The 288,358-nt window shown below is 37.9% G+C and overlaps 3 protein-coding genes, 2 long non-coding RNA genes and 1 other non-coding gene across 13 annotated transcripts; 3 read left to right on the top strand and 3 right to left on the bottom strand.

The window, feature by feature from the left end:
- The first annotated feature begins 495 nt into the window (after window positions 1-495).
- On the top strand, window positions 496-2,004 carry LOC131828741 (uncharacterized). The gene is made up of 3 exons (XR_009352558.1): window positions 496-916; window positions 1,167-1,211; window positions 1,419-2,004. It is a non-coding gene; the product is annotated as an uncharacterized LOC131828741 (long non-coding RNA).
- Window positions 965-1,095, top strand: LOC131823020 (small nucleolar RNA SNORA24). Its single transcript, XR_009350469.1, has one exon. It is a non-coding gene; the product is annotated as a small nucleolar RNA SNORA24 (small nucleolar RNA).
- A 1,554-nt stretch (window positions 2,005-3,558) lies between the features above and the next one.
- PRSS12 (serine protease 12) lies at window positions 3,559-80,703 on the bottom strand. 4 transcript variants are annotated; one of them, XM_059169665.1, is made up of 13 exons: window positions 79,853-80,703; window positions 66,807-66,945; window positions 63,013-63,191; window positions 58,157-58,307; window positions 45,738-45,916; window positions 43,665-43,806; window positions 40,203-40,399; window positions 35,221-35,362; window positions 22,213-22,418; window positions 19,023-19,101; window positions 18,209-18,331; window positions 5,435-5,715; window positions 3,559-4,010 (listed from the first exon to the last, which is right to left on the bottom strand). In XM_059169665.1, exons 1-13 carry the CDS (start codon window positions 80,562-80,564, stop codon window positions 3,703-3,705), a joined length of 2,838 nt encoding a protein of 945 aa, XP_059025648.1. In that variant the 5' UTR covers window positions 80,565-80,703; the 3' UTR covers window positions 3,559-3,702. The 4 variants fall into 4 exon arrangements, with proteins under 4 accessions (XP_059025648.1, XP_059025657.1, XP_059025675.1 ...); XM_059169674.1 differs by lacking the exon at window positions 18,209-18,331; XM_059169692.1 differs by lacking the exons at window positions 3,559-4,010; window positions 5,435-5,715 and adding an exon at window positions 5,759-5,911.
- A 61,171-nt stretch (window positions 80,704-141,874) lies between these two features.
- LOC131828721 (uncharacterized) lies at window positions 141,875-144,155 on the bottom strand. Its single transcript, XR_009352553.1, has 2 exons — window positions 144,008-144,155; window positions 141,875-143,894 (listed from the first exon to the last, which is right to left on the bottom strand). It is a non-coding gene; the product is annotated as an uncharacterized LOC131828721 (long non-coding RNA).
- A 24-nt stretch (window positions 144,156-144,179) lies between these two features.
- On the top strand, window positions 144,180-172,267 carry METTL14 (methyltransferase 14, N6-adenosine-methyltransferase subunit). 2 transcript variants are annotated; one of them, XM_059169633.1, is made up of 11 exons: window positions 144,180-144,387; window positions 149,428-149,516; window positions 150,403-150,490; window positions 152,131-152,211; window positions 152,573-152,660; window positions 156,551-156,641; window positions 157,843-157,984; window positions 163,369-163,461; window positions 165,807-165,923; window positions 167,028-167,238; window positions 169,961-172,267. In XM_059169633.1, exons 1-11 carry the CDS (start codon window positions 144,322-144,324, stop codon window positions 170,263-170,265), a joined length of 1,371 nt encoding a protein of 456 aa, XP_059025616.1. In that variant the 5' UTR covers window positions 144,180-144,321; the 3' UTR covers window positions 170,266-172,267. The 2 variants fall into 2 exon arrangements, with proteins under 2 accessions (XP_059025616.1, XP_059025626.1); XM_059169643.1 differs by lacking the exons at window positions 144,180-144,387; window positions 150,403-150,490.
- An 8,993-nt stretch (window positions 172,268-181,260) lies between these two features.
- SEC24D (SEC24 homolog D, COPII coat complex component) lies at window positions 181,261-287,697 on the bottom strand. 4 transcript variants are annotated; one of them, XM_059169604.1, is made up of 23 exons: window positions 287,610-287,697; window positions 282,861-283,019; window positions 274,445-274,574; window positions 268,488-268,636; window positions 266,778-267,053; window positions 266,199-266,329; window positions 257,408-257,519; window positions 251,756-251,883; window positions 227,433-227,571; window positions 224,018-224,133; window positions 216,654-216,778; window positions 211,549-211,740; window positions 210,692-210,785; window positions 202,955-203,071; window positions 201,989-202,159; window positions 200,429-200,525; window positions 200,179-200,324; window positions 198,789-198,927; window positions 197,866-197,984; window positions 192,803-192,982; window positions 190,352-190,543; window positions 187,495-187,584; window positions 181,261-182,098 (listed from the first exon to the last, which is right to left on the bottom strand). In XM_059169604.1, exons 2-23 carry the CDS (start codon window positions 282,976-282,978, stop codon window positions 181,958-181,960), a joined length of 3,102 nt encoding a protein of 1,033 aa, XP_059025587.1. In that variant the 5' UTR covers window positions 282,979-283,019; window positions 287,610-287,697; the 3' UTR covers window positions 181,261-181,957. The 4 variants fall into 4 exon arrangements, with proteins under 4 accessions (XP_059025587.1, XP_059025576.1, XP_059025595.1 ...); XM_059169593.1 differs by lacking the exon at window positions 287,610-287,697 and adding an exon at window positions 285,203-285,452; XM_059169612.1 differs by lacking the exon at window positions 287,610-287,697 and adding an exon at window positions 285,203-285,452 and having other exon boundaries at window positions 266,199-266,326.
- Between the last annotated feature and the right edge of the window lie 661 nt (window positions 287,698-288,358).

Here is a 288,358-nt window from a genome sequence, read left to right as displayed (position 1 = left end):
AGAGAAAGAGACGGCAGATCACTGACACCTGCGCTTCAGGAACAGCAATTCCAGCGGAAGACCAAAGTCCGGGATAGTTCATGAACAGACTAAAAAATCAGCTAGTTCCGTATATATTCACCCACCTAAAAATTTAGAAGCTGAAAATTATATAACTTTGTGTTTTGGTAACTACGGCAACTTCAAACGTAACTACCCTAAAGTAAACAGTAAACAAACTTTTCACCTTCCCAGACAGCCGGATATTAGAGAATCAGGATTCCCTAGTCTCGCGAGAACTTCTGACTCCTGTGTGCGCGTGCGTCAGAATCAAAGCGCTGGTGAGCCGCCCAGTCCCCACGACGGGCGGGGGAGGTGGAGCAAACTCTGAGAGGAGGGAGGGGCCATCAGGAAGGGGTGGAACCTTGGAGGGGCCGTGAAGGAAGGAACGGAGGGAAAAACGCGTGCGCCCCGCCCCTCGCGGCGCTTCCCCGGAATAGCGTCACTAGCTCTATAAGAGAGCGTGCGCCGAGAGAGCGGGCCTTTTACATCCGGGAGGCGTCGGGGTTGGGTTACGTTAAGCTAGGCTGTCGTGTTTTGTGGACCACGGTGGTAATTGGGGCAGAACTTTTTGGCTTAGTTAAAATGCAGGAGATTCAAGAGTCGTGTAATGGTAGGTTCACTTCAGCTGTGAAAACCTCTGGGTTTGAAAACCTGAGGAGACTTAGGTGTTCATGAGGTCACGAGGCGGCCACGTGCAGCCCTGGCTGCCGAGTCCAAGAGGCCGAACGCGCTCGGGTCTTGGGCCCTCGGGCCTTGGGCCCTCGGGCAGAGGCTCGAAGCACAGGGCGACTTCGGCAAAGGTCGTGAAGTCCGCTGTCGGTGTCCAGTGGCCATCTTGAAACTGCTTCGCCGGTACTCCCCCGTTCAGATGTAGGTGAGTAGTGTCTCGCTGTGCATGCGCATCCGTTATGGGATTGTGAATCTCCATGTATCTTTGGGACCTGTCGGCTGTGGCAGTCTCCCTTCCTAGCCATGGAAGAGCATATTCTTGTTTATTGGCAAAGCTGTCACCATTTAATTGGTATCAGATTCTGACTTGCACAAGTAACATTCTTCACTTGAGAAAACTTGGAGGGTGCTGGGTTATCGGGCACACATCTAACTCTTGGTTCCAATGTTTCCAGGAAGCAGAAGTAATTGTTCCGATGGACGATAGAAAACATGACCTGGTAGGTTCCTTTTTATTAATATTTCGTAGTCAGTCTGAAACCCTTAGTGCTAGGAATTGGAAGGACAGAATCGGCCCGTTTTTGCTGTTACGTTGTAATTGGAAAGGAGTTAATAGCCAGCTAAATAGAAAGTAACAGTTGCTAAGTCTTCAGCACCGTGATGTGAGTACAGATCAGTGTTTCAACGTTGGTTATCTTCTCTTGCAGGTAATCAAGAAATGCCATGTGCTGTGGGTGAAGTCCTGTTTGTTTAGAAGCCTGTGGCGCACTGCCAAAAGGTGATTTTAAATCTCAACAGCTTGGGTATTGAGTGGCGAGTAATATTCTGAAAACTATCAGGGTGGGGTGTTCGATATAGGTCTGAATTTTTTGCCTATAGCCTTTACGTAAGGAATAGGTGAGCACTTTCTTGCTTGCTATAATTAAGTAAAATGCTTGATTTGTCTGGAGAATCCGTGTTCTCTGACTAAATGATAAGGAGGTGGAAAGGTATTTGTCACTGCAAATAATAAAGACTACCTCTTAGGGTAAGAACTGGTGTTGCAATAGTATGGAGGAGTATCGTTGTGAGGTACTACAGTATTTGGAGGGAAACCACATTAAAGGCAGATACCCCTAAGGGACAGCACAGTCATTTTGTACCACACAAAAGATGAAGACTACGGTATAAGGTGAACAGTATGCACTTTATTCACACAAATGTGCACAGAACACATGTGTCTTTTAAAAGTCACACTTAATGCTTAACAAGAAAAAATTAGCTATAATAAAGATATACGTTATGAACCAAGTATTCAAGTTTGAGCAAACTGTAGGCTGCCTGTTCACTCTCTGTCTTTAAAGTGTCCGACCTCTGGTTTTAATAAAATTTCAATATAAATGTTCCTTGCATCTGCACTATAGTTTAACTAGAAAGGTGGCCTGTGCGACATTTCAGTAGAGATAAATTTTCTCTCCTGTATTGCACATTTTCTCAAGCCCTTGTGCAGGTGTGCATTGTGTAGCTCTATCGTTTCTGTAAATGTAAATGCTTTTAAAAATTTCCTTTATCAAAAATCTTGAGCTTTCAGAAAAGTTTAATGTTCTGCCTGATACAGCATTGCAGTTCTGTACACTATTAAGCACCTTTATGTTAGCACCAGTTTTTTACAAAAAGGACACAAGTGGATGCAGTGGAGAAAGTATTGAAGCCCCCTTCATGTGGATTTAGCCTTTGAAGAGGATTACTTAACTGATCTTGATCCTAAAGTTCACACTGACTTTTCTACCTGTCTTTATGCATCTATTTCTTGGATATACAAAAACTGTTTAAACCTAAGGGCTCTTGATGTTAGCAATCATAATCTGGTGGTGATTGCTTAGGGAGCCTGAGGGGCATGCCTTCTGTGTTTGAGCAGCGATTTTGCATTGCTATCAGGAATGTCCTGAAAGGGTACATGGTAAGCAGCTGTCCCTTACTGGTCTGGGAAATAGCCAAAGGGGAAAATGGCCTGCAGACCGCAGTGGAAGGAGGAAAGAACATTGTTAGTACTGGGTCAGTACTGGATCCCACAGGCTTAGCTTAGCCTCTGGGTATGTTTCTTACCAGCCTTTTATAAATTATCAGTGAGGTGCATAGCCACTTAATGCAGGGCCTGGCACGTAGGTGGTATATGAATTAAATTAGTGGACACAAGTTAGAGTTTTCTTCCCACTACATGAGCAGAGAAAGCTTTTTTAGTAGTTATTTTTACTAGCTGGGACAGGACAGTAGAAATGTACATGTTTTGGTCATTACAAGAAAGTTGGCAACAGATGGCACTCTCAGTCATGGTACAGCAAATTGGCGTGATGCCAAGGAAAAATAAAGCTGTAAATTTTAGGGTAGCTGAAAGTAACTGCTAGGGGATGTTAACAGGTAAGATGGATAAATTAAGTTCTACATCCTAACAATTTGAAGACATTCTTTACTCTCAGGTATTCCAAATTTTGCTAGGTAACTAGAATATGTTGCATGGTACAAAGGCTTTATTCAGGAATGTATTGTGACTGATCCTATTCCAGTTTAGGTTTATAATGGATTCCTTCACCTTTTTGGCCCTTGATTTCCTCATTTATCAAAGGCTACAGAAATTTCATTGTGGAAATTTCTCAGTCTTGAAGAAAATCTGAGCTTAATTACACAATACTATTTTTAATAAACCATATTGATTCAGTTATAAACTTGTAAGCTAAATGAAGACTGCCTTATTGCACAACTGACAGTAATCTCTGGAGAGTGATGAGAATAAAGATTCAACAATGCTAATCAAGAATAATTAGTACTACACTGAGGTATCTAACAAAGAATGTTCACATCACAAATTTCTCAAGCAGCAGTGGTGTACATTATTTAGTCACAACACAAAAGCAGGAACATGGCTCTCATCCCCATAAGTTGGCATCTCTGGCTGAGTGTTAATGTAGAGGTTGAAAATTTTCCAACATATTCCCTTCAGATTTCTGTGAAGGATTATAATTTGGTGACACTTTTTATCCAAGGTACAAAGGCTGAGACTTTGGTATAGACACCAGGTGAATCCTTGGCTCCACAGCCGTACCCCCAGGAGGTCACCCCATACACAACCCAACTCTCTCCTGACCGAACACACATGAGTGGTCCTCCACTGTCTCCCTGGCAGCTGTCAACACGTTTGTGTTCCTGCAGATTTCCAGCACAGAGCATTCTTCCTGTAAACCGACCCTTATAACGTTCTTCACAAAACCTCTTGGGAAGCAGGGGGATGGCTGCTTGTTGTAGAGTTCTTGAATAAGCTTTTCCTAGTCAGACCAAATAATCTGAATTAGATGACAGCTAAAGACCTTACAGAAAATATTTAACAGTTAAGTGAACATTTAATATTCTTAAAAATAAAGACCTTACTGTGATCTAGTGTAGTTTAAATGAGTAATAACTAAATGGTTTAGGACATAAAGTGGCAAGAACTACTCTAAATGTAAGCATGGCATTTTATAAGTACTGAGAAGCAAAACATTACTATATACCAAACAGGCCTAAGTTTGACCATTTGAGGTTAGTGTATTCTATTGGCAAGCTACTCATTGTACAGTGACTAAAATGTAGAACTGATATTCTCCACGAGTCTTTTCTTGGATGTAAATTGCATTGTTTTTCTTGCACCCTATTTACTCCATTGGAATAACTCATAATAAAACATTTGTGTGAAACTGACTCGACTTTGTCATTTCTGTTAAATTATGTGTCTATAGGAAAGTAAATGAACCTTCCCTCATGAATTGTAATGGATATAATTAAAAGCCTTCCCAGAGACAAAATTTGCCTCATAGATGCCTGTAGTGTACAGAGAAGGCATGTACTCTAGATTTGATAATTGTATCATCCAAAAAGTGTTTTCTCACTTTTCTGCAGCTATGAAATAATGCAATTACAAAGCCCATATTTTGTTCAGTGTGTGATGAACACAAGTTTGACTAAATAAAACACTGAAATTATCACACAGGGAACAACTACTTTCATGGTCTTTCAAGAGTACAGTGATCAGTGTTCATTTTTAATGGAAAGCAGTCAATCAACCTATCACTTCTTCCTCAATAGCCATTTGTGAATCAAGCACCCAATCCAGGTAAGCCCCACCTCCGTTTCAGGGGCCATCCTGAACAAGCACTAGCTGATTTAATTCTGTAGCAAAGGCAGTCCAGAAAATTGTTTGCCTGACTGAAAAATGAACATCTTGCTCTAGCTTTGGGGTTGGGAGGGTGGGATCTCCACTTGAAAGCAGCTGTTCTTTTGTCTGTTCTATATTTAGAGATTTTCTATAAAATTGAGCTTGATAATAGCCTTCATTACAGAAAAAGCAAGGCCATCATATACCAAAGCCCTCTGCTGGTGTAGCTATATCATTGTCCTGGAAAAGTTAAAATAGAGTCAGCCAGGCACAGGTGTTGGAGTAGGGTCTTAAAAATTGGTTTCCTCGGTCTCCCTGCTAGTCTGAAACCGAGAGTACAGGATTCTCTATCCTATAAGGCAATTGAATTCTGTCAATTTGTTCTAATAATAATGGTAACAGTACCCTCAGGATATGAGTCCAAATGTTTGGCAGAATTTCTAAACAACTAAGCCTGAACCCAGGTTTTCATAACCATTGTACACCCAAAAAGTACTGATAATCCCAGACACAAGAACAAGCCCAGGTCTCATTCGTTCTTTGTATTACCTACATTACCTGTGTCTCCCCATCCTGTTATGTAACAGTTGGAGGCGGTTTTCTGTGGCCTCTCTCTCCGGAGTGGCAAACAGGCCGGCAAAACATGGCTGCTAAATCTAACACATTGCTCTTCTGGTCCTTCTAATCTAACCAGAGCGATGTCATAGTCACTGCTGTCAGGTCGATAGCCCCGATGAATCACAATCTGCTGAACTCCGATTTCTTCTTCAAATTCTTCTGGCACCAAAGTATGATAATCCCCAACCCTAACAGCATAGTTCCTTGTGCTGTTACCATACCTGAGGGGCAGAGAGTAGTAAGCGGTTGGAAACAACTCTCAGGGACAGTGGATTAAGCTACTTTCTTCCTAATCGTTATCCCCTTCTGTAGTTTACCCTTTCCAATTCTCTGAGCCCACCACTCTCGGCTGTGTACTTCAAACCCATTTCATCGCTTCATTTCACAGCTTAATCCAGGTTCCCGTGTAATCGTTTCCTGAGAAGAAGCAAATGTGGAGCACAAGTAGCAAATAACAGCTAATTGTTAACTTATTTTCCCATCATGAAAAAAGATGAAAACAGGAACAAACAGTATAGAGTAAAATTACTGTCTTGTATTTGCTGTCTTTGTTTTTCTATCATTTCTGAGATGTTAGTTCATCAGAAAGCTCCTGGAGAGCAGAAATCATCGCTGTTCTAGCTTTGTATTCCTCAAAGCACTTAGCACAACCCACTTGACTCCTGTTTCCTGTGAACTGAATACAAACCAAAACTATATTTTCAGGGTGACATATATTCAGTATATTCTCTCAAATCTGTCCAGATGTTATCCAGATCTGATTGAAAACTGCAGTCTACCCTTTGTCCTCCAGCACTCCCAATATCCTTATTCTCTCTTTAACACCACTTTCTAACAGGCCATCTGAGTTACTATTACATTTGTAGCTCTGTCTCCCTCTGCTTAAACAAGAGCTATCCACGGGCAGGAATCTTTATGTTCACTGATGAATCTTAAACACAACAGTGATCCCTGTTAAGTAGAAATGCAGCATATATTTTGATTCAGTAAATGAATGTATATTTTTAATGTGTCTTTTTCCCTTAAACTATTCAATTTAAGTAGAAACAATATTTACTAAATTGAGAGTTCTCAGCTTGTTTTTTCAACCACATACCTTGATTGTGGTGCATCAACCTAAAGCAGTTTCCCAACCTCAGCACTACTGACATAGAAAACCAGATAAATCTCTGTTGTGAGAGAAAGGCTATTCTGTGCATTGTAGAATGTTTGGAAGCATCTTTGGCCTCTCTTCACAAGGTGGCCAGTAAAGCACATGCACACACCCCTCAATTTTGACAACCAAAAATGTCTCCAAACATTTCCCTATGTCCTCTCTGGTGCAAACTGGCCACAGTTGAGAACTACTGACATAGACTACATGATCCACCCCACTTCCTGATTACTTCCTCTTAATCACTTAAGATTCTATAGCACCTTGCTTACTTACCACCTACCACTACTTAAAACATTCTTGATGGCTTAATTTCCAAAATGCCCTTTTAGTTCCCTAACTTTCTCACCTACTCCCATCATGATACCCAGAACTGGTATTCACCAAATACTACACATTTTTAAAGTCTTGATTTCAAGCATTTCCTACTTTCCACCTCCCATTTTTACAGTTTTAATAGCTCTATACTCTTTCAACCCCATTAGACTTCAATCCTTTAATCCCACTAGTTTCATTTACTGCAATCTCACACCACTTATGATTTCCCTTTTTTACCAGGCTTGGATTACACAATCACTCTTTTGCAAAAACTCAGTCCTTCATTCCTTTCATATGTGGTTTCATCAACTCAGCTCCTACTTTGGGCTAGCATCTGATTTTGAGTTGGGAAAACGTGGTACAGCTCTCACCTTAATTCTTTTAATGAAAACTTGGAAGTCTTACACTAGATAGGAGACCTGTACTTGAATGTGAATTTAGAGAAGTCAGGATTTTCTAGTGACTGCCTATTTAAGTACAACCTCACATTTCCTCCTATAAAATTACTGGAAGGGCGCCTGGGTGGCTCAGTGGGTTAAGCCGCTGCCTTCGGCTCAGGTCATGATCTCAGGGTCCTGGGATCGAGTCCCACATCGGGCTCTCTGCTCGGCAGGGAGCCTGCTTACTTCTCTCTCTCTCTCTGCCTGCCTCGCAGTGTACTTGTGATTTCTCTCTGTCAAATAAATAAATAAAATCTTAAAAAAAAAAAAATTACTGGAAACTCTAAATTGCTCAAACACTAAATACCCCTATATAGGTCTTGCGGTATATAAAGTAGTTTACTTAACTATGTCAGCACAAAATACTGAACAGTGCAATGAAGATGATTTCTCTTTTTCTGCCACCTATTGCTGATCTGTAATACTAACAATTTCCTGTGATTCCTTGATCCTCCACTTCCAACCTTAAGTCATCACAGATCTTTAAAATTCAGAAGGCTTCGGGGTGACTGGGTGGCTTAGTGGGTGGGTTAAAGCCTCTGCCTTCAGCTCAGGTCATAATCCCAGGATCCTGGGATGGAGCTCCGCATCGGGCTCTCTGATCGGCAGGGAGCCTGCTTCCTCCTCCCTCTCTTTGCCTGCCTCTCTGCCTACTTGTGATCTCTGTCTGTCAAATGAATAAATAAAATCTTTAAAAAATAAATAAAATAAAATTCAGAAGGCTTTTTATACATTGTTCCCAGAGAATACACTCTTGTGGATTCCACTTCAAAATTTAAGTGAAGTTTGGCATTATTTCATATCCTGAAACAGTAAAAAGTAATACTCATGGAGAAAAATCAGATTTAAATACATCATTTCTACTTTCTTTCTTTTTTTTTTTTAAAGATTTTATTTATTTATTTGACAGAGAGAGATCACAAGCAGGCAGAGAGGCAAGCAGAGAGAGAGGAGGAAGCAGGCTCCCTGCTGAGCAGAGGGCCCGATGCGGGCCTCGGTCCCAGGACCCTGAGATCATGACCTGAGCCGAAGGCAGCGGCTTAACCCACTGAGCCACCCAGGCGCCCTCATTTCTACTTTCTGTGTACTGATACTATTATAAAAATTCAGTATGCCTAATTAATGTATTCAGGTTTTGAAGTAAAACCTCAAGTGATTTAACACCTTTCTAAAAAGAATAATGGCCAAGGGGCACCTGGGTGGCCCAGGTGATTAAGCATCTGACTCTTGGTTTTGGCTTAGGTCGTGATCTCAAGGTCATGAGATTGAGCCCTGAGTGGGACTCCACAATCAAGGTGGAGTCTGTTTGAGATTCTGTCCCTTTGCCCCTCCCACTTTGCTCTCGTGTGCTCTCTCTCAAATAAATACATCTTAAGGGAAAAAAAAATTGCCAATACATCCTTGGAAGTGCTGCTGAAATGTTTCATATATCTTTAGCATAGAGTTGAAGAAATTATCTTGAGCTCCACTGTCCAGTACTGTAGCCAGTAGCCACATGTGGATAGTCTGAACTAAAATGTGCTCAAAGTATAACATACACAATGGATTTGAATACTTAGTATGAAAAAGATTGCTAAATATATTGTCTTCATAGATAATAAGTATTAAATATCCCAATTTTTATATTTTGCAATAATAGTTTGGATATACCAAGTTAAATAAACTATATAATTAAAATTAATTCAGCCTCAGTTTTTTTTTAATAGTTATTTAAATATTAGAGAATGCACATGAGCAGGGGGAGAGGAAGAGACTCTCAGACTCCCCACTGAGTGTGATGTGGGGCTCAGTCTCAGAACCCTAAGATCATGACCTGAGCCAAAATCAAGAGTCAGACATTCAACTGAGCCACCCAGCTGCCCCTGACCTATTAGGTTTTTTTTTAATCTTCTAATGTGGCTACTGAAAAACTTAAAGTCACATTTGTGGCTCACATTGTATTTATGCTAGATGGCACTGGTCTAAAGAAACAGTTTGGCATAAACTAGGTACCCTGTTTTATTATATCTCTCTAATGCAGTCTCTTATATTGCTTATAATTTTTAAGCCTGAATTATGGACATTCCCTTCATATGTGAACTTCTTATATCCTTTCAGATAATTACATTACTGTTCAAAAAAAAAAAAAAAAGTCATGGCTGCAATATTTTCCCCTCTTTGAAATACAGCTGTGATACTTTGCTAAAGTAATCCTTGTATCTAAACTAGCCATATAAATATATTCTACATGATCTGAAAATTGAGTCTTCAGCCAGTAAACAAAGAAACGACATTACTGCAGCAAGGAAATTTTGTTTTAATTAAAATACTCCATTGTTAAAGTCTTGGGCAATCTTGCCTTAATGTGTCACCTCATGCCTGTGCCTGGACTTCTGCAGCAGTCTGTCCAATAGCCTTGCTGCTTTGAGTTTTAACTTTTTCAGTCCCTTCATCATACTACAGCCAGAGTGAGGTTTCAGTCTGACAACACAACTACTCTTTTGTATACCCTTCAAGGGCTCTCCATTGTCTACACAATAAAGTTGAAATGCCTTACATGATATGCAAATTCATCCAAGAATGGCCGTTGCCCACCGGATACCAGCCTGGTCTCTCTGCCCCTATCATTTTAGTTGCTTGAAGAGGTGTCTCATACACCTGTCTTTATTCAGACTACTTGCAGTATCATCCCACCCCTCCCATTCTAATAATGGCAAAAACTGGTTTTATCACTCAAGTCTCAAGTAAAAAACTCCTAGGAAGCTCTGCCTGCCCTACCCGAAAACTGCCCAATCCTGTCTTTGAACACTCCCAATCACACTGTTCTCACATTTATAACAGTTTCTAAGACTAAGTTATCAGGTCCTCCCAGGTAAAGACTCTGTAGGTGTAGGAACTATGCTATACTCATTTTTTTATCCTAAGCACTAGGCAAGGTGGGTGGCACAGGGAAAAGTTTTAATCAGTGTATGTAAAACTTCTTTTCAAAGATATCCACATCTATATATATATACACTGTCATCCCTAACTTAACTGAAGTCAGAGTCCACTTCTCACCAGTTCTATAACACCATCACTAAAATTTCTAGTACTTTTTTTTTTTTTGAGAGAGCAAGAGAAATGCACACATGAGGGGAGGGGAATCGAGAGACACAGAGAGAGAGAGAGAGAGAGAGAGAATCTTAAACAGACTGTGTGGAGTGTGGAGCCCATTGTAGAGCTAGATCTCACAACCCCAAGTTCATGACCTGAGCCAAAATCAAAAGTCACACACTCAACAACTGAGTCATCAAGGCACCCCCTATTACATTTTTTTAAATCCCCCAAATATCTAATGTTCTTGTTAATGCTGCTGTTTACCAGAATTACCTGTACCACTTCTAAAAATATAAATTTTCAGGCTACACAATCTCTGAGAATATTAAATTAATAGGGCTGACATAGGACCATAGGTGATTCAAATTCACAGTCAGGCTTAAGAACCACTACACGAAAGACTTAAAGGCAAAGTGATAACTCTTGCCCCCTGTATGCCTAGAATCTCACGAGGTGAAGTGAGCATCATAAGAGATTACATAAAGGCATCAAAATGCAAGACCAATACATATTACATGCATATACTGTGTTCTCAAATCAAGTACATTTCAGCCGATACTTTTGAATATACTCCAAATTTAGTATGCTCACTTATCAGGAGTTGATATTAAACTGAAAACAAAATATTTACCTGAGAAAAAGAGGAAAAGCATCATTCTTGTCAAAATGAATCTATTAGTACCTATACTTTTAAAGTTGTCCTAATTTTAAGGACCCTCTAAACCTAACCAGGGATTCCCACACTCCGTTCACTCCAGTTATTCTTAGAAATAATCACAAGCTTGGAATTTGAAGAACATCCAAACAAGACTGGATTAGTTAGCTAACCAAATATTTGTCTTCTACTGTCACCTCTCTTAGTGGGTGTGATTATATACTCCAGGGATAACACTTTGGCTGAGGTTCTTAATATTGTGGACTCTGAAAACATTTACTGTAGTTCTAGATTTCTTAAGAAAACATATCAAGGAACCTTTTTTTTCCCCCCAACATAAAAACTCTAGTTGAGCTTCTGTTTCTTTGACAGACTTTATTATATTCAAAAATCCTTCTAAAACAAACATTTTAGGTTTGGCTGACACACCATCCACTTGTTTGCTTTGCTGAAATGCCTTCAACTCCTCCTCAAATAAAAATTGGATGAAATTGCCAGACAAGCTTGAGCAAGAAAGGATCTGAAACACAGCAGTTTAGTAAAATCCAATGCCCCCATTTTCCTGAGATTCTAGAGTTTAAGAACAAAAAATTACTGGAATTAAAAATAAAAGAGTTAATTCACGCTGCAGGGTGTGATCTTTATATGTGTTTTCTACATAGATTTCATCTCTTTAAAAAGTACTCTATCTCAACCTATACACATCTGCTACTACTAGAATCTGTTTATTGCTTTGTCTGGATGAAACTCAAAAAGTGATTGAAGTTGCTTGTGTAAATGGTTATAGTTGCTTAGAAGTGACCTTCTCTGCAGGATCTCACAGTGTCGTGTGTGTATGTGTAGATACATCACATATATAGTGTGTGTGTGTTGTGTATGTGTTCAGGAAATGGTTTTAGCATGATTGATGGTATTATGTATGTCACTAAAAGACCATGCTCCTAATGAATTCTACTAGATTCTAGGTTATGTTGGAGCATAAGCTGAGCACCTGACACTCCCATGATTTTAAAAAGTGACTGCACTATCTCTGTGGCTCATCTTCGTAATTACAAAGATTTAGACATTTCTGATTTTCAGAGCAACGGTCTCGGACAATTTCTAGCTGCTATAGTGTTTCTAGGCAAAAAAATCAAAAAGATAAAATCAGGTGAAGCTATATATTCATGATCAAACCAAATTTGCAATAGAACTACAGAAAAAAGAGAGTCTTATTTTGCATTCTTTCCACCAAATGATGCTTGTTACCAGAATAAGCAACTAAAAGGAATTAAGTGTAATATTTATGAACTTTTCTCTCAATTATATTGCTGCACCACAATAGAGATAGGGTCATTTCATGATACTCATAGTTTAGAGTAGAAAATATCAAAAGCAAGTAATTTATATTATGTAAGTTTCATAGGGACTACAAAAAAACCTGATTTATTCCAAGTTTCCATTTCAAAATGCCAATAGGATACTGCATTCCAAAGTCTGCATTACATTAACACTAGGAAAAATAAGAAAAATGAGATAGAAGGCCTATAAATGGTGATTCCCCAATTACCTCAGTTACCCTAATTTTAATGGCATAAAAAAGTGTTTGGGACACAGCACATGTGAAAGTTAGAAACAAATTAGAATTTGATTACTGGAACTCTGTCAAGCCTTACAATAAAGTACCTTATCATGTAAAGAGGCTACCCTATGTAAAATGAATGGATCTGAAGTAACTGCATTCTGATCTCAACCTCCCATGTCATCATTCTTAGATTATTCTGACATGAGGGTTATTTAAAAGAATGACTATAAAGGCAAAACAAATAAACATAAAAATCTGTCATTCCACAGTATAAAATAACACAGATAGTAACAGCAGTCTATGCCTTATTTAAAAAAAACCCTATTTCAAAAAAAGTTTTCAAGAACACTGGCCTATATCATCACTGCAAGAAGTAAACATCAAGGAAGGCCTGATGAACAAGAAACCATTATAGAACATATGCAGAAGTCCAGTAGTTAAAGCAGTTGAGCTATCAATAGAAAAAGGAAGTGAGAGCTAACTTCTAAACATGAAATTTAGGTCCCCAACCAGTAGACCTTAAATTAGACTCCTAAGGGACATCTGGGTGCTCAGCTGGTTAAGCGTCCAACTCCTGGTTTCAGCTCAGGTCATGATCTTGCAGTCGTGGGATCAAGCCCCACATCGAGCTCTGCATTCAGCATGGAGTCTGCTTCAGAGTCTCTCTTTCTCTCTCTCTCTCCCTCCCACACTCTATCTCTCATAAATAAATAAATAAATAAATAAATAAATAAATAAATGTTTTTTAAAATAAAAAGTGAATAAATCAGACTCCCAAGAAATCTAAAGGAAGATATAACCTCTCGGAACCTGAAGATCCTGCTTCTACAGGGCAGTTTCCCTGCAATTCCAAAGATAATTGATTTTTGCAAATTTCAGCATTTCTGATAATTAAAGGAAGGCTGTTTTAATCCAAAGTCCTTGAACCCAGAAAAAAACAAAGTTGGGAGCTTATTCGCAATCACTAGTAAGTGTCCTTAGTTTTTTAATATATTCACTGCAATAAAGATGTAAGCTGTAGTCTCCTTAGGCACTGCAGAACAGGAAGTCTATGAAATCTGGTAAAGGTTACAGACCAAGTCAGATGGATATAAAACACATTTGCAAAACAATTCTCTCCCTACACATAGTAAGAGAGTCTTGCATTATATCTACAGCATCTCAAAATGCTGTGTATCATCATCTGCTCCTCTACTTTTTAATTAACTGTCTTTATCTTATACTGAGCAGATAAAGGGAAGAAATTCAGAAATGACATATGGAAGGAATTATCTGTTGATCTAGGTTTAAGATACCACAATCCTCTAAAAGCATCCAACATTCTTAAACAGATCCACTATCTGGCAACTGAGCCCCCACTTTCATCATGCAACAACCATTTAGGAGTATCTCCTCTGTGCCAAGTAATACACTAGACACTCAGTTTATAAACGGAAGTGAGATGATTACTGACTTTAAGCAAGAATCTAGAAGGGGCATGCCAGGGGAGGAATAATGACATGTAAACAAACAAACCCAAACATGTACCAGAAAGAAAAGAAAAAGATCATCTAGGGACCCCAAAAGTCAGATAAAAGTTTTCAACCTCAAGTACAATTTTTGGGTAATTTCCCTACTTTAAAACTTTAAGCCTTAAACCCTGAAGTCCATAACTTTTAACAGAGACCTGAAAGACAAGGTATCTTAATCAAGAGGAAGATAATGTAAACTGAACCTCTGTAGTTATTTTGCCCAAACTCTAAGCCCTAAGACAGGTTTCTCCAGGTTCTCTATAATTTCCTACCTTCTTTTTTTCCAGTAGTCGGTGTGTTAAAATCATCCTGAATTTCCTACTTTTGATAATAATAATCTTTGATTCCCTTTCTTGAAACTCAACATAATAATAGGCATTATTTGTTTTGAATTTTACAGTTTTTAACTTTTCAGATGCTTAGCAGATCATTTGTTCCTTCATTATTGCCTTCATTTTACAGGTGGGAAAACTGAGGCTCCAACAGGCTAAATAATTTCCACAAATTAAAGCTAAAATTGGAGAACTGTGGCCTTGGTCTCAATGGCCAGATCCAAGTCTTTTGTTACACAGTACCAAGTTTTACTGATTTCTGTCACAGTGGGTCTACTTTCTCTCCCTCCTTTTCTACCTTCTGTCTCTATTATAATAGCCTTGTAATAAGTCTCCGCCTAGTTCCAGCCACAGTGAGTCTTAATCACTTGGTAATTCGAGTCACTCCAGAAATGTGTATGCAGATTTTTCATATAATTTGAAGCTCATTCACAGACCCCTGGATTAGTAATTTTGCTTTACCTCCTCAGATTTATCCTGTATATCTCCAAATGACTCATCTCCTAAAACTCTCTGATCTCATTTCGAGCCTCAAAAAACTAGTGGTTTTCTACCACCTCATGAATGAAGCAAAATTCACTATCCTGGCACTCCAGGCCTTTCCTGATTCTCTACTCTAAGTCCACTACCAAAGCTCTAGATCACTATCTTAACTAATAACCACCACTGTTCAAATATGTCTCAAGTTTTTTCACCACCATGTTCTCAACATGAGACATTATCCACCTTCAGCCTCTACCAATATATGAATCCAACCTCTGTGCTTGAACATACTTCATAACAGAACTTACTATTCCTCCCACATATGGCCCATTCCATCTTTGGTCCTAATCTTAAAGAAATAAAAAATAAACAACTCTTCATGTTAAAAAGAAAATTATCTTTTCTCCCATTACCATCTGTGGTACTTGAATCAACAGGTAACAAATCTAATCCAATTCCACACAAATTCCCCTGTCTTTTTTGCCTTCCCTGGTATACCACATCATTTTTTTTTTCATGGTGTGGCACCTAGAACTGAACATAGTTCTCTCTCTTTGATAGTGACAGTGCTTTTGTCTCTGCCAATAGCTTGAGTACAATAAGAATAGCAAGACTCATCGATGCTGTCTTGCCCCTGTTCTGTCAGTGCTGCCCACTACTTATTAACTCTGGGCAACTTCATTACATCACTGACTTATATTAAGTTTGCAGGACTCTAAAACTCATGAGGTCTTTTTCACTTGTGCAACATGTAAGCCAAGTTTCCTGGAACTAAAGTCAGCATTTTACTTCCTCCCTATTCCACAATGCTTGTTAGAATCAGCATATCAAGACCTTTTGCTATCATGGATCTTATCTCCAACATATGTCCATCTCAATCTTCTGACATCCAAAAATATAATTAATTTACCATCTTTTTGGTGTCTTTATCAGTTTAGTGATTAATATGTTTGGCATCTTTTCCAGTTTAGTGATTAATATGTTGAATAGGACATGGATACGTATCCTGTGAACTCCAATATATTCTTCCTCATCATCATTATTCAAAAATCCAGATCATACTCTATTTTGGCCACCAGGCAAGTGGGTCTTAACCATTAGTGTTCATAAGAATCATCAGAAGCTTTGCACAGTGGCAGTATCATAGCCAATGAGGTTTATCCGAGGCACGACTATTGCTAAGAATCATCAGAGATGCTTGATAAAAATGCCAATTCCTGAGGCTCAGCTCCAAAGATTCAGTAGATCTGGAGTAGAAGCCCAGGAATCTGGATTTTTAACAAGCTGAATGTATCTAATATTGTTATAGAAAGACCACACTTTAAAAATGGCCCCTTGGGGAACCTGGGGCTCAGTCAGTTAAATGGTTAAGCGTCTAACTCTGTTTCAGTTCAGGTCATGATCAGGGTCATGGGATTGAGCCCCACCTCAGACTATGCATTTGGCATACAACATAGTTGTGATAAATCATTGCATAAAGAATATAATGTTCAATAAAAAGTGCTGGTAAACTAACTATCCATGAAAGTATAGTTAGGTTCCTTTCCCATACCATATACACAAAAATAAACTGTAAACAGATTAAAAACCTAAACATGACAGGCAAACATAAATTTTCTTAGAGAAAAACTAAGATAGTATCTTCATCAAATAGGGCTAGGAAAGGATTTTTTAAATAAAATATAAAAACTTCTATCAAACTTAAAAAACGGACATACCTAAACATGTTAAAATTAAAATATCTTTATAAGAAAAAGATTTTAGAGAAGTGATAGGACATACCCCTGATTGAGAAAAGGTATTTATAATATATAACAACAAAGACTATGCACACAGAACAAATTTTTTAAATCAATTACAAAAAAAAATCCAACAGAAAAATAAGCAAAGGATATAAACAAAGAAGTCATGAATGAGGAAGACACTAATCGAGGAAATGGAATTAAAAAGAAATCCAAAATTTTAATAGTGGCAAAAAGTAAGACTGTTGATAGTATAAAGTTGAGTTGGGGATCTGAGTACAGAGGGACTTACACATTGCCAAGATATAAATGGATACAATTACTTTAGAAAGGAAATTAGTAGTGCCAAGTGAAATTGAAATGTACCCATACTCTAGCAAAATGCTCCCACATATATGTACCCAATGAGACATAGAATGGATATCTACTATCACACAGTTTTTTCATAGTAAGAGAATGGAAACCACCTAACTACCCATTAGTATGGGAATAAATAAGCTGTGATGTAGTCTTCCAATAGGAGTTAAGATTCACATGGTGGTTAAAGTGAACAAAATCTATATGGATAAATTACAAATATACAGTGTAGCCTTATAAAATCACATATGGAAAAATATAAAATAAATTTTTGCTTGTAAGAATTTCTCAATGACATGTTATACATTTTATGTAAGACTTTTTATTATGACCATTTTCAAATACATAATATAGTGAGACTCCTATACGCATCACCTTGCCTCATTAATTATCAATATTTTACCAAAGATTGGTATGTATTTAGACATAACAAAATTCATGCTGAGGAAATGGCCATGAGCCAGGCCAACCAAAAAGAACAGAACAAGAAGAAAGGAGAGCCAGGTACTACTGCAGGCATTGCTACCAAGAGCAGTGTGATTCTGGCACATTTATTTTCTCTGCATGGCCTCCCCTCTGAACTGGGAAGACTTGAGATTGGACTTATAAAATAGGACATGAGAAAATAATCAGGATGCAACATTTCTAGAAGGTACAAATGAAGAAATCTAAAAGGCACAAAACACCAAGAAGACCCAAAAGATCAAAAACAATAAAATTTGTACTCCCTATTCTTAGTGTTTTGTAACTAGATAATCCGAGGTCTCTTCTAGGTCTGCTGGGTTATGATGTCACCCTCAGATATGTTCTTGAGAAAAGCACTAACACAGCCACCTCCCCCCGCCCCCGAAAACACATCATCTTTATTCCCTATAGCTTGCTTTAGTACCCCAGTAGCTTTTGGAAGGATCTCTTTGCTCCTTCCGCTACTTCCCCCCACTTCCACAGTGCTGTTGGCATAGATAAGGAAGACTAGTAGCCTGGCTCTGTCACCCCAAGTTTCCAGTATGCAACAGAGAAAGAAGGAATCAGAAGAAAGGCAAATAAGAGCCCAACTGAGTCGTCTGGAAAGGTAGACACATACCTCTTGAAGCAGTGCGCCGCTGTAAGGACCCAGCAGCTACTCAGGAGCGTGGCCCCACAAAGAAGCCTGCCATCTCCATGGGATGACTTTAGCCGGAGGGACACTTGCCAGGGCCAACCACCCCTAAGAAGAAGGTAAGTCACTTAACTCCACATAAGGTAGAAAAGGCAGAGAAAAGCACCCATTAAAACAATGACTCAGAAAGCTTGCAGGTTAGAGAAAAGCAGTACAAAAGGGACCCTCAGATATAAAAATCCCTTCCTAGAACTCTGAGGAGTCCACACTGAAGATTCCCTTGTGGGTATTTGTATGCATCCCATCTATCCTGACAGTCATAGAATCAAGTTGAGTCTTCTTTATACTTCATTGTTTGAAGTGTATTTTCTCTCCCCACTACCTCACCTAGGCAGCCTAAGGAAGTATCTGATAAGCGAAGTACTGGTTTTCCATGAGTAAATGCAACAAATAAAGAAAATTATATTAAAAGAGTCAAGTCTAAAACAAATATATTCTAAATTAAATGAATTTTGTAGTTATGTGTTTTTTTCAGACCTCCTGTTAAATTAATTTCTAGCACATAACTTTAGTATCTATTTTATAAATCAGAGGGTAGTGATCTAACGACATGACCTATATAAAGTAAATGTAGTTCAAAAAATGTGAAATTATTAGTGTAATCTGTATTTAATTTACCCAATATTAAATAAATAAAATAAACCCCTTACATAACACTAAAAAAAAAAAACCAATTTGTAACACTGTGTAGAGATAATTATATATAGATAATTCTGTAATATGGAAAAGAACATTTTACCTTAAAGAATTTTTCCCACCAATGATCCGCTTCTGCCGGTGGTGCACTAATCTCAAGCCACACACAGACAAGAGGGATTCTGAGGCAGACAGAAGTTATTAATCAGATTATCATATTGCTGATAGTGGGATAAAGACACAAGTGACACATTACCTGCTGCTTCCTTCTCTATTTTAAAATGTCTTCTCTCCTCAAATTATAGGATACTGTTTCTTATAATAAAAATTAAATGTCTTCTCACTTTACCAAGAATTCCCAAGCAGATCAGGAACTTGAGGAAGTTTTCCATATTAAGTGTGGACTCTGCCCAGTACATCATCCTACAGGTGCCTACATCTCCTCCACTGATTTCAGAAATCATTTGGGAGTGTAGGAAGGGTAAAGCAAGAGAACTGCAAAGGCAATACTGGTCTAAACTACTTGCTCTTCATACACAACATTGCCAAGCCATGTTTACAAAAATCTAATTTAAAGGAGCAAAGCACATTCCTGGAATGGGATTCTGATCTAAATTCACGTTTACATTTAATCATATAGCAAATTAACTTATGGAAAGTTTTACTAAACAGTCTAAGTGGCATTTGAGGGAATATAGTCAAACTTCCCAAGATAATAGACTCGATCAAGAGCATAAAAAAGAGTTAAGAATTAAAATGTATGAAAAAGTGGTATACAAAAGAAAGTATGACTATTTCAAAAATAATTTTAGGAAGGAGGAGAATCTCTATAGTATTTTGTTTCCTTGGTTAAGTATATGTTTTAAAATATCGATAGATAGTTTTTCTATCTGTGTAAGAAGAAAAGGCTGAGAATTGCACCATGACCATGAAAATCTAATCAACATGGGGCGCCTGGGTGGCTCAGTGGGTTAAAACCTCTGCCTTCGGCTCGGGTCATGATCCCAGGGTCCTGGCATCAAGTCCCACATTGGGCTCTCTGCCCAGCAGGGAGACTGCTTCCTTTCCTCTCTCTCTGCCTGCCTCTCTGCCTACTTGTGATCTCTGTCTGTCAAATAAATAAATAAAATCTTTTAAAAAAAATCTAATCAACACTAATATTCTCCCAAAATAATCACGTAAAAGGGAGCTCAGTAGGGAATCAGCATTAGTTATTTCTTCAGAGAGAAAGAGATTGAATTACGTGTACCAAAATCATTAATTTGCCAAATGATCTCAGAGACATGCTGTCAATCTTTAATTCTCATCTCTTTAGGATATGAGTCCTCTAGATGACACAGCAAATTATAAGAGATGAGAAAAACATAAGTTTCAAATAATGGTCAGAGTCAAGTCAATGCATAGAACACCAAAATAAAAGAATGATGTAATTAATACTGAGCAAGCAAAACTGAAAGTTTACATCATCTGGTGCAAGGCACCGGATTATAAAAACGTAAAATCTATTTAAAGCCATAAAATCCACAGTTATCAAAACAAAAACAAAAACAAAAACAAAATTAGAAAGCAAAATGAAGTTCATTTAAAAAAGGGTCCCATCAGATGACCAATAACCAATGGCCTGAGTGTGAATTCCCTTATGGAAGTCACTAGAGAGGTGCCTGGGTGGCTCAGTTTGTTAAGTGGGGGTCTCTTGATTTTTGGCTCAGGTCATGACCAAAGTCATGAGATGGAGCCCCCACGCTGGGCTCCGCACTAGTGCCAAGTCAGCTTAACCCTCTCCTTGCCCCCTACTTTTGCTCTCTCTCTACAATACATAAATAAAATCTTAAAAAAAAAAAAAAGAAAGAAAAAAAAGAAGTCACTAGGTCTTGAACCTCAATACAAAATCAATAGATTAATAAGCCAGATTCTGTAATCCAGCTGGTCTAAAATGAAATCTTGTTATTTGATGTAAGGTGGTATTGAACCATGGAAAGGTATCAAAATAAGTGTTGCTACAACTCTAGGAATTTATGAAAACAAATGTATAAGTAATGAAATACATATGGTATTTCATACTTTAAAGTAGGTTTATATAGGAATATAGTTAGAAACATTTACAATTCTTAAGTTTTTATGTTTTTCTACTGCTTCAGAAATTTGATATAATCCAAAGAATTAGTTATATTCCATTTTTAACTGTAGTTTAAATTATTGAAAGGAATTTAACACATTATGTTATAATTAATACTTATATATGTATACTATTTAGTAATATTAAATATATGTGATTTGGTAAGCTGAGAAGCTCCTTAGACAGTGAAGAATCATATTAACTGCATCCAGTTTATTTTTACATTGTCTTTAGCAATTAAAAGGTGTTAGAAAATGAGAATGCTCAAATATAGGCACCTAATTTTCAGAAAGTCCAATGCATCAAAACTATGAACTTTCAACATACATAAAGAGGTGATTTTTCTTTTCATAAAAATGTAACCATAGCTTTCTACAAAATAGCTACTTTTTTATTCATTTAAGCCATTCATTGTTTCATAAAAGTTACTCTCAGCTTTAAAGGACCTTTGTATTTAAGTACAAAACATCTATTACTGTACTATACTGGAAGATTATTTCTCATTTTCCTTAATGTTTCTAAATTTCAGAAACTAAACTCTACAAAAGATAATATTCTTTTTGCAACTACTTTTAAGTTTATCCTGGTTGTTTAAAATATCAGTAAGAGTGGAAGAAGTTCCTTTCTGTGATTCATCTTTAAATTTTGCTTTTTTGGGAGCGCCTGGGTGGCACAGTCAGTTAAGTCTCTGACTTAACCCTTAAATGGTTCATGTCATCATCTCAGGGTGGTTAGGATCAAGTCCCACACTGGTCTCCACACTGAGCATGGAGCTTGCTTGAGATTCTCTCTCTCCCAATGCCTCTTCTCCCCTCCCCTCTCTCCCTCCTCTAAGAAAATAAAAATAATAGAAAAATTCATTTCTTTCTATGTCAATTCTAAATCTTCAAAGATACCAACAAGTTTGACTGTTTTATTACATCCAGAGAAAGAATGGGACAGAAGTGGCTGAGAATGTCAAAAGGGCTTGATTTCAAATCCTATAAATTCACTCCCACCCTTGAACTCTGCTCCCCATGTAAGCCCCATCAGTCAAGTTTGTCAGGAACCACTGCCTCTAAATACGAACACAGAGTAGGTATAGTCTTATGGAAGGAGATTTTTGTTATCAAAATACTGTTTATACTAATGAAGTGAAAAGTACTCTGACTTGTATTGGCCCCAGAAAATGACTTACCTTTATTACTGTTACCTGTTGCCTTCTTGCTAAAATAATCACAAATGACTCCTGCATCTTCACTGTGGCGGCAGTTATGTCTTCCAATATCCTGTTTGATACAGTCAGCCAGGGACCTCTCATTTCCTGTGCACTTCACATTGTCCACATGGATGGGTCCGTTTCCTTCTCCAAAATAAGCCATGGTTCTTGCTTTGGCAGGGCCCCTGGGAACAGAGCATTCTTGAGGATGTGGAGGACAAGATGATCGTACATTTGAATACACCACAACATACAGTCTCATTCAGTTAACTCTTAAATATTAAAATCAGCATCTATGAGTGCTAAAAAATATTTACTTCATGACTCTGTCCAAAAAAAGCTTAAAAGAGGTAATAACTAGGGAGCCTGGGTGGCTCAGTGGGTTAAGCCACTGCCTTCGGCTCTGGTCATGATCTCAGGGTCCTGGGATCGAGTCCCACATCGGGCTCTCTGCTCAGCAGGGGGCCTGCTTCCCTCTCTCTCTCTCTCTCTCTCTGCCTGCCTCTCTGCCTACTTGTGATCTCTCTCTGTCAAATAAATAAATAAAATCTTTAAAAAAGTAAAAATTAAAATTAAAATTAAAAAAAGAGGTAATAACTAAACCTTCTCTATTTTCCTACCCCAGAGCTTCCTTATTTCATCAGTTAGTTGCCTCTAATTTAGCTTCTGCTGAGAAAGTCACATTAAATAAGCATGTCAGAAATTCATGATAGTCTTAAACTCTAGTTTAAGCAAGAAAAAAATCATCTCAAAATTTTCTTATAGCGCATAACACTCTTTTAAAGTTGGTTAAAACTGCCAAGAAAAATATGAGGTCAAATAATAGCCTATGGAGCTAAAAATTTTAAAGTCCTCTTTAGAAATAAAAAAGTCTATTTTTTTTAAAAAGTCTAATTTTTAACAGAGAAAGACAAAACTAGGAATCACAAATAGAAGTAAGTAGAAGTAAGAGTTATTTTGGTATGTCACTTTTTTGTTGTTGTTTGTTTCTAATTGCACAGTACTTTTTAAAAATATCCAAATACTAAGGATTTATTCATGAAATATTTCAAACTAACACCATATTCAAAACTCAATTCTTGATAAACTAATGGCAAAATTAGGAAAGGCAAAGTTTTAAATTCTGAATCATGAGGAAATTATCTTTACAACCTCAACTTAGAGAAAGACTTATTAAACAAGGCATAGGTGATATACTTTAAAGGACTAATAAATTCAATAAAAATTAGGAATGCTATTTTACTAAAAGCCACCCTAAGGAAAAGTAGGAGATAAATTAAAAGGTTGATGCATATATTTATAACACGTACTTACAAATATATTTGTTGGTGAATACACCCAATAGAGGGGACTATCATACCAAAAAAAAAAAAAAATTCTCAAAATTCGTAAATTTTTTTTAGACCTAACAACCAAGAGAAAAATAGGCAAAAGACAGGTTTTAAATCAAAAGAAACTGATTCATTAAAAATGACAATTTGGACCATATTTCTCTCATCAAAATATATTCAACTTAAAGTTATTATACTTTCCGTATACTTAATGCAGGATCTCTAGCAAAGTCATTTATTGATATGGATTCTCTGAGAAATTCATTTGAATTACCTCCTTCAGCAATGAAACCTGAACTCACATGCTTGTGGTTGGCAACACAGTTACTTCAAAAACTGGTACAGCTAACTAGTTAACTGCTACTCTGACAAAAAGTGCAAATATAAACTTTTAGTCATGGAAGACCCCTATGCCTGAACATATGACTCTAACAGTACTCTTAAAGTAAATCTTTTTTAATATGAAACTTATTATTAATTATAGAAGTAATAAATGCTCATTGTATCAAATTTACAAAATAAAAGTATATAAAGTCCCAACAATACGCTGCTAGCATTTGTATATTCCCTTCCTGTACATACTTATGGGGAAAATACTAACCAAAACTTTTACTGGTTAAAAAGATTTATTGATCCCAATCTTTTGATACCGGTTGAGTCCTGATTTAGGACCGAGGATGTGATCTATTCTGGAGAATGTTCCATGTGCACTAGAGAAGAATGTGTATTCTGTTGCTTTGGGATGAAATGTTCTGAATATATCTGTGATGTCCATCTGGTCCAGTGTGTCGTTTAAGGCCTTTATTTCCTTGCTGATCTTTTGCTTGGATGACCTGTCCATTTCAGTGAGGGGAGTGTTAAAGTCCCCTACTATTATTGTATTATTGTTGATCTGTTTCTTTGATTTTGTTATTAATTGGTTTATATATTTTCAGACCACAATGCTCTAAAGCTAGAACTCAACCACAAAAGGAAGTTTGGAAAGAACCCAAATACATGGAGACTAAACAGTATCCTTCTAAAGAATGAATGGGTCAACCGGAAAATTAAAGAAGAATTGAAAAAAATCATGGAAACAAATGATAATGAAAATACAACGGTTCAAAATCTGTGGGACACAACAAAGGCAGTCCTGAGAGGAAAATATATAGCGGTACAAGCCTTTCTCAAGAAACAAGAAAGGTCTCAGGTACACAACCTAACCCTACACCTAAAGGAGCTGGAGAAAGAACAAGAAAGAAACCCTAAGCCCAGCAGGAGAAGAGAAATCATAAAGATCAGAGCAGAAATCAATGAAATAGAAACCAAAAAAACAATAGAACAAATCAACGAAACTAGGAGCTGGTTCTTTGAAAGAATTAATAAAATTGATAAACCCCTGGCCCGACTTATCAAAAAGAAAAGAGAAAGGACCCAAATAAATAAAATCATGAATGAAAGAGGAGAGATCACAACTAACACCAAAGAAATACAAACTATTATAAGAACATACTATGAGCAACTCTACGGCAATAAATTTGACAATCTGGAAGAAATGGATGCATTCCTAGAAACATATAAACTACCACAACTGAACCAGGAAGAAATAGAAAGCCTGAACAGACCCATAACCAGTAAGGAGATTGAAACAGTCATTAAAAATCTCCAAACAAACAAAAGCCCAGGGCCAGACGGCTTCCCGGGGGAATTCTACCAAACATTTAAAGAAGAACTAATTCCTATTCTCCTGAAACTGTTCCAAAAAATAGAAATGGAAGGAAAGCTTCCAAACTCATTTTATGAGGCCAGTATCACCTTGATCCCAAAACCAGACAAGGATCCCACCAAAAAAGAGAGCTATAGACCCATATCCTTGATGAACACAGATGCGAAAATACTCAACAAAATACTAGCCAATAGGATTCAACAGTACATTAAAAAGATTATTCACCACGACCAAGTGGGATTTATTCCAGGGCTGCAAGGTTGGTTCAACATCCGCAAATCAGTCAATGTGATACAACACATCAATAAAAGAAAGAACAAGAACCATATGATACTCTCAATAGATGCTGAAAAAGCATTTGACAAAGTACAACATCCCTTCCTGATCAAAACTCTTCAAAGTGTAGGGATAGAGGGCACATACCTCAATATCATCAAAGCCATCTATGAAAAACCCACCGCAAATATCATTCTCAATGGAGAAAAACTGAAAGCTTTTCCGCTAAGGTCAGGAACACGGCAGGGATGTCCATTATCACCACTGCTATTCAACATCGTACTAGAGGTCCTAGCCTCAGCAATCAGACAACAAAAGGAAATTAAAGGCATCCAAATCGGCAAAGAAGAAGTCAAATTATCACTCTTCGCAGATGATATGATACTATATGTGGAAAACCCAAAAGACTCCACTCCAAAACTGCTAGAACTTATACAGGAATTCAGTAAAGTGTCAGGATATAAAATCAATGCACAGAAATCAGTTGCATTTCTCTACACCAACAGCAAGACAGAAGAAAGAGATATTAAGGAGTCAATCCCATTCACAATTGCATCCAAAACCATAAGATACCTAGGAATAAACCTAACCAAAGAGACACAGAATCTATACTCAGAAAACTATAAAGTACTCATGAAAGAAATTGAGGAAGACACAAAGAAATGGAAAAATGTTCCATGCTCCTGGATTGGAAGAATAAATATTGTGAAAATGTCTATGCTACCTAAAGCAATCTACACATTTAATGCAATTCCTATCAAAGTACCATCCATCTTTTTCAAAGAAATGGAACAAATAATGCTAAAATTTATATGGAACCAGAAAAGACCTCGAATAGCCAAAGGGATATTGAAAAAGAAAGCCAACGTTGGTGGCATCACAATTCCGGACTTCAAGCTCTATTACAAAGCTGTCATCATCAAGACAGCATGGTACTGGCACAAAAACAGACACATAGATCAATGGAACAGAATAGAGAGCCCAGAAATAGACCCTCAACTCTATGGTCAACTAATCTTCGACAAAGCAGGAAAGAATGTCCAATGGAAAAAAGACAGCCTCTTCAATAAATGGTGCTGGGAAAATTGGACAGCCACATGCAGAAAAATGAAAATGGACCATTTCCTTACACCACACACAAAAATAGACTCAAAATGGATGAAGGACCTCAATGTACGAAAGGAATCCATCAAAATCCTTGAGGAGAACACGGGCAGCAACCTCTTCGCCCTCTGCCGCAGCAACATCTTCCTAGGAACAACGCAAAAGGCAAGGGAAGCAAGGGAAAAAATGAACTACTGGGATTTCATCAAGATCAAAAGCTTTTGCACAGCAAAGGAAACAGTTAACAAAATCAAAAGACAACTGACAGAATGGGAGAAGATATTTGCAAACGACATATCAGATAAAGGACTAGTGTCCAGAATCTATAAAGAACTTAGCAAACTCAACACCCAAAGAACAAATAATCCAATCAAGAAATGGGCAGAGGACATGAACAGACATTTCTGCAAAGAAGACATCCAGATGGCCAACAGACACATGAAAAAGTGCTCCATATCACTCGGCATCAGGGAAATACAAATCAAAACCACAATGAGATGTCACCTCACACCAGTCAGAATGGCTAAAATCAACAAGTCAGGAAATGACAGATGCTGGCGAGGATGCGGAGAAAGGGGAACCCTCCTACACTGTTGGTGGGAATGCAAGCTGGTGCAGCCACTCTGGAAAACAGCATGGAGGTTCCTCAAAATGTTGAAAATAGAACTGCCCTATGACCCAGCAATTGCACTATTGGGTATTTACCCTAAAGATACAAATGTAGTGATCCAAAGGGGCACATGCACCCGAATGTTTATAGCAGCAATGTCCACAATAGCCAAACTATGGAAAGAACCTAGATGTCCATCAACAGATGAATGGATCAAGAAGATGTGGTATATATACACAATGGAATACTATGCAGCCATCAAAAGAAATGAAATCTTGCCATTTGCAACAACATGGATGGAACTAGAGCGTATCATGCTTAGCGAAATAAGTCAAGCGGAGAAAGACAACTATCATATGATCTCCCTGATATGAGGAAGTGGTGATGCAACATGGAGGCTTAAGTGGGTAGAAGAAGAATAAATGAAACAAGATGGGATTGGGAGGGAGACAAACCATAAGTGACTCTTAATCTCACAAAACAAACTGAGGGTTGCCGGGGGGAGGGGGTTTGGGAGAAGGGGTTGGGATTATGGACATTGGGGAGGGCATGTGATTTGGTGAGTGCTGTGAAGTGTGTAAACCTGGTGATTCACAGACCTGTACCCCTGGGGATAAAAATATATGTTTATAAAAAATTAAAAAAAAAAAGATTTATTGAACACTTTAGTGCATCTCAAACTTCAGAGTACTTAAAAGGCCACTTAGATTGATTCTGAGTGTATCACCAGTGGGACTTAGCGATCTATTTTTTTTTAAATAAGCCCTACATGATTCCTATTCAGGAAGCTCTGCATCAGACTTTAACATAGAGGCTCCTGGGTGGCTCAGTCCCGTAACTCTGATTTCAGCTCAGGTCATGATCTCAGGGTCCTGAGATTGAGCCCTGCCTCAGGCTCTACACTCAGCATGGAGTCTGCTTGAGATTCTCTCTCCCTCTGCCTCTGCACAAGTCCCCACTGCCCCACATGTGCACAATCCTGTGCTCTCTCTCACACTCAAAATAAATAAAATCTCCTTAGAAGAAAAACCTTAATATAGAAAAATTAAAGTTTTTTCCCTACTGCTGCACATTTACTTTTAAAATTCAAGACTTTTTACAATTATAGATATATACTTAAATGTAATTGTTGGTGGATAGCTTAGAATTCTTCCCCAAAGTAGCATTTTTGTTCAACAGGTATAAAGATTTTTAAGGTTCTGGATATATATTGCTGAATACAGGGCAAGTCTTTGGAAAGGAAGTTATTCATTTGAAATACATACAATTAAAATGTGACTATTTAAAGAACAATTTTTTCTGTTTTATTTTGTATATCATAGTTCTGTCTGGAATTTATTTCTGTTTCATGTTAGTAAGGGATCTGGCTTAATTTTAGTCCCTAAGTTCACAATCCTAATAACTTTTCCTACTGATTTGAAAGGCTTATTTTTAATTTAATCATTTATCACAATTACATGTACAGAAGCCATTTCTTGGTCTTTACAGTTCAGTTATCCCCAACCTTGGGGATTACCATTTAAATTACCTTTAGAAGCCTTTAAAAGAATAGCAAAACCTGAACCCACCTAATGTCAATTAAAGTAGGATCCATAGGAATGGGCCTGGGCATGGATAATATTTTTTTTTTAACTCTCAGCGTTATTTTAATTGTACAACCAAGGTTGCTAACCACTGGTGCAGTTAGAGACATTGATGTCTTGCCTGTTCTGGTGCCAATACCACATGGATATGATTTCAGATGAACCTGGAAATCAAGTCTCTCTTCCCACCACCACCCCACCAAATACACCAAGAAAAATAAAAGATTTTTATGAGGACAGCATTTATAGGTTACATTAATTTCTGTTCTGTCTTTCCATTGTGGTGTATCACTTATTAGCTCTTCTACCTCCAGTAAAGATTTTCTTTTCTTCACATAGGTCTCAATTCTTGTGATTATTCCCAGTCATTTCTTTGTTTTTGTACCATCTAAATGACATTGTCTTTTTTTTACTTTTTACCTTGCTTATAGGAGCTATTACATTTTTAAAATATTTGTATTTACTGGGGCACCTGGGTGGCTCAGTGTGTTAAAGCCTCTGCCTTTGGCTCAGGTCATGATACCAGGGTTCTGGGATCAAGCCCTGCATCGAGCCCTGCATTGGGTTCTCTGCTCAGCAGGGAGCCTGCTTCCTCCTCTCTCTCTGCCTGCCTCTCTGCCTACTTGTGATCTCTGTCAAATAAATAAATAAAACTTTTTTTTTAATTGCATTTACATGATTACATCAATAAACACTAGTTCTAGTGCCTTTCCCATTGATTCTCTTGTGTTATTTAGGTGGAATAGCATATTACTCGTAACAATTCTTTTTTTCCAATACTGATACCTCAGTGCTTAGTAATGACCTTCACATAGTACTGAGTCAATGCAGTAATACCAGGCACCCTTGTTTTCTTCCTCTTTGATGACTGCGATATAAAGTTAAGGTAGTTTTATTTTATTCTAAGCTTCCTAATAGATATAAGGAAGGAATGATGATTCTTAAAATATAACTTTTCACGATTACTAAACAATCACATTTATTTTCATTTTTAGATGACACACTGGAATACATTAATTGAATGCCTCACTTGGAACCATTCTTTTATTCTTACAATAGACTCTCATTTGTTTAAATTTATTTAAGTACACCACTGGATTAAATTTGCTAACATTTTATTAAATTTTTGTATGTAGGTTCGTGTGTGTGTGTGTGTGTGTGTGTGTACTTAGGCTGTCCAGTCTTGAAATCAATTTATATTATCCTCCTTAAATAAATGAAAAGAATTTCATATTTTTCTCACTCTGCAACAATTTATATAACTTGGGACTTATCTGAATTGAATATTGGTCAAAACTCTTTGAGCAAAAAATCTGAGTCATTTCTTCCATGATCATTAATTTAGGTTTTCTATCAATTTTCATAATTATATATTTGTTGAAAATGTGGTTTCCCAGATAATTGTCCATTTAATCTAGATTTCCAAGTATATTAGCTAAAAGTAATTCACAGTACTCTTTCACAATTTTTTTAACCTTCTGTATATCTGTTCTCATATTCCTCTTCTTTCCTCCAATGTTTACTCGTATTCTTTCCTTTTTCTGAGTCAGAATTGCCACAAGTTGCTTATTTTAGTAATCATTTTTTTAAAAGATTTTATTTATTTGAGAAAGAGAGAATGAGTAAGGGGTGAGGCAGAGGGAGAGTGAGAAGCAGATTCCCCGCTGAGCAGGAACCCTGACATGGGACTGGATCCCAGGATCCTGAGCCCAAGGTAGAAGCCTAACTGACTGAGCCACCCAGGCACCCCTTTAGTAATCATTAAGATTTTATTTACTTATTTGACAGACAGAGATCACAAGTAGGCAGAGAGGCAGGCAAAGAGGGGAGGAAGCAGGCTCCCTGACGAGCAGAGAGCCTGATGCCAGGACCCTGGGATCATGACCTGAGCTGAAGGCAGAGGTTTTAACCCACTGAGCCACACAGGTGCCCCCATTTTTAAAAAGTAGTAATAATTGCAGATAATGTGGGTATGTACTGTAAGGCAATTTGAAATTCAAATAGGCATAATTCAAAGAAAATAAAAAATTAATACCATTCTGAAGTTAAAATCCCAGGTGATTCCCATGAGTTTGGGAAGTGAGGATGATTGGAGGTAAAAGTGCCAAATGTCTTGATATTTTTCAGCAAGGGAAACTTACAGTTAATTATTTTTGAAATTGCTAAGAAAATATGCCAGCATGTTTGTTAAAAATTTTTAAACAACTTCTAGTAGAACAATAAGAATGCTAGAGAAAGAATGACAATAGAAAATTGGGTTGCTTGCAAATCAAAAAACATAAGGTTACACAAAGAACAGACAAAAAAGCATGATAAATACCATAGAAGTAGATGACAGGTAGAAGTAAACATACAGAAAACAAAATTAGAATCATTAAATAAAACAAAGGATGATCTCTTAGAAATTTATCAATGTACACAGTAAAATAATGTACCATTTTAGATACATCAACAGAAGAAATTAAGGAACATTTAAACTAATAAAAGTACATGATTAAATAAAGACATTCTCAACAATATAGTGGAGTCTAAAAAAATTTCCTGTGACTTTTTTTTAAAACGGTTAAGGACTGTGTCATCTTTAGAAAAACGGGAAAAAAGATTTCCCACTGGGCTACAGGCATGCAGTAATTCCCAGCAGACAACAGACTCCACCCAATACTTTAGTCAGTCTTTAAACTGGGTGTTGAGTTCTCCTGAAAGTAGAAGATGACTCTCCCAGGGATATATAGACTTTAAGGGAATCGATATTCAGATTCTCGTATGACATCAGTAATCTCTCCTAAAACTGGTCTTGCTGAAATCAAAATCAACTTTTGTTTCAAAATTTTCCTTCTCCTCCTACACAAAAGAAAGACGTATTTTTCGACTCATCCCAAATCCTACCACGGGGCATTGCTCCAAGATTTAAAAGCCTCTCAAGTGGACAAAAGAACAGTTCTAAATATATGATAGCAATAAAGCCTCCTTTAACCAAGCACCATAAACCCAACCCATCAATCTATGTTAGAAATGGGAGCTTTGGGTGCCTGGGTGGCTCAGTGAGTTAAAGCCTCTGCCTTCAGCTCAGGTTATGATCCCAGAGTCCTGGGATCGAGTCCTGCATCGGGCTCTCTGCTCAGCAGAGAGCCTGCTTCCCCCTCCCCTCTCTCTCTGCCTGCCTTTCTGCCTCCTTGTGATCTGTCTGTCAAATTAATAAATAAAATCTTTAAAAAAAAAAAAAGAAATAGGAGCTTTAGTCAGCTTTTATTTCCTATGTTTAATAATTACTTCTCAAACTTCTGTTTTTGTTGTCTTTAATCAGTTGTATACTAGAAATCATAAAATCCAGAGAGGAACCTGTCAGAAGGATTTAATTTCTCTCTTGCTCCCTCCATGTGTGTCCACACACATATACACACACACACACAACTGCCATATACATACACACAACATTTGTATATATATATTCATACACACTTTTTTTTTAAGCATAATAACATTAGGTTTCTGTGAAGAAGGAATACTTTAAATAGAATTTCAAGGAGAAAAAGGAACTATGTAAAATTTCTGAAGGTCAAGGAAGAGTTTCTTCCTATATTTTTTAAATAGATGACAGAGAGCATCGAGTCACTATGATACTGATACTCCATTGGATTATAATTAAGAGTGATATAACTGTTTTATTTTTAAGTGTCATATACAAATATGCCAGAAATTAAATCTTTTGCATCAATTTAACTATAAGACAAAAACTAGATATCTAGTTTTAATTTTAGGTCTCTACTAACTCAGGTAGGAACATGCTATTTTGTAGATTCTTTCAAGGGATACTACAATAAATACACAGTTCAAGAACAATGTCACCTTGAAAACATGTGCTAATGGATTCAAACAAAGTTCAAATAGAATAGAATTTCCATTACAGTTATTTAGTCTACCTTAACAAGTGTAACTGATATCAACACATTCTCTCTCAACCCTCTAAAAATAATATGACTTTTTCAGATATTATGTAACATGTAAAACATAATTAAATAATGCCTTTTACTTTCTGTTTAAGCATATCTACATTAGTTATCATTCATGTTTCCTGGCGTTTATTACCTCATTTTTGTTTCTCCCATTGTGGAAATGCTTTCTAATGCTATTTTGATTCTCAGTACTTCCAAGGAGGAAGCGTCACATATGATATAGCTATCTGAGGGACAGAGCTCTGGAACTCCTATTAATAAGACCTAACCAAACCTTTGGACAGCTTAGATGTTTTCTGGATTGATTATTGATTAATTCACTGTGAATTAAATGTTAACAAAAATAATACTTTTTTCAAATAAAGAAACAAGTCTTAGAAATGTAGTGAGCCAAGGAAACTTATATCATTGATGAAGTTCACCTAGATATCTAGACAACCAGTTTGAAAACTGAAAATCTGTGTCACAAATAATGGACCCATTTACCATAAGACAATTGGAATTGCAACCAAGTCCAAAACTGAGCAGCAGTAAACTGAAATAGGGTCTGGGTAACCAAAAGCAAACTTTGAATTAAAAAATTAGAAAAAGCATTTGACTTCTTATTAAATCAAGAAATACTACTTTTTTAAGATTTTATTTTTTGAGAGAGACCAGAGCACATGCACATGTTGTGGGGGAGGGGCAGAGGAGGAGGGCAGAGTGGGAGGGAGAGGGACAAGCAGACTCCACCAGAACATGGAACCCAAGGAGGCTTGATCTTAACAATTCTGAGACCAGGACCTGAGCCAAAATCAAGAGCTGGACACTTAACCAACTGGGCCACCCAGGCATTGCAAATTAGAAATACTTGTAAAAATAAAAATGTATTCTGCATAGGAATAACCAGTTAAATTTATCAATACTTAAGATATGCATAGATGTATAATTAAAGATATATTTTAAAATCCAAACCAGTGGCACCTGGGTGGCTCAGTGGGTTAAGCCTCTGCCTTCAGCTCAGGTCATGATCTCAGGGTGCTGGGATCGAGCCCCACATCAGGCTCTCTGCTCAGCAGAGAACCTGCTTCCCCCCCCACCCTGCCTGCCTCTCTGCCTACTTGTGATCTCTCTGTCAAATAAATAAATAAAATCTTTTAAAAAATAAAATAAAATCCAAACCAACATTAGTAATCTATTATGAGCTCATCAATTTATGCATATTTGTCTAAATTTCATAACCTCTAAACTGTAACATGTTCCATATATTTGCAGCTGCCAAATTAATACTCACAGTGTTTTCACAGTCATTTGCACACATGTTCAAAACCCCCACAAATGTGCATTACCCAGTTGAAGTCTCACAAGAAGATAACCTTCTTATTTATTTCAGCTCTCAAACTGAAACACGTGTCCTTTTTGCAGTCTACTTAGTGCCATGTTTTTCACACTGAAACTCATGCCTCAGTGAAGCCTATTTACCACCTATATTTTCTCCAGAAAGTGCATCACAGCCTTTTTGCTCTCAGGAACGCTGGATAGCTCTTGAGCACCCTACGTTGATGGCATTTTAAACATTGAAGTCATTGGGGCACCTGGGTGGCTCAGTCATTAAGCATCTGCCTTCATGAAGCTCAGGTCATGATCCCAGGGTCCTGGGATTGAGCCCCGCCTCTGCCCAGCGGGAAGCCCACTTCTCCCTCTCCCACTTCTCCTGCTTTGTGTTCCCTCTCTCGATTTTTCTCTCTGTCAAATAAATAAAATCTTTAAAAAAGAAAAAAAAAACTGAAATCATCAAAAAATGAAAAAAATTAATAGACCAAAATTTTGCAAGTTTGAAAGCTAAAATAAGAAGGCAGAGCATCTTCTTGTTCAACCTTAACTCTAGAAGCAATGACTCAGTATTTGCTGATACTGTATTCACTGTGACTTTAGAAAGTATAATGGCTGTGAATAAGGAGAACTAACCACAATTTCAGTAACTCCAGAGTCTCTTAAGAAGGCTACAGTGTTGAAACCTAAATCAAAGAGAAAAGGTTACCAACTTTACCTGGTAAAAGCAGTATTATGAATATTCAAGAATTATTAGACTATTTGCTATTAGATAAAAGCTTTTTTTTTTTTTTTGAGTAAGCTCTAGGCCCAACATGGGGCTTGAATTGGTGACCCTGAGATCAGGAGTTGCATGCTCTCCAGTTGAGCTAGCCACCTGCCCCCAAAGCTATATTTCTCATGTAACAATGTATCTTGCTTTTAGGAAAATAGAAAAATTTAAGCAGACTCTCCTTAGTATTTCTTAATAATCTGGAATCAAGTCAGTATGCTGCCAGTATTTCCAACTGATTCATAGAAATTATTTTTAGGTAAGAAATAACTCATTAGAACAAACCTAAAAAGTCAGAAATGCTCATCAAGAAACCATGCCAAATGATTCGGTTTCTCTTACTTGTAGCCAAGCTGACGACAGATCACAGTTGCATCTTTGTCAGTCCAGCCATCATCACAAATGGTTCCCCACTGGCCATTGATGAACAACTCCACTCGTCCTTCCTTCTTATTTTCTCCATCCATCAGTCTGATGGGAAAACCTAAGTATGATTTGAAAGTATTAGAAAAGCCAAAACAGCAAACTAATGTTGAAGTATGAGAGACTTTATAAAATACAATTCATTTTTTATATCAGCTATAAAATCAGCTGGGTAATACAAGAGAGGGTGAGGAAGAGGTATTAATAAAAAACTGTATCGACTTTTGCAATGTCATTTGAAGCCTTGGGGTCAGAGCACTCACTTGCTCCACTATGAATTCCCAGCACTTGGAACAGTGCCTCACATACAGAGGGCAAGAGGTAGCTGTTTGTTGAGTGAATGAATGAATGATTACCACTGCAAAATTGTGAATAGTCTTATTTTATTACCATGAACTTCTAAATTGTAAAAGACATTTCCTTAGAGTTGTTTTTGTTTCACGTATGTTCATTTATCTTTGAACATAACTAGAAATTTATACTCCAAAGCTGAGATTTTTAGGAAGATATATATATACATCATATATATATCTATATATATATACATCATATATATATGTGTGTGTATATATACATACATTATATATGTATGTATATTATATATGTAACATACATTATATATGTATGTATATATACACACACATATATATATGATGTATATATATTTATATACACACGCACCCTGCATGGGTAACTGGAATGTATAGGGGAAAAAAAGTAAAGAAGGCAGCAGCTAACAGGGGCAGTAATGTTTCCAAAAAAAGGGCTTAAGTCATAAAAATTACTAAGATTTCAAAGAGTGCTATGTATAGTATGGGGAATATAGTTAATAATATTATATTTCATATTTGAATATTGCTGCCAGTAGATCTTAAAAGTTCTCAACACAAGAAAAAAAAATTTGTAACTATGTTATGTGATGGGTGTTAGACTTACTGTGGTGATCATTTCACAATGTATACAAGTATTGAATCATTATGTTGTATACCTGAAACTAATATAACGTTATATGTTCATTATACCTCAATTTTTTAAATGTTGTAGTTAAAAAATAAAAAAAAAATTTTTTAATCTCATTCTATTTTTTTTTAAGTTGAGAAACTGATCTCTTTCAAACTGAGGTTTATCTAAGTTATGCAAATGAAGCCATTTGTAGAATCTCACATATCTCTACCAACACCAATAAATATGGTGCTATTTAACCAAAAGCCCTCACTGCCCTTTGCATACTGTCCTGGGTTGACCTGTGAGGTCATTAGGGTGGGCCCTGATCCACTATGACTAATGTCTTTGTAAAAGGGGAAGAGACTATGTGAAGATGCACAGGGTGAAGAGGGCCATCTGTAAGATGAGAGAGAGGCCTGGAACAGAGCCTTCCCTCTTAGCCCTCAGAGGGAACCAATCCTGATGGCCCCTTGATTTTGGACTCCAGAAATATAAGACAATATATACCTGTTGTGTAAGCTATCCACTGTGATGCTTTGTTAAAGCAGCCCAAGCAAATTAAGACCCTTCAGATTCTAGAAGGGTCTTCAGCTTCAGGGCCCCTGAGATTTACTGATAAGGATTTAGGGAAAACCATGAAGCCAGCTGAACTCAGCAGAACTAAGGAGGTGAAGTAAGCAGCTAAAGAACGAAATATCATTTCTGTTTAAACCAGCATATGAAAGTACTAGATTGGGATTGGCTGACTGACAGAAAATATTGTTGGCAACATGGACATGTCCTACGTTGAGTCTTCTGATCCATTTTTATACTTTTCCATCCTTCTTTGTTATCCTCCGAGTTGCTGGCTCTTTAGTTTCTATCCCTGTCATACTCACTTTGTGGGCCAGGTATCTGTCTACTATTATCTATCTACTAGTTATCATGGTAGAATCAATAAAGCAAAGTCAAAATCAACAAATGTTTATGGAGTGCCTACTCTATGCACTGCTTACAATAGCTAAAACACTTGGGGTTTTAACCATGGCACAAAACACAGTATACTTGAAACTTTACATTTCTTATTAATCTATCTGAAAGTCTGGAGTTTTTGTGTTTCTTTTAAGGAATAAAATAGAAAAGTGATCTTCAAAGGAAAAAAAAACCTAAAAAAGGTGAAATTCTTTTCTTAAAGTCCTAAATTTTTACATTTTTGTATGTTTGGTCCAAAATTAAGAAAACACGTGCACATGGAATGAGATCTTCATATTTCCTTCTAGGCATTTTATGGACAGTTTTTCATAAACCATAAAAATAAAAATGATAAAGTGTTTCTAAAACCTCAATTACATACTTCGTACAAATAATGCATGCAGCATTTCTGAACCTAATTTCAGCACTTCGTTTTACAGAATTGTTGGATTTTCAATGCTTGAAGGGAAAATTGGATGACATTTAGGATGACATTCTATCAATACCATCTTACTGTTTAAGTTCTTTTTGTTATGGTAGCAATAATATACATGTTTTATTTCTAAAATCTTAAATATAAAATGCCCAGGAAAACTAAACAGTACAATGATTATATATTATCTTAAATCATATGTAATTTTATATTTCAAACTTGGACTTCCAATAGAGTTTTCTTTATTTTAATTCTCCTGTTAACATTGATTTAATACATTATTTCTAGAAAATAATATTTTTAGAGAAGATAAAATTTAGCTAAGTTAAAAGTCATGATGTTATGCTATAAAATTGGGTAAGAGACCATCTCACTGTAGACAAACTCTCTCTAGAATTTAATACTCTGAAATTCAGAATTGGTGCAATACTGGGGCACCTGGCTGGTTCCAGAAGAGCATGCAGCTCCTGATCTCAGGGCCATAAACTCGAGCCCCATGCTGGGGGTAGAGATTACTTAAATTAAAAAAAAAAAAAAAAAAATTGGTGCAATATTCAAATGAGGAATCCACATATTTACCATCCCCCAAATTTCCTCCAGTTCACACAGAGTATTAACTGCATTCTTACTAGAATTACTTTTATTGAATTAGAATATTGTTTTTGAGTATTCCATCTACCACACACCCAAATATAAACAGTGTCTATTGATGAATTATTAATTTTGAGCGCTTCAATTCACATCTAAAGTTAAGGTCCCCAAGTTACCTCTCAAACACTTGAAAACAGTAATAGTCTGACAACTCACTATTACAGTGCCAAAGAAGTAAAAAATCTCAATTGTTTTTAAAATGCTATTTTTTTATATTACAATTCCATGATTTCCTTCTCTTAGCTTGTTTTAAATATGCAATCCTTTTTGATAAGTGGGAAAATAATGATCTCTTTGGATGAATAAGTGGTAATATGATTCTATTCCAAAAGTATATTTGGCCCAGACATAATGTTCTTCAGACAAATGAATAGTTAATAGATGTATTACTGAAATTAGGACCAAAGACATTTTATAATAATGATCACATATTTTATTAATAATTATCATCTTCAGCTTTTTAAATTTTAAAAATATATCTAGAATCCTAGAATTAAAGATTTTCAAGGGAATTGGAAAAATTAGTTGCCTGACCATATGCATGCATTTAACCACACAGGCTTCCAGGGGACTCCGATTATAATAATTTGTATAGTATTTAGAGTACTTCATCACCTGGAGTACCGATGCACTGTGCCTGAGTAGATCACTTCGTGATCCAAATACCTGCTATCTGGAGCCACGGGTATCCATGTCTAGCAAACATGTTCTATTTCCCCCAGCCACACACAATCACTCCTCACATAATCCCAGGAAGATCAGAAATCCCGCAGAAGAAAGGAGTACAAATGAAAAAGCAAAACTGAAAGTATGACTAAAGGGTGGAGTAAAATGTTCTATTTCTCCTTGGTATCATGTTAGGTTAGAGCAGTGAGTCATCATGATCTCACAGGTTAGAGTACAATGAGGAACCAACCACATACTTTGACAAACTTAAGTATACAATAAATACTGTGGGATTCAACAAGTTGTGTTATTTTATAATGTGAAGATTAAAGCTTCATAGTCTCAAAATAGAAGGATGCAAAAGGGGTTGATGCAACTCTGAGATGATAAGTAAGGACCACCTGTGATGATTTTAACATCTATTCACCAAAAACTATGTGTTTCGATATATAATGGAGCCCTGGTAGTCTTGGCAATTCTTTTTAATATCTCCCTCTATTTTATTTATAATTATTCTGTCATCCTCAAAGGATGTTAAGATGTTAAGAACAGTCAGATGTTAAGTCGGTCAAGGACATGTAGTTGCTCTCTGCTTACAGAAGGATGTTTACCACAAATATTTCCAGACTGTTAGACGAACCAGTCACATTTTATCTGACTAGAGATGTAAAGAAATTTGGAATGGGGGAATAGTAAAGGACACAGATGGGTTTCTAGAGTAACAGGATATCTTAGAAAGATGGATGGGTTATTTACTCCAATAATCCTCTTGGGAACCCACTGAGAAACTAGAAAGATCTAGGTGAGTACAGAGCAATGAATGACTGGTGACCAACGACTGACAAGGCCTTGGGACTAAAGAAGAAATAAATCGTGGGGAGTGCAAGAGAGAGCTATTGTTTTGTTCCTTTTTTTTTTTTTTTTAAATTCCATCCCAAATCGTTCATTAGAATTCAAGGTGAATGAGAATCAGAGCAGGTGACCAATCGGGGGGGAAATGGACACCGCACCTTCTTTATTCCATCTTTCAGATACATGTGATTTTAAAGATTTTTAGTGAGAAACTTAGGCTTCTATGTAAAGAATAATAACTTGAGGAATAGAAATTTTATAACCTTGGGGGAAAGACTTAAAAGTTTTTTCAGAGCATCCAGAAAACTGACTTAAAAAAAGCCAAAGCTGAGAAATGCTTCCCATTCCAGACCAGTGGATAGAGGTGAATTATGGCTACTCCAAAGCTGCGGCCAATCCTCACCCAGAGATAGTCTGTATCCATTGCCACCAGGGTAGCAGGTGATGCCAACGTCCTCCCGATGGCTGCAGTCATGCCTTCCCCACTGCCTCCGGGAACACTGAACCAAACTGGACTCCTTTCCTGAGCAGCTGACGTCATCCAACCATATGGGCCCTGTGCTTTCTTCAAAGTGGTTTGCAGAGGCTTGTTTGCCATATCTGTGGCAATAAAATAAACATTGTGCATAGAACTGCTATCTCTTGTTTCAAGGAAGCACAAATCATAAAACAAACAACCTGATTAACCATCATAACTCCAGAGGATAAGTGCTTGCTCTTTCTCTTATCTGAAGGACACAGTTCCAGGGCGCCTGGGTGGGTCAGTCAGTTAAGTGTCTGCCTTCAGCTCAGGTCATCTCAAGGTCCTGGGATTGAGCCCACACTGGGCTCCCTCAGCGGGGAGTCTGCTTCTCCCTCTGCCTGCTGCCCCGCCCCACCCCGGCTTGTGCTCTCTTTCACTCTCTTTCTCAAGTGAGTATGCACTCAAAAGAAACAAATCTTAAAAAAAATAAATAAATAAAACTCTGAAAGACACAGTTCAAGAGCAGTGTTCTCCCCATCACACATTTCGATCATCTTAACAATTTTTTATTGACTCAACATGTACCTAATGGATAATTAATCCTTTTCCCCCATTCCATTCATTCTTGTGTTTTGGCTACAATTTAACTCACCAACCAGAGAGAATGCACAGCAAAGAAATGGACCTCCCATTCCTGACAATGGAAATAACACCATAAACCATAAAATTAGAACAGTTGTCTCGTATTGGCCTCTCAAGAGCCGCCTGAGCTCATCTGATTTCATCAGCTCCTCTAGACCTCTTTGGCATCATCTCTTCCAAAATAAAAACTGCGTGTAAAGTTCAGTGATTCCTCAAGCACTACCCCCAATTCATGATAAGACTTGGATTTCAGCTCACCAAAATCAGAATAATGGCGATGCTCTCTGCTTTTCATTGTTACAGAAATCTGATTTTTAAAACTGTATAAATTATATTGAGTTCCAATTGACTTTCTTTGTAACAATGCTCTACAAAAATTATAATAAATATATACATTGTGGAAACAGGAAAAAGTTGTAAAATTAAAAGTTGGTAACTAAATCACAATCTGTACTTTCATTCATCCTTCCCCCAATTTTGTTTTCGTTATTCTGCAAATTCCAAACCTCTAGAAATAACTGAGCTAAAAATTATTTAAGGTGTCTTTTCGTTCTAAGAGTCTATGTAATTAAACTCATACTCATAAAATTTTGTCAGTCACTTCCTTTACTGAAATATTTTTATTATTTCTACATAAAGAATATGAAGAAATCTTTCTCGCATTAATTTTCTCAGTTTCTTGTAATGCACTTGTATTACATTTAAGAAGATGAACATTTCAATAAATTAAAAACACTAGAACTTTTCATTACCTAAGATCTCCATTTTTCTAACTAATCAAATCTCAGCGAGAAAAAAAATTATCCTAAATCTCATACTGCTACCACTTTGAATTTACACCACTTTCCCACAAAATGCATCAGTCTGATTATTCTCTGTCCATATCAACTATATAACAGATAACAAGAAGTCATTTTACTTTGAGATTTCATTTGTACAAAGAAACCCAGAGTTCACCCCTTCCTTAGCTCAAAACATACTGTTTCAGAAATTCCTCTGAAAACCAAAAACTAAATCTGGCCCACGCTTATTCTACTCCTAACACAATCACTTAGAACTTTTAACAAATATTAGTGAGAACATTTTTAGAACCATTAAGGTGATATTCTGTATATATAAGAAATACTGAATATATTTGTGAAACAAGATTTTAAAAATATGGAGAAAAACTCACTCTATTGTTTTTATTAATAAGGCAAAATATAAATATAGCAACTAATAGTATTTATGAATCTTTCTAAATCTATAAAAATGGAATACAGTTCTCAGGCCTAACAGAGATTCACTCAAAGATGAAATGGTACTTATTAAATAATTCTTATTAATTAAACATTAATATTTATTTGGCTGGTATGTCATATCCGCTGACACAGTAATCACAACCACACTGCCCATGAAAATGCAAAATATTGGGCAATAACACGTATTTATATCTTCATGGTATCATTGTTTATAATAGGAAAAATTAAACTAACCCAAATATAAGTAAATTATGATATGAACATTTAATGGACATTATGTTGTCATTAAAAATTATGACTGTAGTAATATAAAGGTAAGTAATATGGATAGAAAAAGTACATACTGACTATCAGTTGTTATAAAATGAAACACATAAATTATTATAATAATGGTATAAGAATGGAAAAATTATGGGTAGTTTTTTAATTTTTATTTTCTAAGCTCTAGTATTTTATACTACTTTTACAAATTTAAAAATATGTTTAAACATGATAATACTTGGCTTGGATGAAAGTATATTTTTAAGGTTTAATGAATATTTTCAATTAGCTCTATCTCAAGCATGAAATGATTGTCAATTTTTTCAAGCTTGAGACAATTGATTCAAGCATGACCCAGAAATATGAAAAACAAGAAAGAATGGGCATTCATGGGCTTCATTCAAATAGCAGCTAAAAGGCATCATTTGCGGTTACTCTGGAATGCAGTATGTGTGTGACATGAAATCCACTGCTCAAAGTGTGATGCTAGATTTTACGAGTCAGGTCAAGGGTGAGTTGGAAAGGTCATCTCATGACAAGAAGGCCATTTTTCTCAAATAAAAGTGATAATTATCATCACATTTGAGAAAGGGAGTAATGTAATACCAAAGCATGTGACACTGGACTTCCCTGAGATTTCAGACACGATGATGTCAGAACCAACACCATCTAATAGCAGTGATGCGTCCGAATAAAACCGAGCATTCAAAGCATACAGTCTTACTTGAATAGACACAAAGAAACCTAGGGGCACCTGGGTGGCTCAGTGGGTTAAGCCTCTGCCTTCAGCTCAGGTCACGATCAGGTCCTGGGATCGAGCCCCACATCGTTGGCCTCTCTGCTCAGCAGGAAGTCGGCTTCCCTCCCCCCCATCCCACCTGCCTCTCTGCCTACTTGTGATCTCTCTCTCCCTGTCAAATAAATAAATAAAATCTTTTAAAAAAAGAAAGAAATCTAAAAGTCACCCATGGCTCTAACCAATTACTCAAGAAAGGTGGTGACAGGAAAGGTAATGAGATAAATAACAAGACATGGTTATTCATCATCACAGAAAATGTTACCGTTTTTTACTGAGGTTTTTTGTCCTTCCATATATAGAGAGGGGAATAGGTAGGTAGGTGGGTAGATAAATAGACAGGTAGATAGATGACAGAGAACATATATTGTTAGTATGACAGAAATTACAGTTAAAGATTACAAAATGAGAATTTTAAAAATATAATTTGGCATTTAGCCACCTCACACCAATGGGCCTTACTTAAATCCCAGCTGTCGGCAAACCACGTATGTATTCAGCTCAGTCCAGCCATCATCACAGACAGTCCCCCACCGTCCCCGGTGATAGACCTCCAGGCGGCCCTCGTGGCTGCCTTTACCACCTCCAAGTCGGATGACTCCATCTGTGGGAAGGAGGAGACACAGAAACTAAGAAAATCAATGCTCAAAAAAAGGGAGAAAAACATTTTAACTTCACTAGAATTATCACTTCTTCAGGTCTCTCTCAAGACCTTTTGTTAAACTTATTTTGGGACAGTGCTCAATGATCTGAGGTCACTGGATTGTTTCTGAAGTATGACATAACCATATCCAACCTAAGAAAATATTCTTCTTATTTGTACTTGTATTTCCTGAGTAGAAAAATATATTCTGATATAATTCCAAAGTAGTTATTTGGATTTCCCCAGATTAAACAAATATTTCGGAAATTTCTTGTAGCTTCAGTCTTGGTAAGTAGGAGAAATACCAGTCATTTACATTTAAAAAATAAGAAAACAGTGATTTGGAAATAGTTCGAAATTGTAGCTGCAAATGAAAAAATTCTGAAATACAAAGACAGAAAAAGCTGTTCTGGTTAAAGTGTGATCTATCATGTCAATGCATTTATTATTCCTTAGGCATTCATAAATTATAAAAGCTAGAGTACATGTCTTGCTTTTGCTCTTTTATTGATAATACAGATCTGGATTTGAAACTTATGAGTTCAATGAATAATTAGTTGGCAGAGAACCCTATCAAAAGCTTCTAAGCAGATATACAATAAATTTATCCCCCAACAAGTAGATTTAAAAGCCTTTTCCAGCCAAAATAATACAAATACCCCAAATGAAACATATATATAGTCCTGGGTAAAGGTCATACTTTTCATGAACCTCTGGGATCTTTAAAATGAATGGTCTCTTAGTAACGCAATCACTTTTTCTTGTAACACTTTACAGCCTACAAAACACTGGTACACATTTTACCTCATTTGACCATCATAGTAACACTACAAGACTCTACTCCTTTGAAAGAGGAAGAAAAGGAGACCCAAGAAGATGATGTGCTCTGGCTTAAAATCTGGCATAAATGTTATATTTCTATTGTATTCTATTGTATATAAACATGTTATTCTAATAAAAAATCACATAGAGAACTATGTAAATAAAAAGGTGTAACTGAAGCATTTCATGGTCCCTCCAAAGGTTTTATTTTGATTTTTTAAAGAGAGATTAAAACCCCCAATTTTTTTCTTTAAGTTCTTTTTACCATAGAAACAATGGGTTTGCAATGACCTGACTTTCCTTCTATCCTTTTCCCTTTTCTTCCCACAAGACATGTAACTACATACACACACATTCATTTTACTCAGACATGCCCTTCTTATAACACATGAGACATATCCAGACAAGTGTGCTACAGTCTGGAATAGTCAGAGAATTGAGCACAGCCAAGTTAACCTGGTTCCTTTATTAGTGTGCTTTAACCAAGAATCCCATCAATACAGTTCCACGAGCTATAAACACATTCCGAGAGTCAGGGTAGTTCAATAAATAAATGAACTTAAGTAGGGACGCCTGGGTGGCTCAGTTGGTTGGACGACTGCCTTCGGCTCAGGTCATGATCCCGGAGTCCCGGGATCGAGTCCCACATCGGGCTCTCAGCGCCATGGGGAGTCTGCTTCTCCCTCTGACCTTCTCCTCGCTCATGCTCTCTCTCTCTCACTGTCTCTCTCTCAAATGAATAAATAAAATCTTTAAAAAAAAATGAACTTAAGTATATGCCTAATAATGTGACATTTATCATTGCACACTGATTTTGATTGTTAGGCATTATATGTTACAAAAAATTATACTTTCTGTCTATCTTTTTAGACTATAAAAAAGTGAAAAATTCAGAAATACTTATGAACAAAGACATACCATGCTGATATACAATTTGTGTCAGTTGTTTGGTTTTGGGTTTTTGTGAGTTGTTTTGCTTTGTTTTTAGTTTCATTTGCAGAATTTACTGGTGTGTTCATGTAGTTCAAGGGTTGATAGATTAATGGGGTGAAATGGGGTGAAACTCTTACCTGTTAGAGGGGTACAGGACACTCCAGCATCTTCCTTATGGTCACAGTTATGCTCTCCCCAGGAACTCTTTGGACATTGCTCAATAGAAAGCTCATTCCCAGTGCAGCGTACCTCATCCAACATGATTGGACCAGAGCCTTCCCCAAAATACGCCTGATTCCATGCTTTGGCAATGCCACTGAACAAACATAAGAAATCTGGATTAGACATCAAAAAGTCATCTGATATCATTTCTTTTGCCGCAGGAACGGTACAGCTATGAATAATCCATACTGCCCCTGACCAATTCACTCCACAGATTTTATGTGACTTGCTATACTTCTTTCCTGTTCCTTTGTTTGTCACTCTTTCTATTTTTGGCCATCACAAGACTGCTAATTACCCCTCAATACTCACTGCCCTTTTCTTTGTTAGTAACGGAACCTCAGATTTTTAGGAGGGCGATGGCTATCCTGAGTAAAGATTACATTTCCCAGCCTCTTCCCCTTCCAGATGATTATGTTTGTCTTAAAATATACATACTATAAAATTGACCATTTTAACCATTTTTAAGTGTACAGTTCAGGGGCACTAAGTACCTCCTCATTCTTGTGCAACTATCACCAACACCCACCTCCAGAACTCTTTAGTTAGTCATCCCGAACTGAAACTCTGGACTCATTTGAGATGATTAAGTTCTATCCAAAGATATTTAGGTGGAAGTGTTGTTGTGTATCACTTCCAGGAAGTAGCCTTGTCCCACTTCTTCCTACCTGATGATTCCAAGGCAGAAATGATGGTCAGAGCTTGAGAAGCTATACTGGTCCATGAGGTGCCATTCTAAGAATGAGAGAACTACAAGCAAGAAAAAACCCAAACCCAGGTGACTGTGGAACCACCAGACTAGCCCAGAGCTGACTACCTCTGGTCTCTACAAAGACAAACTCTTATCTTATTAAACCACTGTTACTTTCAGTACTCTGTTACTCAGAGCCAAACATATTCCTAATTAAATATCTCTCCACTCAAATTCATGTGCACTAAATTTACTTCTCCCTTAATTCAAAGTGATCTAGAATCTAGTGATTCTAGAACCCCAGATTTCACCACTGTCAAAATTATTAATAACTTCAGAAATTGCCATGTTAACCCCTTTTAGCCTTCTAATTTTTAGAGTAGAACATTTATATTTTCTTTTTGTTTTTCAGTGATGCTCCCTATTCAATATTCAATAATATTCCCATTATTTTGGTTGCCTTTTTCTCATACCATTATAACTACCTTGAGAATATGCAACCAAAATATATTGAAGGAAAAAAGAAAGTTTACTAAAATGATTATAATACTCAGCAATGGCCAAGTCTTGGATAGTAACTTCCTGGCCAAATTAGAACTTGTTTGACTAATTTTACTAGATATTACAAAAGTTTCTTTTAAGAGAACACATGTTTAAAACAAAGCCCAAAACATCTGAAACTTAAAACCTTTAACCATTAGAGCAAACACTCATTCCTTTATCACCTGAGCCACTTTCTGTTTAAAATTCAGAGTCTGGGGATGTCTGGGTGCTCAGTGGGTTAAGCCTCTGCCTTCGACCCTGGTCATGATCTCAGGGTCCTGGGATTGGGCTCTCTGCTCAGCAGGGAGCCGGCTTTTCCCTCTCTCTCTCTGCCTGCCTCTCTGCCTACTTGTGATCTCTGTCAAATAAATAAATAAAAATCTAAAAAAAAAATTAAAAATTAAAAAAAATGAAATTCAGAGTTTGTAAGAGGAAGAATAAACGAAATGTTTATAAGAAGAGGTGTGAAGAAGGAAGGAAAAGAAAAATAGGGTAGCTTATGCAGGATATTTTCCTGGAGTTAAAATTTTTAAATTTGGAATCCTCACACTTAAATCTGATATCTGTAATACCAAGGACTCTGAGAAGTCTGCTCAAACAAATATTAAAGATTAATATCTAGTGTAAATCAGACAAATGTGAAAGAAAAAAATCCTAACGCAAATGATATTATCAAATAATTTTGTGAGTGAATTTGTTTTACAAGGAAAAAATGACAGAAAAAAGCCATTTCTACTCTTCCAGAAAGAAGGAATCAATACTCAATTAGTAGGATTTTTTAAATGAAATTTCCAGTTGTTTCAATGCGTACCTGTGTCATCAAAGAAGAGTGTAGTGGACATATATATAAGTGTTCATATATTACTGGTCATGTCAAAAAGCTTATTCTTTCCAAACAGAATCTTTGAGGAAGAAAAGATCTGGAAACAGGCCCTCAGGCTCAAATCTGGGCTCTATCTTTAACAAGCAAAACTGCCCTGGGGAAGTTATAAAAACCTTCCAAGCACAAAATGCTTCTTTTGAACACAGGGATGATAATCACTCCCTTGGAGGGTTATAAGAATTAAACTGATACAAAGTAAGAACTCAATAAACGTTGGTTCCTTTTCCCTCATGCACTATCAGGAGCTTCCCCCTCACTACTGATGAAGGGTGTATTTTTCACTGCCAAGCAACTCATCTAAAACCATTTCGCGTTTAGTTTAAACAGACATCATATAGCTTTTGTTCTCCGGCTCCCCAAGGTAGAGTCAGTGGAATGATGGGAAAGGGAGAATCAGTGAAAATCTCAACATGTTCTGGATTTAAGGTTGTAAATATGTTTTATTCATTTATTTATTTTAAATTTTTTTTAAGATTTTATTTATTTATTTGACAGAGAGAATTCACAAGTAGGCAGAGAGGCAGACAGAGAGAGAGGGGGAAGCAGGCTCCCTTCTGAGCAGAGAGCTCGATGTGGGGCTCGATCCCAGGACCCTGGGATCATGACCTGAGCCGAAAGCAGAGGCCTTAACCCACTGAGCCACCCAGGTGCCCCTAAAATCATTTTTTAAAGAATATACTTGGGGCGCCTGGGTCGCTCAGTGGGTTAAAGCCTCTGCCTTCGGCTCAGGTCATGATCCTGGGGTCCTGGGATCGAGCCCCGCATCGAGCTTTCTGCTCAGTGGGGAGTCTGCTTCCTCCTCTCTCTCTCTCTCTCTGCCTGCCTCTCTGCCTACTTGTGACCCCTCTCTGTCAAATAAATAAATAAAATCTTTAAATATATATATATATACTTATGGGAGTAATTTAGTAGCCTATAAAATACCCAACAGATCTGTGTTGTTTTTTATTAAGGATTATGAGATGATGGCCCAGAAGATCATTAAGCTATGAGTTGCATCACTCAACTTGGGATTCCTGTGGCAGACACACAGATCCTCGGAGACCAACAATTTCAAGGGTTTCAGTGCACATAGGCATTTTACCAAAAACACTTGTAGTGGCCAATGCAATTTTTTTTTTTTCTAAAGACAGCACTTATGCTCCCAGAAAAGCATATTCTGTACCAACATGATCTTGCAAAAGTAGTCTATAAGGCTGTGAATAAATTAACATGTTTTAAGTTGCCCCTAGTAGAATAAATATCCCCTTCCAAAAGACAATATTCTCAATACAACATTCAAACTAAACTGAACAAAGGAACGTGATACCCACTGGAAAGAAAACTCTGAAGTCGTGTATATTGGGACTTAGTTCCGGAATTTGGAAGCCTGAAAAACTGAAATGTACAGTGTTATTTACTAAGCTCAGTTCAAACCAGAAGTGAAGTGCTTACAGTTGCGTTCCTGAGACCTGCCACACCTTTGCGAGAAGGGAGAATCCAGGACAGGAGCAAAGTGCCCTTGCTGGTGGCTCCTAAGTGGAGAAGAGTGAACCACAACCCAAGGGATAAATTCAGCATACCTCCTGTGTTTATACAGTCCATGCTCTAAGAGGGGCTTTTACATTTTCTAAATGCTAGGCAGAAAAATCAAATCAGGAATGTAATTTTTGACAAGGGAAAATCCTATGAAATTCCAGTTTCACTGTCCAGAAATAAGGTTGGATTGGAACAAAGCCTCACTCATTCCCAGCTTAGCTGCTGTGGCCACTTTTGCACCACAAAGGCACAGTTAAGTGGTTGCAAAGTCCAAAGTACTTACTATCTGGACCTTTACAGGAAAAGTTTGGTGACCTTTGCTCTAAAGGAAAGAGATTAATGAAAGCAAATATGGAAGCTGACTTAGAGAATAACTGAAAGTTGCTTAACAGAGGAGAGGGAGACAGAGGACTAATGCAGGTCATGGGGAAGCCAGAAGGGACAGCTTTGGAGAAAGGCCGATTAACAGTCTTCTTGGCTCTTTGCCCTGGGATAAATGCCAGGAAAGAAAAAGATCCTATGGAAGAACATTTCAATGGGTACAATTCACTGAGCCAGGATTAAGTGGTATAAGGAATATGGGAGAATATAAAATTTGATCCCAAACTCATAACAGAAACAAACAATAAATTCCAGATGGTTTAAAAGTCTAAATACTGGAAGGAAGGAAGGAAAGATGGAAGGAAGGAAGGAAGGAGTTAAGGGGTTGAGAAGGGAGGGTTAAGAAGTTATTGAAATAAAATAAAGAACACAATACAAGAACAATACCACCTTGGGACAAAGAGGATTTCCTGAGCAAGGTAAGATACGCAGAAGTCAGAAAAAAACTAAAGAAGTTTAATTTAACCACATATAAATTTAAGCTCCTGTATAGCAAAATATACCATAATCAGAGTCAAAAGGCAAACCAACAGGCAGGAAGAAATATTTGTAATATGTGACAGCAATTAAAAAAACCTCCTAAAAATTAATAATAATAATATTATAAATACATTATAATGAAAGACAAAACAACAAAGCATTTTTTAAAAATAGGGGCATGGAGACAATGAGGCTATTCACAGAAGAAATATCGATGGCCACTGGGCATATAAGATGCTGAATGTTACAAAGGTCAAATTAACACAGCAAAAATACATTCTTAGCTAACATATTTTTAGAGATTTTAAAAGATTAGTATTCTTTTTTTGGTACAATATTTAGGTTAAAAGTTTAACAACTAAAGACCTTTTATTACCCAACAGCCCCCTCCCCCCTTCCTTCTCCCCCCAAAAAACACCCTAAAATAATGATTAGCTGGGAGTGACTCAGGATTGGCTGGGCGGAGTAACTGATACATACTATATTCCAAATATGTTAAAGATCATGTGATAGAGGTCCTAGGAAAAAGCAAAAGGCCTGATTAATTGCCTCTGAACTGTGTCCCTTCCTTAAGGGAGAACACAAGATGGAAGAGCAGCAGCCCCATAATCATCTCAGGACTCTGAGAAAAGTCATCTATGTTAAGATACACTCTTAAAACACTACTTGGGTGTTTTATGATCTTTCTTATAGGTTTCCATATTTCCCACTGTTTATAAACATTTTAATGATCACAAAAGTATTTAATTGAAACAAACTAATCAGAAAAACACAGAACTAATCACAACAATAGCAACAAAAATGTTAACTAAGAAACTAGGATGCAACACAAACTAGGTTTTCTGGCTCCCTTTCGAGTTTACTAAAATTAAGAAGATACTTATACACACATTCCTTCAGCCACTAGTATTTCCCGGTGCCCTGGACTGTGCTGGCTTTCAGGGGATACCAAAGAAACTCATGACTCTGCCTTTAAAGAAAGTCTGTGATATTAGGGAAAGCAACATAAAACTCAGAGATTGTTGGTGTGCCTGGGTGGCTCAGTTGGTTAAGTGTCTGACTCTTGGTTTCAGCTCGGGTCACAATCTCAAGGTGGTGAGACAGAGTCCCACATCAGGCTCCATGCCCAACTTAAGGTAATCACTCATCATTTCTCTGCCCTTCCTCACCTCTCAAAAAAACAAAAACAAAAGCCAACCTCACGGATTGTTAAAGTCAAAAAAAGCCATGTGAATTCAACAGTTATGTGCTCATTGTCCCTCATTTATGAAAATTATTCCCCCACCTCCCTGGCAGTTCATTTGTAATAAAGTCCCAGTATTGCCCATTTTCTTACTCTCTAGCCACAAAATAAAGTTGTTGGAATAGGAGTGCTCTGAAATAATACACTGATTTATTAAGTGATTTTCTGTGTCTATTTGACCTATATCTATAACAGCAATGCCCAAGAAACACTGAATTGATTCTATGTCTGATCCTCATCCAAAACATTCTTAAACCTACTTGACTACTCTGATTGTATTTGTATAAAGTTTGTCTTCATGGTAAAAGCCCAAATAAACAGCATCATCTGACTAATTCAAGCACCAGACTAAGTTACTACTTTGAACAGACACAGAATATAGTTAGGCAATTCTATTGTGCAAGGTAATTGTTCGTTAGATTATAAAAGATTGGTCCTTTAACTACAAATTTCAGTGTGTGACACAACTTATGAATGAAAAAATTCATTGTTAATGATCGATATCCTAGATTTCTCTCTGGAGAACAATCTCCTGCATTTCCAGTAGTGATACTGGATGCACACGGAATGCTTACTGTAGGCCAACACTGGTCTACCAGGTTTATGTGTATTAACTCATTTAATCCTCCCTACAACCCTATATTCTGATCCCCAATTTACAGAAGAGGAAATGAAGGCCCAGAAATTAGATAATTTGCCCAGCATTATACCCACTGCTGGTGAAGCTTGTCTGGCTACACAGCTAACTCTGAAGCACTTGGCTATATAAAGTCTCAGGGGGGCATTTTAAGGGGGGGGCGGGGGAACCTCAAATACAGTCTATTAGCATTTTCTCCCTACAGTGAACTTTTATCTCTTGACTTCTCTATTTCTCTCAGCCCTATATTTGTATTTATTCTTATTAACCCCTGGCTTTTTGGCAAATAGTAGAACATGAAAAAAAAAAAAAATTCTACACTGGGAAATCTTAAGATTCTGGTTGTTGGAGTGCCTGGGTAGCTCGGTTGGTTGAGAGTCCGACTCTTGATCTCATTTTGATATCGGATCAGGTCTCTATCTCAGAGTTGGGAGTTCAAGCCCCGTGCTGGGCTCCATTATGGCCATGGAGTCTACTTAAAAAAAAAAAAAGAGGATTTTGGTTCTCACTTAACAGTATGACTTTAGGGCTTTGGGTAATCTTAGAGGGCCTAATTTCCTCTTCTTTTACACAAGGTCTTCAGGTTCTCTTTAGGATAAAAATCTATAAAATACAAAAAAATTAATAAACAGTAAGATTAAAAAAAAGCAAAGAAGTATTTTTTAAAAAGCAATCTGTATCACATTTTTATTCTAACCACTCAATAAAGTAGTTTTGTATAATTTTATAGCCAAAAAAAACCTAAGAAAGATGTGTTTACAATTTTTTAAATTCCTATGTAAGTTATGGCATATCCACACAATAAAATATGATGTCCTAGTTCTAAACTATGTTTTTAAGAGTTTTGAAAGACAAGGGAAAAGTCTTTATTTTAACTGCACAAAAGGAACCCTGATTAAAACGTCTCCACCTGGGGTGCCTGGGTGGCTCAGTGGGTTAAGCCTCTGCCTTCAGCTCGGGTCATGCTCTCGGAGTCCTAGGATCAAGCCCCTCATGGGCTCTCTGCTCAGCAGGGAGCCTGCTTCTCTCTTTCTCTCTCTTCTCTCTCTCTCTCTCTGTCTGCCTCTCTGCCTACTTGTGATCTCTCTCTGTCAATAAAATAAATAAAATCTTTTAAAAAAAAAAAAAAGTCTCCACCTGGAATGCAAGCTGGTATAGCCACTCTGGAAACAGTATGGAGGTTCTTCAAGAAGCTAAAAATAGAGCTACCCTACAACCCAGTAATTGCACTACTAGGAATTTACCCCAGAGATACAGACGTAGTGATCCAAAGGGGCACATGCACTCCAATGTTCATAGCAGCAATGTCCACAATAGCCAAACTGTGGAAAAAGCCTAGATGTCCATCAACAAATGAATGGATAAAAGATGTGGTATACACACACACACACTGGAAGACTACTCAGCCATCAGAAGGGATGAAATCTTATCCTTTATAATGACATGGTTAGAACATGGTTATTATGCTGAGCGAGAAAGAAAGACAATTATCATATGGATTCACTCATACAAGGAATATAAGGGTACAGATGATCATAGCAGAAAGGAGTTAAAAATGGAATGGGAAGAAATCAGAGAGGGAGATAAACCATAAGAGACTCTTAACTATAAGAAAGAAACAGGGTTTTGGAGGGTAGGTGGGTGGAGGGATGGGTAACTGGTTGATGGGCATTAAGGAGGGCACCTGATGTGATGAGCACTGGGTGTTACATGCAACTGATGAATTACTGAACTCTACATCTGAAACTAATGATGTTCTGTATGTTGGCTAATTGAAATTAAATAAAAATAAATAAATAAAATGTTTCTACTTGAAACTTCACTGTGTACATGCACATTCTCAAGACAATTTTCTAGCATCTGGCTGCTTCGTTTCCTGCTCCTAATCTTTCTCCAAGTTCTGGGTTACTCAAATTTGACTATCAAAAATACAGTCATTTCTTTTGTGTTTAGGAAGCTTGCCAGCTATCAAAATCCACAGACACCATTAAAAGATGAAAGCCATGGGGCGCCTGGGTGGCTCAGTGGGTTAAAGCCTCTGCCTTCGGCTCTGGTCATGATGCCAGGGTCCTGGGATCGAGCCCCACGTCGGGCTCTCTGCTCAGCGGGGAGCCTGCTTCCTCTCTCTCTGCCTGCCTCTCTGCCTACTTGTAATCCCTGTCTGTCAAATAAATAAATAAAATCTTTAAAAAAAAAAAAAAAAGAAGAAGAAGAAAAAAAAAGGAAAGCCAACAAATCAGCATCTCACGAAGAAACTGTAACCACCACTCCAGGGAGGCATGATGTCATTTCCCTTTGGAAATTCAACAAACAAATAAAGAGATGAAATCTGCTTAGGGAAAAAAAAATCATAAATCAAGACAAGCAACAAAATTATGCTGTTATCAACCATGTGCCACTAAAAACTATTTCATCTGAAAGTGCTGTGCTACTAAATAAGCAAACAAATTATAAAGGAGGAGCAGGTGCAGAATATTGCTTTAATGCAAACGTAGGAGAGAACTATAAAATCAAGTGAAAGAAAGGCAAAAACGAACAATATCAGCTCAGAGCATCAGAGTGCTGACAATAAAAACAAATGTCTACCAAGCTGAATCATTGGTTGTTGCGTAGGCTTGTGGAGGACTTTTGCCGCCTTGTATATCTGCAGGTATTTTTCCTTTCAATTACTTTTCCAAACATGTATTTCCTCATTCAAAAGATAGCAATAAGCTAATGCTCGAGAAAGATGTAAATACTTGGCCTTCACATGTGTTCGACATTAATATAGTCTTCCTGGTGATTCCATTTCTATATCTTTTCTCTGTAATAGACTATTGTTTGTCAACATGGTCCATGTTCAGGGCACCTGGGTGGCTCAGTGGGTTAAGCTTCTGCCTTCGGCTCAGGTCATGATCTCAGGGTCCTGCGATCAAGCCCCCCATTGGTCTCTCCTTTCAGCAGGGAGCCTGCTTCCCCCTCTCTCTCTGCCTGCCTCTCTGCCTACTTGTCATCTCTCCCTGTCCAATAAATAAATATTTAAAAAAAAAAAAAAGGCCTATGTTTAAGAACTGTTTAAGTGAAAGAAATCTTTGGCTCAAGAATTTCACATTACAACAAATTTTTAGAATCACTTCTATAATTATAAATATAATCAATATTCACAGTGTATCTCCAGGATACTCTAAATTTTCTAGGCAAACCTGTGTTTTCCCCCACAGAAATATATTAAGATTAAAAAATGCCTTACAGCTTAAGTTTAGAGTAATCCATACAGCAGCTAGTAATGTTAAATACACTATTACTCCACCCTTCAAGTTCTTCACTTAACCTTAGCCAAAAGGTCGAGATGCGATCCACCCTTCAAGTTCTTAATATTTTTAGCAAAGACATAGGTTTCTTAGTAACTAACATGAATATCAATTAGCACCACATAATTGATCACCAGTAAATATACATATACACACACTAGAATGTTTTAAAAATATGAAATTCATAGATACAGCTAACTAAATGGAAGTTCTGAATAGAGAACTAGTGTTGGATAATCTACCACCAAATACTTAGTTTATTTTGAATGCTAAAAACATCTTTCAACTATAATTTGACTGACCTTGAGAGCCAATGTGTACTATATACTTATTAAGTGTGCTAACTGCTCTAGAACCTGGGTTAGACAACAGTCCCTATATATCAAGAAATACTTATAGGGAATCGGACGAAGAGATACTCTGTAACTTTTCTCTCATGAAGAGATACTCTGTAACTTTTCTCATCTCCAGAAGTAGGACACAGATCCAGGTTGTTCTGAGTACAAGGCACATGATAACTTTATGCTGTGTTCATTTTAACAGCAACACCTGGAAATTTGAGGAAGATTAGTATTGAAATCGATACCCCCTCAGAACATTTTGAAAATCTAGTCTCAAAATGAATGCTTAATAAGAATTTTTCTCAAAAGGAATGGTTGGCCTTATTTCTAAACCACCCAAAGAAAATGATCATAACGGTAATTTCACACCACTGATAATTATAAGCTCCAGAGACACTGGATTTGCCATGCGGGTCCTGTCCTATACCTGAACTCTGAAATAGCCATTAGGTAGCAGAATCAGTTATGGAGGAAATGTAACTTTACAGTGAAGGACAGGCTAATGCCAGCTTAACCCAATGCTCAAGCTTAGCCCCATCAGTGGTAAGACCCCAAGACACATCACCTGTGATAAATCCTGGCCAAAATACCTGCTTTGATCTAGCCTCCAATGTCAGGAATTACAAGAGCCAGAGGAGTAAACTAAATGATACCAGTAGGAAGAAATGAGACAAATCCAGGAGGAAAGGACATTCTCAAGAACAAACGTCTCTCCCTTCCACAAGTCAGTGTCATGAATAACAAGAGGCTGTTCTAGATTCAAAAGAGACTTCAGGTACATAACATCCAGATGCACTGCATGATCCTGGACTAAATTCTTCTTAAGACAGTCCATCTGCCAAGGACACTGTGGGGCCACTACAGGAAACTCACTGTGTTGGGGTATTAGAAAATGTTAAGAATGATCACCCATGAGGCACCTCAGTGGCTCATTCAATCAAGCATCTGATTTCTGTGCAGGTCATGATCTCGAGATTGTGATATCCAGCTCCAAGTAGGACTCCACACTGGGTGTGACATCTGTTTAAGATTCTCTTTCTCTCCCACTGCCCCTCCCCCACCACTTGCACATACACACACACACACTCTCTCTCTCTCTCTAAAAAAAAGTGGTAATTACCAATGATATTGGTTGTGATAATGTTAATTTGGCCAAGTAGCACCATGCTCTTATTTTTAAGAGACATATACTGAAGTATTTAGAGATAGAATGTTAAAATGTCAATATTTTACATTAAATTGTTTCATTATAAATACAGAGTTTTGAGGGGGGGGCAGTTGCAAAAACAATCACAAAACAAATAAGTATAAATGGTGTAAGGTTCAAAAATCATGCTTCAGTGTCAAGGATTATGCTTAATTGAAAAGAAAGTGATCCGTGAATAGTAAGCTTTGATCTAAAGAGGCCAACCTATCACCACCACCTGCAAAAAGCTAAAGGAAGAAATTTACAAATTTAAAGTAAAATATCAACTTCAAAAAGAGCCCCTAATTTTATCTTGTTTTTTTTAAGATTTATGTATCTATTTTATAGAGAGAGTGTCGGGCCAGAGGGGGGAGGGGTAGAGAGAGGAGGAATCTCAAGCAGACTCCACGCTTAGCACAAGGCCCACGGAGGGGCTTCATCTCACAACCCTGAGATCATGACCTGAGCCAAAATCAGGAGTTGGACACTCAACCAACCAAGCCAGCCAGGCACTCCAATCTCCTAATATGATTTTAGAGAAACTTTTAGGCGTGTTATACCAATGTTCAGAATCACTAAAGAAAGGGATTAAAGACTAAAATTACAGCATACTATTCCAGAATAGGACTTAGGACAGCATGAAATGTTCATTTTCATACCGCTGCTTTTATTACACATGCTTCATTTCCACATCTTATGTGGGAATTATTTCCTTTGCACATTAATAAACATCTTCTCTTCTAAGCACATACCTAACAAATCAGAAAGCAAAGTCAAAAGTTGAGATAATACTTGGAGGCAGAAGCTGAACTTCAGTTAAACCCTAAGAGCAGATGACTTCAGTAAGTCTTTGCTACCGACAGTGCTGGTGATTACCTGGGAATAATATAAATGCAAATAACGAATAGAAGTAAAAGGGTGACATTTTCAGAGATATAAAAGCAATTGAATCCAGATACAAACAGGCTAGACCTCTAGGTACACAAAAATTCTCTTCGGGGAGCCTACAACCTAGCACAAAGATCGCAAGGTGGCTTTTTCTATTTGCTTGAGGAACTGGACAATTTAAACACAAAGCCACCTGTCTGCGTGTGGGAAGAAGAGATTCCAAAATTGAAATGAAGTAAGAATAAAAACAAACCTCAGGCCCAGCTGCCTGCAGATCACCTCTGCGTCTGCTTCATCCCACTGGTCATCACAGACGGTCCCCCAATGACCAGCATGGTAGACTTCTACTCGGCCTTCCCGCGCACTGCTCCCACCCACGAGGCGTATGGCGGGGAACGTCGGGCCTGTGCCGGGTGAAATCAGAAACAAATTACACCTATACATTTGAACTGAATGATGAGATTAGATATATTCTATTTATCTGCCATTCTCAATAATTGAGTCATATTTATTAAACCACCTCAGGGATTTGCACGTACATGCACACACATCTAGTATGTATTACAGTATTCTTGACCAATTAAAATACTCTAAATTGGGGGTGCCTGGCTGGCTCAATCAGTAGAACATGCAACTCTTGATCTCCGGGTTGTAAGTAGTCAGAGCCTTACGCTGGGGGTAGAGTTTACTTAATAATAAAAAAAAAAGTTTTCAATAAAAATTATTTCAAAAAATACTCCAAATTGAATGACATCCATACAAATAGCTCCTAAGAGGAAGTAGTCCAAATTCACTTTTCCTCCAACAACCTCAGAAGCCAGAAAAGACACACTTAAAACTATAGTTTATTGGAAACGCATTTGATTTTTATGGTATTGTAGTGGGGACACTAATTTTTTTATGCACAGTAACTTGAGCATTACCAACATGTAATTCTTAAAAATGGCACTTATGTCTGTAACATCCTTGTCTTCGGTACAGAAATATTTCTGTATTTGTAGAAATCAAGTTAACATCTAACTCATTATACAAGGTAGTGATCATGGCCAATACCTACAAAAAACAAGATTGGAGAATTCACTTGGTTATGAATCGGCTCATATTCATTTTCTAAGAACTACCAAAGGCTTCCCGTTGCAAACTCCTTATTACGGTCCACAGTGCCCTGAGCTAGCCCTTGTTAGTGTCCTGAACATCCCTCTCTACACCTGGCCTCCTTCCCCAGGCTATACCTACAACGCCCTCTTCCTTCTGCCTCTTAAACACTCAAGGGTGTTTCCCACTATAGGGTTTGTACGCTTCCGGTTCCTTCTACTTGAAAAGAGTTCCTGCAGGTCTTCCCCTGCCTTCATCACTCTCACCATTCAGTTTTCAACCCTGAATTGCCCTTTGTTTAAGAGGCCTCCCCTGGTCTTCCTAACCAACACAGCACAAAAAAGTTACTTTCTACTACATTGCCTTCCAAATATTTATTTTATCTAAGACTGTCATTGATTCATTGATTTCCACATTGTCTATCTCCTAACAGCTAGAACTCAGGACAGAGACCGTGCCTTTCTCTTTCACCTGTGTATCTTAGGTACCCAGCATACAGAAGTCATGTAATAGATACTTGTTGACTGACTGGACTGATAAATGACAGCCAGAAGCCTAGAAAGAATATTCCAAACAAGAAAAAATACTTAGTAATATTCATTCACTCAATTCTGTTTAATAGATACTAGGCACCACAGGGGCATTTTTTTTTTAAGATTTTTTATTTATTTGACAGAGAGAGATCACAAGTAGGCAGAGAGGCAAGCAGAGAGAGAGAGAGGGAGGAGGAAGCAGGCTCCCTGCCTAGCGGAGGGCCCGATGCGGGACTCGATCCCAGGACCCTGAGATCATGACCCGAGCTGAAGGCAGAGGCTTAACCCACTGAGCCACCCAGGCAGCCCCACAGGGGCATTTAAAGGAGCACTAGACAGACCGTATCATCAGGAAGTTTGCCACCTAAGGACATGGTCAAAATGAGCACAGAGAAGATCATCAAGACCCTGCGGGGGCTCAGAAGCAAGGGAGCTTGCTTACCATTGGAGGTAGCCTGGAATCCCTTCTGAAGGAGCTGATATCTGAAGAGGGCCAAGGTGGATGGATGGGATTTCAGAAGTCAGAGACAGGGTAAGAGCAGTTCAGCAAAATGAACAGTATGAGCAAATGTACAGAAGCACAAAGTTGAATGTGTTTGGGAAATAGCAAGACAGTGTAATTTTTCTGGAATAAAGGATGTAATAGGGTAAAAGTTTCAGAACAGGCTGGGCCCCTATTCAGAAATTTAATTGCAGCTTTTGCCAAATGCTAACCATTTATCCACATGAAATATGCTTCTAATTCCCCCACAGTGGAAGCAGTTGTCAGTAAATGGTATTGGGATATTCATATTTATATTCAAACATCATACCTCAATTTTGAATCAGAAATTCAGGTTAGTGAATATTTACATACACTCATATGCTGATCTTCATAATTTAGCTTATTTACGTAAGTCAACTAGTATTTACAACTTGTAAAAAGGATAAAGATAGTTTTAATAAACATAAGTGTTCTCAGCATTATATATTAGCTCCTTATAATTAATTGATGCTGAGTGGTCTGAAAAATATATTTGCATCTTATGTTTATTTTTCCTTTAAAAAGCTTGGAAAATATAGAAACAATGGGAAAATGTATTAGTTTCTTAAATTATTATATTCTCCCCTGCCTCTCTTCCCCCTCCCACTATGGTAAGATTAGAGAAAACAGAAAAAAAAATTTTTTTAAGACTTTATTTTTTGACACATGGAGAGAGAGAGAGAGCACAAGCAGGGGGAGCTGCAGAGGGAGAAGGAGAAGCAGGCTCCCCACTCAGCAGGGAGCTCAATCCCAGGGATCATGACCTGAGCCAAAGGCAGACACTTTTTTTTTTTTTTAAGATTTTACTTATTTTTTTGACAGAGAGAGATCACAAGTAGGCAGAGAGGCAGGTAGAGAGGTGGGGGGAAGCAGGCTCCCCACTGAGCATAGATCCCGATGCGGGGCTCAATCCCAGGACCCTGGGATCATGACCTGAGCTGAAGGCAGAGGCTTTAACTCACTGAGCCACCCAGGCGCCCCCAAAGGCAGATATTTAACCAACTTCTGAACCACTCATGTGCCCTGGAAAACAAAAATGTTTAAGAGGAAATTTAAAATCACCTACAACCCAGAATTCTATGGCCTGCTACCTTATATTTTTAGTGTCATGTTTTATTTTAAAATATGTGGGCATTTTCTGGCTCTATAAGTAATTGTGGAAATACAGAAAATTTCAAAGACAAAATTTCATCAACATCCCACATCTTCCCAACAAGCGCACAAAAAATCATTTGAAAGAGCATTTGGTGAGGTAGTTGACTCATGGCTAACTTACGGATAAATAAAACTCCCAGACATGTTCATTTAAATTACTATTTCCTATATCTAGGACTGCTACTCAATTTCCTACTTTATAAGTGTTGGAAAAACAACAAGTACTAGATGACAGGGCACTAAATGTAATTTCCAAACTAAAAAAATGTATTAAAGATCTATTACTATGCCTTAAAGCAAGTAGACTCAGTGTTTGCTGATCTCAGCTGTTTCCTTTCACTTTCTCACTTGGTCTTTTTTCTCTCTCACTTTTATCTCATTCAACCGCTCACATTTTCATATATGCTTATGAATGACCTTCAATTTATCTTCACAACTGGAGTATAAATAGGTGAATAGATGATGAGAGCAAAAGGAATTTTTTTTTTTTTTGACAGAGAGCATCACTAGTAGGCAGAGAGGCAGGCAGAGAGAGAGAGAGAGAGGAGGAAGTAGGCTCCCTGCTGAGCAGAGAGCCCGATGCGGGACTCGATCCCAGGACCCTGAGATCATGACCTGGCGGCTTAACCCACTGCGCCACCCAGGCACCCTGCAAAAGGAATTTTTTAAGTGGAAAGATAATCCTGAAAAAAATAATTATTGTTTTCAAGATTTTATTTACTTCAGTACTTTAAAAATGTCAAACATTTTACCCAACAGGTGGAGCATGAGTACAAGCAATAATCTACAAAAAGTAATGCACTGTTGAACCCAAATCACATCATCCTTGAAGCAGCAATGCATAAACATCTACCTCCCAAAGTAGCATTACCCAAAGTGGAGAATCAAAGGAAGAAGAGGAAAAATTTCCAAAACATCAAGATTTAACATGCATTTGGCCCACTCAAAAAAGAACAATGGTTCTTAAAGCATATACCTGCACCCTATATTCCAGTTGGTTCTTCCAGCCAATTCACAGCAATTACTCTAAATTGAGGCTCTGTGTGTTTTGTGGTGAGAGAGTTTCCATTCCTCTCCTGATTCTTGCACTCCAGCAGAAACCAATGCCCTGGGATGGCTGCTAGCTTTTTAAGACCTGGAATATCTGACCACACTGCCATCTCCAAGGAGAATGCAAAAAGGGATGCTGTGACAGGGTGCTAGTTTCAGGTTCTGGTCACACATTAAAATACACCATGCTTTCCAGAAAACCCATCAGCCATCATGAAAAGCAGCTGTTCCCTTCTCCACGTATGTTCATATGACCGTATGCATATATGTGTGCTAAACCATGGTCATCATCTCATGATCAGCATATAGTGCTTGGAAGGAGCCTTTATCCGAGGCAGTTATCCATATTATGGAATGTGCTATTGACAACTCAAAGGAGAACGCTGGTACCACAGTTATAATCTACCCTATAAAGTGAAAATATTTTGTTGTAGTTGCTGGGTTCCAAGATGATTTTCCATCTTGATTCTATCATGACCTTCCATTAGCAAAATAAACGTTTCATGTACAATATGCAATAGTTCCGTAAGCAAATTAAATAAAATAGAAAACACGTTGAGTGAGATAGCATTTGAAAGTCAAAAGGAATTCAGAATGTTAGATGCACTTTTATTGAAGACTATTTGACTACATAATACGATGATTCAGGCTTATGTCTGTATTTAAACTCTTTGAGGAAATGATTTAATGAAGACAATTTTATCATCTGGAATCTTGCTGAAAACACAATAAAAGTAAAAGAGAGTTTTTTACCCTGGGAAAAGCTACATGTGACAGCAGCTGCCATCTTCTGAGGACACGCCCCCCCCTGCCAGATGTCTTTTTCACAAAGCAGTATATTTTCTTCATCTCCTCGGCAACGGACATTGCTCCAATAAATGGGAATAAGGCCCAGTCCAGAAAATGGGGTTTGTTTTGCGATTCCTTTTCGCCTGGAAACACAATGATCAAGGTTAGGTTTATTGAACATAGGTGAAATTTTTTGTGGAAGTATTTAGATTTTTTTTAAGTGGAAGAAATCAATAAAGATAGATTTAGGAGAAAAAAAAGATAGATGTGGGAGGGAAAAAAAAACATAATGGATTACATAAGTTTCAAGGAAATCAAAACGTCAGATCAGAACTTGCACTGATTATCTATGGCAATCTTTTTAATCATCTTAAATAATGGTATGCATGTGCCTTTCCTACCTACAGCTGATTTTAGGGGAAAATACATATATGTGGGCAAATACTACAGATTTTAAAAAGAAGCCTGGTGGTTTTGTGGAAGAAGTGTGTCATGTGGCTCAGTGAGACATGGATTCTAGTCTGGACTCGGCTACAAATTGCCCTAAGCTGTGAGTTTCTATAAGCTCTGCCTTCTAAAAAGAGGGCTGGTCTGGATGCGTGACAAGTTTTCTGCTCCAACATTTTAGGCTAGCATTTTCTTTCTTTTCTTTCTTTCTTTTTTTTTTTTTTTCTTTTTAAAAGATTTTAGTTATTTATTTGAGAGAGACGGGGAGAGAGAGCAAAGAATGGGACGGAGCAGAGGGAGAAGCAGACTTCCCAATGAACAGGGAGCATGACTCAGGGCTCAATCTCCGGACCCTGAGATCATGACCTCAGTCTGAGTTCAAGAGTCAGGCGCTTAACTGACTGAGCTGCCCAGGCACCCCTAGGCTAGCGTTTTCAAAATGATTACTACTACACATAAGTAAGATAATCACAGGAGAGGCAATCCATTCACAAAATTTTTAAAACCTTATATATAGTATTTGGTTGCAAGGCTTTGCAATCAATAAATGAAATGGTAACATGCAGATGGGCTCTGCTTTTAGCTTCTCTAATCTACATATTTTATAAGTAACCTCTGATATGTATGAGTTGATATTAAATTTTAAAAAGATAAAGGCTTACTCTGGAAAACAGCATGGAGGTTCCTCAAAATGTTGAAAATAGAACTGCCCTATGACCCAGCAATTGCACTATTGGGTATTTACCCTAAAGATACAAACGTAGTGATCCAAAGGGGCACATGCACCCGAATGTTTATAGCAGCAATGTCCACAATAGCCAAACTATGGAAAGAACCTAGATGTCCATCAACAGATGAATGGATCAAGAAGATGTGGTATATATACACAATGGAATACTATGCAGCCATCAAAAGAAATGAAATCTTGCCATTTGCGACAACATGGATGGAACTAGAGCGTATCATGCTTAGCGAAATAAGTCAAGCAGAGAAAGACAACTATCATATGATCTCCCTGATATGAGGAAGTGGTGATGCAACATGGGGGCTTAAGTGGGTACGAGAAGAATAAATGAAACAAGATGGGATTGGGAGGGAGACAAACTATAAGTGACTCTTAATCTCACAAAACAAACTGAGGGTTGCCGGGGGGAGGGGGTTTGGGAGAAGGGGGTGGGATTATGGATATTGGGGAGGGTATGTGCTTTGGTGAGTGCTGTGAAGTGTGTAAACCTGGTGATTCACAGACCTGTACCCCTGGGGATAAAAATATATGTTTATAAAAAATAAAAAATTATAATAAAAAAAAAGATAAAGGCTTATCTAATTAACAGAGTAATCTCTAGAGTTATTTCCATACAGTAGCTTCTACCATCAACCAAACAGTAAACATTTCAGGTATATCAAAATATGAACATTTCTTAACAACAATAATTCTGAGATGTTCTGATCTAATTATATTTTTTTAATGGACTACTAAAAAATAAAATAAATAAATAAAAATGGACTACTAAGGGGTGCCTGGCTGGCTCAGTCAGAGAGTCCACATGGGACTCTTGATCTTTGGATCAGGAGTTTGAGACCCATGTTGGGTGTAGAGATTACTTAAAAAAAAAAAAGAGGAACAACTAAGATGATATAAGTAATCAGATCAGTGTATCTGAAGTTTCTATTTGCAGAATGATAGTTTATTTTTCTTCATCAACCAAAAGACTAGTAACCATACAGCAGTTCACATTTCCACTATAGTGTGTTGGTTTTTTACGTCACTCTCACAGGAAATCATATTGTTTCCTGATTTTCAGGGTTAATAAAAGCACATATACATGTGTATTTTAAGGAAGACACTGACACCCGTCTACAAATCTGTTACATATTGAGGCCCTCAAAATAAAAAGCGTCAGGTCAACACACTCTGTGTCCTGTCCATCTGCCAACCACTATTTGCCAGATAAAATATTCATCGATCAAATCGATAATTAACATTCCCAAACACCATAACACTTTATAGGCTGTATAGCCTTATTGCTTCTTTCATCCTGACTTATACCAACATCCATTTTTTTAAAATTGTTAATTAATTAAGTACATTAAGCCTACTTGCTGCTTTAACAGCATCAAAATCTGAACAAAACTAAAGCCTTCAGGAGGGTTTGTCTTTATTAAATATTCACTGCCCACCTTCCTAACGGGAAGACAGGAGGAAGTGGACAAATTAAAATTCTTACTGACCTGACTGCAGTTGATCGTTTCTATCCTCCTATTAAATATTACCGCTCATTGATTATTAATCCAAAATACTCATAAACTGCAAAACTTTCTTCAGTCTTTTGGACTTGCCTGTTCATGACAAGATAGTTTCCATGCTTTCTAAAGATCTCTAGTGAGAAAGGCCAAGAAAAACATCTGGCAAGTGTATTTACAAAAAAATAAAATAAAATAAATGAGATACAAAAAACAGAATAAGAACCACAAAAGCAAAACCTTTCATTCCAAAATGGAGCCTTCCGCTCCGGAGGAAGCCCCCGGGCACGTGGCGTAAAGGTGCCCGGGCCGGTGGCAGGTAGCGAGCACCGACCATGTGGAGAGCGCTGAGAGCCGCGGAGAAGCAGCGGGCCGCGGCAGGCACTGCGGGCGCTGACGGAGGCCGCCCCCTCTAGCAGGACACGCTGGGCACAGAAACCCTAGGTCTGGACAGCACACCCTTCCCACCTCAGGAGGAGAGCCCAGGTGGACTTCCGCCTCCTTCCTGCACAGAAAGATGGAAGCTGGGGTGCCTGCGTGGCTCAGTGGGGTAAACCTCTGCCTTCGGCTCTGGTCATGATCCTGGCTCCTGGGATTGAGCCCCCGCATCCTGCTTCCCCCTCTTTCTCTCTGCCTGCCTCTCTGCCTACTTGTGAACTCTGTCTGTCAAATAAATAAAATCTTAAAAAAAAAAAAAAAGAGAGAGAGAGAGAGAGGAGATGGAAGCTGTGGACGGCTACAAGTAGCCAGTGAAATGTGCAGATGATGCTACTGGGAAATGACAATCCTCAGAATCATGTTCCTGACTTCCCAGGGCTAAGGGATGATTTTTAAATACATAGACCAAAGGATGCTTTTAACGTCTGACCACTCGGCATTTGCTTATTTCCCAGTTAGTATTCCTTCCCCCATAGGGCCCTTTCTTTATAACTCTAGGGAAAATTGACAATGAGGGAAATGAGACCAAAGGAAGGAAAACATGCATCATCTTTCCATGGCAGTGATGGGTGCCCTCCATTACTCTCCCACATGAGCAGCTTGATGTGGGCAAGGCTACGAGAACTCACCCCAGCTGCAGCTGGTGACAAATGACGGAGGCGTCAGCATCATCCCAGTGGCTGCCACAGACTGTGCCCCAAGTTCCATTTGCATATATTTCCACGGTGCCTTCAAACTCATGTTTGCCACCTCGAAGCCGCACTGACCCTGAAGTAGAAAAGAATCCCAAAACCCTTTAATAGCAAATAAACATTTGAACATACTGAGCCCGTCCTCAGTTAACATTTGTCCACATAAGCAGATCCAGCCTGAACAATGTTCTCAGCCCTGGTTCTTTGTTTAAATGAGGATTTCACAGATTCAATTCTATTTTATTTTATTTTATTTATGTTTTTGGTAATTAACATCATAGTGTTAATAGTAATTATGCTTTCTTTTTTAGTTAAGCAAAGAGAAAGTCCAATTATATTTTAAAAAGAGAAAAGCAGAAGAGTATGACTAATGTCTGATATTACATCCCAAATATTAGATGACATCACATATAAAATTCTTATCATATATGTATCACCTTCCACTTCACCTCAGGTCAGAGATAAGAAGCACAGAAATGAAATTCAGTGCTCTACTTATAAATTAGCTGTTACTGTGTTATATATTCTTTCCATCTGATTTATTCACCACAAAAGAGCAAAAAGCTTTTTCCCTTTTTAACCTCAAACAGTAGTGATGAAATTCTAAATATTATGCCTATAATTTCAAAAAGGTGTTGGTGTTGATGACATCGCCTAATATCAGTCTTAGGAAAATTCCCACCAGGCAGAATCGTTTGGTTTAATTGAGGGTCCCTGGAAATTCCCCTCCCCTTACATATTATCCTCACTTAGCTGCTCCAGAGTCCATGATTTGAGTCACTCAGTCTTGAAAAGAGTCAAAAGTAAAATGCAAGCACCCCAGTAAAAAATAACATCCCTTAAGTGCAGACAGATTGAGGCCCTACATTTCTCTTCTTATTATAATGCTCTGGTTTTCGAAGTGGCTACTGGGAGACCACAAGTGGGACTTTTAAGCAGAGACCGAAGCAAACTCGGACAGCTGAAGGATTTCACAAAATGCTGTTTAAAGCCACTTATGATGACCTTCATTTCATAGGTAAAGAAATTAAGAAAGTAAGTTCTACCAAAAAATTCTGTCAAATTTTGCATATTTCAAACTTATTTCAAAGTATGGCTTTAAAATAATTTTCCAAAATATTAGATTCACAAATTACCCATTCATTTCACTTGCACTGGCCTAGGCACCCATTATTTTCCAAGTCATCATCATTTAAAAATGTAACTATTTAAGAAACACATATTGTTTGTCTCATGACAAGTACAGTGTCATTTAATTCAAAGAAAATAATAATAAATGGAGGCAAAACATTACACTGCCAAATTCTGATTATTCAGGAGAGAGCACGAACATGGATCATTCACATGGCAGATAAATCTCTAAGTCATCATTCATACTTTCCAAACCTCTTCAGTTCAGACTAAGCAAGAGGAAGCCCTGTTTAGCTAAAGGAAAAGCATGAACTGCAAAAAAAAAAAAATTTTAAGATTTTATTTATCTATTTTACAGAGAGAGAAAGCATACAAGCAGGGGGAGCAGTAGAGGGAGAGGGAGAAATAGGCTCTCCCCTGAGCAAAGCCTGACAGGGGGCTTCATCCCAGGACCCTGGGATCTGAGCCAAACACAGAAGGCCAACTGAGCCACCCAAGCACCCCTGCAAAACAATTTTTTTTAAGATTTTATTTATCTATTTGACAGAGAGAGAGAGATCACAAGTAAGCAGTGGCAGGCAGTGGGAGAGAGAGAAGCAGGCTCTCTGCTAAACAGGGAGCTGGATGCAGGTCTCGATCTCAGGACCCTGGAATCAGGACTGGCCCGAAGACAGCCGCTTAACCAGCTTAACCAATGAGCCACCCAGGTGCCCCACCTGCAAAACATTTTTAAAGAAACAGGTCTGAAGAGTTTTACTGAACTTTAATGACTTTTTTAACCACAAAATCTCTTCTATAGAGACCTACATAATATCCTGCACATCGCAAATACCAGAATTTTATTTCAAATCAAAAAATTCATTAGCTCACCTCAAACAAACATTACTTGAAATGATATTTAAATTAATATATTATCTCTTTATTAACCTCCTTCTCCAAATTACTCATGTCAAGTGTTGGAAGAAAGTTCTGGTAATGAAAACAAACTGGAACACTACTTACGCGTGGTTAAAAAAAAATCATAATAAAATATAAATACTGCCTACATCACCAAAAAGCTATCAAGAAGAAATGATGTGTGCATATTATTTAAATGATAAAGGCATTTGGAGATAAGACTCAGAAAACTCTGCATGAAGTATAATTACTACCCGTGCATCATGATAATGGCAAAGACAGAGCTGGAAATAGCTTCCAGGTGAACTATCACTTCCACCATCTTTTCTCAGATTCTCCAAACATGCTATGAAAGCCTGGATTCATTTAGCTGTATGGCAAGAAATGTGGAGTGCTCATCCAATTTTCCTTTAACAAGTGAATACAAATATTTACAATTCTGGAAAGTCAATTTGCAAGTCAATGACTAATGAATTCTCTGTCAGAATCCATTCCCATCACCCACTTCCCCAGCTCCCACACCCTCCTCATTTATCTCCACCCTCACCCAGTTTATCCTTCTCCTAAGGTCATAAAAATTTCTAACATATTCTGACAAATTATCTACTTTGGACTCAGGGTGAGTAGTTCTTAATGGAAGATAATTCTATATAGTGCATAATTCTTCAAATAATTATTTGAAAGAGCACTTTAAAAAATATCAGAACATGCTCCAAAATAATAAAAGTTTGAATGTGCAATTTAGATTACATTTAAGATAAGTAGCAGTTTTTATTTGTTTTTGGTTTTACTTTGCTCTTGTTACGTTTATTTTCTTAGAATGGCCAAGATGGTAAAAATCTCAAAAACCGTAACTCATTTCTCTCAATTTGTGAAGAAGATTTTGGACCAAATCAACTGCCATGACCACCTATTTCCTAGTTTCCTACCCTTCCTACTGTTCCTCTGTCTCCAAGTTATCTCCTAGACTCCTGTCCTTGCTCCCGTCCCATCTCTGAACCCTAGCAAAGACCCTGCAATGTCTTTTTCATGTCTATGCATTCATGTTCTTTGCATAATGTACTTTATGCATTATGTCATGTGGCTTTCACCATTCTATGTGAAATATTCTATCTGAAATATTGCAACTAATCAATCAAACATTTTATGGGAAGAAATAGCCAGCGAGGAAGGTAAGACAACTTGAAGAGGTTTTAACCTCTTCATTGCAAACAGGAGAGAAATGAGTACTTTCCAGTGATCTACATTTGAGGCTGACCCCCCAACGGAGCAGTCCTACGGGCTGTATAAATTCGTAGGAAAACTATACATTCGCACAAATTTAGAGGTACACGATTGCAAAGTGAAGGGAGGGAAATATCCTTAACTCAACTAAAAAAAAAAAAAAAAAAAACAATGAAGCACTCCACAAAGGTCAAAGCCCAGTAAACTCATTTACATTGCTAAAGAAATATAAAGCTCTTTTATTATTAAAAATTGATCCCTCTTCCTTCCCTCACACTCCTACTCCAGCGAAGCACTTTGCAATGCTCCTCAGTGTCAGCTAATGTCTCTGGAACACATGGGCTGCCCTAGCTTAAAGTTTCTCAAGTGCCAGTCTGATGGAAATTATTCTATTCTAAATGTTTCTATTTTTAAAATGTGTTAATAATAAAAATTTAAAATTTGAAGTCTCAAATAGAGGTTTCAGGACAACTAAAACAGGCATTACAATATTACAAAACAAAACTTTCCGGAAGAACGTCTAGAACTGTAAAGCTATGTGTGGTATCATGTCATGGAGAGGACTGCCCAGAGTTCTTGAAAGAGATTGTCACCCACCACCCCCCCAAACACCAAAAAAAGTCAACTGTCTGTTGGTTAATTACAATTACCTAAAAGCAAAAATGTGCAATAATGCTCAGAGTTTTACCACCTTAATTACCTGTTCAAACTGTTGAACTTATTGTCGTATTAGTTTTCTATTCTTTTTCTTCTTTGTAGTTATAACTCTAGTTTTATAAAAGAAAGGAACATAAAAGATGTATGTTACTCGGGTGCCTGGGTGGCTCAATGGGTTAAAGCCTCTGCCTTCAGCTCAGGTCAAGATCTCAGGGTCTTGGGATTGAGCCCCACATCGGGCTCTCTGCTCAGCAGGGAGCCTGCTTCCCTCTCTCTCTCTCTCTCTGCCTGCCTCTCTGCCTACTTCTGATCTCTGTCAAACAAATAAATAAATAAAGTATGTTAAAAAAAAAAAAAAAAAAGATGTATGTTACTCAAATTAGCTTTAAAGGCAATTTTGCTAAATAACAGGAATTCGCTGTTGCCTAGTTGGCTCCATCAGCACAGCATGTGACTCTTGATCTCAGGGTCATGAGTATGAATCCCATGTGTGGCGGATGATTTACTTAAAATTAAAAAAAATTAAAGAAACAAAAACAAAAAAACAGGAATTCCCGAAATGAAAAGACATTACAAAATAACTCCCTTTAACCATTTTATCAGTCTCAGTGGAGACAAAGAAATCTTCCTGAAAATTTCCTTTCATAAGTCTCATTAGTTTATCAGTTTGTAAGCCTATTACAATGTGAATTCTAGTCCTCCTGCCACCAAAATGTTGAAGTGCTAACCCCCACTACCTATACATCTGATCTTATTTGAAAACAAGGTCTTTGCAGATGACCAAGTTAACATGAAGTCATTAAGGTGGGCTCTAATCCAGTATGACTATGTTCCTTAAAAAGGAGAAATTTAGACGCAGAGACCCACACAGAGGGAGAACAGCATCTGAGGATCAGGGTTACATCCCACAAGCCTTGGAATTATCCGAAGCTAAGAGATCCCATGGACAGATCTTTCCCCGATGTCTTCAGAGGAAGGGCTGCCCTGCTGATACCTTGACCATGGACTTTCAGCCTCCAGAACTGTGAACCTCTATGTTTCTGCTGTTTAAGCCGCTCAGTTGCAGTACTTGTTCCAACAGCCTAGCAAACTCATGGAGCGTGATAGCATTCCTTCCCTCCTTGGACAGCTAGCGAAACGATCCTTTTCATACTCTATACTTCAAGGAGACCTAAAAGAAATACTAGGTAAGGAATCAGGTGAGTCAGCTGTCTTTGTTCTGTGAATCCCACTCATTCCAAAATAAACCAAATGAAAAGCTACGCCTATTTCATTAACTAACAGGTACTTAGAGAATAGCAGTCACTTGTTTGAAAGAAATACCAGCAAAAGGGAAGCAGTAGTGTCTTCTGAACAGATTTAATTATATATTTTTTAAATCTTTTAAAATCACAATTTGATAAATGAGTAAAATAAAATTACAGTTACCATACAAATCCTTTCGCATCTATTACTGATTTTCACAGAAGCACAAAATAATTAATTTTAGTCATTGATATTGTTCTGATGGAACCAGAAAGAATGAATGCTGGTGACATCAAGCTATTGTTCAGATCGTGGACAAAATATATACTTAAAAGCTGAAAGTGAGAGAAAAATTCCAATGTGTGAACTATTCTGAAGAAAAATGCCCATTATATGTTGGACAATTTAGTACACGTATTCCACAAATGAATTAAACATAATCCTATGTCTTATACCAAATGCAACACTGGGAAAATACACTAAATGAGCATGTCCTATCTAAATTATGAAATATAGAAAAAATTCTCATTGCGTAAAAACAACTGAACTGGGAGGTTGTTAGTTGAATTTTTCAAGTTCAGTACATGAGGCTGCTTTACTTTTGATGTTTTTCTATGACTGTATTTACCCATAACCAAAACTGGCTTTAGCCCTGTGAAATAGATTTTTTTCAAATCATGCTGTGTCAAAATGAAATTAAATCATCTTTTAACATATGAAACATTCCCTCAGATTGAGTTCCAAATGAACTATATCTGCCTCCATTAGTTCACATCTATAATTCATATTAGTTGTTCATTTATTATTCATGTAGATACCTTCAGTGTTGAGGAAAAAAAAAAATCTCAACTGGTCTAAGTCAAAATGAGAGTATCTAAACAATGAAAGAGTAGCCTTAAAAGCAATTCTACTCATTTACATTGAGATTACTTGAAACTTATAAATTATATCAATTATTACTTCTTTTAAAACACTAAACAATATTATGCAAAAGGAGACTCTTTCCATGGTTTAATGATGGCATACTAAGAACACATGAATATAACCCTAGCAGAAAACTTCACCAGTTGTGTGTCTCTGAACTATTCACACACAAGCAAATGGTATGGGTATTAACATTTCATTGTTCATCTCTGAGTGATGAAATTAAACTACTCCTGGTAATAATCCTCATATCTGTCTCCCAGAGTAGGGATCACCGGAAAGGTAATGAAAATGCTTAGTATTCTTCTGACATCTCAATCACAGAGTAGGTGTCCTCAACCAGAGGACACAAGTGATTTCTTATTCATCTTTGTAATTGCTGCTCCTAGTGTGAACTCAGAAAGTGTTTAATGAAATCTATCCTTGCCTTGTTATAAGAACCAGCATTTTCCACCCTTTGCGTCCCTCTGGTGATCCTAATAAGTATTGAGATGGTGTCTTGTAGTGTGGGGAAAAGCTCATTACTATAGTGCTTTGCATACAATAAAATTTTTATTAATATTGCTAGGCTGACTTGCAGGATGAAAGGGGAGTGGGTAGTGGGGAGGCTGCCCTGGAAAAATAAGATGCGAAAGAGGCAAAAAACAAACATTTCCTAACAAGGTGCCAACCACAGAGAAGGCAACTAAATGAACTGTTCACATGGTGCACAACCAAATGCTTGTTTATTGTGCAGACTCAAGGAAGAGATTTCAGAGGACTGCTTTCTTTACGAGTTAATTCAGGGATGGGGGAAGCTTCAAAATTAGAATTAAAAGTGTCTACCTCACAATTGAGCTAACTTCAGTATCTTAATAATTATGGAATTATTCACTTAGGACATAAATTTGCTAGACCTGCAAATAGCATCCTCAAACAAGGAAATAAGCTTTTTCAATCAAATCAGGGTCTAAATGTGATTCAGTTAGATTCAGATGAAAAATAAATGTAACATTTCACAGAACAATTTTTTCTTTTTCTTTTTAAAAGACTTAAGGAAGAACAATCTTTTTAAGACTTTTTTTTTTTAAAGACTGTATTTATTTATTTGACAGAGAGAGAGAGAGAGAGATCACAAGTAGGCAGAGAGGCAGGCAGAGAGAGGCAGAAGCAGGCTCCCCGCTGAGCAGAGAGCCCGATGTGGGGCTCAATCCCAGGACCCTGAGATCATGACCTGAGCTGAAGGCAGACTTAACCCACTGAGTCACCCAGGTGCCCCCTTCCTACTATTTTTGAATCGCATTGTTTCCAAAATGCAAGGACAAACTCCAACGATACTTCTTAGCAGACCCTGTTGGTTCTCCCAACAATTACCTCACTTCCTCCTGACAGGAAAGTCCCCAGGTGTTCCAGGATTCATCCTAATCTGATTAAACTACCCAATTGCGTTAATTGAATTTTCCTTTCCAGAGAGTGTGGAATGAACATGTGATCCAGTCTTGGCCAATGAAATGCAAGAGGAAGTCGATGGGGAGTGTGTGAAATTCTAGGAAGGTTTCCTTGCTCTTTCTCTGTGAACTACAGGAGGAGGGGCCCTTCCTTTCTTCTGCAGGCTATCCTATCACAGTGGGAAGCCCGGAACATGCCACACTTAGAGAACAAAGGAGCCAAGAGAATAGAAGAGAAACAGAGTCCTATCATGTTGGAGCCCAACTTCTTGTAATATGAACAACAAATCTCCTGATTGCTTCAGTCGTTTTGAATTGGGTTTTCTGGTCTTTGCCATGAAAACTACCCTAACTAATCCAAGCCACACTCATATCCAAGTAATTATAATTTTTTCCTCTCCCCAAAGCATCTTTTTTTCACAGTCATAATGTATATAAACTTGGCATCCATCTTTTCCCCTTACCATTATAAGCATTTTTTCCATCTTTTATGTATAATCTTTACAATTATCACTTGAGTAGCTACATAGCAGCCATCAAATGAAGGACCTCTGTGTAGTATCTTATTGCTATATTTAGGTTTGCCTCCACAATTATGAACCAAATCACTTTTTTTCTTCTCTCTCTCTCTCTTTTTTTAAAGATTTTATTTATTTATTTGATAGAGACACAGCGAGAGAAGGAACACAAGCAGGGGGAGTGAGAGAGGGAGAAGCAGGCTTCCCGCCAAGCAGGGAGCCCGATGCAGGGCTCAATCCCAGGACCCTGGTATCATGACCTGAGCCTGGGTAGCTCAATGACTGAGCTACCCAGGCGCCCTTTTTTCCTTATTTTCCTTAATAAGATTTTACTTATTTACTTGAGAGAGAAAGAGAAAGCAAGAGCAGGGAGGGACAAAGTGGGGAAGAAGCAGACTCCCTGCTGAGCAAGGAGCAGGACCTGGGGCTCAAGGCGGAACTCCATCCCAGGACCTAGAGATGGTGACCTGGGCTGAAGGCCGACACTTAACCTAGTGAGCCACCCAGGCACCTGTGAACCAAATCACTTTTACAAAGGTCACCTTAACACACACAGACTCACACACAAAGACAATGGTCACATATCTATTTACACTCACAGATAATCACTCACAAAAGACAATAGTATCTAGGGGCACCTGGGTGGCTCAGTCAGTTAAACATTGGACTCTTGCTTGACTTTGGCTCACGTCGTCATGTCAGGGTCATGAGATCGAGCCCTATATCTGGCGCCAAGTCTGCCTGAGATTCTCTCCTTTCTCCCTCTGCCCCTCCCACTCAGTCTCTATCTCTCTCTCCAAAATAAAACTTTTTTTAAAAGGCATTAGTAACTAGTTATCTCATTTTCTTCTTTCAAAAAAAGAAGTCTTCAGACTAGTAGAGTCCAATAATGCTTCAAATCAAAGTACTTTATATCTGCTTTATCCTGAAAAGCAGATTGAGCTCAAATTTTACAATCCAGCCAGGAAATATATAAAATCTGGTATTGCTAATGTTTCTGAGAACCCGCTACACAGAATCAAGATGCAGCATTTTTTTTAAAGGGACAGTTTCCAGCCAACTTTTTAATTAACATTCACTTCAAACGCCAGATGGACGTCAAAGAGTACAGCCTGTAAACAACTGCCCCACAAGTCTGCTACCTCTTTTTGAATCAAGAGACTGCACAGGGTACATGTCTACGAACAGCTTAGCATGACGACATGACAAAAAGTCAGATCTAGGAGTCATTCTTTCTGGTGAAACCTCCAATATTAGAGCATTATCACCATTTATTGTACCTGTTTTGCCCATCAGTCATCAGTCACATGTGGCTGAGTTCCACTCGGCTGCTTGTAATGGAGAGTAGTTAGCACAGCATCAAGTTGTCCCATCTGCCATGCCAACCAGTGACTGGAAAGTGATTTTCCCTTCCTAGTCAGGAAGCTCTAAATTACTACAGGGTATTGAGGGGCAGGGGGATGAACTGCATATTAATTCTTTCTGTAGAAACATAAAAAATAACCTAGCTTGCATGCAGTTAATAATCATATTCTGGTGAACTAGGTTATATTATCCCACACCAATCAAACAAAAAACAGTGGTGCCATTTCCTAGAATGACATAAAAAGGTACCATAGATTGGCATGCCTTCTTCTTGATCCTACACACCTGGCAGAATTAAGTCACAGATGGTGGACTCAGTCTACCTAATCATCCACCACTGTATATTCTAGATGGGTTCCAATGTCCCAAATATGACAAAGGGTCTTCAACATCCAAATCACCTCGACTGCTCATCAGAAATGCATATTCCTGGGCACCTGGGTGGCTGTCATTAAGCATCTGCCTTCTGCTCAGGTCATGATCCCAGTGTCCTGGGATGGAGCCCCACATCGGGCTCCCTGCTCTGTGGGAAGCCTGCTGCTTCTCCCTTCTCCCTCTCCCACTGCCCCTGCTTGTGTTCCCTCTCTCGCGGTCTCTCTCTCTGTGTCAAATAAATAAACAAATAATCTTAAAAAAAAAAAAAGAAAGAAAGAAAGAAAAAAAGAAAGAAATGCACATTCCTGAGACAGATCTAAAGATTACGTATTCAGGGCTTCTGAAGGCTACAGCCTAGGTATCTGCATTTTAAGAAGTTCCTAGGTGCTCATTATGAGAACAAACTCCCTGGGCTGATCTAGGTATTCCAATCCTCCAAACAACTCTATTACTAATTCACAGTTTCATACAATTGGGGGCCAGGCATCATCTTTCACTCTCAGACATTTGAGCCACTGGTGCGCCCACACCTTGCCTTAGCTTACCTGAAATCCCCCCAGCGTCCCTTCAAATAGGCTTAGACCAAGTCTCTACTTGAAGGCACTGACTTCCTCATTTCTCTCAATGCAACTAGATACGTAACTCTGGCTTCCAGTTTATTTCTTGATGGAGGATCTCACTACTATAAATTTTCTTTCCTTTTGTTCCAGTTGTTTTTTGTAAAGAAAAAAAAAAAAAAACCTCTGGAAATCTCTAAATCCTAAGATATGGGAAACTATGGGCATTGGACCAAACATAATTCCTTTCCTCTTTCCTTTAAGACTAGTCTTCAAGCTACAAAAATAGGATGGATCATCAGACAGCACATATATTTCTCCATGTTTATATAATTAAAGAACTAGAGCCAAATGAGTTGTGACATGAGATTGTACACTGCCTTCTAATGTTGTTATGCGAATTAAATGAGAAAACTCATACATAAAATGCTTAGCTCAGCATCCAAGATAGAGTGAACGTTCAATGAATCCTAGTTGTTATCAGACCAGGTTATTTTGATACATGCTGGGAGCTGGAAAAGTTCTTTGAATCAATCTATTCAAAAACTGCTTTTCTGCAGATAAAAAAACCAAAGCTCTGGGAGTTAAGAGTCTTACCCAACACTATATAGTACTGCCAGAGCCACAACAGACACAGTGTTTTCTAAAGCATAATTCCATATTCTTTTCACTACTCCATGATAGCTTTGTTTACCCTCCTCAGTGAAATGTAGGACCAAGGCCAGAAAGCCATAAGTATGTTCAGAACATGCCAGTCATTTCAAAGGAATGGATCATGCCTAATCAGAATGTGAGTAAATGAAAGGATGGGAAGCTCTGGTTATCAAGACTGGGTCTGTGAAAGTAATTAATTATTACATAGCCAGACAATTGTTTTCCTGTTCTTGAGGGTGGGGGGGGGGGGTGACATTTATCTCCCATCTTGGGTGGTTTCTTTTGTTTCTCTTGTGTTCAATCCCTTTGCCCCAGGAAGTACTGCACATACAACGATTATGCAGTGTTTGGGATTCTGTCTGGTGAGAATTAGCTATGAACATAAAAACATCACAAAGAGTCTGTGCTGCTGTTAGATTTACATTTCTATTCAACACAAGGGAGAAAACAAAGAACAACCTACTCTCCTCGTTTGGAATATAAAGTTGAAGGAGTTACGTATCAGAACGAGAGCAATTTATCACTAAAGGGTTTAACCTTTGAATTCCATTTTTCTTCAGTATAGCTGCATATATATGTATACCCTAATATACATTTAAAAATAAGAAGCACCTTATAATAACAGGAAAGTGAAAAAAATTCCAATGTTTGCTGAACATGATATTTTACAACAGATAATCTCTTACAGTAAATAATGAGACAATGCTAGGGCTCTTTGCCTGATATCACCTCAATTTTTTTTATAGCCACATTGGCATTCTGTCCATGAAACCCAAGTATAGCAATGACTTCATTCTCCAGACTGAAGGATAATTGATCTTAACCTTCCTATCACTTTCCTTTAACTCAAAGCTAATGCAATTCAGATAAATAAAAATGTCTGTAGGGAAAAAATAGCACTATGAAAGCCAACCTCCAAATTACCTCCAAAAATAAAGTAAAATATATTTCAGAATCCCAATTCACAAAACCCCTGCCCCATAGCTTAGATGGAGAGCTGCCAACAAGATGTTTGAAGGAAAATTCAAACTTTGAAGGACATAAGGTTTTTCTTCCCAGTTATGAAAAAAGGGGTGTGGGGGGAGCCCTAATGTTAAACAAAACCCCAGCGACTAAAAGTGAAGCACTGTTCAAAGGCAGATCACTTACTTACATTAAACCTATTAATACGTTTTCATTGTACCATAAAACCAAAACATGTTACCAACTTTATCTCTTGATGTCACCAACTAATCCCAATTGCCCACAAAGAACATATACAGCTAAAAAATGCATCCTTGAGAAGTACATCTGAACATATCAAGTTGCTTCTTCCCTAAGATAAGTTACTCTTTTTTCTTTCTTTTCTCTTCACTCACTGATAATATTTACCAAATTGTGTCCCAGAACGTAAACATCATTTTGACAAGTTGTATTCTGATCAGGAAATTTTGCCATACTTTTTCAAACATAGGTCAATGGTGAGAGTGAAGGCAAAAAAATGTATCACATTGTTCCAAATCAGGGTCTATGGGGAGGAGGTAAGGCTATTGGTTGTCATACTAGATTTAATATTTCCCTTTCCATAACAAGTAATTAGAAACTTTATCTGCTTTACTTTGCCTCTTTGGTATAAATATGGTAACACCCTCAAGGCAAACTGACTTAAAGAACATGCATCCATCCAACGAACACACATCCACCAGACGAGCACGCGTGTACACACACAGACACACAGAGACACACACAGCAGTGGCCAGAGACCATATCCAGGAACCCAGGGCGCAGCACCTTGCACAAAATCTATCCTCACGACAACCTGCCCACACAAAGCACGCGTCGCTCATTTAAGGTCACCTAACAATGTACTTTGCTGGTAACTCGGCGGCAGCCAACCATCACACCCGGCAATGCAAACCCGAACCTCCACACTCACACCTCCTCTCCTCGAGGTACACTTAACGCCCTGGGCGAGCCAGGCTGGCTCCCCGCCACTCCCGAGCTGCCGCCTCTGTCCCGGGACGACTCACCGTGTCTGCAGTCGCAGTAGCCCCAGTCTACCTTGCCGTGGGCGTGCCCATAGAAGCACCAGGGTCGGCCCGCGCCGTCCGGGCTCCGACAGAAGTTGTGGCGCTGCCCTCGCAGCTGAGCCCAGCTCGCCGGGGGCGACCGCTCGAGGAAGGGCGGCACCTCTGCCCAGCGCAGACAAGGGGCGCCGAAGTCCGTCACATTGACCCAGGGCTCGCCGGCGGGGCAATCCCGGTGGTGCGGCCCCGGCGTGCGCCCGGCATGGAGGGCGTGCAGGCGCTGGGCATGCATCGCGGGCGGGGGGCGCGGGACGCGCGGGACAGGGGGCGGCGGAGGCGTCCTCTGTGGTCGCTGCTGGGTGGGAAGGTAATGAGGGTGCCGGGGACTTGCCGGGGGCGAATGGCGATAGCGGTGGTGGAGGGGGTAAGTGACGACTAGATCAAAGCCGATCACTTCGGGGAGCGCCCCTAGAACCAGAGCCACCACGAAGCAGGCGAGCGTCATGGTTCCAGAGCAGCCGGGTTTGGTCCATGCTCCCCGGCTCCTCCGGTTCTGAAGAAGAGGAGAAGACGGGGCGGGGACGGGGCTGCAGCGTCCCTCGAATCCCCCACTCGAGTCCCTTCCCGCTCCCCCCCGCGCGGACCGCCCTCCCCTCCCCATTTCGCCTCCCGCCGCGCGTTGCGCTTTGCGCGCTGCGTCCCGGCTCCTGCCCATCCGTAGCGGCCGCGGGTGGTGAAATCTTGAGCTCCTCGGAGACTCGGCTGGCTGAGAGGACTCGCAAAGAGAAGGCGCGGACTCGGCGGGGAGTGGTGGGGACTGAGTCCCAGGTAGCCAGCGGTGGCACGAGCCCGGGAACTCTGCCCCCTGGCTGCGGGCGCGGGGCGCGCAGTCTCCTGCGGGGGAGCTGGACCGGCGCTCGGCCCCTAGCCGGCTCCCGGCTGTCGCCGTCCAGACCAGACCAGCTGTTGGCACCGCCGCAGCCTCGCTGTGCCCCAGCCAAGCTCGAGAGTGCCAGTGCGGGGGAAGCTCTTGGCTGCTCCTTGCCAGGAGGCAACACCATCAGAGCTCCGAGTCTGGCGGCTCCCAAGCTTGGCACTGGTCCCTGCAGCCATCTCTCCACCAGTCCTCCCCCACCCACCCACCCCCCGCCCCCGTGCCATGTCTCGTTTTCTTAGTTTTGAAAACTTCAGAAGTGTGAATGGATTTAGTTACAATTGTCCCCTGACAAGTCCCCAGGAGAAGAGTTAACAAAGCACAGGAGGAACGTTGAAGACATTTTACTGAAGTGTGAGCTCCTCAAGGACAAGACCACATTTCATTTAGCTTTATATCCCAGTGCTTAACACTGTGCCCAACACTTATTAGGCTCCAATAAACATTTGCTGAAATTAAATTCCTGAACTGACCCAGGGAAGGGAGCCTGAGCCTTTCTACTTCCTGCCTCCCACTTGCCACCGGGTGCGCTGGACAACACCAGTTGTTTGGTTATTACTGGGATTCAGCGAGGCCCTGTTAATACCAAATTTCCTTTCTAACCAGAGAAGACTTCATCCGCCCGGGTCTCCATCCTATCCAAAGAGTCCACCCCTCTAACACCTGCTTCGTTTTTGCAGGGCAACGGACTTGAGTTAAGCCTACATATTTGCCTTTCCAAAGTGGACTCACTGCTGGTAATTTTGAAGCTGCTCTGTTGGCTTGATCTTACCTTAGCAGCGACTTTCAACAGCTCCACTCCCCGTACCCAAAAAAGTTGGCTTCGAATTTTTTTTTTTTTTAAGATTTTATGTATTTATTTGACAGAGAGAAATCACGAGTAGATGGAGAGGCAGGCAGAGAGAGAGAGAGGGAAGCAGGCTCCCTGCTGAGCAGAGAGCCCGATGAGGGACTCTTAATCAACTGAGCCGAAGGCAGCGGCTTAACCCACTGAGCCACCCAGGTGCCCCTTGGCTTCGAATTTTTAAAAATTCACTGGAGTTGGATATTTTAGGATTTCTCCTTTCAGTGGTTCCTGACCATGCCACTGAAGTTAAACATGGGAAAGGAGAGAGCCTGGGTGGCTCTGTGGGTTGAGCCTCTGCCTTTGGCCAAGGTTATGATCTCAGGGTCCTGGAATCAAGTCCTGTGTGGGGCTCTCTGCTTGGCAGGGAGCCTGCTTCTTCCTCTCTATCTCTGCCTGCCTCTCTGCCTACTTGTGATTTTTTTTCTGTCAAATAAACAAATAAAATCTTAAAAAAAAAAAAAAAAAAGCACGGAAAAGGAAGGCCAGAGAGATGGTAATATTTACTTTCTGGTAATCACTTTTAAGTATAAGGGAAGACTACTGTCCCATAATTTAATGTATCCCAAAGAAAACCTGAGCATAACTTAAACATTTACTGTAAAACTAGGTTTCAACTAGAAACTGATTTAATTCTCTAATCTCAAATAATAAATTTTAGTTTAACTTTCGTGAATCGTTGTACTGATTTTCCCCACTCCTATTTAATTAAATATTTGATTTTATTTCAGAATGAATTGGGTAAATATATATATTTACCCAATTCATTCATATATATATATATGATTCATATATATATATATATATATATATATATATATATATTAGGAATCCCAAGGTGCATTTGTCAGGTCTTTATTCAAGATGTTTTGGGGCGCCTGCGTGACTCAGTGGGTTAAAGCCTCTGCCTTCAGCTCAGGTCATGATTCCAGGGCCCTGGGATCCAGCCCCACATTGGGCTCTCTGCTCAGCAGGGAGCCTGCTTCCTCCTCTCTTTCTCTCTGCCTGCTTCTCTGCCTACTTGTGATCTCCGTCTGTCAAATAAATAAATAAAATATTTTTTTTAAAAAAAAGGTGTTTTTGTTCAAGATGCTTGTATGCACTATTTTGGTTGGTTGGTTTCTTTTTACTATTTTTCTGCCTCCAAAAGCATAATTAAAAGGGTACTCCTGCAAGAGAGGTTGATGTACTTATTTTAGAGTTCTCAATTTTTTATAATCTATAAATATATATTTGATATAAATCTTTTATATCAAGAATCTGTGATTATATCAAGAATCTGTGTCATAATAGGTGACAGTTCTAATAGGAGTTGTCCACCTGTTTATTCACCTTCTACCCTGGGATCCTGGCTGCCTTGCTCAGATCCTGCTGCCCTCCCTCCCCTGCATTACTTCCTCCACCAATTGTTCTCACACTTGGTGGGGGTCTGCCAGCAAACCTAGTTCCCAATCTAGTATCTTGAAGAGAAGGAAATCACGGGAGAGAAGAGAGCAAATCCATACTTACATTTAACAGATTATAAAGCTGACACAGACAAAGTGGAGTTACCCACAGAAAATTCCACATCTGGATTTAATCATGTAGGTTTTAAATCATCTTTCCTAGAAAACAAAATGGCATTTATGTAATTGGACTGTGAGTTTAGGGGCCTCAACTTGGGTTTTGTCCTCTATTTTACAGGCAAACTATGACCTCAACAGACCCACCCTTTACATATCTCTTCCCTCCTCTGCTAATATTTTCCTTCCCTCTCTTCTTTAATGCTTCCTTGGGGCTACCAACATGCAGACGTTTAGGATATCCAACCTGGATTCATTCCTTGAGATGCATTTCTTTCTCCCATCACTAGCACATCACAATGTGTGTTTTGCGGGGAGGAGGGGTGTTTGCAAGGAGAAATTCTCTCCTGCTTGGATTAGGTACTCCGTAGCCATCAGCCGCAGATCCCTCCTCAGATTCTCATCACCCTCTATCACAGATATCAAAGCCAAAAGAAAGGGGAAGTCAATTCCATCTTGTTACAACTGCAAAAACCTCACTGCTGATTTTTTTTCCCTGCCCTGCATCCCTTCAGCAGCAACAAAGGAGCAAGGAAAACCTTGCAAGAATTTCCCCACCACAACACTTAGAAGGCCCCAGGAGGTCCCCCATTATACCCCTTGTCAGCTCTGCAACCTCCTGCAACCTCACTGATTTCAGTCCCAAAAGTTCAACTACTCAGAGAGCCTCATGGCCTAAAACCTAGAAAAGTGAAGAGGAATGTCACTGGGCTCATATCAGAACAGGGAGGGGAGCTGTCTTGGGGGTAGGGCTGGGTTACATACCTATCTGCATATCTGCATTTCCTAGGACAACTATGTTTTATGTATATAAATAGTTGGTTTATGGTTGTTTAGGAGATGATTTTGCTTCACATCCATGATGGGTTGAAAAGCTCTTCTGTTGTCCTATTTGGAAATGCAACCAATATGCCTATCATTTTTACAGAGTTCCAAAAACCAGTATACAAAATAACTGTTGGCAAAGTTCCACTTGCAATTTGGGTACTGCCTGTATTTGGAGAAGCAAAGAGTTTTTGAACATATGGCATAAAATCAGCATTGACTTGTACAATTCCAAGTGCATACAATTCGTTAAAAGAACACTGAGCACTGCTTTCACATAAAAGGGGGAAAAAATCAAATCCAATGAAAGCCTGTATGGGGACCATGGGAGATTTGAAATGATAAGACATTATCAGGCTGTTAGAATAGGGTAATACAATAAAAGAATACTATTTAGCTAAAAGTTTAAGAAAAGAAGAGGTCCAGAATACACGTGATGAATTGCTAAATGAATGGTACAATGATTCAGAAGTGATTCAGAAGTCTGCTGTCAGCAGAAGGTCTCTGGCGTTGGAGGTGAAGTTTAGACCTCTGCCTATGTTGACGTCTGAGGACCCATGACGGCAACATCAGCTCTGTAAGTAACCATACATATGAACTGTTGACCTTATATATAGTGTTCAAGAGCAAAAGAAAACTGCTACTTGAGTCATTTGATCTCTATTTTTTAATTGAATTTTATAAAACAAAACAAAATATATTTTTAAATGTTTGATTTTTTTTTTTTAGATTTTATTTTTAAGTCATCTCTACACCCAACATTGGATGTGAACTCACCACCCTGAGATTCAGATCACATGCTCCACCAACTGATCCAGTCAGGCACCCCCAAATTTTATTTATTTTAAAAATTTACCTAATGTTGGTGTAATGTCTGTATGGAAACTAATTCTACAGATTAACTTTCAGTATTACTCAAATAGTACATTCTAATGGATGAGGTATATAATATGTAACATATAATATATATATATATATATATATATATCTTTTAAAAAAATAGTTCAGTGCCTTGGGATCAAACCAATGCTCATTCTGGCTCTAGCTCTTCCTATGGGGTCTTAGAGGAGTTCCCTTACTTCCCTAAGCCAAAGGCTTGACAATAGATCATGGTATGCGTAAGTCTCTGTGTGGAGTAACTGAGGTAATTCATGTAAACTGTTGAACACTCAATAAATGCCAACTATGGAATGGCAGCATATTCTCAGTAACTGCCTTTGAACTCCTTTTTTTTTTTTAATTTTATTTATTTATTTGAGAGACAGAGATCACAAGTATTCAGAGAGGCAGGCAGAGGGAAAGAGGAGGAAGCAGACTCCCTGAGGAGCAGAGAGCCCGATGAGGGGCTAGATCCCAGGACCCTGGGATCATGACCTGAGCCGAAGGCAGCGGCTTAACCCACTGAGCCCCCCAGGCACCCCTGCCTTTGGACTCTTAACCACTCAAATTAAGTCACCCCACGAAAACCTGCCTGGAAAAGCTGGAAATGTGTTTAGAGCTCTCATCCCACCAAGCCTGTGCCTCCTACTGCCCCTAGGTAATTCTCTTGAATCAATGACCATCACAAGGCTGCTCTAACTCTACTCACCTGAAAGTTTGTCCTCTCTAATGTGTTTGCTTTCTCTTCCCCTCAACAAGTGTGTTCCAAAAGCCAATGAAACACTGAGTATTTTGAGTTAAGTATTTACTCAAAATAAATACAAAGTATTTCCTGAGGAGTTTGCTAAAATATAATGAGTGGTTTTCAAATCCTTCAATTGCAAGAGGGCTGTGGCCACAGATGAAAAGAATAAACAGTTTGGAAGAAAAGCAATACTAGAACTGCTTGCCAGTGATCTGAGGATCACAGAACTAGGGCTGAAAAAGAGGTAGATTTCCAATTTTCTGTCAACCACAGGAATCCTTCCCAAAACTTCCTGACAAGTGGACTTCTGGCTTTTTCTTGAAAACTATTGATGGAGCAAATTTCTACATGGGAGCCAGCATACTCCATCTCTGGAAAGTCCAAATCATTGGAAAAATCTCTCCTTCTCTTGAGCCAGAAACTACTTGACCCAGCTGTGGTTCTGTTTTTTCTGACCTCCTATTGATTTAGTATCACTTTAGAATCCAGCTGACCTGGGTTCAAATCCCTGTTGAGTTTTTGGTTTCTTGGCCTCTAGGGGCACTGAAGACCCCCCCCTTCTCTCTATGGGCCTTCAAGACCAATTCGCTGGGTGGGCAGATCCAAGAACAGTAATTAGTCTTCATTAGGAGGGTCCTATTATCTTGTGAGATATAAATAAGTCTGTAACCACATAAATAATGCCCTATTTTCCTTTCTTATGTGTAGTGTTTTTCCTCGCTTCATCATGGGAATCTTATGAACCATAATGAAGAGATTTGATTACAGGTTCAAGTTGAATGGGAGAGAGAGAAGCTGGTTAGCTGTTTGTCCCAGCTACAAGGAAACTACTTTGGGGTTTGGGGTCCAACCCCAGCTAATTGTAAAAAGCCTGCATTTGTCTAGGCTTGTCCTCAATGCCTAAATGTTCTCTGGGGAATTCATTGCCTGGGAATGGGGGTGGGAGGTGGCAAGTATGGCATCAGGTAGGGGTGGAGGTAGGATATACAGATCCTGGCTCCCTAGTCATCCATAAATCACTGCTGCCCTCTCTAAATATAGTTTGCCTGCCTGTAATATAGAGAGAACAGGTCCACGTAACAAACCTGTAAGAATTAGAAATACTATGTTAAGTACTGTGCTGAGAAAATGACTATCATTTGAGTATGTGAAGACAATTATCAGGACTTTCCTGCTTCTTCTAGCAGCCCAAATGGCAGCTGATAAACAGTCATTGAACAAATGAGATCTTCAAATAAAATGTAAATGAGTTAAAAAAAATTTTTTAATAATATGGTAGTATGGTGACTACAAAAGAGATCACAAATTAGCAGCCAGCAGGATGGACATGCCATCCAGATATATTTTATTTGATACAGAACCATTTTAAAGTTGATTTTCATGCATTTTAAAAATCAGTTTATCCACAAAATTATGGATTACTGGGCTTCCTTGTGTATCTGTTAGAATGCTTTTGGCTACACGTAAAAGACACCTCAACTCCAACCGCCTTAAAATAAGGTATTTTAACAGACTTTATGATCTCATACAATGGGAAATGCCAATTCCTCAGAGGTTGACTGCTTCGCTGCCTAGCCATGTTTATGTCTCTGCTTGGTCATCTTAGTGCTAGCTTCATCTTAGACTCTCAGCAAATAGCAAGGCATTACAACTAGATAGTAAAAGAAAAGGCTATTCCTTCTGTGTCTAAGAATCTTTTCCAGAAACTTCCTCAGAGATTTCTCCTCACACTTCCTTTGTCATTACTGGGTCACATGCCCATTCCTGAACAATTTCACGGCAGAAAGGATAGACTTACTGTGGTTAGCTTGGGCTAATTATCTGGAGTGTAATGTGTGCTTGGGAAGACACTGACCTATATATACTTCACCTTGAAAAACGAAAAGATCTGGCAACATCGCAACCCAATACCCACATGGCAACATGTATCTCTAGCTGTTTCCATCCTCAGACCTAGGGAACAGATTTCAGTTCATCATGGCCACCCCCTGCCTGGACTTTCTAAGCATGAAAGTTTATCACATTTAATTTATGCCTTTTTATCTGGCAGGAATTTCTTGCTAAACTATGATGTTTCGCTGGCATTTCAGCTTACAGATTCTGGTGGCTAATGAATAGGTGGCTTTTCAGTATCTCTAGCAATTAGCTGGGGTTGGACCCCAAACCCCAAATATGTTGACCCCCAATTTAGCTGCTTAAAAGCAACAAGCACTGGTTATCTCATAGAGTTCCTGAAAATCAGCAGTGTGTGGTTGGGTAAGCCGGGTGTTTCTGGCACAAGGTTTTTCGTGAAGATGCAGTCAAGATTAGATGGGACCTTAGTAGTCTGAAAGCTTGAACGCTACTGAAGGATCTGCTGCTGAGCTAACTTGGGGAGCCGGTGGCTGGAGGCCTCGGTGCCCCACCATGTGCACTTTACCCTAGGGCCACTTACAACATGGCATTGGCTTCCCAGTGCCAGTGATGCAAGACAACAAGAAAATGACCCAGACAGAAGCTGCAAAGACTTTTATAACCTAATCTCAGAAGTGACACATATTCTATCACTGTATCATTCTATCACTCTATCACATAGTCAAACTACCCCTGGTAGAGTGGAGGAGGGACTACACCAGAGTGTGAATTCCAGGAGGTGGGGGTCATTGGGGACCCTCTCTAAGGCTGGCTACCATAGTTATATTCTGCAAAATCACTCTATAGCAGAAGATTTAAACAGATACCGTATTTGTAGGGTGGCTCTATGTATTTTCCAAATACCAAATATCTTAAGGAGTATATTGCCAATTAAACAATTGTTTTATGGAAAACACAGAGTCAGCTCTAAACAAAAGTGTCTGAATTACCCAACAATTGCATCTCCCACTCTACTTTATGAGCAGACTCATTTTTTGTCTGGTTGCAAGAAAATAAAAGATTTTATCAATGAATTCAGGGATCCAGACTCCTACTAAAAGACTCCCAAGTGTACCAGCTACCCGATAAGACTTAATGTTTCAACCAGTCTGGCATTATTAACATTTTAACTGGACAAAAGAATGCATGGAATGGACAAAGGAATTATGGGATTTCAGACAGCCTGAACTGCATCCAGGGGAGCAGTGATTTGGATAAGGAAGATGCCTCTTGAAATTGTATCATTTATAAGGCTGTCCATATCAGAATACCACTAATTAGAATACATACAAAGAAGCATAAAGCAAAACAAAAATAGCCATGGCTTAGTGGCTCTTGGGTGGCTCAGTCCGTTAAGCATCTGCCTTTGGCTCAGGTCATGATTTCAGGGCCCTGGGATATAGCCCCACATTTGGGCTCTCTGCTTGGAGGGAAGCCTGCTTCTTTCTCTCCCTCTGCCTGCCACTCCCCCTGTTTGTGCTCTCTCCCTCTCTCCATCAAATGAATAAATAAAATCTTTTTTTTTAATAGCCATGGTTTAATCTGATGAGAAGACTACAACCTTTTGCAGTTAAACTGTATTCACTATCTACAAAACAAACAAATCCCAGCATTTTGTTATGCAACAAAATCTCTTATTCAAGAAATTAAGTTATGCACATTTCTGTTGCTTTCTACACACCCTCATCTGAACAAAGACTGTGAAGTAGCAAAAGGCTTATATGTATGCATAATACTGTTATATCAATAAGAAACAAAATTTGCTGGTAGAGCTGAAATCAGAAAGAATTTCTTTTTTTTCTTCCCTTTCATAAAACAGTTACATTGTGAAGGACATAGACTCTCATTTGGGTACTGAAAGATAGATACAGTTCTGAAACAGAGACTCAATGGCAGTATTTATAGCTAAGTTATGTAATAAAACAAACTCAGGGCATTAAGAATATGACATTACTCTAGACTATCTTTATTTTTAGAAGGCTTAGAAACCTCTACCCAATATAAAAAGGCTCTAGATATGACTCAATGTTCTTTGCTATCAAATGGTCATTAGAAAGCTGGACTTGGCCCATCACTCAACAAGGAAAACAATAGTTGGCACGTGGCACACTTACGTTGTCACTCACAGCTGAGTAGAAAGCAAAGACAACTTTATGGAAGATGTTGGGTTCCATCTATGAGCCTAAAATAAGAAAAATTAACTGGAAAGGTTTTGTTCTGTGAAAGAATAGCTGTTAATGCAATGCATATGTCTTGTGGAATGCTTGTCTTCAGAAATATTTAAAGTAAATTATTTCAAAGAATCAAAAATAACTTTGGATGACATTAACCTTTGGAATGTAACCAGCTCAACAGGGCATATAATGATTAAAGGGGAAGGACGAAACCTGTAAGAAAGAGACCTTTTGAAGTGGAGAGTTTAAAATATTTAAACACTGAAAACCAACAAAAAAACCTGAAGAGTAACATTGTTCAAATTCATCTCAGCAGCCTGCTATCAATTTGACCATTTGGGCAAAGTATGTAACCTCCCTAAGCATCCTAAAATTGTTATGAGAATTAAGTGGGATAATTTTTGTAAAACGCTTACTTGGTACCTGGCTTATATGTTTGTTTGTTTAAGGGGGGATAAAAAGAGTATTAACTAAAAAGAAATTGAACAGGGTTTAGTTCATAAATTGCTATTATTGAAAATAACAAATGCCTTTGAAAACTTCTGGCCAATAACAGAAACATTCCCAAAGAAATTCTCTATTTATTATGTCATATTATGCAATGTAATTATTAAGGATTAAGTTGTACAAACCCCGACTCTGTTTCTCGTTACTCAAGTGACATCAGACAAATTGCTTACTTTAACTCTTAGCTCGGCTTACTCATTTATAAAACGAGGGTAATTCTAATACCTGTCTCAGAGGTGATCCTTGTTTGATGATTAAATAAAATAACACAATAACAGCATAGTGCCTGGCATACAGTCAGTTCTGGATAAATGATGGCTATTAATATTATTATTATTACTAAAAAAACAAGTACAGCATAAGAAATCTAAAGTTCTGAAAAGAATATTGGCTTTTTTTTTATACCACTTTTAATTGAATATGGCACACACTGGGTCACTAGGCTGTCTTGAGAAAGGGGTAGGTGACGTAAGTTCTGGATGTGGTTTATGAAACTGTAAGTTCAGTATCAAGCTCGGCCTGCCTAGGAGCTGGATAAATACTAGGCTCGCTAGTCTTAACTCACTGATGCTTAAAAGTGAGCCTAACAATCTTCTGCCACCAGCAAATACTGATGCATTAACATCCATGTCACCTGAAAGACCTCCTATATACCAGGGCTTTTTTAAGAAAGGAAAAACAAAGATTGCTTGTTTCTAAACATTCTAAGATGCTCACCCTATACTTTTGCATGAATTCCTGAGTGTTAACAGGCCAAAGGAATGAGAAGAAATTCCCTTTGCTCAACGCCGGATGGATAATGTTTCCAATGCTTCCTTGCAAGCTATAGTCAGCTGCAAACTATTTTATTCCCCCTCCTTTCCCCAGGCCTCCTCCATCACAAACATTATCTGAAAAGTAACCTAAATCCTTGGCAGGTTTCTAGCAGTTAACTTTTCCACCAGAAGCAGGGAGTGTTACCAATTAATGTGACCATTAACAAGCTAAATTTACTAACTTTTTCTTAACGTTAGTAATTAAACTTATTCTTTGTACTGTCACTGTCCCATCTAAATTAGGGGATACTATAATGTCTGGCAGACAGAACACAGACTGATGGCCAATGGTCATTATGTCAAATTCTACTCAGCTGTGTGACAGCTCAGAACTTTGCTAGCTCTTCTCTGAGCTGCATCTGTGGGTGACAAAATCATCTCAGAGTGATACTGTGCAGACATGTGAAAAGTGCTGTGTTGACTACTTCACAGTTAATTTTTTTGAAGATTTGTTATTTATTTGACAGAGAGAAAGAGTGAGTGAGAGCAGGAGCTGGGGGTGGAGAACAGAAGGAGAAACAGGCTCCCCGCTGAGCAGGGAGCCCAATGCGATGTGGGACTCGATTCCAGGACCCCAGAATCATAACCTGAGCCAAAGGCAGACACTTAACTGACTGAGCCACCCAGGCAGCCTTGAGCTGACTACTTCATTGGCACTCTACAAATGGTAGGTTTTATGCGCCATTTTCCCCCTGTGTATTAGCTCATTGTTTGTTCAATATTATTAGATGGCTAATGGGTTTTTTTTTCCTCACCAAAGTATGCATTAAGAAGCAGTTTCATAATCTAGACTGAAGTAGAATTGTTAAGGAAAAGTTGTTGCAGCCCCTTGAGAACATGCTAGCCCTAAAAAAAAAAAAAAAAAAAAAACAAAACCAACTTCACCCAATGTGTTTTTGAAGTCCCAAAGTCTAGTAAATAATGTGTACTTAATTAAAATCTTAGCTTCTTTGGGAAAGAAGTGAAGTTTGTCTTTTACATTGGTAGACAAAGGAATTTAGACCAATTAAAAATGTTGCAAAGCCTTTGAAACACAAAACAAATAAAATATTACCTCTAAGGACTAAATTATTCTTTCATATATTTTGGGTTCCCACAAAAGAATTTTAGATTTTTTTTAGCTTTATTAAAAATATATTGGGGATGCCTATGAAGCTCTGTTGGTTCAGTGTCTGCCTCTAGCTCAGGTCATGATCCCCGGCTCCCGGGATGGAGTGCATAGTGGGGCTCCCTGTTGAGCGGGGAATCTGCTTCTTCTCCCTCTCCCTCTGCTGCACCCCCACTCTTTCTTTCTCTCTCTCTCAAATAAAAAAAAATCTTTTAAAAAAATAAATAAAAATACAAAACACTTAGGCCATCAAATCTTATGTCATGTCACATTTCTGTTCTTTTTTTTACTAAGAAATCAGTGACCATCATCTCCATTTTCCTCTGGATTTCAAATGCCAGCTGTGGCAACTAAAATGTTAGAGATGGCACTGACCCCTGGGGTTGCTTACCGACTGGCAACAGTAGCACTGAGGGTGCTACTTTTTTCTCGGGCAGGAATTTCTAAACCAAAGCTTGCTGACATAGGGTGTCACCTGGGTTTTAGCTCTTGTTTTCACTATTATAAGGACTCTATATCCAGCCCTCTTTTCTCCATATTCTCATAGAACAATTCTAGTGTAAGGGACTCGGGCTTCTTCTGAGTCTTCTCCAGGTCACAGTTGTCCTCTACTTTAATCTTGCCTTTAAATTTTCTTTGTAGGGACGTCTGGATCACTCAGTGGGTTAAGCCTCTGCCTTCGGCCCAGGTCATGATCTCAGGGTCCTGGGATTGAGCCCCACATCGCGGGTGGGGGGGAGGGTGGGGGGTCTCTGCTCAGCAGGGAGCCTGCTTTCCCCTCCCTCTCTGCCTGCCTCTCTGCCTACTTGTGGATCTCTCTCTCTCTCTCTCTCTCTGTCAAATAAATAAATAAAATTTAAATTCTCTTCGTAATTAAGAGGCACCTGAAAGACTCAGTCAGTCAGGCATCTGACTCTTGATTTCAGCTCAGGTCATGATCTCAGGATCCTGGGATTAAGCCCGGCTTTGGGTTCCTGAGCTCAGCGGGGATCCACTTGAGGCTTCTCTCTCTCTCTCTCTCTGCCCCTCCCCCTGAGCACACATGAGCGTGCATGCCTGTTCTCTCTTTCTCTCTGTCTCTAATAAATAACTTTTTAAAAAATAAATAAATTATCTTTGCAATTAAAAGAAACTGTTTCTTTTTTTTTTAAGATTTTATTTATTTATTTGACAGAGATCACAAGTAGGCAGAGACACAGGCAGAGAGGAGGCAGAGAGGAGGAAGCAGGCCCCCCGCCGAGCAGAGAGCCCAATGTGGGGCTCAATCCCAGGACCCTGAGATCATGACCTGAGCCGAAGACAGAGGATTAACCCACTGAGCCACCAAGGCACGCCAAAAGAAACTGTTTCTATATGAAGACTTTGTCTTAGACACTTTGTCTTTTGTTTACTTTCATTGGCTATGCTGTGTTTTTATTCTTGTTGCTGTTTTTGATGATTTTTGTCCCTCAAACGCATCCAGTTCATTGCCATTTCAAGCCTCTTATATTTGCCCCTCCATCTTCTAAGAATGTCCCTTCACAGGGTCAGCGCTTCATCTCTTAGACCTTAATCAACTCTCACCTCTTCAGATAGGTCTCTCTGTTCTTTACCTAAAAGACTCATCATCAAACCTCCCCACCAAGTCACTCTGTCCCACTGGACTTTTCCTTTTTCCTTCATAACACTTACCATAACACTTACCCCTTTATCTGAAATAATCTTTGTCTTTTACTATGTGTAATGTCTGACTCCACACTCCCATTAGGGCAGGGATCTTGTCACTTTTGTTCTTTACAGAATTCCTGGTGTTTGGCACAGGCCCATAGATATTTCACAAATATTTTTTTGAGGGAATGAATGAATGAATAACTGTCTTCACCCTCTTCTCCACCTATCTAAATCTTACCAGTTACTCAAAGTCCATTTTCCCCCATAAATATCCTTCCAGAGGACTCTAACCCACAACGCTGATTGAAATGGTGGCTCTCATTTTTTAAAAATTAAAAAAATTTTTTTTTTATTAACATGTAATGTATTATTAGCCCCTGGGGTACAAGTCTGTGAATCGCCAGGTTTACACACTTCATAGCACTCACCATAGCGCATACCCTCCCCAATGTGTGGCTCTCATTTTTAAAAGTATTAGACTACATATTAGAATTCCTCACTGCTCTACCATAAGTTTTAGTTGCTAGTCATCTCTGACTCAAATGATCTCCTTGATTTGGGGCTGGAACCAATAAATTATGATCCCAATCCCAATCTGTTCTCAGAGACTATTCAGCAAGTGTGAAATCCCTTAAGGCCTTTGCGCCAAAACTTAGTTCAGGACTCTCAGGAATTTATCTCAGGATAAATTCCCCCAGCTTATCATGCACAATGATTCAATGACTCTTAGGAAGAAAAGCAGTATAATCTCTAGCTTTTTTTTTTTTTTTTTTTTTTTTTTTCCTTTAGTAATCTCTATATCCAAGGTGGGGCTTGAGCTCACCACCCTGAGATCAAGAGTTGCATGCTTTACCAACTGAGCAACTGAGCCAGCCAGGAAGCCCTAGTCTCTAATTTTTCTTATCATTTCTTTTTTAAAAAGATTTATTTGTGTATTTGAGAGAAAAAAAGAGCATGTGTACACATGCATTATTGAGGTGGAGGGACAAAGAGGGAGAATCTTAAGCAGGATTGACTGACTGGGAAGCCCAGTATGGGGCTGGACCTCATGACTGATGAGATCAGGACCTGAACCAAAATCAAGTGTTAGACACTCAACTGACGGAGCCAACCAGGCACTCCTAATCTCTGACTTTTCTTACCAGCCTTCTCAAGACCAGGAAGAACCCCATCCAGGCCCATTCTAGTCTTGGCTATCAACAGGCATCAAACCAAGGTAAGCCCTATGTAAAACAGGTCAGTCTTTTAAAAACTCTGTACTTCTTGCTTTTCTAAACTTTTCACTTTGGGTGCCCTCTGAACCCCAGGCCTGCTTTGCTAGGTCTGGTGCTTTCCCTTTACTTAAAAGGTAGCCTCAGGAGTACAATCCTTGGGCTACAAGCTTTTCTCTTCCTGCAATTCCCTAATCTCAAACACTTTCTGATGGACAATATTGAGCTGTTAGTGCTCTCAAGTGGTTAATTTGATAAATTCCTTTGTGCTAGACTAAAAGAACCCTCAGGGCCTCTACTCCATCTCCAACAGTCTTAATTGTAGCTTTTTAAGATAACCATCCACTTTGGTGTGTCACCCAGAGGAATGAGAAAGGAGGTTAAAATTCTAGACCAGGTAAGAGGTGAAAGCGAATAACAGGTTGAGACAGATGCTTTTGTGAGTAGCTTGTTGAGTAGCTCAAATTCTTCTGGGTGTGTGGCCAACAACTTCCACAGATCTCCAGAACTTGATAAAGAATCGACTTGAACATGTCCTCTGGGGGGAAAATAGAATTATCCACTTGAGGGTTTTAAGTTTTATGGTAATTTCTGAACATCTATATTGCCACTTGTTCTCCCCTCATTTCTTCAGCCATTTTCCCCCCTGAATGCTCTCTTTGTCTCTTCCCACGCCCATTTCAGTGCTATTTTCTCTACAGAGCCTACTCAGCCAGAAACTGTTCTCGCTCTGCACCATTTGTATTTGCTCCTTTCACATATATGCCCTTCATTTATAAAAATCCCTCTTTTGAAATCTGTTACTTGTATTCTGGGCATACCAGCTCTGAAATTTTCCCCTCAGGAGTGAAATAAAGAGGAAAACAGGAGAAATAAAGCTGAAAGAAGCAGTGGGTCTGTTTCTCATCTTTCTCAGTGGGGCTAAGGAAAAGATGGGAGCAGGCCCTCCCTCACGATGAAAAACCTACTAGCTTTCTCTCATCCCTCTTGATGGAATGGAACCTTAATTATCTGTCTCGAGTCATTAGGCTGTTAGAGAAATAGCTTGCCTTTTATTTATGCTCTGCTCTATTAATATTAACTACTAATATTGATCACAATAACAAAAAACAATGAAATTACCTATTTTTTTGTCATTTACCTTCTTTCATCTGGTCCTCATTTTTTTTTTTTTTTGGCTATGATTAAAACAGGGTAGTATAAAATATCAACAACATATTAAAAGAATCAGAAAACCTTTGCCTCTTTTAGTGAGGCCTGCTGTGAACATAGTAGGAAGTAGGAAGAAATAAAAGTAAGAAGTAGGAACCTAGAAGGAAGAAATAACATAGTAGGAAGAAACTAAAGAGTATGGAAGAAAATTATTTATTACAATGTAACTTTTCACACAAACTTAAAGTGAAATTTACAGTTTCAGCATTTTTAAATGAAGTAAAATCCCTTGGAGACTTAATTTGTAAAATATGTGTGGAGTGACTGTGAGATTTTATCTCAACTTTTCTAGAAAGCATGAAAAATGCAACTGTATTTTTACCATAGTGACATTACAATCATTGGTCTGCTGAAATTACAATCAAGAAGAGCCTTTTGTCTCTGTCTATAAATGAGCTCTGTATTTACAGAGCAGTGTAGTTCTTCAAGCTGTTGAGGATGGGCTCATTACCAAAGAGATTTAGGTTACTATCTAGTGCGGCTTAGTCAGTGCGATAATGAGGGCACAAGGGAAATTTCAAAACACAGTTGGTCTTAAATAGACAATGTGAATTTAGCTGGGAAGAGGCATAGACTGCAAACATCAAAAGACAAGAGCTAGTACCATATTCTAACAGCACAGTGGTCAAAGGTAGTAGCCAATGAATAATAAACACTAATGTGAACAAATAAACCCAGAGTGCCAAAACAGTCCTCAAGATTCTTCATCTGATTAAGAATGGTGTCAAACAAAAAGATAGGAAATCACTTGGTTTTTCAGAAAAATACTGATGATAAAATACAGTAAAAAATAAATTCTAGTGGAGAAATCACACAAGCAGTATTCTGACTAATAGGACTATTTTTTTTTTAATATCTTATTTTCAAGTAATCTCTACACCCAACATGGGACTTGAATTTACAACCTCAAGATAGAAAGTCACATGCTCTATTGACTGAGCCAGCCAGGAGCCCCTAACAGCACTACTTTGACAAATAAGTCTGCTTTATGTTTTGTGTCATTTCAATAGTGACAGGCCTCATCGCTTGATTAATTCCTGGCAATGATAAATACATTGACTATATATTATCTCATTTAATCAACTCAGGAACCCTTTCAAGACAGACACTTTGCATGAGGATACTGAGGTTTGGTGAGGTAAATAATGTGTTAGACCTTACAAGGTGAAACTGGGACTCAAAGTCAGGCCTTAACAGATGCCAAAGCACTTGCCCTTCACCAAGACCCTGTGCTGCCTTGCCCTGACTGCAAGCAGCTTACAGGCAGTAAGAAGGGCACAAACTTTCTTTTTTCAAGCAGATGTCTGCAGGACTCTGTGAGCTCACCAGTAAAAAACTAAACCAAAAGTATAAAGCACCAAGGTTTTAAAAAAAAAACTAAACAATGCCAATGGATTTCAGAGTCTGAGCTTTGTCTGGTTTCTTTGCTGATGAAATATAGTTGAACTTGGGAGCCTCTTGGAAAAATGGAGGCATTTGAGGGAGAAGATATGCAAAACATGATAATCCTTGGACTGTTCTTATAAAATATAGCTATCTCTTTCAGACAGCAACATTAGTCATGACTTATACATTCTTTTTAAAATATATCACTGAGTCCATTTACAGTTCCAAAATGTGTTACTCAGCACAGAAATAGAGTAACAGTTGTTATAACCAAATTCAGGGCTCCCCTCAGATGTCTTTTATTGACATTATGTTGGTACACAGGAACATTAAAGCCTTTGAATAAAGTGCTGCGTTCTCAACCTAGGATTCAGTGGGAAATAATTGAAGTTTTAGTTTCAATTATTCCATTCAAACTGATGTTTCAAACAAGTGGCTTTCTAGTTAATGAATATGTTTATAGATACTTTAGTTCTTGCTTAATGCCTTGTTTGTATTCTGTTCGAGAATTTATTATAGACCTGCAGTTGTTCGCTTCTATATCACTCCCTCATGAAACTGAGCCTTTATGGTTCAGGAGCTGTATGTGTGTGATTCCTCTTTGTAAAGCCATGGCCTTGACGATGCCTAGTAACTAGTAGACACTTAAATTTTTACTTTTTGGAATATATACAAAGAACAGAGTTTCACAACCTCAGCCCTATTGACATTTTGGGCCGGACAATTGGGGGGTGGAGGACCAGGGGTGCTGTGATATATGTAGGTGGTAAGTATGTAACAGTATCCCTGACATTTACACACTAGACACCAGTAGTTACCACACACTCCATTCAAAATCTCTCTAGACATTGCCAAAATGTTTTCTGGGGGGCAAACCACCTCTAGTTGCAAACCATTGGCATAGAAGGATGTGTACACATACAGATAAAAAGACGATGCTTCTAATTTATTAATATATCTTTCCAAACTTCTTTGAATAGGTAACAAGTACATGGAATAAAAAAACTAAAAGTACAAAAGAATATACAATAAGGGGCGCCTGAATGCCTCCGTTGGTTAAGGAACTGACTATTTTAGCTCAGGTCATGATGTCAGGGTTGTGGACTTGAACCTGGTATCAGGTTCCATGCTCAGCAGGAAGTCTGCTCAAGATTTTCTCCTTCTGTACCCTCTCCCCCCACTCTCTCTCTAAAAATAAATAAGTAAAACTTTAAAAAACAAAAAAGAGTATATAGTAAAAGGTAAGTCTCTTTCCCTCCACTGTCTCCCCAATAGTTTCTTGTATTCGTGTTTTATTCTAGACCTGAGGTGTTCAACACAGATGCCACCAGATGTACCTGTGGCTACTGTGCACTTGAGATGCAGTTTGTTCTGAGATGTGCTAAGTATAAAATACACAATGAATTTTGAAGATTTAAATGATTTAAATGAAAAGCATATAAAATATGTCATTAATAATTGTTTTACCTTTACATGAAAGAACAATATTTTTGTTAATATTTTGGATATGCTAGATAAAATATGCAATCAAAATTAATTATCTATTTATTTAAGTGTCTGCCTTCAGCTCAAGTTATGATCTCAGGGTCTTGGGATGGAGCCCTTCACCAAGCTCCATGCTCGGTCAGGAGACTGCTTCTCTCTCTCCCTCTCCCCTCTGCTGGTGCTCATTCTCTCTAATAAATGAATAAAATCTTTAAAAAACTACTATCATTATAGAAAATATAAAAATTAAAGAAAAACTGAGAAAATTAAAATTCTTATATTCTATGGTCCCAGAAAATTATTAACATTTTATTTGCAACAATATGAAATTATAGTTCTTTACATGATTTTTCAATCTCTGGAAAGTTTTTTTTTTTTTTAATTTAACAAAGTTTTAATTTCCAAAATGTACAGTATCTCCACCAGCAGCTAGACCATCTCTAAACATCTTGGTGTTTCTGGTGTATATTACTTGAGCTCTGTGCTTTAAAACCAGTTGAATAAGTCCTTTACTAAGGAGCTCCTGAAGAGCTCCCCTGGCTCTGAAAATAAATTTTAATGTAAAAGGCATTTCAGAGAAAACATTTTATTATGCTAAAAATAATTTACCTTATTGAATATCGTTCTTCCTCTAACCTTCCCCCAAATTTCTCTACTATAGATTCTATCCCTCTAAATGAAAATGTCTTTGGACATCTATATAAGTATATCCAAAAAATAAATCACCCAAGAGACTTAACAGTTAAAGACAATTTCACTGACCATGTTGGGGCAAAAAATACAATGTTGTTTGTTTCTTAATATCAAGCAAAATGGATTGTACAGAAGAAGTCTTTCACAAATGTTTCATAGTAGAGGATGTGCTGCAGTTTCTTTTTAAAAATGTTTTTAAAAGGTTTTATTTATTTATTTCTTTGAGAGAAACAACACAAATGCATGAGTAGGGGGGAAGGGGCAGAGGTAGAAGCAGACTCCCCGCTGAGCAAGGAACCTGATGTGGGGCTCCATCCCAGGACCCCAGAATCAGGAACAGAGCTGAAGGCAGACGCTTAACTGACTGAACCGCTCAGTCGCCCTTGTGCTGCAGTTTCAATGGGAATTCTAAGTGAACTAAATGGTTTAAATACAGAGGAGAAAAAAGGTAATTAGAAAGATATTAAACATAGGTAATGAAAACATTAAAGAGAGGAAAGTCACTCTTATATACTATTTATGGGAGTGTCAAAATAGAACTTTCTTGCAGGACAATAGAGCACATTAAAATTCTAAATGTGCGAGGGGTAGGGAAGATGAAAAAAAGAAAAAGAAAAAAATTTTCAAATGTGCAACATACAGATGGCAAGGAGACACATGAAAAGAAGCTCAACATAACTAATCATTAAGGAAACAGAAATCAAAACCACAATGAGAAATCACTTCACACTGGTCAGAATGGCTAGCATCAAAATGTCAAGAAATAACAATTGTTGGCCAGGAAGTAGAGAGAAAGGAACCCTTGTGCACTCTTGGTTGGAATGCAAATCGTTGCAGCCATGGTGGAAATCAGTATGGAGGTTCCTCAAAAATTAAAAATAGAGATACCATATGCTCTAGTAATTCTACTACTGGGTATTTACTCAAAGAATATGAAAACACAAATTTGAAAAAATATGTGCATTCCTATGTTTACTGCAGCACTATTTACAATAGCCAAGATATGGAAGCAACCAAGTGTCTCTAGAAGAATGGAGATACACACACACACACACACACACACACACACACACACACACGAAGTATATAATTAATTAATTAATTAGTTTGTCAAAGAGAGAGAAAGAGAGCACAGGCAGAGGGAGAAACAGGCTCCCTGCAGAGGAAACAGCCAGCTGTGGGACTTGATCCCAGGACACTGGGATCATGACCTGAGCTAAAGGCAGATGCTCAACCGACTAAGCCACCCAGGCATCCCTAAAACACATTTCCTTATTCCTATCTTACAATTTTCAGAACATACATAGGGAATTTGAGGAAGGAAGGAAGGAAACTTTTAACTGTCCTTGGGAGACAGAGAATAACACGGACAATGAAAATATTAAGGTTCACTTATTGACAAGATTCAATCCCCTTACTCATTAAGGATTTTATTAAGTCTTCTAGGAAATAGCAAAATGATGGACAATGAGGTCCTCTGCTTTACTATGCCCAAAACACTCTTGGCAGACATTCTGATGATTAGTGAAATGGCTGAACAGCCAGCAGAAGTAAGACAGAGTAGAAACAAAATGCTTGTATAATTCCCAAATAGGACGATCAACGACTAAATAATTAAGGTTTGGCTATGTAACAGATGTAAATTATGTCTACTAAATCCCTTCTGCGCAGCCCTTTCACTATAATATGCAAAATGCATGGTATAGAGCAAGTCTTCCCACAAATGTTTCACAGTTGAGGACATGCTAGGGTTTCAATGGGGATTCTAAATGAATTAAATGGCCTAACTACAGATAAGAGAAAAAAGATAATTTGAAATGTGTGAAATGGTTCACCAGTACTGAGATCTCTAATACCTCTTCAGAGGTCCCCATTATGGTAACATCATTCCTGTAAGGAAATGATAACAAATCAAACGGATTAATTACATCCACAGAAGGTATTTTACAATTGCACAAGTGTCCCTAAAAGGCAACTTAAGTGAAATAAATCAAAGCTTTTTATCACAGAGAGTCACAACCCACAGTTTTCTTAATGAGCAGAACTGCTTATTAGGTCTTTATAGCTAGTCTTCCCAATTTGAATCTCTGAAGATATGAATGTATATTGTTAACCCTGTAACAATTTCCTAATATATTTCCCAGAATTTTTACTTTTAATACATCCAGGAGTGCCTGGGCAGTTCAGTCAGTTAAGCAACCGACTCTTGGTTTCAGCTCAGGTCATGATCAAGCTCAGGTCAGGTCAAGCTCCAAGCCAGGCTCCACGTTCAGTGGGGAGTTTGCTGGAGATTCATTCTCTCCCTCTGCCCTCCCCCTCTCACTTGCCTGCATACTCTCTAAAATAAAAAAAGTCAACAAATAAATAAATAAATTCAAAATATTTGGGGGCACCTGGGTGGCTCAGTGGGTCAAGCCTCTGTCTTTGCCTCAGGTCATGATCTCAGGGTCCTGGGATCGAACCCCGCATCGGGTTCTCTGCTCAGCAGGGAGCCTGCTTCACCCTCTCTCTCTGCCTGCTTCTCTGCCTACTTGTGATCTCTCTGTTAAATAAATAAAATCTTAAAAAAATTTTTTTTACTTGTGTGTGTTTGTGTGTGTATGTGTGTATGTCTCAAAAGAGATGTGACAGTCCAGAGATAGGTCAGAAGCTGAGAAGATAAAATTATCTTCTAAGATCCATTTCCTCTAATGTGACAGTTTACATTCATAATCCCACAAGTTTATGAGAAGAAGTCAATATTGACCTTTTGATGTTGCGTTTTATATGTGGATCCTTGTCTTGTATGTTTAAATGGAATTACCAGTTTAAATAAAATTTATTTTATAAATATCATAGGGTCTGCAAATATTTTCTCCTTAAGCTATTATGGATTTTATTTTATTTTATTTTTTAAAGAATTTATTTATGTATTTGGCAGAGAGAGATCACAAGTAGGCAGAGAGGCATGCAAAAAGAGAGAGAAGAAGAAGCAGGCTCCCTGCTGAGCAGAGAACCTGATGCGGGGCTCGATCCCAGGACCCTGGGATCATGACCTGAGCCGAAGGAAGAGGTTTTAACCCACTGAGGCACCCAGGCGCCCCACATTTCTCAATTCTTAATAATCTTCTAGGAGCAGGATAAACAAATTTTTCTTTTCTTCTTCTTCTTCTTCTTTTTTTTTTTTTTTACTTGCTTATTAAATACAGAGAGAGAGAGAGAGAGAGCACAAGCAGGGGGAGCAGCAGGCAGAGGAAGAGGGAGCTGCAGGCTCCCTACAAATTCCACACAAAACGTGTTAGAACTAAATAATTAGGAATTCAACAAAATAGGATACAAAATCACATGCAAAAATTAGTTGCATCTCTATTAACAATTAACAACTGAAAAAGAAAGCAATTCCATATTTTATAATAGCATCAGGAAATACTTAAGGGGTGCCTGGTTGACTCAGTTGATAGAGTATGCAGTTATTGATCTCAGGTTTGTTGAGTTTGAGCCCCACATTGCGTGTAGAGATTACTTAAAAATAAAAAAAGTTTTTAAAAGAATATTTAAAAATTTACCAGAGGTTAATTTAGTTAAAGAAAACTACAAAACACTGCTGAAAGAAATTAAAGAAGACATAAATGGAAAGATATCCCATTTCCATCTGTTGGAGGACTTAATATTGATGTTGCTATTACCCAAATTTATCTATAGATTCAAAACAATCTTTATAAAAATCCCAAGGACATTCTTTGCAGAAACAGAAAAATCCATCCTAAAATTCATATGGAATCTCAAGGGAGTCCAAATTGTCAAAACAATTTTAACAGATACAAACTAAGTTGGAAGACTCACATTTCCTGGTCTCAACTTACAACAATGCTACAGTGATCAAAACAGAATGAAAATCCTGGATATAAATCCTCACATGTATGTACAAATGATTTTCTTTTCTTTCTTTCTTTTCTTTTCTTTTTTTTTTTTTTTTGATTTTTAAAATTTATTTGAGAGAGAGTGAGAGCACAAGCAGGGGGAGCAGCGGATAGAGGAAAAGGGAGAAGCAAGCTCTCCCCTGAGCACAGAGTCTGAAATGGGCCTCAATCCCAACCCTGAGATCATGACCTGAGCTGAAGGCAGATGCTTAACTGATTGAGCCACCCAGGTGCCCCCAAATGATTTTCAATAAGGATGCCAAGACCATACAATAGGGACAGCATAGTCTCTTCAACAAGTGCTATTCAGAAAACTGGGTATCCACATGCAAAAGAATGAAATTGGAACCTTACTTAACACTATATACAAAAATTAATTCACAGTAGAGCAAAGACCCAAACATGAGAGCTAAAACTATAAATTGTTTGAAGAAAATTTAGGAGGAAATCTTGATGACCTTAGATTTGGCAGTGATTTATTGGATATGACACCAAAAACACAGGCAACAATAGAAAAAATAGACGTTAGATTTCATCAAAATCAAAAACTTTCGTACATCAAAGGACACTATCAACAGAGTAAAAAAGCAACCCACAGAATGGGGGAAAATATTTGGAAATCACATTACCTGGTGAAAGATTAATAACCAGAATATATAGAGAATTCCTAAAATTCAACAGAAAAAAATTTTAAATGGATAAAGAACTAGAATCAATATTTCTCAAAGAAGATATACAAATGGCCAATAATCACATGAAAAGATACACAATGTTACCAATCATGAAAGAAATGCAAGTCAAAACCACAATGAGATACCATTTCAGGTCCATTAGGATGGTCACTATCAGAAAAACAAATAATACAAGTGCTGATGTGGATGTGGAAAAACTGGAACCCTTGTGCATAGCTGGGGTTAAGTGGTGCAGCTGCCATGGAAGAGTGTGGTAGTTTCCCCCAAAATTAAAATTAGAATTACTATATGATCCAGCCATTCCACTTCTGGATATATGCTGAAAATAATGGAAGACAGGGTCTTAAATAGGTATTTGTACACCCATGATCAAAGCAGTATTATTCATAACAGCCAACAGATGGAAGTAACCCAAGTGTCCATCGATGAATGAAGGAATAAACAAAATGTGATATATAGATAAAATGGAATATTATTCAGCCCTGAAATGGAAAAAAATAATACCTGCTACAGTACTGATGAACCTGAATGACATTATGCTAAGTGAAATAAGCTGGTAGCAAAAAAGACAACTAATGTATGATTCCAATTATCTGAGGTACCTAGAGTAGTCAAATTCATTGAGACAGAAAGTAAAATGATGGTTGCCAGAGGCTACATGGAGAGAGGTGAATAGGGAACTGTTGTTTGATTGGTACAGGGTTTAATTCTACAAGATGAAAAGACTTTTAGAGATTGGGCGCACAACAATGTGAATGTACATAATGTCACAGAACTGTACACTTAAAAATGGTTAACATAGGGCACCTGGGTGGCTCAGTGGGTTAAGCCGCTGCCTTCGGCTCAGGTCATGATCTCACGTCCCAGGATCGAATCCCGCATCGGGCTCTCTGCTCGGCAGGGAGCCTGCTTCCTCCTCTCTCTCTCTCTGCCTGCCTCTCTGCCTACTTGTGATCTCTCTCTGTCAAATAAATAAAATCTTTTTTAAAAAATGGTTAACATATTACATTATATGGGGCACCTGGGTGGCTCAGTGGGTTGAGCCTCTGCCTTCGGCTCAAGTCGTGATCCCGGGGTCCTGGGATCGAGCCCTGCATCGGGCTCTCTGCTTGGCAGGGAGCCTGTTTCCTCCTCCTCTCTCCCTCTGCCTGCCTCTCTGCCTACTTGTGATCTCTGTCAAATAAATAAATAAAATCTTTAAAAAAAAAAGATATAACATTATGTGATATGTATTTACAAATTTTTTTTAAAGATTTTACTTATTTATTTGAGAGAGAGAGAATGAGAGAGAGCACAAGGGCAGAGGGAGAAGCAGACTCCCCACTGAGCAAGAAGCCCAATGTGGGACTCAATTCCAGGACTCCAGGATCATGACCTGAGCCGAAGGCGGACACTTAACAGACTGAGCCACCCAGGAACCTTGTATTTACCAAATTTTAAAAAATTTTTAAGTTTTTCCTAATTAATCTCTGTGCCCAAGGCGGGGCTCAAACTCATGACCCTGAGATCAAGAATCACACCACATGCTCAACCAACTGAGCCAGCCAGGCACCCACCAATTTCTTTTTTAAAGGCTATAAATGCTTTTTTTTTTTTTAAGAGACACTAGATAAATTTTTAAAATTATTTGCTGTTATTAACAATCCTGGTAACTTTGTGCATATTATTTACTCACTTTTCCTCTCCATTTCCTCACGTGTAAAATGGGGAGTTTGATTGAATTATCTATAAGACCCTGAAATTTGTCTAATTCTGACCCTAGATGTATGATATGATTCTCTGGTTCATCTTCGTTTTCAAATTCAAGAAATAATTATTGAGAAGGTATTGTGGAGAAAACATAGTAGTAGGTAAACGAGAGATATAAAGGTGAGTACAAATGGGTTCCTACCTTCATGGAGCTTTCAGTCTAGTTTGATTGGAGGAGGTAGGGGCATAAGATAGATATACTTCGCTTCTATTATTAAACATTTGTTTCGTATTCTCCTTAAGGTCAGTCTAAAGATAACCACTGGGAGCCTGGGTGGCTCAGTTGGTTAAGCAACCGCCTTCGGCTCAGGTCATGATCCTGGAGTTTTGGAATGAGTCCCGCATTGGGCTCCCAGCTCCATGGGGAGTCTGCTTCTCCCTCTGATCTTTTCCCCTCTCATGCTCTTTCTCACTCTCTCTCTCTCAAATAAATAAATAAAATCTTTTTTAAAATAATAAAAAATAGAGATAACCTCTTTGTCCCCTTGCCTTACACAGTTTCTAAATATGAATTATCATGCTTTTCTTATGCAGAGCGATTTAGAATCATCCAAGCATGCTCAAAACTAAATCTCAGGGGACTCAGGTCTGGGAGATGTCATCTCAGGTGAGGTTTACAAAACATTCAGCTATCAGTGGGTAACTTCTTATATGGGGACTCATATGGCATGTTAAAGCAAATAAGATTTTTCCAATATTGCTCTACATAAAACATATAACAATGGAATACAGAATGAATTAAGTACAAAATAAAGACATAAAAATATGCTGTGAAAATGAAAAGAAGAAATATCTAAATCCTGGCTGGGAAATTAAGGAAAGTTAGGTAGAAATATAGCATTACTGAGGCTTGAAAAGCTGTAAATTTATTGAAAGAGGTTTTATTTTATCTTTACATATCTGGAACTCTACTGAGTGACTGGTACATTGTACATATGCAAGAAACTGTATAAATAAAAAATGTGTAAGATAGTAATAGTTAGAAAAGAGAAAAGACATTGTAGGCAGAGGATTCAGCATGAAAAGTATCACAATCTTTTATGCATGGCATGTTTGGAGCAGTGAATAGTCTAGTGTACCCTTAGGATAGAGGGATTTGGTGGATCAGGCTAGAAAAGGAAGGAGAGGCCATTTGTATTGCAAGCTCTTAGAGGGCAGAGAGAATCTTATCTCCCACCTACGGCGGAGCCTCAAGTGTCATCGTGGAGTCAATGAGTAAAGATTATGGAGGGAAATTTCTGTATCTGGTAACACATCACACTATAAACATAAAGCCTTCATATTACAAGACATTGAGACATCGTGGATAAAACAGAACAAATATCCATTTTAATGCATGGATGAGCTCAGAAGGAAAAAAATCTTTAAGGATCAAAAATTAAAGAAGAAACTGCAAACCAGAGAAATAAACACCTGAATTTTTGAAACTGCTATTCTGAAAGTTTTGCTGGATTTAGTAATGAAGGGGCTTGAGTTTTAATACACAACTGGGATTGTAAGACAAGATTTTAGGTAGGTATGGCAATTCCTGTCCTTCATCTCAATAAAAGGATAAATTAGGAAAAGCCACCCCACCATCTCAGAAAACTATCTATCCTGAGAATTCATCAAAACGCAGGAAAAGGGCATCTGAGGTTGTGTGAAAAAAGCAGAGAAATGGAAGCAACTACTCCTCTTTGCCTTGATAATGGTCAGCATGATTATAGGCTAACTTCATGAGAACAGCTTCAGGGTCATAAATCTTCCTCCTAGGAAATGTGGGGTAACTCATTTAAACAACTTATTATCACTGCTCAGATTGTTTCTGTTTTCTTGTTAGGATAAATGATATAGCAAATATCGACTAGCTATTGCTGCCTAATAAACCACACCAAAGTAAATTGGTTAAAAAACCACTTAACAGGGGCACCTGGGTGGCTCAGTGGGTTAAAGCCTCTGCCTTCAGCTCAGGTCATGATCCCGGGGTCCTGGGATCGAGCCCCACATCAGGCTTTCTGCTCTTTGGGGAGCCTGCTTCCTCCTCTCTCTCTGCCTGCCTCTCTCTGCCTACTTGTGATCTCTGTCTGTCAAATAAATAAATAAAATCTTAAAAAAACAAAACAAAACAAAAAAACACTTAACACAAATGTGTTTATCAGCTGGGTCACTCTTCTGGCCTGGGCCAGATTCAACTGATCTTGGCCGGGCATATTCATGAATCCATATTTAGCAGCAGGTTGGGCAGACAGCTTGGCTGATCTCTCTCATATCACATGAGTAATCTTGCCTCTGGTCCATGTGGTCATTCACTTTGTTACAGGCCAGACCAGTTGATTATATGGTATTTAGGCAGGGTTTCAACAGCCAGCAAAGAAGCCTGCAAACCCTCTTCAGACCTAGGCTCAGAACTGGCTAGCCCAACCTTACTTTCCTTGCATTCTTTTGTTTAAAGCTTATCATCAAGGCACCTGTGTGGCATAATTGGTTGAGCGGCAACTTTCGGCTCAGGTTGTCATCTCTGGATCTAGACCCGTGTCAGGCTCCCTGCTCGGCGGGGAGTCTGCTTCTCCTTCTCCCTCCCTCTTGAGAGAGCTCTCTCTCTCAAATGAATAAGTTAAAAAAAAAACAAACTTTACAAAAAGAAAAAGCTTATCATAAATGCAACCCTGATTCAAACAGAGGTTAAAACAGACTCCACTTCTTACCAGAGGGAGCTGCAAATTCACATGACAAAGTGTGAGGATACAGGGGCATGAAAAGCTGTGGCAATTTGTCAGTATACTACAGACGTTTTTTTCAGTCAGCCACCATATGTATATTCATTCTACTTTCACCAATAATATTCTACTTTCTCTTAAGGTAGATACTTCTTACCCAATGTGTATACTTCTGTAGGACTGTAAATGAAGGTGTCCTGTGCTCCCATGTGATCTAACTAGGTATGACGGAGACTACTCTTGTCCCCAGCAGGACCAGAACCAGGCAATGAGGCACTTAGGCTACAAGATGTAAGGAACACCCGCATCTGCACTATCCCAAGAGTGAGTGTCTCTTTCATTTTGCACCTAGGGTAACTTACTTGCCTCATCCTAGTCTATACTCTCGTCGCCAGCATCCGTTCTCTTCTCCTTCTTTTAGTTATAGAGTATTTCCAAGTTTCAGTGTGGCACGGGAGACCACATTTCCTGACCTCACTTCTGGCTCCATGTGTTTGTGGCTAACTTCCAGTAAACAGGAAGTGAACAGAAATATTATATATAATTTCTGGGTCATATCTTTTAAAAAAGGAAGTTGCTTGTTCCCTAGCCTCTCTCTCCACCTTCCTGCAGGCTTGGATGAGAGGGCGTGACCCAGCTATAATCCTGTGGGTAACGTGTCAATACTTCCTAGGGGGTTGTGGAACAGTAAAACAAAAGGAACTGGAGTTCTTGACTGACATGGAACATGTGTTACATGAAGTGTAACATGAAAGTGTTACATGAAAAATAGATTTAATTCTCAACCCACTATATTTTGGCATGTTGGTTGCTCTAGTAGAAAAATTCCCATGAGGTACCCCCTCCAACTCCCCCCACCATGGATTTTGAATCTTAAGTCCACTGAAACCAAGACAGGAAAAGCAGGTGGAACTGGCTAATTCTAGCAGTAGCCCACTAACAAGAGATTCTAGAAATTCTTATAGCTTAGATCACCTGCTCTAGAGCTGTATTTTAGTCTGTGTCCATTCCTGAGCCAATTTTACAAATGTCTCATTAATTTTGTAACTTAACTGTTACTTTTAAAACAAATTCTCCTAAAACATAAAAACTTAAGATGGGGTGCCTGGGTGGCTCAGTCAGATAAGCATTTGTCTCTCAGTTCCAGCATAAGTCATGATCTCGGGGTCCTGGCATAGAGCCCCATGTCGGGCTCTGCATTCAGCACAGAATCTGCTTGTTCCTTTCCCTCTGCTCCTCACCCCCACTCACCCTCTCTCTCTCTCAAATAAATTTTAAAAAATAAAAAATAAAAAAATAAATTTTATTTGCTTAATTTTGCTAATATTTATTTTGTTATTTGCAGCAATACTTGCATCCATACTTTTCCATATTTGGAAGTATTTTTTAGGATAGATTTGTTAGCACTAGGATCATTGAGCAAAAAGTCTTGGTGGTTTTCTGGCCTTTGATTTAAATAACTTTCCATGTGATTCCAGAGGCCAGACTGAACAGAAAAATTCTTCTACTCCTTCAGTAATATGAATGGTATGATACCTGCAGAAAATGGCAAAAGCAGTTGCTCTCTATACAAGGTAGGCACTTATAACAAGAAAAAAGAATTACTTTTTTATTCATATACCTTTCTATGGTAATGATCCATTATTACAATTGTTCTAATGAAATAATTGTGACTAGATCCTTTAGTAAAAATAACCTGCCAAAAAGAAACTGAAGACAATAGCTTTATACCAAAGACATACCTGTGTGTGTGCATGAGTATGTGATGTGGCTGTGTTGGAGAGGTAAGAAGGGATCTAGAAAGGGAAGGCTAGAGTGCAAAAGAGAGAGAGAGAAAAGAGATGTAATAGAAACGTGCAGGGCACTGGTGTATTAACTGGTTTACCTCTGAAGGATGCATAAAATCAAAGGCTTTGGTTATAAGACTGACTGATGTTGATGATTCTTTTTCTATTATTTCCAACCTAATTTGTAGTTCCTTTTGTAAGTTAAAATGAAAAGTTATTCCTGTTGCTGTGTATTTAAACTCATTACTTTCTTACGAGGTCCAGTTATCAACAATGAATACAGCTGTGGATTTTAATAAACATTCGTTTAAAATCTATTCTAATTCCACTCCCTCACTTAACTTCAGGAACTCCTGTTAAACACTGTGACCAATGCATTCCTATGCCTAACAGTTGCTGGGAAACGAAGCCAGACTAGGTTTGACCCTGGCGATCTTATTTCTTTGTAGCTTTGCCTCTCCAAGAAAACACTAAAGAGTTTATCTTTGAATTGTTGAGAATTCTCACTTTTAGAAGATTTAAGTTACATATTACTCATTCACAAGGGTAATTTTTTATGGTGTTGGAGGCTTAACTTATTTATTAAGAATATAGCAAATGAAGTCTGTATTAAATGAAAACCATATTTGTGACTTTCCATGAAAGGGAAACCACTTCTAAAACCATTATCATCTTGCTTGGTTTAAAGAATTATGTCCCTGTCATTTTTTTTTTTTTTAAGTAAGCTCTATGCCCAACATGGGGCCTTAAACTTATGACCCCAACATCAAGAGTCGCATGCTCTACAGATGAACTAGCCAGGCGCCCCTCTCTGCCATATTTTTAAGACAAAACTCTTTAATTTACTTAGAAGGAAAAAAGATATCTCATATGAGGCTTTGAGATTCACATTTCTTTTTTGAACAGATTTAGCCAAAGATTTGGCACATTCAATTTTAAAGGGCTATCAAAAATATGATACCTGCAAGTTTTTTAAAAGTTGGGATATTTACAGAATTTTCAATATTTTATTATATGTTATTTCTATTATATCAAATCTAAAAACAAAGAATCCACTGTTTATTCACTCAATTTTTATTTATTCAAGTAAAACATTCACTGAGCATCTGCTATGTACTAAGTAGTAAATCAAGCAGAGAATGAATGAAATGTCCCATTCTCATGGTATTTAAGGTCTAGTAAAGGATGGCATACAATAAATACAGAAACAAAATTTTTATAAGCCAGATGGTGATATGTAATGAAAAATTAAGAGACAGTAACAACAGAGATGACTCTATTTTATATACTTTGCTCACAATCTTCATTGTTAGGACTTATGATCTCCTTTTGGAGATCAACATAATTTTAGTGTTGTGCTAATGATTCCAGGTTAAAAGCTCAGGTCCATCAAAGAATCTGCCCTAATATTTAAGGTACACACACACGCACGCACACACACCTCTTAGAAAGATACTATTTATGTTTGACCCGACTATGAACTATGTATCTAAGCACAATGTTTTCTGGTCATACTTGAATTATGACATATGAGGTTAAATAAATATCATTTACTTTTTTAGATATTGGAAGTCCTTTACTTATAAGCAAATTATGTTGCTAAATATTTATGGATACAAATATACATTTGTAAATATGCATTTAGATCTTTGAAGTGTCCCACAGAAATAATATTAAGTATAAGGATATATATCCAAGTTTATTATTTAGCTGAAATGCAATTTATTAAAACTGAAGAAATAATAAAGCATAATATTGTCTATGACATAGTATTAAATAAAGTGGAAAATCTATACAAAAGAATCATATCTTTTTTCCTTGCTGGATGATAGTCAAGAAAACTTGATATGAAAACAGAAAATGAAGAGAATACTGAGGGACCTAAGGAACATTCAAGGTTTTTAGAGGTTGTTAGAATTGATTGTATTTTAATATTATAAAGTAATTATATTTGGGGGGTTATAAAAAGGGTTTCTTAATCGAATACAAAAGAAAACATCATATAGTTTAGGTCAAAACAGGTCTTTGAGTTTTTTTCAATTATATATGTGTGTGTATATTTTATCTATTAATTTAAATTTGAGTATAATTGACAGTGTTATATTAGTTTCAGGTGTACATACAGTTATTTAACAATTCTATTTCTCAGTGCTCACCAAGATAAATGTACTCTTAATTCTCTTTATCTATTTCAACCATCCTCCCACATACCTCCCTTCTGGTTTGTTCTCTGTATTTGTCTTTCCTTCTTTGTTTATTCATTTGTTTCTTAAATTCCACACGTGAGTAAAATCATATGGTATTTGTCCTTCTATGACTTACTACACTTAGCATAATGCTCCATCTTTGTCACTGCAAATGGCAAGATTTCACGCATTTCAAACAATTACTTAAAAATTCTAATTTTCCTTTATTTTTAAGATGTCAGGTCATTTAGCACTACTCATACCTTTTAAGTCATGATTAGAACTGATTCCCTCCCCCCCCCACTCTAATTAAGAAGAAGAAAACAGGGGCACCTGGGCGGCTCAGTTGGTTAAGCAGCTGCTTTCGTTTCAGGTCATGATCCTGGAGTCCTGAGATCAAGTCCCACATCGGACTCCATGCTCTATAGGGAGTCTGCTTCTCCCTCTGACCTCTCCCCTCTCATGCGCTCTCTCTCTAAAATAAATAAACAAAATCTTTTAAAAAAAAAAAAAAAAGAAGAAGAAGGAGAGGCAAACAGGGGTTAATTCTTTGCTTAAGTTTGGAAATAATTAAAGAAGCAGGAAAAAGGCTTATTTGTAAGACATTTACATTATAGCTTTATTTGAAGTTGCAGAATTGAATAACATTGAAAACTCAGTGTCCAGTAGTAGGTAAATGGAAAAGAAATTTAGACTTGGAATACACTGAAGTCACCAAAGGACAGTTTCTGAGGAATATTTAATGAACTAGGAAGAAAACAAAATATGTTTAAACACAAGAAAAGAAAGAAAAAAAAAAAAGCCAGTGACAAGACTGTATGATCCTATACAGGTTTTTCTATAAGCTTCTCAACTAAAAATTTGGAAGTATTATCTCTGGGTGGGAAAATAAGTGGTATTTTAAAGTTTTTTCTTTATATTTTTAAATTTTCTATTTTTTTTTAAATTTCTAGAAGGTGCATTGTTGATTTTACCACTTTAAAGGTTTTTCTTTAAAAATACACCTTGCATAATAAGAAAAATAAGTAAGAAAAGGTTTTAGAATGGCTCTGTCGGACACATATCCTAAAGAATGTAGGTGGCAAATAATATTCTCAAGAAAGAAGCAACTGCAAAATACCTATTTATTTCATTATTCCTTAAATGAAAGAAACAGCAACAGCTTGACGATAAATACACTAGGAACAGGAACTGGTGGTGGCCCCAGATTTCAGGACTTTTGAAACATTTTTAAAAATTTTATTTATTTGAGAGAGAGCCAGGGAGAGAGAGCAGAGTAGGGGAAGGGCAGAGGAAGAAGCAGGTTCCCTGCTGAACAGAGAGCCCCACAGGTTCAGGACTCAATCCCAGGACCACGGGATCATGACCTGAGCTGAAGTCCCAACATTTTCCTATATTAAATTCCCTCTTAAAAAAAAAAAAAAAAATCCCTCTAGTGAGATATTGGCCCTATTTTCCTGACTAGATCTTAATAGCATTATTTTTTTTCTAAAAAACAGTGCTCCTCAAATAACAAAACTCAGATACATAAATTTCACAACTGTATATTGAGCATTTGTATGTCTCTCTCTACCTATGTACCCAAACACACACCATCTTCTGCTTTGTGCAATGTGTCTCCCACACCTGCCACCAGCTATCTGTAGCCAGTAACCAGCGGCCTTGGGCCACTCCAGTGAAATCTGGAGTGGGATTAAAAGGGGTTTGACTCTATCGCAGAAAGAAGATTACATAGGAAAACCCTCACTTAAAAATTCTTCAAAAATTCAAAATAGGAGCAGTTTCCAGAACGCAGTGCTTGTGCCTATGTTCTTCTGCCAATGTAATAGGTCATCAGGACCATCTCACCTAGGCTCGTGTTTATGTTTGGCAGCGAATTTTTTTCTGTCACTCTCACCTTAAGGGAGTTCCCCCAAATTTAACCATCATCAGATGATTTTCATATATTTATTTGTATTCTGAACTTTTAAAAAATGAGCCTTAAGGGGCGCCTGGGTGGCTTGGTGGGTTAAGCCGCTGCCTTCGGCTCAGGTCATGATCTCAGGGTCCTGGGATCGAGGCCCGCATCGGGCTCTCTGCTCAGCAGGGAGCCTGCTTCCCTCTCTCTCTCTGCCTGCCTCTCTGTCTACTTGTGATTTCTGTCAAATAAATAAATAAAATCTTAAAAAAAAAATGAGCCTTAAGAAGCAACAAACTTTAAAAAAAAAAATTCATGTGGGTGGTTTCTAGAACATGTCAAAGACTCAATAGATTGCTTTGTTCAGAACAATGAAATAAAAATAGTTTCCTCTGTAATTCTTTTTCCCACTATCTTTCTACACTGAAAAGAAAGTCAATACAATAGTAAAAATTGGTTACATTAAAGATAAAAGTTTTACAGCATTCTCCTTCATTTTGTTCCACCAGTACACAGAGCACTCAATGTTTCATTTGGTGGACTAGTATAAGAGAGGGGGGTTCAAAAGCCACTCTTGCATTTAAAATATTGCTGCCTCAAGGCTATAGACTTCCTTTCATGCCACTGGTGGTGGAATTTGAACAATTACACCAACATTAAAATGGTGTAGAACCTGAAAGAATGATTTCTAGAACCAAACCGAAAAAGAAGCATGCTTGGTGGGCTTGCGTCATTGAACTGAAGTGGGACAACTGTAGGCCTTATCTTTGTGGACACAAACAGTAGAACCTACACCATCAGACTGTTGATCTACGTCAAATACAGGCAGACTTCAGAGAGAGACTGGACATCCATCATTTCACCAGAGCTGCTACAGATTATTAGGATTTTCACTCTTTAAACTTCTCTTGAAGTTTCCCAAACTTTCATTCACTGAAGATTGATCGATCAGTTGTGTCATTGCTTTTATTTGTATAATTACATTATCATAGTTTTGGAAGTTTTCAAAGAACTTCCGTTTTTGTGTAGAAAGTCACATTTTGAAATAGCCACCCAGAAAGCAGCCTTTCCCTGTTTTAAATTCCTGTGATGTAGGCACATTCCTATTCTAATTTTACAGAAGGTTGGAGTGGGCCAGTATTCATATCCCATGGTGAGGTGATAAAGACAGGATCTGGCCTAGAAATGGCTCCAGGATCCTTGGAATCTATAATTTGCTGCCTCACTCTAGATGCTTACAACTTTTCACAATATAATCCAGATTGTAATAAAAATCTTTTTAGGGGCATCTGGATGTCTCAGTCGGGTCTGCCTTTGGTACAGGTCATGCTCTTGGGGTCCTGGGGTTAAGCACCACGTCAGGCTCTCTGCTTAGCAAAGAGTTTGCTTTTCCCTCTCCCTCCATGCCTTCTCTTTCTCTCTGTTCTCTCTCACACACTCTCACACTCTCTCTCAAGTAAATAAGTACACTCTTCAAAAAAAAAATCTTAAAAACACAAATATGATTCAGAGGACTCTCTGTGTACAGCCATACTACCCTGAATAAGCCCAATTTCATCAGAGAGCTCTTAATACACACAGAGAAAAATCAGTGTAGGGGTTGAAAGCTTGACTTCCAAAGCTTAGCTACCTGCATTTAAAGACTGCCCTGCTATTCACTGGCTGTATGTGCTTAGATGAGCTACTTCATCTGAATAGTCCCCATCTATATGATAAGCTAAAATTAGTACCTAATTCAGGACCATGAGAGAAGCAAAGGAATTAATTCATTTAAATCTTGGCACATTGTTTGTTATTAGCACATTACCAAATTACTCTTGAAACCGTGTATAGGAATTAACACTCCTTAGCAGCAAGTATTTTTATCATATTAAAGCCCCTAAACCTTTGGGTTTGAATTTAGTTCCCTGACTTATATATAACTTCATGGGTGTATACCTAATTCCTGACCCATTTCTGGTTCTCAAATTTCTAATTGTCCAAAGAGCCCCCTCCTTTTAATGTTTTCAGAGCAAATCACCACCTACCTTTCCAAAACTGCCACCTTCACCACAGCATTTTTTAAGACATTTTTTTCATTAAATTACTCAATTTATTGTTATTATTTATCTAAATAACTTTATAATAAATCCCCCAACAGACTTTTTTTTTTTTAAAGATCTTATTTTATTTATTTGACAGAAAGAGAGAGAGAGAGCACACATGTAGGCAGAGAGGCAGGCAGAGAGAGGGGGGGAAGCAGGCTCTCTGCTGAGCAGAGAGCTGGATGCGGGGCTTGATACAAGGACCCTGAGATCATGACCTGAGCTGAAGGCAGAGGCTTAACCCACTGAGCCACCCAGGCGCCCTAGCATTTTTTTTTTTTTTTTTAAGATTTTATTCATCTATCTTAAAGAGAGAGAGAGAGGGAGAAAGAGAGAGAAGACCTGAGAGAGAGAGAAAGAGCTTAAGCAGTGGAAGGGAAAGGGACAAGAAAACTCTGAGCTGAGCTCAGAGCCTTATGTGGGTTCTACCCCATGACCCAAGACAAGGACCAGAGCCAAAATCATCAGTTAGATGCCCAATCAACTGAGCCATCCAAGTGCCCCCAACCAAAGCATTCTACTATAATTGTACAGATTGTACGAAGGAAAAATGATTTGCAAGCTTTGGATCAGTTCCCACCCTCAGAAGACAGCTCAAAGCAGTCCAGGATCTCTTCAGTTTTAGCCTTGTCACAGATAATTCACTAATTTCCCCAAATCAGCAATGCCTTCTGAATGATCCACATGTGACAGCATGTTCCAGGCTTCATTTGGCATTTATCTAGCATGTGCTTACTAAGCACCTTTTGTATGCAGCATTATGCTAAATGTTGGGGATAGAAAATGAGGCAGGTATTGCCCTAGCCTTCCAGAAGTTTGCAGTGCAGACTTCTAATCATGTCCCCAACACTGTCTTAAATTTATCAATTAATTCTAGGGGGGAAGTTGTTTTTGGAGCGCATAACAATGCACTAGGATATTCTGCTCCTTGATGAGCCTCCAAAATGGACCTGAATTCTTTCAAGCCATTCCAGTCTGGAGGTAAAATGGCAGGTTCACAGTATTTTCTGTCCTTAAATGCAGGGACTGCCATTCCCTTTTCAGAAGCCCCTAAACTCTTCTGCACATTCCCAGAGGTCATCTTGTGTGTGCTTAAGAACTTAATCATCACATACCTGGAAACTAGTAATACACTATATGTTAACTAATTGAATGTAAATTAAATTAAAAAGAAAAAATGCTCTATTTCATGAAGAAAAATTTAATCATCACACTGACCATTTCATGCCTTCTACTGTTATTTCTTCCCTGTGTTACAGCCCTAGGAGGCTGTCCCCAAGCCAAATGTAGGGATCCCACTGCATTCACTGCTGAAGTTGTTGAGAATCATTCTGATACCTAGGTCTAAAACAGTAACGAAACTGGGTTTTTATGTGCTTTTTTTGTTGGTTGGTTGGTAAGAAAGGTTTTTGATATCTATTTACTGTCCTCGCTCCCTAAAACTCATCTGTGGGTCAGTGGGGCTGGAGGGAACCCCACCTGAGAGTCCCACTTTATGATTCTCTTCCTGGTAGCTTCTGCAGGACCTAGAGATGTGCCCTGACATTTATAAGTTCTGTTGTAAGCACAGTTTACTCTGAAATTGGAAATTTTGCTCTACATGCTTATAAAAACAACTACACATACAAAACTTTACAGGAATAATTATACCACACTCCTTAAGAAGATTAAATTGGGGCAGTGGTATTGTGTATAAAATGTCATTATTTCCAAAATTTTCTAATGGTCCACCGTGTAATTATAGAGCTTTTATAATAGGGGGGGAAATATATAGCTATACTGAGAAAAGGCATGGTGGTTCTAGAAAAATCATACTCTGGGGGTACCTGGGTGGCTCAATCCGTTAAGTGACTGTCTTTGGCTTGGGTCATGATTCCAGGGTGCTGGGATCAAGTCTCGCATTGGGCTCCCCGCTCAGTGGGGAACTTGCTTCTCCCTTTGCCTTCTGCATCCCCTGTCTGTGCTCTCTCTTGCTCTCTGACAAATAAATAAATAAAATCTTAAGAAAAAAAGAAAGAAAGAAAATCATACCCTCGATTGCATAGCTTCGGCTGTCCGGGACATATCTGAATTAGTGTTCTAAGGTTGGTGCTGCCATAGTGTTGTTGATGCAGCCCATCTGTGACAGGTTGAGATTCTGGTTAGAACTGATTATAGTTGGACAAGGAGTGCTAAACAGGAAAAACTGAGGCAGAAGAGCAGTTGTCCAGGTGCCAGGCATGCCAAGTACTGGACCAGTCCTCAAAAGAACTAATCCAAGTCTCATCAGCCAGTGAGGTACATTTCTTGCTTGGTCAGGAATGACTCAGGACTTGTAAGTGGGGGCTTTCAGTGACCTTAGCCCATAGGCAGAATCAGAGTGGGGAATCTTGAGAAGCTTTGCTTGGCTCCCATCTCAACCTGGTACAGAGAGAGGACACAAGGAAGTTTGGTATTTGCGGAGTTTATCCCTGTCCTCTGAATGTATGCTAAGCCGTTCTTTTCATCAATTTCTTTATCAGAAGAATAAGTCTTATTTACTTGGTCTATTTTTTTAAACCTATTTTGATGTCTCTTTATGACACATTAACCTGTACTAGAAATTCAGAAAAGAAGTAGGCTTGTACGAATAATTTGTGCCAAGTGTAATAGGATGACTAGTTAATTTTCCATATTTTAAAATGTGATCCAGAGTTAGGTGTTGTTAGTGTATTCATTAGTTCACTTATGTTGAGGTTGTGCATTATGTAGGTTTATAGCCTTTGTCGTTTATTTGAAAGTTGTATGTGTCATTTTACTTATTTCTTTTCTGTCTGCAACTTCCACAATCTATGGAGATTCTTTGGAAATTCTGAAAAATTAATTATTTTATTATAAAATCAAAATCTGTTTATCAAATAAGTGTAACTTAGGAAGTTAGTACAACGTGAAGAAGACAATTTAAATAATTCACAGTCCTACCACAGGGGATAATTATAGTAATATATTCATACATCTTTCAGTTTAGTGGTATTTTTTTATTATTTTTTTAAGATTTTATTTATTTATTTGACAGACAGAGATCATAAGCAGACAGAGAGAGAGGAGGAAACAGGCTCCCTGCTGAGCAGAGAGCCCGATGTGGGGCTCAATCCCAGGATCATGACCTGACCTGAAGGCAGAGGCTTTAACCCACTGAGCCACCCAGGCGCCCCAATTTAGTGGTATTTTTTAATATCACAATGCAATTACTAAGTTTACTGGATAAGCGAGACTCAGCATGCCTGCTGTGTTTGTAATATCCTTCTAAGTGATTTCTTTCACCTAAATTATTCTGGTGCTACCACATGACTTTGCCCCCTAGCTAGGTCTGACTGGTCAGAATGGGCACTGCACTGAAGGGTGGTATGCTAACAAGGCCCCCCTCAAATATGTCCACATCCTAATCTCTGGAACCTGCTGGTACATGTTGCACGGCAAGTGGGAATTAAGGCTGCAGACCGAATTAGGTTTGCAATCAGCTGACTGATTACATTATCCAGATGGGCCAGATTTCATGATTTCAAATATAAATCACACATGCTGCCGCTGCTGCTGCTGCTACTGTTACTGTTACTAGTAAGTTATGCAAAAGTCCCCAGAGCTCTTCCCGAGTCATCCCTACTCTCTGAAGGGCCATTCTCCTTTAACAATTTTTTAAAAAAAATTTTTTGAGAGGGAAAGGAGCATACACATAATACACATAAATGGGGAAGGGGACAGAGAGAGAGTGTGTGTGAGAGAGAATCTCAAGCTAGTTTCATACCCAGCACAGAGCCTGATTCAGAGCTTCATCCCACAACCCTAAGATCATGAACTAAGCTGAAATCAAGAGTTGGTTGCTTAACTGACTGAGCCGCCCAGGTGCCCCCTACTTTACCATCTTTTATTGTTTCTGTATCTTTTATAAAAGAGAAGGTTGCACTATGTTCTAGACCCAATCTTTTTTTTTTTTTTTTTTTTTTTTTTTTTTTTTTTTTCCTTTACCTAGGCCATATTGAGATTTCTTTTTTTTTTTTTTTTTTTTTTTTTTTATAAACATATATTTTTTATATACATATATTTTTATCCCCAGGTCTGTGAATCACCAGGTTTACACACTTCACAGCACTCACCAAATCACATACCCTCCCCAATGTCCATAATCCCACCCCCTTCTCCCCAACCCCCTCCCCCCGGCCCAATCTTACTCTAGAGTCTAGAAAAGTTCTGTCTTTCAAAAAATTCCCAAGCATTAATTCAGAGCTTCCCAACTGGGTTGCTGGGCATTTAGTTGTCAAAAGTGTGTAGGAGGTAGCACCCTTTTCAGCTGCAGAGTGCTGGGCCAGCTGCCTTTGCTATAGCATTTTCACAGTGTTTTCCCTGGGTGCCTTACAATATTACCACATTTGGGGGCACCTGGGTGGCTCAATTGTTGAGTGGTTACCTTTGGCTCAGGTCCTGGGGTCCTGGGACTGATCCCCACATTGGGCTCCCTGTTCAGCAGGAGGGCTGCTTCTCCCTCTCCAACTTACCCTGCTTGTGTTCCCTCTCTTGCTGTGTCTCTCTCTGTCAAATAAATACATAAAATCTTTAAACAACAACAACAACAGTATTACCATCTTTTATATTGCTAGGACATGAAAAATGTTGGAAAGAAGAACATTAATATTCTCAAAATATTTGTATACTGACCCACTTTTTCATGAGATAGAAATGAACATGTACCTTGAGTAATCACAAAATTCAGAAACAATAAGAAACATATCTACATAACATTTTTAGAAACATTTTTGACAAGCTTTAAGACACATTAGTAGAACTATTTAACTATGATTAAAAAATATTTTTTTAAATATTCAAATTGAAAAAGCATATTATTCCTAAAATATTAATGGGTCATAGAAAAAGGTGATTGAACATTTTCTTTTTAAACCAAGATAACCTTCCATGAAAACTTCTAAATGACACTGGGCTATTGAAAATTAATGCCCTTTGAATATTATAGTCCATCGAATTCAATCTCCAGTTGACTATGAAGTTCACATTGCTATAATTTATTAAGTACAGGATGGATGGGAATTACATAATACCTAGGAGACATTATTAAAGAGCCTAAGATTAATACCAAGAACACCAAAGCTATTGAATAATGCAGTATGTAAAGCATGACAGAGGAGCATCTACAAGCTATAATTTGTAGTATATTGTTCATACAAGAATTAATGATGGGGAAAATTTTATTGATGAATAAAAGGTTTAGTCAGAGGGCATGTGCAATGAGGTCATACTGTAAGAACAAAACAAACTGATTTTAAACTACTGCCTGACAGATTACATGAAAACTCAACAAGAGGCAACCTTTTGACAGAATATCTTTATATTTTCCAGATTTACAGAGCAATTCTCTTTGAATATTAAATAACCACATTTTTAAAAAAATATTTTATTTATTTATTTGACACAGAGAGAGAGAGAAAGAGAGAGAGAGATAGATCACAAGTAGGCAGAGACAGGTAGTATGTGTGGGGGGAGGGAAGCAGGCTCCCTGCTGAGCAGAGAAGCCGATATGGGGCTTGATCCCAGGACCCTGAGATCATGACCTGAGCTGAAGGCAGAGTCTTAACCCACTGAGCCACCCAGGTGCCCCTAAATAACCACATTTTCAAAATTTCCACTCCTTTCTTAGACTGATTACTGGAGGCAAATTTCAAATTAATTTCTAACACTTCTGGTAGAGGAATGTATTTAAAGCAAGAATTTATATTAACCAAATATCCATCTGTCTTCTATAAGGCCATCCAAATCCTGCAGAATCTTGTTTTAAAACATGTGCATCCTTTTGCTGGGAACATTAATTATTCTTCCTTCAAATTAGGACAAACATACTAGTTATCCAGGAGTCATATGGCTCTCAGATACACAGATTTCATATTCATTATAAGTCCATACAATGTCCCTTTCATTTTCTTTTAGTATTTCCCCTCTGTCTCATTCTCATTTACATTGTCCTTCCCATCAAAGATGTTCACACTAGCATATTCAATATATGTCCTTAGGCATCTGAAAATACAGTCATGAGAAATAATAGATTGTTTTCTGTGTGTGTTTGAAGGTACATAAATTGTTTTTCCTGATAGAATTCATTCTGTATTTCTAAGATCTACCCACTTTGCTATATATAAAAATGGTTAATTACTTTTAATTGCCTTACTGTATTGCATTGCTTGTCCACACAACACATTCTGATTATCCATTTCTCTAGGGACAGAGAGGAAGGCTTCCTATAACCTCTCGCTAATATAAATAATGTTCTGATATTATCCTCATAAATACCCCATTAACTACTTGTACATAGTATAAACCCAGATGTGGGAATAACACATATATAGAATATACAGGTAATTAATTTCATTAAAATTAAGAGTTTATTCTCTCACCAATGTACGTGAGGTTTCTCATTTCTTTCTTTTTTTTTTAAAGATTTTATTTATTTATTTGACAGAGAGAGATCACAAGTAGGCAGAGAGGCAGGCAGAGAGAGAGAGAGAGAGAGGGAAGCAGGCTCCCTGCTGAGCGAAGAGCCCGATGCGGGACTCGATCCCAGGACCCTGAGATCATGACCTGAGCCGAAGGCAATGGCTTAACCCATTGAGCCACCCAGGCGCCCAGGTTTCTCATTTCTACTCATTCCACTGAGCACTTGGTATTAGCTTTTTAATTTTTACTAATTCTATGTTAGTTTGATTTGAATTTCTCTGATTTCAAGTGAAGTTAAGCATCTCTTCACATACATATTGGCTATTTAGGATTCCTCTTCCATGAATTGTCTATTTCTTTCCCTTGTCCAATTTTTGTTTCCTTGCAGATTTTAATAGCTCCTAATATATTCTACATGTTAATCATTTTTTAGTTTCACATTTTGAAGACATCTTCTAATTTGCCACCAGTCTTTTAAATCTATCTGTATATCACATATTTTTTATATAGAGGAAATTAATTTGAATATATTTACATCCATTGATCTCCACCACCTACCTTCAATTTTGTATTTTTTTTTAATTTGACAGCGATCACAAGTAGGCAGAGAGGCAGGCAGAGAGAGAGGAGGAAGCAGACTCCCCGCTAAGCAGAGAGCCCGATGTGGGGCTCGATCCCAGGACCCTGGGATCATGAACTGAGCTGAAGGCAGAGGCTTTAACCCATGAGCCACCCAGGCACCCCAATTTTTCACTTTTAAAATCTTGTTTAAACATCCTTTCCCACTTCAAGTTCACAAAGATAGCCTCATATATTTTATTAACTTTATATGTTGCCTTTTATAGTTAGGTTTTTAATCCATTTGTGGTTTATTTTGTATTTGGAGTGATGTAAAAATATACATTTACTTTCCCTATCTACTAAATATCTACCATATACTAAATAATCACTCTTTCACCCTGTGATTTGTGATGCTAATTTCTACTACATTCTACCTGCTCATATATAACATGGGCTTTGTTTATTTTTTTTACTATTGTTGCATCAATTTTTTATCTGTTCTTTTTATTGCTGTGGTTTTATACAATGTCTTAATATATCCAGTAAGACAAATTCTCTCTCTTTGGTACATTATTCTTCCATGCACATTTTAAAAACTATCTGTCTAGTTCCTCAAAAACAGAAAACTCTTCTGAATTTATAGATTTTATGGAAAATTATATTTTTAGTGTCAATTTTTCCCATCCTTGAACTTGGTACTTTTCTCTTTTTGCCTAGATCTTGTTTTATGACACTTAACACAATCTGAAAAGTTCTTTGCAAAGGTACATTGGGTTATATCCTATGTAATTGGCAGTTCTTGTTGGTATTGTGAGTAAAATCACATTTTCCACTAATTTCTAGGTGGTTACTGCTGACATTGAAGAACGTCTGGACACTTATGTGAAACAAGTGAATATTTATAAAATATAGGATGGAAGAGTCAAGATGGCGGAGGAGTAGCAGGCTGAGATGACATCAGGTAGCAGGAGATCAGCTAGATAGTTTATCAAACCATTCCGAATACCTACAAATCCAACAGGAGATCGAAGAGAAGAGCAGCAATTCTAGAAACAGAAAATCAACCACTTTCTGAAAGTAGGATCTGCAGAGAAGTGAATCCGAAGTGAGGGAAGGTTAGACCTCGGGGGGAGGGACCCGCTTCTGGCAAGGGGCTGACCAACGGAGCACAAAATGAGAACTTTAAAAAAAAATTGTTTTTTATTAACATATAATGTAGTATTAGCCCCAGGGGTACAGGTCTGTGAATCGCCAGGTTTACACACTTCACAGCACTCACCACAGCACATACCTTCTCCAATGTCCATAATCCTACCGCAGTCTCCCTACACCCCTCCCCCCAGCAACCCTCAGTTTGTTTTGTGAGATTAAGAGTCTTTTATGGTTTGTCACCCTCCTGATCCCTTCTTGTTTCATTTATTCTTTTCCTACCCTCCAAACCCCCCACGTTGCATCTCCACTTCCTTATATCAGGGAGATCATACGATAGTTGTCTTTCTCTGATTGACTTATTTCACTAAGCATTAATACCCTCTAGTTCCATCCACATCGTTGCAAACAGCAAGATTTCATTTCTTTTGATGGCTGCATAGTATTCCATTTATATGTATATACAAATGGAATAATATATGTTATACATATAATATATATGTTATATATACACCACATATATATAACCACATGTATGTAACATATATATGTTTTATACACACTCACACACACACACACACACACACACACACACACACACCACATCTTCTTTATCCATTCATCTGTTGATGGAAATCTAGGTTTTTTCCATAGTTTGGCTATTGTGGACATTGCTGCTATAAACATTTGGGTGCACGTGCCCCTTCGGAGCACCATGTTTGTATCTTTAGGGTAAATACCCAGTAGTGCAATTACTGGGTCGTAGGGTAGCTCTATTTTCAACTTTTTGAGGAAGCTCCCTGCTGTTTTCCGGAGTGGCTGCACCAGCTTGCATTCCCACCAACAGTGTAGGAGGGTTCTTCTTTCTCCATATCCTTGCCAACATCTTTCATTTCCCGACTTGTTAATTTTAGCCATTCTGACTGGTGTGAGGTGGTATCTCATTGTGGTTTTGATTTGTATTCTTACCAAACAATCTAGCATTCATTTTCCTTGGTGTTTATCCAAAGGAGTTGAAAACTCATATCTAGGGGCGCCTGGGTGGCTCAATGGGTTAAAGCCTCTGCCTTCGGCTCAGATCATGATCCCAGGGTCCCAGGATCGAGCCCCGCATCGGGCTCTCTGCTCAGCGGGGAGCCTGCTTCCCCCTCTCTCTGTCTGCCTCTCTGCCTACTTGAGATCATTCTGTCATGTAAATAAAGTCTTAAAAAAAATTTCCATGGTATCAAAGTAGAATTTAAAGTTAAAAATAATTTGTAAATAGTAATATACCAATAAACTAGAATGATACGAATATACTAACAACAAACAATAAAATCACTCAGTTACTGATCTGGTTCACGGTGAGCAGATGGTGATGGCAACGATTTCTAATCACAGTTTTGCTTAGGGTTGGTCCCTGTGAAATCAGTTCCCACCACCTGGAAAACTATACCTTGGGGAACTTCTTTCAAATTTCCCAGTCACCTTCATCAAAAGAATGTTAAACAGACAACACCGCTACACCACTGAGTCACCCTTAATGGAAAACTTAAGCAGGTCAGAAAGCTAGTCAGATGTGATATATCAACTGGAGTTAATAGGAGACTTGAAATCCAGGTCATATGTCCAACATGGGAAGAATTAGGTAGAAGTACTTTCATCTATGTCAGTAATGCTACCCGTGTACACAGTCTTTCTAATGATATTCTTCAGCAGCTCCAAGGATTCATTATTCCCTAGGATGTTCAGGGGAAAACTCCTTATGCCCCATATTGGTAGCATCTTTCCTTATTCCTCTTGATAACATTCTTTCAATTTTGTTACACCTTGGCTCAAGTGCATGTAGCTTCCTTGAAGTTTACAGCACTGATAGGGAAAAATTATGAAATGCTGCCTAGTGAGCTTGTTGTTAGTGAGGCTGATCCTTGATCATACGGAAAACTGGAACTGGCTAGGTAACAACTGAATGGCCAGATTAGTCAGTTATGAGATGGGAGAAGATGCTAGCTTCCTTTTTAGCAGTTTCAGCTTTGACAGTCATGGACATACCTTATCTGACAATTATTCTGTTTAAATTCCTGCCCAGTGCCAATTTGTCATCAGTTAATCTCCTATTCATAACACTGTCTCTTGTTTATCAGGCAGTCCCATAGTTTTACTGATATGTTCAACAGACCTTAAGGCACTTTTCCCCATGTAAACCATTTTTTCCCAGAGTTTGAGGGCCTTATATAAAAGGACTGAGATGCTACTAGGAGCTCTGAAGAGGGCTTTTCTGACACAGCTCAACCTTAATACTGAGGTTTCTAGAAAGCCTTGACAACAGATACAGTGACAGGGTGTAGGTTCTGGATGCTCAGTAAAGGTACAGAGCAATGCTACAGATAGAAAGTGCTATCCCTTGGGGATACAGAGCTTACCCATGTATCTGAGGAAAAAAAAAAATCTCTTTCAGGAAATATATTTCAGAAATTAATCCAGTCTGAAAATTCCTGTTTTATAAGCTGTGAAATTAACCACTAATTGGATGAAACCACTAACTGAAATTATAGTATTTTGAATCCTTTCTGACACACTTTGAGTTTTGCAATTGCCATATTCTTCCTTTTCTACTTCCCATAAGATAATGCAAATTATCTTCTGCTGATCTGAAAGTTACATGTTATTTTTGTTTTTTTATCTCTTCCTAAAACCCATATGGTTAGACTCAATTTTCTCCATTAATTAATTAAGCTTATCGATAAATATGTCTTGTCCTAAACAAGATAAGGGCCTTAATTAGAATCTGTCTATTTCTTTCTGTTCTGCCTCAGTCCTTCACCTGGCCATGTTGGTGTCATGTGGCATTTTTCTTCAAAACTGATACAAATATATTTTTTATTTTTCTTTCCTGTTCTTTTCCTTGAGTCAATGCTTAATTAATTGCTCACCTTTTAAAAAAATATTTTGATGTTTTTTCTAGGGTTTCTCTCTTGGTTGAATACTTCTCTCAGGAATACTTTCATAAAAGGTTTTAGAGTGATGAACTTTTTATATCCTATTATTGTCAAGTTCTCACATGTAAATGTACTTTATTTAGATGTAAAAAATCTAGGTTACAGGTTATTTTGCTAAAATCTTTTGAAATTAGTACTCCTTGCATCAAGGTCCTGGGCACTACTCTTTCCTGTAGCTGTTTCCTTCAGCTTTAATTATCTGGCCAAAAAGATGGGTGAAGGCAATGGAGGGGAAGAATGAATGCTCAGAGCATGGCCATCTTGCCTGCATTTGTTGTTCTATGCTACCATGTCATTACCCTGACTGGCACTGAGCTGATGCCATTGTTTTTCTGTGCTGCAGAGGCAATGGGATGGGAAATGATGGGCCAGAACAACGTGGGAGAGAGAAGAGGGAAACTCTTGCTCCAACCAAACCTAAATTCCTGATGCTTAGTGCTCTTCATCTGTAGGCTGTCATTACCTGCCTTCCTTACCTCATTCCCTTTCATTTCTTCCTTTCACTCCCTTCTCCCTTCTCCCTTCTCCTAGACATACACATAGTTTTTGTATGTCAAAATAGGTATATACAGACTTAGAATAAAACTTCCGTAAATATTCTCAGATGTTTCTGAGACACTGAGAGGTATTTAAATCCTTGGAACATAGATCCAATTTATTTGCTCATGATTGAGAGGCAATAATTGGATAAGAAAATGAAGGAAAGCAGGTATAGGGATATCTGAAGCTGAGGAAGAATAAAATCAAGAGAGATAGCAAGGCAGACCAAAAATCTGAGTAGGAAGTATCCCAGAATGAGGTCCAAAGCATGTAGCTGTTGTGCATTCACCACTTACCTTTATTATGAAAGCAGGTGGACTTGCTGGGTCTATTTCCATGAAGAACTGTAAAGTTAATTGGAAGGTCTAGCTACTTTTGATAGCTGTTACCAGTTCAAGTGTAAGGTCCCTAAATCATCAGAGTACAAGATCCAATCTTTAACCTTTAGAGTGTCAGCTTGAAAAGAAAATCTCAAAATAAAATGGAGAATGGAACAGAGGCCATTTTGAAGAGTATGTCTGCCCTAATGGCATAGAAAGATGAGGAGCAAGGTGTGTCTTTAATTCTGGAAAGAAATGACAATGTGAGGCCTGGTGATACAAGATCCAGGAGGTCATTATTTTCAGCAGAGGAGGGTGACTACTAAAAAGGAAGCTAAGAAGACTTAGATGGTTAACAGATCTACAAGGCATCTTGGGTATTTCTTGATCTTGAAAGAAAGATATGGAAGCTGTCCCATAACTATGCTCATAGAATTGAATCAGAACATTATTCTATTATTACTATTACTGTGGCTGCATCTAACCACTGTCATTGCTCTACCCTCTCCCCTCCTCCACCAATCTACTTATGTATTTCAGTTTGGAGATACTTACAGAATTTCAGACTAAACTAATTATATTAGGTATTCATCATTTTACTGTGATATCTATCTATCCAACTATCTACATAGAAATCATATTATTTTTCTAGTCTTGTGAAAACTCACCAAAAATAAATATTTTTAAAGATTTATTTATTTGAGAGAAAGTGAGAGGGAAAGAGACACCGAGTATGTGTGTATGCACATTGGGGAGGGACAGAGGGAAAGGGAGAGAGAGAATCTCAAGCAAACTTCCTTCTGAGTATGGAGCTTGACTTGGGGCTTAATGTCATGACCTTGAGATCATGACCTGAGCCAAAACCAAGAGTTGGACGCTTAACCAAACTGAGCCACCCAACTGTCCCAAATATAATTTTTTTAATAAAAGAATATTCATTGATAAAAAATAGCTAAATAAAGATAAAGGAAAAAAATCTTATCGCAAAACACTGCAGTTGAATATTGAAGGTGGCACAATCTAAGTTGTTTTAAGCCACTCCCCATTTTCTTTAATGTGAAAAATTCATTACTATGGTTTTAGATTTCGCAAAGAAGCTAAGCTTTAAGAAATTACAACATGTCAAGTTTCCATGTAATATAAAGAAGAACATCTATAATTATCTCAAAAGAACATTAAGGTTTCAAAGACTTAAATCCCTTTCTAAATATCTGCATGAGGCCAGATTTTCTTCATATAATTCAACCAAAACAAACATTATTACAGCAAAATGAATACAGAAAAAATATATGAGAATCCAGCCAACCTTTATGCCAGACATAAAGCAGATTTTAAATGTAAACAATGTCACTCTATCCAAAATTTTTTTTTTGTTGTGGAAAATATAGCTATTTTTAGTAAAATACATTATTTATGCTAACAATAAAATGGGATATAGCTATTTTGGATGAATAGCTAACTTAAATTTTTAGATATAGATAACTTAATAGATAACTTAAATTTTTCTAATCTTCTTAATAATGATTGACATAATCCTCACAAACACAAATTGAGCACTTTGAGGTCCCCAGTTTTAAGAATGTAAAGGGGTCCTTGACCAAAAGGTTGAGAACAACTTAATTATTTCATTGCTTTTGAATTGCAATTCAGGAACCTGTGATACAAAATAGGTAGATGACTTGATCCAAGTCACAGAGCTAGTCATTTTAAATATTTTGGGAATTTTAAATATTTTTTATTTTATATTTTTATTTTGATATTTTTATAACTATTTCATAAAATAAATTACATTTATTTAAGTATAAGGATTTTTTGGTATTTTAAAATCCTTTCAAAAGACCCATATGCTTCACCTTATGAAACTATATATTTCAAGTTCTAATTTCTTTGAGAAAGATTAATAGTATCATCCTTTCAGAATCAGAGTTACACCTTACATAAGTTGGCAATTCTTTTCCCAGTTCTATTATTCTGTTGAGTTCCACAGGATCTCAAGCAAATGAGTACTAATAATATCACAAAGTTTTTTTCATTTCAAAGGAATGTGTCTGCAAAGTTCTATTTATAGATTACTATACACACATAAACTTTATAAGTTTATAAGTTTATAAGGTATAGTTCATTGATTTTCTACTAAAGTTTTGAGGCTATCCTGAGGTATCTAAGAGTCTTATTCTAGAAACACAATTATAAATTATCTGAGACAATTTTTCAGTCTAGCTAAATTCCAAATTTATCTTTATTTTAACTCTGACACAATCCCCCAAATTAATTTATCACAAGCAGTATAATCCCTCCAGTATCTCCAAGAATGTGGCATCCTTCATGGCATGAAGTCTTTTGAAACCGTAATATAATAAATGTGTGCTCCACACTAATATAGACACAAAAATCACACAGTACTTATAATAAATAGAAACTGTTTAACATAGCATCTTGATGAGGTAAGCTTGTGTTATATTATTTTAATAGAACAAGAAACTAAGCTGTAAAGGCCTGTTCAGACTTGCCTAGGGTTAATCATGAATTACTGGTAAAGCCCAAGGATAGGAATTTCTAGTTTTTGAAGCTTATAACAACACAATACCAGGTATTCTCTCTTATGCTTAGGATCAAGATATATTTGAGATTTGTTTTGTTCTACATTATGTCTGAGCATTTTATGCAATTTGAATAAAGGACATACTATGAGGTGGATTGATCAGAAATCATAACTCACTCTTCTTTGTTCTCCTAAATAATTAGCAATAGTATATACAGTCCCTTTTGAGGACATTTTGAATTTACCAGCAGTTGAAAGCTCAAAAAGAAATGTACTTTTTGAAAAAGAAATGGAAGCATTCAATAGTTAATAAATATTAACTGAGTGACTCCATGTCCTAGGTATTTGAGATGTGATGGATAGGCAAGGACACTGCTCTGGTAGATTACCTTTGTGTGGGGGCAAATTAAACATGTAACTCCAGCCTGTTGTTACACAGCCTGTAACAAACAGATAATACAACAGAGTGATGACATAAAATGGCACGAGAAAAGCAAGCTTCCTTAAATAGGGCCATCAGTGAAGGCATCTTGTAGCAGTTAATCTCTGAACCATGGAGTGACCTGAATGAGAAGTTAGGCCTACAAACAGTGGGGGGCAAACACAAGGGCCAAAAGTGTGAAGAAGCTTGCTGTGTTTGAGGGACAAACAGCAGGGGGCATGGCTATAGTTTAGTGCAGCAACATGAGATGAAGAGAGGTCAGGGGTTAGTGCATCTGGGTGAGGTCAGAGAAGCTAGGTAAGTCAGATGTGGCAGGTTCTCACAGGTTGCTGTAGAGTTTAGATTTTGTTCTAAGCCTAATGGAAAACTGCAGGATCTTAAGTTAGAGACAGGTAATATACCTTACAGTTTTAAATTAAGGGGAGGAAGGAGGAGGGAAACCAGTTAAGTGAATGATGATGGTAATTTGAACCGGGGAGATAGCTGTAAAAATGGAGAAAAGTAAACATTTTAAAAATCTGTTTTGAAAGTTTTTTTTTTTTAAGGTTTTTTTATTTATTTACTTGAGAGAGAGACAGTGAGAGAGAGCATGAACGAGGAGAAGGTCAGAGAGAGAAGCAGACTCCCCATGGAGCTGGGAGCCCGATGCGGGACTCGATCCCGGGACTCCAGGATCATGACCTGAGCCGAAGGCAGTCATCCAACCAACTGAGCCACCCAGGCGTCCCTGAAAGTTTTTCTCATAGGAGCTACTGATGGTTTGGATGTGGGAGGTAAAGGAAAGAGAGGATGCATTTATTTCTACACAGAAAATGTTAGCTACTACTTATATCAAAAGCATAATTCATAAAAATAAAACTTATACTTCATCAAAATTAAAACCTTTATTGTGTAAAAGATTCTGGTAAGAGGGGAAAAAAAGGCAAGTATAGATTGGAAAAAAAGTATTTGAAAATCACATATCTAACAAAAGACTAATGCCTAGAATATATAAAGAATTCTCAAAACCCAATAATATAAAACAAACAATCCAGTTAATACATGAGTAAGAGACATGAAGAAACATTTCACCAAAAAAAGATACTCATGAAATGATGTTCAACATCATTACTAAGGAAATGCAAATAAAAACTACAATGAGATGGTTTTAGTAATTTAGAAAGCTTCTTCATTTCAAAATAAAGAATGTGTCTGCAGTGTTCTATACCTCATCAGGATGCTATATAAACTGCACACACAATATATATCAGAATGGGTAAAATAATAAATAGTGACACTGTCAAATGCCAGCAAGTATGTGTGAGAAAGTGAATTACTCATACACTTCTGGTGGGAATATAAAATGATATAGATGCTCTGGCAAACATTTTGGCAGTTTCTGTAAAAACTAAATATGCAACTACCATACAACACAGTAATTGTACTCTAGGCATTTATCCCAAAGGAATGAGACTTACATTCACACAAAAACCTCATATGAATGTTTGCAGCAGCTTTAATGCATAGCAACAAAAATGGGAAACAAACTACATGCCCTTCAACAATCATAGGAATGACTATATAAATTATGGTACATCCACATCGTGGAATACTGCTCAGCAATAAAAATGGAATAAACTACTGATAAACAATCTGGATGAATCTCCAGAGAATTATGCTGAATATAAAAACATAACCTCAAAAGGTCACATACTGTATTATTCCATTTAAATATTCTTGACATGACAAAATTATAGAAATGGAGAACAGATTAGTGGTTTCCAGGGGTTGAGGAGGAGGTGGGAATGGGAGAGAAGTGGGTATTGCTATAAATATAATTTATTAATCCAATATAATTTAATAATCATAATAATTAATAAATTAATATAAATATATAAAAATCCAATATAATTTAATAATCATAATAATTAATAAATTAATATAAATATATAAAAATACAAAGAGGGACCTCATGGAGATGGAAATGCTCTATCAATGTCAACACCCTGGTTGTGATGTTGTATTGTAGTTTTGCAAAATGTTACCACTGGGGGAAATCATTAAAGGATCACTGGATCTCTTTGTATTATTTCCTCCAACTGCACGAGAATCTATAATTATCTCAAAATAAAATGTTTACTATATATAGAAATTTTAATTTACATACATAAAATGACATTGAAATGTCATGTTAATGTAAAACAGGACTTGTGAAGTTTTGGCTAGGACCCCAAAAGAGTAAATTCAACATTCCAAAGTGAAGATCATAACCATCCTGTAAGGACTTCTATGAAAAAGTTGAGGGTAATTGGCTGTCATGCTCTGAACAACTTTAATAACTTTAATAGACTCAAATCATTAAGAATTAGAGATTGGAGGAGAAAGTTTATGGGCATCGTTGTTATGTTGTAATAGCACCCTTCCCCTTGAGGAACAGAAGTAGAGAGTAGGCCCTCTTCACCCTAAGTCACAAGAGGAGACTTTAGGAAGACCATTGGGAGAACTTAAGGTCTAGGGAACATGGGAGTGTTTACTTTCCCTTTGGAAAATCCAAAAAGCTCAGAGGGCAGTTGCTCAGAGGGCAGAAGTAAGAAGGGGTAACCTGGCTGTGTAGAGTGGTCACTATGTAACAGGATTTCTGCTTTTCAGAATTCTGGCGGTAAAACACTGCTCCCCAAGTCTCTTGGGGGCAAACAAAATGGTTTTCCCATGAACCAAATGTGAACCACTCACTTAAGAAAGCCAGCATGGGGTATTTTTTTAGGTTATGCCCAAAAGCATGACCAAGACTGGTGAACAGTCCTCTGCAGAAAGAAGCTAACTAACTAAATAAAGCCAAGGACCAGCAGGATGAGATGCATTAGCTCTTATAATGGAACCCATATGGAGAGTGGAGTGGTCTTAGAAAAAACCATGAAAATGCTTACGAGAAAGAGTCCATTTTAAACATCTACCAAGTCCAGAAAGTGCCAATGCTAGATCATGAAGATAGTACTAGTTTAGCCGTAAATTTTCTTGTAAGCCACTTCCATTAAACCCCTCTGTCCCCGCATTCTAACCTTGGGAGGGACCACAGGCCTAACCAAGACAGAGTTGGGAGTATCCTTGTGGAGAAAGAGAGAAGCAGCAGACTGCAGTTTCCTTTCTCTACCTCTTCTCCTGGACTCGTAGCTTTGTCTGCTATGGTCAAGGAGACAAGCCTTTAAACTTGAAAGCCAGATTTAAACTTTGACCTCATACTGTGATGGTTAAACTGAGACTGAAGTTTAAACACATAACTCTTTCTGATATCTATGAATGACCAGAAAAAACATGAAGACTGCTTGAATTTTCACCCAGAAATCAGGGAAGAAGCAGCCTCACAGAAAGGGTAATGGAAAAAAATACTTTGATGAATTTTACACTACAAATCTTATTTATTCAGTATGCTAAATATAAGGTAATCTTCCTGTATATTTTAAGCAAACTTCTCCAAACTATACTATTGCATATATACATATATACATATATGTATATACACATGTATACAGAACTATGTACTTTTCCCTCCTACTATGAATATCTGCTTTCAGCAAAAACCAATCTAGTCTTAGCTATAGATGTGCGACAGTTGCTTCTTCATAATATGATTTCCAGTTTTTCTGAATTATTTTACTTACTGAGCACGAATATAGTACTACAAATGTGAAATTACACAGTTTGGCTTGAGAGAAATGTTTTGCCATATGCAACATTGAGCCTTTAGTAGAATAGCAAAACCATTACAGTTGGAAATTTCAGTTAGAATCTAGCTCCTATCCAGGATGAGAAAGTATCCAGTTTTTTCCCCTGAGTAAAGATTTTCAAATTTGTGTGGCCAATGGCCACAGCTGTTTTCTCTGCTAAATTTCACTGGGATCAACGTGATTTGATTTATTGTATAGAAGACCCATAAATGAATGGAAGAAAAAAAAGCAATAGAGCTAATTCAAATCAGAAAGAATTCTGAATAACCAATGACTGGTGAGGAACTACTAATTCTGCACATTCCTAAGTCATCTGACATAAATGCCCAGAGGAGAATGCTGGGAATGGAGAATAAAGGGCAACTCCAGTGATTTCTTTTGGATGTACCCAATTATAGTATGAAGCAGATTTAGCATGTTAGCCATAATTTGATTTTGGTATCTTTATTAGGATTGCCTTTTCATATTCACTTGAAATTAATTTTTCGGAATTCAGAAATTTAGGGGCATCTGGGTAGCTCAGTCAGTTAAGTGTCTGCCTTCAGCTCAGGTCATGATCTCAGGGTCTTGGGGTGGAGCCCTTCATTGGGCTCCATGCTTGGTGGGGGAGCCTCTCTCTCGGCTCCTTCCCCCTGCTGTATGCTTTCTCTCTCTTACTAAAAAGAAAAAAAAATGGAATTCAGAAATTTAATTCCAAATATTGTAAAAATTACAATACTTGCATTGGTAGCAAAAATGTCACACGCTTTAAAGAATGTATGCAGCTAAATCAATCTTCATGGTAGTTTGGTATAAAGTTAGAAAAAATAATTTTTAGTGTTTTTCTTTTTTTTTTTTTAAGATTTTATTTATTTATTTGACAGATAGATATCACAAGTAGGCAGAGAGTCAGGCAGAGAGAGAGGAGGAAGCAGGCTCCCTGCCAAGCAGAGAGCGCAATGCCAGGCTTGATCCCAGGACCCCGGGATCATGACCTGAGCCGAAGGCAGAGGCTTTAACCCACTGAGCCACCCAGGTGCCCCTTTAGTGTTTTTCTTATCCAAATTCTACAATAGTGCCTTTCTTTATGATAATAATTTTTTTAAATAGTATAAAGTTCAGAGGTACTTTGTAAATTCTGAGAGCAGATCTTCTACCTTTTATTTTTTTGGTTATAAAATGATATATTTAAAATCTCAAATTAAAAAAAATCATGACTTAATGATGATATTATACCATTAGTCTCTCTTTAAATGTAGGTTTTATTTTATATTCATCACAGAATGCACTTTCTTTCCCTAATTATTTTGACCATTTCAAATTCTGGAGAGAGAGAATATCCAATTACAAAGTAAGAATTAAATTTTAAAAACAAACACATTAAAAAAAAACAGCATAAAGCATTGAGGCTATTAGTTTGAATAAGCTACATCCCAAAATTTCATATTCTTTTAAAAACCACAGAATACGCTCCATGAAATGTTTGCTTCAGAAACAATTTCATCTATATAAGTAATTTTATGGTAATCTTCTTAGAGAGAATCCTACATACTCTTATATATATTTCACTTAGGTAAGTTTTTAACTCAACATTTTCTGTAATACATATAGACACAGTGACTTGCTAAAGAAAATAAATTATAAAAGAGATAAATTAGGGATAAATTACTTTCCTTTCAAAGGGATATTTTACTTAGTAAGTCTTTTATCTCAAAGGTCTTTAAAATAGTTGTAATTTTAGTGTTTTTAAATGGGAGTTGATTTACTGGAAATATGTGAGAAATTGTACAGAAATTATAAAACCTTTTCTAGAGAGTAGTATAATATATGCATTTCCTCCTAATTGTATTTATAAAGCCTCTTTCTTTAATGCTTTAAAATGTTTAAAATTTAAGTGCTTCAAAATGTGACAAGCATTTAAAAAAAAAAAAAAACTACTGCAATACCATGTAGAGTAAATTAAAAAGAATTTCTGGGGTACCTAAGTGGCTCAGTCAGTTAAGCATCAGACTCTTGATCTCAGCCCAGGTCTTGATCTCAGGGTCATGAGTTCAAGTCCCACACTGGGTTTGGAGCCTACTTAAAAAACAAACAGAATTTCCGGGTAGTCCATTTGTTGAAAGTTCATTTCCTGGGGCATCCGGGTGCCTCAGTCATTTAAACGTCTGCCTTCAGCTCAGGTCATGATCCCAGGGACCTGGGATTGAGTCCCACATTGGGCTCTCAGCTCAGTGAGGAGCCTGCGTCTCCCTCTACCTCTGCCTGCTGCTCTACCTGCTTGTGCTCTCTCTCTCTCTGGCAAATAAATAAATAAAATGAAAAAGAAAGTTCATTTCCCTCCATTTGACCTTTGTTGTATTTACTTCGGCAGTTATTTTGGTCGCAGTGATAAAGTATAATTGGTTATCAATGGTCTATATACTATGCTGTCAAAACCTTAAATTTTTCCTTTTCTTGTCATCTCTTTTCCATTAATCAATTCAGAAAAAAAGAAATAATTCCCACATTTTATCTTTTGATTTGCCTTTTACTTGCCTATTTTTGTCTTTTCATATATAATGGATACAATTTGTGACTGCCTCCCTTCCCCCTTATTATACTACTTTAGCTTATGCTCTGTAACTCCACGTTGTTATTTTTCGGTTTCCTCTAGATGTCATGGGAAATTACCTTGATGTAATTGTAGCCTCCAAGTACACTACAAGCCAAGCTACCCCAGGGGTCATGGAATAGAAGGTTCATAGACCAGAGATTCTCAAATCACATATCCCTTAAAATCAAGAAGTAAGAGGTAGGGTAAGTTACCACACTTAGGATAGGGTAGAAATGGGAAGGACCACACTCCATGAATCCCAAGTTATGCAATGTTCATATGTGTGCACTCTCTTTCTCACTCTGTGTGTGTCTGCTGCATTAGTCTTCCTCACTGATGACCTTGGGACAGACTGACATTCAGGCAGGGAGGTCAACAGAGAGAAGGTACCTGGGGCCAATGATAGACACACCATTAAAAAGAGAAGCAGTGTCAAATATTCTTTTTATTTTATTTTATTTTATTTATTTATTTGAGAGAGCGAGAGAGAGATTACAAGTAGGCAGAGAGGCAGGCAGAGAGTGAGGGGAAAGCAGGCTCCCCACTGAGCAGAAAGCCCGATGTGGGGCTTGATCCCAGGACCCTGAGATCATGACCTGGGCTGAAGGCAGAGTCTTAACCCACTGAGCCACACAGGCGCCCCCAGTGTCAAATATTCTTGGCCATAGCTTTAGTTTGCCAAATAGACAATAGGCAATACCTGTAGTTATTATCAGCAATTCTTAGAGTACATTTGGGTCCAGAATATGACCATGGTGGCCCATGTAAGGGTGACATTGATGAGAGACAGAAGTAGAAAAATCTTCACCTTTGGCCCAGGAGGCTGACCTACAGCCTGCAGTTTCAGTAAGGATCAAATACATGCTATATTATTTAAGGGTCTCATGTCTGTCTGTAAATCTTGCCAATAGTTAACACTGAACTGAATTATAAGTACTAGGAAAATCTTGAGGTGTAATTTTACAAGTAGAAATTCGAAGAAGACATTTATGATCTAATATGCCCTGCACATCCCCTCCCTGTTGAACACTAAGCATATAACCACTAGCTTTATACAGCAGAAGCACAGCTCCTTCTGCCCACAGTTCCTGTCCCAGTGCTACTTAAATAAGAGACCGAAGATGTCTCAAGACTTCTTTCTGGATTGTTGTGTTCAACAATTCCACAACAACATGGTTGTCAGCCTAGATGTGGTATGATCATGATTTGGTGTTCCCATCACTTTCTATCTATAAACAACATTCTTTCTTGCTCCATCATAAATTTCACTTAGCCTATCTTGCTTTACATCTTTCAGGTTACTTAGTATCTATTTTTAGCACATCTTATAAGCTCTGCCTACTTCTCACAATCTACTTGCTTTCTCATTATTTGTACTTTACCATATCCTATAGGATTCATCCGTCCCATTCTCTTCTCTCTAGCAGAACTGATTTTCTGTAAGAACACAGCAAATTAGCCATTACTTTAACAAACATTTAAATAGCTTTCTTCGGGTCACCTGGGTGGCTCAGTGGGTTAAAGCCTCTGCCTTCGGCTTAGGTCATGATCCCAGAGTCTTGGGATTGGGCCACATCCTGCTCTCTGCTCTGCGGGGAGCCTGCTGCCTCCTCTCTCTCTCTCTGCCTGCCTCTCTGCCTACTTGTGATCTCTGTCTATCAAATAAATAAAATCTTAAAAAAAAATAAATAGTTTTCTTCATCTATTCAGTGAAATGTATTGATATTAGGAAATCTGTATTATTTTACTCTTTTCACCTTGCCTTTTCTTACTTTCCTCTCAGTTTTGATCATTTTGAAAAGACAAAAGGGATGTTTAAGCAAATTCCCCAAATAAATCACACTTATTCAATTTTCTATTCATTTCCATTTGATAATGACATATAGGCTATGAAATATATCTCTTCTTATTTTATATTCTAGGAAACCAATGCTTTAAGATATTTTAATGTAATCACAATACCCTTCAAAAAATCTATTGACAAGTGATAAGAAAAACAATCTTCATCTCTGTTTCTTATGTAGTCCATGTATTTGACACACAGGCTTATTAAATATTCTCTTGTGCCATAGCTATACCACATGTTAGTAACTGAGCGCACACACACACACACAAAATACAGACTGGGAAACTTTCTGCACCTAATAACCATAAATGAATTTCTAACAACAATGTAGATTCAGAATTCTAACTGGCACTCTACTTCTCCCCAACACAGCTACCCACAACCAATCTTTCCAAGAAAGCTCAGATAAATTAGAGAGAGTTAGCCCTAATCAGTAGGTTCACCAATAAACATCTACTGAGTGTGTTCTTTACAAGGCACTGGCAGACAGCAGAAGTTATCAGCAGATTCTGACATTCATTTTACCTTTAGAGCTTTTCTAAAAAGTTCTACTAACCAAATGTATTTTTTAAAAAGTCATTTGGAGCCTTTTCATCTTAGGAGAATTTTTCTCTTACTTAATTATAAATTCATAAATTCATGTACAAGAAAGGAGGCATGTTTGGAGAAAAGAGACAAAAACATCAATATGGGGGTGCCTGGGTGGCTCAGTGGGTTAAAGCCTCTGCCTTCGGCTCAGGTCATGATCCCGGTGTCCTGGGATCGAGCCCCACATTGGGCTCTCTGCTCAGCGGGGAGCCTGCTTCCTCCTCCCTGCCTACTTGTAATCTCCGTCTGTCAAATAAATAAATAAAATCTTTAAAAAACCAACCAAACAGAAAAAAAAAACCACATCAATATGCCTGGACAACTGGGTTTATAAAGGAGAGCAGAATGAAGCTGAGCAGGGTGGCAGAGTATTGCTCAGCATATAATGCAAAGTGGTGTAGATTTTTATCCTCTTGAACCTAGTGCTATCCGGTATGGTAGACACTAGCCAAATATGATTAATTAAATTTAATTAACTAAATCAAATAAAAATTCAGTTTCTTGGGCATATCAGCCAGGTTTCAAATCCTCAGTGGATACATAATGGCCAGTGGCAACTATATTGGTTAGTGGAGGAGCACATTTCCATTATTCTAGAAAGTTCTGTTGGATGGTGCTGCCCTATAGACATTGAGGAAATGTAAAAATTTTGAAAAGAGTTGGAAATGATAAAATTATAATTTTCCAAGGATCTCTAAGAAGAAATGAATAAACTGGAAAATGGTAGCGCAATTAGGATATGAACCAGAATGCACATCATACTCAGACTGGGGTTGCAGAAATGAAGACTAGTATGTGTGTTTGTGTTACGGTTGGGGTCAGGGAAAGAACTATAGTAACGAAGTAGATATGGAGGGTGAAGGAAAGATAGAGTGCTTCTTATTTAGGAAAATGGGTGGGTATTAATCCTATTCTCTGAAATAGGAAAACTGTAAAGGAGTGGAATACATATTTTTGAGAGGACAGGGGTGGATGATAAATCTAGATTATATCCCTGTTAAGTGTGAGATTGTAAAGGGGCATTTTTGTAAGATATACAATAGGCAGTTAGATATATAAATTTTGGTCATTCTCAAGGAGCTTAGGAGGAGAAACATAAAACATTACATGGATTTCTCATTACCTCCTTAAAATCAGTATCTAGAAGTGAAAAATTTTTTCAAACAGTATGAATTATATGTGGAGGCTTTCCAGATTTCTTCTTACTCCTTTCCCCACAACACACACTCCCTGGTGACTCTTACATTGCCATGATGAACAGATGTTATGCACAGGCATGTACATACTCTACTGATGAACTGATGGGGTCTGGTGTTTTATAATGCATTGGTTGGGAGACAGATTTCAGAGTTATAACACTTTCTTTGTAAAAACAACATCCTTCCTCCAGATTCCAATGATTTTGTAAATACTATAAAGTAGAACACATTTGCATCTTTATTAGTTTGGTTGCCAGGCAAGAAAACAGAAATCACTAAAAAAGTTCTAAACAGCATTTGCTATGGGGAAATGTTGACATAGGCGTCGAAGGCTAGAAGAACAAAACAGGAAGGTGAGATTAAATTAGAAATTCCTAATGCTGGAAGTGGCTACCAGTTCCTAGAGCTGGTAGAACAGAGGGTGCGGACGGTATTATCAAAATCTGAGAGCAAACTCACAACTGGGGATGCTACATAAGGATAAGAAAAGGGAAGGCAGGACCACTGGAGGGGCCGCTGCAATTGGCTCTGGGACTTTTAAAGGGCACAGATGTCTCCCTGGATACCAGATGCAGAGAGAGAGAAAAGAACAACAGCTTTCCCGTGTTCCACCTTACGATTTTCTGCTTGTGTTTCTTCCTGGGAGAATCATACAGAAAGCCATTTGAGGGGTGCCTGGGTGGCTCAGTGGGTTAAAGCCTCTGCCTTCGGCTCTGGTCATGATCCCAGGGTCCTGGGATAGAGCCCCACATTGGGCTCTCTGCTCAGCGGGGAGCCTACTTCCCCCTCTCTCTTTGCTTGCCTCTCTGCCTATTGGTGACTTCTGTCTGTCAAATAAATAAATAAAATCTTAAAAAAAAAAAAAAGAAAGCCATTTGACAAGGAAGGCTGAGAAATGTAGTCTATAGACTCTCAGGCCAACTATGATCACAGAGCAGAGTTTAGGAGAGTGTGGGGGTCAAAGACCACAGGCAAATAACCTACACCATGCTTTGTAAACTACAAAAAAACAAAAACAAAAAAATCTTATTTGGTTTCTAGTCTTTGACAGACTTGATAAACTCTAAGGGTCTATCACAGCATTTATTAAAATGCTCAATAAATATCCATAAATATTTGAATGAACAAATGCCTATCCCTATCCTGATAAATAGATCAGCTCAGTACACAACTTACATGATTGGCAGGACATGCAACTGATTTTTAATGGAACACCTGAATTCATAAGTACAAGTTAGTATTATCTCTTAAAATATTGGCCCTTTGAAAGTTAGCATACTTCCAAACAGTACTGTCATTACTCAAGGGATATTTAGAACTGCTCTGAAATTGCCTTTCAGAGCTAGTTCTTGAGAAATACATGATAATTAGGAGAATGTATCCCTGCCCACTCCTGGCCTAGTCTGAGTCACCTGGTTTTGATCTGGAAGATTTATTTGGTTTCAAAAATGAAATCCACTCTCAAAGAATAAAGACTTGTTACTAATGTTGGTAAGTACTTGCCACAATTTCCAATTAAACTTGAGGCAACATGATGTCTGAGCCTACTTCTGATACTTTGAATTTGGAATAAGACAACAAATGTGGTGGATAATAATAGTAGTAACTTAAAATTGGTCTTTATTGCCTTTCTATGAAGAGAGGAGAATTATCATTGTGCCCTGCTCACCCACACCCTCCCTAATTTCAGTAAGCTCTTTCCATACCCCAGGGCGATTTCCAGCCAAGACAAATGTATAAGCATAAATGTATAAAAACAAAAAGCGCCGCTAGGCTCTGACGTCTAGGACATGAACCAAGTCCACGTTTTACTATCACCCCCTTCCCTAAAGGGAAAAATCCATATACTTTTCCGCTTGCCGTACCCATACCGCATTCTGGTAAAACAGGAAACTTCTCAAAGGTTAGTCAAGTGTGGAGCACAGGTAGATGCAATGTACCCTGCCTGAAGGGAAACGTTAAGTCATAATAAGAATCTCAATAAGCACCTCCATGACACTACGTGCCGGGCTCCGTTTATTCCTGGTCTTCACAGTTCTGTGAGGTAGGCACTTCTAGAACCCCCATTTTACAAATGAGAAACCCGGGGCTCACGGAGGTCATTAACTAGCCAAGACTACTCATTCTTGAAGGACAGTCCAGGGTTCAAACCTGACACTCTGGTTCGAGTTTGTGCTTTCCGTGAAGAACTGCTATCTGGCCAATTTTAAACCGTCAGTACCGGCAACTGGGGAACTAATGGAAAAGGGAATCAACAAAACGGTCCACACCTCGTAAACAGGGCTGATACACCCGAGAAGCCTGATGTCTCAAGGGAGGGCAAACGAGACACCCGGAGGTGGACCCACCCTGGAGCGGCTCTGACAGACGCAGCCGCAGGCGGCAGAAGCGCTTCCGAGACCGATCCGCCGCCACAACATCCCTCATTGGGTCCCTTCCTGATAGCGTCAAATCGCGGGCGTCCAGAAGGAGGTGGGACTTCCGGGCTCGGTGGAGCCAATACCGGCCGCGCCGGAAGTACCTATTGAGGAAAGGGGGAGAGATACCGGGTGGTAGAAGACCCCGTTGAATCTTGTGTTCCACAGACTCAGAAGAAAAATCGGGTGGTTTTTCATCCGCTAATTGTCAGGCTTTGTGGGCAGTGGGAAGCAGGAGTTGGGACATGGACAGCCGCTTGCAGGAGATCCGGGAGCGGCAGAAGTTACGGCGACAGCTCCTTGCACAGCAGGTCCGCGGCCCAGGGAGGAATCGAGAATGCGCGTGCGCGGTTCCCTTCTCTTCCTCCTCCCCCTCGTTCTTTTCTGTCTTTGCCTACGCGTTGCGGTGCTTACTTCCCTGCTTCCGCAACCCTGATCCCTAGGCCTACCTGCCTTTCTTGCTCTTAACTGCCGCAGTACCTTGAATATTCTTCATCTGTGCCGCGGCCATTATGTTGCTAAACCGAACGCCACGATTGGTCCTCAGCAGCCATTATGGAATGCGCGCCGAGTGTCCGGCGCCGGGCTCAAGGATGGGGAGACAAAGCTTTGGTCTTTGTAAATAAATTACCGTCGTTCGCGCCAGGGAAAGTGATTTGTTATCCCTTAAGTTTCTCTAAACTATTTAAATGGTCGTCCGTGTCAGGCCTTTCTTCTTAGTACCTAGTTCTTGAGATTGTAGCTTCCTTGTGAAATAGATTTATAGTGTTTTCTTTGGGATCATATCTAAAGACTGCATTAGAAGTAGCCCGAGTGTAAAATTTTAGTTTGCCCATCTTGTGTGTTGCTAAGTACTGTGTCTTCGTCATCACCCACTGCTAATACTTGAATTCTCACTCTGTTTAAGCCACAGTAAACATTTGGAATAGATATCATTGACGTCCCTTACCAAGTAATGAAACAGGCTAGAGAGGTTAGGTAGTTTTTGCCCCGTGTCACTCATCGCTAGGCCAGTCTCTCCAAAGCTCGTGTGTGAATTAACACTTGATCAGGAGAGTACACATGCAGAAAATGCAGATGCACACCTTTACTTAGAGTCAGAGTTTGTGTTTCCCATTTCTACCGTTCATATCACTAAAAGTGATGGAGGAAATACTACGAGGCATCTTACTGTTATTTTTCAGTAATGAATCTTGGTTTTAGTAAATGAAAATTTGAAACTTATACTCTTATGATCTGATGAAAAGGTTTATGGTGTATATATATATGTATTAAATATATATGGTTATGGTGTATATAACCATATATGGTTTCGGTATTTATAGTCATATATGGTTATGGTATATATAGTGTTAAAAATGTGGGAATTGGAATCAGACCTGTTCTGTCCCTCTAGCATTATGATCTGGGACAAATCAGGTATCTTTTCCAAGCCTTCTTTCTTGTACCTTCTTTTATTGTGTTGGCTTTAGAATATTCAGTAGCTTTGTTACCACCAAGAAAGGTTCTTATTTTTTAGTTTTTTTAGATTTTAGTTTTAGTTTAATTTTCTTTGACTCAAAATGCATTCATAAATGGTTACTTCTGTGTCTTATTATACACGAGGGGATCTAGTAAGCCCCTGGCAATTCAACTATGAATAAAAAATGGTCCATACCCTAAAAGAGCTTGCATAGTGCAAAAAATTTAATGATGGGTGCCTTTATTAAGTACCTTTAATGAATCAAGACTCTGCTAAGTTTTTATATACATTATCTTCAGTCCTGCAAGTCAGATGCTATTTGCATCTTATAGATGAAGAAAATAGAGCTCAAAGAGTTTAAGTTACATGCTGAAGTCCACAAAGTTTATAAAGTTGCAAGCTTGTAGTTTTAGGCTTTTCCATGCTCTTTCCAGTACACTAGTTGCTCCCTAGTCCTCTAGTTGGTTAGGAACTATTTCCACATAAGAAAGAATGTCTGATATAATCAATGACAGACCTCCACTTTTGCAACTAATTTCAGCCTTTCTTTCAATTGTTTTCTCTATTTGAACAACACAGATTACTCTCCAGAATGTGGTTTGTGCAATTTATACAATTTTTTAAAAATTGTACTTCTTTTTTTTTTGCCTTTATCATTTATTTTTTTATTTTTTATTTTTTTAAGATTTTATTTATTTATTTGACAGACAGAGAACACAAGTAGGCAGAGAGGCAGGCAGAGAGAAAGGGGGAAGCAGGCTACCTGCGAAGCAGAGAGCCTGATGCGGGGCTCGATCCCAGGACCCCAGGATCATGACCTGAGACCGAAGGCAGAGGCTTTAACCCACTGAGGCACCCAGGCGCCCCTTGTTTATTTTTTAAAGAAAATTTATTTTTTTTCAGTGTTCCAAAATTCATTGTTTATGCACCACACTCAGTGCTCCATGCAATACGTGCCCTTCATAATATCCACCACCAGGCTAACCCAACCCTCCACCTCTCCCCTCTAAAACTCTCAGTTTGTTTCTCAAGAGTCCATAGTCTCTCGTGGTTTGTCTCCCCCTTCGATTTCTCCCAACTCACTTCTCTCCATCCCCCATGTCCTCCATGTTATTCCTTATGCTCCACAAGTAAGTGAAAACATACGATAATTGACTCTGTCTGACTTATTTCACTCAGCATAATCTCTTCCAGTCTCTTCCATGTTGATACAAAAGTTGGGTATTCATCCTTTTTGATGGAGCCATAATACTCCATTGTATATATGGATCATATCTTCTTTATCCATTGGTCTGTTGAAGGGCATCTTGGTTCTTTCCACAGTTTGGCTGCTGTGGCCGTTGCTGCTATGAACATTGGGATACATATGGCTCTTCTTTTTACTACATCTGTATCTTTGGGGTAAATACCCAGTAGTGCAATTGCAGGGTCATAGGGTAGCTCTATTTTTAATTAAGGAATCTCCACACTGTTTTCCAAAGTGGCTACACCAACTTGCATTCTGTCCTCCTTCCTTTCTGATTTCTGTGCATCTCCTGTAGCACAGCTCAGGTCAGAACATTGTAATGAAAACTGTCTTGATCTCTCTGGCTAAGGGTCTTCTTCCAGCTGGTGTTCGTTGTCCTTACTGTTGAGTACACTACTTAACATTACTTATTGTTACACAGAATATAAATGTCAGCAACTTACACCTACTTTTTACTTAGCTATAGCTATGTTCCCAAAAAAATCGTATATGCTTTTAAATGATACCAAATTGTCGAAATTGTTAAAAGAACATATTTAGTGCTTCCATAACAGAAAATCTGTGATTTACTTATTCCAGTCATTCCACAGATTTGTTTTTTGTTTTTGGAGCATGTGAGGACAATTATATATGTTAGCAGAATTTTAACTTAAAGCATTTCTAATGTAATACATTGTATTCTAATGTAGTAGGAAATCTAATTGGTTCATTAAAATATTGAGCATCTACTCTGAGTCAGGCATTATACAAGCTGTGAACATACAGATACCAAGAGGACAGCATTCATCTGCTTAGAGAACTTAGATGTAACTTGTGGAGCAGTAAACAAAAGTAAAGATAAAATAATTTAAGTGTAAAATAATCAGAAGTCATGTTAAAGGCCTTGAAACAATATGAACAGGAAGTAAGCAAAAGTAAGACCTAAAATAATTGAAAGTTGTGTTAAGTACTAAGACCCAAATAAGGAAATAAAAAGGAGAAAAGTGGAAGGAGGCTACCTATTCTATGCACTCCTTAAGGAAATCACTTGTCCTCATCTGAGACCTCAAGAGAGAGGAGTCAGTCATGGGAAGATTAGAAATCATTTTAACTATGGGAAGTAGATGTGTCTTTTAACTAATGAGAATAGGGTTCAGGAAGATTTTATGGGAGAGTTAAAAAGTCAGGAACATTTGATACATAGTAAGAGATCTGTCATTGAGAAACCTTAGGGGAGTCATGAAGTAGGCAGACTAAAAAGGCCAGTGGTGATTGCTTAAGATCAAGCAAGGGACTTGTAGCTCTGATATTTTAGTATATTCCCTTTCCTGAGCTAAAGAGACTATTTAATGCAGATTTCCTCATGCCTTGCTTAAGAATATAAAATTGTCCCTTTATATAAAATATAAAATTGTCCCTCATGGCCTCATGTCCCTCAGTTCATTTGGCTTTTATTTAATCATTTATTTATTTATTTAAAAAATTTTTAAGGTTTTTTATTTATTTATTTGACAGACAGAGATTGCAAGTAGGCAGAGAGGCAGACAGAGAGAAAAAGGGAAGCAGGCTCCCTGCCAAGCAGAGAGCCGGATGCGGGGCTTGATCCCAGGACCCTGAGATCATGACCTGAGCCAAAGGCAGAGGCTTTAACCCACTGAGCCACCCATGCGCCCCCTGATTATTTATTTGACAGAGATCACAAGTAGGCAGAAAGATAGGCAGAGAAAGAGGCGGAAGCAGGCTCCTTGCTGAGCAGAGAGGCAGATGTGGGGCTGGATCCCAGGACCCTGAGACCATGACCCAAGTCAAAGGCAGTGGCTTAACCCACTGAGCCACCCAGGTGCCCCTTCATTTGGCTTTTAAAGATGTCCATGAACTGGGTGCCTGGGTTGTTCCGATGGTTAAGCATCTGTCTTTGGCTCAGGTCATGATCCCGGGGTCCTGGGATTGAATACCACATCAGGCTCCCTGCTCAGTGGGGATCCTGCTTCCCCCTCCCCATTTATCTCCCCTTCCTTGTGCTCTTTCTCTCACTCTCAAATAAATAAATAAAATCTTAAAAAAAAAAAAAAGATGTCTATAAACTGATCCCATTTTTTGCAGCCAGCTTATCTCAACTAGTTATTTGTTGTATTTTGCAGAACTTTCCTGACTGCCAAACAATTTGCATTACCATTTTTTAGGTATTATTAAAATTCAGTGTTGTGCCTATAAATCATTGTATAAAGACTTGGCTTGAATAAAACTGGATAAATATTTATTACAGCACAAGATAAATAAGGTATAATATAGGAGCTGATGGATACAAAGTGTTAATGCCTACCACTCTGTATACACTATATGAGCTGCTTTTTTTGTTTTTGCTACTACTACTAAATTGTGTTTTTTTATTTACTTGAAAAGTAGAGGATGGCTAAAATTGTCTTAATTTCAAATACAACTGAAGGTATAAAATGCTTGCTAGCTCTCAGATTTGTTCCTAATTAACATGGTTTTGTTCCAAGGTATTTACTGTTTTTCCTGCAAGGTAATTAATCCACTTGTCTGCTGAAGGAGTTAGAGTTTGTTTGTTTTCAAATACCTGATATATTCAGTGTTGCTACTCAGGCAGGAAAGGCTATCTGGTGCTTTATGATCTAATTTTTGGTTTTTGTCCTTTCTCAGTTGGGAGCAGAAAGTGCCGATAGCATTGGTGCTGTGTTAAATAGCAAAGATGAGCAGAGAGAAATTGCTGAAACAAGAGAAACTTGCAGGTCAGTTGAATTTTTTTTTTTTTTTTTTTTTTTTTTTTTTTTTTTTTTTAGCGACATGTTAATATTGTGAAAGGGTTATTGTTTGCTTTTTAAAAAAATTTTATTAGAGGGCGAGCATTAGTGAGCTGGGGGGCAGAGGGAAAGGGACAAGCAGACTGCCCGCTGAGCAGGGGACCTCCCCCCCCCCCCATTATGGGGCTTACTCCCAAAACCCCAGATCATGACCTGAGCCAAAGGCAGACGTTTAACTGGTTGAGCCACCAAGGCGCCCCTGGTTATTGTTTAGATAATCCTAGGTATGAAGTGTGTTATGACAAGCATCAAAGTAAAGATTTCAGAAATACTGATTTTTGGTTTTTAGTATTCATGAACTATGAAACACTTTCTGAATATAGTATGTTCTCATTCATAAAGTATTTAGAATGGAATTTTAGACTAAGAATTAGCTTACACACCATGGATTAAATTGTTATATTTACAAATTCTTATAAAGAAAAACATACTTTACCCTAAAAGTGGTATTCATTTGGTAGTTCATAAAGCACTTCAGAATTTTTCAGGTTATTAATTTGAATATCAATTTTGCTCAAGGCAATTCAGAATGATATATAATATAGAAGTTTCTTTTTGCCATACATCCATTATAAAAGCTTATTTTCCTGTTTGGTTGCTTTCTCATAAAAGTAAAATACAGAATTGACAATCAGGTTGTGTGTTTTTTTTTTGTTTTTTTTTTAATTTATAAACTAGATGAATGAATAAATACTGTTTAATCAGAAAAAATGTGCCTTGTTCTGTTTTTGTAAACTGTTATTTAATATTATTAATAGCTGCCATTTATACATCTTTCTATATATGTGTGTGACACTTCAGTTTTAATTTTCAGGGCTTCCTATGATACCTCTGCTCCAAATGCAAAACGTAAGTATCAGGATGAAGGAGAGACAGATGAAGACAAAATGGAAGAATATAAGGCAAGTAGAGAACAGGGCAATTTTCTGGTCAAGAAAAATCTAAATCCTTAAAATAATAGATTCTTTTTCTTTTAAATTTACTTTTATTATTTTTTTAAGATTTTATTTATTTATTTGAAAGAGAGAAAGTGCACAGAGGGAGAGTGCAGACTCCCCGCTGTGCAGGGAGCCCAACATAGGGCTCAATCCCAGGGGGTCATGACCTAAGCCAAGGGCAGACACTGAGCCACCCAGGCGCCCCACAGTAGATTCCAATCCAGGAAAATAAATTTAATGAAAGCTCAATTTTAAGCTTTGTAAAGTAAATGTCAGTAGCCTATGTATACAGGCATACCTTGGAGATACTGTAGGTTTGGTTCCAGACCATCACAAAGAAGTGAATATCGCAGTAAAGCAAGTCAAGTGAAATTTTTGGTCTCCCACTGCATATAAAAGTTATGTCTACACTATCTTATAGTCTGTTAAATGTGCCGTAGCATTAACATCTAATAAAGCAAGATATATACCTTAATTTAAAAATACTTTATTGCCGGGATGCCTGCGTGGCTTAGTCAGTTAAGGATCTGCCTTTGGCTCTGTTCATGATCCCAGGGTCCTGGGGTTGAGTGCCACATCAGGTTTCTTGCTCAGCTAGGGGCCTGCTTCTCCTTCTGCGTGCTGCTCCCCCTGCTTGTGTTCTCTCTTTCTCTGACAAATAAATAAAAAAATCTTTTAAAAAAATGCTTTATTGCTAGCCATCTTTTGAGCTTTTCAGTGAGTTTTAATCTTTTTCTTTTTGCTGGTAGAGGGTCTTGCTTCAGGGTTGCTACAGTTTCCACATCAGTGTTTGCTGCTTCACCTTACACTTTTATGTTATGGAGATGGTTTCTTTCCTTAAACCTCATGAACTGACCTTTATTAGCTTCCAGCTTTCCTTCTGTGGCGTCCTTAGCTCTCTCAGGCCTCATAGAATTGAAAAGAGTGAGAGCCTTGCTCTAGATTAGGTTTTGGCCAAAGGGAATGCTATAGCTGGTTTGATTTTCTCTCCAGACCAATAAGCTTTTTCCGTATCAGAAATAAGGCTGTTTACTTTCTTACCATCTGATAAAAATAGTTTCATATGGTTTTTAAGAGAAATAAAATTGTCCCATTGGTGGTCATGTCTTTCATGATTTGAGCTAAATCCCAGTATTTACAGTATAATGAGATAATATTAGACAATTCAGTCAACAAAATCAGTAGTTATAGACAGGTATTCATTGATGAGAATGAAAAGGAAATTTTTATTATAAAAATAACTAGGTAATGAAAAGCATGCAATGACTTCAGTGTTTGACTTTAATGATAATTTGAAAAATTATATCTTAGGGAAATGAAATATTTATATTGAGTCTTGGGGTGCTTGGGTGACTCACTTGGTTAAGCATCTGCCTTTGGCTTAGGTCATGATCCCAGGGTCCTGGGATTGAGCCCCACATCAGGCTCCTTGCTCAGCGGGGAGCCTGTTCCTTCTCCCTCTGCCTGCTGCTCCTCCTGCTGATGTTCTCTATCAAATAAATAAAATCTTAAAAAAAAAAGTTATATTGAGTCTTACTACTCAAGATATCATAAATACATAAAATATTCCTTATATACATAAAATGTCTTTAATCTTTTCCAAGGATGAATTAGAAATGCAACAAGAAGAAGAGAATTTGCCTTATGAAGAAGAGATTTATAAAGATTCTAGTACTTTTCTTAAGGTAAATAAATTTTCATATTATAAGTCTTCACATTTCAGCTCTATGCATGAAAAAATTTTAAATACTATTTTCAATATTTTTCAGTTTTTGAGGAATTATCATTATAAAATAAAAATTTTAAAATTATTCTTGAAATAATCTTCTGATACTTGGCTATTTAGGATGAGATAATGCTAAATCAATGTTTGTAGCCACTAAGGAGTATTACTGTCATTTTAGTTGTGTTTCCAAATATTACTAATTTTTAAAAAATGTATCAACTTCTATTTTATATGGCCTCATAATAAAAAATAAAGTACAGAGTTAGTGTATCTGCCATTAGAGTAAAATGCTCTTAATTTAATTTTGACTTTTTCTTTAGGGAACGCAGAGTTTAAATCCCCATAATGATTACTGCCAACATTTTGTAGACACTGGACATAGACCTCAAAATTTCATCAGGGATGTAGGTATGTTAGATTTGTTGGGAATATGCTATTGCTAATTCTTGATTACATGCATGTACTTTATCCATTTTGTGGATTATTTCTAACAAAATCATTTTTCCTGGCTTGGCTTTTCTAATTCCAGAATTATTTTTCCTGGCTTCCTATTATCATTCTCCATACTTCTAGTATACCCTCCTTTCCTTCCAGCAGTGTTACTCACTCCCTTCCTTCCTTCTTCAGTTTGGTTCTGTGACTATCCTTGCATTTTTATTTTACCTTCATTTATTCCCTCTTTGGTGCTTTGCTTTTGTTTGTAGGCCTGATTTTCTCACCTATAATATTTTTTCCCTTGTCTCTAAAGAATTTAACATTTCATGCAAGCCGACTCTGTTGGCAACAAATTTCCTCAAATTTTTTTTTCTAGGAAAGTATTTCTCTTTCACTTTTGAAGAATAATTTCACAGAGGTTAGGATTCTTGGCTGGTGGTTTATTCCTTTCAACACTTTAAATATTTCACTCCAATCTTTTCTTGCTTGCATGTTTCTAAGATACTGGATATAACTGTTGTCTTTTTGTTTATCTTTCTATTTGTTCTTCTGTAGGCATGGTGTTTTTTCCCTCTGGTTTCTTTAGGATTTTTTCTTTATCTTTAACATTCTGTAGTTTGAAAATGATATGCCATAAATTTAGGGTTTTTGGCATTATACTGTTTGATAGTCTCTCTGCTTTCTGGATTTGGTTTGTTGTCTGATATTAATTTGGAGAAATTCTCAGTCATTTTTATTTTAGAAATTTCTTCTCTTCTCTCTCTCGTTCTTCTGGTATTTCCCTTACACATATTATATCTTTTGTAATTGTCCCATGGTTCTTGGATTTTCTAGCGCTTTTTTTGTTGCTTTTTTGTTTTTTTCAGATTTTGTTCTCTTTGCTTTTCAATTTTTGAGATATCCTCAAGCTCAGAGGTTCTTTCCTCGGCCCCAGTTTACTAAGTCTCTCAAATGTATTACCCCTGCATTTTTAAAAAGCTTTATTGAGATAATTCATGTACCATATAGGTCACCCATTTTTAAAGGGTATAATTCTGGTTTGTTTTGTTTTGTTTTTAGTAAATCCAGTTTGTGCAGTCACTACCACAATCTAATTTTCATCTCCACTAAAGAAACTCAGTACCCATTACTAGTTAGTTCCCATGACCTCATCCTCATCTGCCCCCAACCTTAAGTAAACATTAATTAACTTTCTATTTCTAGCCATTTGCCTATTCTAAACATTTCACATAAGTGGAATTGTACAATATGTGGTATTTTGTGACTGACTTCTTTCACTTGGCACAATATTTTCAAGGGTTGTTGATGTTGTGGCATAAACCAGTACTTCATTTATTTTGACTGCCAAATAATATTCCATTGTATGTATATACCACATTTTGTTTATCCATTTATTTGGGTTGTTTCCACTTTTTGACTGTTATAAATTGCTGCATGAATATTCATGTAAAATTCTTGTGTAAACATATGCTTTCATTTCTCCTAGGCATATAGCTAAGAGTAGAATTGTTGGGTCATGTGTTAATTCTCTGTTTAGCTTTTGGGGGAACTGCACAATTACTTTTCAAAGCAACTGTACCATTTGACATTCTTCCCAATAGTTTATCAGGGTTCCAGTTTCTTCCCATTTACTGTTATCTATCTTTTTAATTATAGCCATCCTAGTGGGTATGAAGGGATTTTGACTTGCATTTTCCTAATGATGACTAATGATGTTCGGCATCTTTTCATATTTGTTGGCTATTTAAATACTTGGGAAAAATATCCAAACTCTTTGCCTATTTTTTAAGTGGTTATTTGCCTTTTTATTATTACATTATAAGAGTTTATATTCTCAATCCAAGTCTCTTTTTAGACATATGATTTGCAGGTATTTTCTCCCATTCTGTGGGTTGCCTTTTTACTTTCTTGATGGCATCATTTGCCATACACAAAAGATTTAATTTTGGTACCATCTGATTTATTATTTCTGTGTTGCTCACAAGCAACTCTTGAAGTTACTCTTGAAGTAGAAACTAATTTTAGTGTTTTCATGAGCAAAATTTAGCTGTAGCGTAAAAAGTTATGATACTGTGAAGTGAAATAAGCCAGTCACAGAACAAATATGCAAATACTTAAGTACCTAATAGGGTATATGTAATATAAATACAATAAAGTAGTCAAACTCATGGAATCAGCGAACAGTGATTATCAGGGACTAGAAGAATGGGAAAATAGGGAATTGTTACTGAATTGATAAAAACTTTCAGTTATGCAAGATGAATGAGTTCTAGAGATCTGCTGTGTAGCATTGTGTTTGTAGTCAGCAATGCTGTTGACTGTAGTCAATAAAACTTTAAAAATTTGTTAAGGGTAGATCACATCTTAAGCGTTCTTATCAAACATGCACAGACACACACACACACACACACCCAGAGGAACACAAGAAAACTTCTAGAGGTGATAGATGTGTCTGTTGCCTTGGTTGTGATGATTTCACGGATGGATGCATATGTCTAAATTCATCAAATTGTGTATATTAAATATGTGTGTTTTTCTATGTTGGTTATACTTCAGTAAAGCTGTTTTTTATGATAGCTGTATAACTGAATTTCAGAATCCACCTTTATGTTTTTAAGATACGTATTTCCCCACAGCAAAGATAAAAGTACTTAGGAAACTATTACGGATTGAGAAGAACTTACATTTTCTGTTATAGAAGAGTGAGATCCGATTCTACTGTGATTAAAACCTGATTATAATAAAATCTTTAAACTTGTTTTATTTGCAGTTTGTTTTATAAGCACTGATTGAAGAGGCTTTAGGAAATCTTTCACTTTTACTCTTTGATATTAAGGTTATTAATGTCTGTACTTTTCATTTTTAAATTGAGATGCTTATATGATTTATATTGTTAGGAATATGTTTCTTGGGGTGAGGGGGGAGAAAAACCAAATAAAAGATTTTAGGAATCTTTGATATTCAAAGCCCTACTTATCCCTGTAGTTGCTAAAACAGGCATTATGCTGCTTTACCTAAAATCTCTTCTGAGCTCAAAGATGTAAAACATTTTTGAGGACATGGGAACAGTGAGTCTTGTGTCTTTAAGTACACTTTGTAGGACTTATATATGTTTTTTAAGATCTTAAGCCTCAAAATATATATGGGGATTTGGTTCATAATGACGGGGAGATGTGAAATCTTTAAAATTATAAATATTGATATAAGAAATACTCATAGTGAAAACAAGTTGTCTGGGAGGTGAGAGGTAGTCTACTATTAGGGACTCATTATCTTCTTTACTAGATTTGTTCTAGGGTTGTGTCCATGAGCCATAGCCAGTTAATTTAAGGTCATTGGTTGTGTTTCTCTCATCTCTAACTGTTCTTTGTTTCTTCCTATATGTAATCATAAGAAAGAAAATAAATACTCATTTTCTCTGCCTTTGATAACTACTTAAGAAGCTAAATAAAAACTTCAGTAATCACTAGCTTCTTAAGGAGAAAGAATTCTTTTAGCTAATAGAAAGGGGGAAGACCTGGTAGAAGGCAGTTGTTCTTTTCTTTCCCTTAGAACAGACAGAATGGCTTAACTTAATGCTATGAGCAGATTTAACTTAAATATGAGAGATTAAATGGTTTATTAATTTGGACTGAGCTTTAAAACATCTGGGTTTTTGCTTCCATGTGGGATTAGGGTCATTAGATATTAAATATATATGTGAAATATTTAAAAAATACTCAATTAACTTTTTTAAAAGGACACAAGAATAAAGTGGTGATTGTGTATTTTTGTGTTTTCCTGAGAGGGCTCATAACCTTTGAATTCACTGATACTAATTTCCATCGTATTGAAATTTAGTATTTACTATTTTTTGTCCTCAGGTTTGGCTGACAGATTTGAGGAATATCCCAAACTGAGGGAGCTCATCAGGCTGAAGGATGAGTTAATAGCTAAATCGAACACTCCTCCTATGTAAGTGTTTTTTTTCAGTTTTCATTCCCAACTTGGGCTTAAAATAGCAGTTCTTTTATCTTGTGGCCTTTCTGTTTGAAAAAAACTCAGCACCTATAATGTTAACAAACTTTCCCTGTGTATGGTAAAATAGATTCATTTGACATTCCAGTGCTGAGTACTCTCATTTTATTTTATTTTTTTATTTCCTAGATAATTTCTTTAAAGTGTTTCTAAATGTTTTCTTAGAAAAATAATTCATGTTTGTTGTATCTTGAGTTTCTTAAAATGTTTTTGAATGACTTTTCCTTTCAAAAAGCAGTTTATTTGTTGAAGGAATTTTAGAAAACTTAGATGAAGGAAAAGAAAAAGTAAAGGTTAATTATAACAGCATTCAGGGATACTAGTCTTAACATACTGAATTATGAAAGTTCATTTTAACCTTTACTAAACAGAATAATATTTTCCTCAAAAATGTGTAAAAAGTCTTTGAAATTGGAAAATCTACTTAATTCACATTTAGCTTACTTTGAACATTTTATACATTTAACAATTTGCTAAAATATATTTTTTTAGTGATTAGAAGAACCACAAAGAAGTCCGAGTGTGTGGAGAAAAATATTAGCAGATTCTAACATTCATCCAATTTAAAAACCTGTTAAAGTGTTTTGTATTTAAATTATTTTAACACTATGTATAAAAAAAAACTTTCAGTAAAGGCTAGTCGTAATTTATACTGTGTGGCCAGAAAAGGCTATTAATATAAACAATTCTACTAACAGATTGATAAAAGCAAATTATACCCATCTTTAGAAACAATTTTTTAGAAGGAGGCTTTTAAAGCTAACAAATAGTTTTTCTAACTTAACAATTAAGAAAAAATAATGTGGTAGTCCTTAGGAGATTCAAATGATAATGAAATGGGGCTCAGAGACTTACACTCATATGGAAGTATAAAAATGAGAGAAGTACACTCTTGATGTACATAAGGGAATTTGATTTTATTTTGTAGTGTGATTGTAGACATCTTGTAGAGAAGAGTGTTGGTAGATGGTTTACTGTCTATACTGAGGAAAGATACTCCTGCATAAAAAAGGTATTCAGTAATTAGTTTATGATTACTTTGTACATAGTGTTTAGTAATATTTAAGAAATTCCTTTCATTCTTATCTGTAAGGTATTTGAAAATCTCTTAGTCACTTTTTATGCCTTAATCAAATAGGTACTTACAAGCAGATATAGAAGCCTTTGACATCAGAGAACTGACACCTAAATTTGATGTGATTCTTCTGGAACCCCCTTTAGAAGAATATTACAGAGAAACTGGCATCACTGCTAATGAAAAATGCTGGACTTGGGATGATGTATGATGAAACTTTCTACATTGTAATTATTTCTTTTTCAATGAATATTTATTTGAGAAGATTATAAATATTCCCCTATTTTTAGGAATCATAAATATATAATATATAATGTGGCAGAAGATCCAGGGTACATTGACAGTTTTACACTATCTTTGGTCTGATTATTCTTTTTGGGGCAGAAGTTGAAGAGGTAGTGAGTAAATAGTCTGTGGAAGACTTACAGTTCCAGTCTTAAGAGTCCTTGGATGTATAAGTAGGAGAGTGTAAAGCCAGAATGACTGGTAATTCTTTCTGCATTTGCTTAGTTTTAGTAAACATTAGAGTATTTTTTATATATATACACACACACAGATACATGTAAAACATGATTTCTTTTTAAGGAACTTACAGTATAATAGATAAAAAAGATACATAATTTCAGTATAATATAATTGTCATAAAATCACATTTTCCTAAATAAAATTAGGCAAGCTGGTAACTTCAGTCAGTTACATAAAGTTATCTGTTTTTACTGATCAATAACAAAAATAAATACTTACTGAGCACTGCTCTGTGCTTGGCAATGTGGTAGGTAACTGGAGATTCAAAGGTGAATAAACCCTGGTTCTTGGACTTAAGGAGAATGTAGTTTAATGGGATAAATATTGACCTAAACAGATAATTGCATTATTATTTTGTTAGTTCTATAACAGAGGACTGCACAAGATGATCTGAAAAAAACTAACCAAGCCTTGGAGGAGAGAGTACATGAACAAAGAGGAGGTGACACATTAACAGTATAAATACTAGTTGTAATTGGCCAGATAAAGAAAGGAATAGGATGGTGATTCCAGATGGAAAGAACAGTAAGAGCAGAAGGGATGGAGACAAAGAATATCTGGTTTGTAGGTTGATGTTAGAACATAGATTGGTCCTTTCTTGAGATGATGTCTTCTTAGAAGCTTAAACTTTTATCGTGAAGAGGGACGCCTGGGTGGCTCAGTGGGTTAAGCCACTGCCTTCGGCTCAGGTCATGATCTCAGGGTCCTGGGATCGAGTCCCGCATCGGGCTCTCTGCTCAGCAGGGAGCCTGCTTCCTCCTCTCTCTCTGCCTGCCTCTCTGCCTACTTGTGATCTCTCTCTGTCAAATAAATAAATAAATCTTTAAAAAAAAAAAAAAAACTTTTATCCTGAAGACATTAAGGAGTCTTTGAAGGGCTTTAACCGGTTTAGTTCAGTGGTCAGATTAGTGTGTGGAGTATGGACTAGAGGAAAAGTCTGGAAAGGGGAGAGCAGATAGAAGACCGTTGCAGTAGCCTAGTTAGGAGATGAAGGGACCATAAATAGGGGTAATGGTAGTAAGAATAGAAAGGTGATAAATTCAGTAATGTGTAATAGGTACTGTGGTGAGCTCTCATGATTGGAATGAGGGGGGAGAGTTAAGGATGATATGAAGGTTTAAGTCTTGGGATAGGTGGGTTGATTCTTCACCAGTTGAGAAAGAGTGAATTTCAGAAGAGCTGGATTGGAGGGATTAGATCGTATTGAACGTGTTGATTTTGAGGTATATGTGAGACATCGATGTGGAGGTTGTAATAGGAATATATCATTCAAAGGACAGATCTGTGGCTCAAAATATAGATTCAGAAGATGAGTGCATCAAGCCTATGAGAATAGACGAATTTGTCCTAAAATAGTGTCTTAACTAAGATAATATGTGGATTGACAGTAAAGCCTCAGGAAACTTTTACGTTTAAGAGGCACATGTAAGGGCGCCTGGGTGGCTCAGTGGGTTAAGCCGCTGCCTTCGGCTCAGGTCATGATCTCGGAGTCCTGGGATCGAGTCCCGCATCGGGCTCTCTGCTCAGCAGAGAGCCTGCTTCCCTCTCTCTCTCTCTGCCTGCCTCTCCATCTACTTGTGATTTCTCTCTGTCAAATAAATAAATAAAATCTTAAAAAAAAAAAAAAAAGGCACATGTAAAAGAGTATTAATGTCATAGGGGCCATGGGAATAGGGAATTTTAAGGAAAGAGTAGGCAGGAGTGTTGAGCACAGAAGGAAGGTTGGGAAAGGAAAGGACTGACATCTGTCAAGACTGGTGTTTCATAGGAAATGGTGCTGCATCCTTGCATGTCCTCCTGTGTTAATGATAGTTAACATCTATTATTTAATCTTCAGGATATACCTATGGTTTTTCCTCCTTGAAGCTTTTCCTTTCATCTCAATCCCTCAGACATTTTTATTTACATATTTATAGATATTACCACTTTGAAAAGGTTTTTCCCACCCTCTGATAATAAATGTAATTTGTACTTACTGAAATTCAGAAAGGTAACAGTATATAGTATTCTAAAGGCGACGCAAAAGACATAATACTCTCGATATTTATTGCTGGGAATTTTCCAGATAGGTTGCACAAATTTACGTTCCTTCCAGTTGTGTTTAAGAAACATCTATGTAGCCATATATTCATCAAAATTGACTAGTAATATAAAAACAATCTTTGTGACCTTAATCAAAGGAAAGAAAATTGAAAAAAAATCTCATTATGTCTTTGATTATTATAGTTGATCCTTGAACAATGTGGATTTGAACTGCATGATTTCAGTTATACATGGATTTTTTTACAGAAAAGTGTAAATATATTTTCTCTTCCTTAGGATTTTCTTAGTAACATTTTCTTTTCTCTAGCTTACTTTAAGTATAGAGTGTAAATACATATAACATAAAATGTGTTAATTGTTTATGTTATCGGTAGGGCTTCTAGTCAACAGTAGGTGTAAGTAGTTAAGCTTTGGGGAGTCAGAAGTTATAGTCGCATTTTTATGGGGGGTATGACTTGGTGCCACTAACCCCTGCATTGTTCATGTGTCACCTGAAACTAGGCTGAACTTTATTTTCTCTGGCCAGTCTCTAAGGTTTGGTGAGTAAAGGCACAATAGCTTCAATTATTTGTGACAGACTAATAGAGTTTTTGAAATAAAGGAACTCTTTTATATGTATATTCTTGATTTCAGTTTAATTTTACTGAACAGCTCTGGCTGGCATAGTTGAAATGTTTTGTCTGGCCCTTGAGCCCTAAGTTCTTAACCTTTATGTGATAATATCTTAAAGAAAGTGCCAATAGTTAAACCAATATATAAAATGTAAATAAGAAAGAGGATTTCACAGGTATTCTCTTTTACATTAGAGAGTCAGTAGTGGTCAGCACATTTTGGCAAAGAACATAAGGACCTATTTAAAATACCAACAATTAGCATTTAGAACTGCAGTGTCAAGAGAATAATTTGCTTAATGTTCTTCACTAATGTGTGACATCACTTATTTTTATCTATTTCATCTATAAACATGTAGGAATATGTGTGTGTGTTACATAATTACTTATTCATATTCTTAATGAGAGTATTAGATGAAAGATTTCAAGATTTTAAAAAGTCAGAATATAAAACTCATTTGGTTTATACATATTGTCACTTATATCCGTTATTACTGTCAAATAATATTTTTCTTTTTAGATTAAGTTAGAGATGGTAAGCTTATAACTTAAATGGATCTGTTACTAAAGTTAATATTTTTTAGGGACACCTGGGTGGCTCAGTGGGGTAAAGCCTCTGCCATCAGCTCAGGTCATGATCTCAGGGTCCTGAGATTAAGCCCTACATCAGGCTCTCTGGTTGGTAGGGAGTCTGCTTCCCCTTCTCTCTCTGCCTACCTCTCTGCCTACTTGTGATCTCTGCCTGTCAAATAAATAAATAAATATAAAAAAAAATAAGTTAAGATTTTTTAAATAAATGAAACATAAATATTTGCTTAAACTATGGTCTCTGAAACTTAACTGTGGCGGAAAACTGGAAGAAAAAGAATATCATATAAAATGGTTGGTTTTACAGTTTTTTATGTGACTGGAAATTTTCAGATTTAATTATTTGAACTTTTTTTCAGTGTGACACAAAAGGGAAACACATATACAAGGGAACCACATATAAGGGAACAACACATACAAAGGAAACAACACATACAAAGGAAACAAAATTATACATTAATTTTTGTTGCAAGTTTTTATTTAAATTCCACTTAGTGTACATATAGTATAATATTAGTTTCAAGTGTAGAATTTAGTGATTCATCATTTACATACAGTACTCAGTGCTCATCACAACCAGTGCCCTCCTTAATGCTCATCATCCATTTAGCTTATCCCCTGCCCACCTCCCGTCGTCAACCCTGTTTGTTCTCTATAGTTGAGTCTATTTTATTTTTGCCTTTGTTTGCCTTTCTCAGTTTTTCCCCTCCTATGTTATTTGTTTTGTTTCCTAAATTCCACATATGAGTAAAATCATATATTTGTCTTTCTCTGACTCATTTTGCTTAGCATATTCTGTAGCTCCATCTGTGTCATTGCAAATGGTAAGATTTCATTCTTCTTTTTAATGGCTGACTAATATTCCATTGTAAATATATCTCACATCCATATCTCTTCATCAGTTGATGGACATTTGGGGTGTTTACATAGTTTGGCTATTGCTGATAATGATGCTAGAAACTTTGGGTGCATGTGTCCCTTCAAATCAGTATTTTTATATCCTTTGGGTAAATACCCGGTAGTGCAATTGCTGGATCGTAGGGTAGGGTAGTTCTAGGTTTAACTTTTTAAGGAAACTCCGTACTGTTTTCCAGAGTGTCTGCACCAGTTTGCACTCTCACCAACAGTTAATAAGGGTTCCCCTTTACCTGCATCCTTGCCAACACCTGTTTCTTCTTCTGTTGTTAATATTAGCCATTCTGACAGGTGTGAGGTGGCATCTTATTGTAGTTTTGATTTGTATTTCCCTGATGATGAATGACTTTGAGCATCTTTTCATGTGGCTTTTGGCCATCTGTATGTCTTCCTTGGAAAAATTAGACTATTTTTTGGCATTTCAGACTTAACGTATACATTATAATGAGATGTGCATATTGGTTTATTTTATATAGAACTTATGTAAATACTGGAAACCAAATCTTCCCCAAACATTTGTTATATTTCATTTTAATTTTGCTCCTAATTTGGGAGTAATTTAACCTCTTCCTATTTCAGTTCCTTTTTCTATAAATCATGAAGGGCTGCTCTCAAGCTACATCTTATAGAATTCCTTTAGTCTATGAATATGGTCCCCCCCGTAACCTTTTTCTGTATGAAATCGTTTGTGTGTGTGTGTGTGTGTGTGTGTGTGTATGTGTTTGTTTGTTTGTTTTCTTAATATAGAATAAGAAAATAGAATAATTTGTAAGGATAAAATTTATTTGCTAATGAAAATTAGTACATTTAAAGAACACATCTGCTTAAAGTCCTGATAAATCTCAATGGTTGTTTTTTCGGATTTAGGATGATTGGGTAAATGTAGTATTATTTTGGTTTTCCACAGATTATGAAGTTAGAGATTGATGAGATTGCAGCCCCTCGATCATTTATCTTTCTCTGGTGTGGTTCCGGGGAGGGATTGGACCTTGGAAGAGTGGTAAGATGGTTTTCTTTAAATTGGATTTTTAATTCATAAGAAAAAATATAAAAAGTTTGAAGATAGATGTTATTCTGTCCTTTGTTTCTTGAACAGTTGCTAAAATACTCAGAAGGAAAAAATATGTTCAGAAAAGAATGCATGAAAGGCAGTACTCTTCAGTTAATTAGCACTGGGGTTCAATAAGTCCCAATATAATTTGTTACAACTTCAGAACGGTTTAGGCATTTGAAACTGCAGCTCAAAAACAGGCTGCTTAGTATCATTTGCTACTCATTATGAGTAGCTAGAAGGTACTCTTCTGAATATTATTAACTTCTGAATTCCACATAAAAACCAAAACAAATTGGAAAAATAACATGGCATCTGGAACGCATGGTTTGAATGATCAAATGAGAGTGAGAAAGAAGTTACATAACACCTGTATTTATTTTAAGCATCTTGTATTTCCTGTATTTCAGGACTTTATTTTTCTTATTGCACTTATTTTGGATTTCTAAATGGAAATAAAGTAGCATATGCCTTTTTATCTAAGAATCATGGGAGCATGTGGCTACGTATTAGAAGGCTTCATTCAGTTTTAGTCTCAGTTCTGCTGTCTAGCAATGAAACTTTTGGCAAAGAGATTTTTACTGTGGTAGGTTTCAGTTTCTTCACTTGTTACTAGATGACACCTTCCATTTTTAGGATATATTTTGTTAGACAGCAGATAATCTCACTTAAGGCTAGTAATTTTCAGAAGTGTCCATTTGACAGGTGAAGAATTTAAGTAGGATTATTTTGAGATAAATTTATGCTAAAATCCTGAAATTCTGCAGTTACTTTGTATTCTTTATATAAATAACAAGTTTGAGACTGTTCGATACATCCTTGCTTGTGTTGTTTATTAATTCCAATGTAAGACTATAACTGCATTCCAATTCGGTATCTATTTTTTGCTGGCACCTCTCCAAGAAGCTCTGGAAAAACTAAGAAAATAGAAATATACTATATGTTTTTATAGGTATGTTGGTATTTACCTTTTATAGCTGCTAATGTCTGGCTTTGGGCTTGCCTTCCACCTCCCAAATTAGGTTGAAAATGATTGGGAGGTTTTATTGTATTTGTTTATGTCATATTGGTGAAAGCAGATTTTGGCCAAAAATTACTGCAAAAATAATTTAGCATTAGAAATACTTAACAGGCTTTTTGTTAAATTGATTAGGGCATGAGGTTTTAGACCCTTGTGGTTTATAATGAATATCCAGTGCAAAACAAATAATTGGTGACAGGAACAGATACTGATCTTGATATTTGAGATTTTAAAATAAAAATCCAAGTTTCATTTTGAGGTGTTTCTCACTTTACACAGCAAGGGCATTCCTGAAATGACCAGTACCAACAATATTCTACTGCACAGTTTAGTTATTTTCCCCCTACTTTCCTTTTAGATCATTTAGGGAGGGGGTATATCTTATGTTTTTATTCCCACCAGCTATGCAGCACATGTATTGGGTAGTGGGCCCTCATTATGCCACTCTAAGCAGTGTATTAGCAAGTATTTGTTACATATTCTTATATAACAGATTCTAGGACACTAAGGGTCAGATCTCTATTTTCTAGATTGTATAAAGATGAAAGTACAGTTTTATCCAGTAATGAGCTATACACTGAAGCTGAAGTTGTTAATGTTAAATATATAAAGATAACGCAAGACTCTCATTTGAAAAGAGGCTATCAATTAAAATACTTTCCGTAGTTTTTAGCTTTGTCAGAGGATAGAAAATTGAGGTGCTAGGAATCAAATTATCTGTTGAATTTTATGATTAAAGAGGGGGCTGAGTGTTTTATGATTTAAAACCCCCTTTCAGGGCACCTGGGTGGTTCAGTGGGTTAAAGTCTCTGCCTTTGGCTCAGGTCATGATCCCGGGGTCCTGGGATCGAGCCCCACATCGGGCTCTCTGCTCGGCAGGGAGTCTGCTTCCCCCTCTCTCTCTGCCTGCCTCTCTGCCTACTTGTGATCTCTGTCTGTGAAATAAATAAAATCTTAAAAAAAAAAAAAAACCCAAACCCTTTCTATTGATTCCCATGGAAGGTAGTATTAAAGAATTGGAATATTAGTAAAATTATGTGTTTTCATATTTAACTTTATATATTATACTAATTTCCAGAATATGTCTATGCATTCTATATATTGGCTGCTTAAAGACTGGTTTTTCATTTTTCTATTTCTGAATTAAAAATTACTGTCACATCTTGGAATTTAGTGTCTCAAACCTCTAGGAAGTTTTTTTAGTGCTGGTTGGTTATTTTAACTTTTGTTTATTTCTTTTAACTAAGGCTTTCTTTTTTTAAATTCTTTCTAGTGTTTACGCAAATGGGGTTACAGAAGATGTGAAGATATTTGTTGGATTAAAACCAATAAAAACAATCCTGGAAAGACTAAGACTTTAGATCCAAAGGCTGTCTTCCAGAGAACAAAGGTATTGCCTTTACTGTTTTGTTATTTTTATTTTCATTATTTTCCTTCAGGCTTTTCCAAATGACTGTATACTATTTAATTTTGGTAGAAAGGTTCTTTTCTTAGATTTGTACAAATGGCATTGAATGTTATAATAGTACATCCAGTTTAATTTTAAAATATTCACCTTGTTATCTCAACCTTCACTGTGTTAGAGAAGGTAATATGTATTCTTGTGTGTTCCAAACTGTTGTAATTCTAAGTCATTATGGACTTTTGGTGCCTCTGACCGCCCCCAGATTTTTTCCCTTTCCCTGGGCCCAGAAAAAAGAGATGGCAGCAAGACTCTCACAGCTGGTTGGCTTAGAGGGATATTTTTATCCTCCCAAAAGAATCCTAAGAACCTACACAAGAACCCCTGAGAACATCTGCTCCATAAAACTGCCCTGTTACTTTAAAAGTTTGTCCTCCATTCTTTCACTCTTTAGGGAGCAACTGGTAGGAGAGTCTTTCTTATTAAATCTTTCCTAGACTGGAAAGTTCTTTTCAAGGAACCTAAGTTACCCTTGCCATAGTTCATGGAGTCAAGTGAGAGATTAAATTTATTTAACCCATATGCCTGCCATTTAGATTAGAGGAGGTCAAAAAAACAAAAAAGTAAATTGATTTTCTCATTTCTTTATGTTGAGTCATTAGAAGTCTGTATACATAATTAAAGTCCCCTTTCCATATAAAAAGACCCATATCTTATATATCATTTTGATCTTGAATCATATATGAAGCCCATTATAACATCATCTCAAGATTCTAAGGTCAAGTGTCATGCTTCCGTAACTGGAGAAAACAAGTTAATTATTTAGTGTTGCAGAGGAAAAGACTCTGTGGTCATTGACACAGTTCTAAAACATCATGGCCCCCAATTTGATACTGTCATGTCTAGCTTCCCTGGCAGTCTTCTCACATCTGGAAGTCCAGTTTTCCTATTGTGTTTTTGCCGATAGAACTCTTTCCCACAGATTTGGAGAAATGAAGTTTGTTTTGGAATTTGGGACATTGGAAATGTATAATGTTAGGAAATAAGACTGCTGATGAAGAGAATAATTGGTCTGCTCTTGATTTTATTTAGGAACACTGCCTTATGGGGATCAAAGGAACTGTTAAGCGTAGCACAGATGGGGACTTCATTCATGCTAATGTTGACATTGACTTGATTATCACAGAAGAACCTGAAATTGGTAATATAGAAAAGCCTGTTGAAATTTTTCATATAATTGAACATTTTTGCCTTGGTAGAAGACGCCTTCATCTATTTGGAAGAGATAGTACAATTCGACCAGGTAGGACCTTAGAAAATCTTTTAAAAACTTTATCACCCCTGGTGATATAGGTGTCAAGAAATAGTATACAGTGCTGTGTTAAATAAAATTCTTGTGATGTGTTTGATTCCTCTTGCTGTACTTCAGATATGCCAAACTCATTCTTACCTCTTCATGGTCCTCTACTTTCATTCATACACCTGACAACCTTTTCTCACAACTCTTGTCTAAACTGGCCACCTTCCCCTTAGACGCCTCCCCCACAACTTTTCCTCCTTCCAACACGTTCTTTCCCCTTACTCTGTTTTCTTTTTCTTCTTAACACTTATCATTAGATGAACTGCAAGTTCATTTGAGCATATGTTTTAGTCAGTTTCTTCAGCGTACAGTCTCATGGAAGGCAAATAATGTCTTATTTACTTATTTCTACCCAACATTCAGATGATTCAGTAAATAACATGTTGAAGAAATGCGTAAGTGAATAGTTAAATAATCCCACAGAAAATAACCATACATTTGTGAAGTACAGATCTTGGCTTAATTAGAAACTAAAATACCTAAGCTTGTTTGCTTACACGTATAGTGGTGTTGTCTTTTCAAAGTTTTAACTTTTTATGAAACCAATATAATGTGAATTTACTACTTTGAAAAAAAATGAGTAGAAAATAATTAGACTATTATGGACAAATTTTTTCTTAAAAGGACAGTTTTTATGTACAGAGTGTTATTGAAATATTAGTATATTCTGTTTTATTGATTTCTCAGAAAATATAAAAGTAGCATTGCTTTATTCATAATATATAAAATCAGTCTCTTTGCCTCAGCATGTTAGAAATCCAGTTTAAAGGTGAAAAGAGCCAGAATCTTGTTTTGAATAGCCTACATTTTATAAAAAGTAAAAAGTTAAAGAACTTAGAATAATTGGCCATAAAAGTACCTAAGAATTTAGAAGAAACTCGGATTTTCATTCTAAAAAAAGTAATCCTTGGGGCACCTGGGTGGCTCAGTTGTTAAGCATCTGCCTTCGGCTCAGGTCTTGATTCCAGGGTCCTGGGATCGAGCCCCATATCAAGCCCCACATCGGGCTCCCTGCTCAGCAGGAAGCCTGCTTCTTCCTTTCCCACTCCCCCTGCTTGTGCTCCCTCTCTTGCTATGTCTCTCTCTGTCAAATAAAATCTTTTTTAAAAAAAGCTATATCCTTTAAAAATGTTAAAAAAAAATCCTCAAAGTTGCCTTAACTTATGTGTATGACATAATCCATCCCTCTTCTCTCTCCCTGCCCATCAGCTACCTCTGTGTGCTCTGATGAGCAGAGTAACTTGAAGATATTTCAGTTGTAGAAACTCATGGCCTCAACTTTCATGAAATTATGTAAAATAGTAAACAAAGTAAATAGTTGAAAGATCAGTCTTTATTGAACATTTATAGTTAATATGTGGTTTTTCCCATTCCAGATGCAATTTAATCAGAAATCACCCTTCTTATAAGCTAATTTGTATAGCAATGTAGCTGACAAAATTACTTTTGAATACCTATAGAGGTACAACATGTAATGCAAATTCTGAGAAATTGTTTTTATATACTTCATTTAAGATGTATATTTGAATTGGATGTTGAACAATGTAATTTTTAGCAGGTTGAAAGGATAGAATGGGCACAGAGGTGGGGTTTTATGTTTTGTTTTCTTTTACATTATGATGTGTTTTGTTATTTTTTAAGATTTTATTTATTATTTGAGAGAGAGAGAATGAGAGAGAGGACGAGAGAGGGAGAGGATCCGAGGGAGAAGCAAACTCCCTGCAGAGCCGGGAGCCTGATGCGAGAGAAAGTCCTGGGACTCCAGGGTCATGACCCAAGCTGAAGGCAGTCAGTTGCTCAACCAGCTGAGCTACCCAGGCGCCTCACATTATGATGTGTTTTTATTTATATTTTCAGAGGTGGAGATTTGTATGGAAACAGTTATATCTATAGTGATTTTTTTACTCAAATGAAGTAATGGAAAGCATTAATGAAAAATGTGACTGGAAATTTAGTTCAGGTTTCATCCTAAAAGACATTAGATACCATATATATGAATCTGTGTTTTGTGGAGAGTCCTAGAAGATTAGGCAGAGAAGTGACCTATTTTAGTTTGTTTTAGGCTTTCAGAGGGAGGAGAGGCAGGGAGAGCATTACAATATATATGTGTGTTTGTGACATGTGTAGGGGGCTGGCCTAATACAAAAATAAAGACTGACATTTGAGGGTGACAGTAGGCATGGAAAATGGAAATGAACAGGAGCAACATGGTAGTGGTTGCGTTTCAGGTACCTGTCAGCTGGATTAGTCTTGTGGTTGGGAAGAGTAGAGGCAAAAGTTGATTCCAGGATTTTAATCAGAAAACAGTGGTATCATTTCACAAGTAGGAAGGTTAATAAAATTTATTAAATTTTCACTGAACCCAAACTCAGTGTAGTGTGTAATTTTTTTTCTAAGTGCTGCTCTCACAGAATGTGAAATGTGGATGGAGATAGTAAGGAAGATATTTTACAGAAGTTAACAGTCATGAAGATGAAATAAGATGAAATCTGTATAATGACTAAATGTTGTGTGTTCTGTTAAAAAAATACTGGATGAGTGATAGGGGCATCTTTATTTTTAATTTTAATGCATTTTTAAAAATGCATTTGAAGATTTGAAGTAGCTCCTAAAGAATTAGTAAGAGAAATGGGAAAAAAAAAATCTTTCTTTCCCTCTATTTCAGGCTGGCTTACAGTTGGACCAACTCTTACAAATAGCAACTATAATGCAGAAACCTATGCATCCTACTTTAGTGCTCCTAATTCCTACTTGACTGGATGTACAGAGGAAATTGAGAGACTTCGACCAAAATCACCTCCTCCCAAATCAAAGTCTGATCGGGGAGGCGGAGCTCCCAGGGGTGGAGGAAGAGGTGGAACTTCTGCTGGCCGTGGCCGAGAAAGGAATCGATCTAACTTCCGAGGCGAAAGAGGTGGTTTTAGGGGGGGCCGTGGAGGAGCACACAGAGGTGGCTTTCCACCTCGGTGACTTTTTAAGACACTGATCTGTTAATGCCTCTATATCTTCTTCACTGTAGTTTGATTTACAACTGGGGGACTTTTTTAGCATTCAGTTCCGGCTTGCACTTTGCTTTAATTTCTCTAAGCTGCAGGAATATTTTAGCCAATCTCCCTCGCAGTTGTTAAACATATTGTGTAGTTTTATCCAGGAAAAACAGGTCATCCTGCCTTCAGTCATGTGCATGTAACTTAACAGTGCAACAAACACCTTCCTTTCAGAGACTAATTTATTCTGATAGATTCCAACTAATTACAGAGGCTTTTGCCTTTTAGAAATAGTTTAAGTGAACAGTGAAAAAGACCCAATCTGTAGTGTCATACTAGTGCCAAGAGCAGTTGATAATAGGCATCCTACCACTGCTGTCGTGGCAAATGGAAGGCTGTTTGGGAGCCTTGATAGAACGGAGTTGGAACAGATGGTTAACTTCTGTCAAAGTTTTAACATTTTCCTGATGAAACAAAGACTTTTTTTTTTCTTTTAAAAAAATCTTATACTCAGATATAATTTGAATACTACTGAAAAATTGAGAGAATTTGAACAAAATCAGCTCCTCCTAAATCCAAATCTGATAGGGGAGGTTGGTGCTCCCAGCGGTGGGCAGAGGAAGAGGTAGAATTTAGTAGGCAGACTTAAAAAGAGAGAAAAAGTTCATCATAATTTCAGTTGCAGGTGACTGTTAATCACACTTCTTAAGAGGCGAAGGAGGACAAATATCCAAGTGCTAGAACTTTGGTGTAGACTTGGATTGACCTTCAAAGCAGCTTCATATATTCCTTAGCAAAGTAAAAGAAACGAGGCAACAACAGAGAGAACTGGTTAATCAGGTGTTTTGAGAATAAAGTATTTGGTGATGAGGAAATGACATCTTTAAACTTGTTATGGAGAAAACAGTATTAAAAACCAATTACAGAAGACCCTCAACTTAAAACAGCTTAGAAAATGGAATTGCAGTTGCCTTTTATTAAAACCATATGGTGTGTTGTTTTTAAGAGCCTGGTTTTGCAGATCGGTTGTTGTATAAAGCTTTCTTCTGTCATTTCTCTTCCTATACTGTAACTCATGTTTTAAATGAATTTGATGAATGAAATAACCATTATTGTTCTTGAAAAATATATTTTTTATTTTGTGTATGATTTTTCTAATGAAACTTTAAACCCTTGAAATGTGGGAGTCTGTTTTCTGTAAGTGGATTTGCCTTTGTTACCAAATGAAAAAGGACTGACTTAAGATCAGACTTTTGTTTTGGTCTTTGATGCATTTTAGTAGCCATTCTCAGGTTTTCATTGGCTCATGTTATACCTAAAGTGAGGTTATATTACACACACTAAAGACTCAGTTTGAAGATAAGGGCTGAATTATAGAAATAGGGTTGAGATTCTTAAAAGCCTGGTAAATTGAATGTACTCAACCTGTTGGTACTTTGTATTTGACTAATGCCTTTTCTGATGTAGATACGTAGATGTGAATCACAGTTGGTTAGAATTTTTACTGAAATGATCCTTTATTTTCAACTTCAGTAATTATAAAGTATCTAGGTAGAACTGCATTTGTCAAAGTTGACATGAGAATAAAGAAGATAGATGTTCTAATTGCCCAGTGTGGGTCTTTAGAAATTCCAGTTAGGAAGTGACCCCATCTTATAAACAAGACTCTCTAGTTTGGTTCATACCTGGGCCTAGCCAAGAGAAGGCAGCGTTCTTAGTGCTTACCTGGCCTAGTTACCTGTGAGATGTACATCATATTGTCATCTTACAGAGAATTGGGAATGGCGTTTTCGTAGGTTGAAAGTTAAATATGCCCACCATATTTAGAATACAGCAAATAAGAGAGGAGGAGGTCGTGGGGGAAATGCAAGGCCTAGAATTATCTCTTTGACAATGTAATGTGGAATTTTTATAGCACAGGATGGCATTGACTCACTAGTTTTGCTATCCTTCACTTTCAATAAAGGTTGGGGTTATCATTTCTATGACAATCTGTATTCATTGAGGAAACATTTCCAATGAAAACTCAATAATCTGACCTCTTCTGGCTTTTGATCATCTTTATGTTCATTTACATGCTTTACATTTTTAAAAAATTATCTAGGAATTACCCAAAATAAGTAGTAGTTGTTTCACTTACAGATTCCTTATTGGGTAGAAGCTAGTAATTGTGAAATAACCTTAGATTTTTCAGTCTAAAAGTTCTAAGATCAGCATATCTGTTATACATAATTACAGTCTTAAGTATTCCAGTACAAATGTTGATGTTTATTTTCATTGGTAATAGTTCTTTCCCTGATACGTATTTCCCTTCAAAGGATAGAGATTAGGAGGCCTTAAAGGACTACAGTTCTTTTGTGGAGGAGTTGATGATGTCATGTAGAACAAATTTTGTGGTGGGGAATATCATACCCAAATACAACTGACCCAGATTAGACCAAGGGATTATGGAGATATCAATCCAAGATTAAAATGGCACCATGACACAGCACAATGTGAGAGATGGCAAACTGGGAAGTGGGGATCAAGGGCGGAGAGTCTCGTTATGGCAGCCGGTCACATGTCCAAAGTTGGAATGGATCAGCATGCAGCAGCAGTATACTGTCCTGATGCTCAGGTAAGTCAAAGAGCCACCTGAGTCCTTAGCCCACAAATCTGGAAGCTTAAACTATGTGTCTGTCTCTGTTCTGAAGCTGCGTAAGAGTCATGCCATAGTTTGATTTTAAGTTGATGGAGTTTTAATGGCGAGATGCCTGAGTTGTAGGGTGTTATCCAAAGCTGAGATCCTGTGTCATGGCTGTTAACTAGGAATGATTCCTTTTTATGTCTTACAGAATACTTCCTGCTCATTTTAATTGTTCAATTACAACTTTCTGATTAGTTTCAGCAGCTTATTTTAAAACCTGTACTGCTTTCATCCTGAATTTAACTACAGAAGATTTGGTCTTTGAAGTATAGTTCCAATTTTTTTTCTGATTTGTTTAATCTTTATTACTTTGACAGAATTATGGCCTAGTGGGACTCATTTGAAATAGTAGTTTTTGATCTTAAAGGGTCTTATATTTTTGTAAGTTATTAAAAACAAATTTTTGCTTGTAAGAAGGGCCTTTCTTAGAACAATCCTTGTGGTCCACATAAGATTTTTAGCATTATTCTGTCTTTGATATTTGGTGATAGGGACTGAACTTTGACTTGGGGCTCATATGGAGTCTGTCAGTTCTAAAGCTGTAAATCTAGCACTTCGTAGCCATGGAAGACTCCAATTCTGGAAAAGCCACATTATTCCTGCTCACAAGGCCTCTACTCAAATAGAAATAGTGCTAGCTGTAGTTCACAGAGAAAAGTACCTCATTTAATCTAGAAAATTATTTTCCAGCAAACCCTCTTTCCAGTATTAGGCAAAATGTTAAAATGATCAGTTTGTGTGTGTATGTTACACTTCAGGTCTCCGTGACTGGAGGTGCTAATAAAGAGTGAAATTGTTAAGGTAGGTTTTTTCCAAAAATAATTCTAACTGATGGAGAATCTAGAGGTCAACAGTATAAAATGCATACAGGAACCAAGTATATAATACAAATTGGTGAAACAAGCCATGAATTTGTTTTATAGTGGAGTAAGTATCTTTTTTGACATATTTTGTTTGCATATTAAACATGGGAATATTTACTTTCATTTATCTCGCCTGTTTTCCCAGTTCGGTGGGTTTTTTTCGAGTCCTAAGAAAAGCAGAGCAGCACAGAGCACTTAATCTCAGGCCCATGGAGACTAGAGAGAAACGTAGGGGGACGGGAGAGCTCACACCCCGGGTAAGGTGGACATCACCACTCAGCTCCACCTCGTCGTCACCACACAGGGAAGACAGTAAGTTTGAGCTATTCATGTGAAATCTCCCTGATTTTTAGATGTTGGCAATTAAATTTGTGTCCTTTGCTACATTTTGTTTTGTTAAAATTAGTTTCGCTAGCTAAATCCTGCATGCATATTTTAAATTCTGGTCTCTCACCACCAGTGACCAAATTTATTTAAATAGAAGATCAAAAAAGGTTACTCAACTGGAGCAGGAAGCCATCAGCTTTGGAAGCGTGTGATGTAGTTGATGTACTTTGGAACATTCATAGAAGATCGCGGATGTAGACTAATACTTTCAAGTGGCAAAAAGCGGCACCTTGGTGGCTCAGTCGTTAAGCGGCTGCCTTCGGCTCAGATCATGATCCCAGCATCCTGGGATTGAGCCCCACATCAGGTTCCCTGCTCCACAGGAAGCCTGCTTCTCCCTCTCCTGCTACCCCTGCTTGTGTTCCCAAACTCTCTCTCTCTCTCTCTCTCTCTGTAAAATAAGTAAATAAAATCTTTAAAAAAAAAAAAAAAGTGGCATACAGTGACGGGACTGCAAGCCATTTGTCCAGTGGGAGAATATGTAGAGGTCTAGGCCTGTGTTGTCACAAGACATACCTCTTATAGAATCCCATACCTATATTTACAGTTAATATCATAAAAGAGTAACTAATTTTTTTTTAATAAGTAAAGCTTTTCTTTTATTTTTTTAAAGATTTTTTTATTTATTTGACAGAGAGATGACCATAGGCAGAGAGGCAGGCAGAGAGAGCTGGGGAAGCAGGCTCCCTGCTGAGCAGACAGACATGCGGGGCTCTATCCCAGGACCTCGATCCCAGGATCATGACCTGAGCTGAAGGCAGAGGCTTTAACCCATTGAGCCACCCAGGTGCCCCAAAGAGTAGCTACATTATTCTGTTTTGTCTTCTTAAAGCAGAGGACAAAAAATCAGTTTTGTTCAGAGATAGTCTAGTAGTTTATGCTGGTTAAGTTACTAAGGTTATTGCCTAAATGTCTTACAGAATTTGCTGTCATTTTACAGTTTAAGGCTTCTCAAGACAACTTCTGGATAGACACATACTTTAATATTTAGTAAAGGAGAGGCTTTTAATGTAAAAATATTGGTTATAATTCATATGAACTACACTGGTGGTTGGATTATTTGGCCTTGTACAAAAAGCTAGGCTTATAAGCATGGGAAATAGGAGCTCCATATTATAGCATACTTTTCTACTGTTATATCTTACTGAAAAAAAATTTTTTAAGCATATAAGTACTCCCTTATCCATGGGGGATATGTCCCAAGACCTCACTGGATGCTGGAAACCAGGGATAGTACCAAACCATATATATATATATATATATATATATATATATATACACAAAGTTTTTTTCCTGTACATACATAAATATGATAAAGTTCAGTTTATAAATTCGTTCTACTAAGAGATGAGCAATAATAATAGAATTGTAATATACTTTAATAAAAGTTACGTGAATGTGATCTTCCTCAAAATGTCTTATTGAACCATACTGCTCCTTTTCGTGATGATGTGAATGTTAAAGTGCCTATGTGATGAGATGAAGTGGGGTGAGGGATACAGGCGTCGTGGTGTAAGTTAGGCTACTCCTGACCTGATAGTATGTCAGAGGAGGATCATCTGCTTCTGGACCATGACTGACCTCAAGTAACTGAAACCATGGAAGGCAAAACCACAGATAAAGGGGGACTGCAGGATCATTATAATTAAGAGTATCCTGTCTATAAAAATTCCAAAGCAAAATTTAAGCAAATATAATCACAAATGTGAGTTTATCAGCCAACTAAGTTCCTGAATCTTAAATCCCATCTCCTCCATGAGATGAGGCTAACAAGATACTGGATCGAGATGGCATTAGAACCTCTTTGGGGAACATTCCTGTTTCTGATTGCTTTCACTTGTCCCAACGCAAGTGTAAGACTGCCGGAGGTACCAGTCTTTGTCTACTCATTTCGTCCTGACTTATAACTCTGCTGCTTGTGCTCTCAGAAATGAGTCTTTGTCATTTATAAAAAGGCAGCGATGTGCTTTCTCAGCTTTTCATGTACAGCACATAGTAAGGGGCTAATAAATAGTCCCTTACTCCTTTGCTTGCTTAGTAATTGGAAAAAATGCCAGAGGATTTTTAATATCCTTCTCTGTCCATTTCTTTTCCCTTCTACTTTCTTGGCTACATAAGAGGACTGCTTTTCTAATAAGGATTTTTTTTCCTCTCAAGAGAACATTATTTTTGAGGCTGAGGCAACAAAGTAATTTCCACTGACTTACCACCTATCAGCAGATTTATAGAATGAATTTTCTTTCATTTGAGTTCAAAGACAGACCTGATTCTTTCCTCAGGTTATAAATTTTCTTTCTACCAAATGTAACCTGTAAAGTAAGGAAAACAGTTTAACTACATCTGTATCACTTTGTTAGTAACAGGTTAAGTATAAAGACTACATCCCTCCTATAAGGAATAATGGACCTAGTAACAGGTTGCTTGAGAGGACAGGGTAGCTGAGGATTGGCTTAGGGGGGCACTTGGGAATTCTGGGACACTGCTGCTGAGTAGTAACACTGTCAGGGAGAGGTGGCCTCATTCAGAAATAGCTGCATGGCTAGGAAAGTGTCCCCAGACATTCATCTATGCTAGGAATGTCCCTAGACATTCATCTCCCACAAGCGCACTGTGGAAGCAGAGAAGCACTGGAATTCAGGAGACTGCAGGTGGGCCTTGACGCTAGTCATCAGTGTAAGCCAAAGAGAGTAGAGTTTCCTTGCCAGTCCATTCACATTCAATTAGTCTGATTTTTAAATTTTTTTTCCTTTCTCACTAGAGGTTGTACATTCATATCTGCTAAATGTGCTTTGCCCTAATTCATAATGTAATAACCTTTTTCCCAAATAGCATATTGGGCCCTTAAAACATTAATTGAGTAACATTAATCTAAACCCCATGGTATATCCAAAAACTATTTTTCAAACAAGAATAATATATAAAGAGTTTTTCATGACTCAAGAAATAACCTGTTCGAAAAATAGGGACTTAGGAAACTAGTCTTCTATAAAATATCTTAAAATTGAAAATCCTTATTGCAAAAGAGTTTTAGATGTAGGACAGGTAACAATCTTTTAATATTATTAAAAAAAGTACACCCTGAAAGATTTTGCAAAACTCATGTACTCTTGAAACCTATAGTCACTATTGTTGTAATGATTATTTCCTTAACTAGACACTAGTCCTTTTGCTTCCCTAAATTTATTTTGTTCTTTATGTGAGTTAAAACTGGATTTTCAGGGGCACCTAGGTGGCTCCGTCTATTGAGTCTGCCTTCGGCTCAGGTCGTGATCTCAGGGTCTTGGGATTGATTCCCCTGTTGGGCTCCCTACTCAGAAGGGAGTCTGCTTCTCCCTCTCCGTCTGCCCCTTCCCCTGCTTGTGCTCTCTCTCTCTCTCAAATAAACAAAATCTTACAAAACCCCCTGGATATTGATGTATTAAGTCTGGATAACAGTAGCTCTGGAAATCATGTTTACAAGGACATGCTTTGGGAATTGGAAGGGTTTGGCCTGGAAGGGACACAATAGCAGTATGTGGTAGCTTTAAACTCTGAAAACTGCTATCCAGTGAATGAAGACTTCACCTATGGCCTCAAGAGAGAGAGAGTCAGCTGGCAGCAAAAGGGAAACATTTCAGGAAAACAATGTGCTAAATACAATTTTCTCTCAGACAGAACTGTTCTTAAGTGGCTGCTTAGGGAAGGAACAAGCTTCTTATCCGTGTCTCAAGAAGAGGCCAAGAAATAGCCATAAGAGATGATGATGACTAAGGGATTTTTACTGCCTTTTCCCACTGAGATTGTTTTTCTTTTTACCCAGTTTAGTCAGGATTACACCTGTGTTTTCAGCAGTTAAAATTTACAAAGTCAGTTCTCCCCAGAGAATTGCCTTTTCTGAAAGATTGACCAACCATTCTGAAAGGTTTCGGACACTTTAGAGTATAATGCCTCCTAGTGGAGCAGAAGTTCAATTTCATGTATCTTTCCATATTCCAAAACATGATCTGAAAATTTGGTTCTTACTCTTATTGTTTTATTAAGAAGCATGTTCCCATCTGACTGAACATTTAAAAAAAAAAAATTAACATACCATTCCTAGTTATTCTCAGTCTCCTGTCATTAGGTTAGATTTGTAGAAGTGAAGGTAGAGCCATTTAGTAACTTCCTCAAAGATGTGTATTCTTTTGAGTAAATACTTACTTCTTCATAATGGCTCCTCCAAATGCAAAATATAAATTCTTGTCTTTGGCTTATATTTTACTGGGGTTTTGGTTTTTAACACTTTAAAGTAGTTTAGGCTATAGTTTCCTCATATTGATATATTTATTTTAATATCTGAAACCATCTTTTAATTGGACATTTCTATAGCATTGAAAGATAGCTTGGTTTTGAGGCTATTGGTTAAGATACGGCATAAAAGCAAATACAACTAGGAGCCAGATTAGTCCTAGTTTTCATGATCTTTTGCATGTTTAATAAAAAAAAAAACCAATAAAATAACAGCAATGAACACTTAAATAGCACTATGTGTCAGGGACTAGTCTAAGCCCTTTACACTTATTAACCTAATATTTCAAACAAATGAGTAGGAAACCAAGGCACAGAAAGGTTTCTAACTTGCCCCGAAGTTCCATTTCACATGGAGCTGGTATAGAAATCCATCTCAGTGGTTCCATAGCCCATGAGGATCTATTGTTCTCAAGGTTTAGGAAAGGGAATGTACTATTTCCAAACACCGTGGAATAGCACTCACCATTTTTGGTGGAAAGTGGTCCTTCAGGATTCATTGGAGCATTTCCATTATGTATTGGATTTCTTTTCCCATTGAAAGCTAATCTTCATTTGTACTCCGTATTATATTACCTTCTATCTTCCAAGAATCTTACTCTTCCAAATATTTTTTCTCTGTTCAGTCTTCAACATTTTTTTTTTTTTTTGAGTTGATGTAACTACTGCTACTATTTATTCTTCCAATATAATACTGGCTTCTTTCCATCAGTGTTTAAATGTCAAATCCCTGACAGTCTTAAAATAAATCCTGTCCTTCCGCTGTGACTCTCTGATCCCCTTCTTGAGTTGCCTCCCCTCTGACTCCTGTTGCTCAACTTATTCCAATCTAGCATTCAAGTTCATTGAGCCTGTAAAAGGGTTGTCACCAAACTCACCCATGACCTTTTTACTAATTCCAACATACCTTTTAGTCTTTAACTTCCTTTTCCCAAAGGGAAAGGCTGTAACTTGGTTGCCCACTCTTTCCATGCCCCCCTCTTACCTTGGTTTTATGATGTCCTATTGCCACGTTTTCCTTCTTAACCTCTCTGGCCCTTCTCCCAGTCTTCTCAGGTTTCCACTTCATTATCTGTCTCAGGGATTTGCTGCCCTCTCACAACAGAATTGCCCTGGGTTTTTTCATCTATTTTGTACTATTTCTTTTTCTCTGTATGTAGATGACTTGCAAATTTCCAGCCCAGAGCTCACTCCTGAGCCTCAGGCCCATATTTTTAGGTGCTGTAATATATCTCACTTGCATAGTTTACAAGCTACCTTGCAAATTCTTTCAATTACCTGGCTCATGTCTACTAATTCTTTCAAATCTCAGCTTCAGTATAATTAATGGGAAATCTTTATGGACTAGACCTTGCCCCCTAGCTAGACTAGGTCACATATCCCTGACATATAGATATATCAGGAATCTATATATCATATATATATATATATTATATAATGTTATATAAATTATATATTATATATATAAATATATAAATGTATATATAATACATAAATATTTATAAATGTATACATATAAAATTTATATATACAAAAAAATAAAATGTAATGGCTTGTTACACCATTTATGAAAACCACTTTAATTGTCAAGATGGCAGGGGTTTTGTTTGTGCTGCTCACTGTTTGTCTCTCCAGTAAAGGGCAGAGTGCTTGGCACATAGAAGAAGTATGATATTTAAGTTAGACCATACTACTTTATAGAATGGCACATTCTTTGAGCACCTAATTACTTAGTAGGTTCTTCATTCAACTGAGCTGTACCTTGTCACTTCTTTGTATTGGTTCTGTTTTTCTACTGTAGGCAAATACAGAACAATCCTTAGACTACCTTCAAGTGAATAAAGGAATGTGTTCTGGCCTTCTAGTTTACATAGAGCATGGTACCTTGAACTGAACACGTATGTAGGTGTGGTCTGGTCTCATCTCAGAGGAGGGCCATTGCTATACTCATCTGACAGCCTATCCCTGTAAGAGAGTAACTTGATTACATCTGCTTTTCTCCCACTGTAGATTCATGCTGACAAACTCCCTCAGTTCTTTTTTAAGTACTGTTGTTTCCAAGGAGCATCTGCATGTGCATTTTTTTTGGACACTGGTTCAGGATTATACATTTCTTCTTAAACTCATCCAAGTCAATATGAAACATCATGCCAGTTGTCTAACGTGGGAATAGAGTTTAATCTTGTTAGTGTATTTGTTGTTCTACTCAATTTCATGACATCTATTAATTTATGAATAAACCTTATTAGCTGCGTAATCGTAGACAGGTCCTGATTTAATCACTTCAAGTCTATTTCTTCACCTGTGAATGGGACTGGTAATAAAAGTGGAGTTACCATGAGGAATAAATGTTTGCAAAACACCCAGTGCGGTTCTTAGGACATTGTAGGTACTCAATATACTTAACTCTTCTTATTTATTCATATCACTGATACCAAAGTTGAACAGGGCAGATACAGTTCAGACGCTTGTGTCAGACCACTCAAAACCACTCTCCTAGGTTTATATATATTCTTTAATAATGGTCTCATATAGGCCATTTCTATTAATCTGTCCACAAGGACATATCAGAGAATTTTTAAAAATGCATTTCTCAAATACACTGTCTGATATTTCTTAGGTTGATTTATTCACCTAACACTTCCCAACCCTCAAAAAAAAAACTTTAGTTTTCCAAATTTTTTCTTAGTAAGCCATTTAAACAACTTTTCCAAGACATGAATACCACCCTTATTTCTTTTTAAAATCTCAAAAGACCTAAAAAAATCTCTACCTGTTGAGTAAGAGCATATGAAGTGATTTATTGGTACCAGTTAATATCCATTATATACAGGTAGAAACCCTCAAAATTGTACAGAGAACCATTAAGAATATAGATAAAGACAGCTTTATAGACAACAACTGGAAAACAGTTTTAACATACACAACATATAATTATGAAAAAAAAAAGTAGAACATAAATTGTTCTACCAAATAGATTCCAAGGTTATTAAAAGTCTGCTATGCAAACCTTAAGTTGAAAAACATGTTCAATGGGTGTTACATGGTTTAAAAAAATTAAGTATAATGTAAAAATTGTATTTTTTCCCTCACTGCAAATGGGAGAGCCAAGACAACTTTTTACCTCAAATCTATACATTTTGAAAAATAATTTATATGTCTAGCACAAAGAAAGAAAATTGAGAATGTTTACAGTTCTGTAAACTAAGCCTTTCATGAAATGCAAACTGTATCACTTTTAACAGTTAGAAATTGTGCAATCAGAAATAGACTGTTCCCTTTATAAAGGTACAATTGTACCTTCATTGACTTTTATACCTGAGCACCAAAGCTTAAGTCCTAAATGTCGTCCTGGAAAGCTATTTTGAAAATGAGCAAGAAATCAAAACTAGCCTGTTATCATCTGGAGAATTAGGCACCAAGAAGGAGATTATCTCCTTAGAAATGCAACATCAACAATAGAGAAGATTCAATTAATTAAGCAGCTGGCAGATCTCTTTGTGAACACAACAAAGGAAATCCACATAAGATGATCCTCCATAAAGTCCTTTGTCTTCTACCAGGAACTGTCGGAAAACCATTTCTGGCTGCTCCCGCTGCTTTACTATTGTCAGCTAGGAAAAAAATAATAAGGCTGGTGGTTATAAACATTCTCTGAATGTGGCTCAATTTTATATGCCTATATTTCACCAAAATTATTTAACGTACATTGTGTATGAGGCCTTGGAGGATGATGGGAAAGTGTTCATTATCCAGAGTGGAGGGAGTCACTGACCCCAAAACCATAAAAACCCAAGACATACAACACTAAGTGGCAACGATGAAACATAAGCAAAGCACCATGGGAAAGGCTTCACAGTGGTAATAATGATCACTTGAGCCTTAAAGGATCATGTAAGATTTCCTTAAGGATAGGGGTGGGGTGGGCTTAGAGGGCATTCCATAATGGGGTGCCATGCACCATGTACCAAAGACAGACATGGCTAGCAAAATGAATTAATAGTCTTTTTTTTTTTTTTAAGATATTTTTTATTTATTTGACGGGGGTGGGGGAGGTCACACATAGTCAGAGAGGCAGGCAGAGAGAGGAGGAAGCAGGCTCTCTGCTGAGCGGAGAGCCTGATGCGGGGCTCGATCCCAGGAACCTGAGATCATGACCTGAGCCGTAGGCAGAGGCCTTAACCCACTGAGCCACCCAGGTGCCCCATGAATTAATAGTCTTAAAGTCAGAGAAAAGTTAGGGACAAACCACCTCAAGGTTAGGGAAAACTATTTAAATGAGTCTGAGCTTTTGTAGGAATTGTGATCTAGTGAAAGTGCTTCAGGACAAAATGAGTTAACTAGTAGCGCTACGAGATGAGGGAAACTCATCAGGAAGCAGTTGGAGGCACTGAGGTGGGAGGCAATTGGGATTTGAAGTACAGGGCAGTGAAGATGGGAAGGGAAGAGATTTGAGAGGTGCTACATGGGTAGAGAATGTGACCCTTGATCTCAGTGTCCTGAGTTCAAGCCCCACATTAGGCATGGAACCTACTGAAAAAAAAAGGAAGAAAAAGAAACAATTGAGAGGCACTACAGAGGTGGACTGTACAGGGGACCCTTGTTCCCTGCACATAACAATGATCTAGGGCTGTGCAGTCCAGTACTGTAGCCACCAGCAACACGTGATTATCAATCACTTGAAACATGGCTAGTCTGAATTGGGTTGTGTTGTAAATGTAAAATTAACACAATGGATTTCTAAGATTTTGAGAAAAAGAAAACGTAAAACTCACTAACTGCATATCCATATGGAAATGCTATTTTGGATATACTGGGTTAATAATAGATTACTAAAATGACTCTTGTACATTTCTAACATGACTACTAAGAAATGCAGAATTACATATGCAGCTTGCATTATTGGACAATGCTGCCCTAGGGGAAGAGGTGCATGGGAAAAAAGCCCAGAAGGGGGCAGCCTTGGCAGAACACTTGGAGCCCTGGTCCTTACTCACTCACTCACTCCTGTTTTCAGGTAGTCACAGATGACAATCTGAATGGTCAGAATTTGTTATCTACTGAGCTATGAGTGGAGTTAACGGAGCACACACACAAAACAAGTTCTCCCTGCCTGCTTCATGGCATTCCCCTCACCTAGTGAAACCACCAGAAAGGTCTGCAGTTACTGGCTGCAGGGAGGAAGGTACATTGCATTTCGGCCAGGAGGGACTGGCCCTCCCTAGTTTTGCTTTAGTTACCAAGTAGAATGATACTGTCAACACAATTTGCTTTCTTTCCTTTATGCTATTTTGGCCTGGCCCCTAGGCTGATAAGCTTTAAACCACCCCTGGCCTGATAAAAATACAACAGCTGCTGCCACCACTACTGCTCAGCGAACTTATATGGGTACAGAAAAGGTGTGGTGTCTTGGCTTTCAGGTGTCATTGCCAGGCATGGGGATGCTGCACTGGAACAGCAGTGTGGATGGGCGCACCTCCACCCCAACACAGGGAAGCACAACTAACCTTCAACGGAAACTTCTCCAAAGGAGATTAAAACTTGCAGCCTGGTGAGCCTGAAGCCAAGGCCATTTTCTTTTTACTGGTTATGACTGTCCCTGACAGGCAAGAGCAATGTGGGTCTGGCCTCAGTGAAACAGCCCAGGCTGACACTGGGCAGAATGAGACATTGTGAAGGGAAGGATTTGAGACTCTAATCTTTTTAGAATTTAATTTGTCTATGGGAATTAATGGGAGGAAGTCCATATTATACATATGCTGTTGCTGCCATTCACTTGGGTTATTTATTTTCCAGTGGTGATCACTGTAAAACCTCCTTCGATGAAGGGTGTCTGGCTATGATCTGAGGTGGAAATAGAATAGGAAATGAATTTCACCTTAGGGAGAAACTTAGCTTTAAGGTAAAAAAACAAATACCCTGATTCAGGACACGTGGGTGGTTCTGTTGCTTAAACATCTGACTTCAACTCAAGTCATGATCTCGGGGTCCTGGGATGGAGCCCCACATTAGGCTCCCCTCCTCAGCAGGGAGTCTGCTTCTGCCTCCCCCTCTACCCTTCCCTCTGCTCATGCTGTTTCTGTCTCTCAAATAAATCAATAAATTCTTTAAAAAAAAAAAAAAATTCTGGCTCTACCATTTGAGTTTCTATAGACAAAGTTGAACATCCCACTACTAGTTCCAGAATGACACAGAAAGTATGGTGGAAGGTCTCAGGAAGCAGATTCATGGAAGTGGTGGCAAGCCATCTTAGTTGTCTCGACATGCTGGTGATCTTCTTAAGGAGTAAACCATACAACTAAGAGGAAAAAATACTGGGATGCACTGGGGAATCCGTATTTTATCAGCCCCCTTCCTTTACCATGCTATAGGGAGGGAACTAGCCTTGTAGAGTGGGAAGAAGATATGAAAATGATCATTGCTGGTGTCCCTCCCAGCCTCATGTGTACCCTCTTCACGGAAGAACCGACTATCTCGGGTAGTCCCCGTTTATCTTCTTTAGGTCACGGTACCAGGCACCTTAAAGAATCATAGCACTTCAAGAGCCATTCTCATTTCTCATGGCCTGCCTCATATGAAACAGTATTAAATAATGAGAGTGATTAGGATCACCCCAAAGAACGAGCTGAATGAGAAGAGAGCAGCAGACACAACTCCGGGGAATGCCAACTCTTCTTAAGGGGCAGATAAACTAAAGAATCTAAAGAAAAAGGTCAGTTGAGAAAGAAGCATCATGAGAATATGACATTTTGAAAACTGACAGAAGAGAAAATTGGAGGAAAACGGTAATATTCAATTTTGCAATTGTTGTCAAGGGACTGAGAATCAATTTCTTTAGCTGTTTGGCCATTTCAGATAGCTGGAGACATGGGAATAAGGGAATATATACAGTTAACAGATAGCTTTTTCAAGAAGCATGATGATAAAACGCCCGGTACCTTGCTAGTACTTAATACAAGTTTGTAGAATGAAATCAAAGAAAAGGGAAGCAGAATCTTGGAGAATCAGGAGCTTCGATAAAGGGAGATTCGAACGGCTTATAAACTGAAAGGAGCCAATGGGAAGGGACTAATCTAGAAAACACACAGGGAAGAAGAGAATGGCAAACACTGGGAACACAGAGAACTTGGAGCAGGGCAGGACTAGAATTTATCAGTGAGACGTCTGATTTCGGTAGTCTTCCCAGATATCGTGTGATACCAATCTTTCTTTTTGTCCCCCACAAATGCAAGACCACGAAGGCATGATAAGAGGATTGTTTAAAAAGCTAATGAGCATACCCCAGAAGGCAGCAGGGCCTTCTGGATTTGATTTTGCTGTTCTTGACCCTTTCATTCCAGTTTTTTAATTCTCCTCTTCAATCCTGACTCTTTAAAAAAGATCTAAAGACTCTATAAATGTGTTTTTATTTCCTTTGTGTGGTCTATTTTCCAAAAGTGAGGACCAAAGGTATAATGCTATGTGCATTGGACTAAGCACCGGGGGCTAGACTTCATCTGTCCTGATCCAGCTGTGAGACAGAAACCCAGAAACTTCCATATCTGTTAGTTGGTGCTGGAGCATGCTGAAAGGAAGCAGTTAGACCAGGTGTCTTCTAGAGTCCCTTCAACTCTAACCACTACAGATTTTAAATTTTCAAATTTGTAATACAGATAGTACCCTGAAAAGGCCAAAGAAGTCTTATTAACAACAGATATATTTGCAAGTGGCACATAAGAAAATTTGACTTAAGTAGTCAAGCCAAAATTATTTAACATGGAACTGCTTGTATCTTATTCACATGTGTCCAGAGCTTATCCCAGATATTTTTATAATTAAAGCCAACATGACTTATTAAAGCTAACATGCACTATTAGAGCAGGTGGGAGAAAGCAGAGAGACAGGTTTTATTTTCCCTGGAAGGAGAGGCTCCTGAGCACAAGGATGGTCTCCACGTTTAGCCTCTTCTCTGCAAACGGGGCAGGTGGTGGGGATCCCGCTCCCACAACTGGGATGAAGGTCGATGGATCGTCACTGCTCTGCACTCAATACCACTGGTTCTCTTTTTTTGTTTCATGAAACCATAGATTTAATTACATGCCTCCAAGGCCTTCAGAGAATGTCCTATGAAAAATGTTTTTACTGTGAGCCTTCTCTGCCATGTCTAGGTCCTACCCTAAAACTGAAGCCAAGTAGATGCCATATGGTATGAGAACAGTTCTAGAAATGTTCTGTGTTCACCCAGTCATCCTTGAGATTACAAAGCTCTGCACTAATTCGGTTTACCTCAGTACTGCCTAAAGTTGATGTGTGCATGCATGAATATCTTTCACGGCTAAGGATGTTGATTTACATTAATATCGTGTATATTTCAGGGAAAAATGACCCCTAAGTCCCTGGCTATTGCAGAGGCCTGCCTCCAGGTGAGTGTCCTATACCACTGCAGGGAGTAGTACAGTAATAAACCATCACCATTTGTACATCTCAAACTCCAGGAGACTTTCACCTTGAGCTTGAGAAGGAAGATAGGTGAGTAGCTGGGACTCAGTAACAAGGCATAATCTTCCCGAGTTATAGACAGTTTATATTCTTTTATTAAACTTAAAGGCTTGAAGGGCTTAGAAGGGCTAGGATAACAAACTTCTCAGAGATCACAAATCTAAAGTTGTAAAAATAAAATTTTAAAGGTGTCCTGAATGATAGTTCTATATAACTAAGTAATTTTAAGCCCCGAAGGCAGTCATTTCATAGTCTGTTAATGATATCAGCTGTTACTAAGCCATAAAGAAGTTCTTGATTACTAAGTTAATAATTACTAAAATAACCCATGGGCAACCTGTGGTGATACCTATTTACTTATTATTATTATTTTTTTTATGTTTGCATCTGTTGAACAGGTAGATATATTAGAGGTTAGTGTGAGTTTTCTACCAAAGACCATGTTATAAAAATATAGGACATGCATTTACAAAGTCTGTAATGAAATACAAATAAACACTTAAAGAAAGGGAAAAAAAAATCTTATTCTTACCTTCATTGAATATGGCCTCTTTTGTTGGATAATACTGATTATCATTCTGAGTGTTTGAGAGTATGGGTTTCCAACTTCAGGCAGTGTTGTCTAAATTTAAGAAAACCAAAGTTAAAGTTTCAATGTAATTGACAGCATTTAGACAGAAGCAGCAATGAAATTATTAGCATGTTGAAGTTAGAAAACACCCTTCTACACCATATCTTTGATTATTAGCTTAGTTCCTTTACCTAAAAACCAAAAATGTGAAAAAAATGCACTAAAAATTATTCATTCTTATTGGGATACATTTCCACCAACTAACTCTCTATTGAAAATAAACTCCCTTCTCTAGAATTTGACACATGTACACCACTGAAATGACACAACAGGTATATACAAAGGATATCTTTGGATCTTTGGATCATTCACCATGATGTTTAATCCCTTTGTAAGATGGCTACTTCAGGGCTTTGTCATGGGAGAAAAGATGAACTTTATTCCTTCAGTGGATCCACTTCAGGACCATGAATTGTTACCATATTTAGAAAATGCCATCCAAATACCACTGTTTCAAAATTAAGACAAACCATCAAATGCTGATTTCTCAAGAGGAATATGGCCCCTGAGATACCCTTGAAATTCGGCTAATGGTTTATAAGAGATAACCATCCCACTGCCCCTGGCCTCTGGGGGACATGAAGGATCTGGACTTCACTTCTTCCAATAAGACAAGAGTAAAATGCTTATGATTACTTATCCAAAAAAAAAAAAAAAAGTATCAAGAGCTAATATATCATCTGTGACTTAGCTACTGAAAAGGCGAGGTAGAACATTTTACCACAAAGTCACAAGTCTCAGGAAAAGATTAGGGCCAATATTTTTCACAGAAGTTTTGGGAAAAAAGGCAGAAAATTCATTATTTATATTCACGTTTTTGGTGGGTATTTTTTGACACTAAGACAGATCTTTTTCTGTAACAAATAACATATACACTTCACATACATGTTTTGAAGTGCCAACTGTCTCTAAAATGAAAGTGACATTTGGTTTTTTCTTTATCTTTTTTGAAGAAGGCTTAGAGGAGGCACATGATATAAGCACAAACCTACCACTCTGCTGCTCTGTGGCGATTTCATATGTAACATTCAATTCAGCAAATATGCATTTAACATTTACTCCAACAATACACTGTGACAGATGAGGAGGCTTCCTTAAATTTTATATAAACATTCTTGAGATTCATAGCTCTTTCCCTACTGAATTTTCATTTTTTTTATTTTTAAAAATTAATTCTAATTTTTAAATTTTATTTCTATTTTTTTATTTTTAATTGTAATTTTCTAATCATGCCCTAATTTTAACCTGTGCAAACATCTTGCTATTTCTTTTTTTTTTTTTTTTTTTTTTTTTTTTTTTTTTTTTTTTTTAAAGATTTTATTTATTTATTTGACAGAGAGAGATCACAAATAGGCAGAGAGGCAGGCAGAGAGAGAGGAGGAAGCAGGCTCCCTGCTGAGCAGAGAGCCTGATGCGGGACTTGATCCCAGGACCCTGAGATCATGACCTGAGCCGAAGGCAGCGGCTTAACCCACTGAGCCACCCAGGCGCCCCACATCTTGCTATTTCTGAATCTTCATCTTAAAACTATTTTCTTGGGCGCCTGGGTGGCTCAGTGGGTTAAGCCGCTGCCTTCGGCTCAGGTCATGATCTCAGGGTCCTGGGATCGAGGCCCGCATCGGACTCTCTGCTCAGCAGGGAGCCTGCTTCCTCCTCTCTCTCTGCCTCACTCTCTGCCTGCTTGTGATCTCTCTCTGTCAAATAAATAAATAAAATCTTTAAAAAAAAAAAAAACAAAACTATTTTCTTAATGGGGTATGGACACCTTTAATTCTTTTAAAAATATTTTCTTAACATTCATAATGGATATGCATCTCTCTAAACTGATCACCTACCTAGGCTGGAATTTTGACCCTGTCCCTTCTTCCAAGATCTTACGTCTCTACCTTCATAACAGAAATTGGGGAATTCATCTTACCATCATACAAGTGAGGTCTTGGGGAAAAAACTATCTGCTGAGTTCTACATGTGCATTCATACGAAATCCACCACCAAGCAGAGTAAGACAATAACCATCATAGTAATGATGTTCATGCAAAAATGGTCTATAATTAATTTGCAATTAATGTTGATTTTTAAACAAATGATAATTGCTGGTTTTTCCTAAAGTACTTTAAAAATAAAATCATTTGTATTCATTTTATATCAAATCCACATCTCTTTTGTAATGAGGAGAGTATATAACTTATTTATAACAGAGGCGTATATAACCTGTTTTCGTAAGATTATTACTTTGCAACCCATTAATCTGAGACAGTCTTGGACTACAGCTGAACATGTAGGGAAGATTTCTGCATTCCTTTGAATATGCAGTTCCACACCAGGAAGAGCAGTACAGAGTATGAGAACTGGATTCACTTTCCATCTCTGCTACTGACTACCCGAAAGAACTTGTCTCCAAACCTCAATTGATTCATCTATACAATGTTGACAATAATATCCGTCTCATTGATTTGTTGTGACAGTTAAATGGGATGATGTGTTTAAAGTATTTAGAGCACAGTGATTAACACACAGTAAATGCTTTGGAAGTGCTGGGCAATCTCTTTTTAAAGTCTATGTTTTGGTTGTTTCATAATACTTTATACAAATAACTTTATATCAGTTAATTGTTATTCATTAACACATACAATTCTCTTTCTTATAAAGAACTATATCCTTATTGTTTTTTCTACTTTGTAATATGTGGTTGCACATGAACACAAAACATTTATGAATTTGTACATTACCACAAAAACAATGAAAAAAAAATACTCACCATATCTGTGTTGATATGCGCAAAAGATGGCACATTAAATATTCCTTGGATCAGTTCTGGTGGGCTACTAACTCCTAACCATAAGAACATGTTGAGACCATTAGCCAATAAGAATATTCCTTCTTCTGAAAGACGGGACTCAGAGCAACGAATAGCGGTGGGTAGGGCTGTACTTTTGACATCTAACGTGTGCTGTGCAGGCAAAGGCAGGAGAGTTGGTAAGTTTGCCATCCTTCCTGTCCCTTCTTCCTCCCTCCTCCCTTCTTTCCTTCTAATGAATATTTAATGAGTGGCCACTATGTGCCAGGCATTCTTTTAGTCATTAGACAGTAACTATTCAAGCACACTAACCATTTTTTGGAAGGAATAAGAGGCAACAAATAAAATAAGTAAAATACATTGAATTTTAAATGGTGTCAGTGCTATGAAGAAAAGCAGCAGGAAAGTGGGATAGGGCATGTCAGTGCTGGTAGTACAACTTCAAATAGCCTAGTCTAAGAAGGCTAGTTGGGAAGGTAATTTTGCCCAAAGAGATGAGAGACAGGGCCATGGGGATATCTGTGGAAGAGCATTCAGGATGGAGGGAATAGTTGGTGCAAAGATCCTAAGGCAAGAGTCTGTCTCAGATGTTTCAGGATCAGCAAGGAGGCCAGGGTGCCTGGGGTAGAGTGAGGAAGTTGACGAGGTCAGACAGAAAAGGAGAGAGGTTAGTATAGATGGCACTGGGCCAAGGCAGTAAAAAATTTGGTGTTTCCTGAAATGGGAAATCCTAGTGTGTTCTGAGTAGTGTAAGGACATGAGCTCATAATTTTAACAGGACTACTCTAACTTTTATGCCGAACACAGACCAGAGAGGCGAATGTACAAGCTTCAAGGGTTGTTAAGAGGGCTCTGCCATAGTCCACGGGAGAGATGATTATGCTCAAATCTGAGCTGTGACAGATGAGGAGAGAAAGTGGTCAGAACCCAGATATTCTTGGAAAGGAGAGCTGGGATGTTTACTGGTGGATGAGATGTGATGGTTAAGAGAGCAAGCTTTGGCCTAAAGAACTGGCAAGGGAGAGCAGAGGTAAATGGGGACAGAGAAGACTGTAGGAGAGCAGGTGTGGAGACGAGCTCAGGGCTTGGTTTAAGGTGCCCAGTACACATCCACAGAGAGATGCTCAGGAGGCTACAGGATAGACACATCTAGAGCTCTGCACAGTGGTCCGGCTGGAGATACAAACATGGTAATCAGTACATAAATGGATCTGAAAAGAGAGATAAGCCCTCAGCAGGGTTGAGCACAGATAGACAAGAGAAGCTTCCCAAGGACTGAGCCCCAGGGGTACTCTGACAGGAAGAAGAGGATAAGCTAGCAAAGGCAGTAGGAGAAGTGGCTAGGGAAGCAGAGAAACTAGAAGTCAAGTGAAGAAGGTGCTCCAGAGGGAGAAATAAACTGTGTCAGATGCTGGTGATGGTAAGAGGAGGACCAAGAACTGCCCTTTGGATTCAGCAGCATGCTGGCCACTGGTGACCTTGGCAAGAGGATTTTAGTGGAGTGGTGATGCTCTTATCCGTTAGAGTTCTAGTTTGTCTGGCATATAGATTCTTGCTAATTCATTTTTATCTGAAAATCAATCATTTCATAAGAATTCTAGTGTTCATAGTGATTGAAAGAATTGATAGCTTTTAATTTCCAACCTAATTTAACTCTAATACTGACTGAACTGTTCCTGAGAGCCGGAGTATGACTTTCAATATAGGGACTAGAAATAAGTCACCAGCCTTCCCCTCTTTTATCCCTCAATTGTAACTTGAACTTGTTAGGTCTCAGGGGAAAAGAGCTTAGTTGCAGAGCACAGGGGCATACAAGACATTAAGGACTGACTTCAAATAAATGAAATACATGCAAAGTAAATTCTCCAAGGCAAGGGCAAGTGAAGTTGGCCTCTTGTACAGTGTAGACGGCCTCAAATATATCTGATTTGTAAATCCTTGATTGTATTTAGTCAAGGGAATCATAGTTAAATGCGGTGACTTTTAGACATTCATACATTGTACAGAAACAAATACATGTGTGCACATAAGATCCCATACACATATATATCAGTTGCCTTTGATGCTATAAGGTAGATTTCTTGAGCAACTGAAGGTTGGCTGGCTCCAACTTGATTACTAACTCTTCAATCTGCCAATTTGGGCATGAGGAAAGAAACGCAATTATCTGAGCAATTCCCTGGAATAGGAACATCCCAAACTCCCACCATCAACATCACCACACTGAACACTTGTTGATGCAAAATACTTGCTTAAAGAGCCTCTGCTGTTGGTCCCACATGACACATTCAAAAGTCATTGGTGCCTTTAAATTTCTTAAGAACAAAATGTTCCAGATAGAACATATGGAAAAGGACAAAATAGATTCCCTTCCAGACTCGTCTAGAAAATGCACCACTGCCTTGTACTCACTATTGGCAGAAGCTGTGGGTAGAAGAAAAGCTGAGAGTCGGCCACACCCATGGTCATGACCAGCTGTCTCTGGTACGCCCGCTCATCTGTTGAGATCTCTGGTCTGCTAAGCAGCACACAGTTTTTTAACAAACAATTCATGTACACTGGTAATACTTTCATGGAATCTGGTAAAATAAGCTGAAAGGAGAAAGACATTTGTTTCATATGCTTGACCTTTATGAGAAAGAACCCCTGAGCTTTACCTCTAAGACAAAAACATCATTTGTTTTTGAGGTAATTGTGAAGATTAAATGATAACACACACAAGCACACAGAGTACAGAAATTGACACCCATGAGGTATTCAAACAACGACAGTTGGGTTTCTCTAGGTGCTTCGGCAGAACCCGATTCCGTCTGCCTCTTAACAGATGTGTGGCCCTGGGCAAACCATTCTCTCTTGTCCTACATTTTCTCATTTAAAACTGGAACAGCCCATCTCCTGCATGATCATGAAATTGTTAGGAGGATTAAATGATTATTAATCTGTGAAGCACTTACAAGGGTACCTAGCACACAGTATTACAAAAGTTTATTAATAAATGATTTCCTGGGGCACCTGGGATGCTCAGTTGTTAAGCATCTGCCTTTGGTTCGGGTCATGATCCCAGGGTCCTGGGATCAAGCCCCACATCAGCCTCCCTGCTCAGCGGGAGGCTGGCTTCTCTCTCTCGCACTCCCCCTGTTTGTGTTCCCTCTCTCACTAACTTGTCAAATAAATAAAATCTTTCACAAGATTTTTAATCTTTAAAGAGATCCTAATCTGTGTCACCAATCTCTACCTCTTGAGTTCAAGAAGAGTGTCTTTTTCAACTATCCATGAGGTATCTCTTCCTTTACGTGCTTCATGTACCTCAAACTCACACAGTTAGCCAAAAACTCATCAAACATGTATTAAATGCCACCGTGTCATGGGTTCTGTGCAAACTGTCAATGATAGGTCAGGGGAATAAGGGACAGTCGATGTCCCAAGATGCCAAAGTCCATCAGAGATGGCAGACACATCACTCAATAAAACATAATAAGGAGGTTGTGACACTATAAACTAAAAAAGGAAATACTTCCTGGATTTAGGTGTGTCACTACCTAATGGTAGTCACTACCAAAGGGTAACAGGCAAAATCAAACTCCTACAGTTCCAAAAACATATTGTATTATCATGCTGCAAATAACAACAGAATGCAGCACTTCTGGATATCTGGTCTACAAATTCACGATTGCTTTCTTAGTGTTCCCACTTAATGAGGAAAAAGAATATATGCTTATTAGAATCCACACTGAAAAGAAACTTTCCCTCAAGGATCTTTAGGATTTATTCCTCCATTTAAATCCTTACATATTGCAAGTTTCTTCTCATGGTCTACTAAGTAAAGAATGTGTAAGACAGTTTTCTAACTGGTTCAGGCAAACATATTTCAGGACAATTCTATTTTGTGGTTTATTTCCTCTCTCCTTCTATAATCCCCTTTCAGAGAATCAAAGACCATCAAATGCATGTATCCTCATCAGAGTAGAATACTCTTCTTTTTTTCCTCTAGCATAAAACCTTTTTATTTGACAACATATGCTACTGCATTACTTTTTCAACCAAGGAAAAATATGATCAAAAGATGTAAGAACCATATCATAATCCGATTCCAGAGCCATGTGGTCTTAATGCTGTTTCTGGACCAGTTACCAGTTAGGAGTCTTACAAATTATGAATGAAGAATATTCTTAGATTCTCATACTGAAGCATGTACACACACTTTTTCAAATATTATCTTGTAATTTCACTGGTTGCTTCTCATTAATCAGGTTACATTAAGACAGTTTAGAAATATGTTGTCCTAAAAGCCACCAAGGGGTGAGCCTCCTGACCTACAATGACCCTACAAGACTAAAAGCCCAATCAGAGGAGACTGGATGAGCGGCGGCAGATAGAAGAAAACAGAGGAGGTAAATAAATAAATAAGGAGGAACACTGACGACGAAGAAGAAAAATGGAGTTAGGGTGAAAAGAACCAAGGAGACATTCTTTGCCCATGTTTTTGTGGTGGGGAAGAAAATGTGGCAACAGATGGACCCTATAAACCTTTCCCCACATCCTTGGATCTCCTCCATGAGTAACAGTCATTCTTGGGGATAAAAGGTACAGGTGAGGAAGGTGTATAAATTCACATGAGTCCAGTTTGATTGAATTTAGAGAATTTTTCTCTGAGTTTTGAAATGACAGATTGACAATGACTTAAAAAAACAATTACTTTGCAGTTAAGGGCATTTGACTTGCCTTTTGAAGTCATTGTACTCCCATACGATGTAATGCATTTAAGTTCGGAAGAGTGAGTTATTAGATTCAATAAAAAAAAAATCTACCTTGCTCATGTAAGCTTAACAAATTGATTTCATGTTGTTTGCAGTTTTAGGTCTTAACCCGGCATTAAAATATGACCTCCACAATAGATGCCTCCTTAAATTTTGCATCCTAAATGCCTCGCTTGCTTCAAGCTAGTCCTGGCCCTGGGAGTCAGTAAAAGTAGATCTTCTGAGGTCCAGTGTCATATAATCCAAGTATACAGCAACTTAAGTCCTACTTAGATCAAGGAAACTTTGGGCTCTACAGTAAAAGAGGGAATTCCGTTAGGAATCATGGTATTATTTCTTAAAAGTGAACGATGAGGGGCGCCTGGGTTGCTTAGTAGGTTAAAGCCTCTGCCTTCAGCTCAGGTCATGATCTCAGGGTCCTGGCATCAAGCCCTGCATCAGGGTCTCTGCTTGGTGGGGAGCCTGCTTCCCCCTGTCTCTGTCTGCCTCTCTGCCTACTTGTGATCTCTGTCAAATAAATAAATAAAATCTTTAAAAAAAAAGTGAACGATGAGAGGGCAGCAAATCTGAAGTTATATTCTCTGAAGACAACCCCAGGTTCAGCCATTTCACATGTCTAAGTAATGGTGTATTTTAATATACTACTGTCACTAAGTCTTTTTTTTTTTTTTTAAAGATTTTATTTATGTATTTGACAGAGAGAGATCACAAGTAGGCAGAGAGGCAGGCAGAGAGAGAGAGAGGAGGAAGCAGGCTCCACACTAAGCAGAGAGCCCGATGTGGGACTCGATCCCAGGACCCTGAGATCATGACCCGAGCCGAAGGCAGTGGCTTAACCCACTGAGCCACCCAGGTGCCCCTACTGTCACTAAGTCTTATGAGCCCTACATTTTCCCCACTCCAGGCTGGATAATCACAAGGTATCTAAATTATGTCATTTCTTAAAGCGCATCAATAGTTGAAATGCACACTTGAAATGTGTTCATGAAGAAAGTAAAATCTCATCATAAGAACAGGAATAATCTCTATCAACTTTTTCAGAGAAAATGTGGATCATCATGTTTTTCCTCCAGAAATAATTAAACTGCATAACCAGATGATCTAGTAGTAGAGACAAAGCTTTTAACTTTTAAACCAGAAGGAACGAACAGATTTGATTTCTTTCCTTAAATAGGCAACAGATTTGTTTTTAACTTAAGGTCTTTGAATCCAATTGCTTTAACATTAGCAAATAAACTTTCTGAGAGGACACTAACCGTACCTGCTCTCCTTCAACCTCCTTCTGAAATATGAGATACTCCAGAGACAGAATAATGTTTCCAGAGCTTTAAAACAAACAGTAAAACTGGGGTATAAAATTCTCATGGTTGGACTTGATCCAGGTGCACCTGATAGGCTTTGTAGAAATTAAAGAAATACACTGTGAAATCATACTTATATTGGAATTCAGTTACTGAAGTGTCACATCTTCTGGCTAATAAAGAGGACAGACACTTACACAGAGATTCAAGAGCTGCTTATGTGATTGTCAACACAGGAGACAGAAGAATTGGTGGCTAATTTAATCAGAACAGCAGAGAAAGGAATTTTTGTGAAAAGTCCAAGCTAATAACTATATTTCATTTTCCTTTACCCAGATTATGAAATTTGGTCCCCTGATTTTATCTGCATTATCTCTGCTGCTAAAGGCTTTTTAAAAAAAGATTTTATTTATTTGAGAGACAGAAAGCTCAAGCAATTGTATGTGCAGGGTGGGGAGGCAGAGGGAGAGGGAGAAGCCACCTCCCTGCTGAGCAGGGAGTCCAATGCAGGGCTTGATCCTAGGACCCTGAAGTCATGACTTGAACCAAAGGTAGGCGCAAAGGTTCAATCAAGTGAACCACCCAGGTACCCAAGGCTTATTTCTGAGTGAGGTTTCAGACATCCTCACAGCACCCACTAACTTTTGACAATGAATTAACTAGAAAAATTTCCCATCTGTTGCTGTTTTCTCTTTCAATCCAAATTCTATATTCAGATATTCAACACAAAACTACAAAAAGTTGCATCTAGCTTTGACTGACATAGGGAAAAATGTGAATAAGAGAACAGATATAAAAATAAATGTGAACATGAGGTTCTACTTTTTCTTTTACCCGAGAGAGTCTAAATGAGATTTATTTAAAGGATCTAAAATTTTCATCTTAGTAGATGATACACAGAAACATTTCCTTCAAAATCCCTTATACCTATTAACTTCTAAATATAAAGAATTCCAATATTTAGAAATTATATTTATGTTTATAAAATATAAAGAAATCATTCTTGCCATTGGTGCTTTTATCAACTGTGATTATTGATGTGCCTGAAAAGATATTTAAGCACACACAATTTTCAACCACATACTCATCTTTATAAGCAAAAGAGAATCCCATTTATATTATGACATTTCTTACATATAACATTCTGTTATTTATACATAATGTAGTGACTGCCAACCCAATGTGCACACACATTTTTTTGGTTCAAGCATCTTGTAACGCCACTAAGTTTTTTAATGTCGGCTGTAAAAAGACCATAGCCTCCCCAAATGGCATTCTCAGTCTTGGTTGTATAGCTTATTATGCACAGCATCTAAGTGATTGGAACATCATGAGCCTTCCATAGCCAAATGCTGAAAGAATGCACATTTAGTATCACTTGTAACGCTTTAGGATCTAACTAGAGTAGTTGGCTCACCTGGCTTGCTGCAGATGGACTTGCGCAATTCTTTCGGTAACATGCCAACATATGGGCAGTCTGATTAACCAGGATTTCCCGGATGACCTTCAAGGGCTGGTGAAGAACTGCTTTAAATGCTAGTTGCACAAAACAGTGAAAATTGCATCAAAGCCTTAGCTCAGGAATCAATCCCTTCAAATGATAATAGTAATAAACAACAAACTGCTATTATCTTCAGACCACCCAGCAAGGAGTAACAGTGTTAAAATGTTACAGTCATTTTTTAATGTTCTCCATTTTACTAAGTATGCCAACATACCCAATGGAAACAATGGCCTACTCTGACAGGTAATTGGTCCAGATTTTTCCACAGAATATTATAAACAGACTCTACACACAGAGAAAGGAAAGACCAATTTGCCATCTTCTGGTGTTCTGAATTCCTTTGGGCTGGATTACTCTTTCCTCTAAACCTCCGTATAGAATCTCAAATGGAGGTTGTGGAGGGGAGAAGGAACCAAAGAAAATTCCAACTCTGGCCCCTCCCATTTCATAATTATCATGGTATGGATAGGCAAGTTCAGCCCAACATTAGGGAGAGTCCCTTTCCATTATCCCCAGGTGCTAGAGGACATCCTCGCATACCATAATGACAATCTAAGTATTACCTTCCTAAATTTCAACTCAGAGCCCACCTCCACCCCACGAAAGAAACTTTGAATAAAACTGTATAGAGTGGGCCTGAATTGTTATTTCATTCTTAATCTGGAATTAGAGATGCTGACTATTGTCCCTGGCACTCTGCTTTTATAAATTCTGAATCTGCCCACCAAAAGGCTGTGCTACCACAGTAGTTGTCAGTTACTAATTCAATTAACCAACAAGTCTTGACTGACTTACTAGGCAAGACACACAGCACTACAGGATTAGCAGAGTGTTACCTGACTTGGCGAAGAAGTTGATAAGAGCATCTGTCTCACAGCTCTTATAGAGATCAGCCAACTGGGAGCTGCAGTTCAAGCTCAGATTATGAATCCGAAGTCTTCTCTGACCTCCAATGGTCGTGTAAAGCACAGCACACTGCAGAGGCAATACCAAGGACACATGTTTTCCTGATCAACATGTCCACCCAATCTAGCCTAATCTTATTTACACTTAGAGAACAGTGTGTACAGCTCAGGGACCTCTAAATTCTTCCACGGATCTTTTTTTATTATTGTTAATGGCTGAACAGTAACAAATAAGGGAGGTATAATAACAATTCATACATTGGGTTTCTATGTAACTCTCCACTGGGTTAAATTTAAATTTTATCCGGGCTTTCACACATAAGTACCTATTTGCATCTACTGCTATTCTACTTTCACATATCTCAGATTTCAGTACCAGGGATTCAGGTCCAGAAACAAGACTTTCATGTTGATGATTATAGTCCGATTCAAGCTTCACTGCCCTTAAAAACATGCGGCTAACTTTGATGATATACTTAAGTTTCACACTAATGATATATGCATTTCAAGAATGAAAATAAGTATACACTTTTTCAAATATCTGTGATCAAAAAATAAACATTAGAGTTCTTCCTCAACTTAACTGTCAACACCCCTCTCCATTTTTTTTTTTTTTAAGATTTTATTTATTTATTTATTTATTTGTCAGAGAGATAGAGTACAGGCAGGCAGAGTGGCAGGTAGAGGCAGAGGGAGAAGCAGATTCCCTGCAGAGCAAGGAGCCCGATGTGGGACTCGATCCCAGGACCCTGATATCAAGACCTGAATGGAAGGCAGCCGCTTAACGGACTGAGCCACCCAGGCATCCCCACCCCTCTCCATTCTTTAAGGATGATACTAGTATCTGAAAACTATGCCCATTAGATATAATTGTTCTTATTTTAATTCAAGACCTCCATGGTGTCTATGTAAATTTATTTACTACAAAACCAAATTCTATTTATATTTGCATGTAACATAATAATGCACTTAACATGGTATCTACCATATTGTAGAAATGCAACAAATGAATGAATGGGTGCTAAAGCCTAAAAGAATTGAATATGGCTGGCAGCCAGGTTGCTAATGCCTACCACACTGGTCACAGTTTGCTGGGTTCTCACGTCATGACATATGATTGTGACTTCATACAAATAGCATGCGTAAATGAGGGTGTAGAGACTACACAACTGAGTGCTGTAATCTAATTATTTTTGCTTTCGGAAAAACAGAGCTGAAATTCTTTACAGAGAGATGACTCAGTTGATGGTATTTTAGTCTCCCCACTGACTGTTGTCAGTAACAAACTAAAACACTGAAAAGGGAATATGTTTTGAATCACCTGGATTAAGGCTCCACTGTCTTCAGCAAGTTTGTCATCATGCTTGAACTCCACAGTCACTGCCTTGTCACAATCAATGGCCGCCATTTCTACATCAGTGGTGTTGTTCATAAAAATTCCACCAAAGAAATCAGTGGCTCTGAAACCTAATGATGAGGAAAAAGGGAAATTTTGTTCCTGGTCCGTTATTACTTTGAAAAGAAAACAATCACACAGCAGAGACCTGAAAAACAGTATAACTGAAAATTACCTGTGCTGGTACGAATCCTCATAATAGCATCGAATCCTATTTTCTTTTCAATATCATTTCTGAGATCATTCAAAAATTGTTGGCTATCCATGTGCATCTAAAAAATAAAGTAGGATCAGTGTCCACCAGATGGCAGTAAAATACTTAAAATAATAATTCTTATTTTTTTAAATCTTGATTAAAAACCACTTTATCCAGACATCTTAGAAAGGATTCTTTTTTTTTTTTTTTTTTTTTTTTTTTTTTTTTTTTAAAGATTTTTTTATTTATTTTATTTGACAGACAGAGATCACAAATAGGCAGAGAGGCAGGCAGAGAGAGAGAGGAGGAAGCAGGCTCCCCGCTGAGCAGAGAGCCCGATGCGGGACTCGATCCCAGGACCCTGAGATCATGACCTGAGCCGAAGGCAGCGGCTTAACCCACTGAGCCACCCAGGCGCCCCTTAGAAAGGATTCTTAAAGCTTTTTCAATTTTACTTCATTTGCTATCTTTGGTTTTACCAAATCCCTTAAGTAGTTTGCAATATAAATATGTAGCTAGGTGATTAAAAATAATTTTACTGATACTAAATAAAAATAGATGATTAACATTTGTCATTTATGTGGGGAAACACTCATTCGCACTCCATGTTGCCATGTATAGATATGTAAGTCAGAGGCACTCCCCTAATGCCTTCCTCTCAGGTGAGAGCAGGTGACGTATCTGGTTAGTAAGTCTGAGTAAAGGAATTGTGCAGGCCTAGCTTACTCTATTTTGGACCTTCTTTCTGGGGAGGCAGCCTGCCTGTAGGAGGCACATATTTCTTGCCCCTCAATATGTTAAGTTTTAAAGGTATAGTTGTCCACAAGGAAGCTTGTAACTGTGCCTACCCTGGGCCTTGCTTTAATTAAGTTACACCGAAAGGTAAAGCATTAGCAAGCCCACTTGCCCACAGACCTGAGTCTGTGTGCTCCTCACATTTTTACTATCTCGTGACTCTGTCTCTTAATTGAGGCTTGGAAGAGAGGGGTATCATGAATTGATCCCCCAAATCCCAACAATTTAAAACAAATACATAGTCACTTTTAAAAACAGTATCTTAAATATATTTAAAATACTAAAGTTTTATAAAGAATATACTTTTCCCCATCAAGCAAGGTTACTTTGAAACTCACCTCTGAGGATAAATGAGCTCAATCTATTGTCAAACACTAAGGGAGTGGAAAAGCAATTGCTTTATCACATATACACCATAGAAAGTACAAAATACTTTCTTGTTTAGCCTACAGAACACTCTTTCAGGACCAAGTGAATCCCATGATGCAGAAGTAAATAGAAGTCTGAGAATCGTGGTGCAACAGAAGCTCCTCTTTGAAAACTTTAGTAAACATAGATTATACCAAACATGGTATTTCAAGGAAGAATGCACAAGAATGTAGCAGTGCTAGGGCGCCTGGGTGGCTCAGTGGGTTACATTTGTCAGTTGCCCACAAGGGGGCATAGGTTTCTTAACCAATGATTGAAGCACCTAAAGTCAAACAGCAGTAGAAAACCTGAGGTGAACAAGTTGCTGGTTTTTACCTGGAAATTGTTGTATTTGTAAAGGGTTCCTCCGGTGAGCTGAGGCACGAGACCCAAAGAGGCCACATCCACATACTGGCTGGGAAAGAGGAAGAGGGTCACACAGCACCCGTGAGCCACACAGTCTTTGGCTAGAGAGTCGTAGACATTGGTTTGGGGCTGGAAAAGTATCTGAAGGAAAAGATGCACAAAGGGAAAAAGAAAACCACAAAATGTTTTTGGTTTCAATTTTTAATTTCTGTTGAATTCTTTTAAAATGAAAGAGAAATTGTTTCCAGTTAAGTGAACTGGCCTGAAGGAATGAATTCTGGTCATCATTAGAGCAGCAGCCGTTCACTGAGCACTCACAGTGTGCTGGGCTCCTGCTGTATGAAACGTGTGTGCAGGCAATGTTATCTGATCCTCCAACAATGCTAATGAGACGGACACTCCTGTCTTACCTTTAGAGACCTACATGGGGCAACTTGTCTGGTGTCATGTGGTTAGTATGCCTACATCATGGTCTTAACCTTCCCACTGACCTAAACCCCCCAGCAATGGCTATACTTCAGAGGATTTGAGCAAAGCACACTCTGAGCACTGGGTACCTCTACTTCCTATCTCAGCGATGTTGTTATATGGTGCAGTCTACATTTTCCTTCTACCTTTATCATCTTCCTGCATCTCCTCCCATTTCTCCCATTTCTACAATGGTCTTATCAACTAGTCTCTTACACAGATTACACATGAAAAAAGTTTGAGGCCTTATTTTATTTTAGGAATATTTCAGAAATCAGCCTTTCTAAGAATATAAATTTTCTTTAATTATGTGCAATTCAAAATATTCCTATAATATACAATGTCCTGGATTTATGCATTACATTTAGCTACTCTCCCTTTCTTACACAAAGGAAACCTTCACTCTTTCTTTACTCCCCTTTAAAAACTGACACAGAGATACTTCAAAGGGCCATTGTTTACAAATACCTTCTCTTTGTCTGTATTAATCAGCTTTTTGTCATCTCTGTTTTTGAGCTTCCCTGGTGCTTCTGCAGTCGGCAAGGAGGAATGGAAGATGAACAGCTTCCCCGGACAGTCTGCTGCCTGAAAGAAAAAAAAAAGTGATAGAAAATATCTTGGGTGGGGAAGTTTTATTTTAAGGGAATCAGAAAAGAAATCAAATTAATTTTATTAATATTAATATTTAATAAATATTAATATTTAATAAATTAAAATATAGGTATTTTCTATGAGCCAAGCAGTATAATTTAATCCTCTTAATAACTTTTGTGTCCTTGGGCAAGTACTATTCTCTCCATTTTATAGACTGGGAAACTGAGGCTTAGATTTGTCCAAAGTCATACAAGTTGTAAATGAAATAGTCAATATTTGAACGTAGGTCCCTATACCACGATGCTTTGAAAAACTAGTAAGAGGATGTATTACAGGGAAAATACTTTCTTGTTTAGCCTACAGAAAGAACACTCTTTCAGGACCAAGTGAATCCCATGATGCAGAAGTAAATAGAAGTCTGAGAATTGTGGTGCAACAGAAGCTCCTCTTTGAAAACTTTAGTAAACATAGATTATACCAAACATGGTATTTCAAGGAAGAATGCACAAGAATGTAGCAGTGCTAGGGCGCCTGGGTGGCTCAGTGGGTTAAGCCTCTGCCTTCAGCTCGGGTCATGATCTCAGGTCCTGGGATCAAGCCCTGCATTGGGCTCCTTGCTCAGCGGGAAGCCTGCTTCCCCCTTCTCTGCCCATCTCTTTGCCTACTTGTGATCTCTGTCTGTCAAATAAATAAACAGAATCTTAAAAAAAAAATAAAAGAAAAGAATGTAGCAGTGTTGTGGAGACAATAAACACACGACGCCAGTTATCAGGCAAGATGACAAAAGGAAAAATACATGATCGAGATTATATATCTGTAGACCCTGGGAAGCAATAAAAAGATGACTTAGGCTCCACAAAAGTCTATTCAGCATTAAAAATATTTAAAATTGTATTTAAGGACCTAAGAAGTAATCTACTAAGCAACATTTACTGAAATTAAATGATTCAGTATATTGAGCCCCGCAATCCCGTCTTTCTCCAAACGATCCCGGCTACTGCTGCCAGAGCACTCCCTTCACTAAAGGTAACTGCTTGGATCCTGCATGGGGCATTTCTCCTGAAGGATCCTGGAGACTTTCTACTACACGATAAAGTCCGTATTCCTTTACCTTGTGGGAGCAGTGAGGGTAACAATGCAATGAGTTGCTGCCAACAGTCGCTGTGTGCAGCTCCCTGCCGGGTCCTTCACACACATGACTTATTTATAACAACCTCATGGAGAAGATAATGTTGTCTGCATTTTAAGGTTCGGAAAACTGAGGCTCATCCAGTTTGCCTCAAGTCATAGAGTCAGTGACCCTCTGGTCCTTCAAGGCCCTCTGGAGTTCAAAGACTATCTTTCCAGTCGAATCTCCACCATTTCCTAACCCCTGCCATCCTTTGCATTGGAAGTTTCCACCCTACAAGCTTTGCTTTCCTAGAATACATCACGTATTTCACACACCTATATCTTTATACATTTTGTTCCTTTACCCTGGAATCCGTTTCTCCCTCTTCTTGGTCTGGAGCTGTCGTTTGCGAAGACTGGGTTAGTGGCACACTTTGGTATGCCCAGGTCAGCTGGTAAGAGGCGTTTAAAATTATCTGCTACGAATATTAAGGTACGTGGGTTTGTGAATTACACTAAAGAGCAAATGGAGAGGCGTGCCTGGGTGGCTCAGATCTTAAGCGTCTCCCTTTGGCTCAGGTCATGATCCTAGGGTCCTGGGATTGAGCCCTGTGTCAGGCTCCCTGCTCAGCGGAAACCCTGCTTCTACCTCTCCCACTCCCCCTGCTTGTGTTCCCTCTCTCATTATCTCTCTGTCAAATAGATAAATAAATAAAATCTAAAAAAGAAAAAACCAAACACAAATGGAGAGAATTCCGGTTAGCCTTGTCCTAATGTGTCTCCCTAAGTGACACTGGGGAGGGGCGTATAACCTGTGTCCTGTCTCATCTTTGTTGTGGTCAGCAGTGAGCAGTGATCTTACTGCTGCACTAGCCTCCCACCCAAAATTATTGATATAGCCTAAGTAAGAAAGAAGGCAAGGATGAGTGAAGAAGCACAGGTACACAAACACTGCACAGGAAAAAGACACTGTCAACACTTGGGCCAATTAAGACACACGAGTTCCTATGATTAAATCTGAATAAAATTTATAGTAATACTGATAATGACATGTTAATAATTTTGAAATTCTATGACTGACTTTTTATTTCTATCACTTTCATCGTTATAAAAGTACTTTTTGTTTATTTTAATTCGAGTAGCAGAAAAGGTATGAAACCTTTTTTAGAGGTCCATCTTCTCCCCAGCTTTTCTTGCCTGGCCTACCCAGTTCCCCTAAATAATTCACTGTCAATATTCATTCACCTCCATCCACCTAGATTCTCTGCTCATTCAAGTACACTTATTGTATACCACAGTACCTAAGAGCATGGGTCCTAATTCCTATCTGCATGGATAAGAGTCTATTAGTTACCTAATACGTGACACAGGAAAAACAGCAGCTACATGAAAATATTGTTGAGAGAATTCAATGAACCAGTATATGGTGTTAATCATAAACAAACATACACGATTGCCTTGTTGCTATTACCCATAGAGCAAAGCTCTAAAGGAAAAAATCAGGACCTATTGGAAAAATAAAGTTCACTATTGAGAAAAACAAAATAGTCATATTTCTTTCTAATTCATTAGCAATTAAAATGGCACAATTTTAGATTTATAATTTCATTAGGCATATACTTATAAAATCTTTTGTAAGAAGCAATAAAAGAAAAAGCTCCTAGGGCATTCTATGCTCTAAATCCTGATAAATCTCTGATGTTTTTACCAAAACCTGACTGTGTCCACATTAATGTACCATATAGAATTGATAAATGACAATGACATATGTCATTTTTATTATGATGGAAAACAGGTTGAGAAAGGCTGGCCTAGAGAACCCATTACCCAAAATTTAATTCCAATGTCTATTCCTCTGAGATACATGTTAATTTCACCCTTGACAGCACTGGTTGCCTTCCACCTCCCTCTATCTCCATTCTACTTTGCAGATCAAATTTAATGATAATGAATCACAACTTTATATATCCTATGGTCTTCTACAGGTTGCAGGCTTATGAAGAAAGAAGGTCCCTGATTTCTCTACAGTGTGTTTCTCTAAGCCCTACTGGGTCTAGATAGTGCTTTCACTCTATAGGTGCTCCATAAATTTTAGAAGGAATGTTGTGATGTATCACACCTTGAAATCAAATGTAGAAATACATTAAGATAACTTAAAGATAAATTTCCCCAACTTGTGATATGTTTGAAGCATAACCATTAAAGACCACTTCTTTCTAATTTGTTGCCTAATTCTACTTATCTAGTTTTCTGGTGGAAGTTAATAGCTAACTCAGAAAACTATTGTTCAGCCAAGTTAATACAACACCAGAAATTCACATGCAGTTGAGTTATGAGTGTCAGATTTTGAGAAGAGATGCAGACTTTGAAGGACTACATGGAAAAAAAGGCACTAAGAGAACAAGAAAAGTGTACTGAAGCCTGCAGTTGAATAGTTCAGAGACTTTTAAGAAAATATGTATAAGAACTTTCCAAACTTTCCCTTCTTTATCTTTGTGACAAATTAGCACGTGTTGTTAGTTTTTGTTGTCTCTCTGTGCTTCAAGAGGTTTATTACAACTAATTATACACAGATTTTCCTTGACGTCTAGCTATAAAGCTATAATTCAAATGGAGGGGTCCAGTTTTCAAATGTCTTCACGTGGATACACAAAAAACACTGCACTTCGATGTTCTTTCAGTTTTTATGCCCTGTCCACAGAAGATGAGACTCTCATCTCTGGCCTCTTGTCATAATCCCCTGAGCACTCCAGCTGGCCAGCCACAGTCCTGGTCTTTCCAAAGTTACTCTTTGCTCTCCCCCACTCCTCCTCTTTTGGGCAATACAAGCAATAAATATGCCTTGTATTACAGAGTTAATGTTTTTTCTACCACATTGTAAGCAACTTAGAACTAGAAACAGTAGTCTTCACATTGCCTAACAAAACATTGAATAGATCTTTCTTGATTGAAAGAACAAGAGAATGAATGATGTGGTCTCGGTATTTAGATACTATCCTGCAAATTCTCAAAAATGTTAGCTCTTTGCCTAATAATGACTTCAGGCAAGCAGCGTAGGGCCCGTGTATGCAAGTTACCCACACGTAAGCCTGACTGCTTTTTAGCCACAGGAGGCCTGAAGAGATGATGAGATACTCTCAGTGTGAGAGGCAGAGAACACACACACACACACACACACACACACACACATTTTTATCCTATTTGGAAAAATTGTTTTCTTCATTGAAACCTAATCAGGTTTCTCTAAGGCAGAAAGCATAAACTGCACATGAGTTCCAACTGTACTACAGTGGTCTCTGCTCTCATACAGTGAATTATAACCACCCAGAATCTTTCTGGCAAATGAAGGAGAAGCTTCTCATTAAGTTGGGTTTTTTTTTTGGTATCAACTACCTACTTATAAATACGTTTGGAAGAAATTGACAGCTAAAGATATACATACAAAAGAATCACCAAGGTAAATGTAAAGAACTAGAAAATAGCAAGAAGGTCATGGAAAGGAAGTAATTAAAATGGAAAATCTACCCCAAGTATTATTGGTATCTTTCTTGGTAGTTAAGGCTAGAAGGAATATTAGGAGTTATAATGCTTGTAAAAACTGACTCTAGGGAACTAGCTAGTAAATCTTTCTACACGTAAGAAATTGATTAATATGCAATAAAATCTTCATTTAATGTTGCACACAAGAAAGAAACTTTCCTCACAGTGTTTTCTCTTAATCTAATCGCTAATGAAAAGCTTAGGGCAAGATTTTAATCATGGTTAAGTGAAAGCATTCCTAGTGCAAAAGTAACATGCGAAGTCGTACAGGTCAGGTACTGAATTTCCTGGTGAGATACCATAATGTAAGGCTGTTCTCAGGGATTGCACAATGAATAATAATTGCTTTTGCTGGTGGTTCCCAAATATGGGTGATCAAATGGGGAGCTGATGAGTCAGCATCTCTGGGAGAGGAGCCAGAAATCTGCATTTTTAAAAAGTAGGCACCTTTTCACACGTGACCCCATGACTCCTTAATCAAGGAGTGACTGTCTGGCTTCTTCTTCCACAGCGTGGTGGAGCACCATTCCACCTCTGCACGAAGACAGGGGCCAGCAGGCACAGGACAGTAACTGCCACCAACTTATGTCCAGCAGTGTCACTTGATAAAAGGCAGTTCCCTATCTTTGTTAAAAGACAATTCTTCCCCTTCTATAAAGGTAGTTCTTTTACTTTTAAAATATTTTATTTTTGGGGCACCTGGGTGGCTCAGTGGGTTGAGCCTCTGCCTTCGGCTCGGGTCATGGTCCCAGGGTCCTGGGATCGAGCCCCGCATCGGGCTCTCTGCGCTGCAGGGAGCCTGCTTCCTCCTCTCTCTCTGCCTGCCTCTCTGCCTACTTGTGATCTCTGTCAGATAAATAAAGAAAAAAATCTTAAAAAAAAAATTTTTATTTTTAAGGAATCTCCACACTCAACTTGGTGCTCAAACTCAAAATCCTGAGATCAAGGGTCACATGTTCCACCAACCAAGCCAGCCAGGCAACCTGACAGTTCTTAACATTTTGTAAGAATTCCACAATTTACTAACTTTGATATTTGTGAAGTTATTCTGAGTTGTTATATTTAGATATTGGTTCTCATTTTTAAACTTCAGTATGAAAGAGTACATGAATTACTCTAAAAATAAAATTGCAAATATAACAAAAAATAATATGCAAAAGATACAAAAATACACTGGATGAAATGAACTGGCCTCTGGTAAATGAGCACAGAGGATGCTGACTGCTCTAGCTATTAGTGCATGAGTAACTATGAAGAGCATTACAGTTATTACCAAACACAGTGGTTTCCCAGTAATGTATCCTAGGTAACACCACATTTCAGACACATGGAATGCATGTGGACAAATCTCATTTATCGATTTTGTCTTTCAAAGCTGCTAAAAAGCCTCTAGATCTCTCGTGGACTGGCAGTAGGAACCCATCATTGCTCCCTTTCAGAAATGAAATTAGGGCTGGGCTGAGATGCTGTAGAAACCATGCCCGCGCTCCTCTTACCACTCTACTGTCTTAACTGATGATGTGCTGGCTTACGAATATCCACTCATCTTTCTTCTCAGGCAAGAGCACATGAATACAGTCCTATACCCAATACTAATTTCTTAGAGTAGAAAGACTCATAGATTCATATATTGATGGCCATATATCAGGAAATTTACCTAGCATTTCTAGACACCTTACTGGAAGAGAAAACAATAATATAACTCTTCCAAATAGAAATGGAAAATATTTTTTTCTTCAATGTGGAATAAAATAGGAATTTCCATGTCGTTCTGTAGCCCAACCAATGATTAGTATTGGTTTCCACTAGATGGACCCTAACTTGTCCATATCACTTTATGATGTAAAATTTATTTTTAATTTTATGTTAAATTGACAGTATTCTGAAGAATTTTAAGGGACATCTGTAATTTTTTATTCAGTGAAGATCAGAAAACCCAAGCAAGACTCACTGTACTAAAACCAAACTACAGGGGCACCTGGGTGGCTCAGTCGGTTAAGCATCTGCCTTTGGCTTAGGTCATGATCCCAGGTTCTGGGATCAGGCCCCACATTGGGCTCCCTCCTCAGCAGGGGAGTCTGATTCTCCCTCTGCCCCTCCCTCTGTCAAATAAATAAATGAAATCCTGAAACAAAACAAAATTACAATGTTTAGACACAAAATTTCTGTAGAATATTTCATAAATTTGGTTCTTTAGCAATATTCTTGCTGTTTGTTATTGTTATTATCACTACTGTTATTGTTATTATTACCAGTCATTTTATTTTAAAAGTTAATTTCAATTTAACTTTAATAATCAAACTTGAAAATCAATTTTTTAGGCACTAAGCTGTGCAGGTCGAAGTGGTTTGACTCTTGGTGCTAAGGTAACAATGATCAACAGTCAGAACTTTTCAATCATTTTGTCTTTTTCAGAGTTCTGTCTTTATTACTATGAAAATGACCGGAGTCATTAGGGCTCAGCTTCCCAACTGAAGCCATGGCCAACCTTGCATCTGCTCTGGGCATTCAGCAAGGCCCTGTGTGGCATGCACATCTGTCACTGCCTGTCACAGGCCTTGCCCTTGAATGTTTGAAAACCCCAAGGAAGGAGAGGGTGATATGGGTATTGTTCCCTCCCTATCTGGTTTGGATATTGTTGAAGTAATTTAAAAATAGATCATATAAAGTTCATATAAAAGCCAAAGGGAGGAGTTAAACTGGAAACCCTGACAAAATCAGTTGCTCAGATGCTAATAGTTCTGGAATGTAAACGCTGGGAGCAATCCATGATTTAGGCCATTTCCTTCTAAGATTTGTAGGGAAGTTTGGAACAACCTCTAGCAAACTACATGTTTTAAAGAAGGCTGTATTTTCTTTCATAGATGAAACTTCCTGTGTGTGCGTATGCGTGTGTGTGTGTGTGTGTGTGTGTGTGTGTTTTAAAATTTATTTACTAGCAATTAAAAAAAGACTTCTCACCTTTAGTGCTTCCATGCCAGCCTGGATGACAGGAGCAAAGACAGTCTCATTTTCATTAGAGTCTGCAAACATCTCTGGAATCTGGTCCAATAAACTATAAGACATGAATGAGTAAAAGTTTTTAAATGTTTGGCATATTTGTAATAAACTTCAAAAAATACATCACTAGCATTTCAAGCCTAAACACATCTGGTATTTATTTCACACTAAACACCTATGGGTGACTTTCATAGGCTCTTCCATAGGGAATGATATCCTGGCATGTTTTGGAACCAAAATTTATGATTTGGTTGGAACATTTACAAAAGCGTACCTTTTGTAAATACTTTTTCACCATTTACGTTTTTTATTTCTTCAACTATAAATTCTTGGAACAGTGGCTATACCTTCAGTTATTACCATCATCATTGAATACACTCATTTATATGCAGGAAATATCTCTCTCCGGCAAAGAGAAGGGACCAGTTTGGTTGAGTATGAGTATTGGAAAAAAAAAAAAAAAAAGTCCTCCTTGGGGCTTAGTTATTTAAGTATCTGACTTTTGATTTCGGCTCAAGTCATGATCTCAGGGTCATGAGATCAAGCCCCACACTGGGCTCCATGCTGGGCATGGAGCTCTCTCTCCCACTCTGCCCCTCCCCATTGCTGTCTCTCTCTCTCTAAAAAACAAAACAAAACAAAACAAAACGCCTACTTTTAGATATTGGTATACATTTAAAATAGAACATAAACAATGGAGTTTTATAACCCATGTGTTAAAAGCCCCTTGTCAATGACAAAACAAAACAATGCTTGAGTCAAAACAATTAAAAACGATACCTCATTCGTATCTAAATTATAAAACACTTGATATTTACTTGTGAATCACAGATTGGGATTCTTGATAGTTGACAAGGAAACCATCCAACAGAGGAACAAAGACTTCTCCAACGTCAGTTACCACCATCATCTGAGGCTGGGCCAAGTTACTCTTTACATTAAAGAAATGCAGCACTTTGTTATATGTGATAAAACCAACTCGGATTGCAGAAGTTTCTTCTTGCTCTTCCCTATGAGGAAAATACCATGTTTGAAGTTCTTTCACATATTTATGAGAGGTTTCTATCAGAAATTCAGTAAGCATACCTTCTATTAAATATATGAAAGACATGTTAAAAGTTTTGCTCTTAATTATTGTTTACTGGTATAAAAAATACTGAGTCACAGTAAGTGATAGGGAATATTACAAAAATAAGGAGGTTGATAAAAAATTATCAAAATTCTAGGTTAAAAAAGTCAAACAGATGTAAAAATATATTTCTTTAATATATGTATTCTCAGTCCACAGCAATTACAAGGTATGGTTTTTCTTTTCCCAAAAAAGGTAGGCATATTATATTCTTTATAAACAAAGCTCTCTCAGAAGTCACCAGAAGGTCAGAAGAACAAATGGAACATCTGAACCAAGACAAAGGCACACTCAGATTACAGACAGCTATTTTTATCAAGAAAGGACTTGCTCCTTCTGTGTGATCCTTTTCTTACAGAGTCTAGAGAATCTCAATGGAAATTGAGAGATTTTTGAAAGCCATACACTATATAAATACATAAAATAAACCATATATACGAATTGATGATGTAATTCTTATTAGATAGTCATTGGTGAGGTCATGGCAAGACAATAAAAGTAATAAAAGCTCTAAAACCATGACAAAAAATAATTTTTTTTTGAGAAATCCAAGATAAGACCTTAATCTTCCTGAAAGGAGTAAAGGTATAAATGTTCTTATTCAAGTATATGTATATGAAGTATACTCAGAGCTGAATGGTCTAAATCCCAGTTAATATTGACCCAAGTTTCTCTCTCTCGGTCTCCCTTTCTCTCCTCTCTCCCTCCTAAAATACTACTGAAGCTCTTACTAATTTTCATTAGTGGATAGAACAGTGCTCAATGGTTACATGACAGCCACAAAAGATTTTTGCCATTTTCTTTGATCCTTAGATGGCAGTAAAACTTATTTTGCTTAGGAACAACTTTTTAAAAAAGGAACCTAGTATGCTCAGTTTCTAAACTTTGCACATAGCATAACAAGTTACTTGAGTACAAAAGAAAGGAAAATAAAATATATAGATGAACGTATCCTAAGTTCAAATTGTTGATCCCACTGCAGACTTCCCAATTTCTTTGATGTTTCAGCAGAGTACAGGCTGACAAACTACTGACTTTAAGCTCTATTTCTTCTTTATTTCCTTTACTAATTGAGGATATTTATTCTTCACTGTGGCCTTCACAAATGGGTGGGCAAGTTTAAATAGATCCTCACAATCCCTTCCAAAAGCACTTGGTAAATGTTTATATTCTGGACTCTTGCAAAAATTTTAAGAAATGGTATCCTTATTCTTTCTACTGCACATACACTTAACCCCCCCCACACATCCCCCCTCAATATCCTAAACTGTATGATTTTATGCAACTAACCATTATACTATACTGTACCCATGTTCTCCTTCCCCTCACCCCCAACCCACTATTTATTAGAATTTTACTCTTTAAGACCAAGCACTCTTCCTCTCTCAAAGCCCCTGGATGCTACCAACGAGACGTCATTTCTTCTTCTAAATTCCTATAAATCATTCTCATAAGGCTCTTAGTATATAGTGCCTTATAGTTAATGTATCATGAATCCTTGACTATAAACCAATAAAGACCCAAAGTTTATGCCCTCTGCTCTTGACAGGGTCCAGTCTAACATAGGGAGGCAGAGGTATATTCAGGAGGATTATCATGATGGTGAAAGGCTGTATTTAGGATGAATGGCAAGCTAGAGCCCAAATTGAGTAACTGATTGTATCCATCTCTTCTAAAGTCCTGTTTAGCGATGTCGCCTTCCTAGTTTAAAATCGGACTGGCTGTAAGTATTTTACACCACAGGAATGAGAAAACATTACAATTAAGGCTTTATTTATTTGAGATGCAGTTTACCAACACACCACTGGCTAAGTTCCCATTTCCGAGTAAATCTTTTATTATATAAGGTGATAAATGTCTGGCAAACCCTGAGAGCATTTATTCTCTTTTTAAGAGTTAATTTAGAGTCAATTAAGGAAAAAGACACAAAAGAAAAATTGCAGACAAGAATCTAGATTGCTATTCCCCATTGGATTTGGACATTTTCAAGTGATAGGAAAGGCAAATCCTGGGATTCACAGGGTTCACTTAAAATCTAAATTAGCATTTTAAAAAACATCTAATCAGAACATTTCACATTATTGCAAAATATTAGTATATGTTTTCATAGGAACATATGTTTTTTGAAAATTTGTTTGAGAAACAAAGAAATATCTTAACATTTTCTTGTTCAACAGTATAACTGCTTTGTTAAATCATAGCCAGAAGGAAATGCAATCTCAACCTTTCCTTCATATTAATTCCATATAAATTTAATAAAGTTACATAAGGGATATCACAGAACAATATGTCTTTCTTCTTCTGCTTTTCAATTACCACTTCCCTCAACACATATCCCTATTATTTTAATGGAATGAATCTGACAGAGCAAAACTGAAGATATTAGTAACTAGATGAATCAGGGTATTCCACAATAAAGCATTTTGAACATTTTAGCTACAGCAGCATTAAAAACAACCAGAAAAAACTCAACTGCTTGATCTGAACAACAGATGAAATATTTCAAATCTTTTCTTTCCTGTTCCAGAGAAACCAGACAGAAATGTCATCTAGCAAAATCAAAGATGTAAATTCAAAGTTAAATGGTAAAGAACGAGGCCTTTACTTTTCAAAAGATTAGCGAAGAGATGAACATACCTTAGACATTAATCAAGACAACATATTCTGTGCTTAAAAAGGGCTATTTGGCATATTACCTGGTTCAAAGAAGTAAATCAGACTGTTGGCAATCTTAATAAAAATATAAAGTTACACACATACAGAGCCCAAAACAAACTTCAGGGAAGAAGAAAAAGAGCAACTGGATTTGCTTTAAAAGATAAAAGAAGAAAAGGCATTTTGGCTTCAATTAAAACTTTTCAGGGGCGCCTGGGTGGCTCAGTGGGTTAAGCCGCTGCCATCGGCTCAGGTCATGATCTCAGGGTCCTGGGATCGAGCCCCGCATCGGGCTCTCTGCTCAGCAGGGAGCCTGCTTCCCTCTCTCTCTCTCTGCCTGCCTCTCCATCTACTTGTGATTTCTCTCTGTCAAATAAATAAATAAAATCTTTTAGAAAAAAAAAAACTTTTCAGATAGATACTTAAATAGTAGCAGGGAATAACTAGCAGCATCCTTTTTTTTCTCCTATCTTTTGCTAAAGTCACAATCTGCTCCAATGGGATATAAAAGTCATGATGACATCTAAGGAAGGAGTGTGGTTTCATGACTTATATCAACAGGCTACACACTTCATATCACCGCTGTGCTGGAAAGGAACATGGGGTTGGTGAAGTAACTATGAGAAGAGGAGAGCCTAATCTAACCAGTCTGAGAGAAGGTAAAAGAGAGAGACATTACTTCCAGAAATTAGAGTAGTTTTCTTTCATATTATTCAAGCTCCAAGTTCAGATTTAGAATTAAAACAGCCCTGTGAGAGAAGTCTACAAGATATATGATACTCAGGGACACATGGGTGGCTCATCGGTTAAGCGCCTGCCTTTGGCCATGATCCCAGGATCCTGGGATGGAGCCCATCAGGCTCTTTGCTCAGCGTGGAGCCTGCTTCTCCCTCTGCCCCATCCCCCACCCATGCTCACACACACTCTCTCTCTCTGACTAATAAATAAAGAACATCTTAAAAAAAAAAAAAAAAAGATGAATCCTTTAAAAAAGAAAAAAAAGATACACGATATTCATCAGAAAGTCCACACTTCTCAAGTATTGCTAAGAATGAGGTAACAGAAGCTATAGTCACAGTTAGCAGGCATCACATGCCTTTCTTATGCCCCATCCTTGAATTGCTCCCATTTCATTCATTTTAGAATTCAGTTTGAAATCACCTCAATGTTTTTTAAACATCCCCATGGCTTTTCCAAACCATCCTTGAGAATATTATGACTTGGGCTTCGTAGATACAAACAAAACGACTCCTGGGAGGTCCAGAGTTCATTCTTTGAGGCTCACATGCACCAATGCAGCAGCCACAGGCAGAATGAATATACAGGAATGGGCGCCCGAGGGCTCAGGAAGCCCTAAGGGATACAGACAACCCATCCCTCAAAGCATCGCTTTCCAGAACAGAGATTGCTTGTGTTCGGGAGACAGGGAGGGGTGGGAGATGTTGAGCCCGATGCAGACACTAGGTTTCAGACACTATTCCTTAGCCTTTTTCGTAACCACATTTCCTCTCATAAAGGACCTTCTTACTAGATGTTACTTCCCACCCTAAACAACTAGTTTGCACACTATACAAAGTAGCCATGTTTGCTAAATTACCTTTCCACCTTTCCTTTTGTGCATTGCCCCCTGCAGTGGCAAGGAAAGTGATTTGCCTTGTGCTAGTAACTGGAGGCAGTAAAGTGGCAAAGGGGGTCTGACAGTGTAGAAGGGCAAAGGGACTGTGGCTAAAAAGCACCATCTCTGCCCTAAGACAATAGTTCCATCTCCTGGCATCCCTTAGAACTCTACCACAACCCACAGTTTCCGCTGGAAAATCAACCTCTTTGAAAGTGAATACCAGATTTCCAAAGGTCTTTCCCATAGCAGTGTTGGGATCCTCCTTATAACTTAGAATGCATTTTGAATATTGTTCACCATAGCGTTAATTTTTATCAGTTTGTTTCTTTTGCTTTGTACAAAAGATAACTATGGACTTTTTAAGGACGCAAGAAAAAAAATAGTGCTGTTTGATTTATAAATAATTGTTCGATGTCCTCATTAGCAAAAGATACCCATGGGTCATTCAGCACTTGTTTTCTTGCCAGTAAACTAAGTCAGTAATACTGTACAAATTCTGGAAATAATGGGAGTTCCCTTACTTTGGAAGTTTTTCCAGCACAGTCTTCAGTTCTTCACATATGAGCTTCACGAGTCCGTTCTTGATGTTACTATATGAAACATCAATCATGAAGATAAAAGCTGGTGGGTTGGGAGGCTTATTCTTCTACAGGGAAGCAAACAGATCACACAAATGTAATTATAAAGTATATGCACTACATAATCAAGTCAAAACATTCAGAAACTCCTGATGATCATCAAACTTTTCGTTTAATATTTTAGGATATAACATCTGTGGAATTAAATCATTTTCTAGAACACAGCCTCTAACGCTATAAAAAAGATAAAAGCTGTTTGCTTTCCAGGCTATGACCTATGGCACACTCATGAGTTAGACAGGATTATGATAGCTATCGGAGAAGCTGCACTTTTGTAGCACTCCAAAGACCTTATCACTACAATTATCCAAGTGTGAGTATGGTCTGGTGGCCAGCCTTGCTTATAACCTTCTGTCTTCTTGGAAGAAATGTGTCTGGTACCCTTGACAAATTCTGCCCCCGAGGAGTACATACAATAATTAGCATTTGCCTTGAAACTAGTAAAGCTGCATTAACTTGATAACACTATTTTCAGATCTTTTCCTTTATAAGTCCTTTCAGTTTTAAAGATATGAAATTATATACTAAAATATAATTATAGTGTTGCCTGGGTGGCTCAGTCAGTTAAACACCCGACTTTGGCTCAGGTCATTTTTCTCAGGGACCTAGGATCAAGCCCCAGTCAGGCTCCCCGCTCAGGAGGGAATCTGCTTGTCCCTCTGCTCCTCCCCCTGTTGATGCGCTCTCTCACTCTCTCTCAAATAAATAAAATATTTTAAAAAATAGTAAAATATAATTGTATACCTTAAAATTATACTGTATTGTCAAATACTTACCTATACCTTACATATTTATGGTTAAAAATGGAATATTGTGTCTTTTCTCTATCTGTTTAAAAAAATCACCATAACATAAGGCAGCTGTTATATAAATGTTTTGTATCTGTTGGTCCCTTCACTGGCTGGGGTTCAAAGAGCTCTTAGGAAGTGAATCTTCAGTTGGGTCTAACAAAATATTTAGAAAAAAGAACCTCAGGCAAACTCAGTGACTCAAACTAAAACAAGAGTTCAGGTTAATTCAATTTTTAACTTCACGATTAATCACAAAAATATTCTAGAATAAAATTGTATTTTACTTACAAAATTAGATGATAATGTCTCCAAATTATCTTACTAATTCATTCTATATCCACTATAAGGCTAGATATACACTGTTCTAAAAAAGTCTGTCATTTGAAATAAAAGAACTGCAGGACTTAAAAATCTTCAACGTAAATGCTTCATTGCTTTGCTACATTCAAGATCAGACCAACAGAGAAAAGAAGGAACTCTACTGCCGTCCATCTAGCTTCATCTTCTTCTTCTTCTTTTTTTTCCTTTTTTTTGCAAATCATTCCTGATTCCCACCTAATTTATAACATAGACTTGCATTGATTTATAGCAAATAAAAATAACTATCATTTTCATTAGTTAACCCAAAGCCTCTTTTTGACCAACCCAAATGTGCCTTATTATTCTTGTGTTCTCTCTCAAGTTCAGCATTACCAGTTCCCCCAGTGAATAGTTTCCATAAATCCAACACGCACATCTCCATGGAATGCTTCCTTCACTGTAACTAGTTTCCTATGCACAGAAACCAATTCCTCATTCCTCTAAATGACATTCTCTTCCAACATCCCTATCAATAACATCACTACACACCAACTCAAAGGCTTAAAAACATGAAATTAGATCTGACTATTCCTTTTCTTTCTATCACTGAGTCCCACTGATTATCCTTTTGAAATGATTCTTTCACATGTTTTATCTGGTTCCTATTCTTAACCATCCAGAAGTTTGTCATCTCATGCCTAGAAGAATCTAATGACTTCATTACTGGCTGCTTGAATTAATTACTCCACTCTTTCAACCCAACTTGCTTTGTCCAGCCAAGCCTAACAGGTATGAATTTTACAAAAACCTGGTTTTCCATGACACCTTACCAAAACCACTCTGTTAAGGGTCACAGACCTCCTGACTGCAAATGAGGGACTTTAAGTAAAATCCAGCCCTCATCCTAAATCTTTTTTATCTCTCCAATTTTAGGCATGGCAGACCACCTTCACTTTTTTAGTTGTCAAGGCACTGTGGTGTCATTTCCTCTCCCACTTTTCTGACTGCTGCTTCTGTTTTCATTTTCTTATCTTTCTCCAAAGGACATTCTCTTCTCTTTTCTTACCACATGGTCCATCACAGAAACCTCATTTACACATTTTTAACCAGTGCCTCTTTAGAGGTGACTCCTCACATTCTTTCTCATCCTGGTGTCTTTTCTGAGCTCCCGACCAGCATTCTATTTAACTATAGCACACCTCCACATAAAGGGCCTGCCAGGATCTTCACTCCAAATTTTAGCAGATAAGACAAGATTTATCCCACTGCACTGGCCTTCTCTATAAGGAACTTAGAGAAAGCATGATCCTCAAAAATAATCTGAGTTTCAAATCTCATTTTCTCCATGGAATTGTCCACCTTTCTTAACCATCCACCAGCAGTTAACTGTGAAGCCCTTATGGTTCCAGCACCCAAATTTAGAAACTCATTTCCAAAATCATTTCTAACTGTGGTAAAATAGACATAAAACTTAACACCTTAACTATTTTTAAGTGCATAGTTCAGTGGTATTAAGTACATTCACACTGTTGGGCAACCATCACCAATATCCATCTCCAGAACACCTTCTCTTTTAAGACTGAAACTTTGGGGGCGCCTGGGTGACTCAGTAGGTTAAGCCTCTGCCTTTGGCTCAGGTCATGGTCTCAGGGTCCTGGGATCAAGCCCCGCATCAGGCTCTCTGCTTAGCAGGGAGCCTGCTTCCCCCTCTCTCTCTGGCTGCCTCTCTGCCTACTTGTGATCTCCCTGTGACAAATAAATAAATAAAATCTTTAAATGTGACAAATAGATAAATAAAATCTTTAAAAAGAAAAAGAAAGAAAGAAAGAAAGAAAGGAAGGAAGGAAGGAAGGAAGGAAGGAAGGAAGGAAGAAAGAAAGAAAGAAAGAAAGAAAGAAAGAAAAAAAAAAAAGACTGAAACTTTGTGACCATTAAACAATGACTTGCCATTCCTCTCTTTCTCCCGAGTCTGGCAACCACCATTCCCCATTTCTACATTCTTATCTCCATGAATTCGACAACTCTAGGTACTTCAGAAAAGTAAAATCATTGTATTTGTCTTTTATGCGACTGCCTTATTTCACTTAGCATAAGTTCTATCATGTTTAACATTGTCTAAATTTCTTTCCTCTTAAGGCTGAATAATATTCCACGTATGTATATACCACATTTTGTTTATCCATTTATCCATGTGTGGACTCTTGTGTTACTTCCACCTTTTGGCTATTTTGATAACGCTGCTATGAACATGAGTGTGCAAATACCTCTCTGAGACTCTGCTTTGAATTATTTTGGGTATATTTATTTTGGGTCATTCTATTTCTAAATTTTTGAGGAATTGCTATACTCCCTTCAGTTTCTCTTGTTGGACTAGTGCATTAACTTCTAATATCCCCCTGCCTCCAACCTCTTTCTTCTCATTACACAGACTGCTGTCAGAATAAACGGTCCAAAGACACAATGCAGATCACAATGCTAATGCCGCTGAAGACAGAATGTTTACTGAGAGTCCTCAGAGTCAAGCACAGAGTGCTCAGTTCTGCTGACACAAAAGAGTGCTCAGGTCTGCTGACTGAGTGAATAAATGTGTGGTTGGATGGATGACTGGATTAAGGAAACAACTCCCTCTTTACCTTTAATGGTCCTCATCACCTACTGAATTAACAAATTCCTCAATGGCCTGGCATTTACAACTCCCCATAATACTCATTTAACAAACATGTATAAAAACCAGGGGATCAAAGGTATGATGCCAAATCCAGTGGTTAGTCTATATCTCAAGACAATTTCCCAGCTTTACTTCCCATTATTCCCCAATACACATTCCTTCAACTAATTTAAATGTTTGCCATTTTCAAAACATTTCCTACCCAGAAGTCACAGTTTAGTGGGCCTGGGCCAAGAATTTGGCCAGAAAAGTATTTTGTCTGGCACAGTGTTTTTTAAAAAATATTTGAATATGAATGTGTTTTGGGGGAAAGGGAATATCCTCTCCAATTATCCTAATTCCTATACTTACTCCATATATGTCACTCATCTACTATACCCGCCTAGTCCCTAAAGAAAGCAAAGTTGCAAATCCTCTGCTTCTACTCACTGTTTTGTTTTCCCTTCCCTTTCCACATGTCCAAACTCTGTTCATAGTATGACCAGCTCAAAAGTCACTTACTCTTTGAAGCCTTTCCTGATCCTCCAAACTATACATCATCATTTGTCGATTTCCTTATGGCACTAGGATTATTGGACTTATATGGCATTTATCATATTTGGGTTTATATCATAATTATATACTTATTGGGTCTGGACATAGGAATTATCTTGAAATCAAGATCATTATCTTGCTAGTTTTGATATCCCTCACAGCATATAACCAAGTGTCTTGGGCATTTTAGGTATCCATTAAATGTCACAGTGAATTAAAATTAAGTGGAGAGATATTTTTATTTAGAAAAAAAAAAAAGGCTGGCTTGGAATGGGGTTTTACATTTCAGGTACACTTTGAGTGTAGGTATAGTCTGTAAACTTCTAAGTGAAAAACTCCCTGTTATATGACAGAGTTGGGGTATTTTTTTCCAGGGGAACCCCATGGTGATTTTCTAAATAATTGCCTACATATCCACAGTATATTGATAAAGAATAGGGGTTCTATGGTCACGCCAACTCAGTCTGGCTCCAGCACTTCCTAGGTGTGTGATTTGAGGGTGGCACTTAAGCTCTCTGGGCCTCAGTTTCCCCATGTAATGGTGGTATTGACCACATGGGTTCACTTGAGAACTAAATGATACAACACATAAAAAGCATCACACATAGTAAATATCGATGTTAATTTTATTATATAAAATTGGTATCGAGACAAACTAAAATGAGTAGGAGAAAATGTAATTTTGTATTTCTAAATTTGCATGGTGTTAAAAACACATGTACAAATTAAATAAGCTCTTTTTCATTGTCCAAATCCCTAAGGCAACTCATTATTATACTTTATTTACATTTTGAATTATAATTAAAAATGAAGATACTTAAACCATCTTTTATTTCAAATCTTACTTGGAAAAATAAAAGGCAGATTAAGCTTACAAAAAAATCTTTAAAATGTACTTTTTTTTCTTTGTCTATTTGGTTTGTTGCCTGTTGTGTGAAATTTCCCATCAATTAGACATCTGGAACATTTCCAGATAACAGAGTTTGAAGATACTGAAACTTTTGTTCCCAGAAATAGACTTGACTCTCTGCCTGAGTTTCTACTAAAAAAACATAAGATCAAGATAATATGGCCTTTTTGGCAGAGAACTAGAAACTGAGAGCATAGTTATATTTATACTATGCTTGTAAAGATCAATCAATAAATTTTCCATCACTAGTTATAATGGCTTTATTATATTTAATTAGAACTTGAATATTTATGGTCTACTTAGACCCTCACTTCCAAATTCACCTTCAGCCATGAGCAATAAAGAACAAATTAACTGCCTAAAAGTAGTTGGTACTTCAGGAATTTTTCATTTGATATAAAGCATTTACACCAAAAATGTTCTTATGTTTCTCAAAATATATTTAAATGTAACATTTTGAATTAATAAAGTATTAAATTTCCTTTAATAACTAACTCTATGTAATGTGGTAGAAAAATCATACAAAACACTAAAATAAATGTAAAAGTTACATTAACTAAAAAAAAATTAAATCCAATCAATTGAAAAAAACCTTCTACTTAGGAAACATGTTCTTTGTAATTTATACTCAATAATGTGGACTGGTCCCCTTGCAAACATCTGTTATAGAATTCTGTGGGTCGGAGGCTGCTTTCTGAGAACTGGGCATCAGTAAGCATTTGTATTTGGAAGAGGAAGTAAGAAAAGCAGTCAGAATGACTCTGTTCCTTCAGGTCTACCTGTGGTACTTCAGATATAAGCTGAAATCTGAACTGATACCCAAGAAAACATTTCCAAATCACCAAAGAATTTTAAAGCCCTGTGAGTTGCCCATAATGATGTCACTCTCACTGTGACATTGAAAAGGGACATAGCCAGTCCTGGGAATAGTAACAGACCTGTCAATTCATTCATTCATTCATTCATTTACTGATTAACTGTCTTCCCTGTACTAGACACTGTGGTGGATGCCATAAAGAAAGCCAGGACAAGATTCTTATCACCAAGGATATCAAAATCTATGAAGAGGGAAAACACTTAACAAGATGTAAGTTTCATGGGGATAATTGCTAAAACAAATATGCAGACCAAATTCTATGTGAAAAAAACAAACAGGAGATTTAGTAAATATTCACTATGATGAAGCCAAAGAAAGTTGTTCATGTGCACACTTGCACATACACTCACATAAAATAAAATTTCAGCCAGGTGTTACAGAACATACATTACATAGAGATGTAGCGGGAGAATGCAAAGATAGTCTGGTCAAACCAACTTACCTAAAAGCATGGAGTTCTAAGAAGGAGTGATGAGTTCAGAGTATGTGGTGAGTGTTTTGTACAATGGAAAAGATGGCTGGGGTGATAGGATAGAGGCCAACAGTTAATGGTCTTATAAGGAAAGCTACCCTTCTTAATTTTTTAGATTAAGGTTATGGGGAGGAGTCTCATGCTTATATTTTAAAGCAAGGAAACCAGAGGCCAGAACCCCAGGCTCCCACATAGTCCAAGGAGAATTCTAAGAGCTTTAAATCATTATGGTGACAACTGATGTGCAGAAAGGAGGTAGAGAAACCTGTCCTAGTCCTATTGACCATACTGGCTGAGCATCTGCCCTGGAAGAGAAAATTTCCTGAGATTGCTGACAAAACAAATAAGGTTGAGGCACTATATGGAACTGTTGCTTTAAGAATTCTGAATATTTTATCTGATAGGGAAATAAAAATTAATTATATTATATTATTATAAAATAAAAATTAAATTATTGTTTTCTATTTCTGGCACCACTTTTTAGTTTTAAAAATAATCACTGCTCTGAATAGCTTGGCAATTTAATCATGTTAACAGCCTAGAAGCCCTGATCTGTGTCTAAGGCATTTCTATATCCCCATGACACCACCAAAATGCTTTGTTTGTGAATCAAGATTCAGTTCTTTACATATGAAAGTTATTCACTTGAATTTGACATCAACGTATAAACACTTGGAAGTCCTGGGAACACTTACTCTGCAGTAATCCAAAGTAGCAACATATTCATAAGATCCTAGAGATAGCTCTGGCTTCTCATAGTGGTCCAGCCTTCTCCCGATGTGGTCCAGATGTTGGAAATAGAATGGTGGAACTAATAAAAACAAAATAAGAAAGGAAACCTTTTGTTTTCGTAACACAGACAACTTAATAAGTTCTTAAAATTTATTATGGGAGAAAAAGAAGTAGTTGAGGGGGAAAAAGTATTTTAAAGCTAGAAGGCAATATATTCTAAATATCCACTATTTAAAAAGCATGTGTGGAAAGTACAAAGGTTTTCTAAAAATCCTCTTGACTCTCCTGCAAGTTACTGATGACATATAACATTTATGGTTTAGACCATTGTGAAGAAACGAGATAAAAGTGCTTGTGTTTTTAAATTATCACAAAGAAAATACAATTCTATTTCATTACCTCCTTTAAAAGGAATTCTGACTTTACTAACTACCTAAATTTTCAATATACGTAACAGAAATAATCATTGGTTATTTGGACTCTACTATTAACTACAATATTTATTATCCTTTAGATGTCTTCAGCCACGGAAAGTTTGCATGGTAATCTTTTAATGTTTGGACTTCAGAGTGGAGAGGATTACTGTATTAGGGAAAGACTATATCACTAAGATCTCAGCTGAGAACTCTTAATTTGATTCAAATGTCTAAGGAGGTTAGTTCTGGCAACGACCTGGAAGTCATCCAACAGCACAGGAACACTTATGAGTCACACACTGAACACTTGGACAAATATGGCCTGGTATCTCTGTGAAAACAAACTTCTGTTGCCTTGAGATTAATAGGGCTGGCTATTAAACCACTGACAACAGAAGCACTTAGAATAACCAGCAATGCTCTGGTTTTCAGCATTTTATAAAGAGCAACATCTTCATTTGTAAAACCACAGAAGTAATGCATTCTCTTTTAAAACCAACAACTCAGTATTCTTTCTTTTTAGTTGGGAACCAACACGAATTACAAGACCTTTTTTTTGTAGGCGGGACTTAAAAACAATCACCAAGAATTGATTTTTCTGTTTTCTTACTATAACATGGCCATGTCTTTTACAACATATTTTATAACATTCATATGTACGTATGGATCTCTGAATTCAGAAAATTCAATGTCTTTAAAGATTATGGTAGTGGGAAATTGACAGTCTCAGCAAAGATAAGTGAACTATGGGGGCCTAAACCTGCAATTTTATTACTTTTAGTCGAGGCAGGTGATGTTATGTTGGCTATTTAGGATATAGGTGTGGTAATCTCTACATAGTATCAACTATAATTCATTTTCATTCACATATCTACATGTAACATGTGAAATTTTTCCCTTTAAAATTAATTTCACATCCATTAGCATTTAATATCTTTCATGTTTATAAGACAAAATTCAAGGCACATGGTAAATAATGCACTGCCAAATGACACTTGTCTTCTTTCATGCCTTTTGATCTCACATGCTTCCCACTGCGCAATCTCTGGACATTGTGAAGGGAAATAGAGTGAAACCATGTGACCAAGCTTGCTGGGTTCCGACTTCCATAAACCTCTGTCTTCTTTAAAATTAAATGAAGAATGCAGGTATCAGTATAAATCTATAGGAGTCTGGCTCCTTTTAGGAACAAATATTTGAGCCTAGTATGAATAACCTTATTGGAAAGTGAACATGGAAGCCTCCTAGGAATGAATACCCAAGGGAAGGGAATTTATTGTGTAGAGATATAAGAATTCTGAATGGTTTTTTTCTACCAGGAAGTAACTGGGCTCTGAGCTGACACTTCAAGTGTGACGCCAGAATGTCACACCAACCTGAAGGTCCTGGATCTAAAAGCTACATAAATTTCTGATCATCTTCCTAAGAAAGGTGAGAGCTTGGCTAAAGACACTGAGGAGCTGGTGACCTTGGTGGTCTCTGCCTCACAAAACTAAAGTATAGGGAAATGAGTTGTAAAAGGGCTGCTAAAATCCAGGTGCCAAGACTGAGTGCTGGCTAATGACCTGGTTGCAGATTTCATCCAGGGTGCAGGAAGGAATAAGATCTTCCTTAGAAAGACATGTATGGGTGGAGAACCAACAGAATCTGGTCTCACAGGGATACCCAATTTGCACTGAGTTGATGCCACAGCTGTAACAAGGAGAGAGACATTCCAAGATAACCACAGTTTTTGAGATGAGGCTACAAACCAATGATTCCATTCAACAGCAAGGCATTTTTAAGAACTGACCAAAATTTTGGTGAGAAAGACTCACAATACTAGTGTCCGGCACTCTACGTTGGACAACACCATGGACTATATAATAAGGAGGTAGGGAAACAAGGAGCTCTCCCACCAGAGAACACTCACAGAGTTGCCATGAATGCAATGACAATGACAGAGGCAGAAAGCTGTGCCTTAGCTCCCTTGTCAGTAGGGAGTACCCAGCAGCCATAGGAAACATGGCTCCTGGGCAGACAGAGTGCTATACATTCTTCAGATTTAACGACCTGCAGAGAAGCATGTCTATGAAGATAAGGAACAGAGGAAAACATGTAGAAAGTTCATGCTCTCATAATTATCACATGGTTCTAGAAAAACTCTAGAAATGTAAATGAATGTGGGAATGTTTTAGGCTGAGTATATGCTTTATTGAGCACCAAAAAGTAAAAACACAGATGTGTTATGAATATAATGACTGTAAGTTGCTTTGAACGAGTTTGCAGTATTTTTCAACATCAGTCAATTCACATTGGAATCAAAGTGAAAATATAAAGAATCTGGAAAAGTCCTTCAGAATATTTTTTTCCTTCTTAAACATTCCAACATTCATACCTGAGGGGCAAAATGATATATACATATGTTAAAGCCCTTAGTTACACTAGAGCTTCCTAAATAATGTTGAGCTCACATTCAGTAATAACTCAGAGAAACAAAAACAGAGAGAAAAAAAAAAACTCATCATCTGTAAACACAGATAAAATAAAAGTTCTTCTTTACAAAATCTGTGGAAGGAAACCAACCAGAACATTCTCTGTTTGGGACCTCCACGCCCCTCTCAGCCTCATATAAATGCATAAAGTCATGCATACCACTTCCTACACAGAAGATGCTGTGTTTCTTATAAAATTCCAAAGTAGGCAAGTAGTTTTGTTTCTCAATCCCCTTCCACAAAGGCTCATTTGGAGGCAAAATAAAGTTTTATTTCCCATGTTTACAGATGATAAAACTGAGTTTTTGTTTTGTTTCTTTGTGCTATTCCTCTGAGTTATTCTTGAATGTGTATCAGTATTTAGGAAAAGCTAAGGTATAACTAAGAGCTTTAATATATTTATATATATATTTTCCCCTAAGCTAAGAAATACAATATATTTCAACTAATAAAGAGCTTTACTAAGAGCATTTATTGGCACCACTTACCGTCGTTCACACAGTTGCAAAATCCACACTGATACCTCCTTCCTCCTTCAATGAACTGCATAAATGGGCACATGTAGGCTTTGCACCTGTTGCATCTGACTGGTCCATTCTCTCCATGATTTACCAAATAAAGGGGAGTCTATGAGAAGCAAGTAAAATGATGAGATAGGTGGGTATAAGATTTCAAGGTACTTCAGAAATACTGTGCAATAATTGTAATTTGGAAAGTCTTCTAATGGCATTCATTAAGGAACTCAACTCTTGGTGTTAGTCAGGAGTGTAAAGATGACTCTCTTGCTACCTTCTGAATTCAAAGAAATACCCAAACAAAGAATTTTTATCTCATTAATAAGGACACAAGTATATATGTATATTTTTGTATATGTCCATATATAGATTTATTTGTATGTGAAGACAGAGAGGAAAATATAACAATGCCAATAATATTTAATAAAGCACATGTTAAAAATGTCCTGGACACCTTATATCACATATTTTGCTAAGTTTGTAATATTATTGGTAAAAAATAAAGGAAGTGTGGGGCGCCTGGGTGGCTCAGTTGGTTAAGTGACTGCCTTCAGCTCAGGTCATGATCATGGAGTCCTGGGATCGAGTTTTGCATGGGGCTCCATGCTCAGCAGGAAGTCTGTTTCTCCCTCTGACCCTCTCCTTCTCGTGCTCTCTCTCTCTCTCTCTCTCTCCCCCTCATTCTCTCTCAAATAAATAAATAAAATCTTAAAAAAAAAAAAAAAGAGTGAATTGAGTCTCATTTTAAAAGCTCTAGTCTGGATAGAGCTCTAGTTTGTTTAGATAGTCCCATCAAAAAATACAAAATGTTTCTTCAAAAATGCAACTCTATGAAGAAATATACAATAATGTTCACTTTTCTGCCTTTTCTCGTTCTTTATCCTATGACAAGATGTACTCTCAAAGTCACTGGTCATGCTTTGCCAGAACTGAAAAAATAAATGTTTCAATTGCTTCTTCCTCATAAACATATACAGAAACCATTTTATAGCTTGAAATTGAAAAAGCTCAGCATTAGTCTGCCTTGTTTCTCAATTCTTTTGGCTTTCAGAATAAAACCACAAAGATTCTTCTTGCTTATATAAATCTCCCTTAAAGATAACATTTCTAGAAAAGCTTGAGAATTACAGCGTTTGGCATATTAACAAAGTTTTTCTTTAAAAAAAAGGATGTAAATGAACCAGACTGCTTTTTAATGGAGACCTGCAGAGGAGGAAGGCGGCGGATGAGCCAGGGTCAGAAGGCCATTTTCTACTCAACTTAGAAAACTGAGATTTACTGTTTGTCCCTGTCCAGATGTTCAGTGTGAAAACTAATGCACACTGAGGTTTCAGAAATGAGTTGTGAGGTCTCACAGCAGAAAAAATAAGAACAACAACAGGTTTGGTATAGGAACACCGGGGTGGCTCAGTTGGTGAAGGGTCTGCCTTTGGATCAGGTCATGATCCTTGGACCCTGGGATCTAGCCCCGTCAGGCTCTCTGCTCCTCTGGGAGCCTGCTTCTCCCTCACCTGCTCCTGCTTGTGTTCTCTCTCTCTCTCTGTCAAATAAGTAAGATCTTAAAAACAGAAACCAGGTCTAGTATAATGTATAAAAGAATCGGGAAACGTTAAAAAAAAAAAATTTCAGGACTACTCCCTACCATTTCTGCACTGCCCTCTCCCTTACACTGTCCTCTCCCTGTCCTCTTGCCTCAAGGATGCCAGAAAATGAATTGGATTTCTCATATAGGGTCTCTTCTGATTCCTAACATAGGCATAGCTTTGGTGCCCCACTGGTAGGATTGCGACAGGGATTAAATGAGAGATTCATGTGTGGTACCGAGCCCTGTGCCTGGCACAAAATTATTGAATAAAAGGTAATGGTTGCTGTCATACCTATACAGAACCACCTTTCCTCTCTCAAAATCACTGAGCTCAGGAGAGAGTATATTTTAATGACAGAGTTATAGTTTGAGGTTATAGTTATAGGCTTGAGTTTCTAAAGGCATTTGTTTATATAAACATTTTGATTAGCTGACTCGTTTCCATAAACTACCACTGTTAAAATGATCTAGAAGGAAGGAAATCTACCTTCCAGGAAATTCTGATATAATCCAATGGATATAATCTAATGGTTAAAGCTGAGAGCCACAGAAGATTTTAAAAACCCTCCCGACAAGTTTGACTTAAATGTACACATACTGAAATATGGACACATACAATACTTCTTAATACGAACTGTGTGTTTGAGAGGCAAAAAATGACAAGTGACTGATTGTCCTCTTTAGCTGGTAATAATAATAATTAATCTGAAGGGACAAAAGGAAAGCAAACAAAAAGATGCATGTCCCAATCAGAAATTCTCAGGACGGAGAATGGAGAATTAGAGTAAGAAGTGAAAGATAACAAAAATGTAATAATGAGATGGCTTTTTCTAGATCAAAACTCCAATTATCTATCATGCTTTTGTTGTTCTGTTCTACAGCTTTACCCTGAGATCAGAAGATGCTTTCAAGAATTAAACCAGGAATAAAGTCTTCAATTTGTCTGCACTCCAGCCAACTTTACTATTCTCATCCTTTTGAGAGTTCAAAGACTAGAATCAATTCCCTGGGAGACTTTAGAAATATGATGCCATTATTTTCCAGACAAAGCAGAGGTAATAGGAGGAAAATTAACCTTATTTTTACTGATATGACTTACCCAAAGGCAGACCCAGCCTAAAATTACCATGAAACTGTCGGCAACTAACACCTGAGCATTCCAGTCCTGGCAGATTCAAACTTGCAGAACCAAAAATGGATGTGTAGTAATAAACTGGACTCCAATAGTGACTGTATCTAGGCCGTTAAATACATTTTTTTCTATTTTCAGTCTTTTCGAAACTGGATGATGGATAGGTAAGTAAGGTCTTCAGACAATTGAGGTGACAGTAAAGAATGTTAAAAGCTTTTTAACTGTTTACATTTCTTTTGGGGCAACAGGACAAGGGTTTCTAAATTACACTGCCTTATTTCATCTCTCTCAGGCCATGCTGAAAACTATCCGAGAATTTCTTTGCTCTCTCCAGATGTCTGCTTATCTGCTCTACAGTAGTCTGCATGAGCTCATAAATAGCTAATCTCACTTTCCTTCTGAGTTCAACTTTAGTGTATACAGCTTTTTTAAAAAAATCAAATTACTTCCCCCCAAACTCCAAGTTTGTTTTTCTCACCAAGTATATTATATATTTACTTCACTAACATTTTTCAGATTTTATAATTTTGTTTATAAATGTGCTTTAATCTTTTTGCCTCTAGTATATTCCTGCCTGCTCTTTCTTTTCTGTTCTTCTCTTAAACGAAAAAAGTGAAGGGTGGAGAGACTGGCTCTAAAAGCTTCATCTGGCTATTCTTGGTTCTGGTCCTGTGTGGCATGAGTTTATACAACATAGAAGTGATGGGGAAGCTAAGCAAGGAAGAGGAAGGATAATATTTGAATCTTTTACTTGTAGTTTTGAATTACCGGGGGTATACTTGTCCTTTATTGGTACTAATTTTAATTAAGATGCTTTAACTGAATGAAATATCTCTCTTTTTTTGTGCATGTATAATACCATGCTCAACACAGGTCCACAGGAAAGAATATAACTCACTGAGAAATGAGGTGCAGTGTTAAAATGATATCAGTGATTTAAAAACAAAACAAAAAACTTCTGGGTTATTTTCCCAAGTAAAAGGAGTAGACAACAAGATGTATCAATCAATAACTCCTTCATACTATTACTACAATTTTTAAAATTTTCTTATATCAATATATTATCAGTTTTCCAAGTATTCCTGCCATTCTCTCAGGTAACTGTAACATCTGTACAATAGGTGCTGAGTATATATTATGCGCCTTGGTGGGGCATTCAGTCTGTCAGGATAGAAAAGACATTAAATAAACAGGCATGCAAATATGCAATTAAAAGAGTAAGGCAGGAATAGAAGGAAAAGATATATGATAATCATTAATAAAAGTTCTCTTTAGCATAAAAGGCAATTGGATTGTATCCCCAAAGCAAAAATAGATACTCAAAGAAAATGAAGTACAATGTAGATAGATCCCTAGTGAAGAACTGTTATGATTGTAGCGTGTGTGCTTTGTTTTGGCATCTGTATAACTAAGAAAAGTTTGAATACACAGGTCTTGCTAGATAGTCTCTCTTTTAAATTAAAGATGAGTATCAGAAAGCACCTCAATATTAAAAGTTGATTATAACCAAACCACCACAACTGAAGAAAATATGACAGTGTTTTTGTACACAGATCCAGTAGATGGCACTGTGCAACTAAAAATTAGAACTATATAATTTACTCAGCAGGTAATAATTATGTCACATTCATTTTCTGTAACTCTACTAACATTTAACTAAACTTATGCCAGCTATTACTGTAACGAAATTAAGAAACCTATACTTTGCTTGAAAAAAATTAATGGTTAAAAATATCCTGGATGTGCTTCCTCCTCTCTCTCTCTCTCTCTGCCTACTTGTGATCTCTGTCAAATAAATAAATAAAATCTTTAAAAAAAAAAAAAAAAAAAAAAGGGCGCCTGGGTGGCTCAGTGGGTTAAGCCGCTGCCTTCGGCTCAGGTCATGATCTCAGGGTCCTGGGATGGAGTCCAGCATCGGGCTCTCTGCTCAGGAGGAAGCCTGCTACCTCCTCTCTCTCTCTCTCTCTCTCTCTGCCTGCCTCTCTGCCTACTTGTGATCTCTCTCTGTCAAATAAATAAATGAAATCTTTAAAAAAATATATCCTGGATGAAACAAAAATTAAACAACATGAAATACAGGCTACTTTAAGCATAAATTTAGAAATTACAGAATTTGGGGTGTCTGCGTGGCTCAAAGCCTCTGCCTTCAGCTTGGGTCATGATCCCAGGGTCCTGGGACCAAGCCCCACATAGGGCTCTTTGCTCTGCAGGGAGCCTGCTTACCCCACCTCCCGCCCTGCCCCCCCCCCGCCTGCCTCTTTGCCTACTTGTGATCTCTATCTGTCAAATAAATAAATACAATCTTAAAAAAAAAAATTACAGAATTTGTCAAAATTACTGAATATGATAGCCAAGAAAAAGTTACTCTAAATTTCTAATCCCTACCAATTTTCCCTTGACGTGGGAAAATATGTAACCCTAAAGTGCAGCTGGCAACATAAAGATGACCTGGTAAGAGGGGCCAGAGTCCACTTGCTACTTGCCACATTCGCATCAAAGGCCAAAATAACAAAGCAAAGTCAGTGAAGCTTGCCTCATGGTGCTCAGCAGTACACTGTGATGGACAAATTCTTTCTTTTTCTTTTTTTTTTAAATTTAAACTTTTATTTATTTGAGAGAGAGAGAGAGAGGGAGAGTGCACACATCTGAGTGTGGCCGTGGAAGGGAGAAGGAAAGAGAGATTCCTAAGCAGATTCCTCACTAAGCATGGCCAACTTGGCCAACTTGGGGCTCAATCTCCTGACCATGAGATCACGACCTGAGCTGAAACCAAGTGTTGGACACTTAATCAACTGCACTATCCAAGCTCCCCAAGAAATTATTTTCCAAAGCAAACATCCACCTTCCTGTTAGAACATCAAATCACAAATTGTGGTGTGGATGAAGGGAGGAACAGGACAGAGAGGCCAAATCCAAGACTTCAGGAACACCTTGACTTAGGAAGGTTACACTGGCCCATATCCAGGATATTGCTGGGTGAAAACTGTCTCACATTGCCCCATACCTGCCTCCTTATTTTTCAGCATCAGAATTCTATATAAGATTTCTAGAAGTTCTAATACACGCACACAAATTCTGTAACTACCTACTTTCCCCGGTCTTTCAATATTTGTTTACTAATTTTGAAAAAAAAAAAAAAAGTATTTTCCTTTTAAAAATAGAATTCTCCTCCCTTTTTTCTCCCTTTATATACTTCAATAGAAAGGTCAAATTAAGTAATCAGTCTCCTGGGCTAGACAGTTGTCCCAACATGACCAACAGTCTATTTCACTTAGTGCCTGAAGGAAATACCTGAGCTAAATAGTTACAGGAAAGGGGAGAGGAAATTTTTGCTTATGTGGGTCCTAAATCAGATCAAAAGTTTCAATGTAAGATGATCTGTGGAAATGTAACAAACACGGTCCTCCAGCTTGATAAAGGGTCATATTCTACATCAATTATATTCTCTTATAAATCACTAATAAATAGGTATCTCTAGCAGCAATAGTTTCATACTGTCAAATGCATTTTGTCATGCAGCTACTTCTTGGGATTGGAGTACTGCTCATTTTTTTTTTTTTTTGGCTCTATATCAAAAAGAGGTCAGTTGATAACTTGGATTAATTGGGGGGATGTAAGTAGAAGCACAGAAATGGTATATGAAAAGATAATCCAGAACCTGTGATGAACAACTACCCTTTAAAAATGTTAAACATTCAGACTATTAGGCATGCTGGAAAGCAAGCAGGGCTAGATTCCAGAGGATTATGCCCAGAAGTTAGAATGAAAAAGAGAGTCTGTATCAAGTGCACTTGTTAAAGACATTTCCATAGGAAAGAGAAATAAGAAGCAGCTTGTATGTGTTTTCTATCTTTAGCCTTGCCATATATGACATTCAGTCAGCCTCCATGGAAAGAAAGGGAACAGGGCAATAGGCTACTTACTGTACACAGATTTTCTAAACAGCAGTAGTGTTGTGTTTGACTTTTTAAAATAACAAAAATAGCATGAAAGAATATTTTTGAATGCCTTTAAAAAATGTTTTATGCATCTTTTGAAAAGAAACAGAACCTGTTAATAAAAACATTCAATGCATTGTAATAATTCTAAGCATATACTTATACTTTCTAAGGATGTTTTTAGTTGATCTTTGTACATCTAAACCTTTGTGTTTTCATATTCCCAGAAAAGCATCCTCTTGTTAGAGTACACTTCAAAGATTATTTTCAGCTTTTTTCTCTTCAACATCATTGGTACCCTATTTATTCTTACAGCTGGCTTAGAGCTTACATTGGATTTGAAGATCTTTTTCATTTGGGTGTGGGTTTTTTTTTTTTTTTTCCATGGGGGGGTGTTTTTGTATCATTTTATACATTCAGCCCAGAAAATTCTGAAAAATGTTACTGATTCTAACATATAGTAAGATCATAACTATTACCTAGTATTATTTGTAGTTTAAAATGCTTTTAAATACATGAAAATACCATTTTGATGTTGAGATACTAACAAACTTGGGAGTGGGAATTATCATCCATGGGTTCAGAAAGAATGGAAGGTCAGTGATGAAAAGTGACTTTTCCAGTAAAACTGCAGGTTGCCTCTTGAATTCTTCATTTACTCCACCTATTGGCCTCCTCTGCACTATAGGTACCAAAACTCCTTTGCAGATTGCTCCTATAGAAAAGCCTATGATTTCAATGAAAGGCATCATTATTCATGGCCTATGATTTGAACCAAGCCCTCACTGCTCCCTGATAACTATTAAATGTCTCCTGTCATCTCTCTTCCTCTCTCTATAGGAGCTATAGCGAGCTCCTCCAAATAAGCTCTCTTTCCATTTCCTTAGCAGATCATTTTGTCTTCCTGTTCAAAACTAGACGACCTCAGAGAGGAACTCTTTGACTTTCTTCCACTAATTTGCTAGCATCTACTTAATATTTTCCTTTCTCTCCCTCTCCTATCACAAGGGAAGGCGTGTCTCTTTAACCACTGATTTGGCAGAGACCTTGTCTAAACTGGAAGCAAGTCTCAAACTGGCCCCTGAGGACTGGCTTTGACATGTCAGCTGTATGTTCCCTTATTATCTTGTGACTGACAACAGTCACCATTCTGGTTTACTTTTCAGTATCACTAGTAGATTCTCATATCCATGACTCACAAGTCTAACATGTTTATTGTTGTATTTCCTAGAGCACAATGTCTGAGAGAGTGGGCAGTCAACAGTTTTTGAATGAATGAACGAAATATCTATCAGGTACTCACAAATACACTACCGTAATCTCATGGCCGCTCATGATAGGTGCTGAAGCAAAAGGCACTAATGAAAGAGGAAATCACTTATGGTCAACAGGGTGGGGTGGTCAATAAAAGCTATTTTCAAGGAAGAGATGAGCAATTATGAGGAGTTATATTTTCATGGACTGACAGAAAAAAAATTCTAATCAGTAAGAATAGTGTAACACAGGAGAAAAAGCTTAGGTATGTTGGTAGCTAGTAGGCAAGCAGCCTAAATCAGCTGATAAGAAGGGAGATAAAGAAGAAAACTGGACTGGTGGTGAGCCTTCAAAGCCAGGTACGTCCCAAATGGCCACGTTTAACACACACACAAACACACAACCACACACACCTCAAATCAGTTGTTATACTACATGGTAACAATTCTGACAGAAGATAGTTAAGAGATTTCGCCATTCAGTAAATAAATGATGTCTTTAGAAAAACAGTACATTTGGCATAGGTTTTGAAACCTACTTCTAAATTAGTGAATTCTAACATGTTTTACAATTAATCTGAGAGATTTCTAGAATTTGTTTCATCTCCTATATTTTATCCAGTTCATAAAACTCTAAAAAATAAACTCAAAAGATGTTTGAATATTTTAGTTCTAATTTTTAAAGTAAATTTTTTAGGGTGGGGGAAAGAGTGAGAGGGTGAGACAGAAAATACCAAGCAGGCTCCACGCCCAGCACACAGCCCAATGTGGAGCTCAGTCTTAAGACCCTGAGATCACGACTTGAACCAAAATGAAGAGCTAGACACTTAAATGAGCCATCCAGGCGTCCAAAAGTAAATTTCTAACTTAAAAAAAAAAAAAAACCTCACGGGATGCCTGGGTGGCTCAGTCAGTTAAGCATCTGTCTTTGGCTCAGGTCATGATCACTGGGATCCTGAGATTGAGTCCCATGTCAGGCTCCTCACTCAGCAGGGAGCCTGCTTCTCCCTCTGCCCCTCCCCCTGCATGTTCTCTCTCCCTCTCTCAAGCACACACACTCGTGCTCTCTCTCAAATAAATAAATCTTTTAAAAAAATTAACTCCTTATTACCATATGTAAACTTTAGGTTCACCACTGATCCCCAAGGCCTTCATTACAGAATAAATTCTCAAAAAATAGTTGTTTCATGACTGACAAGGAGGGAGAGACAGAAGAAAAAAACTGGTTCGAAAGAAGTCTGAATAACAACAAAATAAAAAATGAAGGGAGTCATGTTTAAACTTGAGGATATGTGCCAGTATTTCTATCACAAAAGATTACGTCTGGTTGTGATAAACCCTAATATGCTAAGTTCATCCCAAAATATGCACAAATAGGAGACTATTTTCCTGCAATGGCCAAATGTGTCTTAAAGCAAACACAGCTGTAACCCTTCTACCCATGGCCTCTAATGCCAGAAGGGCTTTTTAGTGGAAAGGTCAAGTTAGACCATATGCTAAAGTCTAAAGAAGGGCTCCCTCTGGTTAGAGGGCATCCACAGTTTCAAAAGAGAAAATAAGTATCAGAGAAGAGCCCGTCATAATACCAGTTTTCCTGAACGGCAGTCCTAGTTCATGACTAGATTATAAATGGTAGGTAATGGTTCTAGACCAAAAAAGGTCAGTTTAGACTGGGCATGCTGACGCAGTCTTTCAAGGTACAGGTACACGTGCAAAGATGAGCATCACTTTACTTGCTGGAACAGATACTGGAAACTTGTGAGTAAGACACTTCTTCTGAGGGGAGAAATTCTAGAGTTGAGAGATATTTTCCCACATTTCTTTTAAACCTTGACCTATTATAGTTTATCTTTTATCCCTAAGGGAGAATTATATTTTGTTGTCTAATTATAGGCCACTTGCAGAAGACATATTTGCTCTAAGAATGCACAGAGAATGAAAATATATTTTAGACTTAAAAGCCCTATGAATTGTTTTTTTCTTCCATAACAAAATAATTGGCAGTTTTCTGTTCCTCAAAGGAAAGTTGTAAAATACTACACTTTAAAGACGAAAGTGTTAAAAATAAGAAGCCTAGAGGCACACTCCCTTTGTCTCTCTGGCAGAATTGTAAGTTAACCAGAGTCTTCGCTCCATTTATCTCACTTCTTTATATGGCCATGAAAACACCCTCAAAACATTTTCCTCTATGCATGAGTCAATTCTTCCTTTCTTTATTTTTCTTTAATTCAAGTTATTTAACATACAGTGTGGTATTGGTTTCAGGAGTAGAATTTGTGATTGATCATGTACATTCAACATCCAGTGCTCATCCCAATGAGTGCTCTCCTTAATACCCACCACCCATTTAACCCATCCACCCACCAATCTCCCTCCAGTAACCCTCAGTTTGTTCTCCATAGTTAAGAGCCTCTTACAGTATGCCTCCCTCTCTGTTTTTATCTCATTTTATTTTTCCTTCCCTTCCCCATGTTCATCTATTTTGTTTCTTAAATTCCACATATGAGTGAAGTCATGTATTTATCTTTCTCTGACTGACCTATTTCACTTAGCATAATACATTCTCATGTTGTTGCAAATGGCAAGATTTCATTCTTTTTGATCACCTGAGTTTCATTATATGAAATTTCATTTCATATCTCATTGTACATATATATATACCTCATCTTTATCCATTCATCAATCAACATTTGGGCTCTTTCCATAATCTGGATATTATTGATATCAAACATATGCCCCTTCAAATCAAATACCTAGTAGTGCAATTGCTGAGTCCTAGGGTAGTTGTATTTTTAACTTTTCTTTGACAAAGCAGGAAAGAATATCCAATGGGAAAAATGTCTCAAGAAATGGTGTTGGGAAAACTGGATGGTGACATGCAGAAGAATGAAACTGGGTCATTTTTTACACCATACACAAAAGTACATTCAAAAATGGATAAAAGACCTAAATATAAGACAGGACACCATCAAAATCCTGGTGAAGAGCACAGACAGCAACCTCTTTGACCTTGGCCACAGCAACTTCTTGTTAGATATGTCTTCTGACATATGTCTTCTGACATATCTAACAAGGGAAACAAAAGCAAAAATGAACTATTGGGACCTCATCAAGGTAAAAAGCTTCTGCAAAAAGAAGGAAACAACCAACAAAACCAAAAGGCAGCTGATGGAGTGGAAGAAGATATTTGCAAATGATGTATCAGATAAAGGGTTGGCATCCAAAATCTATAAAGAACTGATCAAACTCAACACCCCCCCCCAAAAAAAACAAATAATCCACTGAAGAAATGGGTAGAAGATATGAACACTTTTCCAAAGACATCCAGATGAATAACAGACACATGAAAAGAGATTCAACATCACTCAGCATCAGGGAAATACAAATCAAAACTACAGTGAGATACCATCTCATACCTATCAGAATGGCTAAAATTAACATCACAGGAAAAAATAGATAGTGGCGAGGCATGGAGAAAGGGGAACTCCCTTACACCACTGATGGGAATGCAAGCTGGAGTAGTCATTCTGGAAAACAGTATGGAGGTTCCTCAAAAAGTTTTTCATTTCCAAAGAAGACAGACAGATGGCCAACAGACATGTGAAAAGATGCTCAACATCACTCATCATTAGGGAACATAAGTCAAAACCACAATAAGATAACCACCTCACACCTGTCCGAAGGGCTAAAATCAGCTACACGAGAAACAACAGATGCTGGTGAGGATGTGGAGAAAAGGGAACCCTTTTGCACTGTCAGTGGGAATGCAAACTGGTATAGCCACTCTGGAAAACAGAATGGAGGTTTCTCAAAAAGTTTAAAAAAAAAAAAAAAAAAGATTCAAGCCTTCATTTAACTGACACCTTCCATCAGGCTGATTGGACTATCCTACTTAATCTGAAACCTGCCATCTACCGCTCTTCCCAGGCAGCCTTCATCTCCCTAACACTGCTCTGTTTTCTCCTTCTTCCACATATTACCTCATTTACTCAGTCTGAGGTCTATTGTCTTGTCTCTCACCATTAAAATGTAAGCTCCAAGAGGGCAGGCAGAGATCTTTATCTGTTTTGTTCACTGACATATCTGAGGTACCAAGAAAGAACAGTAAGTGGCACATTTTGAGTGAACAATAAATATCTGATGAATTAAATCCTTATTGGAATAAGTTAGAATGAATGAATGAATGAATGAATGAATAAATATTCATTCATCCAGTCCAATCTGCTGTCAATGTAAATATTTCTTAGGTACCCCACATATAAGTGTTCCTGGAGACTGTCCTGCTCCTTGTAGGACCTTTCTCCTTGGAGAACTTATCATTTTTAAGACAGTGGCACTGAAGTCTCCAAGGAACACAGAAGACCTCATCAGTGACTGGAAAATGAAGCAATGAAACAATGCTGTAAGTGGAATGTTTCTCCCATGTGACAATAACCAGCCCCCTCTTCAACTCAGAAAGAGTGTCTAGACAGCTCGCCCACCAGTACCCACTGCCGCTCCTCTAGGAAACTGGTCTCCTTGGACATCTTCCAACACCCTCCAGGAAGCCAAGGCTCTGTGTGTGTATGTGGCTTTTAAAATATATATTTATCTTTTAATTGTGATAAAATATATATGACATAATTCACATTTTAAAATGTACAGTTCAGTGACATTAAGCACCTTCATTAAGCACAACATTAAGCATCTTCACACTGTTGTGCAAACATCACCACCATCCATCTAAAGAACTCCTTTTATTTTGCAAAACTGAAATCCTGTACCACTTCCTAAACCACTTCCATGAGATATGGCAAATCACCAATTGTGAGTTAACTTGATTTGGGCAAATAGCCAAAAGCCATTTGGCGGAAAGACTTGAAAATAGGGTTAAAAAAAAAAGTTGAAAAAGATTTTCACTTAAAAATGCATGTGACCAATTCAAAAGCATCTGGAGGAAAAAATACATCTATATACTTATTATACCATCATTAATAAACTGCAGGGAGAGGAAACATGGCTTGATTTATCATATAAACAAAAAAATTGATGAATATGAGCTAATATGCATTTTCTATCACTTTAAGGAGAAATGTAAAAAAAAAAAAAAAGGAGAAATGTAGACAAAATTATGTTTGGAGTATTTAGATAAGACTTTTTCAAAATTTTTAAAACTATACCAGAAAGGGAGTATGGTACATAGTAAACCAAAGAAACTTAGATCTCATTCCCATGTTCAAATACTTCAATTTACCTCAGTAGTTCAGTTTCGGATTAAGAAAAGTGACTTCTGGTGGATGAGCTCCATGATAGCTATACACACCAGATTTTACAATTTTGGCTCTTCTGTTTTACCTGCATTTTGCAGAAATATTTTTCCTGAAAGTCAATGATGCTCTTATTTTCCCAAACAATGAATAACATTTTAAAGATTTTAATCTTCTCTTTACATGTCTCAGATATCCCCCCTCTTTCCACTCTCTCATAAATATATACACACACCAACACAGTATATATCTTCATATTTACAGTGAGATAATTTTGAAAGCAACAAACATTTGGGGTGGGGGGTGTGGATAAAACTGAAACCTAAGCTAAACTTAGGAAGAATTTAATTGTCCTGGAAATCCTTTAGGCAACTGTTATCCTAGTCAGCACAGGTGTTTTTGTTTGCCAGCAATACTAAAAGCAAGGATAATTTCCAGTAAGTATACAAATGGTGATTTTTCATAACATATGTGTAAGAAAGAAAATATTTTCTTTGATATAGAACACGGAAATGCAAGTAAATGTCAGATGCCTGGATAGAGAGGACACCAAAATGCCCGTCCAGCTTTACCTTGGTTTCTAGATGGTCATTTCCTCTTTTATTTACTTTGTAATTCATTCAGCTACAAAAACAACATTTACACACAAAGTAGATGCTCAATAAATGTTAAAGCATATAGATCTCTATTCTGAAACTTTCATCAAACTATTTGTTTCCAAAATTCTAAATTACTTCCACATATAAATGATTCTGAGTAATGAAAATATTGTATTAAATATTTATTCAGTACAAAAATGTTCCAGGGACTGTTTTAGGTCTTGAGAGTGCAATAGTAAGGAAAAATCAGATGGGATCCCTACTCTCATGGAACTTAACTGGAAGAAAGACATCCAACAAGTACACAAATAAAAAACTGCAAATTGTGACACATGATACGAGAGGAGCTACAAGGAGTTTAAACGTGGGATATCCTGGGAGGCTCCCCTGAGGAGGTGACTTCGAAATGAAATCTAAAAGTTGAATAGAAATTAATTAGGCTAAAAAGACAGGATAGTGTGTGAGAGATTAAGGGGAAATTATTCCAGCAAAGGTCCATGAAGAAGCTTATGAAAAACCAAAAGCTATAACTGTTTATGCAACTACTTGAACAATACAGATAGAAAATTATGATATACTACCAAAAAACAGGTACCATGTAACATTTCTTTTTAAAAACGTAAATGAGCAGCTAACTCTTTCCACTTACATATGAATATAAATGTGAAGGTTATGTCAATTTCCTCCTTCTTAGGTAAGATGTACAGCTAGAATCACTGAAGGTATATGATAACATTCCTCTTAAATGTATACATTTCAAGTAAACTTAAGTTACTATAGTTCATATTTCTCCTCGTTGTATACAGCACATTCTCCAAATCAATGATTGCTGAGTTAAAGTTTTCCATGGAGGAATTTAACACTGTATTTGTGTTTATTTGTATTTTGTATTTTTTAATTTGTATTTTGCAAATAATCATACTAATAATGACAAAGATGATAACAAGAGTAACTATCATTCCTTATATCAGCTTACTATTTTTAAGCAGATATCAGGTAACTAGAGTTATCATAATTTTTTTTAAGAAATGAGGCCCTAAAAGTTAAGTACTTTCAAGGTCCCACTACCAGAAGTGGCGCAGTTAATCTGTACACCCAACTGCATCTGACTCCAAAACATTTGCTTGCTTTACTCATAATTATGCCCAACTCCTGACAAAGAATCACTTCAAAAATCACTTGTGCTTCAGAGAAACTTGGGTGTCATATTCAGACATGAAAGGTTTGCACGTTTTCTTTTCCCTCTCCTTCCCTACTGCTCTCCTTCCTTTCTTCTCAAAATAGGATTTTGTTTAAAAAAATTTTTTTGGCTTTTTATCAGTGGGATGCCTAGTAAACTTTTAAATATAAAATTTTAAATTTTTTGTTCTCTCATACTTGATCACTAAGATGATATCAACTGCATAAATTATAAGCCCTTGTATTATCTAAATATCCATAAATCTGGAGTAAAGTTAGAACCATGAACCAAAGCATAGTGTATTTTCACTGATTCTAAAATCTCATCAATTTTAAGAGATATAAGAACTTCCAACTGAACAGGACACAATGCCAAGAAGTCACGGTTAATAAGAGATATTCCTAGGGGCGCCTGGGTGGCTCAGGGGGTTAAGCCTCTGCCTTCGGCTCGGGTCATGATCTCAGAGTCCTGGGATCGAGCCCCATATCAGGCTCTCTGCTCAGTGGGAAGCCTGCCTCCCCCTCTCTCTCTGCCTGCCTGCTTACTTGTGATCTCTCTCTCTCTGTCAAATAAAGAAACAAAATCTTTAAAAAAAAAAAAAAAAGATATTCCTATTTCAGAAACGTCCAAAATGTGAGAAAATGTGGGCCTTAGAATTGATGAAAATGGTAGCAAGAGGCTCTAAAATATTTCCTCTCCAGGGTGGGTATTGTATGTCCAGTGAGACTGGTCCTGGGTCCCACGTTATGGATGCCACACACTCAGTCACCAGGCATGGAAAGTCATAAAACTCACAGTCCCTGAAAATTAAATCAAAGCAGAATATTTTCTTCTTTATTCTTATTTCTCTGGAAGGTATTCTCCATTCAGTAAAAAATGAAGATTTCCGTGAATAATTTCGTGATTGAGAAATAAGCTTGGTGCATTTATCGTCTACACTGTAAGTTAAAATAGAATTCTAATAACCTTTGCCCTGACAAATGTGACTCCCCCTGTATGTCTGCTGTAACCCCATTCTAAAAAGGGACAACATTCTGTTCTTCAGCTGCCAAACTTTTTCATAGCACTATATAAACAGTGACCAAAATTGTTAAGGGGTAAGATTCAATTTCTAAAGTAATTTTATAAATCAAAGTATTTTAAATGTTATATTCATAGTTCTATTTCTATTTGAGTACATGTATTTTATTTTTCCAAGTTTTTATGTTAATACCCTCTAAAATATTGCATTAAAGCAGACAACCTCAGATTATAATGCACATATTAAAAATAGATCAGGCTCTTGAAGCTTTCATTTCAGAATAACTTAAGTTATAAGTATTCTTAAAGTTTTTTAAAGGACACAATATTGTCATAATCGATTCCATTTCAGGACACGTTTTTCACTAAAGCTGGCTATAATTGGGCCAATTTTACCTATGTAAAATACAATTTATATATATAAAAGTATATATATATATATCATATATATAAAATACAATTTATAAATTTTTACAATTTATCTATGTAAAAAATGCATAGTCTTACAATCTTCATGTGCTTTTTAAATGAATAATATACTCCAGATTTCTTTTATTAAAAATATGATATAGACAAAACCACTTTGGGATGGGTTGTGTAATTTGTTCACAAGAATTTCTAATAACATATAGGATGTATGATAAATTCATGGTAATCCACGCTGAACACACAATAGAGTGGACAAGAAGGGTAGACACTAGCGGCTTTCTAGACCTACAGGACATCAGAGCCAGACTGCTCCTTCTTGGGAATAAAGGCCCAAGGTCACAATACAAGCCACAGCAGAGACCTAAAGTCATTTCCTGGCTTCAAACCCAGTGTTCCACCATTTGGTTACTTTGGAGAAAATAGCCATTTTTTATTGGTTCCTGAAATATTGTTATTATGATCAAAATTTCTTCCTACTTGTTTCACTGTTCTGCTCTTCATGATGAAATATAACCTCCTTAATATATGATTGAATACACTGAAATGCGTATTCATTAGTATGTGCTAGAATACATCTACAATCTCTCAAACGATTTTTTTCGTTACAGAGTTTGCTAGAGGGGTGAATGGGTTTAGAAGGGAAATCTGCAGTCACTCAAAAGTACAAAATAAAATAGGATAGCCAAAGTAAGATTAAAGACTTTACATTAAGTGACATATTTGCCAACAAGGAACTTAATAATTAAGACATACTGTGCGAGGGGCACCTGGATGGCTCAGGTGGTTAAACGTCTGCCTTAGGCTCAGGTCACAATCCTAGGTTCCCTCTCCCTCTGACCAACACCACCCCCAACTGCTCACGCTTGCTTACTCTCTCAAATAAATAAACTCTTAAAAAAAAAAAAAAAAAGACTTAATGTGCTAGAAAAATATTAATTTAGAAGCCTAAATATCTAAAATTCAATCACTGTTCTGTAGTTTGGTTTATCTCTGTCTTCTAAACCTCTATCCAACCCCGAGAGTGCATTTCTTCAACTGGGACCTTTAGGGCATGCCCAGCCCAAGGCCGGATTTTGGATGGTCTTTGCCTTTAAGGAATAGTAAGCTGTAGCTTAAAGTCACAAGACTTCAAGAAAAGAGGTTAAGACAGACACTTCAAGATAACTCTCCAGCTTAAAGGAGCAAGAAGCCCATTGCTTAAACTATTGCCAGCAAGAAAAAGCTATTCTATGTGTTTAATGAAATAAAACCTCAAACAAGATCATTAAAGGCAGATGTAGCCAAAGAAGCTAGATTTTGAAATTTCAAGTTCTAGCAGCATTTCTCCCAGCTCTACAACTTAATAGCCTCAGAACTTGTATAGCTTCTACATCTACAAAACTGGGATAAAACCTACTTCACAAGCTGCTATGTGAAAGATAACATACAGACATAATACTAGAGTAAGACCATTTTTCCCCGTGATGCATTAAGCCACAGTGTAAACTCCGCTGAGACTGTCAATTCACACCAGCAAGACTGGTTGAAAAGTCAGATGCATGACGACCAAGCAATCACTCCTGTAGTTGATACATATAAAATCCACCCATGACATAATGTGTTCGTATTGGGTTTGACCTCTGACCGTCTTTTCCTTTTTTCTTAACCCCCTTTGTCAGTTTTTTGACATCCATTCCTTTTTCTCTCCAATGGCTTCTTCCTATCTACTCAATCTATCAGAATATGACTCCTCAATAAGAAAAAATAATTTAAACAGTTTTTAATAATAGGACAAGCTTCTTCAAGTCATAAGTAGGATAAAACTTACCTGAACCCTAAACTCCATAGAACGAAGATGTCCCCATCAGAGTTTTTTCCACACTGCCCCAAAAATTAACTGGGTACTTGCAAATTTTCTGTAAGTCATAGACACAAGTAATTGGTCTTGTTTTTTCCCCCATATCCCTAAAGTTCACCTTAGTTCCTAGCACAGAGTAATTAGGGGATTATAAATCAAGTGAATTGTAAAGGGTTGAAAAAAATTTTATCTGCACTACATTAATTCAAAAAGAAAGGAAATTACTTTGACTATTATATCCATTTATAATCTAAAAAAATATAAACAGATATTTCTGAATCTAGTCACAGATGCAGGAAAAGCTTCTGCCATCTGGTTTATAGGTGAAATAACTTAATGTCAAGTATAATCAGATGTATGCACTTGTCAAAAATATAAAGATTTCCTATTTTGAAGAAAATGCAAAATTAAATATAATCTTTAATCCTTTTGCATTGGAAGTCTATTTCATGTCTGCCTTCGTTCTTAAAATACAGCATCAAAAAAAAAAATCACAAATTACTCAACAGAAGAGCTTACAAGATAACCAATTACTTCTTCTGAATAAATTCCTCATAGTTAACTTCACTGAATGTGGCAATGGGTTTCACTTGAAACACACACACACAAAATTAAAATTTACAGTAAGGAACATCAAATCTTAAACAATGATGACATATATATGCCCTTGGAAATAGCATACAACTCCAAAGCAAATAAATGCTCGCAGGGCACATTCTCTAATCATAACTGCTTGGATTAGGTTTATTTTTTATAGGCCGTTGCTAACACAATGGCATGCTTTAAAAGGTTCTGTCAAAGAGAACCAACTAAAAAAAACCAACTGTATTAAATCCTTTTAAAAAATCCTGCCTCATCCAGCTCACCACCACAGGGTAGCAGTGACAGTCCCCAGGGCCAGTGGCTCACCTCACTGAGGCCCAGTTAATCCCCAAAGAGGAGACAAGTCTTCTGAGAGCACAACCTTTAGGAACTTCTTCCTGATGCTTTAACATCTCTTTCATATTTCTTATTTTTTTTTACCTGTAAGCTTATTTCAACAAATAAAAATAAATGTATTTTTTTCTTTTTAAGATTTTTATTTATTTATTTATTTGACAGAGATCACAAGTAGGCAGAGAGGCAGGCAGAGAGAAAAAGAAACAGGCTCCTGGCTGAGCAGAGAGCTTGATATGGGGCTTGATCCCAGGACCCTGGAATCATGACCTGAGCCGAAGGCAGAGGCTTTACCCCACTGAGCCACCCAGGCACCCCAAAAGTAAATGCATTTCTTTAACCAGAGAATATCTCCATCCAACTCAGAAGACACTGCTACATAAGAGACACTCATCCTTCTTAAATATAGTATATTCACTAAATATCATACAATTTCATTTGTCAATTATACCTCTCTCTCTCTCTCTATACACACACACACACACACACACACACACACACATTATTCTCTCTATATATATGAGAAATAAAATATATGTGTATATTATATTCAGGGTAATCCTGTTCTTAAAGGTCTAAGGAAAAAGGAAGAGCTTCTTCTGTAGAGAGAGCTGTTATAGGAAAAAACAGTACTGTCAAAATACATTTACCAGCGTGCAGAGTCTCTTGCAATATGATAAGAATAAAGGACAAGGGGTGATGGAGAGGAGAAGGGAGTTGAGGAAAATTGGAAGGGGAGGTGAACCATGAAAGACTATGGACTCTGAAAAACAATCTGAGGGTTTTGAAGAGGCGGGGGGGGTGGGGTGGGAGGTTGGGGAAACCAGGTGATGGGTATTAGAGAGGGCACAGATTGCAAGGAGCACTGCGTGTGGTGCAAAAACAATGAATACTGTTACGCTGAAAAGAAATAAAAAATTAAAAAAAAAAAAAGAATAAAGAATGTTATTTTCTCAAGTAGAGCTTCTCCCTAAGTCAGATTCCAAAAATAAGTCACCACTCTGAACTCACACATTTATTACTTTGGGAAGCACAAAGACTAAAATGCATCCTAAGTTTTCACCAAAGGGGGAAAAACTTGCTGGTTGGGAGATGGTGTTTGGTTAGATTAAACAACTTTGTTAAATAGAAAACATACACATTTAGTCTGTGTATGAAATGTATAAATGCATAGAGGGGGTGGGGGTGGGCTTGAACTAACATCTGAAAGCTTTTCTCAATATTTTTATTTTCAGGAACATGTTACCGAAAAATTTCACTGTTAATAGTAAGTGGTGATAACAAGAAGGTGGTTTTCATAGCCTTTGAGATGTCCACTCATTCTCCTTATAGTGAGGCAGAATGCTGCCTTTATAGATTCTTGTTTGGGGTATGAATAACTGCTGAATTTTGTTCTGTTCATTGGTGGTTGGTCCCCCAGGCAGCTGTCTCATGGGGAGGAGCAGGGAGGAGAGGTTTCTGCTAGTGTGCAGTTGAAAACTGTGCAAATTCATTGAGGTGAACAAGGTCCACTCAAGCTAACACTGCCTAGGGGCAGAAATCCCATGTATCCCATATTGATACAGAGTAAAGTTGCTACCTGGCTTTCTTTCAAGGTAGAAGTGTTACCTTCTGCTTATAAAAGTAACAGATGACTGTAAAATGATTCAGATAGCATAGGAATGAGTAAGGTAGAGAGTGTATGTACATCTGCAGCAATCCCATCCTCTCCGAGATGTGTCAAGGGTTTGCTATAACCTTCTCTCAGGCACACTCATGTTATTATATTTCCTTCAATTTTAGGATTCATATTTTAAATTTTCACATCTCTGGAATCTTACACATCTTAAAGGGGATACACACAGTTACAATAGTGTTTGTCTTACTAATAATCATGCCACACAGCTGTTGGAAAGAATAAGGCAGCCCTGTAGGTAGTGACATGGTAGGAGTGCCAGACAAGTTAATGGAAAGGAGAGAGCATATGCTATACTACCATTTATAGATTGATTTTTAAAAGATGTACACTTATATGCTAGTATATGCATTTTCCATTTCTAGAAAGAATCACAAAGAATAGGTAAAATTTGTCTATAAGGGAGAGAGTAGAAGGGGAGGAAGGGATCTTTCTTTTCATTGTACACCGCTTTCATCGAAGTTTGTATTTTACTTGTTTAAAATTAATTGAGTCATCAAAAAGCAAAATGATACTACATATTACTATGGGTTCATGAGCATGAAGTCAATATATAAAGTCACATACAGGGAGCATGCATACCAAATTCGTTACAGTGTCTGCCCCTAAGAGGGAGGGAGGGAGAGGAGTGGCCTGTTAAAGGAGATCATATGTAGCTATGAAGTTTTAATCCTCATAAAATTTTTTAAGCAAATATGACAGTATGTTAACATTTGTTAGTGATGGGTGGTCTGTATGTGAGTGTGATATTATTCACTGGTACTTCTTTAAATTTTGTTCAAAGTATAAAAATTGAAATAAAATCACATCTCAAGGATACTACTCCAGAGCCATCAGAACTTCTAAAATTAGGGGTGCCTGGGTGGTTTTCTTAGCTAGCATTATCCTTCAGCTCAGATGATGATCCCAGAGTCCCAGGAGTCCTAGGCTCCCCACTAATGCGTGCACTCTATCTCAAATAAATAAATAAAATCTTTAAAAAAAACTTCTAACATTATAAAAAACAACAATGCCAAACAAAGGAGATAACGAGTGACTGGCTCTCTAAATACAATGTTAGAAGGACTATGAAGCTGTATAACCATTTAAGAAAATGGTCTGGCAGTTTCTTATAAAACTAAAAAGAAACATGTATTTCATGAGTCAGAAAATTAATCACAGTTATTAACCTAAGAGAAGTGAATGTATGTCCACAGAAAGACTTGTACAAGAATATTTATGGAAGCTTTATTCATAAGAGCCAAAAATTGGAAAGAGCCCAGATGTCCATCAGTAAAAGAACAGATAAACAAACTAGTATGTCCATATAATCAAATACCATTCAGCAATAATAGGAAGAAATATTAGGAGCAATAGTAGGGAGGAAACTATTAATACATGCAATTCCATGTTGATGGCACTCTAAAACATGATGCTGATGATAGAAACCTTACACAGAAAAGTGCATACTCTGGAAATCAATTTTATGAGGACCTGCAACAAGCAAAACAAATCTAGGGTGGAAAAAAAACCCAGAACAATGGTTGCCAGGGAAAGAAGGATGTTAAAAGAGGTGGGAGGCTGATAGAAAGGGATGAAATACTTCTAAGGCTGACAGTAATGTTTTTCATCTTGAGAGAGATTAGGGTTGCCCAGGTGTATCCATTTGTCAAAATTCAGTGAGTGGCTACTTAAGATATATGCACTTTATTGTAAATAAGTTTTGCCTCAAAAGGAAAAATAATCTGTAAGAAAATAGTGAACTCTCATGAATGATATGCATGCTGGAATATTTAGTGGGCAGTATTCCTAATTACTGCCCGCAATTTACTTTGAAATGCATAAAGAAAAAGATGGATTGATGAACAGATGAAATAAAAGGTGATAAAAACAAGTATAGTTAAATGTTAATGATAGAATCTAGGCGTTCACTATAAAATTCTTTTAAATTTTCTGTATGCTTGAAAATTTTCATAATAAAATTGTTGAAAAATAGTTAAAAATTACTTCTAGATATTATTGAAAACACACATACACATTATATTTAGCATGGATCTCTGTCATTACACATCAGTTTACCTTATCTTTATTAAACCCAGAGATTTTAAAGAGGATTTTATGGACATTAATATTAAATTTCTGGGACCATCCTATAAGAGACCATACTTAAAATAAGTAAATACTGAGCACACTTCTTGACTTACAAATATGAGACTATACTGCATATAAGACTGGCTTCTAGGAACAGCCTCTTCTCTGCCCCACTCTACCCCCAAAGAGAAGGCAGCATTCTGCCACACTATAAGGAGAATGAGTGGACATCTCAAAGGGTATGAAAACCACTCTCCATATGCACACTGTCTCTCTTCTGTTTCCTCCTTCCCTGAGGTGATGTAAAGCAGACCCCTTCGTCCCCTCCCCCAGGCCATTGTACCGCTCGTATCGGCTGATGGCCAGCCCATGAAAGGGGACAAATCTGCTCTCTGGTGCAGATGCTCTGCCTTCAGTTCAGGTGCTGTTAGGTATTCATTAGGTCAGCCAACCTCAAAGGGTCATTATAGCCAAGCTGATGTCCTTAGGAAGTTGGGAAGTTGGGAGGAGAATCTGGGTGGAGCAAAAGGAATCCAGGGTTCAGTACAATTTACTGGAATACTGCAATGGGATTATGCTCAAAGTTCCAGCTAGAATTCAAGCTTTTCTTCACCTATTTGACTAGCTCTACTATAGTACCTTTTGTCTCTGCGTGTATGTGGTATCCACCATTCAGGACATGAAGTGAAGGAATGACAGCTGTGTTGGGGGGATGTCTCAATCACAACATCCATTAACACCATCCTAATATCACAAATTTTAAATAAACATCACTTCTTATCTTTTTTCCCAATGAATCATATATTGAGTACCTCCTTCCAAGTCAAAACAAATGCTTTCTAATCAAACAGACTTAAGGTTAGGGTTAACCCTAACCCTTTGCCCCTATTAAAGCAGCTTAGTAAGACCACAAATCTCAGGCTCTATTAGCTTCCTTCACCAGAACATCTGGATGCTGAATGTTGAAGCCTGAAACTAGGTATAAAGGTCACATGATAAGTCTTAGTATTTGTCACTATGTGACATTCCATATTTCCTGAATCTACAGATTGTTACAACAGACCCCAAAGTGACCCTTTTCTTCACTGTTTGCTATATGGGTTGTCAAAAAACACAGCTTGTCAGATTTGGGTTTTCCTAGTAAATTGAATGACTAGATGTTTCTGCATTATATAAATAGTCTCCAGTTTTCTGTTTATAATAATAATTATAAGAAAACAATAATAAAAGAAGAATTGTAGAACTGCTAAATTACTGAGTTGCTATTTCCTTTAAGATTTTCAGTAATCTCTACACCCAACGTGGGACTCAAATTTATAACCCCGAGATCAAGTCACATGTTCCACCAACTGAGCCAGCCAGGTGCCCCTTGAATTGCTGTTTTTATCATTCTTACCTCATTTGAAGGAATTGTGGCAAAGGGTTTGATGACAGCAGCTAATGGAATCTGAGCTTGCTTGGCCATATCTGACGTGCATGGGAAACAGTATGTTGTGCAACGAATGTATCGAGGACTAGCATTGCCTGAAATGTGTAAAGGAACACACTTAAAATTTGCTGAGAAGGAAAATCTTCCCTGAAGTATTTAAATATTTATAATTCTAGATAACACATTGCCTTATTTGTATAACTTTCTTCATGATTTCTAAAAATAGTATTGTGCAATGCTACAACCTATGTATATATTTATATTTATTGAATGTCTACTAAGTTTTAGACACTGTCCTAATTGCTTCCTTGTAGAGCTTACGTTCTTACAGAAGATACAGACAATAACTATTAAACCCAATGAATGAGTAAATTGCACAGGTCATTACAAGGTGAAAGTGCTATGAAAAAAGCATATCTGGTTAAGGGGTAGGAGGAGGCTGACTGCAACTTTAAACAGTTACAGAGTGGGCCTTATTTAAAAGGTAACATTTGAGTAGACTCCCAGGAAGCAAGACACTCAGGCAGGTGGCTGGGGGCAGGGCATGTCCGACCTGGTGGAGCAGTCACGAGAGGCCTGTGTGGCTAGAATGGAGCACATGCTGGGTACAGCAGCCAGTGAAGAGTTCAGAGAAGTAACAAACATTATGCAGTAACCAGAGGAGAAATGGTGGTGGCAGGGACCAGGGACCAATAACCAGAGTTACTGACAAGTGGCCATATCCTGGACATAATTCGGAAGTACACTGATTGTTGATGGGAGTGATGTATGGGGTGTGAAGATGGGAGGTGGGAAAGAAAGAGAAGATCGAGAATGGCTCCAAGGTTTTTGGCCTGAGATACCAGAAGCATGATGTTGCCACTAATTGACAAGAGAAAAGCTGCAAGAAGGGAAGAGGTGTGTTAATGGGATTGTGGGCAGAGATCAGGAATCTGGCTTTGGACATGTCCACCTTGGGAACTCTGTAACAACTAGATACGTGAGTCTAGGCACTGGGCTGAAGATACACATTTGGGAATTTTCTATAAAGAGCAAACTAAAGCCGTGAAACTACCTTAAAACCACCAACGAAGTAACTGTGACCAGAGAGGATGGCCAAGAACTAAGCCCTGGGTCCTCTAACATAAAGAAGACAGAGGAAAAGAAGAAACCAGTTAAAGGACTGAGAAGGTTAAAACAAGGAGCATCTGGTGTCCGGGAGGTGAAGAAAGTACACAAAAGCATGTCCTCTGTGCTGTACTGCTAGATCAGCAAGACCACAGGATGTACGTGCCATTTACAGTGACACAGATGGAGCTAGAGAGCCATTACACTAAGCAAAATAAATCAACCAGACAAAGACAAACACTGATTTCAGTCAAATGTGGGAGTTAAGAAACAAAATAAATGAGTAAAGGGAAAAAAGAGAGAGGGGCAAACCAAGACAGACTTTTAACTATAGAGAACGACCTGATGGTTGCCAGAGGAGAGGTTGGGGGGACAGCGGGTGAAATAGGTGATCGGGATTAAGGAGGGTCCTTGTCATGATGAGCACCGGGTGTTGAATGGAAGTGTTGAATCACGATATTGTACACCTGAAACTAATATTACACTGTATGTTAACTGGGCTTTAAATAAAAATGTAAAAAAAAAAAAAAAAAAGCCACCATTGGAGTTAACAATATGGAGGTTGCTAGAGACCCAGAGGACAGAGTTTTGGTGGAATAGGGCCTGGGGTGGGAAGCCTGCCTACAGTGAGTTTGAGAGAAAAAGAACTGGCAATAAGCCTTTCAAGTTGTGTTGCACTGGGGAGCAAAGAAAAGAAGGCTAGCTGTAAGGAAAACAGGTCAAAAAAAAATTTTTTTTTATTATTTAAGATAGGAGAGTATAAAGAGAGATAATGATGACATAAGAGAAAGAGGGAAGGCTTATTGTAGCAACAGACTAGAGCAGGGCACAGCAGGAGAGGCTGGCTTCTGACTGGAGCACAGATCATTCCTTTATGGCCAAAAGTAGAAAGGCAGAGCACAGGTGCACATTAGGGCAGGGGCTGATAGAAGGGTGAGAATCTGTGGAAGCTCTCTTCTGACTGCACAATTTTCTTAGAAAGGAGGACATAAGAGCAGTTAAAAGAAAGGTTGGGAGAGGTTGCAGGTTTCAGGAGGAATGTGAAACAGTTCCTAAGGAGAGAGGAAAAGTGAAAGGACTCGGGGAAGTACAGCGTGCTGGGAAGCACGTGGTCCTGCGTTTACGGGGTGGGCAGCAGGCCGGGCTAGGAGCCTTCCTCTGGCCAGGTTTTGCCGCATGGGTGGGCCGAGAATGAGAGGAAAGCTGGACCTCAGAAAGCTCAGTTTCTTCTGTTCAGCTTTAACCTATTACTGCCAGATTCTACTTTTTAAGACCAGCTAGAAATCTGCATTTTTACATAAGATATTCCAATTTTATATAATGGCAACTACTTCAAATAGAAACAAAACAAAATATTGTGCACGACAAATTGACATGAATATAGGCTGAATCCAGTTGTTGTTGGTACCATGTTTCTGCCGTTGTCTCTCAGAGCCTCTGCAGCAGAGCCCAAAACTGGATTCATAATGATGACAGTAATTGCCAGCATATTAGGCATCATTTTAAGAGGTTACATGTGAACTCACTTTAGTCTCACAATTGCCCTATGAGACTGATACCCTTAAGACCACATTTTACAGAGGAGAAAACTGAGACATCAGGAGGTTAAGTGACATGCCAAAGCTTAAGGGGTGTAGAGTAAATGACAAAAGTGGTATTAGAACCCATTATAATTCTTTGCTATATCCCAGATAAGTTGGGTCCAGGTTCTGAAGGATGAGGAGTTAAGATCAAGCCTTCTGCCGATGGGTAATGAAGGGACATCTATTTTTTAGCAAGGGCAATATAATCACATAAACACTTGAAAAAACTAAACTACCAGACACTGACAGCATCTGGGGTCAGGAAAACATTAGAGACAGGTAGACTGGTCATCACAGAGTCCAGGTAAATACTAACATGGGGTAAAACAAGAGTCTTGGCAGCACAAATAAAAGAAAAACAAATATTAGGCAATAAATGTAAATACGCTTGAACCCCTGTTATTGTTAAACGTTTCACATAACTTAGACAAAAAAAAACTTAGACAAGATCTTCCTCATTAAATCACACAAGACTATAAAATAAGAACTTTACACAGACTGTGAAATAAGAATTTTTGAATATTTTAAAGTGTATTTTAATTTTTCTTTGTACTCAATTTTTACTAGCCAAAATTACTGACAATATATTGAAACTGAGTGTTTGTTCTTTAAAGGGTTTTTAGCTCTTGACAGTGAAATATGCATATGGATGAGCTCATAAGGGACAAAACAAACTTCGTTTCAAGAAGATAATACACACAAAGATAAGATTTCTTAAAAGCCATTGAGAATTTGTTTGGGACACCCGACTAGCTCAACGAGCTAAGTGTCTGACTTTTGATTTCAGCTCAGATCATGATCTCAGGGTCCTGGGATCAAGCCCCAAGTTGGGTTCCACACTCAATGTGGAGTCTACTTGTCCCTCTCCCTCCCCCAACTCATGCTCTCTCTCTCCCTCTGTCTCAAATAAATAAATGCATACATACATAAAATCTTTTTTTAAAAAGGCACTGAGAATTTGTTTTTATAAACAGGAATGCAAATGTGGGGCATGAAAGATATGGCTACAGTAGATAACTTAGCAATCTCAGTAATTAAGAATCAAAACTCATTGCAATAAAGAGTTTTAATAAAGAGCTTTATGGGAAATCTGACTGGAAAACATTCAATGAATTAATCATCCAGCAAATATCTAGGAAGCTAAGCCCCTGCTAGAGGCTTAGGGACAGAGGCAAGTGAAGCCTCAGGCTTCAAAATCTGGTAAGAGAAAGTGATAATAAAAGCAGATAACTGGAAAATGGCATGGTAAGTATCACAGAGAGCAAATTCACTAAGTAGCCCAGGGAGGCAATGAGTCAGCCACATGAATCAGAGGTGACTATGCAAAATATATGGTACTTGAACAGGGTCTTGCAGGATAGGTAGAAGTACAGAATCAAGGGACGAACTGAGTCTCAAATTAGATTCTGTAGCCAAAGAAATAATATATATATGTATATATATATATAATTTTTGTAGGCAACAAAAACATTATTTTTTAAGTAGGTGTTTTCTTATTGGAGTCACTCCTAACTAGCTGTGTAGTTTTGGGCAAGTCACTTAAGTTCCTTGGGCCTTAGGGCCCTCACATCTTTAAAGTGGGAGAGATAAACCAATGAAGGCCAAGGTACCTTCTGCCTCTGTGTTCTACTTATGTCTGTGAATTTCTGCACATGTATGAGATTTAGGCTGCATCTGGAAATTTCACTAGTAAGTATCAGCTGATTAGCCAGGCCAGACAAAGGGGCTTCACAGCACAGGGCCAATTTCAGGGCTCCATGGCAGGCAGCTCTCTCTCCTTGCCAAGGGTTGAACTGCGGGAGAAATGATGATGATCTGGACCTTGCCACTCCACTGATCCTTCCTTTCTCTTCCTGAGCCTTCCATGCTCTTTCTTTACATCGGCCCAATGATCCAGTAATTCCACTTCTAGGGATACACCCAAAAGAACTGAAAGCAGGGACTCAAACAGATGCATGTACACCAGTGTTCACAGCAGCCACGTGGCTGCTATGGCTACTCAAAGTAGCAAAATATCCTTCAACAGATGAATGGATAAACACAATGTCTATATATGTAAAAGCGAATATTATTCAGCCTAAAAGAAGAATGAAATTTTGATACATTCTATACCATAGATGAACCTTGAGAATATTATGGCAGGTGAAATAAGCCAGACACAAAAAGATGAATATTGTATGATTCCACTTACATGACCTAGAATAGGCAACTTCAGAGACAGAAAATAGAATAGAGGATACAGGGGCTGTGGGGAGTGAAGGAAGAGGGAGTTATTGTTTAGTGGGCACAGAGTTTCAGTATAGGATGATATAAAGTTCAGGAAATAAGTAATAATGATTTCATCATGTATGATTTGGCTTGCCATAAAGAATGGAATAATTATATATTCCTGGAAAGAACAAACCTGCACAAGAACAGAGGATAGCACACAGAGGATAGCTAGTAGAAATAAAGCTCAGCCTTTCCTCATCCCAGTTCAAAATTGGAAAAACAGAACCCACATGTTAAAGAATCTGCTGAAAAAAAAATAATAACTGGGGTTAGAACCAGGTATGCCAATTTTCTCAAGTGTTCAATCCACTACTGCTCTACTCATGCTATCTTGGCTAGGTTTCTAACGTAGTAAATAAGGTAAACCAAAGTAGGGTATGTACTAATTTAACCCCATAAACTAAAATAATTTTCTTAAACTGATATATTGAGCTCTACCTCACCAGAAACTCTCTAGACTGCTGCAAGTAGAAAATAGAATGCAGTTGATAATACATTCTCAGTTCTTGAGTGATAGATGGCAAATTGATTCCCATTATCACTTTTGGAGAGGTTCCCCATCAAGGATAGCATTACTGAAGGGTGTCAGTGTATTTACTTTTAAAAAATGGTGAAGACTTTCAAAACCTCAGTGAAAAATACTATTGACAATAAATACCTTGGTCTTGTATCACACAATCTGTAGTGACCAGGGGAGGGACCTGGCCTCTGGAATTGGTGGCATAGACTTGTCCTCCTCTGGTGGCTCTGTCATTCTCGATCACCTGTATCTGATATAAGATATCAAGAACAAGTTAAAATAAGTTAAGACTCTTCCAAACATCCCCTCCCTCCCCCTCTTTCATTATTCACATACACACAAATAGGCATTTTCTAAATCCTTTTAGTTCATTTCAGACCAAATTCTCACTGAGAACCTACTTTTGAAACATACAATTTTAGAGCAGCAGCTGCTAAATTCTCTTCTGTAATACTCTGAGTTCTGACCCTTCAGAGAACTTCATTTTTATTCATTTTTTTTATTGGAACCATAGATAAGCATTAAAAAAAAAAGATTCTGGTAGAAAAAGAAATTAAAATTAGCTTTTAAAGAAAACACCTTTTATAGTTAAAGGAAAATATACAAAGCTAAAAATCATTAAATTCAGAAGAAATGATTTACTATACAGCCTAAAACACCTTAACTTTTTTCTTTAAATCCCTCTTGACCCTCAATTTGCCTTTCAGGTTCTTCCACCTCACCCCTGCTCCATGAGACAGTAAAAAAACAAACAATACAGTGTTCCCACAGGGAACTTGACTATTGTATAGATATAAGAAAAAAGTCCCTAAGGGTTTTGTCATCTAATTTGGAAACACTTCATATGTAAAGATAACAATTTGTCTTAAAAAAAAAAAAGATAAAAATTTGTCTTTTGTTGTAGTTGCCTAGGGATGAAAATAATAAAATCCAGTAGCATGGAGTTAGGAAGAAAATAATAAGGCAACCTAATAATTATCTTCCTCTTTCCCTTTATCTCCTCCTTGCTCTCACTTCTCTGTCACCAAAAAGAAAAGATCAGAGGCAAGGGGTTAAAAAAAAACAAGAAGAAGAAAGTAAAAAGAGAAAAAAGAAAGAGAGATAAATGAGCAGGTGCCCAGAATACACTACCCAGCTTTGGAGGATATGTCATTTTCTATATTCCTAAAGAAACTAGTAATATGAAAATTGTCTTCCCCCAAACTCTGAAATGTTACCTTCTCCATTTTGCCCTCCCATCTCATCCAATCCAGGCCTAACTGGCACTGATATCATTGGTTTTTTGGCATATCAGAGGTAGATTTAACATGCCTTTATATCCACACATTTCTGTTATTTCTAATTTCATAGGATTTGAATTTATTAAATTAAAATATACAGAATATGCTCCAACCATAACTATAAGATGCAGATGAGACCAAAAGCTACCATGGACACAGACAAGACACAAACAGAAAAATCAAAACACTACTATTATATCCTATATTTTTATCCTAAGCTTTATCTGGTTCCTTCAAAATTGGAGAACTTTTTATAAAATCAACATTTAGGGTAATCATCTCAACCAATGAAGTGTCAAACATGAAACCAAATTAAAAGCCATAATAATCTGCATATTGAACATAGTTTCCAGACTTCAAATAGATTATATTTCCTAAAAATTTATTTTTAAATTAGTTGTTTCCAACTTAAAAGCACAGCCTCCAAAGAAACAATGTTGTATGTGGTAATTATATTTCTAAACTAGTTCACATCTTGGCTGTAATACTATAAAGAGAGTAAGAAATATTAAAACACTTCCAGTAATTTTTTAAAAATATAGGTTATTAAGTTTTTAAAATTTACCTCAAATGGATGTTCTCAAAAACAGGCTTGGAGATTTAACAATACACAGAAATTTCAATAGAGATTTTTACAATGACTCAGTACATACAGGATTTTGATTTGATGGCAGTGACTCTTGATAATGCCAAAGCTACCTCAGAACATATAGATTATTTTTCCTTCAGAAGACGTGCAACTAGAGTTACTTTTGTGCTTGTCTGGTAGGAAGAGTATTATGGAATCATAAAATAAAATCAGGAAAGAAAAAAAAGATTCTCTTGAGATAAAGGAAGAAGAAAAGTAAGGGAGGAGCAAGGTCAGGAGAAGTGTGCACACATCTGCTTTAAGACAGGTTGCTTAAAGCAGAATTATCTGAGCTTCAGGTGAGACTGGGGGGACAGGAAGAGCTCCATTTCTGAATGGTCCTCCTGCAGATACAGAAAGACAATGATGGAGGCGCCTGGTGGCTCAGTGGGTTAAAGCCTCTCCCTTCAGTTCAGGTCATGATCCCAGGGTCCTGGGATTGAGCCCCGCATTGGGCTCTCTGCTCAGCGGGAAGCCTGCTTCCTCCTCTCTCTCTCTGCCTACTTGTGATTTCTGTCTGTCACATAAATAAAATCTTCAAAAAAAAAAAAAAAGAAAAAGAAAAAAGAAAGTGAGGAAGAGTTTCAATGGTGATACCAGTTTTATCATTCTTAAAATATGGATAATACCACCACCTGAAAGGGTTGGAGTGAGCACTTAACTCAGGACTGGCATGTAACAGGAATTCAATAAACATGATTTTACAGCTTTCTTTCCAGAAGGAAGAAATTATTTAGTCAGTTAAAGCATGTCACTTTGATAGAACATAAACAGGCTCCATCTGGCATGGCTATTTAATTACTTTTATTATAAAAATAACACTGGACTGAATCTGTATATATGCATTTTAAGGGTCTTGGATGAATCACATCAATACTGCTTGTTGGTTTTGTTGTTAACCCTCACTCATTCATTCATTCAACAAATATATGAATGTATACTATGTACCAGGCTGTGTTGTAGCTCTTGGAGACACAGTAGTGAACAAAACCAAATTCTTGACCTCAAGAAGCTGACATTATAGTATGAAAGACAGGCAATCAATAAATGTATAAATAAGATACATCTATGTCAAGTACTACTAAGTACTGTGGATACAGAGTGATATGTATATGGGTACCAGGGAGACTGGGATGAATGAGGACAGGAAGGAAATGAGGACATGAGCCATGCACTGCATATATCAGGCAGAGGAAATATCAAGTGGAAAGGTCTTGAGGCAAGAGTAACTTAGCATGTTTAAGGAATAATAAGGAGGCTGGTGTGGCTGAAGCAAAGTGATGAAGAACAAGTCAGACAGCTTGTATGTGTGTGTGTGTGTGTGTGAATGATGAAAGGCATGGCAGAGCCGGGGTGACAAATAATGTAGGCTCTAACAGGCCACTGTAAGAACTGGTGTTTAACTAGAGGAATACTGGAGAGTTTTGTTCTGAGTTGTAGCATGAGCTGGCTTCTAATTTGAATGGATCATCCTTGCTGCTGGGTGCAGGCTGGAAGATGAGGGAGACAGGAGACTTTTACAATAATCAAGGTGGACAGATGGCTGTGGCTTGGACCAGGATGAGCACAGAAGGCAGGACCGGAACCAAAAGAATTAGCTAAAGGACACTGTGCAAGAAAGAAACAAGGATGACTCCAGGATTTGGGGCCTGAGGAACTGGAAGGATGGGGTTGGAATCTAGATTTCAGGGAAACATCTTGAATAAGAATATCTGCATCTTCATTTAAAGCCATGAGAATGGATGGGATCACCTATAGTAGCGTCTCTTAGTGTGCCTATGAATCACCTGGAGAGTTTGTTAAAACACAGTTTCCATGGCCCCTCCCCTAAAGATTCTGAGTCTGTACATCTGGGTGGAGCCTGCAAACACGAATTGCTAGGGAGCTCCCAGCTGATGCTGATGGTACCATCCTAGGAGCAGCGCACTTTGTGGAGTGTTGATCTACAGAGTAAATGTCAACAGAGAAAGGGACAGATCCAAAGACTTACACTTTGGGATGCTTCTAACACCAGGAGGTCAGAGAGAAGAGGTGAAACCACCAAAGTTAGTAAGAAAGAGATAAGCAAAGATGTAAATAAGTGGTGGCATCCCAGAAGCCAAATGAAAAAGTGTTTCAAGGAGGATGGAAGGAGCAGATGTATCAAAGTGCTGCTGATCTGTTGAGCTACATGAGATCTGAGAACTGACCATTAGATTTGGTAAAGAGAGGTCACTGGTCACCTCGACAAACATAGTGTTGGTGGGATTGTGCTGATGAGATCTAAACTGGGATACGTACAGCAGAGGAGTGGAGGGGATAAACTGAAGACATCGAGTACAAGGAACTCTGCTGGAGATTTTTTTTTTTTTTTTACTATAAAAGAGCGAATAAATGAGAGGAAACTGGACAGAGAATTGGGGAAGGGCCAGAGGAGACCTCTTTTAAATTCATGAGGAAAGTTATTACAGGATGTTTCTAGTCTGCTGAAAATGATCTAGACAGTGAAAAAGTGAAGGTTATCTTCAAGCAAGTATAGATGATGCAGGAGAGAGGCGATATGATGGCCAATTAAAATATGTCAACGTGGCTAGGCTGTGGTACTCGGTTTTTGGTCAAACACCAGTCTCGATGTTGCTGGGAAAGTATTCTCTTAAGTGTCTGACATTTAATCAGTAGACTCTGAGTAAAGTAGACCCTCCATAATGTGAATGGAACTCATCCAATTGTTTAAAGTCCTTCAGAGAAAAAGACTGAGGGATCCCGAGGAAGAGGGAATTTTGTGTCCGGATGCCTTCAGACTTGGGCTGAAAAATCAACTCTTCTCTATGTCTCCAGCTTGCTGGCCTGCCCTGCAGATTTCAGATTTGCCAACCATCACAACAGAGTGAGTGAATTCTTTTTTTAATTTTTTTTTTTTAAGATTTTATTTTTTTGACAGAGAGCATGAGAGAGCACTAGCAGGGGAAGCAGCAGAGGGAAAGGGGAAGCAGGCACCCTGCTGAGCAGGGAGGCCCATGTAGGGCTTGATCCCAGGACCCTGAGATCATGACCTGAGCCGAAGGCAGAGGCTTAACTCACTGAGCCATCTGGGCACCGTAAGATAACTCTTTTGATAGAAAGACAGATTGAGGGTAGGGAAGGAAAAAATGAAACAAGATGGGATTGGGAGGGAGACAAACCATAAGAGACTCAATCTCACAAAACAAACAGGGTTTCTTGGGGGAAGGGGGGCTAGGGATAGGGTTGTTGGGTAATGGACATTGGGGAGGGTATGTGCTATGGTGAGTGCTGTGAAATGTGGAAGCCTGATGATTCACAGACCTGTACCCCTGGGGCAAATGATACATTATATGTTAATAAAAATATTTTTTAAAAAAAGAAAGATAGATGATAGAGATATATACACATATATCCTGTTGGTTCTGTTTTTGTTTTTGTTTTGTTTTTTGCAGAACTTGACTACTTTAATACAGGGGATATTTGCTGAAGGGTTGCCCTTGAGAGGCCATAAGGGATCTACGAGGTGATGGCCTTGGTTGGGAGTATGAAGCAGTTCATCCACAGTTAACAGAAGGGAAGGGGGATGAATGGGCATAAATGCAGGGAGATGTGATGGTACAGCATGCAGAGGTTCTCTTTGGATTGCTTCTATTCTCTCCATGAAATAAGAAGCATAATTATCATTAGAGAGTCAGAAAGGGGAAGGCAGTGCAAGGAGTTTGAAGAGAGAAGAAATAATAGTCACCAGGAAAATGGGAGAGACAGTGGAGCTGGGTGATGGCTTTCAAACTTGCTACACATTAGACTTAGCAGGGAAGTTTTGAAAAATCCCAATGTCCAGTCCATATCCCAGCCTAATTAAATGAAACTGGCTGGTGGGAGCAGGCACCAATATCTGTATAGCTTCAGCAGTGATTCTTTTGTGCAGATGGGTTTTAGAATCACACAACTATAGGTTCACCTTAGTTTAGTGTCATGAATTAAAAGTGAGACCAGTATGCATGGTGTGATTGTTCTCAAGTCACAGGTGGCATCTGGGGTATAGGCATGGAGCAGCTAGAGTACTGGTTTAACAACAAATGGGATTTTTCTTTTCTTTTCTTTTCTTTTTTTTTTAAAGATTTTTTTAATTTATTTGACTGAGAGAGAGAGATCACAAGTAGGCAGAGAGGCAGGTAGGGAGAGGGGGGGAAACAGGCTCCCGGCTGAGCAGAGAGCCTGATGTGGGGTTCAATCCCAGGCTCCTGAAATCGTGATCTGAGTCGAAGGCAGAGGTTTAACCCACTGAGCCACCCTGGCACTCCCCAAATGGGATTTTTCTAAGTGAATTCAGTGGAGGGAGTGGGGCAAAGGAATTGGGAATAGAGGTTGTAAGGGATAGATTTATTATCATGGATCAAATAATCAAAGCTGCATAAGAGAAGTGAGAAAGATGAAGGCAATATAAGAGATAAAGTAGTATATGTGCTGCCGAAGCGAGCACTAAGAGATAAAGTAGTTAAGTTATAAGTCCTGGTGGGTGAATCATATTCATCTTTGAGTCCTAAAAGGAATGAGCTAAAAAGATAGGAGGCAGTGGTTGGAAAATGAGATGCTTTCAACTGAGAGTCTGAAGTGTTCAATAATTGGTAATCTCAGGATCTATGGTAAGACTACGGATAACTGAGGTGGGTTGGATAAAAAGAACACTGAGGACAAAAAGATCAAGAACTGAAAAAGCAGGGAAATGAAAGCTTCTAAAATAGTACAAAAATAGTACTGGAGAAATTAATGGTGAACCTGGAGTTAAAAACTTCAGAGAATGAAGTGGAATGACCCAGAGGGTCTGTAGATGTTACAGAGAGGAAAGAAACAAATGAAAATGATGGATTCAATGTAAAAATATTATATTCCTTTAACTAGAATAATGACATAATATTAAACTATAAAAGTAAAGGCTGGTAATATAATTATCAATAAAGGCACTAAGAGTTAATCAAACTTAATTTCTAACATGTTATAAGAAGCTCTATGAGAAACCTTCAAGTTTATATTCAAATAAATATAGAATAAGTGGGTAGATCACAAAAATAACTAAAATCCTCTATGCTCTCTGTGCTTTTTTCAAGGACTTTACAGCTCCTCCCATCCAGAGCGAGAGTCTTATCTTTCTACTCCTGGACTCTGGGGAGATCTTGTAACTTGCCTTGGCTCAGAGAATGTCACGGAATCGGCAACGTTTTAGTTCCAAGCCATGGCTCAAGAGGCCTTCCAGATTCCTACTTTCTGTCTTAGATCTCTGCCACAGCCGAGTGAACGAACCCAGGCTAGCCTGCTCAGTGACATGGCCCAATCAGTCCCAGCTAACAGATGGGTAACCAAATAGCAGTCATGAATTATACCATCTGTACTTGGCTTGGTACCCCGCCCCCTACCCAACCAAAGGTATATCCACGTTCTAATTCTTGCAATCTGTGACTATTACCTTACGTGGTAAGAAAACTAATTAAATTAAATGTCTTGAAAGAAGGCCCTCAGTCTGGATTATCTGGGTGGGCCCTGAATGGAATCATGTATAACTTCATAATAGAAAGACAGAAGGAGTTTTGAGATGGATGCCCAGAGGAGAAGATACAGAGAAGCGGAAAAGGCAATGTGATGACACAGGCAGAGATTAGTCATACAGCCACAAGCCAGAGAGTGCCTGTAGCCACCAGAAGCTGGAAGAGACAAGGAATGGATTCCACTAGAGAGCCTTTCAAGGGAGCACAGCTTCAGACTTTTCGGCCCCCAGAACCATAAGAGAATAAACTCCTATTGTTATAAGTCACCCAGTTTGTGGTAGATTTGGCACAGTAGCCACAGAGAATTAATATAACATCCTAGACCATTCAGGCTCCAGGCAAACATCCAGCTGACCCCAGATGTACAAGCAAACCCAAACCAAATCCATCAAGCCTGGCACAGATTAGCAGAACTGCGCAGAGAACCCGCTGACTAATGAGGATTAATAAATAGCAGCTATAAATTACTAAGTTTGGTGGTGGTTTGTTACATAGCAAAAGTTAGCAAAAACAGTAGCTCTTTGGGCTATCTCTAACTCTTTGTACTCACGTTCATAGAACCACTTCAAAGACCTAGGTTATCGATTTCATTATTATTCCAAAAGGACTATAGATCTCTGCTCATTGCTAAAGACTTGCAGCTTTTCCTGAAGCAGGGCTATATATTCCTACCCGAACGACCCAGGGCTTTATCATGACTTGCTTTGGCAGAAGGCATGTGAGTCGTTGTGACCACAACCACTCAGATGTATCACATCTGAGTGAAAACCTTAAGAGCTATCGCACCTTTTGGTCAGCTCTCTTTTCTCCCTTTCTCATGATAACAACATGTCCCATGTACAGGCTGCCCCTTCATGCTGGCTTCTGGAATGATAAGGGCACACACAGCAGCACCTAAAGACAAGTGGCAGCTGCTACAGCCTTCCTGTAATCTAAGGGATTATGGTTGTAAGCAAACTGGGGATTGTGCATTATGCAGAATAACATAATAAAAAGCTGACTGATAGAGTTACTAAAGAATAATCTTCCAAAGAAAATAACTTGAATGGAGAATTAAGTTATAGCTCTAATTTATATGAAACAGTTTCTTTTATTGGCAAAATGTAAAATACTTGTTTTCACTTTCAGTGGGTATCTTATTCTTATTGAAAAGCATCCTTTATTTATCTAAACTAGTATGTTTGTATGCTCTGACTACTACTTACTCATTGAACAATCAATAAATACTGCTAATATAGGCAAATATAAATGTCAATAGTATTGCCAAGTTTACGTACTAAAAAAAAATCTCCATAGGCTTTCTGTCATGGAGACCCCCACTATGCCATAACGTAGCCTCCCTTCCCCAGACACAGAAAGAAGGAAGCCTCTATGTGATGGGTATAGTGCTCCAACAATAAAGGACAGGAAAATGCTAACAAACTGAAGTTTCTGAGACAGTGAATGAAGAATGGTCCTTTGTGAGGGGGACGATGGGAGTGAGAGAGAACACTTACTGGGCTGGGGATTGAGTCAGGATCCAGCTTCTTCTGGAGTTGTGGTGGACCAGCCAACTGCGCAGGACCTCCAGGGAAGCCTCCCGGGTAGGAGAGCTGCCCACCTGCCATCTGGGGACCATAGCTGCCTGCTTGGGAAAAAAGTTTAAAAAGAAAACTATGAGAGACTGTGGACTCTGAGAAACAAACAGGGTTTTGGAGGGGAGGGGGATGGGAGGTTGGGTGAGCCTGGTGGTGGGTATTAAGGAGGGCACGTATTGCGTGGAGCACTGGGTGTGGTACATAAACAATGAATCCTGGAACCTTGAAAAAAAAAATTTTAATTTAATTAAAAAAAAAAAAAAAAAAGAAATGACTAGGACCCAAGGTCTTAGATTTAGGGCTCACTGACAATATTTCTTCTTATTTATGTAAGGCAGAGAGTTAAGTGTGAATATCTATGATTCCCCTTTTCTTTGCACTTGCCATGCTATTCTAAAACTAGCTTTCCTTAAGCGTAAGTGATAGATGCCTTGTAACATAGAGCAAAGCTGATTTCCTAGGTAACCCAAGACCTTCCCCGAGCCCGGCCTGCCTTACCCTGCTGTGGCGAATATCCCGTGCCCAGCGTCTGTCCTGGAAGAGGCGGGGGCTGGTACTGGGCATTCAGAGGAGCAGGCCCAGGGAGCCCGTCCTGCCTGTGTGTTGATGGAGGCAAGGGCGAGGCACCAGGGCCATTTAGTGCAGTGGGTGGTGGTGGGAGAACCTGAGATCCAGGCTGCATAATGGATGGCTGCGGAGGTCGGGGAAGACCCTGGAACAAAGGCGCTGATGGAGGGCCAGGGGGCCCCTGGCCAGGGGGAGCCATGCCTGAACCTGTGCAAGAAAGAAGACCAGACCAATAAATGTTGCACTTCTCAGCTCTCTAAATTCTATGAAGTACACACAGGGACACTTTTTCTCCTGACATAAAACAAGAAGGCATCCCTACAAATCAATTTTTTTTTCCCACAAGATGAATCTTCATTCAGAAAGTTACCCAAATGCTATTTGGGGCATTTTATAAAACTAAAGAATTTTTAAAGGGTAAAAGCAATATTTATAATTTTGGTGAGAAAATTAAGAGGATAAATTTTAACTCCATTGCATTAACTTTACATGATACATGTCACTAGTTAAGAAATTATATGTGATACAAAATCTAGAAAATCATATAGAGGAAAATGTTCTGTAACAAGCATTATTCACATAACTTATACATTCAATAAATAAATATTTTGTGTCCTGTGCTTGACTTGATCAACTAGATCTCAGAGCTAGGTAGAAATAACAAGGGTCACTAACGTGCTTTCTAATCATATGGAAAATAGTTATAAAACCAGATTATTCTAACTCTGATTATGTGAAATTTATTTGCTTCCTGGAGACTTACCCATCTTGAAATCAGTAAAAGACAGAAAATAGAGGGTTGGTTTTTTTTAGAGATGTATCTAAAAAAACCACTTAAAGTAATGGAAACATTCTTCATCAAGATAAATGACTGACTATGCTGTTATTACAGTGAAGGTTCCTTTGACCCTTAGAATATACAGCATTGATACAAATCTCAGTACTGTAACTGTTTTCTCTCCTATTATTCTCTTTTCTGCCTCAAACATCTAAGCTTCCATTCTTTTCATGATGTAAATACAGAATCAAAGCACACTGTGAAACAATGAGTACTATATTTTTTTATTTTAGGGCTCCATTTTAAACAACACAAAGTTAAAACTACCCTCCACGTTTCTCAAAATAATTTCACTGTTCTAATGCTTATTTGTGAAGTCAGCATTCTTTTGTTTTTGTTTTTGTTTTTTTTTTATCATTCTAACGTTAAATGTTAGCTACACTGAGGGTCTTTCAATTATTCTGAAATAAATGGCAGTATAACCAGGAAAAAAATTAATTATAGCCATACATAATACAGATGATTTATTTAAAAATGTCTAAAAAACCACTTCAATATGGTGTGCCGGAATTATGCCTATTTTTTTTTTTGAGTTATGTCTATTTTATTTTATTTATTTCACAGACAGAGATAGGCAGAGAGGCAGGCAGAGAGAGAGGGAGGCAGGCTCCCTGCCGAGCAGAGAGCCTGATGCGGGGCTTGATCCCAAGAACCTGGGATCATGACCTGAGCCGAAGGCAGAGGCTTTAACCCACTAAGCCACCCAAGCGCCCCTATGTCTATTTTAAAAATGGAAAAAACCACCTTTATTAAAAATACTCCTGAAACACGTGGTCAGTGAACACTAATAATGAAACTGTTACCATAACTGTTAATGTGCATAGCATTGAGCTGACTGGCCATTTGGGTGACGGATGCAGTGGATGCAGGACTCGGATAAGATGATTGTGTAGATGGTGAATATGGTGCGTAGGAGGGTGCCCCACTGTTGACAGGTGGAGGACCTGGAAATCTAAGAGGGAAAAAGGGATGTTAAACAGTGTCATAGTTTCATGTACAAATGATAAACAACAAATGTTAATAACCTGCTAAATTAATCCCATCTAGTGGGCACCAGGAAAATGATATTTTAACTTGTCTTTATTATTAATGTGAGCTCAAAATGAACCATGTAGCATCATCACATAACTATGCTCACAAGCTCAACATATCAAGATACTTAGTAAAAAATTCCTAATGTAAGCACAGAACCAGCTTTGGAAATCAAGTTTGAAAAGCAGAGTCCACCACAGCCTTATCTATACCAGGGTGAATGATTAATAGAACAGAACCAAGAAAAATACAATGCTTTGTGGCTCTATCTTTATGATCATTCTCTCTTTTCTTACCCAGCTTTTAAAATAAAACATCACCTGCACTATAATTTCAGTGCCCTGCAAATGGTATTTGAAAGTGAACAACTCAACAAAAAGTTTTGAAATCGTTCATTTTAATCTAAAAATTTCATCATGCTTTACCTTTAATTTATCTTGAACTTCTTGTATATTTCTTTTTCCTTATTTTGAATGAAACAGTGGCCACCATAGAACAGAATAGAAACAGTGTTCCTATTGTAATTAATCTGCAGAATGAAGTTAAAGCGTTGCCTTCTAGTTACATTATGAATTCTTACTAATAAAAAATGAAATTTTCCAAGATGGTATACTCTGAATTCAATTTCTCCATGAACTGGAAACTATGTCCCTAGTGGTGCACACTCTTGCCTTCCATCTTTCACTGCCACTTGAGAGATTAGGAGCAGAGCCTGAGAAAGGCCAGTGGCTGGCTTGAAGTCCCACAACTTATGTGTGACAAAACCAGGACTATCCTTTTCCCAATTCTTAACTGAGCACACTTTCTAAAACATTTTCTCTTGTCATTTTTCTCAATGTATCTTAAATTGAATGATTACTGCAAAAAAAACCCCTTAAAATTAACCTTCATACTGTTATGCTGTAGTATGGTATTTAAGCATATTTCAGAATGATGATAATCCACACTTTAAGTTAAATGGATGAATGATCAAATGTTTTTTCTTTGTAAAATAACAAGCTATCCTATAGTAGATACTTGGTTATAAAGGGTTATAAAGTTAGAATGAATAACATTTTAACCCAAAGAATACTGCTTAGCAAAGCTGTTGATTTCCTCTCCTGTCAAAAACTGAAACAAGACCAACACAGTTACACTAAACATCTTTTGATTTAAATAATGTTTGGAATAATTTTTGGAACAAAACTGAATAAAAAGAGAAAACATAAAAGTTAACTTTCACAGAAGTTTTGTTTATATCTCTAATTTATTAATGATACTAGGAAAAAGAAGGGCAAGGCAAAATATAACTCTAGCCTTAATTGACAAGTTTAAAATATTGTTGCTCACTTAGAAATGAGTTCAAGAATTATGTCCATATGTTTTGTCAATTCATTGTTTCATAAAAACATCATTTCTTTTTTCAAGAAATGATGCTTTTGCCTTTTCAAAAAAAAAAAAAGATTTTATTTATTTATTTGAGAGAGAGAGAGAATGAGCATGAGAGGGAAGAGGTCAGTGGTTTCCAGGAAGCAGACTCCCTACTGAGCAGGAAGCCCAATGCGGGACTCAATCCCAGGACTCCAGGACCATGACCTGAGCTGAAAGCAGTCGCACAACCAACTGAGCCACCCAGGCGCCCTGCTTTTGCCTTTTTAAAAAGTCACGAGAGATAGATACATGCAATAATCGCACACAGGCAGAAGGTACATGCTCTATAAGAATACATTAGTGGGTGTAGCATATGGTATTGTTATAGGGTTTGAATCTAATAAGCAGGAACTGGGAACCAGCAGTTAAATTGGGGGAAGGAGAGATTATTCAATTGTTTAAGAAAAAAATTGTCTAAAACATACAGATATTTCACAAATGTTAATAATATTTTTAAAATATAAAATTGTATGAATAATTTATTATATACCACAAATAGGATGAAATATATTTCAAATGGAAGTTATGACATAAGATGCCTCCAGTATTTTTTTAAACTTAACAAAAGGTTAATTATTTAAAATACAGAATATGAAAATATACAACCATTAGGCCATTACTTTTTGACCCATAAATGCTTACTTATCCTTCATTGCTTAATATATGTCCTAGAAATTAGGCTTTAGAAAGTCACAATTTTTTTCCCTAACCAACGTAAATGTTGCAGATCTTAAACATATTTGAATTTTAAAAGCAATTTTATTAAGAATAAAGTAGTAGTAAAGAGTTAACAAAAACTTTCATTTAGATAAAAGAGATTAACAGAACATTTTAAACTTGGAAAGTGACTTAAAATTTTTCAGCTTCATTACGCAACTAAATTAGTTAATCCGAGGTTACACAGCATGTAGGTATCAGAGTTTAGATATGAATCCGGGTCTAAAGGCTCCCGGCCTGGAGACCCTGGTGTGTAACTATGGGCAAACCACTTAATCTCATAGTTCTCAGCTTTCAAATGAAAAAATGAGCAAAGAGAATGGAACAATCCCTTTCTGTGCTATTTATACAATGGTTAAAATAAAGAATCAAATGATTTAAATATTTCCCTGTTGATTCCTTCACTTAACAGGTTTCTGGGCAGAGAAAAGATTCAATTTTATGTTTTAATTTATTGTTTCACTGAATGTCAGAAAAGGGCAGATCTGCCATAAAACACAATAGTCAATAAAGAATTAATGCCACAGGATTAATAAAACATGAAAATTTAGCTTCATTTTAGTCCTAAACCTCTGGAGAGTTGACTCAATCGTCTGTGGCCTGCTCAACCTCAAATATTTCTTATTTCTAAGTTTATAACAAATTGGTCAAGTAGTGAGCTGTATGGTGAAGTTTGCTGGAATGCAGAGATATGGTACCAAATTAGTCAAGATCGGACTGAAGTAAAATCTGGATTTTAAATACTCAGTCCATGGAGTAGAGAAAACAAAACCTCTACCTAATATCATTGCTCTCCACAAAAATAAATAAATAAATAAATAATCAAAACAAAAAAATAAAGAGAAAACAACTATTCCAATTATTCCTCTTATTTTTCTTTTCTTTTCTTTCTTTCTTTTTAAAAATACCTCTTATTTTTCTTATTCCCTCTTTTTCTTTGCTACTAAGTTCTTAGCAGATTTCACCCCATCAACTTCAATTTGGGAAGATGAATCTCCTCTTTCCACTCTCTTTCCCCCCACTTCATCATTTCCTGATTAAAACAGATAATTTATATAACTTTAAGTTACAGCTTTTATTTACTAAATTAATCCCATCCAGCAATAACACTTTGTAGATAACTTCAGAACCATCTATAAGTTTAAGACATTCCACTTCAGCCAAGATCAAAGAGACTAATGACTAGGTATGATTTTTAAATTTTATGAAACGGTGCCTGGGAAGGAGCAATATTTTAAAAATAAAAATGATAAATTTTACAATTTCAATCAACATAATGACTCTGAATTATATCTTGTTTTCATTCAACAGTTTAGATATATTGTAAAAGTTAAGAGATTTTTGATGGGTTCTCTAAGTATAAACAGCACCAATGAAGTGCTATAATCATCAAAGAAATTTCATGAGCCACCTATGCTCTCTGAAAACCCGTCATCAGACTGTGTGATTCACCTGCACAATCACTGTGCCCTTTGCCCTGGCACTGAACTATATACACAGAAATATGTCCCATGACAGCAAAGTAGTGGGGTAACCATGGACGCTTAGCATGAATACTAGATTTCTCCTTGATGTTTTAATTTTTAAATCCATTTCCAACCTTTAATTCATAGTTCAAGTTGAAGAAAGTCAATAGTAGGGGAGATGGGGCAGAATCTGTCAGGGTTTCCCCGGGAATTAGAATGAAAGCAGATTTCTAGGTTGAGCTGTTGTGAGTAGCTAGACTGAACCAGTAGGGAAGACAAGCTACAAACAATAGACTCTCTACACGCCCTCAAAATGGTACCGACATCTGCTAACATGTATTTCATGGGCATTCTTTCTTTCATGGGCATTATGCAGTATGCAAAATTCTCGGCATGCAGTAGCCAACAAAATCCTCACAACTACATTACTATGGTTAAAATTGTGATGAGAGAACTAAGGAACAGAGAAGTGAAGTAACAGCTGCCTGAGCCAAGAGTAGTAAACATGACTCTACGGTCTACAATCTTCAGACTTTGTGCTGAGCTCACTCACAACCACACAGCCAGAGTCTATCTGATGATAAAGTCCATGGTTTACTTATTTCTAAGGAACCTAAGTGAAGGGAAAGAAAGGGAAAGAAGCAAAAATTAATACAATCTAGGCTAACACCAGTGACCAAAAGCTTCCTTAACTTCAAACCAGCTGTTTAATTTTAGCATTTCTTCTTAAAAAAAAAAAATCTAAAATGCTTGGCAGTTTACAACAATGAACTTTTCCAGATTTTCTCCCCTGTGCTCTGGACAGAAAGTTCTATTTCCTCATTTTACAAGTGAGCAAAATGAGGAGGCCTAGAGGCCCAGGAACTCCACCAGCACCACATAGTTAATTTTTGAGCCAGAAGAGGCATCTTGGTTTTCAGTCTTTCTACTCTAATCCTTGTACCCCACCGCCAGGCTAATGACACTAGGGAGGGGTCATCAGGTCAGGTCCCCAGTCAGGCCCTTCCTTTGACTTTGTGCCCCTTGTTCGAACCAAAACCACATGCAAACCAGATTACTTAGACTCACTCATCCTCTGTTTCCTTCACTCTGTCTCTCACAGCAACCATGTCAATGGTAAATGTTACCCTGACAAACAAGAGCCAGGAAGTGTCAACTTCACAAATATCCTATAGGAGCATTAACTCGATGACATTTAAAAGTCCAGAGAGTTTTCCCACTAACAGGGACTACTCACAGGTCCCTTGAAAGGATAGCTGAATGGCTTCAGCAACAGCAGGTCCAGATTTCACACTGAGGGGTAAATCCTCCCTTCACCAACCCTACAGCCTAACAGCCTGGAAAAGGAACCTAGGAAATGAAGCCTCCAGGTATTCCTTGGAGAAATTCCAAAGTAAACACTATAAACAGCTTTGGCACTGGGATTCTCAATGGCAGTAGCTCACCGGAAAAACAATAATGGGACTTCCAGCAGGGCAGGTGTGATGTTGACTCCCTTCCCAGGGGATAGTCCCCAGTGGGACACAGAGCTCTACACATCTCATACAGCTCATACATTGGCTTCTGCAGGCCTGTCTCCAACTTCTCCCTTTCTTAATTTATTATAAATACAAACAGAGGATTTATTTCCTGTGTTGTTTTTACTATCGACCAACCTTTCAAAAATCCCTCAGTGGCATCTGTGTACCTTTCACATCAAATCCAGTTTTTACCATTAGCCACAACCTGATTTAATTTTTAAAATACTTATTGAGCACCTACTGGCACTGAGCTCAGTCCTGCGAAGGATTCAACATGATAGATGATTTAAAATGTACTAGGGCATACAGAGCATAGACATCTGAAGAAATCAGAGATTCATAACGGAACTCTAAAATGAGATGGATATAATCTAAAATTAAAATGTATGGTATTGACACAAGTATTTTTTTATATATTTTTAAATATGTACTGGTCTTGTTTTTTTCCCTCCTAACTTTTCTAAATGTTTGTTTCCTAGGACAATCTAGCAAGTCCTTTTACAAGGGTGTGGGCAGTATCAAGAGGTCAAATCAATAAACATGCTAGTTTAGAAGGCACTTGTGAGACAATTTTAGTAGAATATACAAATGCGGTTTGGAATCTACCTAGCTCACCTTTGGGGAGGATGCCCTTGGGCATGAGCTCCATTCTGGCCAAACTGTTGGGGTCCAGGAGGTGAAGGACCCTGAGGCAACATGCCCCCAGGGGCAGCAGCCCCCAAAGGCCCTGCTGGCTTCATCATACCTGCAACAGAAGGGCATGAATTTAGAAGAGTATGAATGTGCAAAGAGAGAGGATGCGATGCCCTTAGGTTGAAAATGAAAACTAGCAGGAGTGGGAGGGTAAAAAAAAAGGGTTAAGACAAATTCTCCTTTAAATTTGCATTAATCACCACAGACCTATCAATGCCAGGCTCCAGCACAGTTATTTGACCATCATATTGATAGGAGAACAGAAAAGGAAAGAACCATTTCAATATCAAACAGAATTAAAACAGAAGAAACGACCTTGCGTTTGGTAAAAGCACCTGATAGAACATACTATCACACAAAACAAGCTAGAATACACAGTGGAAAATGCCATTCTGGATATCAGAAAATAACTGGGAAAAAACAGTAGGAACCATCATCAAGATCCTAACTGTAACTATGGAGAGGAAAAAAGAAACCCTCTGAAAATGTCTTTGATTACGGCATGAGGAAACAAGTGGAAAGTAGCATCTGTTTTTCCAACAAATGCAAAGCAAGTTTCAGAGTTAATAATTCTTCCAAGATTCCAAATAATTGAGTGATAAACAATCAAGGGACTCCTACACTCATCATATTCACTCATATAAAATGTGGAATCATGGGGTGCCTGGGTGGCTCAGTGGGTTAAGCCTCTGCTTTTGACTCAGGCCATGATCTCAGGGTCCTGGGATGGAGTCCCGCATCGGGCTCTCTGCTCAGCGGGGAGCCTGCTTCCCCTCTCTCTCTCTGCCTGGCTCTTTGCCTACTTGTGATCTCTGTCTGTCAAATAAATAAAATCTTTTTTAAAAAATGTGGAATTATGTGATTAGGAGATGCTCCTGGCAATAACTGTTTTCCTTTACAATAGTTCTTTCTCAAAAGATATTTCAAGGTCTCTCTTTAGAACTGTTTGCAGACATCTTTCTCTTCTGGAGAAACTGCGGTATAGAAGAAAAGTCACTGAACTGGGTCAAAGGAGTTCAAGGCCCCACCTGGCCATTTACTAGCAGAGAGAGGTATGGCGTTAGGCGAGAAGTTTATATTCAAATACCTCAGTTTCCTTCACCTTGTTGCAAAAGGAAAGGCTTGGACTAGATCACTTGTGACACCACTTCTAGTCTTTTAAAAGAAAAAAAAAGTCTTCTATTTGCTCTCTCTCCACTTCTAATCTGCTTATTTTGTTCCAGCTCATTCAACTTACTTTTGACCCCACCCTCCTCTCTGGCACCATCATCAATGACCTCCTAGTGCCTTGTGTGCACTCCTCCACTTGACCTCATAGTGATATTTCACACCCAACATCTGTTTTCTTCTTATGTCTTCCTCTAGAGAGTTTATTCTCTCAGGTAACAAGAGATTGACTGGATGACCTTGCAGTTGCCAAACAAAAGTTTCTTATATTATCATCATCCTCATACGACCGAGAGCATGCTTTCAGATGCTTGCGTAATATAGAATGTAATACAACCAGGGAAATGGCTGTATTCATGAATAATACTAAAACTAATCACAAAGGTGTTTTTTTTTTTCTTAAAATGGGATGCCTCAAACTTAAGAAAAAATTTATATTAACTTTACAGTCACAGTCTTATTTAGCAATTTCTCATATAATAAGAAAAAAAACAAATATTTTTCTTACAACACTACATTTTTATATGATGTTCTAAACTCCAAAGCCAGCACGTTAGAAAAACATGAGACTTGTAGTCACACAGACTTGGGTTTGAATTCTTTCTCCACCATTTAACAACTATGACTCTGACAAGGATACTTATATCTTCTGAAAACTTGACTTTTAACACTGTGTCATAGAAGTAATGTTCCCTATCTCTGAGAACAGTTCTGAGAATTAAGGCAATAGATATGAGAGCATACCGAAATGTCTGATATATAAAGCAATCAATCAACAAATCTTGGCTTCCTCTCGACCATATCTCCTGCCCTCCTTTTTTCAAGGATTTATATTCTAACAGTACATATACACAATAATTATATGAAAACTTGTATTTTCATTTTTGAAACATTATTTTGGACAAGAATAGAAAATCCACAATACGAATGCTAAAATAATAATTATACATACTATAAGAAACCAAAGATGTTTTAAATTTCTTAGATAAGTAAATGCCAATTTCATCAACAACCCTCAAATCAAAAAACAGTTTCCAGAATTACTCTTGTCTGGGTATTCCCATGTGTATCCATGGGATGCAAGTTTATAAATGTCCCTATTTTCAAAAACAAAATGGAAAAAACAAACAGTTTATATATACTCAAGCAGAACTGTTATACACCAATTTCACTAAAATGTTCTTTACCTTTTATTTTTGAAAATCAACTCTATGGCAACATTTCAAACTCATTCTTGTCCAAGGTACATTCAATGTGCCTTTGAGACACTGAGAGCTCTTACAGAAGTCACAACCATGTAAACAAACAATGACAGTGCCTTGTGATCAGTACTGCAATATGCAGATGGACAAGCTCTCTCTCCCTTGAGGAATCAAGAAAAAGTTCAAAGAGGAAGGACTGCTTGAGCTGAATCTTGCCAGACAAGCAGGATTCTTAGTGTAGAAACAGGATAGAGGATTTCAGGCAGAAGGGAAAACTTGTACCAAGATCTAAGAGGGCATAACATGATGAGAGACTGGTAGAAGGTGCAGGGCAGAGAGGTTATGGGGAAAAGGGGCTGGAACAGAAGTTATCGTGGTTGGTCGGGTCAGGCTGCAAAGTCCTGTGGGCCATTTGGACTCTATCCTCAGGGCAAAGAGAAATTGATATCACTGTTATCTGCAAAGTCATAGTCTTCTCCTCATTACACGTATTTTCAAAAGTGATCAGAGATAAAAAGAAATTGGGTTCTTTATAGTATGAGATTTTAATAGGAAAGGAAAATCAGAGCATGAGAAAGAACTAACTATATTTATGCCAAAAAAAAAAAAAATCTCTAAAATCACAAACTGGTCTTCAACACCGTGGCAGATATTATAAACCAGCTTACTTAATAGTAATTCCATTTCCCTTCTGACTTACCTTTCTGTGGTTCTGAGCTGGAAAGATGGAATCTCCACTGCATAAATTCTCTTACAAATTAGGGTTGCCACGTTCTCTAAATTCATAGGGGGCAGAGATGGTAGTTCTGGGGTAGAAAGGCACTGGCTACTGAAGGAATAGTCCTGTGTGGGGTCTGCATTTCCATGGACCATGGAGTCCCAAGCTTGGTTCTAGCTTTCTCTAGCACTCTCTTGGCTACTTGATACCCTCTAACAAATTGCTTTCTGCTACAGTGGTTTCTGTGATCTACAAAAACACCCTGCTGAAAACAACATCACAGAAAAGCATTATCTTGGATTTGGCCCTGGATCTGACAAACTAAAACTAGAATTAAAAATCATTTGTGGAAAAAAGAAGTTTATCTAAAATAAATAAAGATGCCTTTTACTGCTTTAACTTGTCTAATTATTGTGGCTAGGACTTCCCCTATTACATTGAATAAAAGCGGTGAGAATGGACATCTTTGTCTTATTCCTCACCTTAGGGGAAAAGCTCTGTTTTTCACCATTGAGTATGATATTAGCTGTGGGTTTTTCATATAAGGCCTTCATTAGGTTGAGGTATATTCTCTCTAGACCTCCTTTGCAGAGAGTTTTTTTTTTTTAAATCATGAGTGGATGTTATACTTTGTCAAATGCTTTCTCTCCATCTATTGAAATGATCATACGGTTTTTATCCTTTCTTCTGTTGATGAGATGTATTATACTGATTGTTCTGCGAACACTGCACCACATTTTTGTCCCAAGAATAAATCCTACTTGATCATGGATGTATGATTTTTTAATGTATTGTTGAATTCAGTTTCCTAATATGTTGCTAAGGATTTTTGCATCTATATTCATGAGAAATATTGGCCTACAGTTCTTTTTGTGCTGTCTTTTTTGGCTTTGGTATCAGGGTAATGCTGGCCTCACAGAATGAATTTGGAAGTTTTCCTTCCTCTTCTATTTTTTTGGTATAGTTTAAGAAGGCATTAAGTCTAGCAAAACAACTCAGTCAGGGAAAGCCAAATGCCGTATGATCTTTTCATATCGAATTTAAGAAAGAAAACAAATGAGCAAAGGGAGGTGGGGAGAGAGAGGCAAACCAAGAAACACACTCTTAACTATAGAAAACAAACCGATGATTACCAGAGGGGAGGTGGGTGGGAGGATGGGTGAAATAGGTGATGGAGATAATAAATGCACTTATCATGACTCCATAAATTAAATAAAATAAAGACAAGTTCCCTATCATATGGACACAATCATAATGACCACTGTTCCTAAGGCACTGTGCCTGGTGGTGTACCTATATAAGCTGCTATTTATTATGAGCCTCACCTCTTCCACAGCCATACCCTAGTTCAAGAACATCAACAGTTCTTGCCTCTTAGCTTCCATACCAGTGGTCCTCAATCAGGGCTTATCTTGCCCCTGAAGGGACATTTGGCGATGTCTAAGGTTACTGGTTGCCACAGCCTGGGAATGGCGGGCATGGGCCAGGTAGGTATAGTATGGTTTGTACTCCACTGTGTAGGGGCGAAGAATGCTATTAAACACCCTATACCACACAGCACAGCCTCCCACAAAAAGAATTAACTGGCCCCAAATGTCACCAGTGCTGAGGATGAGAAACCCTGTTCCAGAAACCAGTGTGTCCAGGTCTGATGCCTTCTCTATACTTTTTAATGTGGAGTGTAACTCTTTCTAAAATATACATGGGATCATGACCCTTCCCAGTTTAAAATGCTTTAGTGGTACCCTATTGCCCTTAAAGCCTAAATAAAGTCTTAAGATGATTCCACTTTCCATTCCAGGCATACCTCTCAGTGCTGGCACTCTGTGTTAGCCAGGTGAAGCTCTTGCAGGTGGCTCCAAAGTGCCACCCCATCCCCCACCCCAGCAAGCTGCCTCTCTATGTGGCCAACTTTTACTCATCTTCCAGGTCATTTCTTCTAGTAAGATTCCCTTGATCCATAAGTCTTCGTTATGTGCCCTGCCATGTGCTACCATGGCACCTTCTACCTCCTTTATCTTGGTACTACCCCCGTATTGTCACTGTCAATTAACTTGACAGTGACAATACAGAAGGGCTGAGATTAGATTTATATCATTCATTGTTAATTGGCACAAGTACTTTGCTCACTCAATAAATCTGTAAAATTTGTTACTACATAGCACTAGCACCACATGATAGGCACAAACGGAGGTATGGTATGTGAGAAACGCATAACAAGAGTTAGCACTGCCCAGATCTATATAAGAATAGATACTTCAAGGAATCACAGCCAGACTGCCTGTGCCCATCACAAAAACAACAAAAGGATCATCAAAAGACTAGAAAAGAAGGCAGAGAAGATTAGGAAACCTAGGGTCACTCAGCACAGAAAAATAAAGGCTAGGGTAATGTAGTGACAGCCTTAAATAATTAAACAAAACACCATATTTTATAGAAAGGTATATTTACAGAGTCTAATAGCCTGGTATCCATCTAAGAATTAAATAAGGAGAAAGAGGTTTAAATTAAAGTGTGAAGGATTTAGTACAACAGAGTTTCCTTGTTGTTTTAATATCAGTAAATACCAGAGTGTTGTTGATGAATGAAGCAGCTTGTCATTCACATACTCATTTATGGAGTAATTTCTCTGCTTTAGGCCCATCCATTAAAATACAGTGTAGTAAATAGTAGAGAGGCCTTCACAGGTGTTAGGAGAACACAAAAAGAAGAAAGTATTTATAGATAGGCTTGAGAGAGAACAGTGGTCAGAAAGGCCTGCAGGCACAACACTTGAACTAAATCTGAAGAAGTGTGGACGTAAACCCTACCAGGATGACAATGTGAAGGCATGGATAGGCCTTCTAGTAGTGCGGGGCGCAAATCAGAGCACAAACCAGCCTCCCAGTGACTAATGGCTTAGTGCCACTGTTGGAACAGGCATGTTAACATGGCAGACAAGCTGAAAAAAGAAAATGAGGGAATCAATGAAGGTCTAATGAGCTTAAAATATAATCGGTGGCTGTGGGAAGCCATAAAGGATTTTAAGCAAAAGAAGTAAAAAATTAGATTTGCATGCCACAAAAATCCCTCCAGCACAGAACTGGATGTTTGGAGAATGGCAGTACTGGAAAGAGAGAGAGAATGGGTAAGAGATCACTTTAGTAATCCAAGTGAAAGATGAACGGCTTGAAAAAGAAGAGTGACAAGAGGATAGAGGGGAGGAAGCAGGTAGGAAAGAGGTTTATAATCACCCCGAAAGAATTTGGGAGGACAACTGCATTGAAGAAGATAAAAGGAAGAGATTGTTTTTAATAGTGTAAGTTTCTAATTTGAATAACTGAGTGAATGATGATAACATTGGGTGAGATATGGAATGCCAAAAAAATAGTTTTCATGAAAAAAATTCTGAATTATTTTGGACATGATGAGTTTAATGTGCCCATGTAAACAGGTGGGCAATTGAAAATACGAGTCTGGAGCTTAGGAGAGACATATGGGCTAGAGAAATAGATCTGAGAGACTAGATGTCATACACAATGTTACAGCCTAGGGGAAAAAAAATCTATAGAGAGGAAAAGAGGGGTAATGATAGAACAATGAAGAAGAAAGAGCAATGCCTAGGGTCATTGAGAATGGGTAGGGAGCTCCTTAGAAAAAAAGCCCTCAAGAAAAATAACACAAGATAGTGTGGAACCAAAGGAGAAGAGCATTTTGTACAAACAAGAGCCGTAAACAGTGTCAAATTCAAAAGAGAACAGGATGACGTCTACTGCATCTGGTAATAAGGCCACTGTGACCTTGGTGTGGGAAGGGTGGAAGGGGACCAAGCTATGGAGCAGAGAGGCAAGGATGGAGGGTCACTGAAGGCAGTGAGTACTTGCTTAAGAAGACAGCTGTGCAGAGAGGAAGGAAGAGCAAAGAATACTGAATATTCTACTTAGGTGTGTATTAGAGTTTGTTGTTTATTTTCTTGAGGGACTTTGGTATGAACCCTGGGACAATGAATAAGTCACAGTACACTAGTCAGTTTTCTTAGCTGCAAAATAGAGCTAATAATCTATTGCACAGCATTGTGTGAAGATTAAAGAAGATAATGCATGTACAGATTTCAGGACCAGTTTTTGATACATGGGAAGCACTCAAAAAGAACAATTTATAATTTTCACCATATACAAATGCAGAGGAGGAATGTGCCACCAGATAGAAACTGGAAAAACATTGTTCTTACAGGATCCAGATCTTTAAGTATTGTGGGGAAGACTGGTTTTTGACAAAAGGAGGATGCTTCATCTGAAGGTTTTTTGAATTAGCAGCCTACTAAATCACAAGGCTGATTTAGTCTTAGAACTACAGGAAATTAGTCCCAGTCTTAGAGCATCTTCTGCAACAAACTGTGTGTGTGGTTGCTACAACCAACCTCACCACAGGGCTTTCCTTGCCCCTCAGTGGCTCTGCACTCCATACATGCTATCTGGCAGAGCCCAGATCCTACATATCTGAGTCAGTCCTCATAAGCCCCCCAAAATACTAATTTATATACAGCCAATTTCCACCAATGATTTGAGTTGAATTCCTCAGCATTCTCTCAGAATTCCCAAGAACTATCTTACACAAATATTTTTAGGAAATTTGGGACCATTAGACCTGAAACAAGCTCTTATTTGCTTCCCGCCAACCTTGAAATGCGGTCCCTCTGAGCAGCCCCTTGATAAATGTGGTCTTATGGCGCCAACAGCAATGGAGTGGTAGTCCTATAATATCGTTCAATAATGATTTCAAGGTAAGGCCATGTTTTTCTTGTTATCATCATGGAGGAATCTTTGGTACATGAATCGAATCGTATTTTTCCAATTTCAAACCTGATTTTTTTATCTTATTGCCAAAACATATAAAATACACACACATATATATGTGTATACATATAATGTATAGTATATATATTTATATACATTTAATTTAGTTTCTTATTACATTTTCAAATAAACTTGCACCACTGACTAGTAGCAAGAACGAGTCTAATGGTAAAAACAAAACACTCAGGAAGCTTCTTTTTTTTAATCTATATTTAAAAACCAAACTAGTCATATTCCAAGCAATAGCCAAACTTATGATGTAGGCATCTTCCATAAGAGACTTCTCCAATAAGCCTATACACTCAAACCACAGCATCACATAATGACCATTCAACACTTCTAAAGCTGCTCTTTCAGAATATGTCTCTGAGCCTGAGAATCAATAATCACATGCAAGTCAAAATAATGCACTTTACCTGGTGGAGAACCTGCATGAGATGGGTCCCCATAGTGTCCGTAATGGGGTGGAGAAAGGCCTATTCCAGGCTGGGACTGAGAATAGGGGGGTGTAGCCACATATCCTTGTTGACTCATTATGAAAATATCATTCCAAGGGATAGCTTTACAAAAGAACTCTGCAACAGAAGGAAAAAAAAATGTCAACAAGAGAGTTTGAGTTACTTAATGCTATTCAAAATATGAACACTGCTAATAAATATTTATAATGGTTTGAGAAAAATATCAGGTGTGAGAGACATCTTCATATCATACAACATACCATATTATCTTCTAAAAAGGCTCTAATCATAGCTCTATGGAACTCAGTAACTCAATTCTATAGGCAAGTTCTCAGGCACAAAATCTAAATAACAACTGCCAATCACTTTTCCACTGAAAGAATGAACTATTTCCCAGATAGTCTCTCATAATGTATCCACTATTTTTGTGCCTTTGGTTTCCATGGCCCCATTTCAGAACAAGCATGCCAATAGCAATAATCACAAGTCATTCAATTGACTGACCAGCAAAGCTGCCAGTAGTCTGCAATCAGATGTTTCAGGACTTGGGTCATTCCAGTGCTATCCTAATTAGTAATTTTAGTCAGGCAGCTAGGATAAAGAGAAAATCAAAAGTCCAACAAATACAGCAGAAGATAAAGAAGTTGGTAATGGACTTATTTTATGAGTCACAAAATGTCTAAGCCAGGTTGCAGCCTGCAAACATTTGAGAATTATCAGTGGTTTCTCATTCAAAGATGACAGACTCTCTTTCTAATTTAAATATCACATCTCTAAGAACATATACACATATATTTAAGGAAAGAAGGGGAAAAAAGCAATTTCATATATGTTCAGGCATGCGCACACACCTCACAGTACAACATACCCATCTTGATTCTACTCAGAAGCAAGACATTGATTTGTTTTAAATTTACCATTTCTCCAGGTTTCACAAAATAAGACACATTTCATAAAACTATGCTCAAAGAATTTTTATAATGAAAAAAAAAAAAGCTCTGAATCCTGGTAAAGGAAGTAGTTTTTCACTACAAATCTACCAACATCTAGCTGTCTGACATGGAATAAGGTGAAGAACCTCTTTGGGCCTCAGTTCCCTCTTACAAAATGAAGCTTCTAAAGGCTTTGCAGACATAAAACACTGATCCTACAGTTTCTCTCCAGTTTCTTCATCCGGCATAGGAATATCTTCCTTTTGTTGTTTTAGGATGCTACCTTTTAAGGTAAAAGTTGGGGGATACCTGCTAAGACTTGAAACAGATCTATATTCAGGAAATCTCATTCTTCATTTGGTTTCATTTTCCTATTAAACGCTGAAGTTTCCAAAATTAAAAGGAAATGTTATAAGGTTATCTTCTTCTTGGAAGGAGAGAACTAAAGAGAGGAGAGATAGGCAAAAGCCTGCCGGTCCACTTTGTTCCTGACAACAATTTTACCCTCCTCCCACTTCAGCAGAGAGAGACGTGGCAGCCCGAGCTTTGGTCAAGCTCATCCAACCAGGCAGACACATTTAGGAAGTCAGCAGGAGCACACACCTACGTAGCAGCCTGTTGCTGAGTGACGGAGAGGAAAGGCAGGGATGTTCACTCCAAGCAGCAGGAAGCAAGCAGTCGGGTCCCTCTTAACTGGTCCTGACAGGAATTTGCTTCCTCATGCAACCCAGTTTGCCACGTCAAACTTCCTCACACAGCACCAAGTTACAGAAACCTGACTCAGCTTCAAGCGGCGACATGGCACAAAGCCACTTGGCAAGAGCAGGCCTAGCTAGGATCCAAATCTGGGGAGCTTCCATCACAGAACAAGCCCCAGGCCACTGTCACTGGACAAGGAAAGCCAAGGTGTGCTTCTCACCCTGGACCAAGTTCGGATCCGGACAAATTGGTTTCGCTATCGGATAGGATGTCCCGAAGCTTGAAGATACAGTTGCCATTTCTACTCTATTTCCAATATTGCCTACCTCCGAAGAGGAAATTAAGTTGATACAGAGACAAGAAAACCGCTGGCCGTGCCACTGGAATATTGTGGCTGCTGAGGACCCTAACCACGCAGTTCCAGCATCCCAAGACAAAAAGATGGGGGCGGGGGCGGGTAAAAGAATGCCCACGCCCACCCACCCCACCCCCATTATTAAACTGCACGAAAAGGCTAAAGGAGCAAAGTATGAGGTCTCCTCCGCCGACCTGCCACAGGTGAGCATCCAGCCTCTCGCCAACGCCCATCCTAGGCCCGGCACTGCACCCCACTCTAGCTGTGGCTGGGGAGGGGCTGTCCCGCCAGAGCCCGGCAGGGTGAGGCATTACCTGGTCGGCTCCCGCACGCCGCAGGACTTCCGAGAGCCTGCGCTCAGCTCCTAGCGCCGGGTGCCCCCGCTGACCCAGCTCCCGCTGCGGCCGCTCGTCCCACCGCGCCTTTCCCCAGGCCCGGTGTCCCCACAGTCTGGTCTCGCTCACAGAGTTGCAGCCGGGCTGGGAACTGCCACGTCAAACACTCTCCCGGCTGCGCGCCCCCAGCGCCGGGGCTCAGACCAGCTGCCGCGCTCCCGCCGGCGCACGCGCACAGACCCGACCGGGCGGGGCGGGGCGGGGCGGGGCCGGACCGGAGGCGGGGCCGGGCCCGGAGCGCGGCGAGCGTATTGGCCGCCCATCCTTCCCTTCCCCCCGCCCCATTCGCTTCTTCCCGTCTGTTCTGTTTGTTTTCCTACAACAGATCAAAAATTTTTAACGCTGTTGTTAAATCAGAGCAGTTTTCACAGTGGATCCCCGCAGGAAGGCGGGAGTGCTTAATGAGGGTTCATTCATTCTTTCATTCAACAGGTTGCGGCTTCAGCTATTCATTCATTACATATTACATAACTGTGATATTCCAGGTGTTGCTTGCGGATACGGGAAGGTACAGGATTCAAGACCCCGAGGGGATTAGCATTTAAAGGCGAATCTGGAACTTAAAGGCGAATCTGGCACGTGTACACGAACAATTTGATGACGTATGTGTATAATGCTCTACAGAGGAAGGAACGCCCAAGGCAGCCTAGCAACGTGTAAAATAGGAAGGAAAAGATGTCCCAACTGAAAAGTATGGGAAGGAATGTCTTCACTGAATCTGAAATTGCTAGACGTCTGTGTATTCCTTATAGGAATGCCTACAGATTGATTGTGAAGGAGGATGACTGAACCCATCCCAAACAGGGGTCAATACGTGTATAGAGACCCAGTATTTAGCTCACTGTATTGTGAGGAACCACTGAGAAAGGCAGCATGTGTGACAGCTGGAACTTTACTACTTTTCTCTATCTAGCCTTAAAAACTGGGACCATCTGGCTGGTTTCTCACAATGCCCCACTCCTGGATAGATAGACCTTTAACCAACTCTAGGTTTGGCACTTTGCTCCAACTTACAAAAGCAAAACCAGGTCAGTGTTTTGTTTCCAAAATACACTTTCTTCTGGAACTCCTGGGTGGTTCAGTCAGTTAAGTGTCTGCAATCGGCTCAGGTCATGATCCTAGGGTGCTGGGATCAAGTTTCACATCAGTCAGTTTCCTTACTCAGCGCAGAGTCTGCTTTCCCCTCAGAGTCTGCTTTCCCCTCTCCGTCAGCCTGCTTCTCCTCCTGTTTGTGCTCGCTCCCTCTCTGTGTGTGTGTCAAATAAAATATTTTAAAATACATACATATATATGTATATACATACATATATATGTATATACATACATATATATGTATATATATATACTTTCTTCTGGGACACAAGAAGATTTAAAAAATACTTGACAAATCCCTTTACTGACAAAATCCCTGGGCAAAAATTGCATGGGGATGATACTATGGCTGAAATGCTACAGTAGTTTTGCAGGTATTTTAAGTTATTCCAGCATGGTGAAGACCTAATGGTCACCTTTCCCCCTTCTCCTTTTTTATAGTTTTAAGGTGTGGTGCCTGGCCTACATCCAGCTTCAACACTGGTCAGATTTGAGAATCCACAGTGAAAAAATTGTTTTAAATTTGTTTCTTCTTTCTCAGTATAATGAAAATGTTTGATGGAGTTTAAGAAGCTCTGGTCTGTGTTAAAGCAGCACAGTTTGTAAGAGCAAAAAAAAAAAAAAAAAAAAAGTTGTTATAGCACAGTTATGTCACAATGTAGAAGAGAGTAGTCACTTGGAGATAGGAACACTATGCAATTAGCTAGTTAGCTTGTTGTCTCTATAAAACCACAGAGTTTGAGTTTGTAAATTCTTTCTTACCTCTTGTTCAGGGGCACCAGGACAAATAATTTGTAATCTCAGTTCTAAGACAGTGTTGAATTCCTAAATATTTAAAGTTGGAAGGGATTAGAACTATAGATAACTCAATATTCAGTGAGGATGGAATTCAACTTTATAGATTAAAAAGACGAATTTCAAAATAATGAAAATAACTAGTCTTTTAGTTGGAAGTCATGCCTTCTGATTTTAATTTCAAAGCATTTTTACCTCATTTTTCTTCCTCTTAATATGACTCTGATTAACTCTAGTAAATTATTTTGCCTTTCTCTCCTATATCTGCCTTATATTTAAGCTTTCAAATAAATACAATATTAATAGACCATACAGCTCCACCAGTAATTAGAGTTAGTAATCACAAATTTCATTGTCTTATAAAATAGACTTCTAGTTTCAGTCCTGCTTCCCTTCTTGTGACCTTAAGTAACAAACCCTTTAGTGACTAATTTCTGACCTTATTCTTGCGGTAGGGTTGCTGAGTCTTAGCAGACAGGTAGGTTAGCCTGGATTCCCAACCTGCCTTGGTCCGACCTATCCCACTGCCACCTTATGCCAGCCTCTGATGTTCCATGTATAATTAACACTATGTGGTCACCTTGGTAACCATATACTAATTGAAAGGTGAAGTCACAGGGAATGTCCATGTGCTGGGGTTCTGTGCTCTTTATGGTCTTTCTGTTCCGACTTTATGTTTATTTTATGTTTTAAGTAATCTCTATGGCCAATGTGGAGCTTGAACTCACAGCCCTGAGATTAAGAGTCACATACTCCACTAACTGAGCCAGCCAGGCCCCGCTCTGTTTTAACTTTGAAAGGAAATGAAAGAAGAGAACAACTGCACAAGACTATATAGAAATAAAATGAATTTCCAGACAATACTCAGGGTTCTTTCTGATATGTATGTTTTGGAAGAAAAGAACTATGATGCTCTAAGCATTTATTTTTCAATTTTTAAAACAATTTATATATTTGAGAGAGAGAGAGCAGAGTGGTGGGGGTGACAGAGGAAGGGGGAGAGAAAGAATCTCATAGACTCCCATTGAGTGTGGATCCCAATGCTGGGCTAGTTCCATCAACCCTGAGATCAAGACCTGAGCCAAAACCAGGAGTTGGACACCCAACGAACTGAGTCACCCGGGACCTTTCTCTCTGATTATTTATGTAACTTATGTTTGGTTCAAAAGCTACATTTTGAAGAGGGTT

The sequence above is a fragment of the Mustela lutreola genome, chromosome 1 (assembly GCF_030435805.1).
Source record: "Mustela lutreola isolate mMusLut2 chromosome 1, mMusLut2.pri, whole genome shotgun sequence".
NCBI classification, from domain to species: Eukaryota; Metazoa; Chordata; class Mammalia; order Carnivora; family Mustelidae; genus Mustela; species Mustela lutreola.
The sequence above is the reverse complement of the archived record's forward strand: the minus strand, read 5'-3'. Positions and strand labels throughout refer to the sequence as shown.

Bases quoted from the DNA above. Each gene is read 5' to 3' on its own strand.
- PRSS12 (XM_059169665.1), bottom strand. From the start codon at position 80,564: ATGGGCAGGAGCCGGGACGCAGCGCGCAAAGCGCAACGCGCGGCGGGA. The intron at 63,192-66,806 runs GTGAGTTCTCGT...TTGTGTTTCCAG, and splicing joins TGTCACCAGCTGCAGCTGGG to GCGAAAAGGAATCGCAAAAC. The intron at 4,011-5,434 runs GTAATGTAGGTA...TGGTCTGACTAG, and splicing joins AACAGGATGGGGAGACACAG to GAAAAGCTTATTCAAGAACT.
- METTL14 (XM_059169633.1), top strand. From the start codon at position 144,322: ATGGACAGCCGCTTGCAGGAGATCCGGGAGCGGCAGAAGTTACGGCGA. The intron at 152,661-156,550 runs GTATGTTAGATT...TTTTGTCCTCAG, and splicing joins AAATTTCATCAGGGATGTAG to GTTTGGCTGACAGATTTGAG. The intron at 157,985-163,368 runs GTATGATGAAAC...GGTTTTCCACAG, and splicing joins AATGCTGGACTTGGGATGAT to ATTATGAAGTTAGAGATTGA.
- SEC24D (XM_059169604.1), bottom strand. From the start codon at position 282,978: ATGAGTCAACAAGGATATGTGGCTACACCCCCCTATTCTCAGTCCCAG. The intron at 200,526-201,988 runs GTAAAAACCAGC...TTTATTTTTTAG, and splicing joins ACAAATACAACAATTTCCAG to ATGCACATGGATAGCCAACA. The intron at 182,099-187,494 runs GTAAGAATAAGA...TTTTTTTCCTAG, and splicing joins AGAGGCCATATTCAATGAAG to CTGACAATAGTAAAGCAGCG.